Below are 243578 nucleotides of genomic sequence, written 5' to 3' on the forward strand. Positions count from 1 at the left end.
CACGGAGTGGCTGTCTAAGTGTGCCCTCAGGTATCCATTTCTGCTGGGCTGGCAATAAAATCTGAAGTTGAAATTATTCATTTCCAGGCTGCTGGTCCAGCCCACCTACATCTGCTGCTACTAAGGAGCCAGAGAGCAGTCACTTTCAGTCTCGCATTATATACTGCGTTTGGAGGAGAGGTCAGCCAATAAACCCAGGAATGCTTCCTTCTCTGGAAGAGAACTGAGGATCACAGGGAAGGGAAGAAATGTAGGCCTGCAGCTCTCTTCCACCTACTGTTTTCTTAGTGTCAAGGCCACCTGAAGGAAAGAATGGCTTTGGTTTTATTGTCCAGCCAGCAGGCCACCACAATAAGTTTCACCAGGGGTGGGGTACATCCAAAAACCTTAAAACACTCAATGGCGCTGTAAATGTGATCCAGCGCTGGCAGTGGATTCCACTGTGCAAAGAACAGCCAGAAGGGTATATTTAAAGCATTCCAGTACTGTTCAGATTGATCTTTTTAAAGCAAAAGGTGCAGTCTGTCTAAGAGGGTGATGGGTAGGAACACAAGAAGAAGAAGAAGAAAACCCAGAGAGTGGCTGTCTAAGTGTGCCCTCAGGTGGGAAGAGCAATACAGCACTATGTTTAACGGAGGGCTCTGGTTTTTTAAAAAGGTAGCGCGAGAGGCCGTGGAATCATAGCTAAACAGTGACAAAGCGTAGGGAGCATAAGAAGAGCCTGTTGGGTCAAGCCATTGGCCCATGTAGTCCAGCATCCTGTTCTCACAGTGGCCAACCAGATGCCCGTGGCAAGGAGGATCCAAGCACAAGAGCTCTCTCTCCTCCTGCAGTTTCCAGCAACTGGTATTTAGAAGCATTGCTGCCTCTGAACATAGAAACAGGGATAGGTAGATTGGAAGGAGTCTAAATTGTAACTGGGGAAAGACAAGGGCCATCTCTAAGACTGAGTGGGGGTGAATGAATGTATGAAGCAGATAACTGGAATGGCGCTGATGGGATTTAAGCAAATTACGGGCCTTGTCTGTGAGGAGGATACATAAGTGAGTGTGTGTCACTGTCCCTCCATCAGAAAAAAAGATGCACCTAATGAATTTTTGCAGGCCATACAGTTCTTGAACGCACAGAATTTCTGTCAGGTAACGAAGCAGCAATCCTGGTGCACCATAATGGGTTAGTGTATTTGCCATGAGTTCACTGTGCAAACTTAAGCAAATCTCTCTCTCTCTCTCTCTCTCTTTCTCTCTTCCTCGGTTTCCCCACCTTCAATGTGAAGGATGACAATACCGACTTACTTTACAGGGTGTTGTAAAGATTACACCTAGATAATGCATGTGAAGTGCTTTGAACACTGGTTCAAACATTTGCTATACAAATGTTAGGGTTGTATTAGATGATGCCAATGATTTAGTGCCATTCTTTGGGGGCTGACTTATTGCCAGAAGGATATAGCACAGATGTGTTCCTGCATTAACAAGTTGTTGGAGAGTATGGCCCTATGAGTTTGACCAAACTGCGGGAGGCAGTGGAAGACAGAAGTGCCTGGCATGCTCTGGCCCATGGGGTCACAAAGAGTCGGACATGACTAAATGACTAAACAACAATGGCCCTAAGGTCCTCTTACCCCCCCCCCCCCCAAGTCCCTGTATGTAGCCACTAGACTTCTCACCTTACTCAGAAGAGATACTTCTAAAACAGGAATGGTGTCATGGACTGGTTGGATGCAGATGAGTGGTGGGAGAGACCAGCTGGGGAATCCCATGGGAAGAAGGCTCAGAGCCAGGGGATTGGTGGTGGGCCAATCATGAGTGGTCAGAGGGAGCAGGCTGCGAGAAGGCGGTGTTGGAAGCTGAAGATGTGTAGTGAGCAGGAAGAGGCTGTGGCAGAGATAAGTCCAGAATCAGAGGCAAAAGCTGTAGCAGAGGTGGAGGGAGGCCAAGAGGCAGAGATGAGTGAGACTTTTGAGGAGTCATGGGTGTCTCCCCCTCCTGCTGCGACAAGCGCCCCTCCCCCTTTGTCTTCCAGAACCAGAAGAGGCATGAAATGAGCAGAAGAGAGATTGGCTGCACAGAGACACAGTCTCCAATTGCTGGGGGGAACCTCTGGAGAGGAGGGGACTTAGGCAGCTGTGGGGAGGCAAGGACCTTCAGTCTCAGCAACTGCTTCATGGGGGCAAGACCTACCAGGGATGAATTGCTGTGCTCACTAGGTCTGTTAATCCTCCACATCTGTGCAGATTGTGTTTTTGCTAATAAAGAGTTAACTCCAACTTGCACGGTGTGATTTACTGTCGGTTCGCTCCTGTCAAGTGGAGAACCTGTGTCCCTTCAGCTGCTGCTGGACTCCAGCTCCCATCACCCTGGCTAGAGCTCATAGGAACTGGAGTCCCATAACATCAAGAAGGCCACAGATTCGCCCCATCCCACTGCTAAAAGATTGTGAGCATAATGCTGCTTTAATGTAATCCCACACACTTCTGCGTGTTGAATGGAAGCTATTTCCTTTTGCCAGATGTATTCTGTGCCTGCAACCCCCATTGAAGCTAATGGGAACTCCATATAGCTGACCCATTAAATATCAGGCCACCTTTTCATTCATTTGTAATTCAGATGGCGACCGTTGCCATACAACTCATTTACTCAGCTGCCTCAGAGAGGAGGAAGGCTCCTAGGAAGGCTGCCACAAAAATAGGTTAGGAAATTGATTTGTGGTCAAGTTTAAATAATGGGAGCCATTTCCCAGAGAAATAAAATGTGCTTTCTCTGTCTCATTAGGCTGCCAATAGCTGGATATTAAACGGCTTCACCCGAGTTTTCATAAACACCCCAAGGAAGGAAAATGTTGTCTTATGTACTTGCGTTTTAATGATCACTTTGTATTCCCAGACATTTCATGAGGACAAATGAGTTGTGTTAGCAGGAGACAGTCTCTCGTTGTCATTATTGCTATGTATAGGCTTTCACTCTGGTGTCTGTGAGGGGCATTGACAGTGCAAGTCCTTACTCAGTGTATGTAGGAGCATAAAACAACAATACCACCACTATCAGAGCAGCTTATTGCTGAGAGTGGCTGAGATGCTTTAGTATGCACAATCTTGCTCATGCATACTTTCAGTTCCATTGGCATGTGTGTATCGTACAATGCATACATTTATAGAGAAATACGAAGACATTTCATAGCGATAGTGGCTGGTGCTTTAGTGTGGTAAATATGAAATCTTTGGTCCAACACACACAATCCCTTTCCCTTCAGCCTAGAGTGATCCTTTTTAAAACTGTAATTTGGAGGGGGGAAATGTTTGTTAGCTAGGATAGCGGGTGGCACTGTATAGCTGTAGCGGGTGGCGCTGTGGTCTAAACGACCAAGCCTCTTGGACTTGCCAGTCGGAAGGTTGGCAGTTCAGATCTGCTTGATGGGGTGAGCTCCCATTGCTTTCTCTGAGCTTCTGCCAACCTAGCAGTTCGAAAGCATACCAGTGCGGGAAGGTAAACAGCGTTTCTGTGCGCTCTGGTTTCCGTCACGGTGTTCCGTTGTGCTGACCACATGACCCAGAAAGCTGCCTGTGGACAAACACCAGCTCCCTCGACCTGAAAGCGAGATGAGCGCCGCACCCCATAGTCGCCTTTGGCTGGACTTAACCATCCAGGGGTCCTTTCCCTTACCTTACCCTTATGGCTGCTTGAAATAGTGTTGCCCCACTGCTGACTCAGACCACAGTAATATTTCTGCACTCTAGTTTCAAGCCTGTAGATGGCCAATGGTGGACTTAGGGTAGTCCCATGTAGGAGAAAAGGACTGCAATCTCATGCTACACTTGCTTCTTCATCAGACCCATCCCCTTTGAGTGTCAGCAAGGGCCATGTGCCCCTTTTATGAAGGTGGTCTTATTTATACAATATCATTAATGGACACCAGGAGTGAGGAACCTCAAGCATCAAGCCAAAGTGGCCCTCCAAGTTAGGAGTGTTGGAGATTATTATTATTATTGTCAATTACCTGTTCCTCCTAAAGTCCCCAGCATCACCTCTCATACTGGTCTAGAGGCTCTTTCAACTCTTTGGAACAGAACATGGTTGGGCACAAGAGTTTGTAGGGGGATTCAATTAAACTTACTTATATTTTCTGCTGGTTGGAGCATTGCGTGAATGACACTCCTCTCGAGGGACTCTGCTGCTAATGGAAGCCAAGTCAGGATCCAAGCCAAAGTCTATTCTAGTTTCTGTACAGTAACAAGACCAAGGTTAGATCAAGTCGTGAAGGTTAGTTGAGTAGCGGCACTGTTCCCCTTCTAAATAGGTGATAGCCAAGGTGATAGCCAGTGTCACCTCCCATCATCCTGACCATTAGCCACATTGGCTGGGGCTGATAGGAATTGGAATTCAAAAACATCTGGAGGGGACCACATTGACTACCCCTAGCTCTCAAGTTGTTCAGGGCTTTGCAATGCAAATCACTCGCAAATATTATTTATGTAAGGGTACTGAATGAGTTTCAAAGACCATGGTGCTAATTATAGAGATGAAGTTCAGGTAGAGTGAATCAGCTTAAAAGCTGGTATAAAACAGCATGAAATATTGCAGACGTGTATAATATTTGGCATTCACAACAGGTTACGAAATACCAGAACTTCCACACACTCCTTTGCAGGAACTATGGGACAGCATCAACAAATAAGTATTCACCCACCATCAAGCACAGTATCTTCCTGCTGTGTAGACAGCCTATGAGTTGACTATTTAGAGGAGACTAAACGGTAGTCTTGACGTTAAAAATGAAACAGCTGGCTGGAAGGGCTCTGCCAGAAGCATGATATGTGAAGTTCCCCTCATCATGCTGCTTCACTCCTATGCGTAGAAAAGGCAGTACAGTATTCAAATAGAACAAGTTGCCTTTGGAAAAATGAATTACCGTATTTTTCGCACCAGACCACAAGACGCACCTAGTTTTTGGAGGAGGAAAACAAGAAAAAAAATATTCTGAATCTCAGAAGCCAGAACAGCAAGAGGGATCGCTGCGCAGTGAAAGCAGCAATCCCTCTTGCTGTTCTGGCTTCTGGGATAGCTGCGCAGCCTGCATTCGCTCCATAAGACACACACACATTTCCCCTTACTTTTTAGGAGGGAAAAAGTGAGTCTTATAGAGCAAAAAATACGGTAAGTCAAGCCTGGACCTACTGGGTTGCCTTTGATTTCATCATACTATTCTTCAACTTGCATCAGCTGGGAGGTACTACAGATATATCGAGATACAGCATTAAGGGTAGAACTACATGTTAGATCAGGGGTGCGGGAATCTGTGGACATCTGGATGTTGACAGACTTATAGAGTTGGAAGGGATTCTGAGGGCCATCGAGTCCAACCCCCTGCAATGCAGGAATCTCAGCTAAAGCATCCATGCTTGGGCTCTAACTACTATCACCCCCAGCCGGCATGGCCCATGGCCAAGGATGATGGGAGCAGTAGTCCAGCAACATCTGGAGGGCCACACACACACTTGTCCATCTGTTTCAAAAAGTCAAGGGATTTTCAGGAGTGACTTACAATAGAGAAGAAATTGAGGGTACATAGAAATGTTTGCACATGGTCATGGGTATAATTAGATCTCAGCCACCATTAGTGGGCTACATCAAACACAGGACTGCAGCTTCCCATGTCGGACAACATTCCTCACATCCAGATTACATGATGAATTTCTCCAGCCAGGATCCACACTATAAGGTGCTGCAGCATTGGAGATTGGGGGGGAATGTGGAGGAGCAGAGTTTTCAGTTTCTAAAGTGCAATTCTACCCTCTGTGTGTTTTTGAAAAGGAATTTTTTTTTTTTGTTAAGGAGGAAGCTATGTACAATGTACAATGGCACATACAATGCTCACAATGAATAGAGTTGCTATTGGTGCGATGACTGAGCAATGTCACAGAAGCATTAGCTAGTCTACAAGGGAAATGCTATTCATAAATTGGCAAAAAGCTATTCAGTATGTATACTGGGGTTGGCAGGCCCACCCACAAATTTAATGCCAGATATCTTTTATTTGGGGGCTCTAAGGAGAAATCTAGAAAAGGTTCAAATTTGCAGAAATTCTCCGTCTTCAGTATTGGTTGCAGACCATCTGAACGGCACTATTTACAGGGGATTTCTGAATGGGGTGGAATTTTAAAAAGGAGGCCAGTGCACCATTACTGGGCATCCTGTTGCTGAAGCATGTGATGTCAGCATTGATTAGTACTCAGCAGCACCCAGGCATTCATGCACAGCCACATCGTGCATTCAGATCACCACCCTCAGGACAACAAAAGCTTTTCATGTCCGATTCCCAATGTGGCAGTTCCCAGTTTCCATGTGCAGGCTGGGATGCTACAGTAGCCAGGTGCAGGAGGGAGAGAACGTGGCTCATATTTATATTTGGAGTGTTTGCATGAGTCTAAGTTTTTTTGGTGGAACTAACAACCCCGTTTTCATTCTACATCTGCCGAGGAATCTGCCAAGCACATTTACCTTAGCTTGTTAGGGAGAAAATTAAAGAGGCAGGAAGTGGTTTTCTCTTTTTATAATTCACAGCCTGCAAGCAGCAGGGATCCTTAGGGAGACACAGTGAGCATTCAGCATTGCCTCTGAGGGCAGCTCATCCAATTCAAAATAAGTTAGTGAGATTTAGACGCTGTCACTTCCTTCCACCTCAAAAAAATGCTAGGCCAATGCCAATCAGCAGATTCTCCCATCAGCTTCTGAACGCAACATTGACTCGTGATATTTAGGACAAGGACTTCTGAAGAACGTGTCCCCGTTTCAGCACTAAACAAATGTTGCTTTTTCAGAGATCTGAAGATAGAAAATCAAAACGAAGCCTCTTCATCCTTTCATAAGGTTTTGCTCTAACATATTTCTTAAACAAAATTTATGTACTACTTGATTGTAGTAAAAATTCTAAATGGTTTACAGATCCATGGGATAGCCTCAGAACTGATTCTTGCTGGACATGCAACAACAAGTCATATATACAACTAGTTAATCACTAATATAGAGAGGGATGGCGCTGGAATCCTGAATGGATGGAAGATCACAGTGTTGCCTGCAAGGCAGTTGCATGGATCACTCATTTGGGCAAAAGGTGCTCATACTACGGTACAAGCCCAGGGATGGCCTTGTTGGCCCAGGGATGCTTGTTGTTGTTTTGACTACAGAATAACATAGATCTTCTTCTGATGTTTTTGAATTTGCTTAAGGATAGTGTAGTCCTTCTCCTCCATCAAGGCAGACAAAACTTTTCTTGTTTGTAACATAATCATAAGCACTTTGCCTGAATGCCAGTTCAACAGCAGCTGTGTACACACCAGGGGCACACAGATCCCCTTTCTCCATGTGTGCTTTTGTGCACATTTGTCCACACAACAGCACTTTCAATTGAACTCTGTCTCAGTGTTCCCCATCCACATTAGTGGATGGGATGTATTTGCACTGTGCCTTATTGCCCCCTCCTCTCAATTATGGCTTCCCCACCTTCACTTAGTTCTGGGAACCTGAGGTCCATTGTGGGCACATAGATGATAGATGGGTAGATGATAGATAGATGATAGATAGATAGATAGATAGATGATAGATAGATAGATGATAGATAGATAGATGATAGATAGATAGATAGAGATGATAGATGATAGAGATAGATAGATTAGATAGATAGATGATAGATAGATAGATGATAGATAGATAGATAGATGATAGATATAGATAGATAGATGATAGATAGATAGATAGATAGATAGATAGATAGATGATAGATAGATAGATGATAGATGATCGATAGATGATCGATAGATGATCGATAGATGATAGATAGATAGATGATAGATGATAGATAGATGATAGATAGATAGATAGATGATAGATGATAGATGATAGATAGATAGATAGATGATAGATAGATAGATAGATAGATAGATAGATAGATAGATAGATAGATGATAGATAGATAGATAGATAGATGATAGATAGACTTGTGATTCCCCATACTTCAACAAAACTGCAGGTTAACACATTTTCTTCCCACAAAAAAGTGTGCCACACTTGTTCCCACTGGTAGCCCATCCTCCTTGAGTTCCAGAATCCTAAGGTCTATTGTGGACACACACAGATGTTTGTTTACCTATGTGTGCAGCCTGGTTTGTGTGTGTGTTATTTTAAAGATTTCCTCACATACTAGACCAGCACAAACCAAAATGTTAATATCAGTGCTATTTTTCTAGAAAAAGATGCCAGAACTCACCATGAACCCTTGTTCTCTTATAATGGCAATGGTGCCCACCTGAGAGGTGCCGGAACTGAGTTCTGGTGATTTCTAGCTGAAAAAAGGCCTGGTTAATATATTTTTAGTGCACACATGTTGCACCTGGTCCCACCACAGCTTGCCAAGGAGTGCCTTACCAGCAGAAATACAGGGTGGGGTGATAGAATGGACCCCACAAAACATTACTACACACATTAAAACACCAACTATGCTCAGACAGTGCACTTCAGTATGTCTGCAGTCATGTAATATGCGGTTTTATGTTGGATGTTTTCAGTGGCGTAGCGTGGGTTGTCAGCACCCGGGGCAAGGCAAGTAATTTGCGCCCCCTAACCCATGGATTTGCGCCCCCTAACCCGTGGATTTGCGCCCCCTAACCCTAACCCCCAGATGTTGCACCCGGTGCGGCCGGCCCCTCCTGCACCCCCCACGCTACGCCACTGGGGGAGGAAGCAAAGCAGAACCTCAAGGGATTTGTTGAAGCTGTTATAAATCAAGTGTTGTTGTTGTTATTATTATTATTCTCATTCATAAATAGGACATGTTGAAAGCTTACCAGTGCCCTGCTGTTGCAATCCTTTACTCTCTGGAGGGCTTTTTTTTAAAGCAGAAAGATGGGTTTAAATGTCTTTTTAAAAAGAATCAAAAGTGGTGTTCACATTTACTAGGCATTATATTCCTACAAAACAAATTCTCATTAACCTTTATTTTTTTAAGTTAAAGTATGTTTGCTGCTGTTGCAGCACTTTTACCTCACAGCTTTATCCTAACCTAAAACATGCCTGCTTAGCCCCACTGTGCTCCATGGGGGTCATACTTCCAGAGGAAAGTGCAGAGTTGGACCCAGTCCTATCTTTGCACAGATGGAAAAATTGTCTGACATATATTTGTCAGACGTACATTCTTAAGGGAGGGGATTGGCAAACTCCAGGTCCGGGATATGTGTTCTCCTTTTACTATGGGAAAAGATTTCCCAAAGGTAAACCATCCATAAAAAAAATTATGAATGGGTGGCGACGTGGCAAGCCTACACAGCTCTTATTATCAGGGCTCGTCGCCACTGTCTCCATGCGGCTCGCAAGCCCTTGGCGTCTCCAACCTTTCAGGCGTCTATATTATTATTAATATCCATCCTATACCCCTCCGCCTCGACCGCATCGCCCTGCGTCTCCATCCGCGCGGCGAGATTTCCAGGGCGACAGGGCAGGCGCTGCTGCTATGCAGACTCCCTCACGCTGGAAGCCAAGCCCGCGTCCCATGTTGCGCGCCCTTTTCCAAAGAGGAAGCCGAGCGTGGCGAATGGGACACAGACTGCCATTGTCCCCGCGACATTTTAATAACCCGCACCTACAATATTCAACCTGTTGTTTGCACAGGGGACAACCCTGCGACACAAAAAGAACCCACCCAATGGGGGCCGGCAGGCAAAGCGCCTGGGCAGAGAGACTCGGCGCTCCCAGGCGCCACGGTCCTCAGCCGAGGGGACTCCCGCACGGCGTGGGCGAGGAGGAGGAGGCGGCCCCCGCACCCGCGGTTTCCCTCAACAACCGCCTGGGCGTTTTGCCCGAGAGGCACGCCAAGGGCACCTCACTGCCCTTCCACGTGAGAAGGACCAGGCTCGCCGCTCCTCCTTTAAAAAAGGGGAAACGGCGAGAGGTTTCTTGGAAGACGCGTTTGTTCTGCTGCCTCCACTCTGGGAGGCTCGCGCGTTTAAAATCCAAATGGCGTCGTGCCAGCTGCTGGGAATCGCACTTGTTGGGGATGCTCCCCGAGTCGCGCCCCCCCAGATTTTGCGCCCGGTGTGGCCGGCACCCCTGGCACCCCCCACGCTACGCCACTGGATGTTTTTCCTTGCTGCATTAGCAGTGGTTTGGGTATATCTGAAAAAAGGAGAGGTGGAATGTGAGCTGTCACTTGGATGAGGGCAAAGTTGTATGTGGATGATGCAAAAGCCACTCACCCATGGCCCGTATCAAATCCACTTTCATGTGCCATGTGTAAACAGGCAGCATTACAACTATGGAAACCATGGCATTTGCACTGAATGTTCTTTCAGGGCAACCATCTGTAATTAAAAATCCAAATCTTAACGTGTGGTTATTTACGACCAATTCAGATAAAATGTGCTCATCTTTAGTTGACAACAGCATGAAATGATGACTTGCGTGTATGAATCAGCTGTCACTACAGATAGCATTTCATGCTGCCTGGGGCCAGTCCAAATCCAAAACTTTCAATGGACATACATTCAGCTGATAGTTATCAAGTGATAAGTTATCTAGTGATTAATATACATGTATCATCCTTTGACCTCGGTATCAAAACTTTGACCTCTTTGACCACAGAAGTCCCAGAGTTTCAGTGGTGTCCTTTCATGAATTGACACTGAACCTCAAAATAGCAACAAGTTCTAACTCCAGGCTGCTTAACCACGAGAAAAGTTATCAGGATGGGGGGTAGGGAAATGAGACTGTGCTCAGACGAACCTGTGTCCTGGTTAACACTACAACCCAAGTGACATTCCAGGCTTGCTAGGCAACTGTAGTACAATGTTGGTTTACTAACTAGGATCTTGGAAGATCCTGGCTGGTAAACTGACATAAAATCACAGTGCACTATTTAGGATGTGACTGGTTTAAACTAACCGGGATAAGCATGCGGATAAAAGAACATAGTAATGGGATGAATGACCTTCCAGGCTTCATGCTTACTTTCCACTTCACGCTTATGTTCAAACCAGGCCTACATGATCGCAGAATCATAGAACTAGAAACCCCCTGCAATGCAGGAATCTCAGCTAAAGCATCCCGGGCAGATAGCCATCCAACCTCTGTTAAAAACCTCCAAGGAAGGGAGTCCACCACCTTCCCAGGGACTCTGCTCCATTGTCAAATAGCTCTTACAGAAGTATAGAGTTGGAAGGGACCACAATGATAATCTTTTGCCCAATGTGAGGCTTGGAACCATGACCCTGGGATTAAAAGTCTTATGCTGTACTGTCAGAAAGTTATTCTTGATGTTTAGTTGGCATCTCCTTTCTTGTGACTTGAAGCCATTAGTTCAGGTCTTACCCTCCGGAGCAGGAGAAAACAACCTTGCTCCATCTTCCATCTGACAGCCCTTTAGATATTTGAAGATGGCCATCTTATCTCCACTCAGTCTCCTTAGTCTTCTCTGTGAAGAGGGATTAATTATTAAAGCACTCTGGGAAATGTAGCTGTCTAAGGAGGACAAGAGTCTCCTAACAATTCTCATCATACCCTTAAAAGACCACAATTCTCCAGATTCTTGGGGTGAAAAACCATGATGGTGTAAATTAGCTTGCTTCAAATGCATAGTGCAGATGCGGCCTCTTTTATCAATGTTCTGATTATTAATATCTGTATGCTTTGTTTTGAAAGGTCATAACATTTGCTCTTTGCTCTGAAATACTTTCAGGGGAAAAATTATTTAAAATGACATCCAGTGCTGATCCAATGTGGAGCCTTGTTCTGTCCATGTAGTCTCATGTTTCTTATGGGGTAGTGTTCTTGCTTTCTCTCCTAGGCTAACAAAATAGGCATGTTAAGAATAACTCACCCAGCATATTTTGTGGGCAAAATTTTCCAAAGCAAAGTATGAACTCAGAAACCAAACATTTTGATTGGGTGTCTGCCACGGAACAATGATAAGGAATGCAACTTGTTTGAAAAGTATAGCCTTTCTTCCCAGCGCTTCAAAAGAGGGTTTTTCGTTTTGTTTTCATTAAGTTTTTTTTAAGACAGTCTTTGGCATTCCAGGAGTAGTATATTTTGAGGGGCAATGAAATGCTTGGGAACTTTAGCCACAGTTACTACCACCTAGGATTATCAAGAGGAAGAAGAAAACACTTGCAGGGTTTTGTCATGTTTTCCTTGAAGGCTCATAAAAAAGAAGAAGAGTGAATCTGAAACTAGGTATTGGAATAACAAGGGACTGGAAATAGATCATGGCTGCTTTCAGTCTTATACACTCAAACTATGAATAAGAAAGCTTTGCAAACTTGCTGGCTCCAGAAAGAACTCTGCCGCCATGACAACAGGAAAGCATTACTGAATCACCATGACAAAGAGCTTTAGACAACTGCTGCGGCAATGAAAAAGCCAGATTTAGGAAATCAAAGTTTGGCACAAATAGAAAAACACAACCAGCAAAAAAAAAAAATGTTCGCACTTTATTTATTATAGTACTGGCTGTTGGTATGTTGATCACGATCAGCTAAAACAGCATGAAAATAACAGGATATTCTTATGACTGGATTATATCTCTTTAGAGTGGAAGGAGCAAGCTAAATCTGTATTTTCCTAGGGTCTTGTAAAGAACAATAATTTCCAGTAAGCTACAAACCGGTATATAAAACAACAGCAGTTTTATTATAAGGGCATCTACTACTTTACAACTGTGCATCACTGCACTAGTCACACTGAACTTATTTGCCATTTTTCTGTGTCTTCTTTTTGCATAGAAGGGGGGCATTTACTTCTACAGGAGGGCAGTTTTGTTGCTGGAAATGCTGTGCTGCTACTCTCCTTCCCCGTGGGTATGGGAATGCTTTGGGAACTGTGGTGTCTTTAGGATATATGATAAGATACAGTCAAGTTTCTTGAGATGTATCCTGGGGCCCCCAAGCTCAATCAACTATGAGATGATGTGTGCAGAACTAGGTATACACACGATGGACTATTGGGTGTGGGCTAGCGCTATAAAATACTGGTTGCATTGCCGTTTGCATTGCCAACCTTCAAGTCTGCTGAGTTACTTAAGGACTGCTCTAAATCCAAATGGTTCCAACTCTTACATGGCAAAATCAAATCTATTTGTATTGACTTGGAACTCTTGTATAATTCAAGTTAGCAATATATTTATTGTAATCTTAAAACCAGATTGAAAAACAAAACATTGAGTCAGCTGTAAATAAAATTTGATCCCCCAAGTTCCATGGTTTAAATACAATAGATAACAAGGGCACTTATATATCAAAATTATTAATTCCTTTATGTTAGCCCAACTGAATGTTTTTTCCTCAGCTTTTGTCATCACACACAGAGCTCCTTTCCTTTGTTCCTGTTAATGGCCCATCACCCAGGCAATTGCCTCACCAGGAAGCAAGCCTGGCTTATATTTTAACACTTGCTAGATCCAGGGGTGAGGAAAATCCAGGAGTTAGAATGGTCTTGGCATACAGCTCACTCCCCACCCCAACTCATAATTTACACTATAAGAACACCTTTAATGTTCCTCATTTTGTCCCTAAAGTATCCTTTTCGTTATCCCTCACTTTGCTTCCATTCTCTACAGTAAAACAATTGTTCACCTAGTCTGCACTTGGTGATATTTATCTCAAATACAAACAGACTTACAAAAAGCTTCCCTCAACTCAACCTGTACAAGCAAATAGTTATAAAAATATATAGTTGCCATGGGTTACAAATGTCTACAGTGATCCTTCGTACCTCCGAACTGAATTAAAAAGAAAGGTAAAAGCCATAAATCTGAGCTGGATTTCTTTCCATAGGTTTGTTGTTGTTGTTGTTTAGTCGTTTAGTCGTGTCCGACTCTTCGTGACCCCATAGACCAGAGCATGCCAGGCACTCCTGTCTTCCACTGCCTCCCGCAGCTTGGTCAGACTCATGCTGGTAGCTTCGAGAACACTCTCCAACCATCTCGTCCTCTGTCGTCCCCTTCTTCTTGTGCCCTCCATCTTTCCCAACATCAGGGTCTTTTCCAGGGAGTCTTTCTTCTCATGAGGTGGCCAAAGTATTGGAGCCTCAGCTTCTGGATCTGTCCTTCCAGTGAGCACTCAGGGCTGATTTCCTTAAGAATGGATAGGTTTCATCTTCTTCCAGTCCATGGGACTCTCAAGAGTCTCCTCCAGCACCATAATTCAAAAGCATCAATTCTTCGGCAATCAGTCTTCTTTATGGTTTAGCTCTCACTTCCATACATCACTACTGGGAAAACCATGGCTTTAACTATAACTATTCCATAGGTTATACATGAATAAAACTTGTGATGGTATCTGTTATTCATAGCCATGTAAATGACTCAATGGAATGGGTGAAAACCTCCTACATCATGGGTAGGCAAACTAAGGCCCGGGGGTCTGATCCAGCCCAATTGCCTTCCCAGTCTGGCCCGTGGACGGTCCGGGAACCAGAGTGTTTTTACATGAGTAGAATGTGTGCTTTTATTTAAAATGCATCTCTGGGTTATTTGTGGGGCATAGGAATTTGTTCATTCCCCCCCCCAAAATATAGTATGCCTCCCCAAAAAAGGTCTGAGGAACAGTGGACCGGCCCCCTGCTGAAAAAGTTTGCTGACCCCTGTCCTACATAATCTACACTGATGTCTAAAGGCGGCTAAATGCTTCTGACTATCTTTGGGGTTAAAGTTAGGCCTGAGTCAGCAGCCTCAAAACTGCCAAAAGAGACCAAAATGTCAGTTTTTTCTACTCTCTCCCAAATATTTCACAAAGATGTTAATTTCAATATAGAAAATCTTGATTCTGGTAGCATTCTCTGTCAGTCACAGACAAGATTTCTGATCTATGGAAAGAGAATAGTGCTCTTACACAGTGTACTGACTGACTAAACAACAGATTGTGAATCAGGTAATTTTATGCATCTACTGATTTTTCATTTTAGCTAGGCAATTACCTTCCATTTGTCTTAGTCATTGAAGTTGAAAATAATAGGCTAAAGCAGATTCTTTTTGAAAAATAGGTGCCATGAACAATTTTCTTACATGAAAACAAAACTTATGGATCTATCAAAAATTGTACAACTGTAAAAGAAACCCATTATGCTAGATTCTAGGATGCAGCAATCAATCTTCTCTTGTTATGGATAGATTACTTACAGTGCACTCCTATATATATTTGCTCAGAGGAAGGTCTCATTTTCAATGGAGTTTCATCTCATAGGATTGTAGCCTTAACTTCTTTACATATTGCAATTAACCATCTAGATTTCCCATGCACTGTGTGCAGGAGGGAGGAACCACTTTCTCTTGGAGATCTCGTTATGTTAATTGGTTCATGGGAACAATTTAGTTTGATGAAGTAATTTGATTAGCTACCACGTGGAGAGCTGTTAGTTTTGCTTGATCTAAGCCCTTAGGTGCGGGGAAGGTGACATAAGGTGTCTATGTGAAAAGGCTTGAGGTAAGCAAACTAGTGTGTCTGGAGTTCATTGGATATTTTATTTTTGCTGGGAACTCTCTCAATGCTGTCCTTGCTTGCTGCTTCATACTAACACATTTTTAAAAGGAATTTGCTTCCCTTCCTGCGGTTTTCTGGGCAACAATTTTAGTTTTTTTTAAAAAAAGCATACATTATATCTGCTCTATGTAACCTCCAATATTTCAGAAAGGTACTTGAAGGGGTTAGAGAGTTATTCTGAATGGAAAAAAATATAGCTTCAGGCCTGTTTTCTCCTCAGTAATTACCCAAATCACAGAAACAAAGTGCAAAGCTGATTTGATAGAAGGAGGTCTGTGGGCATGCGGTGGAGGCAGAAGAATATGAATGTCCAGCATTTTCTAAGCAAGCTCTAGAACTAGCAAAGAGCATGGAACAGACAAGAACAAGGTGATATATACTGCAGCATCCCTCCCCTAAAGTATTTTGACTACAGAGCCGAGGAATCTCAGGTAAAATCCTTCTCTTAGCTTAGAACCTAGACCTGTCACTCAAAAAAAGGGCTTACCCTCTTCCCTCTCATCACCTTGGCATTATCTTCAAATGTTTCAATTTTTGCAGACGCACTGCAGTTTTTTTAAATTTCCAGATCACACTGACTAGCTAGTGAGCTCCATTCAATTTGGGGTGATTTGGAGCAAATTGCTTTGGCTAAAAATCCATGCGCCCCTCGCCTCCTGTGCTCCATTCTACAACATTTTTGTGGTATCCCCTGCAGCATGGTGACCCCTGCAGCTGCACCAGTTGCGCCACTCTAAAACAGATGCCCTAAAAGCGTAACTATGATAGACAGATGGAAAGTTCCACCCACATCGCAAATGCGGTCTGTAGATGGTTGCCCACTTTTTGATCTAGCCTGCCAGGTGCAGGTGTGAGCTTAGTGTCCAAAAGGACCCTTCCCTAAATATTCAGGCACTCATTTAGACCTCCATTTTAGCCAGAGGCAGTTTTGAAGAATAATTCCCGTTGCTGCATCTTTCATGTAACTGTCAGCACTAGTTCACTAGCTGAGAGGTAAATTCACAGCATGAAGATTAGGCATGACCACATCAACATATGCAAATATAACCTTCTTCAGGTTATTTCCTGTTTCTTGTTTATATAGAAGGCCCATCACAACACAGAATTTTGGCTTCTTTGCCACATCACCACAATCTCAAAATGGCTATATGAACCTGACTTTTAAATATATATTTTTAAAAGGTGACATTTGGATCAAGGAATGGTATGCAACTCAGTTTACGCAGAATAGACCCATTGTAATTAATGGACCTCTCTTAGTCATGTTCATTAATTTCAGTGGGTCTACTTTTGAGTGAAATTTTGTTGAATACCACCCAAGTGGAGTATCATTTGTATCCTAAAAGGAACAAGAGAGTTTGCCAGCCAAAGTAGAATTTGAATGTGGCTGATTTGGCAAAATAAAATCATTGTGTGGGTTTTCATACGAATTAAATCTTATACCATAAGAAAAACAGATAATTTCCCACTCAAAAATGGATCAAGCCTTTTCCTCAAAATAATTATAGTTTATTTATTTTTGCATAATGTTTGAATTTCCAACTATAAATAAAAAAAGGTTTAGAAAGAAGTTACAAAATTGAATTTAATGGATAAGAATAGTACAGAGTTTCTCACATGTGACATCAATTCCCAGCTTTTCTTCCCCTTCCTTAGTTGAAGTAAGATCTTGATGCTGACCCTATATCCAAGCTTGGACACGCGTCACTTGTGGGTGTCCTCTTCCTCAGAATCTAAAATAAAAATAAAAATATCAAAATCATGTATGATTAGAATTAGAGGCCCAAACACATTAAACATCATATTATATGCATAACCTTGCACTACAGATATTTCAGGTGCCTTACAGAAACAGCAAGCCAAACTCATGACAATCGCAGACACTAGTGCCATGCTTAAAGCTCAATGGTTTACCTTTATTTTTCATCTAATCCAACAAAACAGAGGCACCCTTGCCAAACCATTCAGTTTGGGCACAACAGTCATTATACAATCTGAGCTGCATTTTCTATCCATATGGAACCCAAAAGATGGATAGATGAAAAAGACAGAAAGCAGCCACAATTAATGTATATGACGCAATGTACAAAGAGAAAAACAGATTATTATTTTTAAAAATGAAAACAATAAAATAAAGAGAAGCCATGCACGAGCTGCTCCATGGGCCAGAAAATCCTACATAAAAAGCCATAGAATTCTTAAGAAGCACCACAATGTCCGAATAGCTCCATCTTCCTTAATAAGGCACATAGAAGCAATGGGCTTAGCAGGGCTGATGTTTCGACCAGGCCAGTTCCTCCCTGGACAAAGCTCATCCTTTTCTGGGAAGTGTTAAGCAAGACCACCAACATAAATGGTGAGGTTGGGGGTGGGAAGGATCTCATTTCATTGGCCCCTGTTGTACAAGGAAATAATTAAGAAATCAAGGATCAGGAAAGCCATTTTTAATACGTGGTGGTGGAGATGGGGAACTCTTCTCCTTCATATGCTGCTGGATTCCAGCTCCCATCTGCACCCCAGTCAGTATAGTCAATGGTCAGGGATGATGGGGGTTATTGTACAACAAATTTGGAGGGCTGTTGCACCTTCCATGCCTGCCTTTCTATAAGATAAGGAATATCCTTAGCGCTATACTTGAATTAACCCCAGCCCAATACCAGTAACACAACATTATATTCTTATTTAAGTGTGATTGTGTGTCGGAGGAGAAGACATAGCAGAGGTACCTAGGGCTCCTGTTTGAGGTAGTCATATGTGAGCTTGACAAACACACTCAGCTGCTGCTCAGCCTCCAAACAACTTTAAATACAATAATGAGACTAATAAGATCTCTTAAATCCTGTTTCTGTTTGTTTAGCTTCTTATTATTTGATTATTTTGCTATATCACTGTGTATATTGTGGGGTGTGTTTTTTTAATTGTAACCCACTTCAAACATACAATAGCCTAGAAATACAGGTGACAGAAATCACACAAATAACCACAATCACAAAGTGTCGGCATAGGAAGAGAGGGTGTGTGCCTTGAGACAAATGATGTCTCAGGCGAATCCTGTAACTCTTCACCCAGCCACTCACAGTAGCAATGGCTTTTCTGTTGAGAGGTGGAGATGTGGAAATTACATCTTCCCAGTGAAGAAATACTGCATTTTGGAGTGTTGGAGAAATGCAATATCTCCAACACTCCAAAAGGAGTAACAATTGCAAATTGATTGTGCTGTGTGTGTGTGTGTGTGTGTGTGTGTGTGTGTGTGTGTAAACTAACAATATTGTCTGGAAACACCCAATGTGTGAAGGCCCAAGCATGATGTTTAATCAACATGAATAATAATTGAGGCGATCTAAAACTTTTTCGTGCGATTGTATCAACTAATCTTTCTCATGACTGAACACAGCAGGGAATATAGGGCCAAGAGCCCATTGGACATTAATTGCTGTTGTCAAAATCCACTGACATCATGCAGTCCCAGTCAAAGCATGGATTAGTACATAAGAAAACTACACAGTTTCCCACTGTCAGATCATGCTTGAATAAGTTACAGGCACAGATTAGAAATTATTAGGGTGCAATGGTATGCACACTTAATTGGGAAGTCCTGTTGACTGCACTGCAACTGATGTTTGAGTAGACATATATAGGATTGCACTGTTAGTTAACTAAAGCAAAGAGAAATACATTTTCTCAGTTTACATTGTTGAAGCATGCATTTTCTATAATCAAACTGGCAGGCATGTATACACTAGTCACTATGTATTTTAGCAGACAGGGAATTGCCTTCTACACTGGAGGAATTTCAAGGCTTATCTTCCAAAGGGGAACTGAAACTATTGGTGTCATGTACTTACATGACCATCATGTTTCCTAAAATGTGACTGGTGCTCCTAAGCATGACGTTTGTGACAACTGCATTCTTTCTTGTGGTCATGGCAAATGTTCAACTTGGGGGTAGGAAAAACAAACTGGCAACCACCCATACAAAAAGGCTGCCACAAGTAGAATAGCACTGTAGGGCTGAGCAATATATCAATATGCCATCCAAAACCAGTTTGAAGTTCATATCAGTTTCATGGTTTTTGACCTGGCAATATATCATGAATCATGATGTGTATGCTATGCAAAAATCACAATGTGGGAAAAACCATGAAGCCAGCCAATGACTCTACATAGCTCCATCCTTATTTCAGACATTGTGATATATCAGTGTACTGCGATGTTTAAAGGTAAAGGGACCCCTGACTATTAGGTCCAGTTGTGGCCGACTTTGGGGTTGCAGCGCTCATCTCACTTTATTGGCCGAGGGAGCCGGCGTACAGCTTCTGGGTCATGTGGCCAGCATGACTAAGACGCTTCTGGCGAACCAGAGCAGTGCACAGAAACGCTATTTACCTTCCTGCCGGTAAGGTAAATGTGCTTTTGAACTGCTAGGTTGGCAGGAGCAGGGACCGAGCAACGGGAGCTCACCCCGTCGCGGGGATTCAAACCGCCGACCTTCTGATCGGCAAGTCCTAGGCTCTGTGGTTTAACCCACAGCGCCACCCGCATCCCTTGCTGCGATGTTTAGCTGGTGATATATCATAAAGTTGAAACCCATATATCACCCAGCCCTACTGTTCGCCTCTACATAGTTCTGACATCGTGATCAGTATATCACAATGTTTACCTGGTGATATTTTGCATTGTTGAAAACCAGATATCGCCAAGCCCTGGTGCACAAGCACTGGGTTGCAGCCTTCTAAACTGACCACTCCAGTCCTCAAACCTGCTTTCTCAACATCTCTAGATGGTGCTGAGTATTACATGGCTTTTCAAGCAGCAAGCCTCACCATAAACTCTTCTGAATTCTAGCCAATCTCCTCTTTCTTACATAACATTCATAGGCAGCACTCACACCTGTTCCCTGTTGTGAGATGGATTGTCACCAGCTACAGGTATAGCTCACACATCTCATCCGGTGAAGAGAGAGGATGATACAAGTTTCCCTACTCAGACATTAACAGCTAATATTCAAGTCCCTTTTACTTTCGCAGTTTCCCACACCTTCAATTCTACTTGGGAACATTATTATTTCTCTCTTAACTATAAAGTGGAGCATTGTTAAGACATTCTAGGCACATGCAGGACAGAAAATACCCCTGCCTAGTTACTTGCAGTACAGATATAACAAATAGTTGTAAGTTAAAAAATGAACATGCCCAGCATTTTTAAAAAGCAACATTTAAAAACATCACATTCTTTTGGCGTAGACAACACATGGCATACAGGCCAGTTAAAATTTCCAAAGTATTTTTGTGTCATGTAGGTAATTTTCATAATAGACATAATCACAGCTTTTCTTCTGAAAACATTTCTTTTTTACCCCTAATTGATGCAATGACAAATGTAGTGGCACAAAATGTTCCAAGAAATCAAATTTTTCTTTGTTCAGTTGTGCATTCTAAGCCAATGCGTTATGAATTTTCCAGCCATTAGCTCATGTGTTTACCATATTCAAGTTCAGCATATCCACTATGTCATTTTTGTATCCATCAGGCTGGTGTAATAGCATGGGGCAAATTGCTAAATTCTACGCAGCAATGCTAACTTTATTGCATATAATTCAAAAGCTTGCACCTCTGCACCCACAAACACAGAGGAGAGAGAGAGAGAGATCCGGTGCTTCCATTGTTGTCACTACAAGACGAAGGGCAGACAATCAGTACTTTAAATAAATTAAATAAACAAGGGTTGAATAGAACGCCTGTGAATACCAGATGCTGAAAACATAACTGGAAACACTGTTGTCTTCATTCCCTGCTTGTGAACTTTCTGGAGTCGTCAGTGGAAATAAGATGTTAAACTAGATGAACCTTTGGACTCATCCAGTAGGGCTCTTCCTGTTTTCTTATAAACACATGCATGGTTCATATCCTGCAAATCCTTAGTATTCAAGTGGCCTCAGCATAATGTATGACTTTCCCTATATGCAGCCACATTTTAAAAGGTCCATGAAATGTGCTGTGACATTTGTGTACTTTCAGTAGAAACCTGAATGCTCAAGTGTTACTCTTCCAGGTTTGTTTTGAAAGTAAGATTTAATAGTGGCCATTTCAGATTTCACAATCTAGTGCTGCACCAAGAAGCCTGTGCTCTTTCTATACAGTCAGTTCTTCTGCAACTTCATGATCTCTAACGATCCAGGAACAAAATACCAGCTGCATCCAGTAGTTAAACTGAGATGTGTCACAAAACTGAGATGTGTCACAAAACTTTCACACTGCGTTGTATCTTGAGTCACAAGTGACTCAAGTTTACCTAATGGAAAACATTCCTTTATCTATTAGTTTTTGCCATTAAAGACCTAATACCTGATGATTCCTTGAGAAGAACTGTAAGCTGGATAGCTGATAAGATGCTATATATTTATATTTGTCTCATAAACAAGAAAGACATAATTTGGATCTGCTTATTCTGCTAGTGTGATCTAACAGCACAGTTACCCAAATTCTTGTGAACTGTTTTTGGACTAACTTAAGACTATTGGGCCTCCATGAAGCTATCACCTGTAATCATTTGGTTGGCAAAATATACATACAGTACTCAGCACCATTTTTAGAACATGAAACTGGATGGACTGAAATTGGTAATCTTTTAGGCCCTGAAGCTAAAACACCATCAACAAGGGCAGATATCCTTCCATTCCCATCTTCATCACCCTTCATTTACCCAAAAGGCTGTTGAAGATGGCCCTCATCACCTGTGGACAGAGGAACTTGTTACTTTTCAGCTTCCTCTAGATATGGCTGGTTGTGTTTTGTGTAGGGTAGGGGTTTTTTTTAATACCTCTGCCAGTCTGGCTTTTTCTGGGCCTACAGTTCTGCATTCTTGCTTGCCACTTGGATCTACCATTGTTAACTAATAGATTGATACCATTATTATTATTATTATTATTATTATTATTATTATTAGACCCATTACAGATTTTTTTGTACCTTCTGTTGCCATTGTTTTTGGAGATAGTTGAGACAAGCACTGGTCGCAGCATCTTTGGGTGTTTTGGTTCAGTGCAACAACAGTTCAGAAAGCAACTTTTTGAAATCCCCCCAGAGCATTCCCCATGAGATCCCAGCCAGTTACTTCTCCATTTCAATTTGCATAGAGGCAGTGGGACAACGTCATGAGAAAGATGAGAATGAAACATTATGCTGGCTGCAGGGCCTAATCTGTCCAACTGACTGCTTATTTGGTATTTGGTGATGGAGGGGGAATGGATACCAGTAACTTGATTGCAGTAGAATTCAGCATGAGACAAAAAACTAAAGAAGTAATAGCTGACAAATCTTCTGCTCTGGAAGGGCAGAGGGACATTCATCACTGATGCTCTGGAATTGTGTCAGTGCTGTAGTGATCTTCTTCAAGTAATAAAGCAGCGATCCCTTATTTTAGATTCAGACATCAGTTCAAGACTGGAATTACTAATATATGCTATCTGAAGCTATCATTTATGAGTGTTCAGACACAGCTTCTTTTGCTTAGAACACATCAATGCACTTCTACTGACTCCCTTTAGGATTGAATTCAAACTCTTGATTTTTACTTAAGTACACAACTGAAATGTACTGTAGAAGAATGCTATGGCCCATATACCCTGTCCATGATCTCTTGCTGAGCTCCATGCCATATTAATTCATCCATCTACGTGAAAGGGCAAATCATAACATACTTTAAAAAAAGAAAAAGAAATTGTGGCCTGGGGAAGCAAATACATTTAGAATTCTAAGATACAATTCAAGGGCTGTCTTCCAGATCTCTGGTGGTTCAGGCTATACAGAACTACACATCCCGTAAGCCACCTCTCCCATCAGCAAAATGTAACAGGATTCAGGTTACATTAATATGGGCAGAAGTCCTTCTCACTTTAAATGAGAATGAGCTCAATTTCTTAACATCAAGCAAGACTCACTGGGCTCAAAAGTACCAGCTGCAGAAGGCAGGATTAGGACTTTGAGCATGAATGGCATCCTCATTCATAGTAACTGAGTCTATTTTACTCAGTGATCATGAGCCCAGTCAAGGCTGCTCCTTTGCTATTAAATAGATACAAGAAGCAACACTACCGAGAAATTTAGATAAGATGCTGAATTGTAGTCAGTGTCTGAACCTACAGTGATTTCTCCAGTCCAATATACTTTTATTGTGTTGGAATTTTTGTGTCATGAATCTTGCCACCACTGTTACCGTTTAACCATTCCTTTCCCAAGTTGACAGTTTATTCCACCCCAAACATATACAATAGCATATACTCAAAGTTCTGTACCTAGAATTATCAAGCAAGCCGATTGCTGTTTATTTATTTAGATTTCCTCCCCATCCTTTACCATAAGATTCATGGGTGTGAAATGGACCAACAGAATGGTGCACTAAATTTTTCGACTAAAAATAACAACAAAAAAGTCCAATTCATTGAGGACAATGTGGCAAAAAACATGAGATCTGCCAAGGGCACCCATTGAAGGATTTACTCATTGGACTTGGTGGAGACAGCAAGGGGGAAACAGAGAAGTATTTATAGTGCTCCCAGTTAAGGATACCTGGTCACAGATGATTCCTTAAGTCAGTGTCTGAAGCTGCAGGGAATGGAATTAAAGAACGGTGCTATCTTGTGATATTTTTAGAATTTTAGCAACACACTGGGTTTTCCACAAATTTTTCAAGCACAAAAATGTTTTATTTTGTCTTCTCTTGAATATATACAATCTCTTGGGAGTGAGGAGTTAGTGCCACTGACTTGTCAGCTTACAAGGGGCATGGCTATACAACAGGCAATACCAACAAACCGAAGGTTTCAGTGCAAGCCAAGGGGGTAGGAAGAGTGAGAACAAGATTTTCCATATTTTGCTCATAAAGCATACAGACATGAATCTAAAATAAAGTCTCAAACAAATGAAATATACATGTTACAGAGAGCAGAAATCTCTTACTACAGCATGTATTTTGCCCAGGCAGATGACTCTGCACCATGTTCTACAAAATTCAATTCTAACCGAATTGATGGAATAATATAAACTAAATGGAACCAACAAAACGTTTCAGACAGTTCTTAATGCTCAAAGTACAATAGAACTATACAATTCACAGATCGGCAGCGCAAAACAGCTCCGACTCTTCAGCAGGTAGTTCAAAAATGTCATTGCCATAAAGAGAGAATGTGAGTGCAGTGTGCCTTCAACTTTTCTGTTGCAATGCTTTTTATTTTAAAATGTGTGCCATTATGCTTGTCCTAGTTTTTTTTAATTTCAAGTAAATAGAGACTTACCAATCTGCAAATCAATCTTAGTAGTTACCTTGTGCCTTTGTACTGAGAGGTGAAGGTGCAAAGTCTATGTACAGTTAAGTGAACCCAATGAAAGAAAGCTCAAGCCCAAAAAAGAAAGAAGTGCCCATTCTATCTACAGTGCAAACGGAGTGAAAAATGACAAAATAAATTCAAATGTGGTCAAACACCAACACTACTAAATAAGTAGGGTGGATAATAATAAAGAAAGCTTCACATTTAATTCCACTTCAGTGAAAATACTGTAAGCACTTCAAATATGGTTCTGAACTACGACTGCTGTTGGAATAAAGGCAATGGCATGCAAGTAAAGTTCTGTACTTACATACTTTTTTTAAATAGTAACTTTGGGATGGGCTCTCCTATAACCAATATTTGGATTAGTTTATTTCACAAATGAAACATGCATGGATTGAATTTAAATTACATAATTTGTTCAGAATATTTTTTGTTTTTTGCTTTTGCGGCTAAATGAGAAAGAGAGGGAGGGAAGGAGAGAAAAGGAGGAGGGAGAGAAAAGCATCTTAAACTGCTTGCCAAATTTGCTATTTCATATTAAAACAGAAGTTTTCACTTGCAACAGCTTTTCCAGAAAGATTGCATAACAAAGTGAATTGCACTGCCCAAAGCTATTACCTGCACACATATATACAACTTAAGTTCAAGCTCTTGTAAATGCTCCTATTGCAAAAGAAAGCTACTCATGTTATTACTCTTCATTAAAATGAAAAGTCTTCCGTCAGTAACTCACTCTGTAAACATTTAAACCACCCTTTTTCTTTTTTAAACTCACCCTTTAACCACCAGTTAAAATAAAAGCATTTACAGGAGAAAAATGGAACAAAACTGGGCAAGAGTTTCAAATGTAAACCTTCAACATTTTTTCCAATATATTTATATTTATATATATTTTTGCAAATAAAAAAAATCAACCTCACACAAGCAGATTGTAAATAAAATACACTTTTCAATTATTCTTATTATTTACATCTTTCCAGCGAGAACTGAAAAGCTTGAATTCAAGGCACTAATACTCCTGCAGGATTAATACAGTTGTCTTAACCATCAATTCAAGTACATTAACGCTGAAGTTTGCGGTTTCAAACACCAGAGCACAAAATAAAGTGATCTTCGGCAAGGAAGGAGAAGCAAATATTGCCATAACCACAAACGAATCGGTGTGAAAACATTTCACAGTGATTGCTTGATTCAGTGTATGGATGGTGTGCACGCTAGCAGGCCTGAACCGAATGCCGGCAGGTCAACACACCCCGTGCATAGGCTCAAACGCGCCACCCTGGCGATGTGGGAAAGCACCGTCAGTTATCGAAAGGCGGCCAAGCTAGGTTATTCTCATGTTAGAGCCTGGCGGGCTGACCACAGGTTGCTGCAGCGGCACTGGAAACAGCTGCAAGCTGTTTTTGCCCAGAGGTGGGAATGGCGCAACGCTCTGGCCTCCTACAATCCCAGGCTGTGTGGCAGGGCCCAACCACTGCACTCCAAAAACGGATGTAGGAAAAACTCCTCCATATTGACAAAGAGGCATCACATAAGGTTTTACTGTGCCAGAAAGGGTAGTACCTGGCATAGGCACTGGCAGGGATGGTGAAACTCCAGGAGTTAATGCAGCTGGCACTGGGCAAGAGACTGGAACAATTGTCTTTTCCCCCACTCCTGTTCTGACTGAATTAACCTACAAAAACAAACATAAAAAGCAACAGCTATTACGCTTGTACCCTCCTAGCTGAGCAGTGAGATATCATCGCTTTATGGCAGTTTAGCATTTCAAACTCAACAGTTGCATCACACTCGGCTACTCTGTTCTGAGGGGACGTCCTGGTTCTGCGCCCTCCAGTGGAGGAGATTGTAGATTGTGAATGGGGTAATAAACGCAGAAACTCGGCCAGTTGCTTTAACACACACACACACCCTCTAGGTTTTCATAGACATAATGACTTCAGGGGGAATCCTCTGAACTGTCTGCATTCCACATGAAATTTAGGCAATATGGCGGCCTGCAAAATACCTGCATTATTTCTCCGTCAGTATACAAGAGCTGATAATCAATCATTGCTTTCCTTAAAACAATAACAACCCACCCACCCACCCAAGTCCCACACCTATCTCCTTTCAACACAATCTGGAGAACAGTGTCGCTGTATTGGCTGTAAGCAGCATATAGCCAAATCTGAAAAAAACCCACCCAAAACTGTTGTCCACAATATATTCATGTGTAGGTAGAGAAAATATATGTACTAGTTAGCTCCCTTCCCTGCTTTCAGCCACCCCGTAACATCTTTTCACTGGCTCTCCAGAGAATTCTTTGAACACACACACAGAGCTCTTGGGACTATATAGCTCAGCTCCACAGCTCTGAAAATATCTAGACAATGCAGAACTGGATGAGAGAAAGGGCTTTCTTTTCTAAACACTGAGAACAGCTGACTTCCTGAGAATTATGAGCTTAAATATAGTCCAAATGCCACAAAAGCAATTATTGTACAAGAGATCTGTCTGGTTCCCCCATGGATTTGGTTAGCAGGTTTTAATTTCACATATAATTTACAACTTCTGGCAGTGATTTCATTAAGTCAGCACCTATTCCTGAATGATGGTTCTTTCAGGCAATCCCTTTGTCTATAATATCAGGGTCAAATTGGTAATTATACCCAGGAGATGGAGTGAGAATTTTTAAGGCAGAAAATGTGCATGAACTGAAGTGAAAACTTGTTAATAGGAAGAAAGCATTTTGAGGGAGTTTTGCTTGCAATATCTCGACTGAAAAAGACAATAGTACCATCCTAGGCATATCTACTGAACAGGGTTCCTACTCCTTACCCAAAACTAAGCTCCATTGAACTCAGTGGGACTAACTTCTGAGTAGAAATGTGTAGGATTGCACGTCAGCTATCCATTTTGGCTCCAAGAATGACAACTTCAAAATATTTATTTCCTTTAAATGATACAAGGGAGATGAAATGCTTTCCTAACAATCTTAAGAGACTCTATTCACCGGTAGCCCATTTAGCCAAGAATTAGTTATTCATGGAATGAGCAGTTGTATGTGGGCAACAGATTTGCAGAATGTTGATAGCTTCTCTTAGCAGCAATCGGCAGGAGTATTACAAAGTACAAGAGGTATGTGCCATGAAAGGGAGCACTGTATCATAGAACCTTAAAAAAGAAAAAGAAAAAAATCAGGTACTATTTTTTACTTTGCTCAGGCCATCTGTGGTTAGATAACATTGTTTTGCAGGATGAATTTGGTTCAAACTTCCCTATTTAGGCATTTTTGAAGTACAGTTCTAGCTTTCATGCCCTACAGTGGCTAATATCATTGTCTTGATAAGCTCATTGTCTTGAAGGCTGGAAGACTAATTAAATACTACTGAAAAGGAAATAATATTGTGCTTTTTTTTCTCCTAATAGCTCCAGCTTCCATCATTTCTCAAAATTGCCTATCCTATCCTATCTATCCTAGAGGTTTCCAGATAGTCTGCTGGCCCTGAGTCCTAAATACAACCTAAATGCATACCTATACAGTGGTACCTCGGGTTAAGTACTTAATTCGTTCCGGAGGTCCGTACTTAACCTGAAACTGTTCTTAACCTGAAGCACCACTTTAGTTAATGGGGCCTCCTGCTGCCGCCGCGCCGCCAGAGCACGATTTCTGTTCTCACCCTGAAGCAAAAGTTCTTAACCTGAAGCACTATTTCTGGGTTAGCAGAGTCTGTAACCTGAAGCGTATGTAACCTGGAGCGTATGTAACCTGGAGCGTATGTAACCTGAGGTACCACTGTATTTGAAAACTAATTTCAAATAAATTACTAATTTGTATGTAAAAATATTTACAGTTGTGCAACTTTTAAATTCATTGATTCCTAGTGGGGTGGTTTTTTTATAACCTTCATTCATTTATTTGTACTACTTATAGGCTACCTTATAATGGAAGTTCACATGCATTCCTGAACAACTATATATAGAGAGAGCGAGAGAGAGAGAGTTATAGTCTAATATGTGGGGAATGTATTGGCCTAGTTAGGTGGTCTGAGGCAAAGCCTTGTTTGAGGGCCTAAAAAAAGAGGAAAGAGGAAGACAGCAGAGGCCTGAGGCTTGACTAAAGGGGAGCAGGTGATGCAGCAGAAAAAGACAAGGAAGTGAGAGGATGGGACAAGGAAGAAGAGAACAGGAGGAAAGGCAAAATTAGAAAGATGGAGGAAAGCCAGCTAGGAATACGAAAGAGAAGCTGGGGCTGGCACTTGCCAGCTGCTCAGCTATGGCTCATCTTTATCACTATGTGATAAAGGCTTGCTGCATTTGGATGGGCAACTTACTGGCAGTTTTATAAACAACAATAATGTGCTCAGACCTTCAACTTTTTTGAAAGCCAGAAAATCCAAATGGCACTGTGTACTGTATACTCATGAGGTTTCTGCTAAGGCCAGTCCCTGGGTGGATACAGCTTATTTAGGATTCTCTTCTCTCAATACATTTTGCTCATCTGTCACTTTGCTGTTCAGTCAACCAGCTTGAATACATCCTTTTGGAGATCTTTGGATGAGCCAAACTACACATTACGTTGGTTGCATGTTTGCCTTTTGCATTGATATTTTATTTGCAAATAGCCAGCCCAGTATGCACCTCAACCCTCCCGGCACATATACACACAGCTCCCTCACCAATAGAAGCAGTGGAAACTATTTTACTACCATATAACGCAAAGCCTTTTCAAACCGATTTTCATTATATGCTCCCAAATTGAACCCACAGCATCCATGCTAATTTATATAAGAGAGCCATACCCTCATAGTTTTGCATACCGTTTGGGCATCTGTGGATTCTTCTGATATTTGGCATATATTAATCTGGCAGTTACAATAATCAACACCTTTCTGTTTAGATAGTAACTCTTTCAGCACTGTGAGAGCTTTTTAATATTGTGACCGCTTTCTCCCCTCAAAACAAACAATAGTTGTGGTGAGTGGCCTGAAACAGGTCAAGGCCACAGCAAGCGAGAAAGGGTTAAAGTACTCCTAACCTGCAAGGCCAGTTCACAATCTTGATCAAGTCCACCAGGCTGGCTATTGAATGAAAAATCTTGCACACAAATGACAAAACATGTGACTAATGTGATGTGCTAATTGGTCCATAGGCTGAATGGGATTTTGAGTGTTAGTTGTTATAATTTTTAACAATTTGCTGTTCAAATTTCAGTTTTACATTTGCTTTGTCAGTTTTACTATTTAGCTTTCTTCATTCGCTTCCCCTCCAACATCCAATAATGTTGACCATCTTTTGTGCTTCCCCTCCCTGCCTTTTGTAATTAAAGGTATGCATTTTATTTGAGCTCTTTTAATTTCTTTTAATAAGCTCCAAAATTCCCAAAGGAAAATGATGCTTGTAATTGAACATTTTAGCTTTCTATCAACATCTTGCCATATTCTCATATTGAAACAGCGTGTAAGTTCATTTTGGGCCTTTGTCATACATACTCCATGGCAACCACAGCCATGATTTTGCTTTCCAGAGAGAATAAGAAAATTGTTTCTCCCTATTAAGGTCTCCATATTTTTTTTAATGCTAATATGAATCATACTCAAGTCTTTCCTTGTTTGCACATTCGTCTTTTCTTTCTTCATGTTTCTTTCAAAAACCACTTTCCCCTTCTTACAAGTTAGTAGAGTTCTGTATAAGTCAAGGCTGCAATCCTATGAACACTCACTTGTAAATTTCCATTAAAATCACAGCGACTTACTTCTGGAATTGTGCTGCATGTCTGCTCAAATCTTGTTGAAATCAGTGGAGCATAAGCACACTGATCTTCCTGTGGATTATGTCCAATATCGCCTTAGATTAAATTACCATTGTCCAAATCCAGCAAGAAAACTCTGCCTATGCTAACCATTCCTTTTAGCTTGAATTCCCAGTTTTTCTCCATTTCAATCATGGCTCTACCACTAAGGCAACTTCCTAGCATGTTTGCAATGTGGATTTAGATGTGTAGCTGCATGCACACTTCTGTCCACAATACCCATGGGCCCTATAGAGTTGACTGGATGTGTCTTTCATTACAAATGAAGATGTACAGCCACACCAGGGACCATCAGTTGTGATATGTGAACAGGGATCAAGCCTTGTTTTAACAGAACTAAACCTCAGCAGCTCTACATGACCTCTTTATCTGGATTCCTTCTAGTATTTTTGACAGGTTGTTATATTCTCTTTCCTATATTAGGGAAGATAATGGTGAATTGCAAATGCTACTCAAACTTATCCAAGGCAAGGCAATAGATACGAAACACTGAGGACTTTACCCCCTCCTATTTTTAATTCTCCATTCTTCACCCACACAAGAATTCTTGCTTCCTTGCCAGCTAGCATCAAGCTCAAACAGATGTAAAATTCTGCTGTTTCCAGTTTGTTTAACATATCACCTACCAGCCACTGAAATAAGAACTGCACTCTTAAGGTTCCTTCAGCATTTTCTTCCCGTCTCACAGCTTTCCCCCCTACCCCATCTTCATCCCTTTGGAGTCCTGGTCTGACACATTTATTATCACGCAAAAGAAAACACATATTGTATTGTACAACCTCCTGTTAAGATAATTTCTTCCAGTTCAAGGAATTCTATATGCAGTACAGCTCAAGATGCTATTTTTAGCCCGTAGCTCTCGCATCCACTGAAGTTGTTGAACACGGGTTACAGTAGCATTAATGAAAAGCTCGTAGATGATGGGCTGCCACCAATACATACTACTTATCTCCCTTACTGTTTGAAAATTATATTCCATGCACATTTCATGATGTTTTAAAAAAACTAACAGCTAGCATGGCCACCCTTGCCTATCAGTGGCTTTGAAAACAAATGAACAAATCTGTGCTGGCCATTCGTGCTTCATTGCCAAATTTATTTGATGTACTTTATTGTAGGAGTTCTTACTGCAACAGAAGTAAAGAGAAGTGAGTTCCTTTTTATCCAAGAAAGTAAAAGTAGAGATGTGGATTGCACTGTCTATCGTGCTTTTGATAAGCAAATAAAACAGGACAAGCAAATTCTTATAAGCTTTTATGCAACTGATCCAAGAAGAACCACCATCTCCCTCCCCCCCCCCCAAAATATACAAAGTTTTGTCTTAGAGAAAGGATGATGCTGAAAAGCAACAGTACCATTGGTTGAATAAAAAATATCACAGGGGGAGTACTCTGTATAGCAGGGCAAAGAGAGGGACAAATAGGAAATCTGTACTTAAACAGTCTGCATGCAACTCTCATTATCTGTAGAGACTTGCCCATAGAACCATCATGTACGAATGTATATAGTAAGAATGTACAAAATATGGCAGAAGAAGTTACGTATTCTTCTTCCAATGCAGTGCTTCTCAGCCCTTTTCTTCTCTTAGGACTGGATACAAAAGTATGAACACATTATTTGCAGAAGCTTAGCACCAGCTTTATCAAAGCCCTGACTGCGGCAGCTGAGCAAACCTGGTATGTTTGCTCCACTGCAACTGCTGTTCCCAACTGGACAGACAATTAGGGAAGTGCAAGCCTACTTTCTGCATTTATTTGTATCACTGGAAAGGGGAGAGGAAAAAACATATAGAGGTTGCTGTGCAAGGAGGCTTCACTGCTTCAAGACCGCTTTATATTTCCATCGTGCTTCTTGCCTTGATTAACCCTGTAGCATGTCTTGGTGCTCTAGTGCTGCAACACAAGTATAATTACATCACATGCTATTTCCTCAAGTAATGGAAGCTGTGCAAGTGCTTGAGAAAATATGTGCCGACATGCAATCAAATGGATCTCAGTTACCGAAGGTATATAGGAAGCGTGTTCTTGTAGACAGACACCACAGCTTGTAACCATTTGCAGCTAACAAGGCCAAAAGCTCTCTTAAGAAACAAGACCTGAGATTGTGAGAACTTTCCACCTTGCTAAGACAGTTCCTTTATTTTTGCTATTCTCCCTTAACAATATGATCTGTTAATTTTTAAAACAAATTTAAAGTGTCATTTTCATAGGAAAGCTGCTACCACTAAAATGAAGCATTTAATTTTTTTTAAAAACTCTACTAGAGAATGCCAGCTCAAACATTAATGTTGTTGTTTTTAAAAAAGATGGTATTTTCCATCAATATTGAATAACTGATAAGAGCACATAGCTCTTCCTCTTACTCATTCCCTTCTCGCTTCTTGGTTTTCTCGTGTTACCTTTCTGGCCGGGTTCACATATCACGTTAAGCCAAACCATGCACTGTCTTACCACAGAGTAGCTCACAGCTGCTTTGCTCCTGCTGCTGTGCTGCACTGCTTGAAGTCAAAGCTTGGCTTCACATGTCATTCAAAACCAAATTCATGTTTGAGCTCTCTTCCTGAAAAAGCTAGGCGCTGTATCCACTTAAGCTGTTGGGTACACAGAACAACAACTGCTCGCGCAGCAAAACTTCCTCTCCCTCTCCGTTTCCTGTGTGCCACCGGCAGTCCTCCAACCCCAAATCTGCTCTAAGGGTTCCACCAACCCTCTGCTTGTACAGCTTCACCTGGTGCCTTGGCCCGTATGACACACTAAGCTGAACTTGGCTCAGCTTAGTGTGGCAGCAAAAGGGATCAGGGAGGAGAAAATCGGCTGTGGCCTCCTCTAAGGGAACATGATGTGTGAGCCAGGCTTCTGAGTTTTGACTCTGGCATAAATCTGACACTGACACACACACACGTTCTTTGATTTCCATCTGCTGGATTTAGGTATGTATTTGTATTTCCCATCACTATGTTTTATGGTTACAGATTTCCAGCTCTAAACAGCAGCAATTTTTCAGGGAAGGCCAAGAAATGTATGTAACCTAAGCATGCCACCTGCAGTTTTGTAAATTGCATTTGCCAGATATGCCTCTGTCCCATAAGGGTTGTATTCCTTTGTGAATAGAAAAACTCCTTTCATCGATTCATTCTCTGTGTCACCCCTCCTTTCCCAGTCTGTAGCCCCCTGTTAACTTCCATGTCATTCTGTCAGTCCCCGGAACCCTCTGGAATAATTTTTGGTGGGTGCAGGGAGCCACAGAGGGGAGAAATGTACTTGCAAAAAATAATCTCCCTTTCTCTTCTATCAGTGGAAGCATCTGCTTGATCAAAAGCCCTTTCACAAACAGAAGGGCACACTGGATTCAACACACAGCATATTAAGTTCCTGGTCTGCATGCATCTCCTCTAATGATATGTGCTCTAGTTCAGCGGTTCCAATGTGTTATTTGGGACTTGGAGTGTGCATAAACAGTCACACACACACACACACACAGAGAGAGAGAGAGAGAGAGAGAGAGAGAGAGAGAGAGAGAGAGAGAGATGTCTGTGAAGAGGGCTTGCTCCAGTCTCTTCAAACAGAGTGGATTCACCAAATTTACCTTAAAAAAGTGAATTGGGACATTCCTTGATTGCAGTATCTGTGTGTGTACACTATAGGGGAGTGGAGCACTGGTGTTATGATTTAGTACTAGCCTTTTTAACAACAACATGCAGTTAGAAACGTGGTGGTTGGGAATAATCAGTTGTAGTGTTGGAATGGGTGGCAGTGATGAAAGTGGCGTGGTGAGGAGATGACAATGTGTCCATCTTTCACTTTAAACCACATTCACATAATTAAATTAGGGTTCTACGAAGTATTATCAATGAAATGTAAAAAAGAACACTAAAGCTGCAATCCTATGCCCAATTACCTGGGAGTAAGTCCCATTGAACTCATCGGGTTTCATGTCTGAGCAGACATACCTAGGATTTTGCTGTGAGACTGCTTTCAATGGGACTTAACTTCTGAATAGACCTCCATAAGACCGCAGTACCAGTTGCCGTCCTCCCCTTTAAAAGGCAAAAGTACTGGCACAGTCTCTTGCAGAAGAACAGCCTACAAACTGCTACCAGCAAGCTATTCCAGCAAACCAACAACTGGAAGATTAATGACACAGTTGGAAAAGGAATTAAAAAAAAAAACTTCAGCAACCATTGTTTAAATTTGTTTTAAGACAAAGCAACATTTGATTACCAGTCAATGTATTGCTGTGTATCAACTATTCTCCATTCGTATTCTTCATTTTGTCACAATTCTCCATTTGTAAAAAGTTATATACTGAACCAAACAGTGTCAAGATGAAGTCCAAGTAGATAAAAATTCTTAAGCTATTTTTAATAGTTAATGGAGTGAAATGGATATTTATATGGAATATGCTCCTTAAGCTTATGTCCTCCAAACACCAGCTCAGCAATCTCTTTCAGACACAAAGTAAAAGGTAACGCTCTTCAAGGAGCGCCACTTACTCCACACGTCTCATTCTGTGTCTGCATGGGGTTAGCCTTTGGCTCCATGTCTTGCCGCTTTTGGTTCTGCTTAAGTTGATTTAAGGATGGTTTCGCCTGCACAGCTCCCACGGTTTTGCTTGTCCATTGATCCACCAGTTTGTGGAGATCATCTGTGAAAGTTCCTTTCTTGTTGTTGCTGTTGTTGGCTTGTACTTGTACTTGCAGCGTTGTTTGTGGTAGAGGGTCCGGATATGCTACAAGGCTGTTTGTCGAGGATCCTAAGATGCCACAGAAAGATAAGAATCAGCTGCACGCATCAACAAAGCCATACTACATTCCACTTTTGCTTTTGTTTACTTCATCGCACAACAGTTCTACAACCACACAACTATCTGGTTTTCACCCAGCTGCTTCTCCTGAAGAACTTTTTTTGCTTCAAAAATGGTTTAAGAAATGATATGCATTTCACCAGTTAGGTGCAGCTTTCGAAATGGCACTGTAAATAAATTTTTCATCCAAAAAAAATTAAATATTGGTGATTATGTCTTTATGCAAATCCACTGGAATTGACAGAGGAGAGAAGAATAGAAAAGGAAATATGGATAGCCTAAAGATGACACAGATATCAGGGATATGTTACTCGTGCTCTGCACAATCATAATTGGCTCCACTTTAATAACCAACACCATGATTGGTTTGGGATTTACAGATTTCCTATCCAGGACCCCAATTACCCTCCTAAAAAAGCTGATAAGAAGGATTCAAGTTTTCTTTCTTTCCGGTCTAGGCTGGTGAAATCCCATCCTTCATGTACATAATTCTGATTCTGCAGAAATCCTAAATGACTCAAGGAAAGAGTATATCTGCTGCCATCCAAACCTTCTTGCTTCCACAAAACTCCCATGTTTCTCTTTCCATTTATCTTTCCAAGTTTACAAAGCAGTTAAAATATTTTACATGACAAACTTTTAAAGATAAATGTGCTATACCTATAGGCACCAGCAGTGGTAATAAATTACACATAATAACAGTCAGATGTCATGTTACTGATTCATCAAACCATGATTTGGAGGATTAAAAACATGGTGTCTACATATACCCAGTATATAGTAACGTAATGTAGCTTGGCTGTGGAAACAATTATTTCACTTACATCCTGAAAATCGGATACCTAATGTTGAACTAATTTATTCACAGCAAGATGATAAAACCAATATCTAACATAAAGTGAAACAGTCTCTAATATTGTTTGGAAGATGAATCTAAAATGAATGCTTTTTTAATTTTTTGAAAAATATTTGAATTCTAATTCCTAAAAATACCAATTTGAAGCAAAAAAGTTCAAAGCTGTATTGAAATGACATTATTTATGATGAGCCAATGTGCTATAATCTTATTTCTGCTGCCATGGAGACTGTGATGTGTGCTATAAGTAAATCTATTAGTGATTTGTTCGAATGAACACTCGCACCTTCCTTTAAAAATAATTGTGCTCCAAACTTTTGTGAATTCTTAGGTTCTTTTGAAAAAACGAACCCATGAAAAGGTAAGTTCTTTTTTCAAGGATTGACTCTCAGCAACTATTCAGTACTTCAAGCAACTCAATAGGTGTGAGGAAGTGTTAGGTTGCATTAGCCAACCAGCAGCAAAACAGCCTTGTAAAGAAGCAGTGTTAATTGACGTATTAGATGAGCACACTACCCAGCTTTGTCTCATATACACACATGTACATACTGAGATTAAGATCATCTTGCAGCATGCAGGCATCCCAAAGCATCACCAGCATGCAAAGCTACCAAAAGGATACCTGCCCTTAATTCAGATGCAGCCTAACTTAATACGATCATGAATGCAACGCCTGTTGTTTAAATAAACGACTAGATTACATTTAAATAAAGCAGCTCATGCTCAGAAATAAATGACAAAAACCCAAAAAACAAAAGAGAGAGGGATAGTTACTACTACTGTGATCTTTGCCTAGACATAGTCGTTTCAGGGTGGACCCTACAAGGTAAAATGATACAAGACATACAGAGTTAGGCAAGACTAAAAAGGGGGGAAAGAAAAGGTCTGATGGAAAATCTTCTGCATTTTTAAACAACGAAAAAGTAACCATTATGCAAGAAGGAACAGACAGAAAGTCAGCAGTTCAGGTGTGAAAAGAAGAAATAACTGGGCAGCTCAAAACCTACAGAAATTTGATGCTATCCGAACAAATGCTATGCAGTTTTTATTTGGACCTGCATAAATCTGAAGGTGAATTTTAAAAAGCACATTTTTAAAAATATGTTGATGCCTGTTTTAATTGTGCTTCAAAACTATATTAATCTGATGAATCAATGAATAATAAATATTAAGAAAAAGGCAAAACTAAGCTGGCTATATATTGTTTTTACAAGACCACAAAGTTCTGCAGAGCTGAGGACCATCCAATTCAAATTATGTGTCCAAATACAAAATACTGAGCCCTCTAATCTCTATAATATGTTCAAAATGCATCTGGATTCTAATAGATCTATTGGGGGTATTCCAATTCATCAGTTTCAAAAGCTTGGTGAGATGCTATGATACATTCAGTGATGTACTGCTCATTTTCCAAATGTTAAGTATAGTTACTTCTAAGGGAGAACTCTGACAAGAGCATCATTTGCTATCTATTTAATTACTAGATTCCTTAAACTATTTTTTTTTAAAAAACCCCTCAATATTAAGCAGATAGACCAAAGCCATGTTGTTGTTTGAGTCATTCTGCTGCTGGACTGCATTGAACTAAGCCATGGTCTGGCTTGGTGGGTTGTTCCAACCAGGGCTCAAGGTTTCACTTTCCCAGACAAATCATGAGCTACAACTCTAGGACAAACCTTGGTTACAGTTCATGGTTTGCCTGGAGAGAACTAAACCACCAGCCCAGGTTTGGATGACATGCTAAGCAAAAGCATGCCTTGCCAAACAGTCCTACCTGCTTTACCTGCAGCCTCATGCTACTGTAAACTAGGGAGAAGCCCTTACTGCACATTTTTCTTAGCCATATGAAACATTTAATTAACATTTTGCTGAATGTCATTAAGTATTCCAAGCAGACTCCACATGCTACTGTACACAAGTCAGAAATTGTGTTTTGTGCCTGAAAAATAAAACCAGGCTAGATTACTCCACATCTGTTGATATCGCATGTAAAATGGGACAAGAAATGCCCTGGGTATGAAAGCCAACAATAGTATTTTTACTTCAGGAATGATGACCAATATTGAATTTAAGTGTAATAAGTAAAGAATAGAACTTCCACACCAGATGTATCCCTCACACCTCCACAACCCATCCCTGTAAAGAAGAGGGACTTTCAGTTATGATGTGTGAGAGATATTTTGTCCAAATAAACATGGCAGAGTTGGACCAGCTATGACTTTCTTGAGTTGGGGAACACTTTTCTCTTTAGGAAGTAACATTAGCTGCTTGATTCGGCTAGAACTCTTTCAAACAGCACCAACAGGATGATATCTTTAATCAAACAAACTGAAAGTATTTTTTTCATTCATATTAACTGTTAAGGCATCCCTTTCTTTGGGAATGTTCCCATTTTCCCTCAGTGACTGTATGCAAAGTTATGTTATTTCCAGGACAAGAGGAAACAAAATTCACATCAACTGCATGATAAGAATTCTTCTTGCCATGCATCAGCTTAACTGAATTACAATGTAAATAGAAAGGTATATTAGATACACATTTTAAAAAATATCTGTCATCTTTTAAAAGAAAGAAAGAAAATTATATTGCTGTGCAAACTGCCATCAAAATTAGGTGTTTTTCTAGACACAATTTCAAGGTACCACTTTAGTCTCACTAAAAGGCAGTATATGGAGTTTCTGTCATGCCCTTCAGATATGTATATAATCAAGAAGGAGAGTACAAGTCAACCTTTTTGATGATTGCTGAAGTATCAACCAATATATCATTCCAGCAAAATGCAAGGAAAGAGTTTGCACTACAGAAAAGCAACACTTCAGCCCACAGTAGGGAGGGGAATCTGGAAAGTACTCTGTACTTCTGAGAACTTTCTTTTTATGGAGATTAAAATTCAGGTAGGGGGAAAAATTATTTTTTTGCTCCAGATGCACGTAAGGCTTTTTTTTTTTTAACTGAAATGTGGCCACACTAGTCCTGCTCAAGGGAAAGAAGCATGAGGAGAATGGAAAAGTTGTCCCTGGACAAGGGGCTAAAATGCTATGAAATTTCAGAAGGCTTAGCCCACCATGCCCAAGTGTTTCTCCACAATGGGAGGGACAAGACAGTTACTTTTTATTTTAATGGAAGTTGAAGTTCATTAGCTGATATGATGCTTGCTCACGCAGACGGAGGTGAGGACCAGCTAAAATGAGAAACATTTGGTCTAGACTATGAAGTCAACTGCTTTTACGCAGTGGTGTTTTAATGCTTTTGTTTTGGTTTGGTTTTAACTTTTGTTAACTGCTCTGGGAACTGATGAGGTATAAAGCTCTAAAATAAATAAATAAAATAGAAATAGAACTGAAAGGTGTCAGATATTGTGGTGATCCCATTATCATCTTGTGTGTCCTGGGCATCAAAATCGAGGTTGTTTTTTGCTACACTAGCCGGATAACTTGAAACGGATGATGTCAAATTATATGTGAGATTCAGTCTAACAACATCTAACTTTGGGCAAAAGATTTATTAAAAATGGCAAAGTTCACCCAACAGATCACATCCACTCTCTGCTTTCAAACCAGATGATAACATCTGATAGCATATTCAATTAATTGATTTGTTTCCCCTTTAGAATGCTTTGCTAAAGAATTGCATCACCAATAAATCACCTAATAAATACATGCCAAAAAATTGAGGGCTCATATGAGTAGTTAAAATGACTAGTTTAAGAATGTCAGTTGTGTGTTATCTTTGTCATTACTGTCATGGAACCAAATGCTAAGAACATTTAATGTTTAAAATTAGAATGGGCTGTGTACAGCAAAGGTGTAGAAGACAAATGGAACTATTCTGACTACTTGTGACAATAGAAAAAGTTACAACCACATCCAGATTGTTAACAAGAATAATTATATACAGAAAATTTCAGTAACACTGAGCAATATCCAATGTTGATCATACTTGTAACTGACCCATTGAAATCAACTATTATGTGTATAACTTAGTTGGATATTATCCATTAGTTCTAGATCTTGAAAGTACTGTTAAAGTTTAAGGTGACTTGCTTCATACGCTGATCTCTATATGTATCAGTTCTCACCAGCCCTTTATAATTAAATATTAATGAAGTTTTAAAATAAAAAATATAATTATTTGGGAATCAAGGAGGATGCATTTTGAGTAGTCTTGTGCCTTTGATCTGCATCACCTCAATAATGATAAAAAATGCATAGTTCCAATGGTAAAAGTTTGATACAAATGGAAATGAACACTAAATTAACTGGATGTTTAGTTACCAAAACGCTGTCCCTGTTTTTTGGCACTACATGTAACAAAGTCTAGATCACCTTATCTGTGCAATGTATCTTGACTGCACAGTAAAAAAATCTATTTGCCTTATAATTAATACCTGCTTTAAAAAAGTTAAATATATGTGAGAGTTGATTGAACTGCCAATTGGTATACTTGTACAATTAAGGAAACATCTACTTGCTTTTAGTTGTACGGCTATTTGAAATCAACCCAGACATTGTATCAGTGAAACATTCTAGAGTGCCATTAGAACTTTAATTTTTCTTTTAAAAAATATTCTGTGCTTTGATGAACTGCTTATTGACTTCATCTCTGAGGTCACGTAAGGTCATAGTAAAATTCAACCGAGTAAAGTGCTCCAGCTAGGTGAGTTAACAATAATAGCCACACTGCACTTTGTAGCAGAATAACTCGACAGTTGCATTTAACAAAATTCACTTAAAGAAACCCAAAGTATACACTGTGTGTGGGGGGAGGAAATACTGCTCATAAAATATGTTTTAAAAAAACTAGCAGGAGCATTTCTCAGCATTTCCACATGCAAGGGATAGAACAAATAAAATAATAATAATAGTAACAGTAATAAAAAGGGTGGATATAAACAGTACTGTATATTGTTTGAATACAGCCCTTGTGCAGAAGTTATACCCTTCAGTGACCTTCTAGTATTGTGTCAGCTTGCTACATGCATGTCTTCATAGTCCAAACATGTGTGAAAGAGACCATTCGTCTACAGAACGTTGGATTTCTTTTTGGTATCGCTGGAACTGGGACAGCAGACATTTATAACTGCCACATTGGAAATTAAAAGTTACTTAAACGTAAAATCACATAAAAGATATGTCCAGGGTAAGATTTGCCATAAGGCTATAGAATAAATTATGAGATCTTCCACACATGCTTTTGGTACCCAGGCATGAGCCAAAAGCAGTGCACAAAAGCTTTCCACGTGAAATAAATAAATAAAAATAAATAAATAAAAATAGTGTCAATGATGATTAACTTTTAAAGAAGGAAATCAAAGAGAGTGTCTGGGGGGGGGGCGGGGAAAGGGACACCCGGTCAAACGTTTTAGATATATATATGAAAATGAGTTTTGGAAAAAGGGGGACAAAAGAAAGATGGGCTATGATAAAATACAAAAGAACAAATACAAACAGATGGACAAAGACACAGGTCCACTGAGGAATCTGGTACGAGGTTTGCTACTAGATTTATAGGTCACTCTCTCAGACGTTTGGTGGAAAACCGTCCAGCCTGCAAATGAATATAAAGGGAAGAAAACAAAGACACTTATAAAGTACAAATAGCTGAGATCAGTTGTCACCATCAGTCATATCAGCTTTGTTAGTTTATCATCCACATCTCCATTTTAGCCTTGCCAAAGAGGAGTAAGTTCATTGGCTATATGCAAAAGGATGCAAAAAATAACAGCAGAAGAAAATAGATACTTTGTAGGATTAGTTTGGCAGGACATGCAGAACTGAGTAAAGTATTGTTTTTTAATCATCATTACACTTTGCAACAAAATATGCTACACATATTGTGACTAATCTATAGAACTGTGCACTGCAAGATACGAATACTACTATTAAATGAAACTGTGTCTCAAATGAGATAGAGATCTTCTAGTGAAGCCAGAAACCCATGAGAATAACGGAACTAACTTGCAAGGTGATAAAAGCTTAATTGCTCCCATGCTATATTTGCGTAGGCCCAATATGAAAGAATGTCTTAGGAACAAAATTCTGCACCAGATTTGGATCTAAGAATATGGACCAAAAGAAAAGTAAGCCAGCCTTTCCCACCTACCAAATTGTTTAACTGTACAAAGGAACATTTCCTTATTTTTTAGAAAAGATGTACAATTCCTTGAAAACTGGCAATTCTTCTATAATGTGAATCTAAGACATGTGATACCTTCATTTTTCACACACTACTAACCTTTCAAATACTGCTCATAATCAAAAGATGCATTAATGACTTGGACATCTACAATTCCACGATAATTGAAGACCCATTATAATAATGTTATCATCACTATAGGACCCTTTCTGTTCTTATCACATTTATCCTATTAACCGCTTTATAAAGTAGCTTAGACTGCGAGATGGTAACTTGCCCAAGTCAGTGCGCTGAGCAGCTATTTGAACCTGCAACTCCCAACGTCATACAAATTCACTTTTAATGTTGAAATAATTGCTAATTTCAGTATAGAAGGAATGATGACCCCAAGTATATAGAATCACCTTGGGCAGAATTTTCATGGGCATCGCCTCCCTCAGTAGCTAATCCAGAGCAGATGTCAGTGGACAAGGAAGCCTTGACAGAGCAGGGTTGCTGTGTCTGAACTGACTTTCCAAGTATGGCTGATGTGGACGAAGTTAGTGCTGCTGCTTCAGTAGAACCAGTCTGAGCTTTAGCATTTTCTTTAGCCAGAGTGTCTTTGCAGTCTGATACACTACCTAAAAAAGGAGACATGCAAAAATCACCAAACGCCAAGAAACAAGATTGGCTGCAACTAGTGGGTCATTACTGAAGAACGCTTCAAATATTTTGAAGCAGTGCAAGAAATCTACAGCTGCATGAAGCTGCACAGTTGAAACACTTCCAACTGCAGGTAACCAACCTGCTGTTCAGTTTGCAAGTGTTGATGCCAATATAATATGAAATAACACTGACAGCAGCTTTACAATAGAAGTAGCTTTAAAACAGTAGCTTTACAATAGGCCCATATCTAAGCTATGGGCCTTTAGCTAAGCTATGGGCCTACAGGTATCCTTGGACTACAATTCCCATGATCCCTGACCAGTAGTGGGTGGCATAGTGGTACTCACCTGATCTCCCAACAGCTGAATCACTTCTCCTTACCAAGAAGGAGAAGGTGAGGAGGTGGGAGGTTTGGCACAAAGCAAACACACCAGCAAAACCAATCTAGTGTTTGCACCGTGCTGACCTTCCTACCACCTCACCCTGGCACCACCTTCTAGTAAACAGCAGTGATTAAGTTGTCAATGGGTCAGGCGAGTGCAGCTGCTCCACCATGCTGTCTACTAATGTCTCTGACCTGTGGTCATGCTGGCTGGAAACAATAGAAGTTGGTCCAACAAAATTTGCAGGGCCACCCCTTTTTACATTTTTTGGACATAAGATATGTTTGTATGCTGACTAACCCCACTGAATGCAGTGAGATTTTACATCTGAGTAGATTATTGATGGATACCATGACTGAGAGAGCTACATTAGGTGATGGCAAAGGTATTTCAGGACTTTTTCATTGCCATATCCAAACTATTTTTTAAAAAGTGTATTTTAGAAATCTGGTGTATGTATGTGTTTGTGAAAGACTGCTGCTTGGGAAACACAAGATGAAAACCCCAATGGGCACACAAAATGGGGACACAAAACAGTGTTGTTATTGTCTGGATTCTTTAAGAGACATGAGACTTGAAAGACTTACTCGCGGCCTCATTCTACGCATGACAACTCAGAAATAACTAAAAGTTTATGCAATGCGATTCACTCCCAAGTAGGTACATAAAGGATTAAAGTCTTAGTCTATCCAGAGTCTTGGCAGAATGCACCCCACCCCCCACCCCCCAGCCACCCAAACTTAAACCCATTTTCACAGGAACTCATCTGGCCTTCCCTTAAAATGATCTCCAGGGAAAGGAGAGACCATCACTTCCCTGAAGAAGCTTGCTTCATTTCCCAACATCCTATGAATGAATAACCCTAGAAGAAGAAGAAACTGGATAAAGGGCAGAGATGAAACTGCACTCCTGCATTGTGAGAAAAAAGCAATACTGCTCACCTGGGTTGAGGGCAGTTGGGGGGAAGACTGAAAGGAATCATTTCAGAAAAACAGTGCAAGATTGAGCCACTCTATCAGATGGAATGGCTGAGCAAAACCTGTCCTCCCTTTCTCCAGGAACTTCAATGGCCTTCACATTTTAAAGTAAAAATTAGTCAGAAATAATAATTCGTTGTCCCATTCTCTGGAGAATAGAGATTAGGGAGAAAAGATGGTCTTCACCTATCAACTTTTACGCAATGAGTAGGCGTGGTAATGAAGATATTAAAGAGTTTTACAAGGATTCTTTCCCTCTGTCCCCAATTTACTTTAAAACTGCTGACAGTGGTTGGAAACATATGGGATGGAAGCAAAAAATCCCCATGTAAACAAGTTTCAAACACAAAAAGTTCACAACTTAGTATGGAAAAATGCTACAGCATTTTCTATGCAAAGGTTGCAGGGAACATGCCCCACATCAGCTACAGCAAAGACTGCGGGAAGTGGGCGATTCCCAAGGGTAGCACATTCTTCCTTTTGGGCAGACAAAAATGAGAGGTGGGAACATGCAATTTAAAAGGTGCTTTTTAATATCACCCATCATATCTTCAGCCTAGTATACAGAAATAATAAAACCAATGTTAAAAAGGTAAGTCATCTACCCCATTCCACTAGGAGAAGCCAGTGCAAGGACTCCTGCTAGTGCAAGGGGGCTTGGCTCCCATACCCCACACCCCTCCCTCAAATCTGCTCTTGGAAGATTCCACAGAACAGTGTGGGGTGTGGAGGACTGCATTACACCAGCAATCTCCTCAGCACTACATTGAGTTCCAAGTCCACTCACCCTTTTTGTGAGGCAGTGTTGAGGGACAGCAGAGGTTCCACCAGGCCCCCTGATGAGAGAATCCTAACACCAGTGCCCCTTCCTGATAGATAGCGTGGGTGTAAGCCCGCACCGCCTATCAGGAGCCTGTATCCCGGTTTGATGAACGGGGATGCAGGCTAGGACATGGGCTTGGCGAGGGGGTGGAGCCGGCAGGAAGGCTTCCCTCGGGTCCGCTCCCTGGCCATTTAAACGGCCTACACCTGGGACCCTACCTGCTTTCCCCCCGTCAGGTTCCCCACCCTTGGTTCAAGTTGATAGTCAAGGACTTTGCTGTGGTCGCCATTTTATGGGGCTGGGTAGGAATTTGTCCACTGGGTGAATTGGCTCCAACCTAGTGGCTTTGCCTACCTCATAGCAATCGCCGCAACTGAGTTGGGCATTGGGGCAATCCTTTGTCTTGGATGGAGAGGAGATTGTAGTTTCCGCCTGCTGCTCCAAACGCTGGGGTATCCCATTAAAGGGATTCGGGGGTCACCCTATTTGATGTAAGTCTTAGGAACCGCCGCCTGGATTGACCTATGTGTCACTTCCAGTGGGCAGGCCGGAAGTGTTTTGATTGTCCCATGCCCAAGCCAAACCTCTTTCATCTGTATTCAATAAAGTTGTGGCCTGTTTCGATCCAAACCCAGTCTTAGTAGTCTTCTATTTATCTGAGGTTGGGGAACGGGGAGCACAATGCCTGGACCCGCAACTACTGAAATTAATGCACATAATGTGGTCGTGTTCATTCATATCAGTGGGTCTATTCTGTGTAAAAAATAGTTGAATACCACCCAACAGAAACAAAAAGCAACTAAATCATAAAACAGTCTGTAGGGTTTTTAAGTGCATTATGAGAATTAGGGTGGTCCCCCCCCCAATTTTATTTTATTTTTTTAGAAAAAAATGGTGTTTTGCTATTACTGATGTTAATATAAATATATCCTATATAGGTACAGCCACATGTGGAGGAACATGAATGTCATGCTTCTTCCGTGCATGCCACCCTCCCCATGCCTACTAATAGCTTGGTGTGCCAAGGGGAAGAAAGACATAAGCAGAACTCTATTGGGCCTGGTGCTTCCCCAATACTGAGCTGGATCATGCTCAGATCATAAAGACTAAGCTGCAACCAGGCAGAAGAATACCATCTTCTAATCAAGACGCAGTCTTATACCTAGAAATAAGGTTTTACAAATGTTTCCATATGCTGTTGCTGCGGTGGTGTTTAATGTTGCTTCAGTGCTGGATTTACGTGTTAATTTACGCAACAGGAAAATGTGCTAAAGGTCAATCTAAGTAAATCCATTTTAACAGGCCTTCGTTTGTTCTGGGGTCAAATAGTGCAAATGTAAAAAACCCCAAAACCACTGCCTTACAAAAGAAGTCCTCAATTTGAAGTCTTGAGTCTCTCTGCCAGAACAATGCAAATGTAAAACTGACACAGATGCTTTTCACTACACATCATGTGCACTTCGTAAACATGTGGCAGCAAAAGGATAGCACTGGTAAAGCTACTCATAGGAGAAAGTTATCTGATGTACGTACTTGTACTGGATGTTGTTGTTTTGAGCTGTTGAACAACAGGATTTATTAATTTCCCAGTTTTTAATTTGCTCTTGCTGGTTCTTCGTCGACGGCCAGTTGGCGGGGCAGAATGAAGGAACCCGATATTTGGTGGTAAAGGCTTCCCCAGTCGGATGTACAGGGCTTCTATTTCTTTCTTCTGCTGAGTCTGCAGCTCAGTAATTTCTTTCATGTGTCTGAAGAACAGAAACAGGTTGTTACATCAAATTCAAAGTGCTGCTTAAGTGTGTGTGTGTTGGAAAAGGTTCAGAAAAGGGCAACGAAAATAATCAAGGGGATGAAGCAACTCCCCTATGAAGAAAGTTTGCAACTTTTTAGTTTGGCGAAAAGGTGAATAAGAGGTGACCTGATAAGACGTTTATAAAATTATGCAGAAAGCACATAGAGAAAAGTTTTCCTCCCTCTCTCATAACACTAGAACTCATGGACCACTGATGAAGCTGAATGTTGGGAAGATTCAGGACAGAGAAAATAAATGACTTCTTCATGCGGCGCACAGCTGAACAATGGGACTCACTCCAACAGGAGGCAGTGATGGTCACCAAGCTGGATGGTTCTGAAAGAGGATTAGACAGATTTAAGTAGGAGAAGGCTATGGGATGCTACTAGCCATGATGGCTATGCTCTGCCTCCACAGTTGGAGGCAGCAATGCTTTTGAATACTTGTTGCTGGAAACCACAGGAGGGGCGAGTGCTTGGATCCTGCCTGCAGGTTTCCCACAGGCTTCTGTTTGGCAGCTGTAAGAACAGGATTCTGCACTAGATGGGTCATTTGCCTAATCCAGAAGGCTGTGTGCATGTGTGTGCATAAAAGACACACACACACACACAAACACACACACACACACACACACAGAGAGAGAGCGCATATGTCTAATATATAATTTGTACATAGTATCCACATTAGGATCACAGGCAGCCTTTTTCATGCACACTGCATGAGATATATCCCAAACTCTGAGTTAAGCAAATATTTCAATAGAAAACCAGTCATATGATGCCACCCTGGGACACACACAGAAAAGAAAAGGAGGCATGACCATGAAGGCTATTAAAAGTTAATGATGAAAAGCTTGTGCATAATGCAGGAGTGGACAGGAAGCCAGTGAAGAGCTCTAAAAAGGAATGATGCATGAGAAGAGCAATGAAAAGGGTGAATTATTTTGAAAGTGTGTGGAATAGAGGTGGGGGGGACCAAGTTAAGAAAACAGAAAACCAAACAGGAGAAGGTTGCAGTAGTCATGGTAAGAAATGGCGATGGATTGGCTGGAGGTGCACTGGTCCAGGATGCCAGGATTGAACAACTAATTGAATAGTCCTGGTTGCTCCTCCTTTTCTGGAGCTGTAGGCAACCAAAACAGGGTGGTAGTGGTAAAGGGACCCCTGACTATTAGGTCCAGTCGTGACCGACTCTGGGGTTGCAGCGCTCATCTCACTTTATTGGCCAAGTGAGCTGGCGTACAGCTTCTACGGAATAGTAAAACCCAACTGGCAGCACTGCAGGGCTGTTGGGCAGCTGTTGGACAAGAAATAAGTGTGCAAGGCTTTCCTGAGCACCCTCCCTTTCTCCACAAGTAAATTACTGGTGATTTGGGTGAAAGTAGCATTAGTGAAATGCTGAAGGTGGCGACCGTTGGGAGAAAGGGTGGTGTAGAAATTAAGTAACTAAATAAATGTAATGTAATGTGATCAACAGCAGAGTTGAAGGAAACAAAGTAAGAAGAAAGCTGAAATATGCAAAATGTACTAGGAGGAGTTAAAGGTCAGAAGAGAAATTGGAGAGGGAGACTAGGGTGAACAGTGGCATATATGAATACAGAAGGGGAGGAGTTAGATGAAAGGCGTAGGTTGATACTGTGATGGAAAGGAGGAGAAATGTCAAGGAAGATGGCTATGTGGTTTTAGAAGAGGACAGGATCAAAGCTTCACATGAAGTTAGATGAGGGCAACAGAATAGTGAGAGAAAGAGGAACAGTTTTAGGGACATGGGGGGGGGGAGCTGGAAGACGTGTCCTGTTAATGGAAAGAAAAACTGTGTTTACTTTATATTAAGATATCATCCACAAGTGTCATGGGTCATGATGACCTTGTTGCTTCTCAGATGTTCTGATATAGGCCTAGTTCTTACTGTGTTGGGACTCTACCACTTCAGACTAAGTGTGAGGTTCATATATTAAGGCCTATAATCTTCAACAATGGAAAACACCTATAAAATAAAGAGAAGGGGAATAAACTGCTCCAACTGAAGAACATAAACCAGAGCCTGCTAGACCAGCCACTGGGTCCACTCTCCATTTCTCACAGTCGCCAACCAGATGCCCATGGGAAGTCTGCAAGCAGGACCTGAGCACAAGAGCCCTCTCCTCTCCTGAATTCCAGCAACTGGTATTCAGAGGCATGCGGCCTCTTAACAATGGAGGTCCATAGGCATCAGTGTTAGCAACCACTGACAGCCTCCATGTATTTGTCTAATTCTCCTTTGAAGCCATCCTTCAACCTCAGTCCTTCACCTTTCACCTTACGTGATGCCGTCCAGACACTTGACTGCCAGCTCAGGAGAACTAGGCCAAAGGAAGGAAGTTGATTTACTTGGAATATCAAGCAACACCAACTTGTAGTAAACACGCAGGAAAGAAACAGAAACGGATTAAGTGCTGTAAAAATATCACAAACGCACAAAATGACACCAGACTTTCTGATGGAAATGAAACATACTTTTCCCTCAGGTGCTGCAATTCTTTCTTCATGTCTGCATCTTCAAACTCCGAGTCATTGTCACTGCTCACATATGATGATTGTGAATGGAAAGAAGTTATGTTGATGGTTGGGATTTTTGATCCATGACCATTAGGAGAATCAAGGCCTTGTGAACTGGACTTTCCAGACTTTTGCAGAAAAGATGAGGTCTTTTTCACGTAGTCATTTCCTGCACTACTGCTCTGTGGTGATGGTGGAGCTGCAGATGGTTTCCTTTGAAGAGATTCATCGCCAGAATCACTAGAATCCTGACCACAAAGTACATCGATAGAGGATGCTGTCTGCACACGCCGCAAAGAAGTCTTCATATCAGGGCTAGAAGGTTGATCATCTAAATAAACATCTGGTGGCGCAGAGTATCTCAAGGAATGCACAGGTGGTAAAGTTAACTCATCCTGTGTACTGACCACTGAAAATCTGCCAATAGTTTTTGCTGGTGTGCTGTCGTGTGTTTCAGCTTGTTTCTCACTACAGCTCGAGTCCACAGAGTCATCCTTTTCAGATTTACTTTTCTCTTCAAGTAACGGCGCAGTATTTTCCTTTTCACTCCTCTTAGAAGCATCTTTCTGAGCAACCTGAAGTAACATACAAGAACACAGTCTAGTTGGAGAACATGGGTTGTATCTAATGCTGCTGCTACACCTGTGTGACGGACTTCCACTTATGCAGCGGAACTTCACTTTCCTCTTCCCTCGCCAGCCTACCACACACCCTCAAAATCTGCTCAATGATTGGGGACCCTCTGAGTCAGATCTGTGGGTGCAGAGAAAGGGTGAGTGGCTTGTGCAGCACTGGATATAACCCTATGTCACCAGCCCTAGTTTTGATTAGTACACCAGAACATGGAAAGTTGCCTTGTGGTGTGCCAGATCATTTGTCAGTTTCTGTATACTGACTGGCAGCAACTCAGGGTATCCAGCAGGAGTCTTTTCCAACCCTATCTTGACATGGGAGAGATTGAATTTGGGACTTCCTGTATGTAAAGCAGGTGCTCTAACACCAAGTGCTGTAAGAATGAGATGACAATGTAGAAAGGAAAACAATACACAGGTAAATTGTAAGTTCAGAATACCTGAGGGAGTCCTGATGGTGTGCCAACAGAAGCGGAAGTAATGTTTGCAGCTTGTCCTGTTTAATGCATTGGAAACAAAAATGGACACACATATGAGCAGACATATTTTTTAAAAAAAGAACACACAACACACGCATATCTTAATGGTATCGTGCATAGATGCTGCACAAGGCTGAAATCCCGTTGTCAATGGGTCATAGCAATGTGCAAGATTACAGCTCATGTCTATAGAACACAATGTAAATTAAGATGGCAGATGCAAGTTTTGAAACCATCCCAACGTTCATGATGTAAGACTATAAGAAGAGCCTGCTGGCCCATCTGATCCAGCATTCTGTTCTCACAAGTGACCAACGAGATGCCCATGGGAAATCTGCAAGCGAGACCCAAGCACAGGAGCTCTCTCCCCCACATTTGAATATTCTTTTTCAGTGTAATGAACTGGGCATTTCCACATTTCTCTGTAGAATTGAGTGAAAAAGATTAAGAAGGCTTTAATGGAAAGAATTGGATGTTTATCTGCACGCAATGGATATGATTAACAGCTCTGATAAGCCTTTTCCTTATAAAATCTTTTACACCCTATATTTTGGTCCTTAAAAGGGCTTCCTGGGCAGCTCAATTGAATATATGTGATAAAGGAATGAGATCACAACTGCTTGCCCCACCCACAGTGAGCACATGATCAGCCCCAGTGTCTGATTTGTGGGTGTTTGATTTGCACTAGAGCTTACACGCAAAAACATCCAACATGTGTAAGCTTGAATTGTAGGCTTGATTCCAATATTATATGTGCGATAATTGTCCTTGCTTTTTCATGCATTCACCCTATGGAAGCAAGGTCTAAAGGAAGGAGATGTGCCCATGGTGGGTGAGATTAATACATGTAGCTCCTCGGCAGATCAGGCTGCATCTACACATTTTACATCCTCCCAGTCCATGACAAATTACTTTCAGTATTCTAGATTTCAAAATACGAGGGTGGACTGACTTTGAACACAATAGGTAAGCATGTTCAAACCTCCACCTTTTGCATCTACGCTATAGCATCCAGTTCATACTGGGAAAGTTATGCAGATCACAGATGGTCATGCAGTCTGCACATGCCACCTCCAGCCACATTAAGACTCCTTAGAAGGGTCAGAGGTATATATGTACACAGGTCAGGTAATTTGGCAACCGGAAATCTCAATCAGATTCTGTATAAAGATGCCTGTGATATTTCCTTAAATCTTTTCTTTGCTATTGTGACAGGTTAATACTGGCTGTTGTTGATGATGATGATGATTTTTTTGCCCTGGATTAATAACACTTGTATAATGCTTGCCTCTTTTTAAAACATAATTATAATGCTTATCGGCCCAGGCCATGTGGTCAAATTAATGTGATCTCATTCACACATTACATGTTGGGACAAGTATTACCCAAACTGGGTTTAAATGTACCATATTTTGTATCATATGTTAAAAATTTAGATATATTATAACATATTCTTATGCATAATTAGGAAGTAGTTACATATGAATTAAGGCAAATATTTAAGTTTCTGATGTAGTTGCTGAAGCTATATCTGAAGGAACATTCCCAACTGCACATAATTTGATTCCTAGAATTATTGCCAGTCATTGACGTTAGTTGGTCTGAAGGGTATCTATTAGGAAGAATAGACATTAAATTCATTGATGCTACCTGCTCTGCTTGTTGATCCATGAGTTATTTCTGAGGGCTGGATGCTGGTAGAAGTAACTTCTGCTTTTCTCACCTTTAATAAAAGGACCATAATACAAATTAACCTTTCAAAAGAAAGCAGAATGTTTGATTTACATAGAAATATGTATGCATCGTCTCTCAAGCTTATTTCATATTTATCCTAAAACAGGTATATCACACACCAGTAACCTGCTTTCTTCCATTTTCCAGGTTCCATGTTAGTCTTTCTTAGATAGCTGAATCTGGGGGTCGTGGATCCTATCCGACGCCCTGCTGGTGGCTAGGGCCATGGCACGACCCCCAGTGACGTCAGGGGAAGCTTCCAGTTGTATTTGCATCAACAAGCTCCTCCCACTGTTTGTTAACCTTCAAATGACTCCCCACTGAGTTGGGTGGAGTCATATATTGATTGTTTGATCCAATGCCTAAGCCAATACCACTTACATGCTGTAACCAATAAAGCTGTGGCCTTATTTAGCCCATTAACCTAAAATACATGTGTCCTTGTGTCTTATTTATCCCTAAGTGGGTGGTGGGTTCTCGACTCACAAACATCAATTCATTAAATTCCAGTGTTCGAGTCATAAGTATGACATAATATGTGTGGAGTGTTTAGGTGTATATTGCAATTTTTAGTAAATTCTGGGGGAATCTAGTTACGATTATGAAATCATCCATATGCCAAGGATAATCAATTGAATTTGTTATTCGCCTTTGGCCCACCCCTGATTAACGCCTTATAAAGAAGATAGGCATTTCATGTGGTTATGGCACCCAGGAGGTGCCAGACTGCACTAATAGGGCAAACCAGAGCAGCACACGGAAACGCCGTTTACCTTCCCGCCGGAGCGGTACCTATTTATCTACTTGCACTTTGACATGCTTTCGAACTGCTATGTTGACAGGAGCAGGGATCGAGCAACAGGAGCTCACCCCGTCATGGGGATTTGAACTGCCGACCTTCTGATCGACAAGTCCTAGGCTCTGTGGTTTAACCCACAGCGCCACCCATGTCCCACACTTGTTACTTTGCCCCAAATTCTTCCCAGGGTGAGATTAGGAGCAGATGTCAGATTTGTGCACGCCTCTCCTCACTTCTATCACTACAGGAAGAAGTTAATAAATGTACTGATAAATGTGTTTATCGGAACAGGAAATCTTCCTTGGGAAATAGAACCCACTAGAAAGGGGCAAAAGATATTGCAGAGTCAATATCTACATGCAGACTTCTTCATTAGACTTGGGAAGAAGGAAGAGCACAGAATTCCTACCTTGATCTCACCTTTGGCAAAATCCTATACATCAAATAATGAGCAGCCAGCCAAATGACAGAAATAAGGCTATGAATGCAGTATACCTTATTTTCATTCTCATATTCCAATAAACAATCTCTTAGCTTAAAAAACTGTTAAGTTTAAAATAAGGCTTGGTTTCACCAATGTTCAGAAAGTAAGGTCCAATGGTAACAACACATTAGAATTTATTTTGATCATGGGCACCAGATTTTTCTCTCTGTGCATAGAACATTTTGAGTGGAGGAGGAAGTAAACTTTACTTTAAAAAAAATATTAAGAGGACTTTGTACTATCTTGGTAGTTAGACCTCAAATAGCCTGAAACACAATGCACCCCTCTCAAATGACAAGTTTGGTTTTTGTCTCTTAAGGATAATGACAGTGAGTTTGCAATGTTTGATGAAGGCATGTATTGTACACCACAAAGAAAGAATATTTTTTAAATTTGCACCAATAACTGAGAACCATGTATTTGCTTTGTGAAGCAGACCACACAGAATAACAAGTGCAATAGTTTGAAAAAGGCTACCATTGGCTCTTCGTTTCTGAATTCTGGTTTACAAAGCCCATAAACTGCAGCACTCTTAGCAGAGGTTTGCATGATTTCTGTGTCAGTGGTACCACAGGCACCACAGCCACAGGTTGACTTGCCGGAACAGGAGACGTGGTGAGTTCAGGTTGATCCTCAGCTGACGTAACATCCATGGCAGCTGCAGGAACTTTCAGGTCCAACACAAGCGCAGGCAAAGGTGCCAAGTTAAATTCACCATCTCCTTGGTCTATAGGTACAAAGCTGTCCGGTGTTGCTGCAGATGCAGAAGATGTCGGGACATACTCCTGGTAGAGCAAGTTGCGCAGCTTCTCATCCAGACTCTTTATTGTGTTGTCAGCAAAATCAACTCTTGGTGGCCCTTCACCGTCTGATTCTACAGCACAAGGCGGCTGAAGCCCGCTAACTGCAAGGCCAGCGGATGACGAGGGCTGGGACTGGGCTTGTAACTGGGATGTAGCTGCTGATGAGTGAGGGGGACTTGAAAGCTGAGGTGCTGCTAGAATCAGAGGATTGGGGACAGCAGACACAGGAACTGCCTGGCTTGCAAAAGAAGGAGGCATCTGACTAGGCTGACTGCTGTCTGGCAAGTTGAGGATTTGTGTTGGAGGCTGGTGTTCTAAAATAGTCGCATCAGAGACAGCAGGGAGTGGGCAGGCTTCTGCTGCCTGTGCAGGAACAGTCTGGATCGGCTCTGGCAGCCCAGCAGTCCCCTGTTCAGCCTCTGACTCAGGGACACACGGGTTTTCATCTATTCGTTGGAGTGCCTGCAATGGGGGATTTAGAGGAAGCTGAGCCTCAGGACGTTCTTCGAGTGAAGTTGCACTGGGGGCAGCAGGTGTACCAGGCTGACTGGATACAACAGGCTGTTGTTGCGGAGGGTACTCTGGTTGGCCTGTGTTGTCAGCAACCTGTTCTGGAGCACATGGAGCCGTCACTGGGGGTGTTGCAGTGGATGTTTCTGGCTGGAACTGTGGAAGGGAGGTTGGTGCTGCAGTGGAAACTTGTGTCAGAGGAGCAGGAGCAGGAGAAGGAGTTGCTTTGGGGCTGTCCGTAGCGCTCCTTTGACCTGAAAGCTGCTGATGGGCTGTGTTTGTGGGTTTGTCTGTTGCTGTAGAGCTCTGCTGCTGATCATCCGACTGTTCTACATCTGTAAATAACAGAAAAGGAAACCTTGAGTTCAGAGAATGGCACTTCCGTTTGTAGCCTCAAATGGAGCCTCAAACATAGGGCCAGAAATGTAAGAGCAGAATGATAAAACGCTTTAAACAGCTGAAGTGCTCTCCTTGTATTAAAGCAGTTTTAAAACAGATGATTTTCTGTATGTAAACAAGAATATTGTATACATTTTGTTTTACATCTACAGCTAAAACATGATCATAAAGACAGGCTACTCTTGCTTACTATTACAGCTATATATAGCAATTTTTCTAATGTAAGACGGATTGCCCTTTATTGGCTATTAGTAGTAATGATGCACTGCCCCATTTCAACCAACTGGAAAATTGAGATTAATAACAAGGTGGTGCATGCATTACAGAGTCTTTAAAATTCATTTATGTGACAGGAACTTCAATTACATCTACGCATGTAAAACAAAAAGGATCCAGTTCAATGTTCATAAATGCGTACTCTTTTGTAGCAAGGTTTTGACACTAATTTGCCTCTAACTTGTTCCGCTTGCCCTTGGCTATTCCAATTCTCTTGAGTAATGAATGATTGAAATAAATGCCTTTTCCGGGGAAAGCTAATTGCTACTTTAAAGCTATGGGACCCACACATTTGTGGATGGCTTCTGCATGCAGCTGCCTCTGCATTATTGATTGTGGCCCATCAAACCCTGGTGACAAAAGAAATGAAAATCCTGAAGATGGTATCTTGAATAAATCCAAATATATTTTTATTGGCCACGTAGTTAGTTTTAAATGCTTTCCTGCTGTTTCTGTTCACTTTCCCATGTGTTTCCTTTTTGAAAAATAGTAAATGAGTTTTTAAAAGGTAGCAAGTTTTCTATCTTATGCTATGATTTTTGTGTAAGTGCCTGGAAGGACAGGAACATATAGGAATTCTATGATTTGTTCTTAAATCTTTAAAGTTCTCAAGTACCTGGAGCGTCGGCCTGTTTTGCACTTTGAGGAGCTGATGAGGTGAATTCTGGTGCTTCAGCCGCTGGATTTTCCACAACAGGACAAATGATAAACCACCGCTTTCCTGTATGCAGAACTAATCACAAAAGGAGGGTTGGAATGGTCACTATTTCTATATCAAACACGGGCAAGAGGCTGATATTGCTCAAATGAAATCAGCACATAATGCAAAAGATACACTGTCTTTAATTTCAAGAAGAAATTCAAAAAACAATAATGCAGGACTACCACTTTAAATATGATGCTTCCACAAGGCTGGTGGAAATAATGAAGTCTAGAGCAGTAGCTACTGTCATGCTTGCAGCCTAATCCTTTCTTCAAGAACAGGGATGGGCAAACATGCCAATATCAGTTTCTCCCAATTTCTTATCCATCTTAAATTCAGTTCTCCACATTTCCATAGGAGTTTGAATTTTTTTTTCTTTAAAAAAGTCATCATGAAAATTCATTAGTAAGTTTCTCCTAATATACACATTTTTGTACAGAGTTCTGTGGAATATACGCAGAGCAATTTCCCCTGATATATTGCATTTTTATGCACATTTCATTGTAGTATATGCATTTTTGTAAACATTATTGGACTGGAGAACTGCATTGCAAAATTTGGAAAAGTCTGAATTCTGATGGATGGCAGTGTTTCGGTTCATATATTTTTTCAGAAAGTCTGAGCAAGGTAGGTTCACTTTTAAATGCAAACAGAACTGAATTTCCCTGCCATCCCTACTCAGAAATAAATCTCACCGTGTGCCAGTAATTGTGCACAGAAACACAGTGTTGCATTCAGAACATGACAAGATTGGGTTCATTAATTTCAGCAGGCTTACTCTGAACAAAATTTAGAATAGCACCCATAATAAGTGAATTGAAAGCTAGAAGCAATCTTTGCAGGATTTTGAGGCTTAGTTATGTTTTAGATTTCATCTTCTGCCAAAACCTGTAGACTACCAGAAAGCCACAGTTAATATGCTTACACCTATCTTGTATGTCTGCAGTAGTGCATATATGCACATGTAGAGACAAACCTCTTTTGAGGTGGAAAGGTATTCTAAAGGATGGAAGTGTCACTAGCACAGTGCTACTATGATATTCATAACTGATTTGCCAACGTAAGTAAGAGTCAGGAAGAAACATTACTTGCAATAGGGAGAACAATCAGTCAGTGCTCATTTCCCTTTAATGTGATGGTGCCATCTAGCAAGACTAATAGCAGTTGGAAGACTGTTCCCCTGTGACACTAATCAGACTTAAGCTTGGGGCTTGCTCTGTAGAATGTTTAGTGGCTGGGCTGATGAACTCTAAAAATAGATAATTGTCAGTGATATCCAATATAGATTAATTGCTTTACAGGGTTTTTTAGGGGGGCGGGTTGACACATATAATCATGGAAACACTTTTACCATTCTGTTGGTACACTGGCATTCTTGCCTGGGATTGCCGATTCACCTATTTAAAATGAAAAAGACCATTAGTAGTCTGCAGGCATTTATCTGTGGTTGAAAGTTCTGCTTAATGTAATAAGCAAAAAATATTATACTATCACATAGTTCTTTTAGTGGAAGCTGTTGAAGACAATTAGAGTAGACTTTCATCTACCTTTGGTGGGTTGGGTTTTTTTTAGCAATACCTCATTGTTTTCCATCCTGCAGGTGTCTTGCTGAGGGCTTGCACCCTGATCAGAACTTCGTTCCCCTTCTGTATCTTCACTAAGCATATCTTCTGCTTTGTCAATGATTTCTTTCAGTTGCTCTATAAATATCTCTTTCTCAGTAGGCAATATAAATTCATTTTCTACCTACAGGGATACACAGATATATGTATATTTATTTTTTAAAACTGCATTCTCTCTAGTGTTTGCTCTGTAGTAACTTCATAACAAGAAGTAACTGTATGGCCAATTTAAATCTTTTAAAAATAGCATGCAGTGGAAAGAAGTTCCACATATATGGAACTGGGTGTGTATGAACCATAGTTTATGCTTTACATTTGAAATGAACGGATCTTTTCCCTGGCCAACAGAGCTGAGCAAAGCTACAGAAATTATTCATTGCTCTTATGTAACTGACCTATCTTGATTAAGCAGTAAATGAATGCATTACTGCATGAGAGGCATTTCAAAATATGCACAAGCTTCAAGGACTAGTTGATGGGTCACTGGGAACTTTCAACTTGCCCTGCTTATGCCAGAGCAATTAAGGATAGCATATTGAATATCTCTGAGCCAAATTAGCAGCAGTATTCATGAACAGCTGAAGCATCTGTTGCACATATGCAACAGCAATAAATTGTGACTAGCATGTATGAAGGCCGGAACAGTACCTCTCATTCCACACGGCACACTGACTTCCCAAACAGTAAAGAGAAGAGTGCAAAAGTGGGTCACTCATAGGGAGGTAAAAAACATCCTCTCTTACTATTAGCCTGTGTGTATAGACTAAGTCTAGCTTCCCCTCCCTGCTTACCAGGCATCAACATAGAGACCCCTTTTATTCTTCTTCTGGAAGGATGAGCACACTGCAGAGCAAAGCATCAGCTTGCAGCCATCAGACATCTTCACTTCCTAAGAATTCCTCTGGGTCCATATGGGTCCCAGGGTCAATTTGAAGAGGCCAGCCATTTGCTTTGAGGTGATCCCAGCCCACTCAGAAGGTTTAAAGAAGAAGAAGTTAAAAATAATTAAAAATAGGAGGGGTAGGGAGCCTTGACATGTGATTTCCATGGGTGTCAGGGTGTCTATCAGCACCATACTGGGCACCAAACACACATCCAGAAATGGGATGCTAAACAGAAATCAGGTTGCGTCTCAATAGCTCCCTTCTGAATGATCAGAAATACTTTTCTGTGGCTGTACTAAGAAGGCGGTGGCATCAATTCAGCTAATGAATCTAAAGAAAGGTCTTACCATGTAAGTAGCAATTTCTTCTGGTGCATCGCCATCTAAATCAAACTTAAATGTAACCATTTTGTGATTGTGTGTTTCTAGCTGGCATTCCACCATCTTATCCCCTGTGTTACATACCTATAAAAAGAATCAATAATTATTTCTAACACTCCCAAAGGAGCCCAGGGTGGCAAAAACATCTCATTCATAAATATTCTGTCATCAAAGTAATTCTCCCAACCAGAAATTTCAGGGTTGCCAGGAATAGTACCTTTTACCCATGCATGGGTAGAACAGGAATATAAATATATAAGTAAGTCTTAAGCAAATGTAGCTGACTTACATTTAAAATTGTCAGTTTGGGCCTGTTGGATTTTTCCTGGCGTGAACGAGTACGTGTTGATTTCTTATGCTTCTTGGAAGATTTTCCTTCTTGTTTACTACTTCCACTTGTTCCTTCAAAACTGTCACTCATCTCTTTACCAGAAGCCACATCAGGACTCATGTAACTTTGCAATAAGGAGTAAAATGAAGACAGAAGACAAATAGTATGACCATGAAGCATTCTTTTAAAAGCTCCCCCTCAAAATCAGCACAAACTCTTCAGAACATGCCTTTTTGCAAGAGATCAAAGGTCCACCTCATTAGGTATTCCGTCTCTAATGCTGACAGCAAGATTTTTACTATGAATTTTAACTGCCATGTTCACTGACAGATCTATCCATCAATGTGTCTAAATTTAGTATTTCTTTTTATTTGTCCAGAACCTACTGAGAAGCAGTACTCACTTGGTGACCTACTGGCAAACTACATTTGGCTTGGAGGGTCCCAAGCTATGCATTGGTAGAAGAGGATATTTATAAATAAAATATAAGATTCTGTGCTTCCTTTTTCATCCAGGCTTTGATTGCACAGAATTTGCTCAAATCAAAGTCCCTCATATCAAATTAGGAAACAGACATCAGATGGACAACTATTTCTTTCAGTTGTTTAAATGCATTTACATTTTTAATTAAAAATATCCTCATGCTCTTCTCACAGTGTACCTTGGGAAACATAATGACTAAGAACAACAACAAAACTGAAGATTTTTGGGGGGGGGTCTGGAACAGTGTTTTTAAAATGGTGTTCTGATGAGATGATCAATAGTGGAAGACAAGTTGTCCAAAATACAATTTCTCCATTATTAGTAAATGTTTCTGTGGTACACATCAGCACAGTCTTGGGAACTGCAGCAGCAGGGGTGTTGCTAGCCCCATGCTTGGTGTTTCGCAGGGGTTCTTTGGCTTCATGTGCCTGTTTCTCTGGTGTAACAAGAATACACAAACCAAGGATGTAAATGGCAGGCTTCTTTCTCCCCCAGTCCCAGAGAGAGGGGAGAAATAAGTGCTTTTCCAGTCCTAGGCTCCTTGCTAGCCCCTGTTGTTTGGAAACAGCTAAGCATAGGGCCAGCAAAATGCTTCTTTCTCTAACCAGGAGTGGGGGGTGGGGTGGGAAAAAGAAGCCTGCATTTTAAATACAGTGGTACCTCGGGTTACATACGCTTCAGGTTACAGACTCTGCTAACCCAGAAATAGTACCTCGGGTTAAGAACTTTGCTTCAGGATGAGAACAGAAATTGTGCTCTGGTGGCGCAGTGGCAGCAGGAGGCCCCATTAGCTAAAGTGGTGCTTCAGGTTAAGAACAGTTTCAGGTTAAGAACAGACCTCCGGAACGAATTAAGTACTTAACCCGAGGTACCACTGTATTCGCTTTGGCTGCACGTGCCTGTTCCCAGCAGGATTTAACCCCAGCTGTTGAGTAGAGGTTAATTCCTGCTTAGTTTGGCTGTGTGCACCTTCTGGGAACAGGCACCCACACCCAATGCAGAACTGAACCCTCATCCTCCCACCTATCAGTTGACATCACAAGGGATGTAGGATGATTGACAGGCTTGGGGAAATGGGTTTGTGGGCCAAACTGGACTCCTGAGTGGACAAAGATTGGCCGGAGGTTCTCCACCCCTGCCCTAGAAAACGTTTCAAATCCTCTTGTGTAGACATGATAACAGTTAATGATTGGTATGCCACTGTACTAGACAAATGGTGAGGATACCTTTCACAGCTCTGTGATAGTGACTGCTGCTTTTCCATTATTCCATGCTCCTAAAATGGAAAGAAGAAACAGTTTTTTCACCAGAGGCATGCTTCAAAATTAATATTTGTGTGCAAATCCAGCCACGGCTAGCACTTGTAATTCCCATTGATTTCAATGGCCAACTCTGTGCCAGCATAGCAAACAATCTCTGAGGACACCCTCTCTTTGAGGAAATTACTAGTCATAATGCCTTTGAAGCTGTTCCCCCTATGGAGCAGCATCATGTGCTAGCACTGATATCAGATGAATCAGCTGGTAATATCCGCAGTGGCAAGTTTCAGCCAAAGACTAACAAAAGACCAATCTTTAAAATCCAGGTCACTTTATATTATTATCACTATGCTATTGTGGTGGGAAACTGAATAAAGAAGCATTAGTTTATGGAACGGAAGGTACTCAGAAAGCTGTGGAATAAATATAAATATGAAGAATGAAGATTTTGAATTATTTCTTATAAAGAACTTATAAATGTCATTGAGAGGAGGATCATAAAACATTCACAGGAGGTGAATTGATTTTAGGAGACTCTACCCTGGCAATTGAGAAAACAGCTCATTCAACTAGACCAATGAATTTTCTGATAGTTAACAGCACTAAGGATTCATTAGCAAAAAAAACAAGTACTACCTCTTGAGAAGATTCTGTAGCCTGTGGCATAACTGGGCATGAAGTTTGGACCTGCTGGCCCAGAGGCTGGTGATTATCTGGCTGAGGCGGCAGATAACCAGTAGACTGGAGAGGCAGCCCATGATCTATAGGCATTGCTGCATTTGATGGAGCAATGGTGCTTTGTGGAAGACCTTCTGGACCAATACAGGGTTGCAATGCTTCAGGCTGCAACTGCAGTGGTGGTGACATAACTGCAGAAGGCTGCACTGGCAATGCAGGCATCTGGGTCCCAATATCCACAGTATACTGGGGGTGTCCAATAATCTGTTGCAACATAGCACACACCTGTTAGTAACATCAATTCCATTTATGATATTAATAATTCACATAGCTAAACTCATAACTGTTTTAAATAAAAAAAACCTTTTTAATACAAATCATTGCAGTGTAGTGTGATGAAACCATACTTAAGTGCTTTTTGTTTTGAAAAACAAAGGAAGGAAGGAAGGAAGGAAGGAGGGAAGGAAGGAAGGAAGGAAGGAAGGCCCATTCAGACAAACAGTGACTTATCATATGCAACAACTCACCACTTAGATCTGAAAATTTTCAGCACACCACTGCAGATTACTAAAGGGAGTTGTGAGTTAAATCACCAGATCTGCATGGCAAGTTGCTGCACATAAATGCTTTATTTTATGAAGCAGCTTCTAAGAGCCCATACACATGTCTATTTCACCACATAGCTAGACCTCAGATCTATTCACACCCTCCTTACAACTTGTCAGGATGATAAAGATTACCAACTTATCCCACGGTGAGAGAGCTCACATCAGGGAAGTTTAGTTGTATGTACAAGGTGAGAGTGGTTGCATTTCAGACAATCACAACATCGTTATTTCTGTGAAATGGGGCTCAGTTCAAGAGTTAGGAACTGGATCAAGACATAATGTCTAAATGCTGGATGTAGATTTTTTAATATAAAACTAGGGTCCCCCCCCACAATCAACAAAATAAGCATAATGTCACATCTTTACACATTGCTGACACTATACCTTTGTTTGCACATAACACTAAGCCAAATCATGCCTCAGAATGAGTGAGCAAACTGCAGGCTTCCAGAGAGAAGTTATTTAGCAAAGCGCAACAACAAAATTGCTGGAGAGCAGAGAATTCGACACAATCTCTGCTCCACGAGCCCACACGTTTCCGTGTTTGCACTAAACCATGGTTTAGCACATGGTGGTGGGAAAAATAGACTTCTGTTTCCTTGCACATATTAATTTGGTTATTGTATTTGAAAACCACTTCAAATGTTTGGGGCAGAAAACAGAAACATAATGCCACTTATTCCACAAATCCCCTGTGTGGAATATGTGATGGTCTCTAGAGCAGCTTCAGATGAAATGGATTCTTCCAAGTTCTAAATCTAAAGGATGAGTTCTACTAATGCTTGTGTTATGCAACAGGTATTCTGCGCCAATTCCAGTCATTTTGTCATGAAAATCATGTGTTCAGGCCTTATATTACTGAATCCTACATAGTTAAAGAAGCAAACACCTCAAAGTGTTTGCGCTAAAGAGACTCACTGAAATGAGTGTTTAAGATTGGGCTTCAAGCCCTTTCTTTGTGTACAAATGACCTATGATTTACAGAATTATAAAATTGTAGAGTTGGAAGGGACCCCAGGGCCATCTAGTCCAACCCCTTGCAATGCAGTAACAAAAGGGAGGTTCTCCATAACAGCACTGAGTATGGGCACATCATTATGCATATATTTCTCCTAGAAGCTAGAACTGTGCAAGTTTCAAATGACTGAATCAAGCTTTACCTGAGCAGGAAGCTGAAGCAGGGATGGGATACAGAAGAGAGACACAATAGAAGAGGCAGCAGCAGCAAAGGAAAGCACAGAAGACAGAGAAAGTCACTTTTAGTACTATTAATGTGCCTTATAATTGATGTTTGTGTGCGTTTTATATGTAGTGTGTGTTGTGACGCCAAGACAGAAAGAAAAAAAATAGCCTGCATTGTTAGCATTCACTGCACATAGTTTTAAAGTAGTTTAAATTTAATATAAAGGGATGTTGTCAAGTTTACATAATTGTTTCATTTTGGGTGAAAATGAACAATGCTTCCTTGAAAGGAACGTGTGGACACAACAGTCCAGTACAGCAGTTCTTTCACAATCTCCATGTACTGGGGAAAGATGAGGAAAGCCTATATTTTTGATCCATTTTAAAAGACTGGGTTCTAGGCAATGCTAGCCCTGCTTGGAGTAGGCCTGCTGAAATCAATGGACTTCTCCTGTCTGTGGCTCTACTCTGAGTAGGACGAGTTATTGGCTACAACTCATTACAGTTAAATTACAGCCAAGGGAGTTCCAAAATTTCTAAATCTGAAGACAGAAACTAACTTAGTAATCAGTGCAAGTGAAATAGAGGCAATCTGGGATGCCAATTTTTTCACATTCCCATGGCAAGACATAAAACATAAACATCTTCTGGTCAAGGGTCCTCATCATATACCACAAGTCTCCTTTGAGAACAAATAAGGAATCATGAATCTAAGTCAAAACTGATAGATGTTTATCAGTATGTGACAGGCAATGCTTAGAGAGCTACAAGGCCCGGTGCAACTATTATGGAATCCAATGGGAGTAATACCATTGGTTCAGTGGAGGGTAGGTGGGAATCACATGAACTTAAGTTCTTCACAAACAATCTATGTGTACCAAATATATGGCTGAAGACAGAAACTTAGATACAGTAAAGCTGAAGATACAGAACAATAGGTTGAGATGAAATGTTATGAATTTTAAGAAGGTGGACGATAATGATAAAATGCAATGGCTTCTTATAAAATTCCCATTTTTATCATTCTTAAGCAGTCTTCGTTCTCATTATAATCTCATTTCTGCTCAAATTGTGGTTAATATTCTTTTATTCTATATTCTGTTATAAACTTGTTTTATTAAGAGACTCCTAATTTCGTCTCCTGTAAATGCTAGTATTGATTGCTAATGACCCTAAAAATCTGCAGTTGCAACAATGCAGAATAATATTGGTTACTATTATATATAAATATCCTCAAAATAATATTTCTGAAATTAGTCCCCAGTAAAAATCCCTTTGTTGAAGAACAGTCTGCTTTTAAAGCAATTTTGGTGGTATATAAGCAAAATTATAAATGAATTAAATATAAGTAGATCTGTGTAGATCACCTACTTATTTATTTCTTAACTGCAAAAGCAAAATTTTCTTCACTGTTGATAAGATATTGTACCATCTCCTGCGACAGGAGATAGAAGATGGGGCACTTGATGGATGCCCATCAACTATCATTTGCCAGCCACTTGCTATATTCTACTTTTCATCACCCTAAGACTTATATTAAACAAATTCCTTTTCCAAAGTGACTGGGTTTTCTGGTTCTACCTCCACAGGGCAAATTCCCCTATTTGCTTTTATAGTGAAACAGGCTACAGAACTGTTACTTAAGAGTGATACTCCTATGTTCTAGTACCGAGAAAGTCCAATGTCAAACAGATTACCTGATTACCAGCCCCAGATGCAGACATAGTCTGTTCTGAAGGATGAATTATGCTTGGTTGAAGTGACTGAGGAAGTGGAGGCAGCTGCTGTTGCTGCTGTTGTGAAACTGCTTGCATGTTCTGGGTGTGATGGGGAGAGGGAAGAACTTCATTCTGAATTATCTGCTGGAGGGTAGCCTGGTACATCTGCTGCTGGGAGAGCTGGGCTACTGCATGATGTGCTGGCAAAGCTGACACTCCTGGTGGAGCTACAGCGAGTAATGGTACTGGAGCAGCCGACATATTTGGCACAATTGTTTGGCAGGGCAAGACCAAGGAAGCCACAGAAGTATGAGGAAGGTTGACCGCTTGCATGGGCAGGGCAGGGGAATTTGATGTCAGTGGCAGAGCAGGGTTCATGGGGAAGCTTGGTAAAATCACAGCTGGAGGAAAATACTGAGAAGGAGCAGGTATAGGGGGCGCATTTGCAGCAGGTATATCAGACAAGTTTGGAGGGTGGCTATCAAGTCCTGCCAGAGGAGTAACTGCAGGAATGACGGGAAACTGAGGAATCTGAAAAAAAATATAATATTACGTGAATTGCAAAGAGCGTTCCAGGCTGGCACATTTGCCTTACTAATATGATAAGTACGATGAATAGTGATTTCCGCCCATTTTCTTGGTGTACGCAGAGAGCAAGCAAGATTGATTTTAGAACAAACAGAGAAGAAGACTTGAAAGCAACTGCGTGTTAATCTGAGCAGTTCAAAATTATTGCAAAGGAAACTTACTAATCATGCAGCAATCTATTAATAATCACTCGTTCTATGTACCTGCACTAGAAACATCTTTGGGCAGGTGTTTAGCACATCTCCCACACACAGGTTCTAAATACCGCTGCTCTGATTCAGAGTTTTTCTATACACATGTATAAAGTGTGTGTGTATATATATGTGTGTGTGTATGTGTATATATATATATGTGCATAATATATACATACTATAATGCATATGTAAATATGTATACTATACATACAGTATACATGGAGCTCCTATTTTGAACAGGCTTTCTTGTTCGGTTCAGCAGAGTGCCATGCTATGCAGAGAGACTCTTGTAACTTGAAGTGAAGGGAGAATTTCCTGACCCAAGCCAGCCCAGGCATTAGGCAGGGTGAGGCCCCACCACCTCCACAGCATCATCAGCACCAATTTCAGGCAAGATCACATCCATTTTGGGCAATACCTCACTAAAAATTGGTGATCTTGCCTGAAATCAGGGTTGATGGTGGTGGTGCTTTTCTGCCAGCAGGGCGGAATTTCCAGTTTTGCCTCAAACAGTGAAAAAGGACACACCACCCCTGATTCTGCCCATATTGAAGTTTCTGCAAGTCACTGCAATTTTACAGCTAAGTCAGGGCAAACTTATTTTCTTCTGCATGCAGCTTAATGTTTTCCACAAATCAAAATACTGCAGTGTTTCTCAAACTAGAAGTCTGTGCAAGGGTTTGCATGTTGTATTGGTAGAAGACCTGCAAGTGTTAAAATTCAGCATTTTCCAAAGTGAGGATTGGAAATCCACTAGAATCCTTGATAAGGAAGATGGGGGTGTTGAAAGGTCCCAACTGCTGTGGGTTCTTTTATTCCAACTGGAGACGATGTGGTGTGGGGAAAGCAGGTATGCAAAGGAAGGGGAGATAGAATACTGCAGTTTGTGTGGGTGGAAGCAATGCAGGGGATGTAAGAGCTGGGAAAGCATCCTTAAGGAAGTTCAGGATGGGCAAAGCATGTTAGACTGAATTACAATTAGAAGCTGGGACGCAATTACATATAGTTTGAGAAACACTTAACTTGCATAATAAGCCCCCAATGCATGCCATTCAAGGTACTACATTTTATACATTTATTATACATTTTTAAAAACTGGGTGATAGCTATATACGTATGATTAATCCTAATCATTACAAGCAGATATGCACAAAAGTGTTCAGCATTGAACAACAAAAAAGTCTCATTTAATGCATATGTGTGTGTGTGTGTGTGTGTGTGTGTGTGTGTGTGTATCACAGGATACTGAAGATATTAATCCTTGGAGTTACAGGCATGCAAACTGACATGCATTTGAATTTTCAGCACTAAACCATTTTTAGAAGCTCCTGCTTCCCTCATTTAATGCACATTTAAGTATTATTGCACACTAGCTTGTGTTCTAAAAATACTGGGGTACATTTTTAAAAAAAAATGCATGTATGTTTTAAAATAGTTTGCATTATTGAATAAAGGCACGATCGCTCGGTTGTGTAAAATTTTGGAAATGGTAAAATTGATTATACAAGGATACAAATTGCACTTCTTTCATCACTTATGGTGACTAACAGTTGTATCTAGGTATAGAATGCATTTCTACTCCCATGTTTGCTTCCATGTTGAATGCTCTAGGATTCAGCACTTGACAGAGATGAAGCTATTTACTGCCCACTCTTATCTCCCTTTGATAATCTTTCTCTCCTCTATCTCTGAACAGCCAATCCATGTGGAAATTGAAAGCAATTAGCATTGGTGAGCACAAACTCTCTAATATTATATGTACTATCTGAGGAGGCCTCAATTGGTAGCAGGAGAATTTAATTTGGCTATGGGATACAGACCAAGCTACCAGCAACTCAGCTTCTGAAAAAGAGCAGGACATGTACCGTATCTCCTCAAGTGGAAAAAAGGCAGGAGGGAATCTGAGCAGAAATCCAGAAGATAAGTGAGCCATTTTCCTTTGAGTAAGGAACAAAACCACTCTCTTCTTCTCTCTCTACCCCTCAATTATATGTCCATTCTTATATATTAAGTTAAGCATTTAGGGGGAAAGAACCAATTTCCTGGAATCCTAATTTTAATTTGATGTGGGCTTTAAGAGCAGCTGAAATTTCCCACTTTGTGGAAAAAACCGAGGGAATCAGAGTATGAAGGGACTTCTGAAAATATTGTCTGAGCAATGTGTATGCCTCACTGTGTTCTGCATTTTTACTTTTCTTGTTCTTTTAGTTTTAAAAACATGGTGAGTGGCTTGATATTGCCAGTCCTACTACTACTGACCTAAAAGATTTATTTGCCACCTCTTTATCCATACTCACCAGTACAGACAATCACATTCTTTCTGGTGGACTGAGATCACAAGGACTTGTCTGTGTGTTAGCGCAAGCGAGAATGCATGTGCAGTAGGCACTGTGCCCAAAGTGCTTCTTTGGGGACATGGATTTGTCAATCTTTTCCTTCTTGTTCACCCTTTGTGTGTCATGGAATGCTGATCTCAAGAGTCACCCAACCTTACACTGGCTTTTGAGGAAAGGAAGGGGATGATGACAGGAAGCTGAAAAGCTAGTATTTGTGTGCAATATATTGTACACAACCATTGTCCTGAAGCAGAAAGTTTCCTTCACAAATACTGGTGGAGCAATTACACTAAATGCTCAAAATTTAAGAAGTTTGTTGCACCAGCAAAATAAATGGACATAACAACTGGTGTAGCTGTTAAGAAATATTTTGCAGAGATACTGAAAAAAATAAAAATCGTGTGTTATAGAGAGATATACCCACACAATTTTTTAGACTCAAGAATATATGAAATATATGAAAAAAAATGAAAATGTAAATGCTTTCAAAATATGTGGGCACCTTCTCTCTCTCTCTCTCTCTCTCTCTCTCTCTCTCTCTCTCTTAGGTAAGAGACAAATGCATTTGAACCCAACATAAGGCAGTGTCAGCTATTACTTAACATGTGGATTTAACATAGGAAACAAAGTGCAGGAAAATCTAATCAGGCCAGGGACCTTGTCTTCAATAGGCATCTTCTGTTCTGGAAAAAAGCATTGTGGGGTCCCCTCCCCCATTTTGATACAGTCAGAAAAGGAGCAAAGGTACTTGTTCACCTTCAACTTATTGTTCAGAAAATCTATTATAAGCCACTGAAAAGCATCTATATTTCTGCTACTGCTAAAGGAAGTAACAACCTGAGCACTACAGTAAGAAATGAAGGCGGGGGAGGTGATGAAGGTAAGTGAGAGCTCATGGGGGGAAATGGAGTCATATTTTGTCCATCATGCAGAATTTTCAGTATCTATGGCCTGTCTACCCTACTACTAATTAAATTTTCAACAAAACAATTCAGAAAAATTAAGACCAAATGGAGAACAAGGAATGTAAATAACACAATTTATTCAAAGAAGCCCAAACATTATCTTTATTGCTATCTATTTTGGTTCACTGGTTGATTGGTCTTTGTTTTTGCTTTTCTTTGGTAATCCCTTTGTGTCAGCTGTTCTGTTGTTTTCACTGTCCTGCTTTGCTTTTCCTACGGCTGGAAGTCTCTTTCCACTGTTCCCTACCTCAGTTGTTTTTGCATACATTCAGAAAATGCAAAGCAATAACAACAAATGGAGTCTGAGGAACATTAAAATACTAACTGGCTTATTATGGCACAGAACTTATTGTGGGCTAGAGCTCACGCCATCAGATCATAGACTCATAGAGTTGGAAAGGAGCTTGAGGATCATCTAGTCCAACCCCCTGCAAGGCAGGAATATGCAGCTGTCCCATATGGGGATCAAAATTGCAACCTTGGCATTATCAGCACCTCCTTCTTCTTCGGCGATCACTTGTAGCCGAGTAAGATTGTCTTCCGTAAACATGGTTTTAACAATGAGTCCATAAGTGACTGTGGAGGCCAATTCTGGACCCACACGTCCTTCCACAGTGGGGACATTGGTTCCTGGGCGGGGGTTGATCACGATGTGGATTTGCCAAGCGTGCCTTCCTCCTAGCATGTTTCTCCCTTGCGTTCTGAGTTTGAGTGTCTTCAAAGCCCATGACACCTTTGGTAAAGGCTGTTCTCCAACTGGAGCACTCGCAGCCAGGGTTTCCCAGTTGTCGGTGTTTATACTACTTTTTTTTAGATTTGCCTTGAGACAGTCTTTAAACCTCTTTTGTTGACCACCAGAATTACACTTTCCATTTTTAAGTTCAGAATAGAGTAGTTGCTTTGGAAGACGATAATCGGGCATCCCACACTCTAACCAACTGAGCTATCCAGGTTGATGCACAAAGTGTCATTCTTTGCACATAACACAAAGCCAGAACTTCAACAGAACAGACGGTGTAAAGTGTGCCTCTGGAATTTTTCAGTAACAGTGGCCATGTCTGGGCTGGTTTCAACAACTGGAAGACCAGTTCCAGATACTGGTACTTAGAGGCTACTCCTCAGCCCCACAGCATTTTTGGTATTGCATCCTAGACGTTTCCATTTTATCTCCCATACTTTTAAACATCTATATGAATTGACTGCACTAGGTAATCCAGGGATTTGGAACAACGCCTCATTTGTATGCAGATGACGCCCAGCTCAGTTTATCCTTTATATCTGAGGCAACGGAAGTGCTAAATCAGTGACTGAGACCAATGATAGATGAGGTTCAGTAAGCTGAAGTTCAATCCTGACAAGCCACAGTTTTGGTTCAAATACATTCTCTTTCTTCTCTTATAGTTAAAACCTAGATTTTTGTTTGCTTTTCCTACTTTTATAATTTTCTTGAGAGAGAAACAATTTGCTCTGCTTTATAAATGATGCCGTTTGCATATTATAACCACCCCTTCTCTTTTGTGTCAGTATTTAGACTGAAAGTCTTCAGGCAATGATGTATCTCCTTTCACTTTTTTGGATGTGCTCAATTTATTTTATGCACTATACAATTAATAAAAATAAATTTCCTAAACAAGATGCAAATGCACAGAAGCCACATGCTAATTGCGAAGCCTGCCATACCAACTATTAGCTGTGAAGTTCTACCAAAATTAATTACTTATAACAAAATAAAGAATGTTTATTGAATTCAAAGGTTAGCTTACCTGGCCAGGTGGGACTGTTGGAAGTTGCTGCACAGGGGGAATCTGCAGAGGTGTGAGAGATGCATTGCTAGCTGCCACCTGAGAACTGGGAGTTTGATACTGGGGCAATAGGTGAGGTGCAGGTTGCTGCACTGGGCAAATGGGCTGGTTGGCTAGAACATGCTGTAGAGGAGCTGGAGGTGGGATGGACTGCTGGTAGAGAGAAAAAGGGAGTACACCGTAAGTTCCCAAAGTGCTCTGGCCATGGGGGATAACTTATTTGTCATAGGCACTACCTGATACCTCAACATAGGTGCCAACAACAACAACAGCATTCTACCCCCCTCTCTGTACCAGCTAAAGTGCTAAGAAAATAATAAATTAACACTGTTAAGAGAAAAGTTGAGGGGGGAAAGCCATGTAGTCTAGGAAAAGCCATCGCCTACCACCTGCAGACGGGTTGAATCATGCCATAGCGATGTAGCATCATTCCATTGTGCATTGTGTCCCAGGACTGCATCAGAGGAGCAGCATGTTCAGATTCCACATCCCCCACAGAAAATCACCAACTACCTCCCCGTTTTTGTGAGAAATGAAGCAACCTGGGAAACTGCAGGGGCGCTATCTGGGTCAGTACTAGGTAGGTCACCCAAAGTTATGATGGATGAAAACCTTATTTTCCATCTCCAAAGAATGAAATGTATCCTCTCCTCCTGGTCATGGAAGAAAATTGAGGAGATGAGCTGTGGAAAGGACCACAGGTAGGGATGGAGGCTTAAAAATTCAGCCCTCCCTGTCTTTCTTGCATATTAAATGGATGCAGCATAATTTTAATAACTCATTTTAGAATTTGAGCACTGCATTTGAAGATTACACCACACTTGTAATAATGCAAAAGCAGGCTTGAGATAAAGGGTAATAAAACACCCCTATGTTTATTCAGCATCTTCACTTAAAAGCAAAACAACAACTAACTACTTACCTGCTGGCTGGCTAACACAGGCTGTGATTGTCTCATCTGGACAGGGGCAACGGAGGTGGGATGGACGAGAGGAAATGGGATTGCTGGTTCTTGATAATGTTGTGGTCGCTGAGAGACAACAGCAGGTGGAGCCTGAACCACTGGAAGTCCAGGCTGAAGGGAAGAAAGGGGGGGAAACTACTTTAGAAAACTACAACCTGCAAAGATTATTGGCTATCAGGACAGCCAAGTTGTGTTGTGAATCACTCCTTAAAGGCAATCTCGTAGCTGTTCAAGAAGTGAGGCCCATAAACTGAGTGGACCTTTTTCTATGGTAAGCAGCGACGACAAAACTCAACACCAAGTTTTGTAATCCATACTTGGTAGAAAATACAGAAAAGACGACACAGGAGTTATGGCTGAAAGGATGGAACGAAGCTGCTGGAACCTCAATTCCAGTGCTGTGATCCTATGAATACCTTGAATACAGTATACTCAAAATGTGTCCACAAGAAACAATAATGATGTATGCATACATGCTAAGAATATAACCTGCAGGTGCAGTAAATGTTTACTGGAGACCTCCGTGCTTCCCTTGTAAGTGGGCAAGGAGATTTCTTTCTTTCTCTTTTTCTAAAAAAAATCTTTAATAAGTATGAGCATTGGAGCAGAAAGTCACAGATGGCTTTCTGTTTTTTACAGCCTTCATTTACACTGTTCTCTGCCTTTACAATACCCAAGCTGGCTGGTGTCATGGTGTCCACTGTTTCCACCAAGGCATGCAAACTTGCTACTCGAGCAATTAGCACTAAACGCAGGCAATTATCTTATGCCTGTGAGACAAGGCAAGAGTGGGATGAGACCTTATTTATTTATTTTACAACTGATGCAATCTGCCTTTTAGCCCATTATGGCTCACAAGAGAAGTATATTAAAATATGAACATTCAAACAAACAAATATCCACACTAAAGCAACTAGCAATAAAAGCAAGGTTGTAAAACCCAAGCATATTGTGTGATGCCTATACTTCCCTTTTCCCTATGACTCAGATGACAGGTGTGGGAAAACCCTGAAAGCATGATTATGGTACTGAGAAATGGTAGGGGGATTGAAGGGTAGGGGGAAAGAGAGTGGAGAGGAAACTGAGGCATGTTGACCTGCACTGAATCTCCAAGTCACCACCAACAGTTCCTAGCAGTTCCACATGAAGGTAAATAATGTATTTACAGTGCAGTAGTGACCATTTATTTCTTGGGATTGTCAGAATGAGTCAAACCAGATGGGGGACAGGAGATTTGCCATTAGATCTCCTGACCTTTTGACTGTTTACATATTACTGGCTTAAAACATAGAAAGGCTCATACTTATTTTCAATTCAGACTGGTTTTGGGGTTGAAATGCATCAGAACACAGTGTTTCAGAATAAATGACAGGATAGATATGGATTGTGGCTAACTGCTTCTCAAACCAGAAGTGGATGCACTATAAATGGGAGTGTGTACACAGCCTTCCTTAAACCAACAAAAGCAAGCAAGGAGTATGTGTGTGTGTATGCAATTTGAGCAGGACCAGTTACAGGGGTAAGGGAGATTAACTTCACGTATGCCAAATTTCCCCTCCCTGCAGAAGCTAATATTTCCCCCCTACATGAAGTCTAAACATACAGCCTACTTTTCAACCATCTTCCTTTTGTGGGTGGTGGTTTTTGATTTTTAAAGGAAATGCTGGAGCATCCCATCTAGTTGGACTCTAAGATGTTATGGGAGGGCGGGGGAGTTGGTGATAAAGCAGAGAGCAGGCACACTAGGGCATCCATGTACCAGTCAGATTGCAGAATAGTGTTTAGTTTTTAAAAGGAGAGGTGTCAAAGATTCAACCCTTTCTGAGAACATTTTCACTATTTCCAAAATGTATGGCAGAGCGTGGACTGGCTGTGGTGAGGGGAAATCATTCCATTCATTCTCTCCAGGGCACTGAAAAGTAATAAATGAATAGCCCCATAAGCTGATGCCTGCCCACAGCATATTTCCTACCCCGACTGTAACTTCAGCGGTTGGGCACTAATGCCTTAGAGAAGTCTTGTTTATTCACTAGACTCCACTACCTGAACAGCTTATGCAACCATGAAAAATGCATATACAAAAATGACTTTAAAGAAAAGAGAATTGAAATACATAAAGTACACTTTAAATTTTCATGAAAGGCAGGCAAGTGATTAAAAACAGCTGATAAACTTTGGGGGAGGAGGGGGTTTGCAACTAAAAGCATGCTGTAACACATTAGGAAAGGGAGAAGTTACTACGTATGTGAGTTGCTTTATATTTTTATGAATGAATAAAAAACAGCCATGTTAGCACTAGGTAGTCCATGAGTCGATAAAGAGCAGTTTTTTTGCAGAAATAAAAATGGCTAGCCAAAAACAAATAATGGTTTGTTTTAAAAAAAAAAGCATTATTATTATTTTTACAGAAAGGCAGGAATCCTATACAAAACATCAGAATGTATGTGGCTGGATGCTGAATGAAAACTTGACGAGTTAAAAGCCATATTACAAAGGATGACTTCTGGCACTTTTCTTTGTAAGTGATTAATAGGAATATGTTGTATGTCAAAAAGACCTCATTAAAACATAATGCCATCTACTTGAAGTCTTACTCGGATGTAAACAATGTTGAAGAAAAAAATTGAAACAAAACTGATCAAATATAAATAATTGTTGTGATGACTAAAATTAAGCAAAGTGCATCTGTATGAAAAAGTATTTTACTTTTTAAGAGTTTTCATTTAGATAAAAAAGCAATAACCAATGTTTCTCACAAATGTCAAGTTAAAATATTTTACTTTTTAAAGCTATCAGGAGTGTCACATCCATACTTCACAACTGAAAATCAAATGTTGGGTGGGCACTGAGGCGCCCAGCTCCATTGTTGAATTTTGCAATTGCACAAAGTTGCAGGCCTTTTGCTTTATATAATAAAGCAGCAAGATAAGATTAAAACTTGCAAGGTAGGTAGTACATTTATCTGAGGAACCGTTGCAACAACAAAGGAAGGCTGGTACAATCACCAAAGCTATTCCCCTCCCCCGGGTTAAGAAAGCGATGCTGTCATGGAATTCATGGGACCATACAAACTAAGTACACCTTAGGTTTTATTACAGGCATTTTGGAGAGAGAAAAGGGAAAAGTAGGGCAAGCATGGCTTTTCTAATTGATTGAAAGTCATTCCGGGTCAAACAGGATGCATTCAGTATCATTCTTGGAATTGTTCAGTCTTCTAAGTCAAGCGAGGAAGCAATGAGGCATTCCACCTACCGCAGCTCTGGCATCTTTTTTACAAGCTAGGCTGCTCCCAATGTTTGGTAGGCCTTGAGTCAGGTAGTCATTCTGCATCACTGAAGTCTGATCTGGACCAAGCTTGTGGCAACACTGGCAACATTCTGCCTTGCTGGCTTGTTCAGAAATAAATTCTGAACATGGGGTTTTCGTAGGCGTGCTTGCTGTTTTTACTGAGGCAGAGCTGTTTTGTGGGTTAATTAGATGCTGCACAGATTCATTTAATAAAGACAGCTCTAAACTTTTGCCATAAAGCTTACTAGTTTCATGATGTGGTTGAGATGCAGAGCTGGTTTTTAGACCATTGCAGAGGACGGAAGGAATGTGTATAGCACATTTAAGAGGCATTAATAATTCAGTTTTGTTCAGATCTGCTCCAGAATGCAGCAGATGAGCCAAGCACTCGTGGCAGGTTGGTTTAATGAGCATAAACTCGGCAGAATTTGAAGACTTCCAGAATCCCGGTAGCTGTGATTCACTGGTTTCATTTTCCTTCTCCTGCAATGGCTTTAGGCTTGATCCCAGCAGTTCTGCTGTGAGAGGCATCGCATTTGGTGTCAAAGCCACCACTGAATCACTATGGCGACGGCAGCTGAAGGAACTGCTGTGCAACGCAGGTAGCAAATACTGTCGAGTACAGAAGCACTGTGTCCCAGGGGTCTCTGAGGAGGAGCACACAAGGCACGTGCCAGCTTTGTCATTGAATAAGACTGAAGGTTCGTGTTCGGCTTCTTGCTGCTCTTCTTGCAGTAACAGTTCCATTAATTTTTGCTGGTTGTTGAAACAGGAGCATGAGAGCAAGTGTGAATGACTTCCTAGGTACTGGTTGTTAGATTTAGGAGCTTCTACAACAGAAGTGCTTCTTCGCCTCTCTGAAATATTCAGTCCAACGAAAGAGCTACACAGGTACTGAACAGATGCCTGACCTTTAGAACAGCTGGAAGAAATATCTGACCCGAAAGATTCTTGAGAAAATGAAGGAACAATAATATGTGGCTATAGAGACAGCGAGAAAACACAACAAATGAGAGAATGCTTAAAACAATAACGTTTAGGGGTTCTAATTTGGTTACAGTTAAACTAATAAACACATTTGGGTTGAATTAAATGTATTGCACCTGGTTAGTTTGTTAGAGTACACTAGCTAAAGCAAACATACATACTGAGTAGATAAGCATATGTGTTTTTATGGCACCAATTCATATATATGGGGGAGCTTCATATATTTATGTGGGGAAACTGGACTCAGAGTCTAGAATCTGAAAAAGAATTTGTTCTTAAAGGTTATATGTGGAGATCCATAAATACAAAGTATTTTAAGGAAACCGTTATGCTTACAACTGAAGGCTGCTGGTAGGGTCCCAGCTGCTGAAGACCATGGGGCAAAGTCTGGCTTTCGCTGAGAGGTGGGCTATAAACCCGCTGAATTGCAGGAGGTATTGCATCAGGCATAGATGAGTAGATGACACTTTGCTGGCTGCTCTGGGAGTCTGAATACACAGTTGATCCCTGCCCACTGTCGAATGTGCTATCAGCTGAAGGATGATTGGGGGAAAAAACAAAGGGTGTGTTAAAAATCAAAGGAACTTAGTTCTGATTCCCAACTCACTGATGTCCCAGCTAGTCTGCAACAATGCAATGCCTATGTAATATCACAGCCTGTGCAATGGTGTGCTAGTGCAGTAGCCCATATACCTTCTCCTAAAATGATAATGCATTTATCAGCTTGCACAGCATGTCTCAGAATTGGCCCACGGTTCAAATTCACTTTAGCTGTTATACACTAAATGGCTGTTGGGTTACTTTCTCTACCAATTTTCTCACTGCCATCTTTATCTGGATAGAGCCATACTGAAAAATTCATGTCAAGGCTAGCATGTTTTGCTCATTTATGTCTACCAGACACTATTACAGACCCATAGCACAGTGGATTTGATTATGATTTCAACTTGACATGAGTTAGCTGAACACCTTGCTGGAATATTTTTTTCTCCTGTATTTTTAATTCTCTTTTATTCAGTGATGATATTACAAGTTCCAAGGGGCCATATATACAGAACTGAAGCAGTCGAGTGTGCTAGAATTTTGTTATTGCACATTTCCTCTAAAGTAGGTGTGGAATTAGGGGAATATATTAAATGTAGGAATGGGATGGGTGGATGGATGAAAGGAAGGGACTGTTCAGCAGCCTGCTTGCATACTCCCCTGCTTTGAACCTTAAATCAGCCTTTACGTTTTGACTTTATAGGAAATCATCATGGCCATAGCATGTCATTCAAGTTAATGTCAATGTGGAGTATTCAATAGATATTTATTGGTGCAGTCCAAAGTCCTGGTCATGCTGACACTACAATCTCTTTTCTATACAGCTCAGCGCTTTGAATGAGAATGGATGTTGGTGATTCTGCGTTATATTTCCTCTGCTCATAGAAGGGAGCAAAGAAGCATAGAATATGGGCTGCATGCAAAAGAAGTGTGAGCAGACTCCAGCTTACTAATGTCCATCAGCAAAATAATTTTTTTATATATACTTTTAGTAAAGCTGAAGGACATGTAGTAGAAAAAAAAGAAGTAATTTGGGTGTATTACTTTCTGAGTGATAGAAATACAAAGAGTGCTTTGTTCTAATGTTATTTATTGCTGGGAGAAAACAACTTAAGAATTAAAGTTCAAGTGCCACTTGCTCTGCAATGAGACATGGTAAAGAAGAGAGAATTTTCTAGTGAAAGAGTGAGTTCAGTTTACATTATATCGGGGTGGAGAACCTCCAACCCAGGGGTCAGATCTGGTAAGGTTCCAATTTGGCCCACACCACCTCCCCCCCCCCAAGATTTACACCTTCCCCACACCTGACACCATATGTGGTAATATGTGTGGGGCTGTACAGACACAGCTGGATTGGCTGCCCTACCAAGTTCCTTGCAAGGAGCTCAACCACATAGCCAATTCTTGCAGAAAGCAGTTTTGCTAGCCCTGTGCTTGATGCTTTTTCCAAGTATAGGGCTGGCAAAGCCCCAAGTACTGCAGTCCCCGAGCACCCAACAGCCAGCTGGCTGTCAAGTACTTGGGAAGCACCGTGGAAGAGACTTTGACAGGTGGGCAAGAGAATCTGCCTGTTAATGTCATAAGAACATCAGGTGACTGACAGGTCACTTGCCCAAGCTGGCCTGCAGAGTTGCGGGAGATAGTGGGCAAAGAAATTCCCCAACCTTGCTTTATATGAATGCTTCCTGCCCTAGTTTCTGCTTTTACAACAAGGACACTAGCTTATTTAACCATAACCCTAAAGCAATTTGATCCCAGCTAACCAAGCAATTTTTTTTCTGCCCCAATGGCCCTACTGATCTTGGCAGTGGCAGCAAAAAGAGGGGGGAGGGAATTGAAGCAGACAAAGCACTGGGGAGGGCAGAGCCCAGGAACCTGGCTATCAGATTGATCAGCTGATGAGCAGAGAATGGGCAACAGCCCTCCTTCTCAGCTGATGTGCTTTAAATATGTCTTTGGAGTGTGGAATGTTTAAACACTATGCTATGTTATTGTATAGCTGATATCAACAGTCCAGCATCTCCAAGTTTGATAGGGTACTATATTATTAAAATAGTTTCTCTTTACAAAGCAGAAAAAGGAACATATGCCACACAATTCTTAACTGGAGCCAAAATCAAGCTCAGGCTTAATAAAAGTATTTGGGAAGTTACATTTCTTCTGATTTTGGGGGATTCAGTTCTAGCTCTCATAGGTTTGGGCCAAATCGAACCATTAGCTGATGAAAATTCATCGTGGTCCAATCAATCTTCCTTTTAGCGGGGTGGGAGAAGCCACTTCAAGTTTTGCTCATGTAATTGTTTATAAGCAAGACTCCATGTATTTTATAATGTAGAGATGTTTACAGCATAGATATTTTAATCTATTACAGAAATTATTTGTAACCACAAATGGGGGGCGGGGAGTGTAACTATACAGAGCTGAAGTAGCAGTAGGAAGCCAAGTCTGGATTTTTATGGCTCATCATGTCGTACAGAGATGCTAAATTATTTATCTTCATTTCTGCCTTCTTTGAGTATCACAGGCAGCATAAAGGAAATTATTTATAGGGCTTTTAGACACAAAAGCACTATGCTACCATCCAAATAGCATATGATACTGGTGCTTTAAAGTACAGCAAAAAAAAATTTAAAATGGAAGTGGTGGGATTAAACGGCATCTTATTTTTAAACGTATTTATGTTTTGTAAGCAGCTCTCAATGAATAATTATTTTATAGCTAGATGTTTTAACTAATTTAGTTAAAATGTATATTGTTATTTGAGGTCTAGTTCTCATATTAGGAAATTCGATCTGTTTTACTGAAACAGAAAATTAGAGTTGTCTATTATGATACTATTTCAGTTATTTCTGTAGTCAAAAACATTGTGTCTCTTCTTCGAATATAGTGGCCTACAAGCTTCAGCAATGAAGCAGAATTCTATTGTGCTGATAAGTATTTTCAATCCTGACTCAACCCATTGTGCTTGGACAGAACAGTTTCAGAATTGTAATTTTCTAGATAAGTTTTTGCAGGAGTCCTACATGACTCCTGCTGTAGGGACTATCTGCTACTATATAGCATTTTAATTCTATTAATGTGTTTTAGCTGTTCTTATTTTATCTGTAAGCCACCTTGAGACCCTGTCAGGGAAAAGGTTGGGGAATAATAATAATAATAATAATAATAATAATAATAATAATTAATAATAATAATAATAATAGAACTATCTATGGTGGCTGCTTGCCATATATTAGTTAGTGCTTCACTCTAGCAGGAAACACCACCTGGGATGTAAAGAAAGTTAGATGGTGCTGGATTGAAATTGAGAGGTTTCTAGCTGTAATGATATATAAGAACATAGATGAGGGGGGGAAAAAGGGGTTTGAAAAATGAGGTAATGTTACAAGCTGTAATGCTTTAAATGAAGGATTTGCTGAACAAATAACACTAATTGGGATACAAGAAGGAGAAGTATGAGGAGGTCTGAGGAATTTGTTATTTAAAAGTACGGTTTATGAATGTTATGCTTTTGTTTAATGTTTCTGTTTGTTTTGTTTTTGTTTGTTTGTTTAAAAAATTGGAAAATTTAATAAATATTCTTTAAAAAAAAAAGGAAACACCACCTGGGATGAAAATAATAGGTGTGGAATATGTAATCTCAACACGAAGTAAGTCCCAAGAACACCTCTGTTAGTTGAAGCTCTACGCAAGGATATGCAGAGAGTGCTACCAAGCTGCAGGGGTCATGTCTGACTAACATCCCCAGGAACAAGAAGGATGTCAGATAATGGCAATGCTTTGCAGCTTTCTTTGAACTGTTTAATGAAATCTTTAGCCCTCATCCCATTTTCATGTTCACTGTGTTCCAGATTCAAAGGGAACCTCTGGCCCCTGACAGAACACCACTTCCTTCCATTTCTCTTCTCAACTGGTTGTTACTTTATTCCATCTTTCAAGTCAAATATTCCATGCCATTGTGAGCTAATGGGGCTGGTTGTTTTTCCACCACCCTACTTTAGGATATTTTTTCCTGAAGATATTCTGAGCGTCTGCAAGCCTCAGAGCTACTTTAAGCCTGCCAGCACCTCCCTTTTGTACATGGGTAGCACTGTTTTGGCTACAGCTCCATGAACATAGGAAGATTTGAACAAGAAATGCAGGTCATGATAGCTAACTGCTGACCCTTGAGAAAATGTTTCTTTACAGATCACTTATTTATTTTAATCACAAATACGTGGAGCTTTTGGAACCATGCATCCCAGTTGTTTTTCTTTCCCTGCCATCTTTCCAGCATAATTTACCTGTTTCACACTCTACAAATTTGCTGGCATGGTAACTGTGTCTATATGATTCTTATTAGACTTTAATTAGTTTACATGCAGTGCTTTTTTCTTAAAATTTTTTTTAGTGGTACTCTCATTTTGACTCAAGAAAATCAGCATTTTATATCGGGAAAAATAAATACAGTGGTACCTCTGGTTACGTACTTAATTTTTTCTGGAGGTCTGTTCTTAACCTGAAACCATTCTTAACCTGAGGTACCACTTTAGCTAATGGGGCCTCCTGCTGCCTCTGCGCTGCCGGCACACAATTTCTGTTCTCATCCTGAGGTAAAATTCTTAACCTGAGGTACTACTTCTGGGTTAGGAGAGTCTGTAACCCAAAGTGTTTGTGACCCAAGGTGTTTGTAACCCAAGGTACCACACTGTACAGTAAATGGACAAAAGTACAAAGATTCACAAAATGTTTAGGGGTGTGTTTAGGTCCCCTTGCGTCCCCCCAGAAAAAAAGCACTGCTTTCACCACCAGTGCCTTGTTATATACTCTCAGTTGGGTTTCTATGAATACTGAAACCAAGCAACTTACATGCAAGTGAAGTGACGCTTGTGGGAAGATTCTGCTGAGAAAGATGCTGGTCAGCTTCAGGCTCTTCTGGTTCTGACAGTATGTGATGACCAGTGTGAGAAAGGTACATAACCTGAACTGGTTGTGCTTGTGGAATCTTCATTTTTTCTAAACTCTCCGGATCCCGTTGTTCTTCTGATTGCAGGAGAGGCCAAATCCTCTCTCTTCTCCACTGTATTAATGCTACTCTGTCACGTATTGACTTTGCAACAATTTTGACATCGCTCTCATGAAAAAATCCAGCATCAACCTGAAATAAAGCCATGATTGTTCAGCTGTGAATCCACATACATGTAGGTGTTCATTCAGCAGAGTATTTTCTAAAGAGTTTTCGAAGAAGTGTGATATAACGCATGCCACAGTTTTTCATAAAATAGTGATGTAGCTGCAAAACCAGCACCAGATCAAGCAACTATTATTCTATTTAAACATATGTCTGTCAGTCATTCTAATTTGAAGATCACTGGAGCACCATATAAAATCCGTTGTTAGCTACTGTTACTTTTTCAGTCAAAGCATAACAGATGGCTGACAGGAAGGGGGCATTTATAGGAATAATTAAACCTAGTGCACACTGCCATCATATTTGGCATGATCTCAGATGTCTGCTTCATGAATAACCTACAATTTTTCCAAACTGCATTGCAGCTTAAGACTACAGCTTTTCAGGAACAAAACCTTACAGAGGCTACCTCTGTTTCAAGTTTTTCAGTAAGACAGGTTTGCAGCGACGATATTTTCAAAATGGAACTAGGCACCTAGGCCAGATATTCAAGTTCCAATGTTTAAGACAATCACTCATTTTATGCTGTCTTGCATCTGAAATCTACTTTACAATTTCATTTACACATATTAATCTCTGTATTTGAAACAGAATGCATATCATAATGGAGAAAACATATAACAAGAGCCAGTGTGGTGTAGTGGTTAGTGTGTTGGATTAGGACCTGGGTGACCAGGGTTAAAATCTTCACTTGGACATGAAGCTCACTGGGAAACTGTTGGCCAGTCACTGCCTCTCAGCCTAACCTACCTCAGAGGGTTGCTGTGGGGATTAACTGAGGAGGGGGAGCTCATTGGAGAAAAATGTGGGATATAAATTCAGTAAATAAATGCCTTTCCTATTGTGAATATATCATATGTGCAGATGCTCCTGCAAGCGTAGGCTCACCAAGCCGTGTACCAATCTTTAGGTACTATGTAAAAAAAGTCATCTCATGTCACATTAACTACAATATAAGCCTATTCGGCTGATACCATTTCAAAAGCTCACTTGGCACTGATACTTTTACCTCTTGGGTTAAGTCCTGTCTTTCACCCAATCAGAAATGTATGTATTTCCATATTTATGTTAGGGTCTAAGACATGGTATGGAACTGAAACATGAAACATTAAAATATTTAAACCAAAAGGACTCAGGTGTAAGTGATTTGTGTAGTCTAATTAAGCCTTTTAAAATATATGCGTGCTGATTAAAAAAACTGGCATATCAGCATTAGCTTGCTGCATGGAAGCTAATGGAGTTTACTGCAAAAATCTCATTTATTACTCAAGCAAACAAATAGATTTGGGCCCAACTGATACTGCCTAGCTTATTGGAGCCAACCTGCTTTTCATTAAAGACATCTTGATGGAAGAGACAGAAGAGTACAGAACACTTTTGGCTAAGCAAGGCTACAGAGCTTCCTTGTTCCTTCAGGAGTACTTCCCATGAAGAACTGAATTCTTGCATAACTTCCACTGGCAACTTCACCAATGTATTTGCTAACACAGCAACTTTGTGCTTCACACAAGGGCTCTTCATATACCAAGCAAATTTATTCTATGTTGGTAAATCACAGTATGACAGACCCTATGGCAAACAATCTGAAAATTACTATACTGTACTGGAACCAGTGAGAAAAGTTTGGGGGGGGGAAAGCTTTCTTGTGAACAAACTATAATCATTATTCACAGATGCATCAGAATGAAGTCGAAGTAACTAGAACTATTCTGTTGGGAAACTGAGGGCTAACAGTCTTGCCCTGAGAAGACCCCAGAGGCATTCTAGCAGTGTTTTGCCAAAGGCTCAAGCACACTTACTCTGATCAGCGCCTCATATTACATATCATCTGAATGTCCACAAAAGTACATCATGCTCTTCCATATGTATGTGGGAAGAATAAAAATGTAAAGAACCAACTTGTAGTAGAACTGATGCAGCAGTGCTTTTGCTGTAACCATCAGAAGCTACACATAATTGTACTGAACAATGTGTATACAGTGGTACCTCTGGTTACGAACTTAATTTGATCCAGAGGTCCATTCTTAACCTGAAACCGTTCTTAACCTGAGGTACCACTTTAGCTAATGGGGCTTCCCGCTGCTGCTGTGCTGCCGCAGCGCAATTTCTGTTCTCATCCTGAGGTAAAATTCTTAACCTGAGGTACTACTTCCAGGTTAGCAGACCGAAGTGTTTGTATCTCAAGGTGTTTGTAACCCGAGGTACCACTGTATAGGATTTCAACCCAAAAAATGCAGAACTAATGGTTATTTAATCATGGTTTCTTCATATCTGACTCCCCACCTTCTACTTGGGTAGCCATTTTTATGCATTGGCTACTCAGTCCTTACACCCTAAAAAAGAAATCAGATCCACAGTGCCTTTCTGATATGACAAAGAAATCTGTTCTCCTGACACTGTGATTAATCTATAAATTAAGAAAGGAGTATTTGTGTTCCCATTAGACTTTTCTTTGTTTTATGTCCCTTCTTAATCAGCCATTGAAGTGCCACATCTATTTTGTTGCTGTTGTTGAATCATAGATGGAGGGAGAGGGAAGTGGGGGGAGCAATATATATTCACCCAACGACAATAGGTATCTATCTATTCAGTATATAAAACAACTCAGTAGCAAACTTGACAAAGTTTATCCTAAAGGTATCGGTATTAAACCTTGAATAGCCCTTGTTATTTGTTTCTGCAGTTTTTACCAAGAAATTAATTTGGACACATCTCATCTTACTGGAGAAAAAGTTAGAAATGGTACTCTAATTCAGGATCTTTTATTCTCCTAATTTCTTACCCAAGCCTTCTAAATCTCTCTGAGCTGAATCTTTGGAATGGAATTTACTTTACCAGATTTGCTCCTGGTGTCCTTTGAGATTAATGTACTACTTATATATATATTTTTGTCAGGAGAAGTTTATTTTACCATTTCTTGTGCAACATCATCAGGAGTTTCCTTCTCCAGATCAAAAGTAAACTCAATGGCTCCATTATCTTTGGGTTTTCCTTTCAGTTTCTTAGGATCTTCTACCCAGAGTCTTAAGGCAATAGAGGATTTCCTACCATCATCTTCTTCTGCAAGTTCCACTCTTACCCCAGTATCTTCAGCAAAAAAGGCATGGCTTAGTAAATCTTTAATTTCATATCTGGAACAAGGACAAAATACAAAAACCGTATTAAGGCACTACAGATTTTAATACATTTTAAAACCAAACAAAACTCTGTATCACACAAAAACCAGCAGAGGGGCCTTCAGTAATTAAAACAAAAACTGAAAGAGCCTAACCAATAACAAAGGAAATAATGGATATATTTTAGGAAAGACGCCTGGAGCAAAAGTCTGTCTAATGTTTTCAGGCTCTAACAAAGTTTGTAGATGTACATTAAACATTTGGGACAACATTTTTAGAATGTAAGAACAGTGATGCTAGAACAGTATAAGGAATGCAACTTCTTTTCAGCAGTGACCATCCAACAAGCTCACAAGCATAATGGGAAATCCTCTGGCCTTTTCCTAATTTGTACCTCAGTAACAGATATTCAAAGGTATACTTTCTCAGAACGTGGAGACTCCATTTTGCTACCATGGCTGATAGAACAGAATTGTGTTCCATTAATTTGCCTACAATCTGATTAATTATTTTATTCATTTCTTTAAGTGGATTTATTCATTTCTATTTTATAGAGGCACCATATCAAAGAGGCACTAATTGCGATAGGCATGGCTTTGCCTGGATTACTCTCTTGTTTCTTTGCCCACATCCAGTCCTTCCATGATCGCAAGCAATGGTTTAGAACCTCCACCTTCCCTCTTGAGCCTGATGGGAAAGAAAGGTGGAGCTGTGCATCATCAGCATACTGATGGCACAAAACTCCAAATCGCCAGGTGATCTCACCAGTGGTTTCATGTAGATGTTGAACAGTATAGGGGGTAGGATAAAACCTTGTGAAATACTGTATGCCAATGGCTACTGTGCCAAGCAAATATCCCCCAAAACTAATCCCCAGGAAGAACCCAAACTATTGCAATCTGGTGCCCCTCAAATTAATCTTGTATAGGCAATCCAGTAGGATTGGTCTAGCAAAACCACCAGGAAAACACTCGCCCTGTCTAGCTACCAAGGGAACAGAACTGGGACAGAACCAAACAGAAAAGAATCCAGATCACATGTTTTATCCAAGAAAACTTGTAGGAAAACCCTAAGCCTTAGAGTTGCATCAGCTGGAACTGGATATTCTCCTGTTCTCCTCTCTTTGCCACAAACACAAAAGTCAGTTTAATATCTACTCAGTGATGAAAAAAATTACTATTTGAAACACACCTCTCTTCTTTATTTTTGCAAATGCATTCTCCAATTATCTCCTTAATTTCAGGGTCGGTAACTTTATCAAAACTTGCTGGTTTGACACCCTGCAAGGAAAAACAAATCAGCCTTAGGTCTACTCAGAATAGATTTCAGTTCAAGAGTATTGAATTACTAGCAAACTTACTTTGGGTAGCTATTTGGTCTAATGCAAAACAATAGTATAGTATCTTCTGTAATCATGGTAAAGCAAAGATCAAACTAATTTGAAACTTAAATGGTAGAATTCTTTTCTATGGCATCTTCTGAAATCAACATATGTGCATACAGAACAGTTTGGATCCATAGCAGAGGATTTGCATCCAAAGTGTCCTTTCGCTCAGAGAAGGTATCTTCCACAAGCAGAAGGGCAGCCTGCGATCCAAGCTAATATTAAGAAAATACATCAGAGGAAATTAATGAAGATACTGAGAAGGACAACGGTTCTATTTTCCATTTTAGAATGTTACCAGTCCTCTAGTTATGAGGTTCAACACAGATGTACAACATAACCAGATTTCGAGGATCAGAATCAGATTTGTAGGATCATACACAACCTCCGCTCACACAACCCAGGTTGAACATGGTGAATCTATAGTTCCAAAACATCACTATGTTGTGATTTCTAAGATTGTTGTGAATCAATTGTAGATTACACAGTATTATTTGAGATTAATTTCTATTGAGGTAGCAAAACAGAAAGTTCTAGTGCATTTCTTACCACATCAAGCTGAGGAGATTAACAAGAACCAATTATTTATGCATGTAACAAAGGCATGGTTGCTTTTTCTTTTCTTTTAATGAAAATTAACTGTGGGCTCTATGGTTCTGATAACAGGGTAGGTGGAAATGGGAATGGGTGGGTGTGAAATAGAACCTATTAAACCATTTTCTTAACAGTTATCATGCCCACCCCCAAAAATTGCCCACATACTTTCCTTGTCCTCCCTGTAGGGTTCCAGATGTGTGTTGATCCTAATAAACACCCATATTTATTTTGAACACAAAACAGCTAGTAGGGATAGATTAAGTGCCTATCCTAATGAAATAGTCATTATGGAGAGGCCACTTGACATAAACAGAGGGGGCTGCTCCACACAGCGAGGTATTCATTTTAGCAAATCCTCATATGGGTTTGTTGCCACCTCTATGTGAAAACTGCTCCACTACAAACTGTTTCAACAGAAATGCTTGGCTGAGGCACAGAAACCAACAGCATGGCTGTTGCACACGAGAAAGAGGCTCCTCAGCTGAAACAGTCAGCGCTTTGTGCAACGACCATCTTATGTTAAACTTTCCTTATGCTATTAAAAGGAAAGCAGTTCTTCATTATACTTTTGAACACTTCCCCCCTGCTAACGCTTTATTCATCCCCCACCCCATTGAAGCCTTATTCATCTTTTAAAGAACTGGATCAAAAATATATGAGGGATATGGAATCCTCCTTAATCCTAGAACAGAAGACTAAATGTTTCATGTATCATATAAGACACAATTTCAATATGGTGACATGAAGGGAGAGTATTGGGGAGTGGGGTTAAAATTCTAGACAAAACTGGCAGACTAATGGAAAGTTCTGCTCAACCTGCCATAAAACACAACTCTAGAGAGCAATCAATTGTTTCAAAAATAGCAGTATGGCAGGCCACAGAGATGTTTTATGGCCTACAGAAAAACTCCTGAAGAGTGGGCATTGTTGGTTTTAGGAAACAGCAACTTGTTTCTACCATCTTGGCATTTTAAACCATTTGTCTGTTGATCAGTTTAGTCATCCAATATCACAAGATGACTTGCGACTGGAGGCGAGAGGATTCTGTCAGGACAAGAGAACTTGAAAATAAAAGCTGCCCAGTAAGCATCCTGAGCAAAACAAAACAAAGCAAAAGCTAAACCCTTGACACAATGCCCACCCAAACCTATATATACCAGATGGATATACAAGCTGGTTCATTAAGCCAGTTCTGATTCCTGTCTAGGAAATGTATTATTTTTTGTATTATTTTGTATTATTTTGTATTATTTTTGTATTATTTTTTGTATTATTTTTAAATGTTGTAAGTGCTTCATCCAGTGCTTCATGAATTTTAGCAGCTCATTATCTTTTGACGTATTGGAATTTCAAACAGGGATGAACTTACCAATCAATTTAACTGGTAGTATGGTCAACTAGACCTTCAGTGGAGGGGAGGGGAAGCAATTGTAATCAGCAAGGATGAAAGTTAAGGTCATGCTTTTTGGAAGTGGTTTTGATCCCTATGTTTTACTTAAAGAGGTTTGGAAGAATAAAAATGGGGTTCTATCCATTGCTAGTCCGTAGACCCATTAAAATTAATAAATTAAGTTAGGCATGCCAATTAATTTCAGTAGGGCTACTCCAAGTATGGCTAACATTGATGCCAACCCTTAGTTTCCTGCTAACAATGAGCAAGTGTAAGTTTAATGAGTAAATATAATAATTTCTCCACTATAAAGCACCTATAAAGCTTTATGCGACTTGCTAATTTATTTAAATTTAAATTTAATCAATCAGTTAAAAGGCAGGAAATTAAGCAGCTAAGATTTTTAACTGGCCACGAGCCTAATTCACATACATATATTGGCTTGCCAATTAAATTTCATAACCATTCTCTATCATTGTTGATAGCATTTGGGTTCAGATAAATGTTGTCTACACATTTGAAGTGTGTGCATTTTAGGGGCCTAATACATGCCTATAAAACAGTGGTTCCTTGTGAAAATGGCAACTGTGCCTCTACAACATGATTAGTGGGAAGAATAAGCTGTTGCGCCTTGTGCATTCTGCCTATAATCCTATATGCAAGCAAGGCATGTATCCACACAAAGAGCGATACATATCATGTCACATGTCTTTTTTCTAGGCAGGCTATCTTTATCAAACATCTACATTTCTTCATCCAAAGAACATTCAATTCTACATTCAGAGTTTGGAGCATTGCATTTTCCACTGTGGACAGACTTAGGACAGTCATTTCAAGCTTTGAAAGCATACTTTGTATCACGGAGATTTAATCACTTTATGAAAGAGATCCATTCTAGGCTATTCACAAAGGGCATTAACAAGAATCTGGCATAATAAACTAAATTATGTTGACAAAATGTACCCAACAAGGCAAAGATTTTGTCACATGAAAGAGAAGCACTAATAATTATGACTGGAATGTACATTGTTCTGTTTTCCTAAGACCTAAAATAATTAGCATTTCACATTACTTTGACTCAATAATCATCACAACAGCTCTGTAAGGTAGGCAACTATTATTAGCATCATGTTACAGACAGAAGCTCAGACTAAATATGAAAGAAAGAAAGAAAGAAAGAAAGAAAGAAAGAAAGAAAGAAAAGCAGTTGCCAAGGGCTGTAGATTTGATTAGGGAAGTTATGGAGAATTAAGGACTACTTAATCTGTTTCCCAAGGGCCTTTTTTTGAACAAGATGCTGTTCCACTAAGGGGAAATTATATATTTTACTTTACATGTCAAAAAAATATGGAAACATGAAGAAGACACTGAAAATTTCAGCAGTAACAGGACATTATGATCACTTTTATTTGAGCCATATTGTCTTCTTAATTATACAAAAATGTGACTTAACAATAAAAAAATACACCACAAGTTAAGAGAGGAAATGCCCATATTATGAAGTCACTTACACAGGTTACTTTCCTGTAAATTTGAGCAGCATTCTGGCATTCTGAATATGGATATTCTGAGGTAGCCATTTCCAACATACACATTCCAAAAGCATATACATCCACGGATTCATCATAGTGTTCTTCATACATCTCTGGAGCCATAAATTCTGGAGTACCTGAACATAAAGAAAAAGCATTTGACTTTGACTTAGAACACTTGTCTCTTTGTGCATTTAGAAATAAGTGAATTCATCAAACCCAGAGCTATTGAGAGTTTGCTGTTTGGGATGTCAATGTGTTTGAATGACTTTAATGTTCAGTTTTATCATGATAATGTTGTGTATATGGCTTTGGTATTCGTTGTGTAGTTATTGTATGCCAGTCTGGTATCACTGCTGATAAAGGGCAGCCAACAGATTCAACCAATTGATCAATGAATACACTAGCTAATGCATCACATTGGCTGTGTGATAGCAACCATGCTACATTATTTAACACTATACTTTATATAATAGTTATGCCACTGTGTTCTGACACTACGAAGGAGCACTTCCTACATCCATCTAATGTGAAACCAAGGACTACTACAGAAGCTATATTCTACTGAAAGATTCTGAGCCCATGTGAAAGCCTGAATAAATAGCTTAATTACTGTTTCAAAACTTGGAGATGACAACTTTTATAAATAGGTGATTTACAAGCCTTGCATAATTTTCATTTAGGTAATAATAATAATAATAGTAGTAGTAGTAGTAGTAGTAGAACAGAAATCACATCAGTATAGAACAAAATCCACTCAGAGAGTTAACAGGAGCTTGGTAATTAAGATATGTTATATCAGAACAGTCTTGTCAAACAGGTAACAAACAGAACAATCTCTTCTTCCTTGGAGGCATGCAGCTCACCAACAATAGTGGGATACCCATAAGGAAATGTCCAGAACATTGTAACACAAAGCAATTAGGCATATTGTAAAACATGATGTATAGTATAACTAGAACATAAAAAGATCTGGGTGAGTAGAACGTTTGGTTAATGATGCAGTAAACAAAAGCAGCTGTGCAGAACAACAGAAGAACATGTGTGCATGCCCATAAAATGTGTTTTCAAATATGTTTATGCATCAATTCTTTTTCTGTACATCCTAGGAAAGAGGAGAGAAATGTTATGAATTTAGTAATGTGAAATTGGTTTAAATAAAGAAGACTTTATCCAAGGAATGCTACGGAGAATAAAACACGCAGCATTATTCCATAAATTAACAGTGGGACACTGTGTTTGTCTACTCAAATATTGATCTCAATGGGACTAACTTCCAGATAAGTGTGTGTAGCAGCATATCCTTAGGAAACCTCTCCAGGTCCTGACACCGTTCATTGCTTGCTGCCAAAACTGGGCTCCCCAGATTAAAGCTCCTCAGCACCTTCTCTTTATATACTGGACTGCTTGTTCAGAGTTTCGGTAGTGAAGCCGGAGCATTTCTCTGCCAATTTGCCTCATGCTGGCAGAGTGCTCTCAATACCTTACTTGCCCTATGACAAGGGGAGAAAGCTGCGACAAGATCCAGCATCATCAGCTGCCTTGTTGTTCTTGTTGCCAAGATGCTCATGACCGGCACTGGCACTTATAACCACAGAGCCAGGAAGTACTGTAAAACCGCAGATTTCCTTCTGTGCTCTGACATCAACCCAGCCCAGGCCACAGAGATAGAGAAGGGGTGGCTTTGAAAAGAGGCTGTCCAGGCAGAGAAAGAGACGAGAGAGAGACAGCTCTATGTGAATCCCTACAGACCCTGCTTGCATGTTCCGGGGAGATGTGCCATTCCAAGGATAAATAGTGCCCTCAGGAGAACAGTCTGCTACCACACACAAACAGAGCTCCACTGCAATGTCCTATCAGATTTCAGCCCTGCCCAGACCTGGAACCTGGGGGTTCCTTTGACTCCTCAGAGGAGTAATCGTGGAGCAGAACAATCCCACAGATCTCCATGTTGCATGTCCTGTGGCTGGCTGCTATGCACCTGGTGAAGGCATTCTTAGAGCCATAAGGGACACTATACCTGTTACCCTGCTGCCTATCCTGATGCAGAACAGTCCTGAATGACAACTGCATGTATGTGTCTTCCTCTTTCATGATCAGCTCAATCCCAGATGCTAATCAGTGAAGTTTATGACTTTGCTATATATGTTGTTGTGGACTGTACTCAGTTTCTTGGGCAAGTTGCTCGTTTCCAAATCTCACCACTTTGCCTTCTATTAAATGGGTTTTGGGAACAGCAGCAAATACCATTAGTTTCACCTATTGCTAACCTTGGCTCTGCCTACCACTATTGGCCATGCCCTCCACTGCACCAGGCCCAATGGGCACAAACTACATTGTTTAAAAAACCAGGCTCATCACAAATCTGGGCATTTTTGAATCTAATGGACTCATCCTGACCAGTTCCAGCAACCTCACGAAATGAAACGCAAAGTAAAAAACCATAAAAACTTAGCAGCCAGTATGCCACGGCTAGGATCAAGGTGCTGGTTTTGGTATACACAACCTTATACAGCTTGGGACCAGGAAATCTAAAAGATTCCCTCACCCTGCTGCATAGCCAACAGATCCCTGCTTTCCACAGAAGAGAGCCTCCTGCAGATGCCATCATATCAGGAGGTTCGTTACACATGATGTCAGGATCAGGCCTTCAGTGTGGTGTTACTTGTCCTTTGCAATTCCTTCCCAATGCATATCGGACAGGTGCATTCTCAATTGTCAATTCAGCACCTGTGAAAGGCATTCCTCTTTCAACAAGCCTCCTAAAATCTTTGTCCCAATTGGTATCTGTCATGGAATTGTTTGTGTATGTGCTAGTGTCTTAAACTGTGTTTGTTTTTCTTATAATAAAAAACTATTTGAAATTTGTGTGTGTGTGTGTACATATTTCAAATAGATAATATTTGATTATACACACACACACACACACACACACACACACACTGTATTTTTCGCTCTCCTGGCTTCAGCGAAAGGAACCTGAAGCCTCCGGAGCGCAGCGGGAACTCCCGCCGCGCTCCGGAGGCTTCTGGTTACCTTCACGGAAGCCTGGAGAGCTAGAGGGGTCGGTGCGCACTGACACCTCTCGCTCTCGAGGTAGCTGCCTGAAGCCTCCGGACTGTGGCAGGAGCTCCCGCTGCGCTCCGGAGGCTTCGGGTTTCTTTCACTGAAGGGTAGGTGCCCCTTCAGCTAAGGCGCAGCATCCCTTCAGCTAAGCAGGAGGAGAAATGGAAGGGGCTCCGTTTTTCCTGCCACTTCGCTGAACGGGCGCTGTGCAGAGAGGAGGATTTTTTTTTCTTGTTCTCCCCCTCTAAAACAAGGTGCATCCTACAGAGCAAAAAATATGGTATATATGCAATTCTTCTATCCTTTTCTAATATACCAACTGTTTTATCTATGACATTACAGTGGTACCTCGAGTTACAAATGCCTCAGGTTACAAACGCTTCAGGTTACAAACTCCGCTAACCTGGAAGAGTTACCTCGAGTTGAGAACTTTGCCCCAGGATGAGAACGGAAATCATGTGCCGGCGGCACAGAGGCAGCAAGAGGCCCCATTAGTGAAAACACGCCTCTAGTTAAGAACAGTTTCAGGTTAAGAACGGACCTCCGGAACGAATTAAGTTCGTAACAAGAGGTACCACTGTATATAGTAAGTTGCTTTGGGATACCTCATAGAAAGTGATTCATAAATGAAATAAATAAACAAGCAAACAAAGCAGATAAAACATCAATATAACAGTTAAAAGCAAATAGCCAGCTAAAATAGATTACAATAAACTACAGATTATCTTGAGCGCTGAAGTCCCTTTTTTAAAAAAAATAAAAAATAATTGTTAATCCTGCCAATATACAGTCATCAGAGATGAAGCTAGCCAAGCTTCCCTTGGCACTGAGTTCCTGAGTCAGTTGAATCAGCCCCCCTCCCCCGAGTATAATTATTACTGGTATGCTGGCTCCAGTAAAAAAGATGAAGTAATGTGATGATACCATATACTGAATCAAACTATTAGGGGGACATTAGTTAGCTCTTTGAAGAGCTCAAAGAACCAAAATCTTACTACAAATGCTAGGCTGAGAAAAGGCACGATTGTCCCATCATTGCAGCTAAATTGCACAGAAGATGCACTTTGATTTGGTTATGATTACATTAAGACTAAAATCCTTTACTCACTTGGCTGTTAGTAAGTCTCATTCTGTGCAGCTGACGACTGAGTAGGCATGTCTAGGTTTGCAGCGTAAAGCAATTATGGTAAAAAAACAAAACCATAATTTTAACAAGATGATGGCTAAGTGAAGCCCACACAAAGTCTGAGCTTCTTCTATAACAAAGAAAATTATTTGGGGTTTTTTAGGAAATCCAACAGGATGAAAAATTATGAGTTAGGAAAACCTACCATTCCAGAAGCTGCCATAGGAAGATAATTTTATAGCAGTTGTAAGGCACTTCAACGTAGTTTCCACAAAAATTATAAAAAGTGATTTGTTTGTTTTTTGAGGGTCTGTTATCACTTATCCATGTTATAATAATTTACAGATTTGTAGATGGAAATACCTTGCTTATAAGACTGGAGGAGACAATTGCTAAGGAAAAATGTCTTACCTATTACACTTTTGGCAAATGAAGCTCTTTTGAGAGTTGCCAGACCTAAATCTCCTATCTTCACAGATCCAGTTGGTCCAGTTATAAAAATATTGTCACATTTTAAGTCTCTGTGAATGATTGGTGGAGTTCTAGTGTGCAGAAAATGGAGACCCTTCAGGATTTGCCGGCACCAGCTACGAAGGACTTTTGGTTTCATCACTTTAAATCTCTTCAAATAACTGGAATAAAAACATATCAGACAGAACAAAAATCAATGCTACATTGAGAATTTAAGACCGCACAACAGTGATGTTACATTAATATGTATTTTAGATAACTGCATTTGGTAAAAGGTAATATCTGTGTCTATTTTAGATACTAGATGGAGGTCTTACCATGGATGATCTATATTAACTTAGTCCACTCAGAGCCTAAAACATTAAAGACCATGCATTCAAATGATATGAGGGATCATGTATAATTTGAAACTGATGTGTGAATACCTGCATTCTGCTGGCTCAGGGGAGGGGGAGTAGCTTTGCTGGAAAGTGCTTGCAAAACTACAGATTTGGTGCTAATGTGTGGCAGAAGTCCCTGCTATAAATTTACTGACATCTATCAACTCAAATCTAAGTAATTAAGAAGTAGTGCTGTGGCCTTGAAATGTTGAGTGATGTGTTCATATGTTCATACACCAGGGGGTGGGGGAGGAATATACAGCGTATTCTCATGAGCAGCGGAACATTTATTCTTCTGATGCCATCATCAAGCTGAACATGATCATCAGCATCATAAACCATTAATTAGCATGATTCAGATTAACAAAACAAAATTAACAGTTTGGTATCAATGAGCCAAATGCTTCTTTTCCTCCTCTCTCATCAGCAGAGCATTGGTTTATTGTGGCTTAATAATAAATTCTGTTGACGCTCTGAATCTCTACATTCATCTTTCATGTGTAAAACAGAGCAGAAGAGGAAATAAGGGCAGAACAGCTACTGGTTACATAACAAAACAGACTAGGACGGAAAGGCAGTGAAACTCTGCCTTCAGCTCAGTTAAGATCAAAGACAGATAAGCTATTAGAAGGAAAGATACCTTCAATTCATGATAATGGAATATTTTCAAATGAAGCGAGTGATTTGCCCAAATACCTCATTTGGTAAACTATGCACTGCTCGATTTGTCCAATGCTTACGTTTTCAGGGTTCCAGATGTCATCAGTTCTGTAACCAGCACAATACACCTCTTTCCTTTTAAACACGATTCCCAAAAGTCATAAAACCTAACAATGTTCGGATGCTGAAGACCTTTCAACATCTCTGCTTCCTCTTTAAATCTCTGCCGTTCCACTTTCGTCAGCTTTCGGTCCTGTGTTTCAGAAGAAAATGCTTATTAGTAGCTGGCTTAAGAAAACTGGCTTGGATCTAAGGATCCTACTGTGCTAGCAAAAAAAACAACAACACACATTTCTGCTCACAGGATTTTACCCATGCCTCTAGAAAAGCTGCTCTGGAGCACCTGCTTGACCCTCTGGAGCTGGATTTTTAAAAAAGACACAGGTGGGAAGAAAAATCAACAGCAGCACATGTGAAGATGAGGTACCTGCACAGTAAGATCTTTGAACCTAAGCCATTATCTTCACTATCAGTTAAATAGGAGCTGCTGCAAATATATCTATAAAGGTCAACCATGATTACAAATCTTTCTGGTTTAACATAAGAGCAGAGACCTGAATAATATGAATCAAAAGGTTTATCAAAAGGAATTTTATCCTAATTTTGCCGTAACTGGAACAGCATGCCTTCATTTAATTAAATTCAAAGGCAAAGGGGTATAATGAACCAAGCATCTGATTATCTTAACATATTACAGTTTCTAACCAACATAATAATGTATGATTAGCAGAAGTGATACTCGCTTTATGATTCTAGCTTCAAAGAACTCTCATTCCAGGCCATTTTTCTCTATGACCGTGTTCAGGCATTCACAACTGTGGTTTCCCCCAATATTGCAGCTGAAATATACTCAGAGTCGCGAAGTGATTTCATGCTCTTTATTCAGCTCATAGTGGTGAGGAGGAATGAATGAATGTCCCCTCAAAGTATCTGCTTTATATACATTATTTACACAATGGGCTGCACATGATTGGCTAATTCCGGAATTCTACTGTAAGCCAATCAGGTTGTGGATTCACTTCTATCTGGAGCATGATTGGGTAGTTCCTGCCAACCAATCATACTGCTGCATTGTTCTAGGACCAATCAGACTGCTGCATTCTGAATCCTATTGTTCTAGGACCAATCAGACTGCTGCCTTTTGGATCCTATTGTTCTAGGACCAATCAGACTGCTGCAGTTTGGATCCTATTCAACTCAGTACATAACACCCCTCCCCTCTAAGTTCCAGTCCTGCCCGGGAGGTCGCATTCATAGTCCTCGAGGTACGCTGGCGGCCTACGTGTGCGTTGCGGCCTGGGGTGTTCCCTGGTCCGGGGTTCAGGTTCTGGCTCGTGTTCCAAGGATGCTGGCTGTGATGGGGCTATTTGGTCTGGCGCAACCGGCTCGCTCTGTCGTGGTTCTGGTTCCGGTGTCCTTTCGGCCTCGCAGGTCCTCTCTGTATTTACTGATTCTGCCTCTCCTGCTGGCCCCTCGTGCTCTATGGGCCTCACTGCCCCTCTGTTCCCTTGGGACTCCTCTGACCTTTCCTCCTCCTGGTTTTCTCCCGGGAATCGTCGCCGTATCTGGTCGCAGTGGCGGCGCCAGCATTGCCCCCCATCTGTTAGCACCTCGTACGACACGGGGCCAGTGACCCTGGTGACTGTGGCGGGTACCCATGCTGGGCCTGCCCCAAAATTCTTTGCGTACACTGGGTCCTGGGCCTCGAAGGTCCGGGGGTTCCTGCCTTCCCCCACCACTACCTCATCCTGAGCTCTATCGGGGTGAATGCGGTCCAATCTGATTGCAAGGCGCCGACCCATTAGTAGTTCAGCGGGGCTCCGGCCAGTTGTTGAGCTGGGGGTGCTGTGCTGTGCTAGAAGGAATGTGGCAAGGCGGTACTCCCAATCCCCTTGCGTCATGCGGCGAAGGGTGTCCTTGGTGGTCCGCACCATGCGTTCTGCTTGGCCATTGGTGGCAGGATGGAATGGCGCCGAACGGATGTGGCGGATGGCGTTCTGCGCTGTGAAGGTTTGGAATTCTCCTGACGTAAATGCAGTCCCGTTGTCTGAGACGAGAGTGTCAGGGAGCCCGTGGGTTGCAAACAGCCTGCGTAGTACCCGGATGGCTGCGGACGTAGAAGTGGACGGTACCAGTGCGACTTCCAGCCATTTGGTGTAGGAGTCCACCACTATGAAGAATGTTTTCCCCTGAAAGGTGCCAGCGAAGTCCACATGCAGGCGTGACCATGGTGCTCGGGCGGACTCCCAGGACTGGACTGGGGCCCTTGGGGGATCTGGGCGGGATTCTTGGCAGGCCTGGCAGTGTTTGACCCAGGCCTCTATCTCTCCGTCGATCCCCGGCCACCACACATAACTCCTGGCAAGGGCCTTCATTCTTACTACCCCTGGGTGTGTCTCGTGTAGGGCTGTGAGGACCCTTTTGCGGAGGGGCTGGGGAACAACGACCCTGCTTCCCCATAACAGGCACCCCTTGTGGGCCGACAGTTCATGTTTGCGGGTTGTGTAGCCGGCGAATTCTGGCCCGGGGCTGCTGCTGGGCCATCCCCTCCACACCCAGTCCAGGACCCGGGAGATGACCCTATCTTTCTTGGAATGGTGTGCAACTTCTTGTGCCTGAATGGGGCGGTCGGGAAGCAGCTCCAGGCTCATAACCTCTTGTGCAGGTGCTGGGTCGGGGCCTGTTTCCAGTAGTGGTAGCCTGCTGAGGGCATCCGCATGGCCCATCGCCTTCCCTGGACGGTGAATCAGTGCATACTGGTAGCTGGCAAGGAAAATTGACCACCTGAGGACGCGAGGAGACAGCACTTGGGGGGTCTGCTTTTCAGGGGCAAATAAGCCAAGCAACGGCTTGTGGTCAGTCACCACGGTGAAGGGCCGCCCGTACAAGAAATCATGGAATTTTTTTACTCCCTTCACGATTGCCAGACCCTCCTTGTCGATTTGCGAGTAGTTCCGCTCGGTTGCGTTGAGTGTCTGGGAAAAGTATGCCACCGGTACCTCTCTTCCATCCGGGAGTTGGTGTCCCAGGACAGCGCCAATTCCATAGGGCGAGGCATCGCATGCTAGCACCACCGGCAGCCTCTCGTCGAAGTGTGCCAAGACCGAGTTTGAGACAAGCAAGTCCTTGACTGCCTGGAATGCGGCCTCCTGGCGCTGGCCCCACACCCAAGGGGCCCGCTTGTCCAGGAGTCTGTGTAGGGGCTCTGCTACCGCCGCCTTGTGGGGAAGGAAGGAATGGTAAAAGTTCAATAGTCCCAAGAAGGCCTGAAGTTCAGTCTTGTTCTTGGGCGCTGGGGCATCACAAATGGCCCGTACCTTGTCCCCAGTCGGGTGGACCCCTTCTGCGTCCACCATAAATCCCAGAAAGTCCACCTGAGGCACTCCTAGTAGACATTTTTCCCGCTTCACCTTGAGACCCGCCGTCTGGAAACGGTGCAGAACGGTGCGGAGGCGGTCCTCAAACTCCTCTGGTGTGGGCCCGGCAATCAACACATCATCGAAGAAGGGGGTGACGCCAGGAATCCCTTTAAGTAGAGAGTCCATTAGATTCTGGAATATGCCTGGTGCCACGCTGACACCGAATTGCAGCCGCTTTACCCTGAATGCTCCTCTGTGTGTCACAATCGTCTGTGCCTCTGCTGTGGCCTCATCTACTGGCAGCTGTTGATATGCTTGGGCCAAGTCCAGCTTGCCAAAAATTTTCGACCCAGCCAGGGTGGCAAGAACATGGCTGACCACTGGCACTGGGTATGCATGGGCCGTGAGGGCCTTGTTTATGGTACATTTGTAGTCTGCGCAGATGCGGACTGAACCATTAGGCTTGACGGGCGTGACGATTGGGGTTTCCCAGGGGGCATTAGGCACCGGCTCCAGCACTCCTTGCTCCACGAGCCGGTCCAATTCCTCGTCTATACGGGGTTTCAGGGCGAATGGGACCCGGCGGGCCTTGAGCCTGACCGGTCGTACTGCGGGGTCAAGCTGTAGAGCAATGGGGGGGCCCGTATACTGTCCCAATTTCCCATCGAAAACCCCCGGAAATTCCTTGCATATGGCGTCCACGTCCACTTGTAAGCTAGTGTGGTTCACCCCGGTGACGGCTAGCCCCAGTGGTCCAAACCATGCCAATCCCAGTAAGCTAATGTAGGGGCCCTTGACCACAAGCAAGTCCAGTTGCCGCGTCCGCCCTCGGTATTGCACCCTGAAGGTCCCCACCCCCATTGTGGGGACCTTACGTTTTTGGAAGTCCCGGAGGGTGAATGGGGCCGGCCTGAGTTTGGGACCCCCAGTAGGACACAGTTTCCTTAAGGTCCTTGCCGAGATTATGGATAGAGTTGAACCCGTGTCAAGCTCCATGCGGCATGGGGCCCCCTCTATCTGTACGTCAACATAAATTTTCTCTACGTTGGGGTGGGGCAACTGGTATACCTGGAAGTCCGTGAGCTCTGTCGAGTTGCCTTGGTGCGTTGGGCCCCGGGACCTGGGGCTCTTGGATTGGTCATCTGATGCCTGGCGTCGGGTGGGCCGAGCCCGACACACCCGGGCGATGTGTCCCAATTTTCTGCACTGCCTGCACTCTGCGTTGCGGAAACGGCAGGTCCTCCTCTCGTGACTTTCTCCACAGCTTGCGCAGTTCCCTCCTTCTCGTCGAGGCAGCTGTGGTATGTGGGCTGCTTGAGTGCGCTGCTGTACTCGGTGCACCTCCTCCCTGTCGGATCCTGAGTCGTCGGTGAGGTCTTCGTGGTGGACCCTCGGTTGGGACAGCCGGCTCGGCCGTGCCTCTTGCGTCGACCTCTCGGCAGCTTCCGTTGCCAGGGCCTCCTCCAGAGCGACCTGGAACGTTAGGTCCTTCTTAGCGTAGAGGCGTCGTTGCAGCTTCTCATCCTTCAGGCCACCGACGAGGCGGTCACGAAGCATGTTCTCCAGCTCTGAGAAGTTGCAGAACCGGGCGGCTTGGCGGAGAGAGGTCACAAACCCAGTTATGGTTTCCCCAGGGGCTTGCCGCTTTGCGTAGAAGGCATTTCGACGAGCCACCACTGAGGGCTGCGGCGAAAAGTGCCCCTTCAGCTGTTCCATTATTGTTTTGTATGGAACAGTAGCGACGTCTTCAGGCGCAAGGAGAGCCCGGGCGATTTCAAACGTCTCCTCTCCGCAGACGCTGAAGAATATCGCCCTCTTCTTGGCGTCTTCTTCGTCGGTGACCCCTTTGGCTTCTAGGAGGAAGGTGAAACGGGAGGCGTACGCTTCCCAGTCTCCAGATGCTGGGTTGAATGGCGAGAAGCTGTTGTCGGTTGCCATTCTGAGTTCCTTGTGTCCCGGAGCTGAAGCCTGGATACACGGTGCGAGGCAGCGGTGCGGCAGGTGGCGGTGCTGCGGTGCTGTGTGTGGCAGTCAGCTCAGCGGGATCCCACCTTCGTCGCCAGTGAAATATACTCAGAGTCGCGAAGTGATTTCATGCTCTTTATTCAGCTCATAGTGGTGAGGAGGAATGAATGAATGTCCCCTCAAAGTATCTGCTTTATATACATTATTTACACAATGGGCTGCACATGATTGGCTAATTCCGGAATTCTACTGTAAGCCAATCAGGTTGTGGATTCACTTCTATCTGGAGCATGATTGGGTAGTTCCTGCCAACCAATCATACTGCTGCATTGTTCTAGGACCAATCAGACTGCTGCATTCTGAATCCTATTGTTCTAGGACCAATCAGACTGCTGCCTTTTGGATCCTATTGTTCTAGGACCAATCAGACTGCTGCAGTTTGGATCCTATTCAACTCAGTACATAACAGCAGCATATGACCATCAACCCCTTAGGCAAACTAAGGCCCGGGGTCTGGATTGCCTTCTAAATTGCCTTCTAAATTCGGCCCGTGGACGGTCCGGGAACCAGAGTGTTTTTACATGAGTAGAATGTGTGCTTTTATTTAAAATGCATCTCTGGGTTATTTGTGGGACATAGGAATTGGTTCCCTCCCCCCCAAAAAAATATAGTCCGGCCTCCCACAAGGTCTGAGGGACAGTGCACCGGCCCCCTGCTGAAAAAGTTTGCTGACCCCGATCAACTCTAAGGGGGAAACAGCAGCCCAAAAAGTAGTACAGTCATGACTTGGTGAAGACAGAATTTAAGGTAATTTGTTCTAACCTATCAATTATTTGGCTACAGTCTTCTAGTGTTTACTAATGGTTCTTTTATCCATTAAATATGGGCGCTGTTAAATAGGTTTCAGTCAAGTTTGAATCAAGTGTGAAGGCTGTTTGACCCAGAAGCTCAATTCTCATTACAGAAATTATCTTACACCAAAATCCTGGATTCAAGAGGAGCTTTATCTAAAAAAAAAAAAAAAAAAAAAAAACTAGAAAGATACCTGAAAATAGTCCTTTACCCAATTAATAAGTACTGGGCAGAATAAAGATGGAATTTTGTTTGAAAAGTATTTGGCAGTACCTACATGGGGGGGGGGGGCATTTAACTCAACGAAGTATAGCTCACTATATTACAAGCACAATTACCACCTACCCACATAATTTATTCATTCAGTGCAGCAATACCTCAATATGCCACCTTCAATTTAAAAAAAAAATCCTGTTAAGAGATATGGTTGTTCAAAAGATATTTAAAGTAATTTGACAGATGAATAAGAAACACTAAAAAGATAGCCCTTATTATCTTAGCACCAATATATTTTACTTTCTTTAGAATGCCAAGATACAAAAATATCTACATGGTGAATTTTCATTGCCTTATATTTAAGACTGGGATGCCGATTTCAGATCATACAGAAAATACTTCCATCACCTGTAAGTGCAAAGTATTTATAAACTAATGCAGGGGTAGAAAATCTGTGACCTTCCAGGTGTTACTGAACTCTAACTCCTATCAGCCCTAGCCAGCGTGTTCAGGGATAATGTGAGTTGTTGTCCAATAACACCTGGAGAGCTACATTCCTCTATCCTTGACCTAAAGATTCTTCACATTGATCAAAGTGTGCTATCAGTACGTAATCCAAAGGTTTCTTTGAAACACTGTGCATTTCTCAAAGGCAACACAGTAACACAGTGCTTCCACTCTCCTTAAGTGATGGTCCAAAATGTAGTACTGCTGTTGCTGTGCAGTGCTTGGTTTTCTGTAGCTTTCATCAAGCAGAATTAGAAGAGTGATTTGATCCAGGGTTGCCTGGAGCAACAGTAGCAATCTATTCAATCAGGGCAGCTGTTTGCATCTTGGGGGGCATATCTGTTGTAATGAGTCAAGGCTAGATTGATGCAGTTGGCACTCGCAGCACCATTACTCCTGACAGGATGTCATCAACCACAGTGATCCACCATCAGTAACAAGGCACCCTCGCAGCTTCTTTTCTACATAACAAAAGATTCTGACAATGGAATGAAATCCCATGCAAGCCAGAAAGGATGGCAAAACCCTCCTGCCCTGCTCTCTTCCCAATCTAAAGCCAAGTTGATTAAGTCACTTCCCCACTTTAAAATTGAAGAAGCTGGAGCAATTCCATGCATGAAAAGGAAAGATATGGTGGAAGTAAGCAACACTCTGATGATGAACAATAAGAAAGGCATTCAATATACTTAAAACCATACCTTTTACCACCAATTTATCTGAAAAGTCAGTGTATGACTGGCAAAACAATTGTGGCAGGATATACTGAAATGCCCAGTAAGTTATAATGCTATTTCAAAGTTATAATCATAAAATAATGAATAATACATCAAGGCCAGTAGAGCAGAATGCACCTTGATCTTGTGTGTGTGATGGTATAATACAGCTAGGGTATTTAACTGTGAATTTACAAATGATAAACACAATGTCAGCTCATAAAGGATAGGAACATTCTGAGAACCACAAAAGCCCATTTGAGAAGTGCGGGGGGGGGGTGTATAAATAAAATGCTGTTTCAGACTATGATGTCCCAGTCATACAAAGAGTATTTATAGATCACTTCTGGCCTAATGCCCTTGCCGAAGTTCATATTCAGATTGTATAAACACCCCAAGGGTGAACATGACACTGAAAGCAAGCCAAAGTCCTCTGTAAGAGGCTTAAAAGTTCAGCTTCTATGTGACACAAAGGAACTCCACCTAGTTGTGGTTTTCAGCTGAGTGCTTCACCCAGAGCAAGCCAAAACAACCACAAAGAGTAAGCCAACATCACCACAAATGATAACCTTTATGTTTTCACAAACCATGCACACCACATAAAGCAAACACTTACAGATAGTGAGATGATATTAAGAGGCTTTAATTTTAAATGCATAGCCCAGTAAATTTTGTGCTGGGGCGGGTGGAGAACAGACCCCAAGCTACAGCTAACCTCCTTAAGGATACTGGGTGATTTATTCAGTGACTCACCTACTGAGGGAAGGAGCAGGGAATGGAAAGCTCTGCACAAAAGCTGTGTGTGGTAAAACATAAGCTTTTATGAAACATTGGGAATATTTCCAGGGAAATGCTCAATAGGATGCTAAGCAAAAATATGGTTTGGGAACAAGGGAATGGCCTGGGGATATTGAGGTGCAGAGAGAAATGGAAAATGTGTGATTGAGAGGCAGCTGTAGTTTATGAGGGTGGGGTATGTCTGTAACTGTAACAAAATAGACTATACAGAACTGGGTCCTTACTGAAGGTGACCTGAACATAGAAACGGCTACACACCCACCCAATATATTGATTTATTCCCCTTTAGTTCAGACTAAACAGATTCACGTTTCCAATCCATTTGTGACAGAAATAAGTTGTGGTTAAAAATAGCCTGCTCAAGTCAATTTAACTGAACTTTCTTGCAGTTCTGTCATCCTTTTGAATACACAGTATTTCATCTAGAATATTATTAGATAAATAATTTGCCCATTAATTACTCTAACCAGCTGATTAAGATAGAACAGATGGACAAAGATAAAGATAAATCCATTTATAAATCCTTCAGGCAGCTGCAGCCGTGGGTGCTGCCAGATTTCAGGGAGGAAGATACGCTCTGGAGCCATCACCACCCAATGTGCTCCCACCATTCTGGTAAGAAGTTGGGGGGGGAGAGTCCTGTTTTGCTTTTCCCCTTCAGAAACTTGAGTCTAAGGTGGTGCATTAATACTGCACTCACAGTAAAAACAAACGGATATGTCCTCGATGGAAGAGGAAAGGCAGGTCATCTGGGAGAAACTTTTTACTCAAGTGGGAATATGTGTATTTCAGATCCCACAGAACATGCTCTTCAGCTTGTTCTATTCCCTGCCACACATATTATATTCCCACTGCCTGTTCCAACCATAACTGTGGTTTGTATACTGGTTTCTTGTTTTCATGTCAAAGTGTACTAATGCAAGGAGGATAAACAAATGGATATATATACCCTTGATGAGCGAGGGCAGGACAACTGGGAGGGATGTTTTACTCATTTTACTCAAGCAGGAGTATGACTATTTCAGATGACACAGAACCTGCCCTTCACCTTGTGTCATACACAGTCATGCATAATATAGTCCCACTACCTGTTCCAAGTGTTGACTGTGGTTTGTGTACTGCCTAGAAGAAATTCACTGATTGATGGTATACCAGGAAACAGCTATTCTTGTTCTCTTGTCAAAGTGCATGAATAAAAGGAGGTTCTTCATATTAGATAAACTGACAACAATAAATTAACAAACCCCCTTAGCTTCCTTGTGTTAGAGCTGGCCTTGACCAGAGGTCATTTCATCAATATTATATAATCCAAACTACCAAACAAATTTATAGTGTTACATACACTAGGAATTACATTTGGAAATTGCTTCAGAGTGGGGGGATACCTTATTCAGAACAAATATACTTCTACTAAGGTAGTTTCTTTGGTCCTCAATTGTATTCATTCATAATTCTACATCAGGCTGTTATTTTGACCAGGGAAGCAGTGCTGGGGCAGAGTTTTTTAACCTTTTCCTCTTGTGCTATTTCCCTGATTTAAATCGTTCCTTCCTAGACGCTGCTATTGTACTTGTGTGCTTTTTCCTCCCTGCATTGCGAATGGGCTCTGGGCAAACTTAAGGAGCTGAAAGCTTTAGGCTAGTCGTGCTGTCCCAATTTAGCATTTCTGTTTGGCGAAATCCCACATGAAATCCTGATCATGGGTTTCTCACATCACAGTTAGGGTGCAGTCTTATACACAATTTGTTGGGGAATTAGTCCCACTGAAATCAATGTGGCTTATTTTAAAGAAGGCATGTAAAGGATTGCACTGCTATTTGAGCCCTGAGTTAGTGGCCCGCGTTGGCAAAACCAAGTACTGGATCCCTAATTAGAATCCAAGATGAGGTGCATAGCGCATCAGCTGTTTGAAAGCATGTTCCAGGACACATCCCAAAACAAGCAGCTGAAGCAGGCATACTGTTGATGAACCATGCTATGGAGGTTTATATAATGCACTTTCCACCGGTCTTGCATGGGTTTTACAAGATGTGGAAATGAATCCTGCACAAGTGACTGGATGATTCTCTAAAAGCCAGAATGAGCACCTACCAGCACTTGAAACAGAGACATGAAACCTAAACTTTAACATTGTAGTGCCACATAATGTTCCCCACCTATCTTATGTGATTGTTGGTAGTTAGTAAGCCAAATAGCAGTACACCCTTATTTGGCTTAACTCTCCCATCTGCCTTCATGGATAAAGAGACAATTAAAGCTGACGCTGACAGCAAATTATCCTCCAGAGAAATATAGTGTGGGAATGATTTATGCATTTGCTAAAGACAACCATACTCGCTCTCCGATTACACAAGAGGCACAGAAGCCCATTTTTGGTTAAAGAAACGCCGTCAAGGTTCGGTGGTCTAAGTTTGTCCTATCTTGACAGGCAAGCATACTGCAGTGTTTCATTTTGAACTGGCATCTTACCAAACATATGTTTTTGAAATCAAAAGCATTTAGAAGAAAAATCAGGAAGGACTTATAAGGCTGAAATCTGTACACAAAGTGTCCAACGTGCTCTTCTCCCACCCCCACCCCAATACTTGATTCACTGTTTTTCATATTTTGAATACATTACACATTTCTGAAACCATGTGGTCATTTTAGACTGTGATTTCATGTGTGAATGTGCACGTGTACATGCATCATCAACAAAGTTATCAACTTCCCAAAACAATATATCAACTTCCCAAAGGCAATGGGATTATGTTGCTGTTGTTGCTGCTGTACCTGGGAGCAATTCCTACAGTTCCATTCTGAACTGGTACCGTCTCCAGGGGAAGCTGCCATATATTGTTTCCTGAGCATTTAGATCAGCTCAGAAAAGCATACACACCGAGAAGAGATGGTAACACTGCTGGTTTTGATGGAGCTGAGCCAGAGGAAGATAGGGTGTAAAGTACAGGCACTGTTAGCCATACTCATTAACAGGGCATGCGAAGGACCCAGCCTACAATTCCTTTGATATACGTTACGGTTGATTCTTGCCTTATAGCATGAATGGCATCCTGCATGTCAAAGGGCACAGAAACCGAGGTTGTGTGAACCCCAAGCTGCTAGAGGTACAGCAGCAAACATGTTGATGCCCTCCCTCCCACACCTCTTAGCTCTAGGGATTTAGCTTTTTTTTGCCACTAGGTCCTCCAGACAGGGACAGGGCAGGGCATCAGCATGCAAAGAAACCCAAGTTTCCCCTAAGTTTTGTAGTGAAGTACACATGAAGTCTCTAAATCCAAAATCCAAAAAATAGCACAATCTGTTATGCTAATCTTTGATTGAAACAAATAATCAATATGCTGTTTAACCAGCATTCCTGCTTTATTAAAATAAAGAAGAGGAATATTGCACACCTGGGTAGCTCAGCTATTTGATCCATAATAGATCCTAAAAGAAACTGCAGCTTATTCTGAGGATTCTAATGGACCAATCTCTGTAATTAGAGGTTTGGATAACCTCCCTGGCTTAGGACAGATGCAGCTGGGATAGCCTGGCCACTGTCATCCATGCACTGCTGACTTCTAGACTGCAATGCTGAAATGTGCTCCTTGTGAAGCCACCTCTGAGGTTAGCCCAGAAGTTGCAGCTACTGCAAAAAGCAATGCTCACCGAGACAGAATATTGCTATTATACTGAAAGGCTTGACTGGCTGCCAGCTGGCTACCAGGCAAAGTTCAAGGTGCTGATACTGGTGTACAAATGGCTTGGGATCAGGATACCTAAGATTGTCTCGCATCTTATATACCCACTTAATCACTGCTCTCTGCAAGAGAGGGCTTCCGTTCCTACAGATATCACATCTTATCACATTTCAGAAAGGAAAGCAAGCAGGATCAGATGCTACTATTCTAAGAAGAACAGTAGACTAGCAAGGAAGAAGTCCAAAGAAGAATCAGAGCTATGCACAACCAGACCCAGGATGCAAGTTATATAGACACACGTTGTGGTTAAAAACAACAGTTCAGGATCAAATTCATGAGGAAGTGGGTAGTCAGGCTCAGAAATCATATAAAACACAAGGCGAAAAAGTGTTAGTAAGACCAACAAGCAAGAGGGTGAGGCAAATGTTTGCCAGAGGATTTTAAAATCAGGAAATAAGGTCTGAGACTTGAGTATGAAGGTCATGCAACATTCAGAATTAAATAACTATCAAAGTTATTGGTAGGGTAACTGGCATTTATGGATGCTTACTGGGAAGACTTGTATATTCTGGACAACTATGGAAATCCAGAGAAGTGTCCGTGAATCAAGGCTAAATGTTAGTGCATGGCTAGATTTTTAAAAAACTATTTCCCTTTTTCGCAGATTATACCTTTTAAATAATAAATGTACGGTAGTAGATTTAAGTCACAGAAACACAGTTAATTTCATTTTATGCATGCTCCTATGTTTAATTTCTAAAAAAGAAAAAAAGGTTCTGAGGCTCAAAACTGCCTAGAAGCCATGTTGAAAAAATACGTAACCAGTTCTAGGTGTTTGCGGTTGACTGTTGGTGGAGGGCCAACAGCTTATGTGAAGCACAGAGTTCTTTATTTATTATTACATGATTTAAACAAAGTCCAGGGCTCAGCTATGGAAAGCCTTGCAAGAGTTGGAGATCTCATTTTGAAAATGGCTTAGTGTAAGGTTACCAGATTTTTTTTTCAATGAATCCGGGGACACTTTTCAACTTTAGTAGGAATGATAGGATTTTGTCAAGGGACTGGTTTGTAAATCTGGGGACTGCCCCCGGGAAACAGGGACGTCTGGTAACCTTAGCTTAGGGTGCACCTTGAATTATGGTTCAGGACTAAAGTCATCGAGGCAATCTACTTAGGAGTTTCAGAAGTCTTAAGGTTTGAACAGTCTACAAGAATTTGTCCCTGCATGAAGGTGAAACTTTGACTCAGCCAAAGCATTTGGCAGTAATGAAAGACAATTGGAAGGCAACATATGGAAACAGGTTTTGTTTTTCAGTCACTTGGCTGCTAAAGACAATATTTTGCTGTTGCTCTGCAAGGTTACCAGTAGGGATTAGGAAAACACTGCATTAAGAAGTGACAGGTTTTAATCCTTTATTTGACAGGTTCAGTATTGTGATTGCTGCTTGCATACTGTGATTTCATATCTTGCTATCCTCCTACAAAAGCTGTATTTTCTTTTAATACAAGTCATTAACCTTGACTTATGGAGTCAGTGTTTTAATTTAGAAGATTTTATATTAGATTTTACAGGATACTAATGTTTGGCGTTGATCATTACTTTTATACATTGGCCACAGCAGCAAAAAAAAAGATAAAAGGATTAACCATTATCTCCATTTGGTCAGGATCCAAAATTAAAAGCTTCACAATAACCTTATGTTCCCTATAGAGTTTTTAAAGGCCTATTAACTATATGAAGATGATGGTTTGGTTGCCTGCACTGTATCAGGAGGGGGAAATAATTTAATAGGCAATATTATATATTTTAAAATTTAGATAAAAATAATAATAAAAAAAAAATAGTGCGGACGTCAGTATTTAACATTAGCAAAATCAGCTTTGGCAATAGAAGCTAAGTACTTAGGAGCTTCATATAGCTAAGTGGTGATGAGTTTTTAAGAGATATTCATTGAACAAAAGCCTACCAGACATGAAAGTATTGCAAGTTGTGACATAAACACATGTATGTAAAGTCTCATAAAACTTACTGCATGATACCAATAATTTATATCGTCCCACATCGGGAATTTGGCAGCTCTACCCCATCACGAGAAATGTGAGCAGTTTAAAATGTGCTCAAAATAAAAGGTAAATTGTGTATGTTCATTTCATAGCATATGTTTTCTGTACTACACCACAAATCAAACTTTCAATGGGGCGTTTATTTACTACACATTCCACTTATTAGCTAACCCAGTTCAGATTATATGTTTGCTTTATCTTACTGTAAACTTCAAAGTATTTGGTGATGGAATTTAAGAGCACTTAATAGAGGTTGTGTTGACATTGGTAGTTTCTATTGTAATAGTATGGAGTGGAAGTGGGTGTCTGGCCTCTCCCAAAGAATTGCGCTGGCATTTGGACTCAGATGGATTGGTGTTTGGCCACTGCCAAAGCTGAAGGGCAACATTGTAGTTTGGCTGATCATCTGGTGCTAGCCAAATAATTGGGTGCATGACAGACATCTAGTCTTGCCCAAATGAAGAGGGTGGGTTTTAGGACTCTTTTGGGCTTTTAATGGGGAAACAATTAAACTAAAGGGGAACCACCTCAACCAAGAAAGAAGGCTGGTGACCTCAATCCTACAAAAAACATAAAACTTTAAACTAGGGTAGCCAGATTTTTAAAAGAAGTAGTACAACTCATGCAACACGTTGGCGACTAATATACATACAATAATTACCAAAATAATTACACATTCTTTATCAATCTTCTGAAAAAAATACAAAATCTAGTGTAAAGCCACAGAGACTTATGAACTACCCAACTTAAGATGAACTTATAATGTCTGGTTTCAAGGGATTTTTCAAATGCTTTTCTCAGTCTTTTGTTTTCTTTAACTTTTTAGGTAAGTTCATGAAGATACCCACACTTTGTGTATAAGAATGTATAATTATTTTGGTAATTATTGTATGTATCTTAGTCACCAACGTGTTGCATGAGTTGTATTACTTCTATCAGCAGCACAGGTTGCATTTTTCTAGATTTTTAAAAGAAGCCTACACCTCTAATACTTGCGAAGAAAAGGGATGGTCAGCAGGCGTACCTTGCATGACAAGCTAATGTCACAGTAAACCTAAATTACACTAATGTTGGTTTTTGTGAATTGCAAAATACATATTTATATTTCACAAAACAAGAAGTAACAAAATACTATTAGTTGAAACTTATCTATGCACACAAAAAAATAGAATTTTTAACACGCACAGAATTTGTCAGAACACCTTGTAGAAGTATGAGGACACAAACAGAAGGACACAGCATTTCAGCTTTATTCTCTTGCAAGTCTAGCATAGCTTCGGCTTCAGATCTTACAAAGCAGCTGTTAACTGGAGTAGACAATAATAAGCTAGATGGTCTGATGGTTTGACTGGGTCATACCATTGTTTTATAATCCCAAAGGGAGAACTGTCCTTCAGCAAAGAACATGAAGTAGAATGAACTGTTCTGAGCCAGAACTTAAAAGCAAAGTTCAACAGCAGTTTTATTCAGACTACATCCTTTCCCCCAACAACCTTGGGTATACAGAAACATTACAGCAGTAATGGCAAACTTTTATTCCTCTGCTTTTAGCTCGCTGCAAACATGCGTGTGTCACCATGTGCAGGCTAAGGCAAACTGGTGATGTGTTTCCACCTGTTTGAGACAACTATGATTCTGCAATGAGGAAACGAAGAAAATGAGGGTAGATAAGGCCTAGGGGTCAGATTACTGTATATGAGTTATAGTAGGATGCTGGACCTTTTTAGACATGAGTGTGTCAATAAGAGAATCAGGTAAAGAATGTGTTTTGGTACAAAGGCGACAAGCTCAAAACCCATTCATTTCAGTGTCCAGTAAAGAATTTGAGAAAGAGATAGTCACAAAGGATTTAGGTTTCTCATATTAGCTCAGGAAAAATGCAACAATTGTAGCTTCAAGGATCATTCTGAGCAGCTATCATTCACTCCAAAACACACTTTTCTTTTGCCCAGGCAAAAAAAGAAAAAGCTGTTTCTGTGTATTCTCTGTATTTTGCAAAGTATAGGCACAGATTCAAACATGGGTCACTGGAGGATTGCAATGCCAGGTTGTAATTAGAGCTATTTGCTACTCCATGGCAGGCCATAAAGGCTTCAAGTGTGTCCTGAGACCAAAAACGGTTTCAATCAGTGTTTTAGTTGCTGGCCCCAATGACACTGAAACACACTGCCTTTGTGTAATTGTAATCAAAGATGTGGCATGCATGAAAAGGCCTCTCCAGGGTTTGGAGGCCCTACGCTGGTATGTAACCAGCTAACTGTGAAATAATTATAGCAAAGGCACCGTGGATTAACTGAAAAGGAGGCTTTCCTTTGTTACTTGGGCTCCTCCTACATACATGGACTGCACCTGTGTAAGACTTTTTATTATTCTTATTATTACTTGATTTATACACTGTTTACTTACTGAAATGTCTTCTAACTGGCAAAATTAACTCCTGAAGCAGTATAACAGAATGGCAGAGTGAGGACGCAACTGGTCACAAACAGGTAGGTGTCTGAGATTCCTGGCCCCTCATACTACCATTAACACCCCTTCACAAAGTAGGTGCATAAACATGGACTGTGCAAGACAATAGGGAGATCTTCTGGCCTAAGGATCCAATGTGGCTGGGGAGATACAGATTAGTGTCTTCACCATATAGTTTTCTCTGCTGTCTTCCTGAACCTGACACAGGTTCCTCATTCACTATCTCAGAACCATCCCTTCCAACTCAGAAACCCAGGAAACCTCATTGAAGCTGCGTGTCATTTATTGGCTTCAGAATCTGATCTTTCTCTTTCTCTTTCACTCCATTCCAGTTAGTTTCAGGCTGGAATGGAACTATAGGAAACTATAGGAAACCAACGGAACTCTTTGTTTGCAAGTTGCCAATAGCATTTGTTTGCACTGTAGCTGTTTAATGTCTTAATATTGTAAGGTAAATAAAAGTTTAAGTAACTGCTGGACTGTTGGTGTAAATGCTAAATAAAAGTTTTTGTTGCAAGGGAGCCAGAATGGTGTAGTGGTTAAGAGAGGTGAACTCGTAATCTGGTGAACCAGGTTCGCTTCCCCCGCTCCTCCACATGCAGCTGCTGGGTGACCTTGGGCTAATCACACTTCTTTGAAGTCTCTTAGCCTCACTCACCTAACAGAGTGTTTGTTGTGGTGGAAGAAAAGAAAGGAGATTGTTAGCCGCTTTGAGACTCCATAAAGGGAGTGAAAGGCTGGATATCAAGTCCAAACTCCTCCTCTTCATCCTCTTCTTCTTCTGATGCGCTTCTATGCTCAGTGCCCTTCTGCCACCTTCACTGCTGCTCTTGGGTCCCATATCCTAGTCTACCACTATCCTGGCAATTGCAAAAGAGAAAAGTGGAAGTACAAATGCACTCACTCCCTTCACAACCTTGTAGCAATATAGATGGACTCTGCCTTCTACTAAACCCTAGTCTGCATAAGCTCTGTGTTGGGATAGGACACAATAAAACTAGTGTAAATATTAAACTTTAGACTTCTTTTTGCATGTAAATAGCAGCCAACTATGGCATGTTCACATTGTAAATGAGAAAAAGAAGCACAAAGAACTGCATTCTATTTTTGACATTTCACCCTCCCACATATACTACCATTTTATTTAGAAACTTAAATCTTTATCCCACAACTGCCTAAAGCGCCATTCACAAGGCATTTTAGTAACAGCTGTTGAATTATTATCCAGCTCTAACTTCATGGCAACAACAAAACTAACAAGGGACATGTTTAATCCTAAATAGTTTCACAATATTCTGTAATTCCTTTCTGAAATAATTCTTATAAGAGTTCTGATAAACACAGATAACCTTAGTCCAGTCAATACTTCATTACAGATAGGAGTAAATGTATATTTTATTTTAGTACTGTAGCCACTAGATCTAAAATTGATGGCTAGCACCAGGATGGGAGTATTGATTTTCATAATCTGAACTAAGAGGAGTGTTTATAAAAATAAACAAGACATATACTCCTTAATGTGTACACATCTTCTGAGTAATATTTTCAGCTTGCATTAACTCTGTTTATCTCCAATAGGCCTTAGATTGAAAAAACTGGCTTAAAATAGTCATAGAAGACAATTTTAACAGAAAACTGATTTTGTAAAAATACTAGTTTTCACCTGCTTAACAAAAAGAGTAGCAGTACATTCTGGAATGTGAAGATGTGAAGTTACTTTTCTATACCTGCAACTATATCCGTTCCTAAATAATTCCACTATTTCAGAATCTCACACATGTATATACATACATTCAAATACCCCCGTTTTCTACTTGCTGAAGCCAACCTTTGGAGCCAATTTGCATCTGCACATTACACAGACTTTGGCTATTAAACCTACAAGTCAACCAGAAGGTAAATCTTACCAGAGTGATTTAACTTTGCCATTTCTTGTAAGGGAAGCTTTTTCTTTTGTCCAGGAATATAAAGGGCCTGGAGACTGAGCATGTGATACTGAAAATCAAGTCAGTTTCTTCAATCATGGTACACAAATAGCTCCATATACTACAGTTAGCATTCAAGCCTTATTATTGCTATAAGACCCAATCCGGGGTTCCATCGAAATGGCAAATTAATGTTTAGGGTCAGCTGCAGCAACTACTTTGCCAGTTAAAGCCAGGTTGTGTGCTCTTAATGTTGGCAGTACAATTCAAGGCATTGGTCAGAAAGAATAACAAGGATAAACTGGCTTATCCGCTGAAAATTTGCAGGAGGGAGCAATAATTATTCCATTTTGTGCATATAAACCGCCTAAGCATTTCATGAGAATGTGTTTCTCTATTAATGTGTCAATGGTGAGAAAGAAAATAAAGGTTCTAAACAGATTGAAAGCCCTTTATTAAGTATTTACTGACTTGCAGTGAACACCAAAATGAAAGGAAATACTCACTCAGCTTGCTACTCATAAGCTCTTGTACAATTGCCAATTTGTACGCTATGTTTGTCCAAATAACATAAATTAATGCTTGTTGTATAAATATGTGCTTTGATTCTGTCATTACCTAACCTTAGTTAAATGTGTATCAAGCAGTTGAATCATGATAGCTATTAAGCAGACTTCTAAATACCACTAGTGATTATATTTATAACAAGTCCACACAGCACCAGCAACATTCAGCTTGAACTACATCACTGGTTTCTTTCATATATATTTTTTCTTCGTCCCAATGCTCTCTCGTAATTTGCAGAAATAACATACAAGCATGATCAGAGCTCTACACAAGAAAATATATTAACTGCATTACAACCGATCAATACATAGAGGCACCATGCCATGAGTGACATGTCAATGCCTTTCCTCTTATTACAATATTCAGTATACAGTTAGGTAATATCCCCCAACTTACATCCTGTTTTATAATCCCCATTGACCATTAAGTTTTTAAAATACAACACCATCAAAGTCTGCCCTAACCTATATAAAGTGATGTTGGGTTTAAATGATATAGCAAAGCATAAATTTTATTACTGTTTGTCTCAATACTGACAGACATGAAGACAATAAGAGCTATTTACTGCAGTTTAAGAGTTTCGAAAACTAGCATATTTCCAACTATAATTTTTATAAAAGTTAAATTAATACTTTATTCATAATGACAACAAACTGTAGTATTTTATAGGCCATTGACTATATTCCAGTCATGTTCTTGAAGTAAAAATAAAGTTTAGATTTTATACTTAAACTAACAAATGTTGCATATTTCAATTTTGCCCCAAACTTTAAAAGTGTCCACCTTCCTCCTAACGTAAGATGAAGTAAAAATTTTCCCAGGATGCCTCTCTTTCTTAAAATGTTAATATCTAGTTAAACTAATGTTTAATTCTATATACTGAAATCAGTAGGACTTTAAATTACATTATTCTGACTAGTAATGTTTATATCAAAGCAGAAAGGCCCATGCTTCATCTCATGCTGATCAAAAGATCTAGTCTCATTGCACCGAGTTTGAAAGGCTAACAGAGAGAATTATGCAGCAACCAAACCTGAGGATGAGGATTGGACTGCCTGCCCTTTTTCCAAATGTTTTAATGCTGTACACCTGCTACTTGTCATTAAGTTTTTTAACCCCCAACATTTCACTAAAAAAAACATACCCACACTTTGTTACATTGCTGAACCTGTGTTGCATATGTTTACAAGTCACAGTTGCGTCAACAGAACATGTGTTTAGTGATGACATTCTAAACATTTTAGAAGTAATGACTGTATCGCTAACTTAAGTCCTGCCATCCGGAAATGCTCCTCGGGTTTTGGGTGACTGATCATCCAATTGATAGATCTCCCAACCGCATGAAAAACCAACCTTATAGAGATGTTGTAACAACAGGAGATGGGCAGGATGGCCATGTGCCCTACTTTATAGAAGACAGTCTTCTCTAGTCCAAGTCCAGTTTGAAGACAATGAATCATAAAAGCGGTGAGCATGGGCCTTGAAGCTACACATCAACAGCAGACCAAGCAGGAACACAGGTGACAGTTTGCCCATATGGTGAGTAGTACAGTATTTGTATTTAAATTCCAGTAATTTTTTATGATGCATTTCCTCCTCTTTTTTTCAAGAGTAGCCACAGTGGTGGAGTGATGCCACACTACTACCCTCCTGCTGATACTTATTAGGATGATGGGGGGTGCTGTAGCTATAGGGGGGCTAGCTGGGGGTGGGGTTGCTCCAGGTGAAGCCTCCAGAGGGGCACCATTGAGGCTCCCAGCCTGTGTGTGTGTGTGTGTGTGTGTGCAAATGTGCATGGGTGGTGCCAAACTTTGTCTTTGACCCAAGTAAAATAAAGCCTAGTTTCGCCCCTGGTGGGGTGGGGGGCAGTGCTGGATGGCAACAAGGTCAAAGTTGCAGCGGAGCACCAGCAGGAGTGCTGAACTGATTTTGTTCATGCATCATTGCAACCCTACAACACCCGTCCTGGAACAACAGGAACGCTGCTGTTGAGAGGGTGGGCAGTGCAGTACTGACTCCAGGCTTTCCTGCAGTAATTCCTGTTTTTTTGGCAATGCACAAATGGGACACTCCAAAGATAAAGAGCATGAGAAGCCAACAACAGAGAAATGATGCAAATTTGAAATCACAGATTAAGCTTTTGGATTTGACAAGAAGTGAAGTGCAATTCGAAGATGGGCAGAATCGTAAAGACGTTTATATAACTTGATAAAATGTACCATAACAAACAAGTTCAAAAGAACAAATAAAATCAGCCTGAAAAATGCAGACAGAAACAAATCAGACCGGCAGGATGAGGGAACATGAAACATTATAGCCAGACACTGAAGAGACCTGTCAGGAGTAAGAATGGGCCATTGGTATCAAATAGTATGGGAATCAGCCTTACTAGAAAAGCTAACCAATAAACTGAAACTGACAAGGGGACAAATAGAAGAAGACGCCTTCACCCCGGTATGGCTCCCCTTTATTACATACACAGCCCAACAAGACAACGACAAGAATCCGCCAATAGCATCTGAATCAATATGGCTAACCTGATACAAAAACACCCGCCTACCCCCACACATGAAAACAAAGTTCACCACAGCCAACCACAAACAACCACGCCCTAGGCCAACCCCAACCTCTCTCACCACCAAAGCAACACATGCGAATATTAAAGAGAACCTGCACAAGCGAAGCTGACACAAAATCCTACGCATACATTAAGTAGAATAGAAGCATCACCACCCAGCCCCAGCCCCACTCACCATGCCCCCCTCCATCTCTTTCCCCCATTTTTCCCTAATGTAACACTAATGTCTCAACATATGAAACTGATCTATAGAAAACGTAACTTGAAAAAAGAGACATTGCACATACTTTTGTAAACCAAGAAATCTTTAATTAAAAATATGTTAAAAAACAAACAAAAACAACAACTAAGAGTCTGCCCATCCCAGTAAGATTTGCTGAAGCTATAAACCCATTACAGGTTCTGTTGTGCTTCAGTTTTAAGATCAAGTGTGGTTTGACTCCCTGCAATTAAGGCATCTATTAAGTCAGTGTAAGAGTTATTTAACATTACATCTCAGAAAATCCTATTAGGAAAAAGTTGACATTTTGACCTTCCTCCATCTTGTTTCCAATACCTGCTCACCATTGGCTTAAACCTCTTATAGAATTAGTTTACTTTGATAAAAGAGTTGTTTGATTCTTTCAAGACTCTATTAACTAAAATAATCAAAGCATGTATGAGTTTCTATCGAAAAACAAACAGATGCAGAAAATAATCACTCTAGGTAGACCAAAACTAGAGCGCGCTATATTAGATTCTATCCTTAGAAGCCGTACAGAATCCTTGAAAAGTGTTTTATGTCCTATTATAGCAAAAACCACTGACCAGCAAATGGGACTAAAGCTCATATTACTCTCTGGCTGTTTACCTTCCCAACAATGGCTTTTCATTACTCATCCAGGATTGTGACATTTTATTTAAGCACAGCTCATGCAGCTGACACATTGCTATATCGGTTCATAACAGTTCTGGACCAAGACATTTTGCTGCCTGAAGCAGAACCCAAATGGCACACTGACACCCTCTATGCTATACATTTTATAGCTGCACCATTCAGACATCAGTTGCTGCCTTCATCTGCTACCACCCAAAACCAGCTCTACCATTAAACAAGGTGAGGTGACTACCGCAGGTGGCAGCTGCTGGGAGGGAATGCTTCCAGACATTCCTGTCCATTAGAGTACAGAGCTGTGTATGTCTCCATCGCTTCATTGGTACAGAAGTAAGATTCAGTTGCCAGTCCAGTCAACTTTTGTATTAGGATTGGGGAAGAAACCCCATCTTGTTCTTTGCCTCAGGCAGCAAACTTTCTGGGGCCAGCTCTAACACCACCTGAAGAAATCAGCTTCAGCTTACTGGATAGTAGGGCCCCCTGGTTCACATCATAACTACCCTACTTTTTAAGCATATACTCATCACTTTCCAAAACATGGTTATAACATTAAACATACTTCTTTACAACTAATTAGAATTTCTGCATCCTCGTACTTCCTAAAAAGATGCATTGGAATTATATACACCTGAGCAATTGCACAGCTTTACATTTTAAGCTTTAGATTCCTCCTAACAACCGTTATGGGGATACATGCTGTGCTTAGGAAAGAGCATGATTGTGGCTGTATGTACTTGTAATTCTGATAGGAAAAACAGTCCTGACTAGGCATTTACTGTGTACTATATTATTTTAGGTATTTACTGTGCTTCTACCTCCACTCCCCCAACAAAAAACAAATATCTGGAAAATAAAGCAGTCATAAAGCTTCAGGAGTGGGTCAAGAAAGGTACCGTAGATGCACCTATCCCCGGCATCTATCATGAAATCAATAGCTGAAATTCTAGTGCAGGTCCTTGATAAATAGTTTTTTCTGCAAGCAAGCACTCTCCTTTCATTACATAATTTTTAAAGGACCTCATTCCTGTAGTTCATTTCCACCCCCACATTCTCAAAGCTCCATGCTCACATAAACACCAGAATTTCATATGCAGACCAGATAGAAGCAAGCTTGCAAAGGGCTCATGCTGAGATATCTCTCTCATTAGTAATGGAAGGTTTGGCTATTTAAACATCTTGCAAACATTGTAGCAGCTCCAAAATGGACCACTGAATGATCATATGCTAGAATGTAGGGTAGCAGTCCTTGACCTGCCCCCCTGACTCATAAAGAAACTTTGATTAAATTTGTACCAACTTGTAGAGATCATCTTCCTGTGTTATTACAAACAAACAAACAATCTGATGATGATACGAAGGACTAACCCCAAATCAAGCTACCTAAAGTATCACTCAGTGCCGTAACAGTTTGCCATGACAGTTTAAAAGTTTAAAATAATACAGTACACAGTTGGCATTCATATCTGAGCTAAAGCTCTTGATTGAAGGGGATTAGTGCTCTTTGCTTCTACAGCTAACTGGTTTTAGGTAGGGATATTGGAACACCCACTCCAATTCCTTAGTGAGGTCACCGAAGGTGTGACAAGTGAAGGAGAGAAGCAGAAAATGTTGAGGAAGAGGAAGAGGGGGAGAAAGAGGGGGGTAAATACCAATCATGGATTTGCTCAAGCCAAAGATGGAGCTCCCATGAACATGATTAAGGAGAAGCAAATGGGACCACTGTGCCATCCAATGAATTGAGCTGCACACAGTGAGCCTCTACTGTGCAACCCACAGGACCATGGATGCAGAACTAAAACCCACAAGTGCATGCCCAAATAGTTTGAAGGGGATCAACCACCTGCATTTGTTGAAGCTATCATGTAAGTTGATTAAAATATTTAAATTCAATGCTATGCAGATTAATCCATGTGGATGAAGAAAATGATGACCCTGACCCTATAGTGATAGCTGGTTCTATTTTCTTCATCCGCTTGGAGGTTTTCTTCTGCAGCATTATATGGCATGCAACCGAAACTTCTCCATTAGTATATATGATGGCTAATGGCACTTCATCTCTATCAAACCATGCAGGCATGCGCGTGTCGTTTTTATGACTCTGCATGTTGGACAACAGAGGCTCACTTTCTGTAGCTCAGTTCCAAATCCCACAAACAATATTTGTCCATGGGTATTTTCTGCTGGATATCGGGCATAAATATGTATATTCAGTGTCACCGTCGTCCCATTACTCTTTTGCTCATGTTTAGAAGAGAACCATGTTATGCCAATCCTTCACTAAACCACCACCTACCAGCCCATTCTTCCATAGCTTTCCTGGCTTCTTTGCCTCAGCACATAAATTATTCCTTGGACCACAACTCTTAACTTCCCTTGCCTCACTCTGAATCAGATACTGCATAGATCCCACAGATCCAACCCTGTTGCCCTAAATCACAACGGAGTAGATCCCTGCCAGCTAGCCTAGTTCCTGAAAGCTTGCAATGTGCTGAAAAACTCTCATCATTTGGGTTCCTGTGCTCACCCCCAGTTCAATAGAATTAGAAATATTTGCTATTTCTTTCATTGTCTCCCACCCTACCTCCAAGAAGGAAGTGCCGACATATTAAGAGCAGCAACATAAAGAGATTTCTGTGATAATATTTTTATTCTTAAATAAATTAAATAGATTTCTTTGTATAACAGAAGGCAAGACAGGGAGTATCCCCCCCCCCACACTATCTTTCATTTTTTATTACTGAGAACATAGTGTGTTCCTCCACCAGAAAAAGCTAAAGCAGTTTGCAAGATATACATAGAAACATTCCAACTATTCTAAATAAAGACGATAGAAATGCCAGCCAAAGAAAGAGTACAGATCTGTCCTTTTACAATCATGGTTTTGAACATGCCCTTAAAAGATTACATAACCCAACTATACACAAAACCCCATCTAAATGGAAGTTCTTGGCTATTTGCTTCATTCAAACAAATAGCTGGAGATATATTCTGACATGGTGAGTTCACGCCAAGATACACAGTCATCACATGCCTTCTTTAGTTTCAACCATTTCATTTGTCAACAGAAATCTGAACGCTGTTTCACACATTACACTTCTTCAGCTACATGAAAGAATATTTCACACAATTCTGTAACACTGCAATATGTTCATGCAAATGTATTATTTCCAGCCATGTGCATTACACAGAGAGATACAGACAGACATGACTGTGAACTTCAGGTTTTATCTTAATACCATGGGGAATAATAATAATATTCATTTATTATTTATACTCCGCCCATCCAGCTGGGTTTTCCCAGCCACTCTGGGTGGCTCCCAACAGATTAAAAACAGAATAAAACATCAAATATTAAAAACTTCCCTAAACAGACTGCCTTCAGATGTTTTCTAACAGTCAGATAGTTGTTTATTTCTTTGACATCTAATGGGAGGGCGTTCCACAGGGCGGGCACCACTACTGAGAAGGCCCTCTGCCTGGTTGCCTGTAACCTCACATCTCGCAGTGAGGGAACCGCCAGAAGGCCCTCGGAGCTGTGCCGAGGCCATTTAGGGCTTTAAAGGTCAGCACCAACACTTTGAATTGTGCTCGGAATCGTACTTTAGAAACTTTATTTCGCTGGACCTAACATGACAGCCACCACCAAAGAACCAACAAGCAGCTCAGTTCTCACGCAAAATGCCACTGCCTGGTGGGTCAGCATGTCTCGGGGGGGGAGACACTGAGTAAAATGAATGGCAGCCAGTGCCGGTAAGAGTGTGTGAGAGAGAAACTGTGGCAGGGATAGCAGAAGTGCCTAGCAGGGGTCTCGTGGCATCATGCTGAGGGCCTGTTAAAGCCTGGTGCTGGCCCCAGACAGGAGGATAGACATTTGATACATTTGAGACTTTGTGAAGGGTCTTTCCATCCTCCTACATGAGTTCAGTAATATTATTCAACTTTCTAGTATGTAGAGGGATTGTTCAGCTTACTGAATTATAACCGCTTAAGTTCTTTTTTAAAAAATTGTAAAAATACTCTGATTGGTAAACACAGAAATAAAATCCTTTTAAAAAGTCTTGGTTGTAGCCAACTAAGATATACTCTCAGAAGACCCCCTGAAATTAACAGAATTAAGTTAGCAGTCACCATTAATTTCAAAGGGTCTTCTGAATGTAGGGCTAACATTAGATACAATCCTGTAACTGTCACTCCTCTTCATTATTGGAACTTCACGTATCAGGCTCTAAGACTTGCATTCGGACACAACACTAAACCACTGTTTGGCACTACTACAGGAATGAGCACAGGAGCTCAAGTGCTCTATTCTCAACTTCCAGAGCTGCCAACTTCAAACCATGATTTACAAAATCATTGGCATTGCCAGGTGGGACTGGGCTGGGAAGGTTGCCCTAGCTTGTTCAGCTAAATCATATTTAAAACCAACAACAGTTCCAGGTTTGGATATAATGACAAATCACAGTTAAGCTAAAAATGGGAGCAAATTCTTCTAATGAAGAGTGAGTGTAGAACCCAAGAGTAACCTAGGCTCATTCCCATGAGCATGATATTATTTATTGTTATTACCATTATTACTGTTGTTTAAATTTATACACAGCTCTTCATTCGAAGACCTCAGGCCCGTCCACAAGATTAAAGATACAGGACAGAAGTACAAAATAAATAACTAAAACAAAACAACAAGACCTCTTGCACAAACACATTTAAAAGAGTGGAGAACAAGGTTTCCCAAACTTCAGCCTCCTGCTGTTTTTTGACTGCAATTCCCATTAGCCCTGACCACTGGTCCTGGTAGCTAGGAATGATGGAAATTATAGGAATGTGGTGCAACAACAGCTGGAGACCCAAGTTTGGGGAACCCTGCCATAGAATATTAATCAGCCAAAGACCTGGTTGAAGAAGAATGTTTTTACCTGGCGCCTAAAGATGTATAATGAATGTGCCAGGTGAACCTCCCTGGTGAGAGCATTCCACAAATGGGGAGCTGCTGCAGAAAAGGCCCATTCTCATGTTGCCATGGTCTGGACCTTTTGTGAATGAGGCACACCAAGAAGGGCCCCAGATGATGACTGCAGAGTCCTGGTCGGATTATATTTATATTTGACATCCAATCAAAGTGAAGAAACTCTTAGCACATTCACAATTCAATACACAACAGGACAGATAGCGTTTCCCAACACTGAGTGATTTCTCTCTGTTTCATACATAAAGGTAAAGGTAAAGGGACCCCTGACCTTTAGGTCCAGTCGCAGATGACTCTAGGGTTGCGGCGCTCATCTCGCTTTACTGGCCGAGGGAGCCGGCGTACAGCTTCCTGGTCATGTGGCCAGCATGACTAAGCCGCTTCTGGCGAACCAGAGCAGCGCACAGAAACGCCATTTACCTTCCCGCCGGAGTGGTACCTATTTATCTACTTGCACTTTGACGTGCTTTCGAATTGCTAGGTGGGCAGGAGCAGGGACTGAGCAACAGGAGCTCACTCCATCGCAGAGATTCGAACCGCCAACCTTCTGATCGGCAAGCCCTAGGCTCTGTGGCTTAATCCACAGTGCCACCCACATCCTGTTTCATACATACATCCTAAAATATATACTTCTTTTTTTAAAAAGAGGATGCTTTGAACAATAGTTGTAAGGCAATCCCAGTGGGTACTTGGCAGTCTGGGTGCAGTTGGTAATTGCAAATTGTTGGGGTTTATCGATACAGTATCTTTATAAAAATACATATATACTGCTAGATCATAATCAAAGCAGTTTACAACAGAAACTATATACAATTTAAAAAGTTATGGGTTTTTTTTACAATGTAAAAATTGTAAACAAAATATCATTAACCAACCATTACAGAAATGTGTTTTCGTAATTGCTTACATAAGCTTGGCAGCATAGAGAAGTGTTCAGCAGGCATTTAAAGTTTAAAACAGAAGGTGCCAGCTGAATATCTAGTGGCATGCCACAGGACTGCATCGATGACACTAAAGACTCAATTTCTTGTTTTCAGATGAGCTTCGCCAACTCATCTTTTCAAAATGTGGACAACACACCTTACTAGAGTAGTACAAGAAAAGGTTCATTTGCTCCAAAAGGAACTCCTGGTGATTGGGATCAGGGATATACTAAGCGGGGGCAGGGAAGGTAGAATGCCTGGGGGATGGATTTAACCCCTAAAGATGTCATTGGCCTAACAGAAAGAAGGTACAGAAAGGGTGACCAAAATGGTTAGGGGTATTGATCCATGCTATTTACATAGGAAATATAAAGATGGGACTTTTTAATACAGTACGGGGGGATTACTTGAGATAACACAGAAGTTATGAATAATGTGATTAGAAAGTGAACAAAGAGATGGGTTTTCCTCTCTCTTTTTTAACACTGCAACTTTGTTGCACTCTATTAAACTGGATAGCCATAGGTTTAAATATTTGCAAATGCATAGGCTGCTATTATGGAATTTTTTTAAACAGATGATTTTATAAAACTACCAAAGTCATGACTGACTCCAGACAAGCTACATTATAGCACTCGTATTTGTAACTGGAACAATTAAATGCTAAACTGGATTTGATAATACTTCTTCCCTCTCTCATAAACCTAAAATGGATAAAGGATGCTGCCTTAAGACTTTGGTGATAAAGCAGAGCCAACAATACATGGGGTGGTAACCAATGCTAGTCCTACTCAGAGTAGATGAGCTGCAGTTAATAGGCATAACTTAGGTCCAGTCATTCCAGTGGGTCTAGAACTCAGTTGGATACAGCCCTATAAATATACATAGCTTTCTTTCAACAATGGCATCTACTTCTGTTACTAATTCATGTGCTTGCTCTCCTACTAGTCTCCAGTTGCACAAAAGCTTCAACATTATTGCAATTTGTTCCATTATAAGTAGCTCAATCAAGTCTAATGTTGCAGGACATAACACTTTAGATTCAGTTTACAATCTGACCCCTACAAACAGAAGGGTCTTTAAAAAGGGGGGGGGGTCTCATTCTGATACCCATACACAAACTGGTCAGCATCCATTTTATAATTCAACATTACAGGCCTGCTGCACGAAATATCACAGAATACAGAATATCCTAAGTGATTAGAAAGAGGTAACAACCAGTCATTATCCTATCATAGTTTAATGAAAAGTATGCATTCCTTGTTGGCTGCAACTTTGCAAAAGGTATTTGAAGCAGCTATTTTGTCCTATTAATCAACCATTGTTCCAAGACCCCATGAAGACTATTTCTGCAAAACAGCTTCACAAACAAAACAAAAACAAAAATGTGAATTATGACAAATTCCCACAGCCATATCATAAATATAATATGCAACAAAAATAGAGAAGGGAAAAGAGAAGTGGACTGTAAAGATCATAGATGCTTTTTCTCACTTGAGCATGTGTGGTAGAGAAGATAAAGGTCTATTATGAATAAAGACATAGAGCAAAAAGGGGAAAGTCTATTCTGTTTTAGAAAGGGAAGTGAGGTTCAAAAGTCATTTCAGTATCCTGCCACATAATTTACGTGACTTTTGACAAATAAATGTTAGCCACAGTTATGATTCCCTTTTTAAGTTAAACAGAAAGACTTTTTTAGCAGGAGGGAACAGATGACACTACTGTGTTTAATAACAAATCAGATCCTTCAGTTAGATAAATGCTCATATTGAGCCAAAGTAACATTAATATTTCCATTTTCCAATTCATTCAGGACATTTAAAAGACCTTCATAATAAACAGTACAATCCTATGGCCATCTGCGATTACTCCCACTGTAAGTAATCACCTATGCAAACTTCCTTGAGTAAAACCTGTTAGACCCAATGGAATCTGCTTCTTATTCAAACTCCATAGAATAACCCTGCCTGTGGTATTGTCTACAAGTAAAGTAAGACAAAGCCTGCTGCTGTAAAACCAAGAAACAGTCCTGTGGTGCCTTTAACACTCACACAAGCATTGTAACACAACTGCTTCAAGCAATTACTGTACATTCTTCCAAGATAAATTGAAAGTATTTTGCTGTGATTAAGGACTACATTTTGTGGAATATTTAGTTCAGACTCTAGTAGCCTACAATGCAACTGGTCCAGGAACGTTTTAACCCTTTGGAGGCCCTTCTTGACATTTGCTGAGCAGCTTATTTTTTTAAATTCTAGTTTACACTAGAGGCACCTTGCCCTTGGCAAATCACAGGGCTGAGAGAGTTAAACCTGGGAGGAGCGTGCATGCATATGATGTGGGGGAAGGGCCGGAACCAATGAAAACACTGGAGCTATAGTTAGCCCAGGAACAAGATAAGCTGTAGAGACGATTCCAACAAAGCTTTTTTAGCTGACACTCTCTCCTGCACCCTGTCCTCAGCTTACAGGGCATTTAGCGCACACACCTCCCCCCCCCAAAAAAAAGTCATTCGGATAGTTCCTGCCACTTACCTGGAGTTCGCACCAAGCCACTTCCACCCAGGTCTCCGTGTCCAGCCCCTTGTAGACTGTTTTGAAAGACCCTCTTCCGAGCTCGATATCAAACTTTAGAAATCTGCCATCGGGGGAGGTGGCCACCGCCTTCATGTCGGCCTCTTCCTCCTCATCCTCCGCCTCCTCTTTCTTGGACTTGCTCTGCTCCTTGAGAGATTCCGCTGCCTCTTTCTTCTCTGCATCCTCCTTGCCGCTCCTCTCCTTCGGCTCCTCGGCTGCTGCTGCTACCGCTGCTGAACTAGGAAGACCCTCCGGGGCGGCGGCCGCTTTGGCCGGCTCGGCGGGCTGCTCCCCGGGCTGCGCCTCTTCCACCACCGGCCTCTGCCCTGCTTTCACCCTCTCGGCGATTATCCTCCTGGTTTTGGAGAAGAGGATGATCTTCTTCTGCTGCGGCTGCTGCGGCTCGGGCGGCTCGAAGGTGGGCTCCTCCTGGTCGGAGTCCACCACGCTCCTCCGCAGGAAGCGCTGGTGGGCTGCTTTGGGATCCTTGGCGTAAGGCACTCGCAGGAAAGGGGCGGGGGCCGCGGGCCGGCCTCCTCGCGGCACTGCAGCAGGGTCCATGCCCGACGCGCTGCCGCCGCCGCCGCCGCCGCCTGCTCCATCAATATTCATACCCTTTCCACCCGCAGGAGCGAAGGCAGCAGCCGCGGCAGCCGCTGGGAAGCCGGCGCGTTCTGCAGCGACAGCAGCTCCAACCTCGCCTCCCCGCAGCGGAGGTGCTGTCCTGGCCTCGCCCCCAGTTTCCATTACAGCTGAGCTCTCGGCAGCTGCCGCTAGAGGAGAAGGAGGTGGCGGGGCCGCCGCGGCCGTCGACGGTGCTCGTGCCGCCGCCGCTCGGTGGGAGTCATCACGGTGCATCCTTCCGAGGAAGCTCAGCCCAGCCACCTGCCAGGCGAAAGAGAGAAAGAGCGCGTTGAGGAGGCTGCGGGCCCCACCTGGCGAGGGACCAGGAGGAGGAGGCGGACACCTGCAAGAGGGGAATCGCCGCCGCCCCCAGCCAGACACGCAGGGCGCAACTCCGGAGAGGATCTCCTGACAGCCTCTCTCCACGCTCGAAGGCGTGAGGAGCGCTGGAAGGAGCATCAAATGCAAAAGCTCCCGAGAGGCAGAATGATGGAGAGACAGGGACTCTCCGAGGAATTTTGCTAGGGGTTGTCTCCAACTGCAGGTCCCTCCCGGGCAACTCGAGTCAATGGCTCGCCCCTTTCCTTAGCCAGGATCCCGGTTCCAACCTCGCTCCCCCGCCCCCAAATCCTAGCCAGTGCCTTTCAGCCACGAGCCGCTCAGACGCTTCTGCAACTCCACGTTATCCGTCCCTTTAAAGAGCAGAGCGCAGTCTCCGTCGCCCAGCTCCCCCCCCCCGCCATCCCCGCCCCCCTCTGCCCAAAGTCTCCAGCCGGGCTTCCCCTCTCGCCTCTCCCTCCGCCGCGACGCGCCCACGCAGAGCCTTCGAGACCCCCCTGGGCCGCTCACGCGCTCTCACCTCACCCCGGGCTTCCGCCTCCCCCGCCCCCTTTTGCCCACTTCAGTCATACTGCAGCTCCTCGGTGGAAAGCCATATTGAGGCTGGAAAATGGGAGAGGAGGGCGGGATGCGAGCAGCCAAGGCGAAGCTCGCCCAGCGGGAAGCCCCGACCGGACCTGCCGCTCCCCGACAACCCCTCGCCGCAAGCTTCGAGCGGTAAAAAGACAGGCAGCGTCGCCGTCGTCAAATGAGCACGAGGACGGGGCTGGTCTTTCGCCCTGCCCAGCTCTGCGAGAGAAGCCGCCGCTTAGATAATAGCGCGCAGCAGCAGCAGCGCCAGCGCGGGCAGGGCGCACAATCGAGGCAGCCGCAGCGAGCCGGGCTGAGGGGGAGGCGAGGGGCTGCGGCGGCGTCCCTTGTAAAGCAGGCGGCGACCGACGTCAAGTGCCAGACCACGCCAAAGAAGAGGGTGGCGGCGGCGGGCGGCTGGAGGAAGCAGGTGCCTCGGCTGCACAATGGAGCTGCTCACCTGCGCAGCCCGGGAAGGGAGAGAAGGCAGGCAGGCAGGCAAGCAGGCAGAGCTAACAACAAGACAGGTTCCTCGCGCGGAGGGGGTGACTTACCAGGAGGAGAGGGGGCCCCCATCTTCACTGCCGCCCATGGAGGTTGGGGGCGGGAGGGTGGCAGAGGGACGGCTCGATTCTTCCGTTCCCAGTCATGGAGCCCCTGCAAGACGCGCGCCCGCCGCCGCCCTCACAGGCCGGGCTCTGCAGCCCCCGCCTCCCCTCCGCCGGGCAGCCTGGTCTTCTCGCAGCCCCCTCCGCCGGGGATCCTCTCGGCTTCGCGGCGACGTCCTAACGTCGTCTCAGGGGAGAGCTCCGGCGAGCCACCGGCCAGGCGCTGAGGAAAAGAAACAAGAATAATCCACCTCAGGCGAAAGAGCGCGGCTGCTCTCTCCCTTGCTGCCGCCTCGCCGAAGCCAGCGTGCAGGAAACCTCGGCCCGCGCTTGCCCATGCGCCCCTCGAGCGCGTCCTCTTTTCCTCTTTCCCCCCCTCGGCGCTTTTGTCAATGGAAACTGCTCTCTAATGAGCGTCCCATTTAACGGACGGGCCGGGAGCCACGGGCATCGCCGAGCAGCCAATGAGAAGGGCTGGGAGGAGGTGGCCCCCTGCTAGACCCGCCTCGTGTCACCGGGGAATGAGGAGAGCGCCGGCTCGGCTCCCCCTCCTCAGCGGCGGAGAGCACGTCCCGACGGCACACACACACACACACACACCGCCTCCCTCTCCCCACAGCGCGGTTGCCTATTTCGCTGTTGCTGCTTCTTATAAAATAGCCTTCTTGTCGCTTCGCTTCCAGTTCGCTGGTGGCAACTGTTTGCGCATGCCTTCTGCCCGAGCCGCAGCCCGTGCTGACCCTTGCCCTCCCGTGGGGCTGTAAAGCGATGGGGGCAATGGGGGGGTGAGGGCGTGCGTGCGTGTGTGCGCGCGCGCACGCGTCTGGGCTGAAGCGGCCACCGCGCGGAGCTGAGGGAGGCCTGGAGAGGGCGGGTCGTGACGAGCAGGCGATGCCAAGGCGCGGGTTTAGTCCTGCGAGTGGAAAGGCAACAGGGGATGCGGGGGGGGGGATTGGGGACAGACTGAAAAAAATGGCGGGGTGAAGTCGGGAGGAGGAGGAGGACGCGGGATGTTTCCATATGATTGTTGTGCTCTTGGCGGCGTGGTTTCCCCTGCCTGATGCAAGCTCTCCCCTCTGGGGACTTGGTTAGGCACAGCCCTATTTGCGATTTCCTCGGTGGGAGCTTCCTCCTTCCTCATAAATTGTTAGAAAACCACCTGCAGCTTCTCCGGGCCTGTTATTCCTTTATTTCACGTCGCGCTTCATTCGGTGCACACGACGGGAAAAAATGAATAAGCGAGAGAGAGGAACGAGTCGTGTATCCCAAGCTGTGGGAACACCCCATGACTTCTGCCGGATTGCGCTGCTCTGCGCCTGCAGGGAGGGAAGGAGGGAGAAGCTGCTCGGATACGGCTGTGGTTTTCACACCCCGAGGGAGACCTCCTCTTTCCCTTCAGTCGGTTATTTAACATAAACGCTGCGAATCAAGAGGGAGTGGTGTCCGCACCTCCATGGGCCGCCGCTTGCTGCGCTTCAGCCAGAATGACGGCACCGCCTCTGGCGGCTAATTTGGGGTGTCATAAAAGGGCAGTACATTGAGATTTATTATTGCATTCTTATTGCTTGTGGGATTTCCTTATGGGATTTGGGGCATCAGGTGCTGAAATATCTTGGCCAGCCTTGGTTGCTATGCACCTTGACTGGGGGAAGGGGAGCACCGTTTGCTCTTCTGCCTCAGGCAGCAAGGTGTCTTGGGCTGGTCCCTCCCCCCACCTGCCATTTGTTCCATCCCCCTTCTACCTTCACTGCCAAATGCAATATCCCTCAGAATATCAGGCGCTGCTAATCATAGGTGGGCAGAGTGGTTGTTGCACTCAGGTCCGGCTTGTGGGCTTGCCACAGGCATCACTCAGCACCTGGCTAGCTCAGCTGGTTAGAGCATGGTGCTGATAATGCCAAGCTCACAGGTACATATTCCTACATTGTGGGGGTTGGACTAGATGATCCTCAGGGTCCCTTCGAACTTATCCTGAAAACAGGATTCTGGACTAGATGGGCTTTTGAACTGATCCAGCCAGGGCCCTTCTTGTGCATATTACCTACCTATCTACCTACCTATTAGTAGTGGACAAGATCTTGGGTGACCTGGCAGCTGAATCACTTCTGTTTACTGAGCAGAAGAGAGGGAATAAAGCAGCATGGGAGTTGGCACAGTGCAAACACACCAATGGGACCAATCCAGCTGTCCTGCTGGTGTGTTTGCACCAATACAAATTCCCCATTGCTTCATCCCACCTGCTAAAGAGCAGCAACTCAGCTGTCAGGAGGGTAGGTGAGTGCCACCGCCCCACCTTGCCATCCACTACTTAAATGTAGATAGGCAGGTGCACGTGCTTCTAAGGAACCTGGACATTTATGCAATGATACGGATTGATTCCCCCACTCACCCTTAACTATAGTACCTAACTATAGCTTGATTGTGACTTGGGTTGGAAAAGAGAAGTGTCCATATGCTATGATCTCAAGTAACAATTCAATTCCACGTACCTCTAATTAATTCAGGAAAGAGAATATAGTAGGAGTAGCTGCTCACTACACATAAGAGTAACATGTAGTTTAGCCTCAGGGCAAAATTTGTAACCCAAATTCTCTGTATGCTCCTTATGTGTTTTCTCTAGAGAGAGAAGCTGAAGGGCAGAGTGCACAATACACACATTCCAGAGTGGGACTCCCTTCTAACTGGTAGTTGGAAAGCCTCATTAGTCCATAGCCTCTCAGACTGGCTGTGATGAAATTACATCTCCCACTCTCAGTTCCTCATCTGCAAAATGCCTTCCTTGCAAACGAAAGTTAGGAATCAGGAAAAGATGTAACATTATGCCCAGAGATTTTTAAACATTATATCTATCTAAATAAAATAATTGGCCAACTAAGCATTCTCTGAACATGATCATTAGTTTTAATAATCTGAACTGTTGTTATTACTGCTGATTGTACACTGCTGCATGTGCCACCCGTTTGTCAAGGAGTATGGTGCAAAAGGTTTGAAATAAATAAAGGTAAATGAATAATGGTAGCAAACAATATCTGAGCCAATCTGTTTGAAATGAGGACTGAGACTGGAAGTGACAACAAGGATATTCATTCTCCGTGTAAAAGAAAAAAGAAAAGAGAAATGTAACTGTCAGGGAACTGCCATCGGAGCCAGGAGTGGAGGCAAGGCTCCCGAGCGATGCCGGAGAAGGGCCCAGCAGGGAGAGAGGGAACTCATCTACTGGGGAAGGAAATCAGCGTGACACCAGGGAGAAAGGGGAGCAGAGGAGGGCTTCGGAGAGATGGCTCCAGGACCCTTCGCCAGAGACCAGCGGGGAGAGCACGGGTCCTCCGCTGGCCACACCCACCCTGCGCAGAAGAATTCCGCGCAGGGAGGCTAGGCGGAGACTTGGCGTCAAAGAACTTTTATGCTGGAAGAAGTTCAGGAAACGCCCACTGACGGATTCTGCCAGTGACTGATACAGCCGGGAGACCAGTCGAGCTGGAGACCGTGCGCCTTTTTCTCAAGGAAGCTGAGCAAGTCGGAGCAAAACTACACGGTGTATGACCGTGAACTGCTTGCAATTTATGAAGCATTTCGACGCTGGAGACATTTGTTAATAGGGGCACAGCACAAGATCCAGGTGTGTACGGACCATAAGAACCTGGAACGGGCCGGAGGTGGGGGGGGGCCTGGGGGGGAGGTGGATGTCAGGGAACTGCCATCGGAGCCAGGAGTGGAGGCAAGGCTCCCGAGCGATGCCAGAGAAGGGCCCAGCAGGGAGAGAGGGAACTCATCTACTGGGGAAGGAAATCAGCGTGACACCAGGGAGAAAGGGGAGCAGAGGAGGGCTTCGGAGAGATGGCTCCAGGACTCTTCGCCAGAGACCAGCGGGGAGAGCACGGGTCCTCCGCTGGCCACACCCACCCTGCGCAGAAGACTTCCACGCAGGGAGGCTAGGCGGAGACTTGGCGTCAAAGAACTTTTATGCTGGAAGAAGTTCAGGAAACGCCCACTGACGGATTCTGCCAGTGACTGATACAGCCGCGGAGTCAGGGCTGTGCAGCCAGGGAAAGGTTTAACCAGGCAACCTTGCTAAGAGTAGCGGCAACTTACGCACAAGCAACCCCAATTCCCATTACAGTAACAATCCACTGAACATATTTTCTGAAATTTTTTTAAAAAAACATTACCTAGGCAACCACAGCTTTATTTTTCAAAATATACAACTAATTCTTCTTTTTAAATGAAAAACTTGAAGTTTAATCCGACAGATGGCTATTTTAAACTGTGTGAAAATTCTGGTGATTTCTTTGTTAAGAAATATAATTGATGTATTTGATAATGCGGTGCACTGAAACTTGTTGAGGACCAAATCATTTATCGTTATTATTTATAATTTAATATGAACCTTTTTAAAATTGTTTAGGCTGCTCCAGAATCCTATAGATTTTTGATAGTTAAAATTTGCTAAATGAGAAAATTAAATGCTTGGAAGTCATAGGCTGCCTTTTTCTTTTCTTTTTTTTTTTAAATAAATGTTTATTAAAATTTTACAAAACAAAGAATTCATCATTTCACATAGAACGTTCCATTAATTAAAACCCACAGAAAGATCAAAAAACAGAAGTATATAACAAAAAAAAAGAAAAAAAGAAAAATCCACTTTAAGCAATTACTAAATTCCTTATCCCTCTGTCCTGACCTCCTCACATCTCCCTTTTTTGTGTTCCTCTTTATTCCAATCTGATTCAGCAAATTCAAACCCAACTTCAAACCATACTTACAAATTATATTTTTCTAATTATTATGTCCCAAATTTTCATAATCTTAGCCCATTCCTCATCTTATATACTAAGACATAATTTTATTCTGTTCATAGCCCCCTTCTCCTTTTTGAAAATTTACTTTTCATTCACATTTAACCAAATCCCACATGCCCTGTTACCTTCACTTCCCACATCATGTTAACACTCAAACACTTTGCAATATTTTTGTAAATAGTCCTTAAACTTTTTCCAGTCCTGTTCCATCAATTCTTCTCCCTGGTCCCGAATTCTGCCAGTCATTTCAGCCATCTCTATGTAGTCGATCAGATAGGCTGCCTTTTTCAGTCCACTTATATGTGGGTGCTTTCATCCAACTTATATAGTGTGCACTGTCTGGAAGCCTGTTTGTCTGCACAGCTGTGTTCTCCTGAACCACTTGACTGGTTTAGGTAAGAAAAGCATCATCAGAACACTGAAAAGAAAGATAAGGCTCTGTTTGGAGGACCTGTGGCTTTTAGTCTAGCAAAAAGAGTCATAAATAACCTGCAAACACTCCCTTTCTCTTGGGACTACTTCCATCAGATTAGATATGCATAGGATTGCACTGTCAATCTTTATTTTTCAATGATATATGCTATCCTTGTCTAAAATGACAGCTCCCTACTCCAGCCTCACTGGGCATAGGGTCACACACATGCCCAAGCATCTATTTTCCAAGAAACAAATAGATTTGTCAATTATTGAATAACTTGCCTGTTCCCAGTGGGCAAACATTCTGGTGGGCACTTCTGTATCGTATCCTGCAAAATTTAGCCAACTTCCTGTAATTTTGCTGAATGGCAATATAGCATTTTATTTTTGCATTGGTTGGAATATTTTCTGGCCTTGGTTTTCACAAGGAAATAAAATGCATGTTTATTCACCTACATTATTTTTGCCTTTTGTTTGTCTGCCTGAAAACCCACATGGGTGTTTTCATACTTAGCTAGGGTTTCATGTGTGGTTGGCTGCAATTCTGTGTCCCTTCTCAGCACTGCTGCTCTCAGAAAGTGATGACTGTTTCTGATTCTAGTTCTGAGCCTCTTAATTCCAAAGTTCACTGTGTCTATTTCTGTTTTATGCAAAAGTTTTTCGAGTTTCTGTATAAGATGCTAAAAATAACTAAAAGCTTATAATATTCCTTGCTAAAATTAATTTCAGTCTGATGTATGAATCATAGGACTTTACATATATAACTCCTTCAACCAATATGTTGGATGGGCTGTTATAACTAATAGGAATCCAAAGGGCTCCTCAAGAGATGCCAAGCTAGTGGATTACATATTGAAGTCATATATATTCATTATCCAGCCTAAAAAAGAGCCTTCATGTGCTTTCTTATGTTGCTCTCCTTTGAGAAGCATTTTAAATGTTATGGCTTACATGTGGAAGCAACCAAACATATAGCACTTCCATATGGTGGGGTCAACATCTGAAAACCACCACATATGTGGTCACTGCCGTTGCATATGGTATCTCCATCCCAGTGATGCACAGGCAGCAAGTGCTTTCAGAAGAATGGGCCTTGCTAAAGCAGTGCCAACCTGTCTCATGTTGAGAGTATCAACAAGGCTATAGATAGTGATGATCCAGTTGACACAGTGAATTCAGACTTTCAAAAAGCTTTTGACAACGTACCTCATGGCAGACCCCTGAGTAAGCTTAGCAGTCATGGAATAAGAGAAGTCATCTTGTGGATCAGGAATAGGCTAAGGAGCAGGAAGCAGAGACTAGGAATAAATGGACAGTTCTCTGAATGGAGAGATGTATGAAGTGCAGTCCCCCAAGGACTGGTTTGGGACCTGGGACATCCAATGAGACAGAATGTGGAAGATTCAGGACAATTAAAAGAAAGTACTTATTTACATAGTATACAGTTAAGCTATGGCATGTGCTCCCACAAAAGGTAGTGATGGTCATCAGTCTTGGAAGTAAACTCGGCTAGGGTAGAAAATGGCCATGAGGATACTTGTTAAGGATAATTTATTCAATTTATTGCACCAAGCGGTTCAGGGAGGCATACATAGTCCCCTACCTCAGCACTCCCATTTTATCCTCGCATCAGCACTGTAAGGTAATACAAGCTGAATGACTGACCTGGTTCTCTTAAGCTTCATGGCTGAGTGTAGATTTGAACCAGGGTCTCCCTCAGTCCAATAGTCTAACCACAGCAGCACACTCACTCTCTATTGCTGAGTACTTACAGGGTTAAGTAGCCCTCTCTCTCACCTGCTAATCTTCTCCTGCATTATATCAGGAAATGTGCATTTGCGAAGGGATATTTGCCAAGATACAGTGTAGTTCTGTCCGGTGGCATGCATCTATTACTATCAGAAACACTGACCATCCTGAGATGCTGTCATTTTCAGTATCTATCACAGGAGAGGCTTCAACATTCGCCCCTAGAAGATCACCTCAATTGGAGTTGGAAATGTGTTTGAAATATTTTCCCCACCCCAGGATATGTATCCTTTATTATGTATTGTTAGCCTCACTGGGCATTTATTTGAAGGGCAGGGTAAAAATTTATCTAATTAATGAATCAAGATCATTCATTGATCACTTAAATACAAGCTTTATTTGTGTTTTCAATCTGGAGGCCAATTTTGTTTTGGCCTGTATCACTGCTAACTTTTGAAGTGGTCTTATCAGTCATCACTTATCAGATATTCAGCATGCTCTTAGGCAATTTTGTGGGGGTGGGGCACATGCCTATTGTGTATCAGAGTTAACCGAAGTATATCCCTGGTGTGCATCCCAGTGAAGTTTAAATCCCATATGCTTATTAAACACAAATAATAGATCATTTAATAGATGAGTGACAAAAACTGCAATTTATTTGCCACTTAGCCAGGAATAGACTCAGAGACCTGTATCCATAAGACAATGTTGTGACTTGGAACCAATTTATTAGGCAGAAACAATATTTCTTATTATGTATTGATTGGCTGCAGAGTTCTGGCTGTTACATTTCCTAAATAAAATAGCATAGCAGGTTTAAATATTTGATGTCTTCTAGACTAGGTGGATTTCAAAGTAAAAATATTTCATCCCATGTTCTTACTTTATCTGCATATTCAAACGCATTTCCAGAGACTCCTGCTGTTCAGTAGGTGGCATTGACAGCAGTGGTTCATTTGGGATAAATTTTATTCATTAATTCATTAAAAAAATTTTTTTTAACCTGCCCTTCACCATAAGGTCCTCTGGGCAGGTTTCAAATGGAACAGAACCAAAGCCAAACTGGCGGGTCCCCTAAGGAAAATACTTTAATTGTTAAATGCCTTTATGGTGAATAACTATGAAAACACCTAGTGATTCTGGCTTACTCAGTGACCTCTAGTGGTCAGGGCCTTGAGCAGGACACCAAAGGATGTCATCTGCAGTAGAGCCAGCCACATTGTTCATCCAGCCAGCCCAGTTCCGCTTGCTCTGAATGGTAACAGTTCTCCGTGGTTAGAGACAAGAGATATTTTGAGTCCTTGTGCCCAACATCCATTGTAACTGAAACGAATCACTAATCTAGGGACTTTGTGTAAACAAAGTATCTAGCGCTAAGTTATATGGTCCTTCCAGGTCTGTCTGCTTCAATGGATTTTACAGGAAAAACGATTCTTTTAAGCAGGGTGAGGATAAAGTAATTTCACGTAGCTGTGCGTTATCCACAGGTGAACAGCCGCATTGCCTTCACATGAAACAGGTAGTTCTTCTGCATGCTCAGAGAGATATGCACCCTCCATTGAAATGAACAGAAAGCTCTGGTGGGTTTTGTGTGCTTAGGAAGAGCACTAGAGTATTATCCTTAAGCTATGTGCTAGGTTGAATAAAACTGAACGTATTCTGTAAAAGGTTTAATGCAACCTTGAACTGGTCTCCTATATTTTAAAAGATTTTACAAATAGAAATTGTATAGCACATGCTATTTATAAAGCTACAAACAAGGACAAGGCTCTATACCACTATTTTAGTTCCCTTGGTCCTTTAGAAAGTAAAAGCTAGCTTTGAAAAAGAGGTGATCCAGGGATCAGGAACCTGGTTCCTTCTCCATGGCAGCATCATATGCATAGATAATGCCCCAGGTATTTCATATTAGAAGGAAATCAGGAAGCTGGGCTTGGAAAGACCTTTAGCTGAGAGCTTTTGGGAGCTGAAATAGACTATTAAGATCAATTTTGGGCTGTTTTCCATTGCATTGCAATTACATAGTTTCATACACACACACACACAGCCCACCCACTCTCGGCAGCTCCCAACAGAATATTATTAATAATGATGATGTTTGATAAAACATCAAACTTTAAAACTTCCCTAAACAGGGCTGCCTTCAGATGTCTTCTAAAATTCAGATAGTTGTTTATTTCCTTGACATCTGATGGGAGGGTGTTCCACAGAGCGGATGCCACTACCAAGAAGGCCCTCTGCCTAGTTTCCTGTAACCTCACTTCTTGCAAGGAGGGAATTGCTAGAAGGCCCTCGGCGCTGGGCCTCAGTGTCTGGGCAGAACGATGGGGGTGGAGACGCTCCTTCAGGTATACTGGGCCGAGGCCATTTAGGGGTTTAAAGGTCAGCACCAACACTTTGAATTATGCTCGGAAACGTACTGGGAGCCAATGTAGGTCTTTCAGGACCGTTGTTATATGGTCTCGGCAGCCACTCCCAGTCACCAGTCTAGCTGCCGCATTCTGGATTACTATTCATACTGCCAATATCATACTTAAAACCAATGTTTTTGACAATATATTTACATTGGTATCATCAAAAATATCCACTAGCCTTAATTTTGGACCACAAACACTAGTTTCTTTAGTAATATTTATCTGTCAAAATTAAATTCCAGAAACCTTGCATCAACTGACATTTCTACCATCAATGATGCACCACGTTTATTGCAAGATATGGCAACCATGAGTGAGTTTGCAGATGGCTTCCTTCTGTTCTCTTCCCAGTGCCCTGCTGAGTTCATGAATGGCTGTGCATCCTTGAGCGTCTGTGAGAGACTCACAGGTGTGCATCACTATGACAACCAGGTACAGAAGACAGTGGTGGGCTTGTCCCATCATGCGCACCTGCTTGGGCTCCTCTTCAGACTGTACAATGGAAATGCAGGAAGTGGAAGTACCAAGTGGGAGTACCAACTTGCCATGGTCTGAAGGTAATGAGGCCAGAAGATCCTAAGCATGTTTGTAAACAGGACTTGCTCTCAAATAAATATTCCAGCCATGCAGTGTGTTCCTGTTCACTGTAGGGAAACTGCCCTGGGTCTAATGAGATGTACTCCCCAAATAAGTGTGGGAAATAGATATTTCTTGGAAAATATTTATTGGGAAGTAGATAGGTTATTCTGCATTTCTTAAAGGCACCTTTCTTGCTGAAGCACTAAGGGACTATATTAAGGGAATAGCTTATTTTCACAAATCCTCATTTGAAATATTAGGGTTGAGCTGAAGCCAGTGACACACATGCACGCAGGTTCCATCATGACAGAACTAGTGTCATTGAACACTAGGATTTTGGTATGTTACTGTAAACATAACAGGACAGATAGGATGATCCTGTGAAATATCAGGCTGGCTATTTACAGGCCTCCCCAGAGACTCAAATATTATCTTTTGGTTACACTAAGAAAACCATCTGGAAGTTACAGATTTTTTTTCTCATGACACAGAGTCTCTGAGCAACCAAAGTGTTATTTTTTCTCATTCATCTGTGGACTGACCAGACAAAATTACTATGAAGCAAAGTTAAACCCATAACAAAAGGCAATGTGTTACGCTCAGCTTTTAATCGCTGTAGAGGACAATGCAGTGCTATTTTTCCACCCTCTCCCCCCACCCCCCATATGGATATGTCACTGTGGATAATGACAAGAACGTCACCACCTCAGGAAACTAAAGCTGTTTTCATGTTCTGAAGTATAAAAATTGTGAGGGGAAATGCTTTTCAATATAAAGTTCCCATAGCAACGCATGCTCTCCACTTCCATTTTATGCCAGTTTCCCCCCACAATGATGTCATATTAGTATTGCGTCAACATACCTCAGTGGCAGAGCGCATGCTTTCCACACAGGAAGTCCCAGGCTCCATCTCTAGCAGTTGCAGTCAAAAATATCAGGTAAAGTGAAAGACCCAAGGCTAGCAGAGTGGACAATACCGTGGTACCTCGGGTTAAGAACTTAATTCGTTCTGGAGGTCCGTTCTTAACCTGAAATTGTTCTTAACCTGAGGTACCACTTTAGCTAATGGGGCCTCCCACTGCTGCCACGCCGCTACCGCACAATTTCTGTCTCATCCTGAAGCAAAGTTATTAACCCTGGGTACTACTTCCAGGTTAGCTTCTGTAACCTGAAGTGCCTGTAACCTGAAGCGCCTGTAACCTGAGGTACCACTGTACTGGCTTGGACTAAGAGTATGGACCTTGCATAAGGCCGCTGCCTGTAAACAATTTTAAGGGACAGCCAGTATGATTTACTTTTCTTGCAGACTGATCTTCTCTTGTGGACATCTCTTTCCATATGAACCTACCCGGTCCCTGAGATCATCTTCTGAAGCCCTTCTTCGTATGCCTCCTCCTCCAGATGTCCGGAGGGTGGCAACACGAGAACAGGCCTTCTCTGCAGTGGCTCCCTGTCTGTAGAATGCTCTCTCCAGGGAAGTTCACCTGGCGCCTTCATTATATACCTTTAGGCGCCAGGTAAAAACATTCCTTTTTAACCAGGCCTATGGTTGATCCAATTTACATCCTATGCCCTTTTAAAATGTGTTTTTTGTGGAGGGAGGGGGCTATTGGGTTGTTTTTGTTTTTATTAGGTATTTTGTGGTTTTATATCTTGATTTTATTCTGTGAACCGCCCTGGGTATAGGGCGGTATATAAATTCAATAATAATAATAATAATAATAATAATAATAATAATAATAATAATAATATCCATGATTACTAAGAAGTAAGTGCCACTGTATTCCTTGGGTTGGCTTTCAGGTGGTTAGTTAGGATCACAGCCTTATTCAGTGGTCCTTCACACACTTTAAAAACTTGTGTCATTCTAGTCTGGGTCTAGGAAATCAAACACTAGCCACACTTTTCTTAGAAAGAATATCTATATACTTGCTCCATCTATACCTGCAGTTCTTGCAGATAGTTTTTGATTGCTTAATCCATAATACCTGGGGGGGGGGTGGGGGTGGCCCACCAGATGTTGCTGGACTTCAGCTCCCATCCCCCTAAACCAGCATGATCAGTGGTCAGGGGTGATGGAAGCTGTAGTCTGTCAACATCTGGAGAGCCACAGTCCCTACTCCTGCCATAATATTTCTCTGAAAAGAAGGCATTTTCGTAGCTCAGGGTGCTAGAAAGCCATTGTGCTTGGTAGTTTAGTTCCATGACGCTTGCTTAGCCCAAATATTTGCAAATAAATAAGTAGTTGCCAAAATATCCTGAGTCTCCCATGCTCTGTGTCCCAAAGGAACTTCACTCATTGTAAGCTGATCTGCTCACTGTTAGGGGTTCTGATCTTTGCACTTTAGAACAGGCACCCCCAAACTCTGCCCTCCAGATGTTTTAGGACTACAATTCCCACCATCCCTGACCACTGGTCCTGTTAGCTAGGGATAGTGGGAGTTGTAGTTCCAAAACATCTGGAGGACCGAGTTTGGGGATGCTTGCTTTAGAAGATTTCAGGCATAGAGCAGTATGGAGTAACCAGGACTGAGTATCAGCTATCTATGTGTATGCTGGGAGACTAGAATGATATTTACCTTGTAGATGTTAAGCTGGCTTAGTAGTCCAGTATGCTGACAAGTCCCTGTTTTCTTTTAGCTTGCTTTGAATAGAAGCACTCAAGACTTTAGAAGAGTACTAAGATGACCACAAGAAAGGCCAATTGTATGCATGCATGTGCTAGTCATGATGACTATGCTCTCCTACCTGTGCTACCATGTGCTGGGCAACTAGAGCAGGAGAGTGCTATTGTCCTCATGTCCCACTTCTGGGGATAAACATAGACATCTGGTTGGCCACTCTGGGACTAGAAAGGTCTCTGGTCAGATCCAGCAGGATTCTTCTCAGGTTCTTGCATTCTTATGTTCACATATCTGCAGCAATGTAAGCATTAATTATAATAATATCATTACAGAATCAATCCTGTCCCATAGGCTTGTAATGAACAATGGGAGCATTTATGGGGTTTGTTATAGAAAATGAATAAGCCTGGGCATTCCATGGAACAAAAGCAACAGAAACCTTTTCAAGCTGGTTTCCTCCTAGCTTAGGGGATAGGACTAAAGAAGATACAGAAAGGACCGATGGAATTTCTTGAAATTGTCAGTGTCGCATGCCAGTTAAGTATGAAAGGCCCTGCTTGCATTATCAAGGAAGTCCCAGAGCGAAAACACAAATATGGATGAAAGGAACATTATGAGTTTTTCCTCTGGTAGCCTCTTTAATGAGAATGTACAACAGCAGATCCACAAAGTCTCTTTCTTAGCTCTATGGAAAGGGGATTGGCCTGGTAAATGTTACTTGAGGGATTCTCAAACTATTTTTAAGCAATGACAATTCCTATAAAAAGAACACATGTTTGCCTATGTTTCCTGACAATGTCCATTATTCTCTATCTCTTATACACTGCCTCTTCTGCGATGTCCCTCCTATAGGGCTCTTGCCTCAGATTTAGCCATTTTCAGTAATAAAATCATCCTCATGATGCATTTCTTTGCATAAAGAGCTATGGTTGCATAGAAAACATCTATTTGCATGGAAAACTGCATGGAACATAGGTTAAAGTATTATTTTTTTATTGCTGAAAACAAAGCAAATGCAACTGCCTTCCAGCATATCTCATGCAGCACCTTTTCCAATGGTCACAGTTGACAGTCGATGTGGCTGCCATAGAGGAGGAACATTCAAGGGCTTGGGACTGAAGATCCACCTGCTTCATGCAGAGCTCAGGACAAATCATTCCACATCCCACTTAATTTTGCAGCATCTCCACAATGGGAGAAAAGCCACCAATAAACTTATTTTTCCTGGGTTGGTATACAAATACCTGATAGGTCCCAACATAACTCATTTAGGTGCACTTGGCTGAATGAGTGTTCATGATGGGTTATGCCAAAATGGCGAAGATGACCATGAAGATCAGACACCAAGATGATTAAAATTTAGTCAAGAGAGAGAGAAAAATATAGAATACCTTAAAGACCACTGTAGATATATTTTTTTTAAAAAAAAAAACATTAGCAGGATTGTTATAACACTTATAATGTATTATGATTTAAGGTAAAAAAGGGAGACAAAATTGGTTAGAAAAAATGTAATTAGATGTAATAGAAGGAATAAAAGAAATGGAAACCAGGGGGTTGGGGTGGGGGAAAGCCCAGAGATCCAAGTAATCCCAAATGTGTAAAAACTGAAAATGATTTGAATTTAAAAGAATATTGTTGAAAAAATGAAAATATTATATATAGGGTGTTCATGTGAGGTCTAAGGGGAAAGTTTCCTGTGGACCACCAAGTGTCAAACCAATATAGGACATACTTACTACACGCCAAATATTTAGGGAAAATCAACATATTGATTATGCAGTGTAATGCAGTGTAGCTCTTTACATTTAAGTTGCATACACTGATAAAACACTTCAGGGTCATGTTGCTGCAATTAATTCTAACAGAGTTGCTTTAAAAAAAATGCGGGTCAGAGTGCACACAATGTAGCTGAATGGATGCAGCTGTGAAAGCAAAGCTTTTAAAGTCTCCCGACTCTTCAATATAATGGCTAAATTGCTATGCAGAAACATTATATTTTCCCACCTTGACTGTCCTTGATAAATAGATTGGATTAAAAGAAAGTGCATTTGATGGTGCCATTCAATGGCAATCACATATTTAGCTATAGGACTGCTTTCATGTGGATTATTCAGTGAGAGAGCTCCAGTCAGTGTTGTTCTATTCTGCTCCAAATTTCATTAAGCTCAGTGGAACGTGCAAACATCTGCATCAGGGATATGGAATCTGCCTCCTCCCCCGCCAAGATGTTGTTGAACTCCAGCTCCCATAATCCACTGGCTATGGTGGCTGGGGCTGATGAGAGTTGGTTTCCAACAACATCTGAAAGCCCAAAAGTTCCCCACCTCTATTCTAAATCATTAAGAGCTGAACAATGCTGATGCTAACACATACCACCAAAACAGCCTGATGTCATTGCAGAAGATACTTCAAGTCAGGGAACGGTAAAACATGCCAGTACGTAGCAAAAACAACAGTGGAAGACATGCAACTATAAAAGGAAGAGACTGTGTTGCCATTGTTGCAGGGTTTTAGATGTTGTTGTATTCCCAAGCACAATTGATAACTGCAGCCCAGTTAGAGGGTGTACTTTGAAATATGTCACTGTGGAGGAGGCGGTTGTCTGCAGGGAAAACAATCAGGAGGTATAAACCCACTCAACAGTTTTTGAGAACATGTAATTCCTAACAAGAGGCAATTTGTTCACTCCACTCCTTAATTGTGCTACATTGTCTTCCCTTTTGGCAGAAGATAGTGGCTTCTTCAATAGGTTTCCTTTCTCTTCTTAGTATTATGAAGCAAAGATAGGAAAACTACCTATTCCCTCTCCTTCAAGTGCAAAGTAAAAAAAAAAAGAAATTTGTTGAATAGATCTGCACATTTATCTAGAAAATTAACTAGTCTTCATTAGTGCCTCCCATTCTTCTTCCCCCTTGAAGTTTGGGAAATGTTGGGTAGTTGTGGGCAGATGCATGCCAAGTGCCTCCAATTCATGAGTCCCACCTACAGTTAGCCCAAAAAATGTCCAAAAAAAGAGACCAGGAAACCCAGATTTGCTCAAAGACATTGGTCGTTAGGGTACTGTTACAGCACACAAGCTTCAAAGATCCCAAGGGATTGCTATCTTGAGCAGAACAGGATTGGAATCAAAGGAAATTGAGGTAAATCAAGCATCCATTGTAGTTAGGTCATGTAGTGGTGTTAGATCTGCTTCTCCTTCAGTTCAAACCAACCTTCTTCCCACAGAGGCCTTCAGAGTCAGAAGCATTTCCAGGTGAGGGCTGAACAATGGTGGCCTCATTGGATCAAGCTACGTATGTATGTCTCAAGGCTTGGGACGTTGCAGGCTGGCTCCCACTAGTGGGACAACATGGTGTCTGAATGCCTTTCTGTTTGGAGTCCATCCAGTCCTGTCCCCGGGGACTGAGTAAGAATTGACCCTTCTAGCTGGGGGTCGAGCTTGAGATTGCATTGGAAAGTGTTAAGACGCTTCCCGTGACACCTTGGAGAAGGTAAAGCCTTTCCTCAGCTCTGCTAGGGAAGACTCTGGCTGGGTGGTCTTTCTGGGAGGAAACCCCTGTTTCCAATCCTGGTCCCTGTCCCCCCAGGCTGCAGTCTCCAACCAATATTCCTTAGCCAACACTGGAATATTTTGCCCCACTTCCTGGTTCTTGCAGTTGTCTTCACTCATTGGCACCAGCTGGACTTCGTCCTACCCAGTGGGCTGTCATGCACGCAGTGGCGTAGCGTGGGGGGTGCCAGGGGTGCCACCGCACTGGGCGCAACATCTGGGGGGGCGCGAGTCCAGAGGGAAGGGACAAGCAATCGAGGCTTGGTTGGGGTGGGGGGGTCGTCGTCTCCGCCACTGCTTCTGTTTCCCGCGCGCCACGCTGAGGCGAGCTGGGCGCGGCCAGCCATGCAAGCGCGGCGCCTGGCCAAGCGCTCCAGCCTGGGGAGCCGGCGCCTTAGCGGCTCGCCGTCGGCCGCGCAGCCGTTGCCCAAGCTCGACAACTCGTGGAGGCCGCCCCGGCGGGAGGGCTCGTCGGCCGCCCTCAAGGAGGAGGACGATGACGCCGACGAGGCGGAGGCGGGCGGCGGAGGAGCGGGAGGCAGCGGCAGCCCGCCACCGCTGGCGGAGCACGCTGGGCCGGGCAAGGGCCACGCGGCCGCCCGGGGGAGCCTCAAGGTGCGTCGGCGTCGCTGGGCGGGAAAAGCGCCGTCAAAGCCGCCGCCTGCCTGCCTGGGCCGGCGGGGTCGTCGTTCGTGGCTCTAGTCTCCGGGCTGCGTTCCGGAGGGGCTTCGTAGGGCGACCTCTTGGAAGTTGCGCGGGAGGCGGGCCTCGCTTGCGCCCCCACTTGCTTGCAACCCCGAATTCCAGCTCTGCGTAGGAAGAGAATGGGCGGTTAAGAAAGGGGAAGGGGGCATCGGGGCATACGCAGGGTGCCTTCCCAGCACGAGGCTGGAGGGACGGGGCACCGACTCCATTGCAAGGCAGGCTTGCACATCTGACTGCCCTGCCAAACTGGACGGGAGAACCGCCGCATACCACCCCCGCTGCATAACTGTCCCACCCACCCACCCCCGTTTATTGTGAGGGAAATCTAGCTGTCTGCAGGGAAGGGGTTGGGTGCATGTAATGTGTGACAAAGGCATCAGGTGTACGTCTACTGTATTGGGTGGAAAGGGTATAAGGGTGGGGAGGTAGAGTGCATTTAAAAAAACCAAAACATTGTGGATTTAAACAAGGAAAATGTTGCATAATCTACTGTTTGTAAGGGCCCTTTGGGATTGGTTTTACCCATCTCAGACAGTTAGCTCATAGTGTAAATAAAGATGGCTGCTGTTTACATTTTTTTAATAAAAGCATCAACAACGATCCTTTTGCACCGTCTGTTGTGCTGTGTTGCAGAACTTTTTGCAGTTGCAGGATTAGGGATGGTGTTCTGTGCTACAGTGGCGTAGCGTGGGGGGTGCAGGGGGGGCCGGCCACACCGGGCACAACAACTGGGGGGGGCGCGCACCACGGGTTAGGGGGCGCAAATTACTTGCCTTGCCCCGGGTGCTGACAACCCACGCTACGCCACTGCATGCACAGGACAGCCTTGCTCCTCTAGTTGGGCCTCTGTGGTGAGACTGCATTGGCTACCTAAAGGGCCAATCATAGTCTTTTAAAAGATGCATTTCACATGCGCAGAAGGGGCCAAACCTGGCTGTCCTCCACAGACAGTCACGCAGAAAATGGGAATCATTGAAGCAAATCCTCCCACTGCCAGCATCCAAATACTTTCTCATTATTTTACATGAAAATGAGTGATAATGGATGCGCCTCTAAGTGCAAGGCATGCTTCTGGATTTTTCCACCAAGAGAAAGGGGTTGATACAAGTGCTGTGGAAATTTCTCATTCCCTTTCGTAACTTGAAATCCGTACCTGGCCTGGTAACATCATCTGTACATCATTAGAAAAACAGCTCATTATTTTCTCATTATGTATGGAAGGAAATGGCTGCAAATGACACTAAGGAACCTCTTGTAGTGAAAAACTCAGCATTCATTTGGAGTGAGAAACAATCTGGCCACATCCTTGCATGCTTCATACCTTCTACTTTTCTTATTTTTGAAAGACTGCCAAAAAAAGGCTTGCACAATGACTTGACTTTGTTCCAAGTATGCCAGCCTTAAACCTGGCAAACAATAGATGACTCTTTTAGTCTCCTTATTTTGTTTGTTTGTGTGGACTACTTTAGCTAGTCATGATGTGATGTGTATCCTTCGCATTCACATTTGGTGCCTTGAACAAATCAGGAGAATTAAAAAAAGGCTTGCAATGATCCTGTGCTTCAGTTTGTAGCATTAGTGGCAATATCCCCAGTTACGGTGGAGGTGGAGGAATGGTGGGGGGGAGAGTGCAGCAAGCAAGAAAGGCATGGAAGCATTAGTAAGAGTGTTTACAGAGGCCAGTGAGTTGCTTAGTTTGTGAACGAGTCATTAGAATATTGCAAACAGGATGTTTGTTTTTTACTTATTGGATTTCCCCCGGAAAGGGGTAAATCTGGATTAAAGGAGGTGATACGGTCTGGCATTTCAGTGCCAATGACATTGCATGGGCACTGCACAAACAGCCGTAAGCCTGGACAAAAAATGAGCCTGAAATTTGCTACCTCAGCCAGGCATTATTTCACCTCAGAGCTTTTAGCATTTGGGATAGAGTTCATGGCCTCTTTCTCACATAGTTTTTATTCCTTTTCATCCCTCCAGCTGCAATTCTATGATTCTGTGATCTTTAAACTGTTTGACATGGTTGCATGGAAATGTATTTTTGTTTACATTAGAGCATGTGGCATGCAACAATTTCATAAAATTAAAATCAAAACAAAAATAAACACTCAGATAAGCCATTCCAAATATATTATCAAAGTTGTGCCAAAGTGTATATACCAATATGATTGCATTTGTCACAGATATGAAATGGCATCTAGTAAAGTGTATTGCTTAAACTGGTCATCATAAGCAGTGCTTTTTTTCTGGGGGTACGCAGGGGTAAGCACACCTCTAAACATTTTGTGAATCTTTGTACTTTCATCCATGTACTGTATTTATTTTTCCCAATTTGAACTATAACATTTTGATTTTCTTGAGTCAAAATGAGAGTACCCCTAAACATTTTTTAAAAGAAAAAGAGCACTGACCATAAGTAAAAAGTAATTTGTATCAATAACAATTAGAATTTATAGGAAGCAGGGAGGGAGGGTAGAAGGAGAACAAAAATACAAGTACTTCATGCACGCCACACTGTGCTGCAAACTATGGGTACTATTCTACCCCACGCCTCATTATTTGCAGAATCAACAAACTCACACTAGACTACGTAAAAATTGTCGGGCTTCTTTTGGTCTCTTGCTACTTTTAATTTTTGTGTCCGTTTTTCCAACTGTGCTGTTTGCCAAATGGCATTATCCCATTGGTCCATACCTAATAATCATAATGGTGTAGGCACATTTTGTTGCTATTTAAAACAACAGCCAATATCTGTAGGGAGGAAACGAAATGGTAATTGATGCTACTATAATCCTATTGACTCCAATGGTATGGCATGAAGGTCAGTGCACCAGTGCTCTGTACATGGGCTTGTGCAGTATACACAGCTGGTGCTATAGCTGTTCAAACAGTGAAAACCTGCAGCCATAAGGCTATTCCTAACACTTCCCAAATCCCTTTTCAAACAACACTTGGTTATTTCTAAACACTTTTCAGATAACACCTGGTTACAGTATTTCAAAACACTTCTCAAATAACACTTGGTTCTTTGCAACACTTTTCAAAGCCTATGAGAAACTCACCCCAGGCATTCCACAACCTCTCACATCATTTGGGAAGAATGCACCCCGATGGTCCCAGACTTTAAAAGAACAAATATTTAAGTTCCCTGCATATTAAGGCTGTGTTTCTTGTAACCCGGCCTGCACACAGTATTTGCTATTTCCCATTCTAGTTATATGCATATAAGCAATTCATGCAAGACACCCAGTCACTTGAGACTCAAACACTCTTTTCTGTTGAGAAACTAAAATAATAGTCACATCGCAGGGAGCTTATTTCCATTTGCAATTTTCACCCGGCATGAAGCATTTAGATTTTAAATTAGAGTCGAGAGTAATAGGAAATCCTAATCAAAAAATCCCAATTAAAATACCTGAAGTATTTTATTGATCCTGCCTGGGTATAATTTCTTATATACAAAACCCTCTGCTTTCATTTCTCTCTCCTAAATGAAGCCGTTTCTGCAACACTATAGGCAGGGCAGTTTATATAAGTTTCTGAAAGCTAGGTCAAAAGTAGCACGGTTTTCTCTCTTGGCCAATTTTTACATTGCACTTCATACTCTGGCATGGATAATTAAGTACAGAATCCACACATCTCTCCCCAAGTCTGAAAGGTGTGGGCAAGTTGGGGGGGTAGCTGGTGGGGGTCGCTGATACCTTTTCAATGATTAGAAGTGGTGAATAGGAAAGAATAGGATCTGAGTCCTTTTGACTTTATCTTGAGCCACATCTTTGATGCACTCTCATTTCCTAGCTGTAAGATTCTTACCACAAAGCTGAGTTCATGCCTTTCCTTCAACCCACATTTTCCTGTGGCTGTGGTGATAACCCTGAGGATCTCTTGTCCTCAAAGGCTTTCTGCAACTTCAGCACATATTGAATGTTTGGCAGCAACGCCTGATCTACCTGGCATAGGCAAGCAGTCCAGCACACAGAAGCAGCATGTTGGAAAAGCCAGTGTATTTTGCATAACAATGGTTCATAGCACTAAACAGCACATCCACAGCGCTTCCCAAATAATCCAAAGACTCTCCCCAACCACATGGAACTGTGCCCCACAAATCTGGTCAAAAATTTGGAATACATTTGGAATACAGAGCTGCACACGTACACAAACGTGTGCTCTTGCATACGCAAACACGGAAGATACAGACAAGATGCACAAGTCCTGGTGACTGTGAGGCTTCATTATTCAGGACCTTAAACATGGAAAGGGAGAGCTTGGATGGGCTGAAACAACTATTGTGCTTTATACTGTTGCCTTTGTTTATTAACCAATGTGTGTGGACTGATTCATTATTGCTAAGATGCTAAGATGGATACCTATGAACTTTCTTCTATTACAGCGTACAGTTGTACCTTGGTTCTCAAATTTAATCTGTTCTGGGAGTCCATTCGACTCCCAAAACGGATCAGAAGCAGTGGAAACCATGTTGGATGTTTGGCTTCCAAAAAAGATTTGTAAAAAGGAACACTCACTTCCAGATTTGTGACATTCGGGAGCCGATTTGTTCGACAACTAAGGCGTTCAACTACCAAGGTAGGCCTGTACTGAGGATTCTCAGCTGGCCTCTTCTCTAGGCACCAGTGGCGTAGCGTGGGGGGTGCAGGGGGGGCCGGCCGCACTGGGCGCAACATCTGGGGGTTAGGGTTAGGGGGCGCAAATCCACGGGTTAGGGGGCGCAAATTACTTGCCTTGCCCCAGGTGCTGACAACCCACGCTACGCCACTGCTAGGCACTGACCAGATGCAGACTTGTTTAGCTTCAGCAAGCAATATTTTTACATCATTGGTCCTCAACTGGTGGGCTGAGAAGCATTATTGGGTCGCAGCACTACACTATACAAATATATGATAACAAAAAAACAGAAGAAGTTGTTTCCAATACATGTTTGGTCGACTCTAAAGATAAGAAACAAGAGAGGTATTGAGAAGACAGAAGTCTACTGCTGTAGGCCTTGTCCTGTTATGGATATTTTGGTCCATATGCAGCTATTATGGTTTCATAATGGGATCATAGTTTCATCTTTTGTATTAATTCAAATAAATATATATTTTCAGCTAATCAAGCACTGCATAGTTATCTGAGTAAGAACCTTCAGAGTTTGGACTCATATTTTGCTTCCTAGACAGGGCATTATGACCTTTGGGCGAGTGCCCTATGGTGCGTAACACTGAGAAAGAGAACAGAATTCATTTCTTCAGTTTCATATTCTTATCATGGGTATTTCCACAACAGTCCTGCAATATTTCACTTCACAAAGTCTCACTTTGTTTGACTTTGCTCACTGTCAGTGGCCAGAAAGATGGCACAGTATCCTTTCACTTTATTTTGAGAAGGGCTGAATGATACACTACCTAACATGCACAAACTTTCCATTATTCAGTATGGCATTTGATACACAGATAAGGAGGACTGTAAAAAAAGGTGGGTACTCTTCATTCCTTTTTTGAAGGGAAGGATGAATGCATCCTTTCTGGAGCTACAGAAGATACGACTTTTAGGTGGCAGGCTTTCAGTAATAGGCTGAAGGATGTCTGCTTGATTAGAAGAGCAACGCAACAGCTGCATCACAAGCAATGTTCTCTCCAGCACCCCTTATTCCTTGTCACTCTGTAAAAGCAAGAAGTTTAATCCTAGTTCATCCCAGTGTTGTAAATCTGTTGCAGCAAAGGCAGAACCTCTTATGCTGCTGTTGATTCTCTCCCACAGTGTATTGGTTTACTTTTGCTAACATTTATACAAAGGAAAGAAGAAAATGGCCGCATACACCACCACTCTAAACACAAAAGCCATCTGTTGATTTTATGTCTCTCCCTTACTGAGCCTTTATATACAGCATTTTAGGCTGTTGAAAGCAATTTGTGTCCCAAATGCCTGCTGGCCGGACTCAAAGGTCACAACCTAGGCCACACACCCCACCAACCCTGCACTATACTCTTCTTGAATGCTTTTGCCTGGCTGGAATGTGTCGTTGAACTGTGATACTGTTTCTTGCTTGCCTGAATGGAAGATGGAGATTATATGTGTGTGTTTGAGTGGAAACCACCGACTGGCTGGCATGGAGCCTACTGTACAAAGGTTTCGCCTCTGGCCCTTCTCACCACAGGCTTGGAAGGTTGCCCATGAGGAGACCCAGCCTCTGGGCTGCAAAAAGGCTTCCACATCCCTTTGAACACTCCTGTAAGGTATTGTTATACTATATTAATCATCACCATCCCATTTTATTACAATGACATTTGAGTCAGGAACTTCCCAGCTCATACTCATAGTCACTTTGCTGCAATAGCTCCAAAGGAGGCCACTAATTTGTTGAGGTAGCAATGTAAAAGTATGCTGACAGAGTATAGTGTCTTCTAAACCAGGGGTTGGGTATCTGTGGCCCTCCAGATGTTATTAAACGCCAGATCCTATCAGCCCTAGCCAGCATAACCAATGGCCACCATTGATGAACGCAGCAGTCCAGTAACTTCTGGAGGGGCAAAGGTTGCTTATTCTGTTATAGACCATCAGTGCTAGAATTCATACAGACTGCAACAAGCAGAACTGTGTGCGGTCATTTCAGAGTTGGTTGGGTTTTATTGACCCTGGAATAGGTGATTTTAAAGGAGGCGGGGAGTGACATTCCTATGATGCCATCATAGAATTTCTGCAAGCAAGAGCAACCTTAGTCTTCCAAACCACACCTTGACTACACCACCTGGAAAATCCTCTATTTCTTTTTATAGGCTTATCACAGAATGAGAGACCAGATTGTAATTATCAGAACTACAGATTTAGAGGGAATGTTCTCAGAGGAAAATGTGAAATGTTCCCAAAGGAAAATATGCTGGATCAGTATGGTTGACTTAAATTAATTCACTACCTTTAAAACAAACAGGACCACCCCCTTCCCCCAAAAAAAGCAGTGTGCAAAGTTCAGTCTGGATTTGGTAACCAGCAGGTGGCTTTTACATGATTCCCAGATTGATCTATATTCGGAGAGGAATTCCAGTTCATATTCCCTGAAAATATTTCCAAAAAGAAAACTCCTTATTAAGGAAATGCCTATGGGGTTTTTCAGCTCCCAGATTATCATTATACATATATACATATATCCTAGGGCTGTCATATCGAGCAAGTCAACTGAGCTTAAAAAAGCTCAACAGTTTTGGGGTATCCTGGGGTTTATTTAAATGGACATCATTGGGATCAAAATCCATTAAAACCCAGGGTTCACCTGAAACAATTTCATCATTTAGAAAGATATGGAACATTATGTCTTGTAAAATTGTATTTGACCAAATCTCCCATGCTAAACTGGGGGAATCCTACTTTAAAAGTTGGTGGCGGATGTAGTACGGAAGAATTGGATGGATGCAGGTAAACTAACTTTAGACCAAGTGATAGATGAGAATGACTAATTCTATACTACAGGTATATTAAAAGAAAAACACCAGTTATCACATTTGGCCCAGTGGCAATATTTACGGCTGCAACATATGTTAACATCTTTATTTGGGCCAGCAGCTTTTAGCTGAGATATTAGAACAATTGGCTAAATCCACTGAGACTAAAAAGCCAGCGATTGTTTATTATAGATATCTGGTTTCAGTTAATTGATTTTATGTACGAAACCTAAGAAATGAATGGAATAGAGAACTGGAGATTCCTATTTTACCCGTTCAGTGGGACAATGTTTTAACTTTGGTAGGCAATGTGTCGTTAGATTATAAACTACATATTATACAACAAAAATAGTATTTAGAATACATTGGACTCTACTACGCTTGTACAAAAAGTGTACTGCGCTTGTACAAAATATCTACAACCACATGCTGCTGCTGGTGAAATAAGGAAAATGCTTTTTTGAAACATGTTTATGCAATGTCCAATGGTTACAATTTTTTGGAGAAAAGTATGAAGATGTATAAATACTACTTTGGGGGGGGGATTAAAATTGTCACATGATAATATTCTCCTAAACCACATAACAACTATATGTGGTTTGACAGCAGCTCAACGTAAATGGACTCTCCACACCCATAATTCTGCTAAAAGACTATTGATACATTGGAAAGATAATACCAAGGCCTCCTTTGAACAATGGATAGAAGATATGACTACTCTTGCAACAGATTGCTTTTAGATGTAGATTGTGTGCACAAATATAATGATATTTGGAATGCTCTTATGATTCTAATATATGATCCCTTAAACAAAATAAGTTAATTGATATTTAAGCCATGAATTTGAAAAGAATGACAGAAGACTGTGTTTGCATTTAAACCATTGTGTTTAAAATGTGTTATTTAGCTTGTCTATTATATAATGTGGAATTGTTTCTTGGTGGTGGTATTTTTAGAAATAAGCTGCATCAAGCAGTTACTGAGTCAATTCACGATGGGGGCTGCCAATGCAATGCCCTCCAGGATGTTGCTGGACTCCAGCTCCCATCAGCCCCTGTCGGTGTGGTCAATGATCAGGGATGATGAGAGCTGCATTTTCCTGATTATGCAATTCCACTGATAGGAATTGGACTTCCTGTACTATTTTTTCTCCCCTAATGCACAGGCTGATGCAAAGCCAAGACCCTGGAAATTTGTCAAATTATATGTACGGTACCTATTTTCCAGTTTGGGGGGAGGGAAAGCTCAGGATTAAGTCTCCTAGTTTATGTGAAATCAAGCTATCAATATTAATCATGGATATGACCCTAGGGCTGAAGAAGGAAGGGGAAACTTTTTATTGCATATTGAATGAGAGATCAATCGTTTGTGAATGCATCCTCCTCCTCAGACAAGCTGGGCTGCAGCCATTGATTATGTCAAATGATGTACACAGAATTTATTATTCACTGAGTATGTAGGTGACCTGCTTCCAAGAGAGACAGAGAAAACATCCTAGTGCTTCACCACCCCTCGTTGCAAGTCAAAGGGCAGGGGTGAGCGACCTTTCAAAATTGTCATGGAGATAGCTTGAGAGAAAACCTGCCCAGGCTTCTCTTCTGCAAACAAAACACAGGCTTAACTCTGTGTCAATGAGATTGTCCGCAGCCTGAAGTTGAAAATGCCTGTGTTGGCAGATTCAGAGCCCAAGAGAACAAATCATATAGGTGTCAGTATTATTAAACAATCAGGGCAAAATGTATTACTGGACTGGGCTAGGGTAGATGGCTTATTTCTAGATGAATCTTACGCACATCTCAGTGCATTTGTTAATGAACTGGATCCCAAGGACAGACCGTACACGAATTGTTACACAATGATATACAAGTGACTTCCTAGCTTTTATTAGGAAAACATTTGCAAAAAAAACATCTATTTCTCACTGAAAGTTATGAGAAGCTGGTGGGATTTAATGTATACATGTACTTGTGTTTTAAATGACATAGCCCATACCTGCATATGAATTGTCAGGAAGAATCGACATACTGCATAGTTGCTAAAATTTGCAGGCATTGTGAAATTAACAGGGCAGTCAACAGTTAACAAGTGTCACAATGCTTCAGCTGCATTTTAAGCACCGGAAAGAAAGTGGTTTAATTAGTCATTATTGAGATAAGTGGCCTTGAACTCGAGATAAAGGGATCATTCTGCTTTTAAATGAAGGGTGGTAGTACTGGTTAAAGAAAAGCACCTCGAGCTACAAAATAGGACTGGATGTCTGTATTCACAGAACTAAAACTGGAACTTGCTTCCTACCACAAAGTGAGTTCTTGTGTTTACCTTGACTGCATAGCTGTAAGTACCAGGGTATTGTGAATGGTTCAACATGTGTTGCTGGAGTGGGATAGACTTGGGTGTTTGTATCCAGAGTCTCAAGTTGTCAGGGTTCTAGGAAGAGAAATGTTGGCACTGTGCTTAAGTTTCCTCTGCTTATGGTTGGGGAAGAACTGGAGCTCTGTGATACAGCATCTGTCTTGCATGCAGAAGGTCCCAGATTAAAGCCCTAGCTCAGGCTTCCTCAACCTCAGCCCTCCAGATGTTTTCCCACCATCCCTGACCATTGGTCCTGCTAGCTAGGGATCATGGGAGTTATAGGCCAAAAACATCAGGAGGACTGAGCTTGAGGAAGCCTGCCCTAGCAGCTCCAGATATGCCTGGAACACTGAAGAGCCACTGCAAGTCAATGTAGGCAATACAGAGCCAAATGGACCAATGGCCTGACTCAGCATAAGGCAGCTTCCTATGTTCCTATGTGTTCTGAAGGAGAGCTGGCCCAAGGCATTTTGTTGTCTGAGGTGGTGCAACAAATGCCTCCCTGCACACATACACATCATGGCGCATGGTACCTAACACTGGTCAAGTTATTTAGACACCTGACACAAAACTTCACAACTCCTGGGAGTAAAAATGCAACAGTAATGAAAAGCGAACAAGTTCATGGCACCCAAAATCTGCTGCCTGAGGCAGCTTCCTCACTCTGCCTAATGGTGGTCCTGTTCTGAGGACAGGCTTATTTTCAAAGGTTGCTCCCTTTTTGTGCACTGAGCAGCCTGTCCCCATAGTTTTCCCTCGCCACAGTTCTCTATTGGGAACACTAGCGTGTGTGAAATGAAGTCAGAGTGATACCACTGCATGCTGCATGCTCTATCGTTAAGTGGTGTTCTCTCTGCGTGGGGCTTTATACACTGGCAGTAGTGTGCTGTGATTGGCTGCTGAGCTAAACTGTATCCTACTGCTGTGGTGATATTGAAGAGTAGCTTGTTGACTTGTCGGCAGCTATTTTAAAATTCCCCTCCCACTATTGAAGTTAATGAGGACTGAAATTCTTTGTTTCCATATCTAGAGCTGGTGTAGAAATTCTTTGTTTCCATATCTAGAGCTGGTGTAGAGTTACACAATGCTGGTGGCATAGCTGGCATTTCACTGGCATAGTAGGGCTTCCACCAAATCCAATAGACCCTCAGCTTGTGGATCTGGAATGTGAGTTTGGACCCGAAGTTACTGATAGCTAAAGCCTTTAACCTAGCCAGACATGCTTACATTATCAATATTGTAATCAGAAACTGCAACAAATGTATTATACTGAAATTGACATGGTGCAATAGAAGGAAACTTGATTTCCCATTAAATCTGACCCCAGGTTCATTTTCCTCATACAATAGCTGGGCATATAGTTACATATTTACATATTATTTACATATTTACATATTTACATATTTACATATTTACACACATGCATGCATACATACATACATACATCAAGTCTTGCGGTTTAACCAGAGGAAGAAAAATTATTAGCAATCATGTGTGGTTCTTAAGCACTCCAAATGAACTGATTTTGTACTTTCTGAATACCTCCCTTTGTTTTCTTCAGCTGGAACTTTCTGTAAAGGACTGCCCTAAATAAAGGCACATTGCAAATGTATCAAATCCCTCATTATACACTGAAAAGTAGTTAAGTCCACCCGGGCCATAAATCAGTGCATAGCAGAAAGAACTGACCCTTTTATTCCGCCCCCTCCTTTTTTGGCAGACTATGATAACAAGGCAGGGACCATTTGTGGCTGCATTTCCAAACAGGGCTTCCACGCAACCAAAAACACTTCAGACATATTTTTAATCGTGGGGTTTTACATGTGAAAAATGTCAGGATAACACTGAGAAGCTGTACAGATTTTCAACTGCAAAAAAGAAATCTGTTGCCAGTTGCAAAATAATAAATAGCTGAGAGCACAATTCTTTCATTTTTATCAGTGACAACAAGGCTTTTCAGGATTATATGCATTTCCATTATGACACTCAGATAATTCTGTAAACTGTGGTTGTATTTTAATCTTGTTTTTAAGTTGTATTCATTCAACTTGTTTTTATTATTGCTTGTTAGCCGCCCTGAGCCCGGCCTTGGCTGGGGAGGGCGGGGTATAAAAAAAAGTATTATTATTATTATTATTATTATTATTATTATTATTATTATTATTATTTTGAACTGCAGGCCTGTGCACTACCGCCTCCCTTCTCTTCCATGGCTTTCTTCTCAATCACGTGTTTAGTGCTAACCATAGTTTGTCAGCCATTACAGAGCTGACCAATTGTGGTCAGAAGCCCTTGCTCTCTAAACTAGAACCAGAACCCCACTTCCAAACCATGGTTTCTACTTCTAACTGGTGCAGGGCTAGCACAGGCTGTAGTTAGCTAAACACTTTTGGCATATTCAGAGAAAAGCCAAGCACCAAAGGGGTAGAAGGAGAAAGCAGAGATCTCATTTCTGATCTCCAGAACAGAATCTTATGGCAGACTTTAAAAACAAACACCCCTAAAGTAACAATGAAAAATAAAATTTTCTAAGGATTGCTCTAATATCAACTGTAAACCCAGTTAACCAATTTCACTTATCTATTTACTGAGCTATAAACACTATAATTATCTAATAGATAAAAGATATAGAAATATTCCTGGTTGTTCTGTCTGAAAATATCTCCAGGAAAGGGTGTGCATTTTTTTATGGCTGGTTTGCTGGCTTAGATAACATGTTTACATAGAGGTAGGTTGGGTCTGTATTGCTTTTCCAGCTTGACAATATATTTCTAGGATAGCTCTTTATTATAACACACACACTCCCAAACTCCAGCTGTAAAGACAAAGCCTTCGCTGCAGTAGAAACCAACTGTATGACAAACCACAATTGCTCTCCTACTGTGGACACTCAAATTCATAATAAAGCCTTTCTTTGTGTCTCTTTCTTTATGTTTTATTGAAGAGAATCAGGATACCTCAGGGGACATCCATTCCAGAGATGCCATTTGGGACAGAAAGTGTGCGTGGAAACTTGCTAGCTTACGTAAAAAGATTTCAGATATCAATTAAGAACTTCACGTTCGCATCAGCAGAGAGGATTCAGGGAAAGAAAGGAAAACCTGGTGTCTATTTTCATCCATTAACATGCATAAATGCAATTATTAATTAATTAATTGGATTTTATATGCCACCATTCATCAAAAGATCTCAGGGTGGTTAACAAGATAAAATCACAAACAAATAGTTAAAACAGAAAAAAACCAAAACAATAACTCCGCATCCCACAAGCACATTTAAAATGTTGTTGTTGTTGTTTAGTCGTTTAGTCATGTCTGACTCTTTGTGACCCCATGGACGAGAGCATACCAGGCACTCCTGTCTTCCACGTGTTAATCAGCCAAATGCACCTATAACCTAGCAAAACAACAGAGCTTGATCTCTAAAGCATAGCATGGAAGTACCTAAAAAAATTGTCTCACCTATTATATACCCAAACAAGCACTGCACTCCTGCAGATGCCATGCCACCAGGACGTCCATTCAATACAATGCCAGAATGGGGCCTTTAAAATGGTGGCACCGATCCTTTAGCACTCCTTCCTGTTACATATATCTGTTGTTGTTTTTCAGTGCCTGTTGAAGACCTTCCATTTTCAACAAACCTTTTAAAGCGGAGGATCTTATCTGTAGCTGTGCAGGATTGGAAATTGTTTTCATATAAGTTTTTATTGTTCATATTTATACGGCTGGGTGTTTTTTTAATTGTTGGTCACTGCAGAATGCTTCACGGGAAGCAATACCGGCAGCTATTTGGAAGCAGCAGGGGCAGCTTTCCGCCGTTGCTGGAGCAAATGTTCCCTCTTCCCAATGGGTGAGCCGGCCCCCCTGGCTCCGAAGCTGGTTGGCTAGGCAGCGTGTCTAGGAATTCTACCTTTTGTTACGGTGCCAACCAGGCTGCTTTGCCTTTCTGCACATGAAAGGGAATTGAACTGAATTGGGTGGGGTGGAGGGGAGAATGTTCCTACCGCTGCTGCTGACACAGTCGAACATCAAAGGGAGAAGAGCACAGTGTTTTGTTTGTGTGTCCAGAATAAAGAGAAATTGGCACTGAGAAGCTGGGGGTAAACATAGACACCTACAAGGGCTGCTGCTTCTTTTTGTTCCAAGGCTGAAATCTGTTGCTGTTCTTAGCAGAAGAATGCTGGGCAACAGGTAGTAAGTTTGCAATGGGAGCAACAGCTTCAGGACTCATTAACTTATTGTGCGCATGGCTGGCTAATGTTATATGCAATATTTTAAGCATTGCAATATGGAGATACAAGCGTTAGGAAGGATTAACACAATTGGGTCAAGGTTAATCCTAAACACGAAGTTAAACCCCATAGGAATGGAACTTTAAAGTTTGCATGCATTTTGCTTCTCTGATGGATCTATATAAGTGTACGAAATCCTCCAGCTTAAAAAATATGTGTGGTAAATCCCATTGGAATTAATGGAACTTACTTATAACTAAACATAACATAGGATGTTATAAATTAAGTTCACCATTAAATGGATTTATATTTTTATCTCAATTTTGACTATGGTAGTCTCTGTTCTCTTTTTTTCTGCAGTGCTTTGGTATTATATGTCATCACAAAGAGTCTAGAGAAGTTTCCATCTGGTCAGTTTTTTAAATGTAGGGATAGAAATATGATTATATATCACTTCTATGGCAGGCTTTTCCTCCCACAAAAGCTAAGGAACCCTTGGAGATTCATTTCACGGTGACTGATGTGGAATACAAGTAGGCGTCTCAGACATTAATGAGCTCCATAAATTAATTATACATTTTGCAAGAGTTTCTCCTTTCAGTGGTTTTAAATATGATACTCTTCAGTTTCACTGTCTATGGCTCTTTATACTATGAGCAAATAATTTAAGGTGTGCCTGTTCTACTATATTCCTCACAATTTCCATGTTAATCTCACTTTTATGCTAAAAGTCTTAAAGCCTGAATCTATACATGTTTTCTCAGATGTAACTCCAACTGAATTTAATGAGCTTACTCCTAAGTAATAGTACAGTTATGGTTGCCATATTTTGAAGAGCAAAAAAGAGGACCCTATGACAACTCCCATTTTGAATACCCCTACTATATGTAGGCTATAGAGGCTGTGATATATTGCTGAGGGGAGCAGGAGAAGAGAAGAAGAAAGTTAAGTCTTCAGCTAACAGTTATGTCTATGTCTCATTCAGAAAGTATAGCCTGAGACATTTTGGCAAATTTAAAAGATCTAACTGGACAGAAATTTTACCCTTGAAAAAGAGGACGTGTACATTATGACCGTGATCATTTCATTTTTTAATGACATACCTTCTACAGAGTTGGTGTTTTCTAAATTGTTTTTACACGTATTTTCTGAAATGCATCTCATGGCTCTTTGGAGAAAATACGACTCACGCAGAACATCAAATAACTTTAGGCAAAGTTTAGCAGGTGTTTTCTTAAATAAGATGATTTTCAAGTGCTGCTCAGTTTCAAAAGTGGCAGCATGTGGCATGGAGAACAAAAGGCCAAAGCTCCCTTCTGCATGGAAGAAAGAGAGCATCACAGTCCTTCGGATCACAGATAAATTAAGTCCCATTGCAATGACTCATACCATTGGTGGAGAACCTTCAGTCAGGGAGCCCAACTGGGCCCACAAGACCTTTTATTTGCATTACCAAGTCATTTTGGCCAACAGACCTGCCCTGTCATCATAACATGAGGTGACTGACAGGTGATGGCCCATGGGAGTTGGGGGACCTAAGAATTTGGCTCACCCGCTGAAGCTGGTTCCTGACATATACAATGGCAGCAAACTTTTAATTAATACCTTGTGTTTTATTGTCTATGGATTACTACAAATCTAATTACTGTGGGGAGAGGTTTCATGAGAATAAACTTAACAATATGAAAATATTTTACCTTGGTGCTTAGTTTAGAATGACACAATCTAGTTCTTCCTACAATGTGAGTGTGTCCATATTTACACAATACTTCACCACTCCATGTATGCTGATATGACTTAAGAGATAGATAAACAGACACTCACATTCTTATTACATAGGCTCATGAATAAACACTGCTGTGTCAAACTGTCTGTCAGATAGCTATATGTTTCAGAGTAACAAACCTTCTATTGGATTATGCCTACCATTGAGGTGGCCATAAAGAGGAGAGAATTTTCTAAAGAGAAGGAAGAACTGGTTCAACCAGTTCCAGGACAGCATCTGCACAGGAGCCTCCTGGACAGCTGGAACGGGGACAAGAGCTGTTCATATGCAACCTGCTTCTTCCTTCTTCTCAAATGCCTTTTTTCTTCCCTTGATTAACACCAGGGAAATGTTCTGCAGAGACAGTTCTTCAAGAAAATGGGTATCCGAGATGTCTTAGAAACTAGACACCCAATTCTTTAGATGCCACCATATTCTTTCTCTAGCTATCACCCTAAACAGTACTTAAGTTCCATGAATAGCCTCTTTTGAGGGACTTTAATTTTACCCACCAGAAAAGCTGCTATCAAAATATCCTGGTTCTTAATAAAGCCCACCCTGTTCAATGCACAGTCAGAGTTCTGGGAGCCCGTAAACAATGAAATGTGCCTTCAACCATAGGCTAATATCTTCAAGAAGTCTAAAAGAAGTATGATGTTCCTCTCCAAGCTAAAGTTCATTTAAAAAGAGCCAATCTGAAAAGCTCTAATTTCCTTGCCTTTATCTATATTTCTGCAGCTGCTTTTGTTCTATTTGTGATGTTAATTAGTAACTAGTCTCGAAAGGCAGTTTATAATTTGAAACACACTATCATTGCTATAAAACATGCCCAGACTTTTATTACATTTGGGAGGAGTGTGAATCTATTTATGGATAAGCAAAATGATCTGGAGGGTGTATCCAGCAATCCAAACCTTCCTTTAAAAGTAATGTTTTGTTTCAACATTATTTGACACACAACTAGTACCTGTATGTATGACGTATGACATATACATCTCTCTCTCTCTCTCTCTCTCTCTCTCTCAGCAACAAAATGGAGCATTTCCTTACTAACACAGGTTGATATAAATGTTTTTTATAAGGATAACTGAAATAATGGTAAAATACCACTAATATAGGCAGTATTTGGCACTGTTGTACCGAAAAAAGAAAAAATGTAATTTCCACTTCTGCCTCCAGTACTGCATAGTTCTTCAGAAACTATGGCCACCTCCAAAACATCAGGACTTTGTGGAAGGGATTCAAGCACATGCTGGCAAACGTAGCTTCCTGCATTTAAAGTGGATTGAAGTGCTTTGTCACCCTAGTGCAACAAATCATGTTTTAGAAAAAGAAAGACTTTTGCAGTTAGGAAAGTGATGGGGAAATGCATTGGAAAGTGTAGAATGAACAAATGCTTGGCAGAAATACATAAACACCCCACAAACAAATCAGGATGAATATTCATTGTCATATAATCTCCCTGGTAACAACGGATTTGGGACAACAAAATCAGGATGAATGTTCAATATATTGGCTGTCTGGAGAAGCACTATACCACCCTGTGCATTCTAGCCAGAGGTTTTTACTCTTGCCACGCACACATCCTCCTGTTTTAGATTAACAACATTCCCACAATGATTCCTTATTTATAGATCTGCTTTGGAGCTTTGATGGGGTTTAACAATATTGGAGGGTTGTGGTGGCACATGCAATAACTTAGCTGGATACAACCTAGTATATTATTATCGTTGTGGTTATTATTAATGATAGAACTTACATATTATTATTATTATTTATTTGATTTCTTACCTACCCTTCACCCTAAGTTCCCAGGGCAGGTTACAACAATTTAAAATCCTAAAACAATTTAGAACACATTACAATCATGATGCGTCAAAGGTCAGGGCTTCTCATGTTCTTTCTTTGTTAAGCCTCCTTTTTCAAGTGGTTTTATAGACAAACACATGGACACACACACAAAGTGTAGCCATAACCTGCTAAAGATATGGCCTCCTGGGTTGTCTGGCAGCTGAATAATATCCGTCATGTGGCAGTCTGGGAGAGGGCTTGTAGCAGTGCCCTGTCCTTGGAATGCCCTTCCCTCCAACAAACAGCCAGCGAACCTTTGCTAAGCTAGCCAAAGAAACATCTTTACACCCAAACTTGTGGTTGAGGCCTGCATTCTTCTATACGCTGCTGTCTGAACTGTGAATAAGTTCTGTTCATTTTAATGGACCTCGCCCTGTTATCGTTTACTTAGTGGAGAACAGGTGATAAATCCTTTTTAATAAATAAGAGGAAATAAATAGCCTGAGCACGGTGCAAGAGTTCACATAGTCCTTTGATCAGCTTCTAATAACGAGAGGGGTAATTTAGAAGTTCACGCTAAAGGTATTTGCTGCTGGCAAAATGGCATTTGCTGAGATGGAATGAAGTGGTTCTTTTAAAACACATGATTGCAGTAGGCAAGATGTATTCTCCTTTTTATGGACTATTAAAGTCGCTGGCCTATGACACTGAGGGCCTGAGAATTAAGAAACCCTTTGAAAACCAGAATTCCAGTCAGCCGAAGTCACCTGACCGTTGAAGAGAGCCACTGTGTGGGACACGGTGACCAGACTGCCAGCCTTGAATGTGAGCGAGCCCAGGCTGAAACCACTGCCTCTCAAAGGCACAAACCTCAGTGGGTGGCCTTCGGCTAAAGCGGCCTCCTGCGTTAATTGGGAAGGCAAAATGAGGGAACTCTGTGTACACCAGTGGAGGAAGGGAAGGATATAAATGCGAGAGATAAAAGAGAAGCCCTCATTCCGCATATAGCTAAAGGCTGCAGTCTAAAAGATCATATGCACACCATCTGCTGCTCCACCAAACACCTCTGCTCGGAGCAGCTGCCTCCCTCAGAACCACCCAAACGAGGCTTCCTTCTATTTGGACTCATTTCAATAATTTGGATTCATTTCAATAATAAATACACGTCTGTGGTGGCTGCAAGAGAGATTTTGGATTGTATATTGCATTAAAAAAAAAAGTTCTCTCTCTTTCTTTTAGGCATCTGAACTAATAAAAGAAACTCCAGCCTACAGTATGTTTAAAAAAAACAGCTTGGAGATAAAGTGTGAACGTTGCGAAGAGCCATCTTCGCTTTAAGTCTGGGGGAATTAAAAACAACAACAACCGTGGGGTGTTGTTCCTGGGAGGCAGATGCGGGGGAAACTTTCAGGGGGAAAAACTTCTGTTACTTATGCAAATGGAACATACATGCCTCCCTGGATTGCAGCCAATCAAGTCAGCTCTGGTAAAAACATAATTCTAAATTTAGCTTCGGTTGTAAAGAATTAGAACAAGGATCAAAGGAAATGGCAGTTTAATTTGGTCCCTTTCCCTTCCTTCTCAGGCCATATGATCTGTGCTTTCCATCATTGGTGGAATGCCCACATGGGAATGGGGCATCGTGGGTGACTTTTGAGGCCAAAATGGCTACCTCTGGGCTTGCCCCCTCAAATATTTTATTGGGATGTGTGTGTGAAGACCCCTCAGCCCCTATGAGTTGGCTCCTATGTCTGAGCCCTATTTCCCAGGACCCCTTTCCTGCAACCCAGCACTAAAGGAATAAACAAGAGAAAGCAGCTTTGGATTTTTTGTTTCCCAAACCCAGTGGACACAGAACTTATAAAACCTTGTAAAACATTCCGCCTCACATCTCAAGGGATAGCATTAATGACCATGCAGTCAGTACATGGGTAAAGATTTTAGTGAGAAATCCCAGAAAATTGCCTTTGGAAACCAAAGAAGCAAAATGTCAAAACATAAAAGAATTTTATTAGGGGAAAGAGGGGAAAGGAAAGTCAACCATTCCTTTCACACACTTCAGTTTGCAAAGAAAATCAGTCTAGCCTAGCTTGCTACATTGTTAGCTGCTTGGGTAGAATACTGGGTTCAAGAGCATGTGCAGAGTTCCTTGCAGAAGAGAAATGCAGAAAGAAAAAGAAAATCTTTGGGTCCCTTGCAGTGGCGTAGCGTGGGTTGTCAGCACCCGGGGCAAGGCAAGTAATTTGCACCCCCTAGCCCGTGAATTTGCGCCCCCTAACCCTAACCCCCAGATGTTGCGCCCGGTGCGGTCGGCCCCCCCTGCACTCCCATGCTACACCACTGGTCCCTTGTCAGTTGTTTGTTTTGTTTGTTTGTTTAACATTATCTAAGGTTGTATCCAGTTCTGCCATTCTGCTCATGCAATGGACTTCCTGCCTGCTCAACTGCCTCTGCCACCAGCGGAGAAGCAGTGCCAGTTTCCCGTGAGATCTTGCAGAAATCTCATGAGATCTCACCAGAACCCGCTGCCGCCACCACTTTTCAGGCACTGCCACACAACCCAGGTATGGTAGGCTTCACAGGGGGCGGGACAGGGTAGTGGCATTTTCCCATTTTGCTTCAAGTGGGTAAACAGGACATTCCCCCCCCCCCCACAGATTGTAGCACATCAGGCCTCCTGGATCTTCACTTCCCCACTCTTTCTTGTTCTCACAAGATACAAGAGCCCTGAAGGGAGAGTGGTGTGTGGAATGAGAATTGAGTGAGAAATCTTACCAGCAGTTTCCCCTGGGATGCTAAATGCATGTGAAATAATTCTGCATACTTTCAGAATATAACAGAAGACAAAAATGGTACACTGTGTGTGTGTGTGTGTGTGTGTGTGTGTGTGTGTGAGAGAGAGAGAGAGAGAGAGAGATTTGGGGTCACAAAATGTTGATTGAAGACAAGGCTATGCCCCCTGCCACTCACTTTTTGATTGTCTCCAGTAGGCACAGCCTTTCCCAATCTACATTGGCTGTTTCGTTACATGTCCTTACATGTAATGTGTACTACAGACCTTAGATTTGGTTAAAATAAAATAAAATAAAAAACAATGCTTGCCCCCATTTTCCTTCTCTGAAGCAAAAAGGCTGAAATGTTCCTTTTGCTGCCTCAGGGCTGCCATTGCTTCCATCAGCAGCAACATTTGCCAAGCATTGTGTCACGAGCGAATTAAGCTGTGCTAAAGGTTATTGATTTTAAACCGGTTGTCTTTTTAAAAAAAAAAATATTAAAAGAAGGACGATGGCAATGTGTTGGTTTTTAATAAGGCCCCCCCCCTTCTCTGCTCAAACCAACAAGGCCAGATTAGTTAAATAAATGGTGAGATGAATTGTTGCCTAGTTCCATTTCATTCCTTGCTATTTAATGAATTATTAATCTTAATAACAGGGGATGCAAAGGACTGTTGGCAGCTTTCGCTGGAAGGTGTCGCAGTTCTCAGCTATCCCTGGTCTAATAATTAAATGGTAGCTTCTGGCACTAACTTGTACTTGAAGTAGAAAGTCCCAAGTTCAAAATATAGAAGTATAAAAAAGCGAGGTATGGGTAAGTGGGTGGGGGATACACAAAATTGACGGCTTTCATTCAGACTGGTGAGTTCCATTCACAGGTATGAGCATGCGAAAATACTCAAGCACACAACCACATAGTCCTGATTCTGGAATTGTAAGTGGGTTTTTAAAACCTCTCATAGGTTACCACTTGTGCTTAAGGCTCATGGATTTCAATTGGATCACTATTAGGCCTGGGCAACGTACCCAGAACCGGTTTGAGGGCCAGAGCACAATGGCGTCTTCACTCGAGGGTATATTGAGAGTGGGGTTTGCCTGAGCCTGATTCCCCCCACTGCAAATGCCCAGTGTGTGGAGGGAAGAACAAGCTGCATTGTGAGGCACCAGGATCAAATTGCCCCCACTCCCACTGAGGGAGCTATAGTTCGCTATGGGTGCTGAGAGGTGTCAGAAGACCCCTATTCCCTTCACACAGTTACAGTTTCCAGAATGGTTTAACAGCCAGTCCCTCTTCATGGGAAACTCTGGGAACTGTAGGTCTGTGAGGGGAATAGGGGTCTCCTAACAAGTCTCAGGACCCATAGCAAACTACAGTTCCCACAATTCTTTGGGGACTGTTTAAAGTGGCACCAGAATGCATGTTGTGAAAAAAGCAGGTTCAAAGCTCCATTCACTGCAAAGCTCACAGTGCATGTGACCTCGGATTAATCACACAAGATTGTTACGAGGCTAGGAAGCGGTGGGTGGAAGACCTTGTGTGCTGCCTTCAGCTCCTCAGAAGAAAGTGGGCAGTAAATAAACAATGAGATTCCTCACCCCACCCCTGACTTTGGATTGATGCAGTATTTGCCTTCTTACCATGCTGTATTTGCTTGTGCTTGTCTAAATACAGCCTAGCTGTCATATGAACCATGTCTGGCATATGAACCGTGATGATGGGGTAGGGAGAGTGGGGGGTTCATAGGAAAGAGCAAGCTTCTTTTCTCCCCTGTTTGCTGACTTGAACCGCGGCCAGATGAAGGGATCTGACCAAACCCCTTCCCTCATTCTTCTCGGTTTATTCAGGAAGCAATAATTTGTCAGCAATAATTTGTCACTGGCAAAATGACATAATTGAGGACCGTGCCAGCAAATTCTCTCCGCTTGTGAAAGCTGCAGACTGTGCTCTCTGTGTTACAGCAGCTTCTCAGGGTTCAGAGCGTTAGCATAAAGGGAGAGTCCATCTTATGAACACATGAGGTTTCCATTTAAGCTCTAATGATCTAACGAAGGATTATCTGGAAGAAAATCCGATTGTCTCGAGCCCTTCAGTGTGGTAGGCGTTGAGCCAATTAATCTAGTTTATGTGTATCCTCTTATTTCTTCCTTCACAGACTGGCTTCTTTTTTTAGTATTTGTGCAAAAGAGTGTTGGTTTTGACAACACTTGTGGTCTGAAACGTGCTCAGAGTATCGCAAATGCCGCTGCGTCACTCTGCTTGTGCATGAGATAAAATGAAATAATATAACATGAATAGGTACTTACTAAACTAAAGCTTTGTCCTCCCTCTATTCTCTGTGTTAATCCATGTCATGTGGGGATGTATATGCAATCCTTTATTATGCTTATTCAGAAAAAAGTCTTGCTATGCTCAGTGGAACTTATCCCTGGGTGTGTTATTTTATTTATTTATCTAGGAGCTCAAGGAGGCATGCATGGTCCCTCCCCCATTTAATCTCCACAACAAGCCTGTGATTCAATAATAAGGTGAGAGAGGCAGTGACTGGCCCAAGGTCAACCAGTGAGCTTCATGGCCAAAGTGGAGATTTGAACCCCAATCTCTTAGGTCCACTGGTTCATACAAATGTACATATACAAAAAAGAAACCCAGCCTGAACATATTCTAAGGTAACAGTGGTACCCATTGGACATTCTCCAAACCTTATTGGTACCCTACCCCTGCAATATACAGTGGTGCCTCACAAGACGAAATTAATTCGTTCCGCGAATTTTTTCGTCTAGCGAATTTTTCGTCTAGCGAATTTTTCGTCTTGCGAAGCACGAAATCCCATAGGAATGCATTTAAAATCAATTAATGCGTTCCTATGGTCAAAAAAAGTCCAAACAAAGCCAAATTTCGTACAACAAGAGTTTATTAAGTGCTCTTTAAAGTCACACATACTGTAAAGAGCATTTCAAAATTCAAACCCAGAATTTTTTTTAAAAAACAGCAGAGTGGTCCAATGGTCACAGAAAATCATAAAAATGCAGGGGGAAAAAACAAGCTTCCAGATTCTTGCAAACCCCTCCCCAACTGTTCCCCCAGCCACCCAGCACACAGAAATTCAAATCCAGAATTTTTTTTAAAAAAACAGCAGAGTGGCCCAATGGTCACAGAAAATCATAAAAATGCAGGGGGGAAAAACAAGCTTCCAGATTCTTGCAAACCCCTCCCCAACACCAAGTCCTTGAATTCCAAACACCCCAACCCCAAATCCAACCCCCCCAAAAAAAGTTTTAAAAGCTTAACTTACCAAATGGCTGCAAAAGAAGTTTTGGAAAAGCTTCAAAAATCACCAAAGTCTTTAAAAACCTCAAAAAAGGCTACTATGTACACTGCGTTCTATGAGTTGCTCCTCGAAGTCAAGTCGCAACTGTATTAACGGTGTTAAGAAAAAGGAAACAAACTTGCAAGACGTTTTCATCTTGCGAAGCAAGCCCATAGGGAAATTCGTCTTGCGAAGCAGCTCAAAAAACAGAAAACCCTTTCATCTAGCGAGTTTTCCGTCTTGCGAGGCATTCATCTTGCGGGGCACCACTGTATACTGTAGCATGCAGAGATAAGCGCCGGTGATTATTATGGGCTGTGATTATTATTTCTTGGAAATTTATTTATTTAAAATAGTTACTACCTGCTCCTCCTTGCCAAGGCAATCCTAGAGAAAGGTATGTTAAAATAGTAGGCTTGTATCCACCCTAAATATAATTCTAGGCTCAGGCCTAGCCCAATGCAGTTTGCTGGCTGGCCACGTTATTTTGTCACCTAAAACCAACACAACCAACCAACCAAAAAACCTAGAAGCACCAAGAAATTTACAATAATAAGTAACAGGCAATCTGCAGCCCTTTCATGACACCCCAGATCAGCTGCTTCACTCTTCCTAGTGGCAGGCCTGAACCTGATTTCAGTTCATTTCTTTACAATTCTGGAAGGGGATGCCAAGTTTGTAAGGCCCTGGGAAAGTTGCCATCTCCAGTCACACACATCCCAAGCTTTCCAAAGGAGAAAGAGGGATGGGTGGGTGCGCGCCAGACAACAGGACGGATGAGCAGTGATGACTGTGTGGTCTTCTCCCAGCTTGGTGCTATAAAGAAAAGTAAATAGGCAAGGCACTCACCAGCACCCCTATCTACAGCAGGGATTGTGAACCTGAGGCCCTTCCAAGGCTGCTGGACTCCAGCTCCCAGCATCCCTCACCATTGGTCATGCTGGCTGATGGGACTTGGGAGTCCAACAAGATCTGGAGGGCCGGAGGGTTCCCATCTACATTACCCATAATGCCTCTGGAAGCTGACTCCAAAAACCAGCAGGGCCCAAATATATTGATTATAATGGCAGCTGCATCCACCTGGACCAGAACTTCCCTTTATTGTAGTGTTTTTCCAGAAGGAAGTCAGCAGGTCAGACCCTCCAACACTTCTCCGATAAAAATAGGGTCGTCCTATTTATGAAGAAGAAGAAGAAGAAGAAGAAGAAGAAGAAGAAGAAGAAGAAGACGACCACTCTGGGCAGCTTCCAACACTTATAAAAACATAATAAAACATTAAAAAAAATTAAAACTTCCCTATACAAAGCTGCCTTCAGATGTCTTCTAAAGGTTGTATAGTTACTTATCTCCTTGGCTTGGGGGGTCCATACCCTCCAACATTTCTCTGATGAAAATAGGGATATCCTAAGGAAAAGTGGGACATTCCAGGATCAAATCAGAAACTGGGGTGGCTTCTGTAAATCCAGGACTGTCCCTGGAAAATAGCGAGATTTGGAGGGTCTGAAGTCTTGACATTTGCCTCTGCATTTTGGATGCTGATGGAAGACCTGTCAGAAGCTCTGCGGATTGCTAAAATTCACAGAGAAAGAAAACTGGCCATTTTTCCTTTCCATGTTAATATATTTCAATGCGTACAATTTTATACACTGCCCTTCAACTAACATTGAAGCTAATCTAAAAATAAAATGGCTGAGTGTCAGAAAAAAGAGAGGGGTGGGGGAGGAAACTGGTTTGGCTGGTTAAAAGCCGGACGGATGAGCCTTGCAACATCCCCTTTCATAGCGTTCCTCTGACAATCAACTTGGCCATGATTTTGTTCTAGTGGGAAAAGCCAGTTTTATTATTTGTTTTACAACAAATTAAAATACACACTATGGCTATACAATGAAACAGATTATGCAACAGAAAAGTCAGAGCACAGCAGTAAAAAATTAAATACATCCATAAAACTGAGACCAACACAGAGATCTACAGAGCATTCTCCGAGACCAACAGCCAGCCTATAACACAGGCAGAGGATTCCCAAAGCCCTTGGAAACAAAGCAGCCATTGTCAGGCATCTAAACACCACCAGGGGGAAAAACATCTCTATTAGAGGAGTCTCAGAGTTTTGGTACCACCACTGAAAAGGCCCTGCATGCAGTAGTCATTCATTTCACTGCTAGACAATTTAGCCAAATGTATAGAATAAAGCTGTTTCATTTCCTCCCCACCCCCCAAAGAAATACAGCCACAGGAGTTGGACATTTTGAGTAGATGATGATAACAACAACAACAACAACAACAACAACAACAACAATAATAAAATTTTATTTATATCCCACTCTCCCCAGCTGAAGCCGGGCTCAGGGCAGCTAACAACAATAAAATAATGCAACATTCTAAAAACATTTCATTATAAAAATTAATTAAAATCAAATTGATGGCAACCATTGAGCAAAAATTCTGTGCAGATTGCCAAAGGAGGGAGTCAGGCTGCGCCCTGACCAAAGGCTTGGTGGAACAGCTCTGTCTTGCAGGCCCTGCAGAAAGATGTCAAGTCACGCAGGGCCCTAGTCTCTTGTGACAGAGCGTTCCACCAGATTGGAGCCGCAGCCGAGAAAGCCCTGGCTCTAGTTGAGGCCAGCCTAACCTCTCTGAGGCCTGGGACCTTCAGGATGTTTTTATTTGAAGACCGTAAGTTCCTCTGTGGGACATACCAGGAGAGGCGGTCCCGTAGGTACGAGGGTCCTAGGCCGTATAGGGCTTTAAAGGTTAAAACCAGCACCTTAAACCTGATCCTGTACTCCACCGGGAGCCAGTGCAGCTGGTATAGTACCGGGTGAATGTGATCTCACAGCGAAGACCCCGTAAGGAGTCTCGCCGCGGCATTCTGCACCCGCTGGAGTTTCTGGGTCAGTCTCAAGGGCAGCCCCACGTAGAGCGAGTTACAATAATCCAGTCTGGAGGTGACCGTCGCATGGATCACAGTGGCTAGGTCAGGGCGAGAGAGATAAGGGGCCAACTGCTTAGCTTGGCGGAGATGAAAAAATGCCGCCTTTGTTATATCTGTAATCTGCGCCTCCATGGAGAGGGAGGTATCGAAGATTACACCCAAACTCTTAACGGACGGTGCTGGCACTAACTGCATCCCCGCAAGAGATGGGAGTTGCCCCCTCAATCCCATATCGTCCCGTCCCAGCCAGAGGACCTCTGTCTTTGAAGGATTTAACTTCAACCGGCTCCCACGTAACCATCCAGCCACAGCTTCCAAACATCTGGTCAGTGTGTCTGGGGCCAAGTCAGGATGGCCATCCATCAACAGATAGAGTTGGGTGTCATCAGCATACTGATGGCAGCCCATCCCAAAACTCCAGACAAGCTGGGCGAGGGGGCACATAAAGATGTTAAAAAGCATCGGGGAGAGTATCGCACCCTGAGGCACTCCACACACCAAGGAGTGGCGCGATGACAATTCCCCCCCAAGCGCCACCCTCTGTCCCCAACCAGGGAGAAACTAGTGCAGCCATTGGAGGACTGTGCCCTGGATCCCCACGTCGGCAAGGCGGTGGTCCAGGAGTTCGTGATCGACCATGTCGAAGGCTGCTGACAGGTCTAGAAGAATCAGCAGCCCCGACCCGCCTCGATCCAGCTGCCTGTGGAGATCATCTGTTAGGGCGACCAGAGCCATCTCGGTCCCATGACCAGCGCGGAAGCCGGACTGGAATGGATCCAGAGCCGATGTTTCATCCAGAAACCCGCCAATGAATGTTGATGATGAATGTTGTATGTTCCCCACTGGTTACTTTTCTTGTAAAATCACCACGTCTGTTTTCTACTCACCATGGTTTCCCATGCCAGACTTCTGAACTAGGCAGGGGAGCTCTCCAGACATGTCAGCAGTCCAAGAGTCTAGTGCTGAGCAAGAGAGGAGCTGTCCAGACAACTGCTAGGCTAAGAGCAGGTCTATGAATGCTGTTGTATTAGCAGCTTCCAGGAAGTAACTGAGGAAACGCTGCCCCGTCCTCCCTGGTTCCTCCTCCCAAGCAAGATACTAACAAGGGGGTGCCTTATATTGCCAAGTGAGCGCCAACTGAGGCTCATTGCTTCATGATCCATTGGTGGCTGTGGAGCATCAATTTGTCAGCTTCCCTGTGTGACTTAGGGTATTGACTTAGAGGTTACCTTTGGGTCCTCTGTTTTCCCCTGCTCCTCGTTTATGCTAGGGAGCCCTGGCAATTTCCTTCCAGGTAGAATCATAGAAAGTTTTACATACTAGACATCAAGGCTGCAATCCTAAACACACTGAATAGAGTGGGGCGTACTTCTAAAACACACAAACAGGGCGGCAAAGTAAGGAAACCAGGGAAGTGGTTAGTTTAAAAAGAATGGTACACAGCATAAAAAGCATTAGTTCCAGTAAAACAGGCCATTCAAAGCTTTCTGAAAATTCTTGATCAGCCTAGACAGCTGATCCTCACCCAGCAAGACGTTCCAGAGATGTGTTCAAAATGATTCATTTGCATCGCCTGAGAACGGTTGTGTGGGATACACACTATATTGCCATTTCCATGTAGCGGCTGGGAGACTGTGGCTGGCTGAAGGATAATGGCTTTGCTGAGATCACATAGCTGAGATAAATGAGCAGATAACATCTCGACAAATATATCACAGTCTGTTCAAACATCCCACAGTCAGGAATGGAGGCAGGATTTCTGTTGTGGTGAATTATTCATCAGTTCCCTCTCCTAAGTCCATACCACCTGCCTAGGCACATAGGGCATAAAAAGACAACTCTGACTTGCTTCGTTAGTATTAAAATATAATCTTTTGCAAAGGAGGGAGCTTTGCATCAGGCTTAACACCACCGCCACAAAGCAGAAACTCTGGGTGAAGAAATGCGCCCATTCTTACTTCTCTCTTGTCCAGGGCGTACACAAGGCTGAATTAATAATCGTGCTAAATATGTTACAGAGAAGAAATTTCCTGCCAATGCTTATGTACTGACCATTCTTCTATATTGTTCTGTATCATTCTGCAAACAGTATATGTTCAGTGATCCCATAATCACAGCTGTGCTCATATTCCTACATGTTGACAAATTTCAAGTAGTCAGTTCATGAAGAGTTGTGTCCAGTGTGGCCCTTCTGCACAGCCTGTACCATCACAAATGTCTGAGTTTCTTGTTTAAAAATCGCCCCCAAGGTTCCTAAACAGATTTTTTATTTCATTTTATTTCAAAAAAGCAGATTGGGGGAAAGTAAGACTGACATGAAATGAGGGCACCATTCATTAACTCCCTAATACCCCTCCCAATTTGTTCACCCCAGTTTTGGTGGATTGGTGAGATTTACAAAATGGCAATAGTTTGTGTCACTTTCTGAATTGGCTTCATGATGTCTCTACATAGCCAGATTTGATTGGCTACATGGGGTCATCACAAGGGCAATTCAGAATGCTGGCAAGGAACCTTGTCCTCAGTGGATCTGTCTTTTTTATGCTAGACAGACACAAAAGGCGGCTATGGAAATCCAAGCCTGCAAAATTAGACTTAAGACTCTCAATTGGATGAGAGAGAGAAATGCATGTAAGTGCTAAAGTGTATACAAGAATAAAATGCAACACTCATCCCACAAAAGGTCTGAACGTATAATAAAGATATGGATAAAGTTGCTAAAATACAATACAACTGTTCCCCACACACACACACTTTAAACCAGGGGTCAGCAAACTTTTTCAGCAGGGGGCCAGTCTACTGTCCCTCAGACCCTGTGGGGGGCCGGACTATATTTGGGGGGGGGAATGAATGAATTCCTATGCCCCACAAATCACCCAGAGATGCATTTTAAATAAAAGGACACATTCTACTCATGTAAAACCATGCTGATTCCTGGACCGTCTGCAGGCCTGATTTAGAAGGTGATTGGGCCAGATCCGGGCCTGGAGCCTTAGTTTGGCTACCCATGCTTTCAACAATGTGATAAAAGCATTTAAAATGAATAAATATTTACTGCCAAATTCATTTCGTCTTGCATTACAAGTCTGTTTGAAGAGGTGTTCTGTTTGTCTGTCTGTGTTCACGCATCAGCCTGTGCTGGGGGTTAGGGGGTTGGATCCATAATAAGACAATACAGGTCAGCATTTGCTCTTCACAGTGTCTAATGAAGTGCAGGCCATGCCTGTTCAGCTGCTTTTCATGCTTAAGGATCCAACCATCTTGGGAGTTTAATACAGGAAAACAGTATGAACCTCACTGCAGCTTAGCATATTTCTGCTTATATTTACCCACACATGTTCCAACAACGGAGACCAAATTTATATGCAAGTAGGAATGGAAAGATCTGTCAATTTCAGTTCTCTCCATTTCCCTGTTTTCCAATTGTAAATTCCATTATCTGCTTTACTGCAGCAATTTGTATTTTTTTTAAAAAAAAATTATCATCACCTTCTAGTGCAGATTTTTGTAAGCAATTTCACCTAATATAATGCATTTTTGTATTTAATTTTCATGAATATATATTCCTTTTTATGCACACTTTCCCCAAATATATTCATTTTTTTATTTAAAAAAATGGTTGGGGAACTGCCATGCAAAATTCAAATAAGTTCAAATTTTGAAGGATGTCTGTGTTTTGGTTATCATGGTTTTCAGATTGTTTTGGAAAATGTGAATTTGATAGACTGATCATTCCACCCACCCACCCACAGCTGCAAGACAAGCTTTTTCTACTGTGGAAAATGATCCTCCTGCAATTTAAATGTTTAAAAACACCAGGAAAATTTTAGTGCTGTCATCGATCAGGGTTTTAAATACTGACAGTTGGGTGATAGATAAGCATCTTTAAAGAGGTTCTGATTACAGCTATCTAGACAAGAGATGAATAAAATACAAAGTCAGATTATTGACAGACCATCTTTTCTAGCGTGGCTGTGTGACTATATTGACCACTGCAGCAGGAGTTTGATGGCTCAAGTAAGGCTTAACTGTTGCAGGAAATGAGACCCCATCCAGAACTGGTCCTATTTCCAGAACAGAAATTCTATTGTACAGAAATGCTATTTTGAGAGGGATTTTCCTTGCTCTTTGTTGCCATTGCTAGAAAAACAGATCGTGATTACCAACCTGATATCTTCTTCAATTCTTTGAACAAATAAATAAGGGGGGAGATGCTATTAAGAACTGTTGTCTCTTTTGCATTCCAACCCCTGTTCTGTTCCTTCTAAGAAAATTATATCATGCCTGCTTTGCCAATGCCAATATTTACTTCTAAAGGCCCAAGAAACTCAAGCGGTTTATCCTGACTCTGTTTATTTGGGCAGCATACCCTTCTGCTGCATAATCCACCTCTCTTCAAATTCTTGGAATAAACAGCAGATTTTAATTTTGTCTTCAAAGCCTGCACCTCCTTCAGTTCCTTGTTCAATAAAAACAATGCTATTTGCATTTGTTTCAAAATGAAATGTTGTGTCACCTGGAGCACCTAATCAGTTCCTCTGATGTTAGACCAGGCTTCCTCAAACTTGGCCCTCCATATGTTTTTGGCCTACAACTCCCATGATCCCTAGCTACCAGGACCAGTGGTCAGGGATGATGGGAATTGAAGTCTCAAAACATCTGGAGGGCCGAGGTTGAGGAAGACTGTGTTAGACTGTCTGAGAATACATCACGAAAAGACAAAAGCAGCTCCCAAACTATGTAAATATATTTTTAAAAACCTATTGTTACTTAAAACATCAGAGAGAGAGAGAGAGCACTGCTGTCAGATATGCACATTTTTCTAGAATATAGCATTTTCCAGATGTACGGTGACTTCCCCACAAATAATGTAATGCTGACTGAAATATGTCAGACGCAAATGCAGCATTTGTAACAATTGCATTTTGTGAATGTGTGCATAGTACTAGCTGTATGTGCTTTTTCTAGGACAAGGGATGCCAATGCCAGGTGGTCCCACAGTGTCTTTTCTCATCTCCAAAATTAGGCTTCAATGATGCATTCTGTTTGGCCTATAGAATAGGTTGTGGTGTGAACTTGGTTGTGGGGTGCACACAACAGTTTCTCTGATTTGCAAGTGGGCGCCCAAAAGTCTGGCAACCTGTGTTCTAAACCTGTTCTTGTTGGCATCCATCTGTCTTGAGAGACAATGGAGTTGGTCTCCGCAGGTGAAGTCAAACCACTGTGTCAGCAACACCGAAATGGCCTCCCTGGGACGCAAGCCTGGACAGTGTGTATGGAGGTCCTGGGCTGCCCCACTCTCACACTCGCTGATGTGGTCCAAAGGAAAGCAGAGGAATACAATTGGCACCAGCTTGGCTGCAGGAGTTGACAGAAGGTGGCATACAAGGCCCTAGTCAACCGTCTTAGGGACTCCACTCCGGATTTGTGAAGGGTTTACTCCTTAACCTTTTCTTCTCCTGAAGATTTTCTGCAAGGTAGCAGAGGTTTAGGATCAGAGTTTTCCTTCTCCTAGATGTGCTACCTTCCCAGGTTGATGAGCCCCATCTGCCCCATAATTCCCTCTCCAGCATGTGCAGAAACCACCTTCTTGACCGCTGGACCTACTACTGCTTTCATCTGCTCATTCTGCCAGAGCCTGTCTGCATGAAAGGGAAGTCCCTAACTTACCAAGGGTTTGAGACCCATCGGCTACCTTCACCCGGTTTAGCCGGCCAACTAAGCCATTCACAGGGTGTGGCCACTGTCACATGCTGACAGCTTCTAGGAGCCGCAGGTGAGAGCTGGGGATCAAAAAGCAGACAGACTACCCCAAAAAGAGCACGACATGTCCCCCACCAGAGATACTATCCCTCCCCTAAGACCCATACACCCTGATTATTCTGATAGGATAAAAAAATTCCCCTGATTATTATAGAAAGAATATGGTGCCATCTCCTGACTCCTATTGAAAGCAACAAGTCAACAGACTGATAAGCAATTTAGGTCCCATTAATTTCAATAGGAAGAGGATGCTACCAACATTCTGTGGATTGGAGTCACACTCCCCAAAAACCTAAGAACCAATTCAAATATGTGATGGAACTGTAGGTCTGCTTCTTTGAAAACATACATATGTGAAAATTGCACCCCTCATTAAACCTTTCTCCTCTGAGGAAGAATGCTTTTAGCCAACTGTCGCTGAACCTTTCTGTTGGTTCTAAGCAACTTAACATGAGAAATCTGTTCATGAAATTGTCCGTAGATGATGGCATACCTGTCATTCCTCCTTTGGTTACATTTTTATTCCTCTTTCAGTTCATCTTCAGTGATCCCAATTCAATACGGCCCTGCAGGCCACTGCAGACATTCTTTTGTATGGCATAAAGGATTAGCCACAAAGCTCATTTCCATTTCCTCATTATCCTATTGTACTAAAGTCAGCTGATATCAGCTATGGATGGAAGTGAATTTTTTTTTTAGTTTATTAGTAACATGTTTTGGACTGCTTAGGAATGAAAAGGAAAAGAAAGCCAAAGAAGCACACAGGTTGCAGTTAAAAAACACACACAAAAGCACCTCTGTAAGCAAAATCTGAACAAGATTAAAAACCGGAAGTGGAGGCCGGAGAAAAGCAACACAAAACTTTTCAGAATAATCCTATGATTTAACCAAAAATGCATGGACTCTTTCTTTGTTTATTATTTCAAATGTGTAACCTGTTCGACCTTCCCAAAGTGGTTCATAATAATAAAATTACATTAAAAAAATTCAGAGCAACACTATAATATACAGTGGTACCTCGGGTTAAGAACTTAATTCATTCTGGAGGTCCGTTCTTAACCTGAAACTGTTCTTAACCTGAGGTACCACTTTAGCTAATGGGGCCTCCTGCTGCCGCCACACCGCCGCTGCACGATTTCTGTTCTCATCCTGAGGTAAAGCTCTTAACCCGAGGTACTATTTCTGGGTTAGTGGAGTCTGTAACCTGAAGCGTCTGTAACCCGAGGTACCACTGTACTACAGGCAGCAGCTGAAACCAACAGTGTAAAACAAAAACTCCATAAAACTGCCTGACACCTGCCTGGATAAATAAAAAGACCTTTAGATGTTTCCTGAATGCAGATGTACAGCGGAACTGCTTGATTTCCTTTGGGATGGAGTTCGCATAGCTGGGTTTTGGTCAAATGAGCAGATTGCAAGAACAGGACAAGCCCTACCATTAGCCAAGGTAGTGAGGTGATTGACTTGGCTTAGCAGGTGCTGGGAGTCAGGCCCTGGGTTTTCCTTCTGAGTCCCCAAACCATACTTTCTGTTGCCACTGAGCCTGGTAAACGGGGGCTAAAAAGGTAAGGAAGCATTTCATTCCTTTTTCATCAGAACAAAAAGTAGTTTCTGATTGAAACATAGATATTGTCGATCCAACTGAAAAGTAAGGTATTGTAAATCCTGGAAATAATGGTCATTGTTGGCTGTACAATTGAGTTTCCAACAGGGAACGTTGCCTAGATACTTGTTGAACCAAAATGTAATTGTTTTGCAGAAAACTACAGATCTGGAATTACTCAGAAGCCACCAGTCTTCGTAGCTTTCCATATAATGGTATAATTGGACTCAACTTCGCTCTGAACAGAAAGCATTTTTCAGACATTCTTCCTATTTCAGCTCACACTTTTTGCTCTACATTTGCTTCAAGATATGTCAGGGCCAGAAAAAACTAGGTCCTTTTTGTTGAAGTGCCCCGTAAGAATAGAATTGCACGGTGAGGGCAAACCACTAAGCAAACCACAAACCACTAACCACTAGGCAAGAGGCATATAGTAGGCTGCCATCAGAAAAGAATAAAATAGTTTGATAGTTTAAATCAGCAGTTCCCACCACCTGCTTGGTTCCATAAACTCATCCGCAGTACCCCTTCTCTGTGAAAAGCCTTATTCAGAATAGTAGTTTGCATGACCCACTGAGGAAAATAGTAACACAATAAAATTCAAAACAGAAACAATTAATTGCACATTTATTCCAAATCCCATTAAAACTATTTCATTTAATCAGCAAAATTGATGAATTTGATCAGTGATAATCCTGCCATCCCCAAAGTGTGGAGAATCACTGGTTTAAGTGTAAACCTAAAATAGTGGCCACAAATCAAATCCATGCAAGGACTTCCGGGACAAGTTTTGGCGCACGGGTTCAGTGAACATAGGACAAAGTATCACTTGCTAGTAGTGAGATAACTTAGCTTCAATCTGCAGACACCCAGAACCAACCTGATAGCTTCTCAACTGCCCTCTTGCCGAGTATTTATTGAATTAATTCCCATGCTTCCTAAGCAGTCAGATCCACAGTTAGTTTCCTGACTAAACCACTTGACACATCAAGGACCTGAACATACTAAGTTTGATCTCGTAATACGCAGTTATAGAGATGGACAAATCCATCAATTTCAGTTTCTCTTGTTTCTCATTTTCCCAATCTTAAATTCAGTTCTTCACATTACCGCAGCTAGCTAGCTATTTATTTATTTATTTATTTATTTATTTATTTATTTATTCGTAATTCTCATGAGAATTCATCAGCATTTAATGTGTATTTCTTGTAATATACACATTTTGTTTGCAGTTTTGACTAATACAAACTTTGCAATATTTTTTGTTTTCCCCCCCAAAATAATAAAACTTTTAACAACAATAACTGTGTACAAGTCTAGTTATATAATAAAATATTCACAAAAAGAAGCAATCTTTCATAATATTATTCTATGTGATTTTTCACTAATGTATGCAATTTTACATTATCCAGGCACATTGTTTGGCTGGGCAATACTGCATCACAACATTCTGAGAAGTGTGAATTAGGTAGTTTCTCATTAAAATGCAAACAAAATCAAATTTATCCTCCATCCTTAGTTACTTACTATATATGTATCTCTTCTAAAAAGCTCAGCATATATCAAATTATTTCCTTTTTATGCTAGCAGGAGCTGGACATTTTCCCAAACTTTTGAAATCCCACACTGAACACAGTACAGTTGTAGCTTGGATCCCAAATGCCTTGTGAGTCGAACGTTTTGGCTTCTGAACGCCACAAACCCAGAAGTGAGTGTTTCGGTTTGCGAATGTTCTCTGGAACCCAAATGTCTGATGGAGCTTCCACGGCTTCCGATTGGCTGCAGGAGCTTTCTGCAGCCAATCAGAAGCAGTGCTTTGGTTTCCAAATGTTTTGGAAGTCAAACAGACTTCCAAAATGGATTCTGTTCGACTTCCAAGGTACGACTGTAGTCATAAAGCGGTTGTCTGCATGCTCTACAATGGGTTCAGGTCCCTAATTTAGCTATTCATGATCCTAATCACATCTCTTTGGGAAGGTTTTGCAACACTGTGACACCTTTTTGGGTGGGGTGGGAATGGCCTTGTAGTAGTTCTGATGAGCATGTCGCTACCTAAACCTTCAATCTATACTGTAAAACAGGGATCAGCAACCTTTTTCAGCCATGGGCCGATCCACCGTCCCTCAGACCATGGGGGGGACGACTATATTTGGGGGGGGGGGAATGAATGAATTCCTATGCCCCACAAATAACCAGAGATGCCTTTTAAATAAAAGGACACATTCTACTCATGTAAAAACACGCTGATTCCCGGACCGTCCATGGGCCGGATTGAGAAGGCGATTGGGCCGGATCTGGCCCACGGGCCTTAGGTTGCCTACCCCAGCTATAAAAGAAAAACTATGATTGGAAGAGAAGGGTAAGGAGTTCCTGCTATGGAATTATGTGCAAACCATAAAATGTATATCCGAACTGATATCAATTATCATTCAATGGCACTGTCTGGGGACTTATTACCTCATAAAAACAAGCAATATCAACAAAACAGAAAATAGCAAATACTTTTAAATATCAAGGGCAACATCCAGCAAAAGCTATTCATTAATCGACTAAAACCTCAATTGCCTCGCTCTATTTGGAAGCCATGCCTACACAAGGAAGCCTACAAGTATGGGGGCAGGATCCTCTCTCTCCCCAAACCTTCCACCCAATGTCTGGATGGGGGTGGGGACAGTGGGAGGGAGATTTGACAATGGGGTTGGTAGGCTCAGCCCGGTAATTAGAACCACATGAGGAGATAATAACCAATTAAGGCTTCATGTTCCCTGGACTCTGTCCTTCCACCCCCCCCCCAAAAAAAAAGTTAAAATAAAATACAATGTCAACATTTCCAGTATGTGGTTTTTTTTAAAAAAAGCATTATATCTGGCTTTCTAATGTAAACACACATCTCCTATTTAATTCACAGGCTTTCTTCACTTCAAATTTACAGAGTCATGCAGGAAACACATCCGTACAGTTAATTTGTGCCTTTGCCTAGCAACCAGTCTTCTCGGTGCTCAATCCTCTGAAGAATGACAGTTTCATTAACAACTAGGATTACAGTTCCTTTAAAAGAAAGAAAAAATCCCCACCACTGATGACAGTAGAGAAAATGGAGTAAATGTTCACAGGGAAGGTCATATGAAGTTTATAATGTATTTTAATTGCTGCTGTGTGAACTAAATCACCATGCCGTACTAATGACCTAATCCTCGGTGACATCACCAACTATATAAAAAAACACCTGTTCCATAGTACACTGTTTTTTATTGCTCTGCATTAGGTCAGAATAAAAGTCTATAATACCAAGTCTCCGGAGAAAGTCATATTTTAAATGATTTGCATTTAGAAATAATGAGAGGAATTCAGAGTCACGTTCTTCTGATTGTTCCATGAGCAAAAACATTGCAGCTTGCCTGTTGGGAACATACACACCCCTTCTCCACCCATGCGCTGCTCTGCGGGTTCACACATTCCCCCCAGAGCCAATTTTGGGGGGTGGGATGAGGGGAGGAATTCCTGTTGCACAAGCAGAAGTCCATTTTTGTAGCTTGAGGTATACTTTTAAGTGTCAGTACCATAGCCTTTTATTCACATGTTGGTATGTGTTAGCCCTGACTCTTGAGAGTTTCCCATAGTTCCGCAGGCAATATAATTCCAGGCACTTTACTACCCTAACATAATTTTTTTTTTACACCTTCTTTTCCTTTATCCACTGCTCTAAAATTTTTAATATATTTGGGCATGGTTCTGTTTTCTGGGAGGGATAGGGAGACATTTCAACAATTGGGCAAAATTCTTGGCAAGATTAAATTGAAAACAACCAGGATTTTTAAAAAAATACCGTATTTTTTGCTCTATAAGACTCACTTTTTCCCTCCTAAAAAGTAAGGGGAAATGTGTGTGCGTCTTATGGAGCGAATGCAGGCTGCACAGGCATCACAGAAGCCAGAACAGCAAGAGGGATTGCTGCTTTCACTGCGCAGCGATTCCTCTTGCTGTTCTGGCTTCTGAGATTCAGAATATTTTTTTTCTTGTTTTCCTCCTCCAAAAACTAGGTGCGTCTTGTGGTCTGGTGCGTCTTATAGAGTGAAAAATACGGTAAATAAATTCCTGCATATGCTAAGGAAACGGCAACAAATTACACCTTCACATATTCAACAGTGTTTTCAAAATGTCTACCTGAAAATACATTCAGTATCTGTACTTTACTGAAATAAGACTGTAAAAATAGATATTATACCTTTTTGAAGCACATGACCACCATATATATATCATCAGCAAAATTTCTTGTCTAACATTTTCTCGAGGTTTAATACTATTATGTAAACCAATAAAAGCATGCTATTTTTCTAGCAAAGTGGTGCTTCTTTTAATCCTTCCCTCCCGCAGCCATTTACAGAGCAACCCTACACTCCCATTACACCAGATGGAGAGATACTCTGCCACTACGCCAGCACATGGATCTTTTAACATAAGGGCACAAAAACATCAGGATACTGTTGCTGGATCAGGCCAGAGGCCCACCTAGCACACAGCATCCTGTTCTCATATGGCCAACCAGATGCCTATGGGAAGCCCACAAGCAGGAGATGATTACAACATTTCCCTCTCAACTTGTGGTTTTGTGGAGGTAGAGCATAGCCATCACGACTAGTGGCCATTTTAAAGAAATCCAAGTTGATTGCCGTCACTACATCCTGTGGGAGCAAATTCCATAGTCTGACCCTGTGTGAGGAAGTTCCTACTTTTGACTGCCCTGAATCTTCCAATATTCAGCTTCTTTAGATGGTTTGAAGAATCCTTGGAATGACTGCTGGACCTTGCATGGGTAAGCTCAGCTTGAGGCCAAACTATTGCTGAATAAATATGAATCCTCCACTGACACAGAGTAAAAGCATATGGCAACTTACCAAGTAATAACGTTGTGTTCATGTAACCGTTTGATAACCTCATCGTTGACAGCTTCCCGTCAAGTGGTGAGGAAAATCTTGCTACTCCCATGATTGCTTGGGTAACTGCTGAGATTTCCCTCGCTACTTGGATGGGCAATATAGATGACCAATTTACCAAGCGGCTACATTCTCAGCATGCTAATTTACCACACAGTAAAGCAAGAGGAAAATGGCTGGCCCTCACACTGTCGTTTCAAACATTTCAACTGTCATTTTCTGCTTTCTGCGCTACCTTGATTTCATTGTGGGTCTAAAGTTGTTGGTTTTTTCCTGGCAACATCCCCCTCCCCAGCAGTTGAGTGATTGGTATGCGGTTGTGACATGCTCCTGATGCAGAAAATCTTAAGAGCTGCCTAGGCTGGAATCTGTGGTTGCTGTTGGGTTCTGAATCTCGTCACTCCCCATCAGCAATGAGGGGAGTTGTAGTCCAACAATATCTGGAAGACCACAGGATTCCCTCTTCTGTTTCAAGCCATAAGAAAGCTCTCAAAATTCACTCATGTGTCATCACATGCAACCTGGAAAGGTTATATGCCCATATTCATTATAAATTTCTCCCCTGGTTTTAACAGGCCTGATAGGACTTGGTTTTAGGATTAGGCCCAGGATGTGTGTGTTGTGGTTTTTTGTTGTTGTTGTTGTTGTTTATGTTTGTTCGTTTGCTTTTTTTGTTTGTTTGTTAATAGCAGTGATGAAGATAGGAAATGGTACTGCAAAAGAAGAGGTGTAAGAAATGGTGAAAAGAAAGGGAAGATAAACAAAAGGGTGCAGTCACACAGAGCCATTTCCCTGGGCGATTTTTGTAGCCTTTGCAGGAACTCCAGATAGCACAACATCTTATTGACAGCACCACAGTGTGAAGGCAGGGGGACAGCTCAGTGCAACTGCTTTGAAGGGGATGCTGCTGCTGCTGGGGCGATATACTACTGCTGTCATCACTAGCAGCAGTATAGGATGGAGTTGGAAATGGACTTGCTGTCAAAAAGCAGATGTGCTTCTCTTTCATCTGAATATGAGAGTTTATGTCACTTTGCTTATGCTCAGCAGTCTGAAAATTGTGCACATGTTGACAGAGGCATTTGCATTCTTTGACTGAGAGAGTTTTGACTCACTTGGTGGTATTCAAGTAAGTTTTGCTCAGAGTTAGATCTGTTGAAAGTAATGGACTTAACTTGGGGCTCATCCACACTTGTCATGTGCCTAGAAAGCACAGGTTCAAGCGGTTTTCTGTTTGTCCCACTACTTTCCCTGGGGAAACCTGCTCATTAGCTCCAATTCAGAGTTAAAGAGCGAGTTTTCCCAGAGAAAAGCAGCAAAACACGTGCTAGTCTGGATAAGGCCCCAGTCATGTTCATTCATTTCAGTGGGTCTAACTCTAAATAAAATTTGGTTGAATGCCATCCTCTTTATAGATATCAATGACACACATAATGTCCTTTTTCATAGCTCATTTGAAAATACAACTATTGATGGTGCAATTATTGATGTTGTTATTAAAAACAATCAGGCTTGTGATGTGCTGTTTGGCCTTTTCTTTTTATGGATCTATTGTTTAGGAACTGCGGTGATCCAAAGGCCTACAAAAGATATCAATATGAAAAATTGCCCCTTTTTTGCATTTTTATTCATGGGTTATTAACCTTAAAGGGAGGTACATTTGTAAGCAACAGAGGAATCTGTTTTCCTCTATTAACAAAGCACGCACACACACCAAGTTGTGACAAAAACATGTCCACAGACTGCAACAGCATTGTTCACTCTCCACAGATAACACAGCTGTGGAATAAGCTTGAAAGGATTATGGACTTGTTAGCACATTGGAGACAAAAATTGATGGAACAATGGAGCAGCCAAAACAATGATAAGCAGAGGCGCATTCACAGGCAGCTAGAAAGAATCAATTCACACACATGATCATATTGCCATAAAAACAGAATAATGAAGCAAAGGATTTGCTTCCCTTCCCCACTTTCCCTAATGCCAAAGGAATCTTGTTTTTGTGTACAGTGAAGTAGAGTAGACTTCACTGTTAGGACTGATAGTGCTTCCTCTGCAACCTGCCAGAAGGAAGAGGAGGTTTGTACATTTGAGGGGAAAGTTGTTGTTAATATTACAGTGGTACCTCAGGTTAAGTACTTAATTCGTTCCAGAGGGCCGTACTTAACCTGAAACTGTTCTTAACCTGAAGCACCACTTTAGCTAATGGGGCCTCCTGCTGCTGCCGCGCCGCTGGAGCACGATTTCTGTTCTCATCCTGAAGCAAAGTTCTTAACCTGAAGCACTATTTCTGGGTTAGCGGAATCTGTAACCTGAAGCATATGTAACCTGAAGCGTATGTAACCTGAGGTACCACTGTACGTTTATTTGTGTTAGAGCTGGAATGCTAGTTGATTCATTAGTCAGTTAATGAATCGGAATAATCAAGCAAAGCTTTTTGACTAAAATGGTGCCCCCAATTAATGGATTCAGACTCTTGAGTTTCTGGTTCCCCTGAAGGAGATATGGATGCAGACTTCTTGTTTCAGCGCAGCAGAAGTCATAGAATCATAGAATCATAGAATCATAGAGTTGGAAGAGACCACAAGGGCCATCGAGTCCAACCCCCTGCCAAGCAGGAAACACCATCAGAGCACTCCTGACATATGGTTGTCAAGCCTCTGCTTAAAGACCTCCAAAGAAGGAGACTCCACCACACTCCTTGGCAGCAAATTCCACTGTCGAACAGCTCTTACTGTCAGGAAGTTCTTCCTAATGTTTAGGTGGAATCTTCTTTCTTGTAGTTTGGATCCATTGCTCCGTGTCCGCTTCTCTGGAGCAGCAGAAAACAACCTTTCTCCCTCCTCTATGTGACATCCTTTTATATATTTGAACATGGCTATCATATCACCCCTTAACCTCCTCTTCTCCAGGCTAAACATGCCCAGCTCCCTTAGCCGTTCCTCATAAGGCATCGTTTCCAGGCCTTTGACCATTTTGGTTGCCCTCCTCTGGACACATTCCAGTTTGTCAGTGTCCTTCTTGAACTGTGGTGCCCAGAACTGGACACAGTACTCCAGGTGAGGTCTGACCAGAGCAGAATACAGTGGCACTATTACTTCCCTTGATCTAGATGCTATACTCCTATTGATGCAGCCCAGAATTGCATTGGCTTTTTTAGCTGCCGTGTCACACTGTTGGCTCATGTCAAGTTTGTGGTCCACCAAGACTCCTAGATCCTTTTCACATGTACTGCTCTCAAGCCAGGTGTCACCCATCTTGTATTTGTGCCTCTCATTTTTTTTGCCCAAGTGCAATACTTTACATTTCTCCCTGTTAAAATTCATCTTGTTTGTTTTGGCCCAGTTCTCTAATCTGTCAAGGTCGTTTTGAAGTGTGATCCTGTCCTCTGGGGTGTTAGCCACCCCTCCCAGTTTAGTGTCATCTGCAAATTTGATCAGGATGCCCTTGAGTCCATCATCCAAGTTGTTGATAAAGATGTTGAATAAGACCGGGCCCAAGACAGAACCCTGTGGCACCCCACTAGTCACTCTTCTCCAGGATGAACAGGAACCATTGATGCGCACCCTTTGGGTTCGGTCAGTCAGCCAGTTACAAATCCACTGAGTGGTAGCATAGTCAAGACCGCATTTTACCAGCTTCTTTACAAGAATATCATGGGGCACCTTGTCAAATGCCTTGCTGAAATCAAGGTAGGCTACATCCACTGCGTTCCCTTCATCTACCAGGCTTGTAATTCTGTCAAAAAACGAGATCAGGTTAGTCTGACATGACTTATTTTTCAGAAATCCATGCTGACTATTGGTGATCACAGCATTCCTTTCTAGGTGCTCACAGACTGTTTGCTTAATGATCTGCTCCAGAATCTTCCCTGGTATTGATGTCAGACTGACTGGGCGGTAATTATTTGGGTCCTCTCTTTTCCCCTTTTTGAAAATAGGGACAACATTTGCCCTCCTCCAGTCTGCCAGGACTTCGCCTGTTCTCCAGGAATTCTCAAAGATGACTGCCAGTGGTTCTGAGATCACATCTGCCAGTTCTTTTAATACTCTTGGATGCAGTTCATCTGGCCCTGGAGACTTGAATACATCTAGACTAGCCAAGTATTCTTGTACTATCTCCTTAGTTATTCTGGGCTGTGTTTCCTCTGCTGAATCATTTGCTACAAATTCTTCAGGTCGGGCATTGTTTTCTTTATCGGAGAAGACTGAGGCAAAGAAGGCATTGAGGAGTTCAGCCCTTTCTGTGTCCCCTGTTTGCATTTCACCATCTTCTCCTCTGAGTGACCCCACTGTTTCTTTGTTCTTCCTTTTGCTACGAACATACCCATAAAAGCCTTTTTTGTTGCTTTTAACCTCTCTAGCAAGCCTGAGTTCATTCTGTGCTTTAGCTTTTCTGACTTTGTGTCTACACGTGCTGGCTATTTGTTTGAATTCCTCTTTGGTGGTTTCCCCCCTTTTCCATTTTTTGTACACATCCTTTTTTAATCTTAACTCAGTTAAAAGTTCTTTAGATAGCCACCCTGGCTTCTTTAGGCACCTTCCATGTTTCCGTCTCATTGGTATTGCCTGAAGTTGTGCTTTTACTATCTCCCTCTTAACAAACTCCCAGCCATCATGAACTCCCTTTCCTTTTAGTATTACTGTCCATGGGATCTCACCCAGCACTTCCCTAAGTTTTATGAAGTCGGCTTTCTTAAAGTCAAGAAATTGAGTCCTAGTATGCTTGGCTGCTCCTTTCCGCTGTATAGTAAATTTCAGAAGAGCATGATCACTTGCGCCTAATAATCCTTCCACTTCTACCCCACTAACCAGGTCATCAACATTGGTTAGGACCAGATCTAAAATGGCTGTTCCTCTTGTTGCTTCTCCCACTTTCTGGACAATGAAGTTGTCTGCAAGGCCAGTGAGGAATCTGTTTGACCTTATGCTCTTGGCTGAGTTTGACATCCAACAAATATCCGGGTAATTGAAGTCCCCCATTACTACTATCTCCCTTCCTTTTGCATGCTTGGCCATCTGTTCCAGGAAGGCATCATCTATGTCCTCCGTTTGGCTTGGGGATCTATAGTAAACTCCCACAATGAGGTCACTGTTATTCTTCTCTCCCTTAATTTTGACCCAAATGCTCTCACTTTGGCTTTGAGGTTCTAAATCTTGGCTCTCTTCACAGGTATACACACCCCTGACATATAACGCCTGCAAGCTCTGATGAGCTCCTCCCACAGCTAATCACCTACCTCAACAGAAACCCTGCCCCCTCTGACCTTTGCACAGGGAGAGCAGCTAATCAGCCACAAGAAACACACACAAGAAAACCCTTCTTCAGCTGCTGCCCTGCAAGCTCTGATAAGCTAAGCTCTGATAAGTCTCTTCACTGGAGCACTGGTGTCCAAGTGTATCGGATAACCCCTGCCTCAAAGCGGCTCTTTGTGCTTGTTACTACAGTCCATCTGAAGTCAGCACACAATAGGCCCTGTGGTAAGGCTAGCTCTGTATGATGCCTTGTTCTTTGTTTTGCCTTCTTCAAGGCAGAGTTTCAGGGTTTTGTTTTGGAACTTGATCCTGTAGCACCCACAGCACTTGGACACAAGGAAGGCGTCCAGAAAATAGTCCCTTAGTCACTCTATAGAAAATTATCACTTGGGGGCAAGGGATGGGCAAATCTCTCAGTGTTGGTTTCTCTCAGTTTCTCATTTTTCCAGTCTTAAATTTGATTCTCTGCATTTCCACAACATTTTGATTTATTTTTTCAAGTCCTCATGAAAATTCATCCCATTGTCGCATGCACTTCCCCCTAATATACACATTTCGTGCAAAGCGGTTTTTTTCCTTATGTAAAATGTTTTTGTATGTTATTTTCACTAATATATACATTCACATGAACATTTCACCCTGGTTTATGCATTTCTGTGTACGTTACTTGGCTGGAGAATTGTGTTACAAAATTTGGAGAAATGTGGAATGATGGCTGTGTTTCAGTCGGTGTTCTGTTTCAGAAAGTGGAAATTCACTAAGTTTGCCTGTGAACTAGTTTTTCCACCATCCTTGTTGGTGCACAATCCACCAGCACAGGTCCCATTAAAATACATGTGCAAGAGGACCACCATGAAGCCCTTGGGGACAGAACCTACCCTGACATTCTGTAACGCAAGATGCAGTGCAGAAAATAGGACCTGTACGAAATGTCAGTTCATGGAGCAACTTTAAGTTTTTGCTTGTATTTGCATGTTTATTGAAAAGTATGTATAGTCTGCTTTTCAGTTTAAATACATTCTTGCAACCAAAGACAAATCCTTAAAATATACTGAAGGCAATAAACTATAACAATATACCAGCCTTCGCCAACCCGGTGCCCTTCAACTGTTGACAGGGGCTGATGGGAGTTGCAGTCCTAAACATACGGAAGGCATCAGCTTGGCAAAGGGTACAATACTCAAGAGGAAGAAATGCAAACAATACATGTAAGCTTTCCAGTAGCTTTTTTTAAAAAAAACCTTTACAAAAAATTCTTCCTGTATATATATATGAGAGAGAGAAATTAGAAAGATAAAGTTGTTGGCGGCGGCATCCATCTGTCTCAAGAGACAATGGAGTGTTCCTCCAAGGGCTAAGTCAAACTGCTGTGTTAGCAGCTCTGAAGTGACCTCCCTAGGGTGCAAGCCTGGGCAGTAGGTATGGAGGTCCTGAGCTGCCCAGAGAACAAGCCCCCCCTCTTGTCCTCACTGAGGTGGTCCAAAGGAAAGCAGACCAATATGTTTGGCACCAGCTTGGCTGCAGGAGTTGCTGGAAGGAGGCGTACAAGGCACCATCCAACCTTCTTAGGGACTTCACTCTGGATTTGTGTAGAGTTTATTACTTAGCCCAAGTACACAAATAAAGAGAGTAAAGAAAATAGAATTATCAGGTGTAAGACCCATACCAGCAATGTAATGAACATTATTCATGGCATTAATCGCATTGTTTGCCCTTGAGTGCAATATTTTTCTTTCACAAACAGAGCCAGAGTCCCTTCCAGATCAGGACCTTGGGGTGAGAAGTAAAATCATCATTTTTACTCAGTGTATTTATAGACTTCAGGATCACAGCACAATTTTCAATCTTCATATTACAACAATAAAAACATCCATAAGCTAATAACTAAACCAATTCAACAGTTAAAAACACTGTATCAAATGCAAAGCAGAAAACAGCGTTTCAGTTTCATTGAACAACTCAACTCAACATGCCCCCCAGAGGCCTAAGTGAAATGGCAGGTGTTAAGGCCGTTACAAAACCATACTAACTAAGGTATCCTATGTAGGCGGATGACTCAAGCTGCTGTGGAGAGTAAGTGGAGGATGAAAGGGATACAAAACAAGAACATAATGTGCACATTTTGCAGCTTCATAGAATAAAAATGCCCTTTATAACTTACCAGAGTTGCCCACTTAAGTTTCCATGAGATCAAAGGACCTGGCATGTGAATGGAAGAGGGGACTGTTGTAGAGGGAAGATGAAGAGTGTCTGGTGTGGTGTCTTTGTTTGAGTACTGCCCGGTCCCCTGCACAGGCAATGGTTCACTTGGCTGCAGGCCTCAGTGAGTGAGTGGCCACTGCCAAATAAAACACAAATGTCCACATGGGAAGAAATCTATTTTCCTGCTGCACACAGTCTTAGTGCAGGTTTGCTCCATCTGCCCAGTGCCAGATTTTCTCAGTCACGCTGTGCATCAAAGCAATCCATTAATTTTCAGGTATACACCAGCAGTTCTGTATGACGAAGCATTTTGGGTTCTGCAATAAGCAAAGCAGGAGTTCAACTTGCTATTGCAAGTAGAAAGGTTTCAACCTTTTGCCCCTCCTGCAGTCCTGGTCCAGATCAGGCCACTCTCAACTGCTGCTTGCATCGGGGAAGGGGGTAGTTCAGGTGAGGGAAGTTCCCAACGGGCAATGTTTTCCCATGCAAACAGCAGGCATGAGGGATCAGGATCTGGAATAGGATCACAGTTGGTGCAGGGTCTAGTAGAGGGCCTCGGTCCAGATCAGGGGCCCTGTGCTGGCTGCTTGTGGGAAAGAAAACTACTGCATTCAAAAACAAGCCACATAATTAATGTGGCATGGAGCTTGGTCCTGAGTAAGGCTACATTAAACCTAACAGTAAGAATAAGAGTAAGGCTGACCTAGACAGCATCTTAAAAAGCAGAGACATCACCTTGCCGACAAAGGACCGTATAGTGAAAGCTATGGCTTTCCCAGTGGTGATGTATGGAAGTGAGAGCTGGACCATAAAGAAAACTGATTGCTGAAGAATTGATGCTTTTGAATTATGGTGCTGGAGGAGACTCTTGAGAGTCCCATGGACTGCAAGAAGATCAAACCTATCCATTCTTAAGGAAATCAGCCCTGAGTGCTCACTGGAAGGACAGATCCTGAAGCTGAGGCTCCAATGCTTTGGCGTGCTCTGGTCCATGGGGTCACAAAGAGTCGGACACAACTAAACGACTAAACAACAACAAGGCTACATCCACACCATGTGTTCAAAGCACACTTATGCCTCTTTAACAATCATGGCTTCCTCCTAAGAATCCTCCAGCCAGATGGATGGGGTATAAATAAATAAATTATTATTATTATTATTATTATTATTATTATTATTATTATTATTTATTATTAAGCTACAGTTACCAGCACCCTTAACAAACGGCAATTCCCATGATTCTTGGGTGGGGGAAACCATGACTTTTAACCTGATTTATATCAGTGCTTTGGTTGTACTGTTGTACCTTGGAAGTCGAACGGAATCTGTTTCAGAAATCTGTTTGACTTCCAAAACATTCGGAAACCAAAGCACAGCATCTGATTGGCTGCAGGAAGCTCCTGCAGCCAGTCAGAAGCTGCAGAAGCCCTGTCGGGTATTCGGCTTCCAAAAATAGTTCGCAAACCAACAGTCACTTCCAGGTTTGCGGCATTCGGGGGCCAAAACGTTTGGGAACTAAGCTGTTCGAAAACCAAGGTACGACTGTATATGATTCAGGACACTCTCTCAGGTGATGCTATGGCATAGTTTCACCAGTTGCCCACAACTGTGTATACAGGATCTGAAAACTAACCCAGGCTGCATCCTCAGCAGCACTGCTATGGATGCTGGACTGCCCTTCACAGATGCCACATGACTTCGCTGGCACCCCTAAACATACTGTCCCCTCCTCATGGAGTTGCTGAGGCCTGGCTTTTGTTTTGCGCCCTCCTCTCCTGAGGCTTGTGCCCTTTCATTTCCGCTGCCTCACAAAAGCTGCTTTTTAATCCACCAGTTTAATCCACTTTGGCCCAAGTTATTTATTTTCTTAAAGCTCTTCTGAAGGAAACTGTAGAAACCTTTCTGAACGCCTAATTAAATTACTCACGCCAAGTACCTCTTTATCAGCTGATTGGAAATCCTACCAAAAAATGTTAATATACTCAAAGAGTGTGCTATGCTCCCAGTTATGCTACTTTGTCACCCTCCTCTTAGGTTTATTATGCAGCTATTCGAGCCTCATGTTAATCTCTTCTATATTACACGTTTAATCAATTTCACAAGTGGAGCTAAACAAACTGCCCTGACAAGCAGGAATCTTAACTGTAACCAATGCAAGCCCAGGACCCTTAAGCCAGTTTTATGACACATCATGGTGAGTCTTTGGCGGCAGAAGAAACTATTTCGGTACCAAAGAAAGTTGTGAAATTATGGATGGAGGGCAGTTATTTCCTTCTTCCCATCAGTGAGAAAATGCCTCATTTTATTTTTATTTATCAGGGACAGAGCCATGTGTATGAGCCTTCCCAGCCTTCAATCAAGTGGTGTATAATTTTTATGAAACAAACAAACCTGGTGCCCTCCAGATTTTGACTGAGGCTAATGGAAGTTTTAGATCAAAATATCTGGAGGGCACCAGGCAGGCAAAGGCCACCATCCATGGAGGTTTGGTTCACATTACCACTTAGTACGCATCCGTGCCCTGATTTTCAAGGGACAGTCCTGGAATTACAAAAAACCATCCCAGCTTCTGATTTGATCCTGGAAAGTCTACTTTTAAGGACTGAACCTTGACAGGTATCCTGACATCTTTTCCTTTTGCTAAGAGGTGCTGTGGGATGTGTATGTGTGCATGTATCTGATCTGGATTGGGGCCATGGTGCTGGGAGAGAAGGAGTCCAGCATTGTCCCCTGATGCAAATTACTCCGTGAAGTTGCTGTTAACTGTGGAGGGGGGAACATGCAGACATAGTAGGAGTATTTGCATCTGTCCTGAAACTACTGTCATTCGCTTTCATCGGTGCTCTTGTCCTTTGCACCATGCATCATTTTATGAGCCTTTATCACATTATTTATTTATTTTCTAAACTGAAAAGCCCCTGGTGCTTTAGCCTTTCCCCATGAACGTAAGGGAAACATGAGCTGCTCTGACCTAATCTAAAACAGGAGCAGTGTTACACTGACACTGCATAGCACAGGGCAGTCAGGACTATGTATGTGAGGCCTATTGCAAGTGCTGTCTTCCTTGCTGCTGCAAGTTTATTCCATCAGTGCCATCAAACGCTTCTGTGGCATTATTTTCGCTCATTATGTTAATTACACATTAGACGAGCTAGAGGGCGCTATGTTCTTTAAGCTGTTTTGCTAGCACTGCAGAAGACCTTTTACAAAACAACGGGGGAGAGAAAAAGAAAATGTTTTAAAAGAAATGAAAAGCATGTTTTTAACTTCCTCATTCTAGCGGGCCAGCTGCACAGTTGCAGGCTATCTAGTGTTCGTCATGAAACACAAAGGCAATATTCAACCTAATAGTTTGTCAATAAAATTGGCAAAGCTCAGTCTTCCAGAGACACAGAAAAGAACAGCCAGCTTTTTCTAAATGGGTTCCCACTCCTCAGACACCTCTAGAATGACAAGACTTCTCTAAAAACTTGGGCGATAAACACAAAGTGCTGTTTGGGGACTCCAAATATTTAAGCACCAATTTTAAACCTTATAAATAGGATTGACTAAAACCCACAGTGAAGGAGATATCTTAGTTGCACACCCTCCAACATTTCTCTGATGAAAATAGGGATGTCCCATTCCATAATGAAATTTTTTCTATTTGTACCCTGCATATATTACTGAGTTGCCCCAGCATTCTGGGCAGCTTCCAACATATATAAAAACATAACAAAACATTAAACATTTAAAAAACTTCCCTATACAGGATTGCCTTCAAACGGCTCGAGGGTCGGATAACTCCATACCCTCCAACATTTCTCCAATGAAAACAGGGACATCCTAAGGAAAAGTGGAACATTCCAGGTTAAAAACAGAAACCGGGACAGCTTCTGTAAATTAGGTATGTTCCTGGAAAATAGGGACACTTGGAGGGTCTGTAGTTGTAAGGGGCAGCTAGAATGTCACACAGGAGTGGAAAAGATTTTGAGGTCTCCAGAACTTTTCTTCAGCTGAATGTGAAGTCAAACAAGTAGGCTGGGAGAGTGAAAAGCCAGGAGGCATGAGGTGAAACCTCCACACTTTGCTGTTATGGTGGGTTGAGAAGTTGAATCCATTTCACATTTAAGGGAGAATCAAATTTAACACTTTCTGAAATAATAGGGAAACCAAAACACTGCTGTCCTTCAAAATTCATGCTGCTCTGCATTTTTCAATGTGGTTCTCGAGCCAAGTAATGTTGACAAAAATTCATATAGGAGAGCAACATGTGCATTAAAATGCTTATATTAGTAAAAAAAATAACATTCAAATGCATTAAATTAGGTGAAACTGCCTTGCAAAAAATGGATGTATTTGGCAAAAATGCATACAAGCCTTCGAAGGCATTTGCTGATGATTTTTCATGAGGACTATTTAAAAAACAAAAAGCAAAAACCCAAACTGATGTGAGCACCCCCAGGGCTCTGTGCCCAGTGCAACCAAACCAGTCACACTCCCCTAAATCTGCCTCTGAAGCTATGCAGAGATGGGCTGGCTGTCAATAGACTGCAGTTTTGGTCCAGGGTAGGGGCTGAGACAAAAACATGTCCCTGTTCCAGCTACTAGGTCACATAGTGGCTCACATGCACCCTTTGTGTACACGTCTATGTTGCCGCCATTTGTTCCTATGTGGAAAAGTAACGTACTGCACTTGAACACAGGGCTGAAGCCATGCCGCTTCCCACAATGACACTGACAAGGACCCGGCAGGGTGGGTGTGCATTGTATCGCTTTGTGCAGAGTGCTCAGGCCACCCTCAGGGACTCCCCCCAAATATACCTCGCTGCACATCGCCTGCCCCTTACAATGCTGGTTTGTAAACAAAGAGCCTGGCTAGCAGAATACTTTTGCCAGCACTGCACAAATGCCCTTGTTTGCCCCTTGTTTGCCACTGCTCTCTGACCGAGCATTTTCCATCCCACCCACCCCCCCTTCCCATTTTGTTGATGTGAAGTGGCTGTTGGCAGGCAGCTGAAAGAGACCTTTTCTTTGAAACTAATGAAGGCTTGGATGAGCAGGCACTCTTCCCCCTCTCCTTTCAAAGTGCGACTTGAGTCCAGCTGATGATTTCTCCCTGAAATCTTCAAAGTGCTTGGTGGTGGCGGAGCTGTCTGTAGCATTGTCAAGTGCCTTCTTTTCACTGGCATTCCTTCATCCTTAAAAATGTGGAGCAGTCGAAAGGCTGCGGTGGACGGATGGCTATTTATATATAGATATGCACTATCAACATGATGGCCCTCACAGAAACATGCTGCTGATTAAAAGAGAGCAGGCCCAGGGGATAGAGACAGGCAAGGCAAGCACTAATGTTTGCAGGAATGCAAGTTCATGCAAGGACAACTTTCCCGGGGCAATGGCTGCTTTTTTGCTCGGAGAGCAGGCTGCATTATATTGTCCTGTTAAATAAATCAAAAAGGCAGCGTCGTGAAGATAAAACCCCTGCATTCGTCAGCTTTGCCACAGATGGGTCTTCTCTATATACCTGGACAGTTCAATCTGATGGGCTGCTTCTGGTTTATAAAACATGTAGCATGGTTCATTTGCTGCCTGCAGATAATGGCATCGATCCAACACAAGCTGAAAGACTAACGTTGCTGGGGGCAGCGATGGGAAAGAAAGGAAGCAGAATCGCGACCCCTGTGGGTATGTTTCATTTGTATCACCCATCCTCAGAGGAGGGGTAAGAAAAGACTCAGTCCTCCTGATTTTTTTTATTTTTATAACACAAATGAATGGTTATATAACAAAATATCTGGGTATTGTTGGAATGTAGGAGAGCTGATCCTTTGTCCATTAGTCATCTTTTCAGAGGGGCAGCAGTTTGAAAAATAGACAGGGAAGAATCCATTTTATGAGATCGAGACTTGGTCTCTAACATTTAAGCACCACACTCATGCCAGTTTGAAGCTGTGACTTTCATCTTATGTTCTCAACACAATTTGATGTAGTGATGCTAAACAGAACACGAGAGAGAGGTTGCAGGAACTTGTCCCAGTGGCAAGTTATAGAAATGTATTTTGTGGATTTGTGTCCTATTTAGTGATCTTCTCCTGATTTTTCTGTCCACACCACTTCAATTACAGCATATGATTTATTTTTTTTCATTTACTGTTCCAACTGCAAAAAAAGGAGGAAATAAGATCTGGCTTTACGTTTTAAGCAACAGCAGGAAACCCCAGTCAAGCAGAGAGAAAGGAAGGAAAGGTTTGTTGACCAACATAGCTTGGCTTTTGCTACGGAGTGTCACAATGCATTTCTATGGAGGAGGAGAAAGAAAGTGCTCCCAAAAATCCCAAACCAGAAAAGCACACAGAGGCATGACAGGAAATCCATTAAAGCAATTTGTATTCATACTCTTACAGCCCCAAGGATATATAAACTGAACTGCACAAGTGCAATAAATTTCAGGGAAAAGGTGAAAGCCCTGAAGGAACGGCAACTGTTACTGACATCAAGCGTTGGATTTGTAATCTCTGTTCCCATGTGAATCAATGCTCCCCTCCACTTTCTTTGTATATCTATTGCTTTGTTTCTGTTGTGCATGAATGGGTGACATCCGTTTTTCCAAGTGAGAGAGAGAGTACTGTATCACATCAAGTTTGTTTAAACTTGTGCACTTGCTTGGAATCGCCAACTTATGTAACAAGCTTTTATAATGGCCACCTAGGTCAACTTTCAACAATGTTCTTTTCATTTTGGGAATCTCTTTGGACACTTTCTCCAGCCGCAGACGATTACGATTTAAAGAAGATTTTTAAAAATATGAGTTTTCAAAAAAGAATAATTGGAGAACTATTTTTACTACAGCACCAATTTCTTCCCACTAAATAACCTGTCCTTTCATAGGAACTGTTTTCTCCATTGGAACCTCTTCCTCCCCAAACCTCAAAAGCAGATGTGGAGAGAAGAAAAATGATGCTTTTAAACAAAAGTAGATGTTTGAGTAAAGCAGGGGTGGAGGAGCCCGAGGCATAGGAACAACTGCTAGGCTTTGGCCCCCACAATAAAATATTTGAGGGAGCTGGGGGCCCCCCAAAGCTGATGGGTATTCCGATTCAAATAGAGTGTGTGCACTGCATCATGTGATTGATTATGTGGGGCAGGGCTTACCACAATATTTTTTTCAAGTTGGCACCCGTGCCCCAAGGTTTTTTTTAAAAAAACAACAAAGAAACAGCTGTTGTTGTTTAAAAGCATCCTTTTCCAGTGTGGTGTAGTGGTTAAGAGCGGTAGTCTCGTAATCTGGGGAACCGGGTTTGCGTCTCCGCTCCTCCACATGCAGCTGCTGGGTGACCTTGGGCTAGTCACACTTCTCTGAAGTCTCTCAGCCCCACTCACCTCACAGAGTGTTTGTTGTGGGGGAAGAAGGGAAAGGAGATTGTTAGCCGCTTTGAGACTCCTTAGGGTAGTGATAAAGCGGGATATCAAATCCAAACTCTTCTTCTTCTCTTCTTCTCTCAGTTCTTTCCATCCCTGCTTTACTCAGATATCTGCCATTGCTTTTAACTACAATTCCCACCCCCTCTCAGGGTTTCTCCTTTTTTGGTCCCATGCCATGGCCACTGCTGCTGTGCCTTCCATCTTGCTTCCCTGCCCTACCCTGATTTCATGCAAATCCAGAATTGGGACACAACACTGGGGTGCACAATGACATTGTTTCACTTTTATTATATAGAGAGAAATTCCTCTACTATTTCTTCATCTGATCTTGTAAAGCCTCCTTCCTCCTTTCTTGGAAGACTTGTTTTCAGCTGTTAGTCTAATAATCTAATAATAGCCCATTCATAGGTTGTTTCATCAAGTTGAGCTTTTGATATGCTTTATGTTTCTAATTAACTATGTATATATATATTCAGCATTTCAAATGCTATGTTAGGAAAAGATTTCATATGCTCTTTTTTTCTAATTTATCAGCTTCAGTTTGTAGCACTTAACAGTCCCCATACTCCCTTTAAAAGGATCCAAAAGAAATTGGATGTCCCTTGATAAATGTTTTGCTAGTATCTGAAACTACGCCTTCTGATACCTCCTGAGAATCATTTATAAGAATGACTACATTATAAATGGTTTCATTTATAGGAATAACTTCTGGGTTCATTAATTAAAAATATTCAGTTTCCACTGGCAATCCCCTCCTTCTTCATATAATTCCATTGCTACAAGGTTATGATCAGCATGTGCACCTGTTTCAATACTGATCGGTAATACCACTGATGTAACCCAGATCAGATCAGCGCTTGAATACAAATCATGTAATATTGAGTGCAATGTATAATCTCTCTCCTCTGTGTTAAAGTATCTCCAAGAATCTATTAGCAATCAATCTTTCATGTTTATACATGCTTTTTTTCAGGATCCCAGCTTTGTTTATGTTTCCTTACAGACTTTCTCTAGGCTCTGTGATCTGTCTACTTTAGGATTTAAAATGCCATTCATATCTCCTGCTAATAGGTTTTCATGTAATGCAAACTTTTAAAATTTAGTTTGATCATTATTCATTATTCAGAGCACAAATTCTGCAGTAATCATACCCAGTGATCCAGGGATAAGCAATATAACATAAATCTTCCTTCTGCATTCTACTTTCCATTCATTATTTTGCAAATATATAAAAACAAGTCTCTTGCTTCATTTGTACCATAGGCTTTGGATTCTGTTCCAGCTATTCTATTTTAAATTACATGGTTCTTTCATTTTCTTACGTGTGTCTCCTGTAAGCAATGGATAGCTGTATTTTTTAATTTCAATTTAGAGTATACTTGCTTCCTTTAAATCATATCATTAATACCTCTGTTGGCAAAACAACCACCTTATTTTATACACTTTCCCTTTGAAACAGCTTCAGTGACAGAAATTCCTAATGTTAGAGATCATTCAGGCAATTAGATATTAGATTAGATATAAAAGAAGATAAAGCAGCCTTAAATTAGTTAGGATGCTTTTCGTTGGCTAGAATGGTATTTTTATAGAATTGAGCTAGAAAGGTAGGGTAACAATAAGAGAATGTGCTGACCTACTAAATAGTTCATTCTCTCTTTGCTTGGTGGGATGGTATGCATCCATGAGTAGAAAACATTGCAAAGAGTGTGTGCATGCAATGCGAGATTTATGCTTTTTCAGAAACCCAGATAATATAGTATTTCAACAAAACAAAAAACTCAGATCATTTTTGAGTTTTTAAAGAAAATAAACCCAGTCTTTCATGTACAGTGGTACCTCGGATTACATACGCTTCAGGTTACAGATGCTTCAGGTTACAGACTCCGCTAACCCAGAAATAGCACCTCGGGTTAAGAACTTTGCTTCAGGATGAGAACAGAAATTGTGCTCCGGCGGTGCGGCGGCAGCAGGAGGCCCCATTAGCTAAAGTGGTACCTCAGGTTAAGAACAGTTTCAGGTTAAGAACGGACCTCCGAAACGAATTACGTTCTTAACACGAGGTACCACTGTATACATCTTTTAACATTTGATGGACCACACAGAGAGTTTGTACTAAGGAAGGTTTACCCAAGCACAAGAAGTGACTTCATTTAAAGACTGGTGCCTTTAACCTTTTTAGTAAACCATCTAAAACTACAAGTTAATCCTCACATGTTTGGTTTTAGCAATAGTTGGAAAGTGGAAACTATATTTAACCCTATTTTCAAGCAGCCCTGTCTCTATGTAACCAAAATCCTAGCACATTTACCTCCAAGAAAACGTGAGAAGAATCCACTTGCAGGGTGCAGAGAATAGCTATTTATTTGTTTATGTGTGCGCTTTGGGAAAGATTTGTGTGATCTTAATGATGTCAGAGTGTTAAATGTCAAGGTTGGAGACCTTCTGCTGTTAACCATGCTGTAACCTTGGTAGCTGCTTAATGACAGGTTCTGAAAGGCACTCTCTTTTAGTATACAGTGGTACCCCAGGTTACATATGCTTCAGGTTACACACGCTTCAGGTTACAGACTCCGCTAACCCAGAAATAGTACCTCGGCTTAAGAACTTTGCTTCAGGATGAGAACAGAAATCATGCTCCGGCGGCCCGGCAGCAGCGGGAGGCCCCATTAGCTAAAGTGGTGCTTCAGGTTAAGAACAGTTTCAGATTAAGAACAGACCTCCAGAACGAATTAAGTTCTTAACCCGAAGTACCACTGTAATAAGAGCAGAAGCAACCGACATCAGCCACTAGGTGGTGCTGTTCTGTATTCCTAGTGCTTAGCTAAGGTTCTTCTTGGTGTGTTGTCTTAGAAATGCTCCCATAAGGATCAGTGTTGCGCTAGAAGTGTGTGCTGTCAGTTTATCTGCCAGATATGTAATAAAGTGTTTTGTTCCAAGCCAATATCACAGTATTTATCAGGGCCGGATTTAGGTTTGATGAGGCCCTAAGCTACTGAAGGTAATGGGGCCCTTTATATGTCCAGCTGTTCTTTGTCAACAACAAATTTCGCTGTTTTTGTGTTGAATATATGCTATAGGGTAATTTATGGACCTAATAGGTATCTAAGCCATTTGCACATAACAAAATATGTATTTTAATATTAGATAACAGGTACAACAGCTTGACCTACATTCAACTGTGCTGCACTGCAGTCTGCAGCTACATGCTACATGTTGCCATGCAACTAGTCCATGCAGAATGTAGGCACCATATATATAGATATGAGCAAAGCAGTGATATTTTAGGGAGCAGGCTAGTAGGCAGGACCCATTACTAGGAGCCTAGACAACACAAAACACTGTTGCTATATGTAGGTTTTATTTTATTTGTTTTTTATCTTATATTTTGGAAATGTACATCCAGGTTTTTTTCTTTAATTTTATTGGGGCCCCCCAAGAGAGTGGGGACCTAAGCTATAGCTTGTCTAGCTTATACGTAAATCCAGCACTGGTATTTATAGATGGGGCCTATGATTTAGGTGGACTCAATTGTTATTGGTCTGGGAAACAACAGATTCTGGCTGGCTGGAGGTTCTGCTACTACGTGAACAGTAAACTCAGCCGAAGTCAGCTACGGATCACATGCAAGCCTATTGGTTACTCCAGATATGGTCCATTTACCCGAACCCTACACCATCCTAAAATCAAGGACGAGTTCCCTAAAGTTCAGCATCCCTTTATTAAATACATTTAAGTAAAGGAACGTGATTGGCAGTCGCTCTATTGTCATGGATTCCTTTGGGAAAACATTTGTGCTTGTGACGGAAAACTTTCTGGAACTATAATGCTGCTTTGGGAATACTACCACTCCTTCCTTTCTCGCACCCTTCCTTTCTTGCTTTGAACTTTGATCTTTATTGTTGTTATTACGTATTGCTTTTTGTTTTAGAAAATGAAAACAATTACAGAAAGAAAGAACAGTAAATGGAGGTAAAAAAAACAAAAATACAAAAACCATTCAGTTTGTTGAAGATGGAGGTGTGAATTAAAGACCAGGGAAGTGAAGGTGGGTAGCTGAGGCCTGAATATTACGTAAGTTTAGGGTCACCATTTGGCCATCGTAAACTGTGTCTGGATGGAAATAGCTGAAATGTCTGCTCTTGGAGGCAGCTGTGAGACGATAGTGACGAGGGACTTGAATGTATGGGAAGCCATGTCTGTAGTGTACTTTTTCTGTGAATTTGCTTAAAAATAGCTCAAAATCTTCATTATAGCTTTTTGAGATTTCACAAAAAAACTCAACAACTTTGGAAAAATACCCAAAGAAACTTTTTTTGTCCTGATTTTTGCCTTTGGAAATATGGGAACCCTATTTAAGCTATTCCTTCCCTGTGCGATAATCATACTTTGTTGCTGGTGATCAGAAGGGGTGGGTGTGTTAGGCTAAGAGGCTTTCTTACCAGAAGAGTGCACAAGCAGGCTTTTAAATGCAGGCCTTTCCCTTCCTGCCATTCGCCCACTCAAAATCACCTTGCCCAAGCTACTTTTCTCCCTGCAAAGACAAAGATACGGAGATCTCATATTTCTGGGATGCTGCCTCACATCTCTGATATGCTAAGCGAGCTGTAATCCAACAGACTCCCATCACTTCATGTGTTTAGGAAAGCCCAGAAGACCTGCTGGTCCCTGCCTTCTGCTGATGGCTTTCATTATTGCATACTGTAGTTTGGTAACTTTTGGGGTACAGGATGTTCATGGTTTATTTTAAGTAGGTTTTCGTGTTTCTGCTGTTGTGGAATTGCATTGTATTTTCATTGTACGCCACCTTGGGAGTGTTTTTCTTTCTTTAACAATGTCATTATAAACGTTCAACTAACAATTAAAAAAAAAATAGGGACGCGGGTGGCGCTGTGGGTTAAACCACAGAGCCTAGGGCTTGCCAATCAGAAGGTCGGCGGTTCGAATCCCCACAATGGGGTGAGCTCCCGTTGCTCGGTCCCTGCTCCCGCCAACAAAGCAGTTCAAAAGCACATCAAAGTGCAAGTAGATAAATAGGTACCGCTCTGGCGGGAAGGTAAACGGCATTTCCGTGCGCTGCTCTGGTTCGCCAGAAGCGGCTTAGTCATGCTGGCCACATGACCCGGAAGATGTATGCCGGCTCCCTCGGCCAATAAAGCAAGATGAGCGCCGCAACCCCAGAGTCGGCCACGACTGGACCTAACAGTCAGGGGTCCCTTTACCTTTTTTTAACAATTAAAATACATAAATAAATACATTAAACAATTAAAATACATAAATAAATACATTTCCCCCCCATGCCAAGCAAGCAAATTGGCAAATTGTAGGTACTTTTGACTGGACAAAGGGCAAGAAGACGTTCAGCTAAGAAGATCATCCCACTGCTATTTCATCTGCTCCCTTATCAACCTCTGATAAGGGTTGATTCAAAGTGTTGGTGCTGACCTTTAAAGCCCTAAACAGCCTCGGTCCAGTATACCTGAAGGAGCGTCTCCACCTCCATTGTTCTGCCCGGACACTGAGGTCCAGCGCTGAGGGCCTTCTGGCGGTTCCCTCGCTACGAGAAGCCAAGTTACAGGGAACCAGACAGAGGGCCTTCTCGGTAATGGCACCCGCCCTGTGGAACGCCCTCCCACCAGATGTCAAAGAGAAAAATAACTACCAAACTTTTAGAAGACATATGAAGGCAGCCTTGTTTAGGGAAGCTTTTAATGTTTAATAGGTTATTGTATTTTAGTGTTTTGTTGGAAGCTGCCCAGAGTGGCTGGGGAAACCCAGCCAGATGGGTGGGGGTATAAATAAATTATTATTATTATTATTATTATTATTATTATTATTATTATTATTATCTGAGGCTGCTTCTCAAGTAAAATAAAAGGTGGGAGGAACTGTGTGTAAATGTGTAGCTAGGCACTATGAAAAAATATCCCGACAAGAATAAGCAACATGTCAGGGTGTGTGTGTGTGTGTGTATTTCTTCTTGAAGATCTAGTCTGAAGAAGAGCCCTGTGTAAGCTTAAAGCTGTCGTAATGCATTGTGAAACGTGAATGGCTACTTTGGGACAGAATATACTTTGATCTACTGTCAGGGTGTCTTCCATCTCGCCATGTGGACTGCAGCATTGTTAAAGAGCGCGCAAAATCCACTAGGATGATTAGGGAGCCAGCTGTCGTCTCCCGCCTTTGTTAGACGTCGAAGGGCTTAGCCGTCATCCTCTGGCAAGGAGGGCGGGCCGCTTTCCTGGAAAATAGGTATCGCCGCCGGCTGAAGTCATTCCCTGGCAAGGAGAGCCCGACACGCGCCAGGCCCAGGTTGCACCAACAGCAGCAGCAGCAGCAGAAGAAACTGCCCTTTGCAAACAGGAGCAGCGCGCCGTCGGCGCCGCCCCAGCAGGCGAAAGGGAAGCATCGCGGACCGCTCCCCATCTGCAGCAGCGCCCGGCCCTCGGAGGCGGGACGGGGCTTTCCTCCCTGCAAGTCTGCGAGGCGGGAAGGAAACCCAGCGCTTCAAAGTGCCCGTAGCCCTCAGCGCGAGCGGAGCTCCCGGGCCTAGCAAGGCGGAGGCGACGTCCCGGGTTTGCGGCTCCCATTCCAGGAAGGAAGGCAGGAAGGCGGAAAGGGCAGCTCCCGCAGCAGCAGCAGCGGCGGCGACATGGACTCCCTTACGGACACCCACGAGATGAATGGGCTGACCGTGGAGAACGGCGACGCGACGCCGCCGGAGCAGGTAAGGAACGCCCCGGGGGAAAGGGAGAGGAGTGCGCGCGCGCGGAACGGCTTTGCAGTAGCCGCGGGCTGTTGAGCGCGCTTGCCGCGAGTCCGAGGGAGAAGAGGAAGGCAGGCGAAGCCGCAGGCGACGGGGAGCTGGCGTTTCAGACGCCGTGCGCCCTGAGGGGCCTTGTTTGTTTCCCGGGCGGCAAAACGGGCAAAAGTCCGCTCTGGGAGGCAGCTGGGGGGAGGACGGGGACGTAGAGGGGACCTGTCTTGCCTGGCCGAAAAGCCTTTAGGAAAGCGGTGAGGTCAGTGCCAGCCTGGCTGCTGCTTGGCAGGGATTTCCCGCAAATCTCAGCCAGCCTCCCACAAATCTCGGCCTCCAGGGAAGGGCAGGGAGTAAACAGCGAGGGCGGCTTCTGGGCGACGGAGGAGGGAAGGAGCCTCTGGGCCCAGGCAGGCAGTAGATTTGTGTTCCCTAGTTCTGCTGCGCTCACAGCTGCTTTTGTATACTGTAGCTGGGGCAACCCCGGCAGACGAGTGGGGTACAAATTATTATTATTATTATTGCCCATCACTGTCACAGTGAAGAGTGTTGGAAATGAAAATAGCCCTAAAGATGAGGAGCCAGAGGATAGCTTTCTTCTACTGATCTACAAAATAATGTAAACAAGTGATCAGGTGACATGTAGACTTCAGAATGAGCAGGGAAATGCATCAGGCCAGGAGGAATTCATCCTTAAGCTGAGGGCTTGCCAACTGGAGTTTACTTGGGTCTCCCCCATGACCCACCCAATTACCGCCTTAGAGACAAAAGGTGTGGAGCGGTATGCGTGGCAACAGAACCTGATTTCACTGAAAGTCTGTTTTGAAGCACTGGCCCATCCTCCTAGATCAGGGGTCAGCAAACTTTTTCAGCAGGGGGCTGGTCCACTGTCCCTCAGACCTTGTGGGAGGCTGGACTAGATTTTGGGGGGGGGAATGAACAAATTCCTATGTCCCCCAATTAACCCAGATATGCATTTTAAATAAAAGGATACATTCTACTCCTGTAAAAACACACTGATTCATCCATGACAGGTGGCCATCCAAGCTCTGTTTAAAAACATCCAAGGAAGGAGAGTCCACCATGCCTTGTGGGAGCCTGTTCCACTGCTGAACAGCTCTTACTGTCAGAAAGTTTTTCCAAATGTTTAGTTGGAATTTCCTTTCTTACAATTTGAAGCTATTGGTTTGAGTAGTACCCTCCAGAGCAGGTGAAAACAAGCATGCCCCCTCCTCCATGTGACAGCTCTTAAGTTATTTGAAGATGGCTATCATATCTCCTCTCAGTCTCCTCTTTTCCTGGCTAAACATACCCAGCTCCTTCAAGCGCACCTCATAAGGCTTACTTTCCAGACCCTTGATCATCATCGTTGCCCTCCTCTGCAAGCATTCCAGCTTGTCAACAAATTTTATTATATTACATTGGTACTGTTTGCCCTGCCATGCCCTGCCCATTTTGTTTTGATTTTCATACAAAAGCTTGCCCTTCCTCTTGTCAAATTTCCTTAGATCCAATTTCAGTTCCCCTTTCCCTCTGATGTGAGATATTGCTGGATGGGGAGCTGGTATCCACTTGCTCATTGGAGCTGTTTGTCCTGCCTGAAAAGGGCAGGAGGTCCTTTGTGCTAGGGTGCACCAGGGCTCAGCCCTGGCATTTATTTTAAGTGCCACAGCTCAAAGCAACACACAACAAAGGCGGAACAGATTCAAAGCCATAGATTCCAAGGCCAAGGCTTTGGCTTCCTAGTCAGCTCCTGCTCCCACCACCAACTTCCTCCCCTCACCCAGTTTCACTGGCAAGTGCAGAAGACTTGGGAGAGGGAGGTGAGGATTTCTCTCATTTGTGTTGGATTTTAGAGAACATCAACAAGATGTTCTCTTGTTCAAACCTTAGAAATAAACCCCTGTTTGTCTCCCAAGTCATCTGCTTTTGCCCTAGAGTTTGGAAGAGATTTTGGGGTTGGGGGGTGTTTCTCATGTTGTTAGAATAGGGTAAGAATACTCCAAGGAGGGGATATGTGCTGCTGGGTTCTCGTCTTCAGAAAATTAGAAGCATTTGTCCCTGGTGATTTGTTGAGTAGATTTGTGGACACTTGAAAATGCCTCTAAGTCACAGAATGCATTTCAGTTACTACTGAGCAACTACTGAATCCCCCCTCCCCCATCATAGATTCAAGAGAAGGGCTTTCAGTTCATAAGTGTGGTGTTTCAAGACAATCTCCTCTTTGTCTAAGAAAATTTAAGCAAAAGCCTATCAGAGTGGGAGTTCTCATCATAACCGCCTTAAAAATGGATTATTGGCTGGTGGCGAATCCTCAAATTTTTGATTGGTTTCTTAGTTCACCTTTTTTGGGGGAACATGATTGAACTCGTAGTTTATTTTGCAACTATAAGCAACTTTGGGTGGTAGACAGTTTTTTGATATGCTTTAGTCTGGTTTCTGGTTTGGCCCTCAGACTGAGATTGCTTTATTTGCCATGGTGAATGAGTGGTGCCTGGAGGCTGAGGAGTAGTAAAATCTTTTTGATTTTACTGGACCTGTCAACAGCTTTTGATCTAGAAGACCATGGCATTCCACTTGAGTACCTGATCAACCTGCCAAGAGTTAGGGGACTGCTTTTAAGTGGTTCCACTTCTCTCTGATGGGACAGTTTCTGAAATAGCCACCGGCCAACTGTTATTTTTAGTTCTCTGCAACTATCTGCACTTAAATGGTTTTATCCCAGCCATTTTTAACATCTGTATGAAACTGTTTGTAGAGAGAGCCTGAAGTTTTAGAGTGCAATGTTAGCAGCATTCTGTTGACACTCACTTCTATATTCTTCACATCCAGGAACACCAGTCTTAGAGCATAAAATGAGATTTGGTGGTCATGGAAATTTGAATGAAAGCAAATAAGCTGACACTGAATTATTGCAAAGAAGAACTAGAAGTAGTGATGGTTTGAGAATTCTAGAATCTGTGGAGATCCACTGGTGAGCACTAGAGTTGTAGCTCTGGTAGTGATCAAGTACAAAGCAAGTGTCATACTGCAGATCATATTGTCCTAGGATAAAGAAGTACCTGTTCAGCATTCCTGAACAATTTACAAGGTCCGTGGTACTTTAGGGATCACCTGAAACCTTATATCCCAGCTCTGTTGCTGAGATCACTGTTGATTGTGTCCTGAGTTGGGGAGGCTCATCTTATGTCGATATGAAACCAAGTCTTTTGTGTTATCATCCCAGTCCTGTGGAAAACTCTTCCAGTAGATATTCGGCAGGCACCTTCTGCATTAACTTTTAAATGTCTGCTGAAAACTTTGTTATGCTGCCAGGCTTATGCAGACAATTAGGAACAATTTTTTTTTGGAATAGCTAGCTAGTAATTTGTGATTTTAATTTGTGAGGGGATTATGTGGTTTTATTTACAACAGTCTGTATAACAGTTGAAAACTACTTTTTAAAATTAAATTGTGGCATATAAGTATTTTTTTTATAAACAAACTAATTAAAAGGCAAGGGTCAAACTGGCAAGTGGTAGCCCACATATCTCTAAGCACCCTGTTCACACCCCCAAGCTCATTTTTCTTCCCCTGCCCCACATGAGTGTTTGGTATGAAAGTAAAGAATGGACAGAGTGAGTTAAATATATTACTAAATAAATAAATAAATAAATAGGAAGGTTTAGTTTTGCATTCCACCCACTCCCCCCCCCACCCCGCCCAATACTGAAGGCCAGTGGTAATATTAGTTGGGCCAGAAATGCATACTTGCATACCAAATTTACCATGCAGAATTAAACAATTAGGCTTACTAGCTAACCATTTTTATTATATATACATTTTCATAAGGCAGCTGCACACAGTTCAGTGGTTCTCATTTGTATGAAAGCAATCTCTAGCAGCACAGAACTGCTAGTCTGGTAGAATTTGACTTTCAGCTAATTACTCCATGCGTGAAGGCATTAGAAAATGCCTGTGTGTCATAACATTAATCCTATGACTCAGATCCCTGTTTATATTCTGAGCTTATGCAAATGTAGGTCTATGTGCAGGCATGAGTACTTCTGCAACATAATAGTATGCCCACAAGCCACAGCAAGATTCTGCTGGATATGATTTTTTTGGAACATCTTCCAAGAGAATATTCCTGAGTAAATTAAGACCTTGACATATAGACAGGATATAAAATGTAAAGGCCATATTTTGAGAAACTGCCATTCATCTCAGAAAGTCTGACCCACAGATGGGAATGTTTTCACATGTGGATCTACTATAATGCAAGGACACAACTGCACTGCTGTGAGTGTGAAATGCAGCAATTTCCCTGCAAACCTTTCCCTATTTCTTAGTACAAGAGCTTCAGGAGTACTGTTTCTGGAGTTTGCATAATAAGGATCCAAATCTCTGAATACTTTAAAAAAAAGGTTTTGTTTGCTTGAAATTTGTTTCAAAAAAGGAGATTTTTAAACATGTACTTTTAACGGAATGGCACAAGTCCTCGCTATGTTGAATCAAATGTTTGTTATAACAGGGTGGGGTTATTCATTTAAAACCACTGAGCTTCACATTTGAAGGCCAGGTGCAGCCTTGGCATAAGCAAGTCTGCAGCTTATACTTTTCCCCATGAGGTCACACATGCAGGATTTTGGAGTGAGAATGTCTACATGTTACCTTCCTTATAAAACAGAAGCTGGAAATGGTCTCCATGTGATGGGAGTCTTCATGTACTGTGTGCAATCATCCATCACATAATTATTCTGTAGTGAGTTTCTGTCTCAGCACTGGCCATAATAATGTGTTGCTGGCATAGAAACTCTCTGTGTGATGTGAAAGAATCAAAAGATAGTTAGGTACTGGTGTGAATGGTCCATTGTGTCACAGCTGCTTCTATGTACCTTCTTTGTGATGAAGCTATTTTGTAGACAAGTCCTCTAGAGTGGTTCTGCACAGTTTTAATGGCCTAACTATCTGTTACTTTAAATCTATGGTTTGGCACAGCATCAGCATTACAACCATTAAACGTGGAAGTCTCCATGGGGACCATGTAGAGAAGCAGGGAAGTGGGGTATGGTCCACATTTCTTCTAGGTTCTAGTCAAAGATTTTAACAGCCTTTATTTATAAATGAAAATCTTCTCATTGTAGTATTTTTCCATGTATAAGACTAGGTTTTTCCCTTAAAAATAATGTCAAAAATTAGGGGGAGTCTTATACATGGATACATCTCCTCACATTTTCTTAGATCTGAGTCTCCAAAAATGGGGCATCTTATAGATGGAAAAATACGGCATTTAAATCATACTTTACCATAGGCCTACTAGCTTCCCTAGTGCAAATTCCTATCAAGAGTCTTCTTGTTGTTGTTTAGTCGTGTCCGACTCTTCATGACCCCATGGACCAGAGCACACCAGGCACTCCTGTCTTCCACTGCCTCCCGCAATTTGGTCAAACTCATGCTGGTAGCTTCGAGAACACTGTCCTCTGTCATCCCCTTCTCCTTGTTCCCTCAATCTTTCCCAACATCAGGGTCTTTTCCAGGGACTCTTCTCTTCTCATGAGAATTGGAGCCTCAGCTTCAGGATCTGTCCTTCCAGTGAGCACTCAGGGTTGATTTCCTTTCAGGATGGATCGGTTTGATATTTTTGCAGACCATGGGACTCTCAATAGTCTCCAGCACCACAATTCAAAAGCATCAACCTTTTTTATGGTCCAGCTCTCACTTCCATACAACACTACTGGGAAAACCATAGCTTTAACTATACGGATCTTAATTCTGGCTTGGAATTCATCCAGTCCAGCCTTTCGCATGATGAATTCTGCATATAAGTTAAATAAGCAGGGAGACAATATACAGCCTTGTTGTACTCCATTCCCAATTTTGAACCAATCATTTGTTCCATATCCAGTTCTAACTGTTGCTTCTTGTCCCACATAGAGATTTCTCAGGAGACAGATGAGGTGGTCAGATCAAGAGTCTTAAGCATTACTTAAGAATACAAAAAAAGATCTAAATAGAATATGGATGTTAAAAGACATGTATTCTGGGAAGCAGTTTATTGTGGTAATTAAATGTTTGAGATTTCCAATTTAATTCTAATAAATTTGCATTTGCTACAAGTGAATTGTTTCTTTATGTTGATCTGTACTATGTTTCTCAGACATGCTTTTGGAAAAAGTCACTGGTTTCTGAAGAGGCAAAGAAACACATAGCTAGAGTTTAACTGTACATCTTAAAAGCAAAAAAATATTTTTCCCTTCCAGTAGCACCTTAAAGACCAACTAAGTTAGTTCTTGGTATGAGCTTTCGTGTGCATGCACACTTCTTCAGATACACTGAATGTGTATCTGAAGAAGTGTGCATGCACACGAAAGCTCATACCAAGAACTAACTTAGTTGGTCTTTAAGGTGCTACTGGAAGGAAAAAATTTTGTTTTGTTTTGACTATGGCAGACCAACACGGCTATCTATCTGTATCTTAAAAGCAGTTCAGATCTTGATTCTGTTTAAGCCAGGGCTTAACTTATAGATGACAAATATTACACAATGCTTATTTAGGGCCATACTACCTTGAGGAGCCATTTCACATCCCAATAATATAGCTCTGCCTTAGCTCTTAAATGCTCGAAGTTGGGAAAGTGAATAAGAAGCAGATGAGGGTGATAGTAAGAAAAAGCTGCATTCCTCTTTTTCTTCCAGTGTGGAATGGCAGTATTAAAGAGGGAGTCCCCTTCCCCCTTTTGCTTCTTTACCTACATTTAAACAAATTTATTGTTAGAGTTATCAACCAAAGACAGTGTGGAATTTTGAAAATACTAGAAAGTAGTGGAACAAGGGGGAGGAAGGTGGGAAAATTCCTCCTTGCCCCCCATCCCCCCCCAATCCAATGCATGCTTCTTATATTTTTTAAAATGGGAAAGCTATTTTCAACTCAATGAATGATTAAGATTTTTAGCGTAGAAACGATCTTGTGAATTAACTGCACATATTCCTGTGAGTGGTTCAAATGAACGCATTTCATTTAGGTTTTTGAAGGATCCGATGCCAATTTTATTAGATTAAATGTTTTTAATTCTATCCTCTTAGAAAACATATGCTTGATGGGAACAGAGCATAAGATGCTAACCAGAACAATACCCACCCACATCCCAAGATTAAAACACCACTTTTAAGTGCTTAACAGATGTAAAGCTTTTTCTAGAAGAAAAAGCAAGTTAAAAAGAGAACAAGGAACACAGATCACAGTTTCAAAGCTAATAAAATAATTCTGTACATCTCATGGTTCCAAAAACATTATAAGTAAACAAGGTGTCTAATCCACCAGAAAAGCAGTTAGTATTAAAATGTATGTTTGCTAATCATAGGCTTATAATTGTGAAGACCAACGTACAGCCCCAAAATAAGGAGTGGGAAATGATTTTCTTTCAGGTTGAAATGGGCAGCTGCATTGGAGCTTCAGGGAGGCACCTCGTCCTACACTCGAGTAGGACCCTGGCAGAGATACATGCCCGACTGGCATGTTCTCTCCCTCCTGCCTGTAATATCTCCCTCAAACAAAAGTCTCAGTTCTTTCCCCCACTACCCCGCTGTTTCAGCAGTTTTGATGCAAGCAATCAGAAATGAAAACATTTTCCTGTTCCGGGAATTAGGCAGGAGGGAGATGCCCAGCTCTGCCTCACTTCCAAAAAACCCCCAAAAAACTTCTCAGTGCTGGACTTTGTTGTTTGCGGCATTTAATTTTATTTCACTTCTTGTCCAACAGTTAATATTTTCTTCATGTATGCACTTGTTTATCCCAAAAAGACGTCAGAAATGTATATTCCTGATAAAAACCTGGATAAATACTATGAAGGGTCATTTACAGATCTCTAAAAAAGGCAGGGCAGATTGTGTTCATGAGCCCAGAGGGGGCAGGAGGAAAAGTCAGTGTGGTGCAGTGGTTAGAGAGTTAGACTAGGGAGACCCAAATTCAAATGAGACCTACTTTGCCATGTAGCTTAATGGGTGACCTCATCTGGCCTAAGCCATCTCACGGACTGTTATCAGGATAAAGTGGATGGTGTATGTGGCTTGAGCTGCTTGGACAATGTATAAATATACTAACAAATCAAGGCCCCTGACCTCATTTTAACAAGGAGTATGCCCCACCCTACACCATCCCACATGCACAGATGTGCAAAAAGATGGTATTCAAAATTAGGGGAATAAAAAGTGGGTGTATTTGCACAAAAACCAATGTAACTTGAAGAAAAGTTCTAATAACGGGGGGTGGGAGGCAGGATGGGGCAGTAGCAGAGAGGTGGGGAAACACATGCATTTAGTTTATATTAGGGGTCAGCAAACTTTTTCAGCAGGGGGCCGGTCCACTGTCCCTCAGACCTTGGGGTGGGGGGCAGACTATATTTGGGGGGGAAATAAGAACAAATTCCTATGCCCCACAAATAAACCAGAGATTCATTTTAAATAGAAGCACACATTCTACTCATGTAAAAACACCAGGCAGGCCCCACAAATAACCCAGAGATGCATTTTAAATAAAAGGACACATTCTACTCATGTAAAAACACGCTGATTCCCAGACCGTCCGCGGGCTGGATTTAGAAGGCGATTGGGCCAGATCCGTCCCCCAGGCCTTAGTTTGCCTACTCATGGTTTATATTAACAAGAAGACTTGTACCTCTTTAGTGAGGCAAGAAAGCAAAAATGAAGTGGAATGCTAATGGCTGGAAAAAGACAATATATTTATTTTCCAGATGGCGTCATAGAAGCTTTGTTGTCTTCTGTGTTGTGTCACCCTCATCCACTGCTGTCTGTTCACAGATTTTAATGTTTTTGTAATGCTTCAAAACTCTGCAAAATCTGTTTCACCAGAGTCAATAACGGAACAAGAGAATTTCTGCATCCTGTTGCTATGAAACAAGATAACATCTGATTTTGTCCAGCTCCTAAAACTCAACCATAAAACAATATTCTTTTCCCCCCACAAGTTCTTCATAGGCTTGAAATGTTTAATGAGATTTTGCTGATCTAGGGCCAGTGTTTACCAGATGACAGTAGGATGAAAGTACTCTACATGCTGCACATATGTGTATCTTGGAAATATATATGAAAGTTTTCAGGGTCCGGATATTGGGGTCCCCTCTTAGCCTTAGATATTTTGATTGCAGGGAAGGCCTGCCCAAGTGTGTATATTCTGCAAAAAGGTCAGAAACCTGTTTATTAAGTAAATGTTGGGAAATGCTTGCCAAAATATTGCACATTGAAGTTCCACTTCCCCCACAACTCAGAGCTTCCTTGATGGAGTAGGACCAAAAGTTCACATGGCACAGCATCCTGTTCCCAGCAGTCTCTGCTTCGTAAACGCCCACAAAGTTCACCACTCCAGCTCTGTTCCTTTGGCATTAAGCTCTCCCATTCCTCCTTTCTGCAGAGCCAATGCAGCTTTTACGTCCTGCTCTTATAACTGCTTCTAATCATTTCCTGTCTCCTCTCCTAGCCCTGTCTTACCCCATCCTATTCCATCAGGAGGTGTGTTGGGCAGGAAGAAATGCAAAAAAGAGAGCTGTAATGACCAGAGAGCTGTTGCTTCTTTTCCACCCAGTGGCTTGCATGGGTCAGGGGAGGTACATGTGTACTCCTCCTACCACATATACCATTCCTGTTTTCCTGGCAGCCATGTTCTTCTTCCTTAGACTAAATGCATGTGGTCCATAGGGTGGGGTGGGGCACAGGAAGCAAGTGAAGCCTCTGCCTGCCCAGGAAAAGATGCACTATCTGTCCATGCCTTTAAGAATGTGTGGGATGTTGCTGTCCTCATTCATGGAGGTCCGTGTGGAACTGACCCTGGTTTAATGGCAAAAAGATCCACTGGCAGCAGATAGGCTTCCCTCAGGACAACTTGGCTCCCATGGTCCCCTCTCCTCTCACACACAAATGCCAAAGTTGTTCCCACTTTGGCCAGCTGCGCATGTGCACAAGAGTGCTAGCGTGATGAAAGTCATACGTTTTTATGTATATAGGAAGATACTCTCAAATTAGGGCAAATTTACCCTATTAAATCATCTTTTTTTCCCATTACTGTGAAACACTGACATCTTTTATGTTTTGTAACTAGTCATATAACTTCTTTCTGCACAGAAAGTATGTTCTTGTAAACTGAAAAGCATGAGTCATACTGGGAAATTTCCAAAAACACACACACAAAACCCCCCCTCACTGCACATCGCATTGCATTGCAGCAATACTGAAGTGTCACGCTTCTTAAGGAGAGTTCTTTAGAGCTCAAATAAAAGTGACAAGAAAGGAGAAGGGCATGTTGGAAGTCAGCAGAAAAAAAGCCCCCATCAAACTCATTTATGCTGTTAGGAAAAATCTCCAAATACATTTTACTGCAAATACATGATCTGTGGTGACACAGTTAACAAGCTTACTGGATGCTTAATTGCGCACCTTGTTAACTTTTTGCTTGGTAAACTGAAATTTACCAGCTCATGATGGACAGGTCAATGTTCCATTTCCCATGAGCACCTTCCATGCCACAGTGAGGGAAACCGCATTTGCCTCAAGCAGGTTGCTGATGTGTTGGTGAGGCCCACAATATCCTTTGATATTCAGATATTCAACAGGGGTAGAGGAGCAATGATTTGTGAGCAAAAGCTTCTGATCAGCCATTGTTATTTGACAGGAAGTCTCTCATTCAACCTGATTTTAATTCCACCCTGTGCCAGGAATTAATTTACCATAAGTATTAGAACAGACCCAAACTACAGTTTCTTCCAAACAAATGTCAAGACACTGGGATAGGGAAAGGATGCCGACATGACTAGTTATAGGAAGCAGCAAGGTGGCATAGATGCTGGGGCACAGAAGCACATGAGAGAGGGAAGGGCTGGTGCTGCAGCCCGACACAGACATGGAGGGGGCACTCTTCCCTTTGGAATAGGCAAAGTGAGGGGACAGCGAAGGAAGGGCCATCTGTCTTGGCAGCTGGGATGGGACGAGCCGACAAAGGCAAAAGTGAAACCACTTTGTATGTATGTGGGGGTGGTTGGGCTCACCACAGATTGGCTGGCAGGCTGAGGGCATCCGTGGCGCAATGTGTGGCTCTTTAGAAACCTAAGGTCTGATGAAATGTATAACTTACGGAAGATTTCATCAAATATCTGAAAGGACAAATCTCAACACTGATAGGGTTGCCATACATCCTATATGGCATACTGTAGTGTCTGGGCTGAAATCGGCAAAAATGTCCAGGAAAATCCGGCCACATGGCAGCCCATTAAAATTGCCAAAAAAAGGGAAGTTTTCGCGATTTTGCCAGAAAAGCTTGACAACTTTGAAAGAAAAAAAAAGCGCCACAACTTTTCTGTCCAGATTTTCACTGTTTGGAATATGGCAACCCTAACTAAACTTGTTAGTGTAAACCAAATCGTGGTAATAAACTTCATTCTGCTATTGTGATGATGATGATGATGATGATAATAAAATAAAATAAATAAATAAATAAATAAATAAATAAATTTTATTTATATCCCGCCCTCCCCAGCCGAAGCCGGGCTCAGGTCGGCTAACAACACTAAATAGTGCAACATTATAAAAACATTATAAAAATTAATTAAAATCAAAATTGATGGCAATGTTGGGGCATGCCAAAATTGATGATGATGGGGCATGTTTGGTGATTTTAAAAATAGCTACAGGCAGCAGAGTATAAAACTTATCTTTGTCAAACAGTGCAACTTTCTCCAAGTAGTTCTGAAGCTCTTACTTCCTGCAGTTTAACCAGGACTTTACACGAATGTCCATCTTACTCACTTTTTCCTAGAACATAACTTTTCAAATGGTGAAGGAGAGCTGCTGTCAACCATGAAACAACCATGACCAGTTGGTGTTCTGTATTTATGTCATACTGTCCTGCCAGAGAACAAAGAAGGGCTTATATGGGGTCTCCTGTCTCAGCACTGCTCAAAGCCAGGCCCTCTTTCTTGCTTAGTTGAAATGTATTCTGTGCAACCTGCTTCCCATCCAATGTACTTTTAAACACAGCTGTAGCTGATAGGAAACAGGGTATTATCACACTCTGACTATGCTGCCTGAATCATGACTCTGTGAAATGTTGTGCCTTTCAGCCTCGAACACAATGGCTGCAGAGAAACAGACAAATTAACATCAACCATTATGCCAATAAGAAGAGTGCGGCAGAAAGTATGTTGGACATTGCTTTGCTTATGGCGAATGCATCCCAGCTCAAAGCAGTTGTGGACCAAGGACCTACCTTTTCAACCTATGTTCCACTTGTTGTCCTCATCGGCATCTCACTCTCACTTCAGATCATAGTAGGCGTGCTTCTAATATTCCTTGGTATGTATAGTCACATGAATTTCTTCTGATTTTGTGCCATGTACAGTGGTGCCTCGCAAGACGAAATTAATCCGTTCCGCGAGTCTCTTCGTCTTGCGGTTTGTTTGCCTTGCGAAGCATGGCTATTAGCGGCTTAGTGGCTATTAGCGGCTTAGCGGCTTAGCAGCTATTAACGGCTTAGCGGCTTTAAGAAAAAGGAAACAAACTCGCAAGAACTCGCAAGACGTTTCGTCTTGCGAAGCAAGCCCATAGGGAAATTCGTCTTGCGGAACGACTCAAAAAACAGAAAACTCTTTCGTCTTGCGAGGCATTCGTCTTGCGAGGTACCACTGTATAGTATTCATTTCTCTGTTTCAAAAGAGGCATGCTCATATTTTACAAAAAATAATTGTTACAATCTTGGTGTTCGTTTTACTATTTTAAAGTGGGCATGTAAAAAGAAACGTCTTTTAAAAATAGCTATATCCTACTCTTATAACAAAGTTCCTTTAAATAGTTCCATATAAGTGGATGGGTATATTATTATATTTTATTAGTAGTAGTAGTAGTATTAGTATTTTCTTATCAGATTCTGTGCACTGCATGAGAGACAAAATGAATACATATAATACATGAATAAATACAATATAGGACCAGTTCTCTTTGAAGAAGAATATTATTGATTAGCCCCTTTCAGGTGTTATTGATGTTATTGCAATTGTGTCAATGGGGAAGGTGGAGCCAACTGCTATCCTAATCCATAGGTCTCTCACAGGTCGTATCCCCACACTTTGTGAGGGACATCAACAAAGGAAAGCAGACTGTATGCCCTGTGTGATCAGGTTTCCCATTCATGAAGAAAATAGGCTTCCATCAGACTACGAACATGTGCAGGTTGTTACGAAAAAGGAGCAATGCTGCAGCGAGCTCCAGGTGGCTGGAAAGCCAAACAGGATGTTGATAAATGGGACTGTACCGTGGGAACAAAGGGACAGCCTATTCAGTGTACTGAGCACCGGATGTTAGCTCAGAGTGTCACATGACCCTGTACTGGAAGTACATGGGAGGAGTTATTCTCTCTCTGCTGTTGGTGATGAGAGAGTGCAGTCACGTTTTCTCTGTACTGCTGGAAAGACAGGAATAAAGGCATGTAAATACATTTCTGTCTGTCTCCTTCCCCTCCCTGGGATGGCAGGGGATGAGAGGGGAGGAGTGGTGTGTTCTTCTCACGTTAGAGGAGGATCGCCGATTGAGACCTTGCCTGCGCCTGCTGGAGAATGCAGCCAGGGAGGTCAACAAGGATTCAAGCCGGGCACCTGGAGGGTGGCCAATTCCTCTGACTTTTGGCTTGAAATCGACATAGGAAATATACCTATGTGCAAATGCCACAGTAACTTTTGTTGGGTTATTTTGCAAGGCTGCCATGGAATTACTTACATGAAATATTTACTGAAATAAGATACTAAATATATTCTTTTCTGAAAGCTTTCCTGAATTTTACCATTCATGTTGTGGAAAAGAAGTATCAAAAGACTACAGTTATGACATTTGTTTCTGAGGAGTAATTTTTAGCTCAAGAAGTATATAGGAACTGTCCTTCCAAACCCTGAATTTATGTAGCCTGAACTATACTTTTCTTCCATCTGAACTATATTCTTCTTCCATGCTAAGGAAGTCATACTCAGTATTTTAACTACTCTGTCATTTTCTCAGATCTATAAATAGTTTTATTTTGGCTTATAGCATTACAACACTATAGTCTCATTAGGAAATAAAAGTAATTGCTTCAAAAGCAAGCCTTCCAAGGTTTTGAAAAGGAAAGTAGTAAATATGTCTTGGAAGCCAAGGACTTGTGACTGGAAAACTCCAAAGCTTGTATAGCCTTTCACCACAATGGGTTTATTATACAGGATTCCCTTGGGCATCTTATCAACGTCACAATAGTTTTCTATTACATAATGTTCCAAGGTACTTACGAAAGTAGCTAAATGACATTTCTGCTTCTGCAACAGGAGATAATCAGTCACTGACCACATTTTGCTTTTACTTTTAAAGAATATTTATAAACCACCAGCTCATAATAAATATCATGAAATATCATAACTAAATATCCTAATTAAATAATTATAAAACCATAAAATGCACAACAAGTGACCAACACTGAATAAAATTCATTCTCTAATGAGGAAAACGAAAATGTTTTAAGCAGGCAACAAACTATCCGGATTGTAGATGCTTGTCTGATTGCAATAGGAACATTGTTCCAAATTACTAGTGCTACTATGCTTGGTTTACGCAGAAATGAAACAAATGTTCATCTGTTTAGAAAGTGTAAACATGAGGTCAATTTATAAGGAAGAAAAGCAGCTTAAGATGCTGTCCCCCTCCATGTCAGCTGGTCAGGAAGGGGATAATGTTTCTCAGACACCTTGTGGAACATTGAGTTAGATTCAGATTTGCTCAGAGCAGACGTCTCTGAACTAAATGCTCCCAAGAGCAAAAGCAGAGAAGGCAATATCTGGCAATTCCTCTTTCTCCATACAGCCACCTAACCGCCCCCCTGCCAAAAATCCACTTTTCGCAGAAGAGTGAGTCTATACCCAACCAGAAGTTTTCATCAAATGCTGTGATTTTATATTTTGTTTGTATGAAATGAAAGCATGTTGTGAGGGCTTGGCTTTAAATGAAAGCATGTTGTGAGGGCTTGGCTTTAATAAGCACTTTTACACTTTTTAAAAAAATAGATTTTAAATAATGTTGGTGGAGTATGAGATTCTTAATCCTGGCGTCGTGGGTTCAAGCCCCACATTGGGCAAAAAGATTCCTGCATACCCATCCAGTACAAAAGGCAGGGTTGAAAACATTGGTTTATTGGCAGCCTCAGTTTCACCTCAAAGTTTGCCTTCCGTAATCATTTTTCTTGATTCAGGGTAGAATTGGGTAGTCCAAATGTTGGGCTGCTTTCCCCCCTACCCACACGGGGATATTGAGAGGTTTATAGGAGCAGCTCACTTTGCTTATTATCAGGCCTGTTCGTTTTAGGGCAGAAAGGGAAGGAAGGAAGTGATCAGCGAGCCAGAGAGATGTTTTGTTCCAAATGTGGCCTGGCAGCTTCTCTTGCCAGATTCCAGGCCTATATTTTAGCAGTAGGACTCTTCCCCTCCCCCTTTACAGTGGTACCTCAGGTTAAGAACTTAATTTGTTCTGGGGGTCCGTTCTTAACCTGAAACTGTTCTTAACCTGAAGCACCACTTTAGCTAATGGGGCCTCCCGCACCGCTGCTGCACGATTTCTGTTCTCATCCTGAGGTAAAGTTCTTAACCTGAGGTACTATTTCTGGGTTAGTGGAGTCTGTAACCTGAAGCGTATGTAACCTGAAGCGTATGTAACCCGAGGTACCACTGTATCTGTCTTTTAAATTGCGAGAGCCAGAGAAGTTTAAATCCTTCACCCCTGTGTCCTGTATTGCCATGCTGCAAATGAGAGCCTAAATTTACTTTCCTCGCTCCAAGTTGAATTGGGAATTGAGCTAAAGTGAACTATTAACCAGTTTTAAAATGCCAAGATTACCTGCCCAGATCACACTTTAAAAGAAAGAGAGAGCAAACGCTTTGTATGTGGAATGTCTCCTTTTGGTGGCACTGAAGTTCAAATTTATTCATAAGGCAACCAAATACAGACATTCATCCCATAGATTCTGTAGTACCAAAAACCCTTTTGTAAGATCTTTTTCATTGGCAGGGGGATGAAATAGATTAGGCTACATGAAATGACAGTGGGATTGGATTACTATAATAAAATGCTTAACAATACCTGTACTTAAGAATGGTTTCAAGTTTAGCTCTATTGTATAGTACTACAATAATGAAATAAGATTACTGCAATTCCCTCTGAAAGCTCGGAGCCTGGCTTTGTTAATAGACAGTGTTGCATTTTTAAAAAAATAATCAAACCCATGCTTTATATCTCCAGTGTTGGTGAATCACCTGAAACTGGGTGATGTCTGAATGCATAAACCAGAGAGTTACACCCTGAGCTCACTGGTTTCTTTCCTGCCAGCAGCCCACCTCATTGATTAGAGCGTTACAGTATTATTATTTTCTAACAGCTGTGTCAGCTCTTAAAAATCATGTTGTGTAATAGCAGTCACTCTGGACTGCTTGCATTTCTTGGAATCATATTATTGGGATTTTAGAAGAAAGAGGATAGCATCCACATGATTGAGTCTGTACACCAAAGTTAATTTTAGGGCACGCATTTCCCACAGAGAGCAGCTCTTCCCATCATACAAGATACTGCTTTTGAAATTTTTGGGAGTTTCCAAAGCTGATAGTGATGTAATATGGGAAGTCTTCTGTTCAAATAAAGAAAAAGAGATTTCGTTGAACCTGCACATGCTTCAATCTGGCATTTCTCAATAGGTTCTTTGAATCGTGGTTCATATCATATCAGCTGCAAACTTTATTTTGAAAAGTCTGGATTTAAAATTAAGCATTTTTTAACCCTCTCCAGTCGCTTCATGGTGCTTTTCTCTGTCTCAATATGAGGCTATGTTACCCATCCTACCTAATGCTTTTGAAAAAAGTATCTTGCTCTTCGTTGATTGAACTTTGTTACTATTTTTTTTCATAGTACTCTGCTCTATAATAGATTGATTGTGCTGTATCAACAGCTTATCACATCCGAATACTGAAATAACCAAGCCTCGTTTCTCCCTTATTACTCCTAATTCCTCATAGAATGCAGTGTTCTGGCAATTAGGAGAGCCTGGTCTGTTGCATTGTTAGGAATTTGCTTATGGAGAAATGTGGCCGGGTTTAATTTTGGAGGACCAGGAGGTTCACATTATATAGCACCCATGGGTCATGGCTCACTGATTCTTTAGATTCTGCCTCATGTCTGTGCAAACTTTATTTTTAAAACTCTGAATTGAATATTAAGCAATTTTACATTGTTTCCAGACAAGTGAGAGCATTTTGAAAAGCAGTATTTATAAAACATGAAGAATCTGTGTAGTTGGAACTTTTATTGTGCTTCTTATTTTGTACAGGCCACTTTAAACAATTCAAAATAAGAGGAGACTTTGGTGCTAAGTCTTTGCTAATGCCAATTTCTCCCATTCATATTCTCACAATAGTTTCTGTCTCACAAATTTCTGTGGTAGGAAAAACAAGAAAAAAAACATCACTGCTCAAGTTGCCCTAGTCATCTCCTGCCTTATGGAAAATCTGCTCATAGAAGGTCGTCTGAGGAGAGCCTTCACTCTCTCCAAATGTGGAGCAGTTCCTTCAGACTTCATGCAATTCCATACAAGAGCATGCATATTTAATACGGCCCATTTATACATTTTTCAAAACCTGGAAGTAAAAATAACACGATGCAAATCCCATCTCTCTTTTCATCCTGCTCTCTTTCCACCTCAGCCACTCAGGCAAAGAAAAAATGCAAGAAAACAGCAGGTAATTGTGATTCACACAACTGAAGCCCATCGCTTGCAAGTCCATGTCATTTAGTTGAGCAGGCATAAATGTTTTCTTTAGTAAAAAATAAAGCAGTAGGAAGTAAGCAGTGAGCTCATTTAGAATTCAAAGGTCGGAGAGACCAGGCAGAAACCTGTGGTAGAGGCTTTTAAATAATCTTAAGCAGCACTGTCTCTAGTAACAAGGTAGCAAGAAATGGATAAAGCAAAGCAAATGACAAAATGTCACATAAAATTAGGGAAACTCTAGAAACATTCTAGCTTAGGATAGAAGACCTCAGGCCTGGTGCAGTGAGGTTGAGGGAACATTCTTTCATATGTGGTGGCCCTGTAAAAGGGCAAAAGAGTATTGGGAAATAATCCATAATGAATTGAAAATTCAAAAGTACTTTCCCCAAAAAAACAGTGTCCTTTTTGTTGGGGATAACTCAGACGGAAATTCCCAGGTGTCAAAAAAGGTCATTTATGTTTGCCACTACTGCGGTCCGTGTTTTGTTAGCCCCAAAACTGAAAACGAGCGAGGTCCCAACTAAAGAAGAGTGGCAACTTAACCTCATGAAAGATGCACAGCTTGGTGACCTAACATATAGAATGAGAGGACAAGAAGAACATACATTTAAAGAAGATTGGAAAATGTTTACTGAATATATAGGGAGGAATTGTGTACACTTGAAATTGTTGGCAGCATTAAGATAAACTCAACAGTGTAGACAAGTTTTGAGGGATGTAATAATGGAATACTGAGTGGTTCAGTTTATGTAAAATTTGCAGGGATTTATGATATGCAAAATGAACCATGGAAAGAGAAGGGAAGACACTGATATTTTAAGGTTGTTTAAATGAATATTTTAAATTGTAAAACATTTGATGTTCTCTTCAGGCCATGTCCTGTCAAGCCACACCTCCTCACTAGGCCTGTTCCAAGAGCTTGAAGGTGTCCTTGAACTGTGGCAATGCTTGCCTGAATGGAGAACAGGGACAGGTGCATGCATGTGAGTGTGTATGTGTAGAAACCTGGCTTTTGTGGCTGGAATGTAGCCCACTTATGCAAAGAAAAGCACTCCAGCAATTCCTCCACCCACTTTGCCTCTGGCTTGTGGCCTCCGAAGATTGCCAACTAAAAAATAATGTCCCTCAGGCTGAAAAAGGTTCCCTGGCTGTTGTAGTTGATAAAGCCTAGTTTGTACGGATGATTAAAGTAATCATTTCCTTAATAAAAAAAGCATTTCATTTCACCTACTACTTCAGATATTGGCCTGTGATTGCAAATTCTTTGTCAAGACAGCCACTGAAAAGCATCCAAGAATAATGTGTGGGTTTTTTTGCTTTTTTATTATTCAGATAGTTGGCGCACATATCTCTCTTGAGTTCTACTGGCACACAAATTTTGTTACCTTCCCTTGCTGATATCTCGCCCCCCCCCCCAGCAGAATTCCAATAACAACAACAACATAGTTCTCATATTTGTGCTTGTTTCTCATTGGTAATATTTCTTTTGTTATTCCCCCCCCCCCTTGCAGTCAAATATGACCTTAATAATCCTGCAAAACATGGCAAGCTGGATTTCCTCAATAATCTGACAACTGGACTGGTGTTTATTATAGTGGTTGTGAATATCTTCATTACGGCCTTTGGAGTTCAGAAGCCAATGGACTCAAAAGTATAGGTCAAAGAAGGTGAGTTCCTACCCATAATATAGTTTCCCGATTATTTTTCATCTGTGATGTGGACCTCTGTGTCTGAGGAACATGGAAAAGTCCCCAGATCTGAGGCGCTGAGGGAGCCCCTCCTTTGAATGGAGCAGCCCGTATTTCCTCCTCATCTGTATTTTCCTCATGATTTTCTTGCCACGGTTGTGGCAGGCATGTAGTTTAGCATTCCATGCACAAACCTGAGGCTTCTGGGCTTTCTTTTCCCACAATGAGACTAGAAACTTTCCCTTCCATTTTCAGCTACCCTTGGTTTGTTATTAGGGCAAAACTCTAACAACAGAGTTGTGATTATCCAAACTGTGGTTTAGGGAAACAAGACAGGCTTGGAAATTGTGCTTTGAGGATGGCTTCTTTCACTAAACCGTAGTTAAGTTTGACTAGTGTTGTCTAGGTTCATCCATAACAACAAGCTGCAGTTAGTTGAAAATGGAAGCAAAAGCTTCTGAACTGTTCACGGTCCCACCAAGTTATAAGTCTGAGGCTCGTTTGTGTAAGTTAAGCTATGGTTTAGCATTGTGTTCGAATGCAGCCACTGAATCAGGATGTGGATAAAGATTTAGAATGCAAAAAGGAAGAATAACTAGTGGTCTTTTAGCCCCTCTTTTTCCTCCCCTTGTCATAAATGACATTCTCTCAGAAGCAGAAATGTTTTCTCTTCACTGTTGCCCATGAGTGAAATCACAGTAGAATTAATGTCCTCTGTCATTATATTATAATAAATAACCTTTTCATGCAGTCATGAATTTGCATTAAAACACATCTGTTTTATGGGAACAGTCTTTATATGGAAGACTAATTCTGACGTAACCTAAATATGCAGTTTTAGACTGGACAGTGTTTCCCCCTGCTCAATACACTTCACCTCGTCTCTACAGGAAACCCAGCCTAGGAAATTCTGAACCACAGTTTGAACCACATATTTGTGGAAACTTAGAACTGTTTGGGATTTTTCCTCACTAGATCACTTTAAGAAAACCAAGATGCCTCAAAGCACCACCCTCCCCCCCTCCCCCCGCTTGTAAAGGGTCAAAGTCAGTGCCTGGTTAATATAAGAAATCATTATGGAAATTCACACCTTCCACAAATACTCATTTACTACTAGCGCTCCACATTTAGCCCTTCCAAAGGCAGCAGAAAGGCAGAAGTGCAGAGCAGGCAGTGAGCTGATCAAGTATGAGAATGCTAAAGAAATGGAGTCAGCAAATTGTTAGAAAAGCAGAACCCAGCACTGTACCACTGTGAAGGAGGAAGTGGGACAAGGGGGTGGTGGGGATGTAGACAGACAGACAGACATTCAGAGAGAGAGAGCAGCCATGAGTGGAAAAGACCAACCAGTGGAAATGGGTGGCTCCTTGCTTACACAATCTTCTCATTTACAGGGAGCTGGTAAAATTTGGGCTCCTCCCTTGAGGGACTGTGAAGGGTGTCTCCGCACCCCTCACCCTTGTTGACACAAACGTTAAGAAGTTCAGGTTATTTTGGAGCAAGATGGAATTTCTAGGCCCTCTGACAGTACACGTACTCTCAAATGCCACATTGCCTTGTCAAAATACTAGCACCAACATTTGCTGACACCATCTATCAAAGTGACAGGAGGAGAAACCGTATTTCAGGTAGCATGTTATCTGGAAGACATTAGCTTATATTAAGGCAAATGAGTTGTAAGGAGCTACTGGGCCACCTGGAGAGCTCTGCATTCTGGGGTGTGCCAGAAAGGGTGTGGCAAGGCTACATGCAGGAAAGAAGAAAGACATGTAGTCACCAGCCAACCTGGTAACTGCCTGAAGCAAAAACACTAGATACAGAAGCCTGGTCATGAGATAGTATCCTCATCTGAGGCAGCAGACTAATTTAGAGGGGTAGGCCACCTGCATGCCCAGTATTAGAACATAAGAAGAGCCTGTTGGATCAGGCCAATGACCCATCTAGTTCAGCATCCTGTCCTCCCTGTGGCCAACTGATGCTTGTGGGAGCATGAAAGCAGGACCTGAGCTCAACAACACTCTGTCCACCTGCAGTATTCACACTTCCTCTGACAGTGATGGAACATCACGGCCAGTAGCCATTGACAGCCTTATCCTCCGGAAATTTGTCTAATCTCCTTTTAAAGCCATCTGGGTTGGTGGCCATCACTGCTTCCGTAGTTCCATAGTTTAACTACCCATTACATAGAGAAGTAATGTATTTTATCCCATCTTGAATTGTCAAACATTCAGTGGCATTTGGATGTCCATGAGGTCTAGTGTAACGAGACGGAGAATAGCTTTTCTCTATCTGCTTTCTTCATAGGGGAGTTGTTCCATCCCCTTGATCATTTTCACGGGTGACAAAAAAGATGAATGACTGGGGAGGAACAGCTGGAGGCTGTTGCCATTCTCCCCAACATCTGTTGCCTGGGGTGCTTGCTTACTCTGCCTAATGACAGGTCCAGGCCCAACAATTCTGATTGGAAGCTCTTCCTGTAGAGACCTGTTCTCTTATACTTTGTAAAATGGCATGCCCATTTCTAGTTTAAGGAAAGTGGTGGTGTCGCTCCTGCAATCTATTGGGGGGCACAGCGAGACCTAGTTGTGGGTCATGACTCATCAACTGAAGGTCAATAGTTTTATATACTTATCCTCGTATTTAGCATACTCTATAGAACAGTAGGAATCAAAAAGGACTGGAAGGTCATATGGGAATTTTGGAGTGAAATGGTGAAGTGACTTCAAAAGGGAATGTCTGTTTTACAAAATAGTCACCATTCTGCTAATAATAATAACAACAACAACAACAACAACAACAACAACAACAACAACAACAACAATTCATTATTTATACCCCGCCCATCTGGCTGGGCTTCCCCAGCCACTCTGGGCGGTTTCCAACAAAATATTAAAATACTGTAATGCATCAGACATGAAAAGCTTCCCTAAACAAGGCTGCCTTCAGATGTCTTCTAAACATCTGGTAGTAGTTGTTCTCTTTGACATCTGCTTGCATCCTTTTAACTACTTTCTTTTCTTTTCTTTTCTTTTTACAGAGACCCAAGTTCTTAAATGTTGGGAGATAAATGTTACGAACTTGAGCCAGTATCTCTTAAATGGAAAACATGAAGAACCTGAAGCAATTCAAAAAAGCATTATTCTCTTTCAATTTAACTGTTTCTCCAGGAACTGTTATCCCGTGCCTCCACTGGCAGCTCAGAATTCCTTGCTCTCTGTGCCTTATATGTTGAACAGAGAAAGAGGTGATTTCTACACTTGAAAGTATGGGCTTCACAGAAGTAGAAAGACAGCTGAAAATTCTGCACTAAAGGAAGGCAAGTTCATCTTGCAAAACTCAACTTTCTGATCCCAATATTTAACACAAATGAACTAATTTTTGTAATTTTTTCTTTACATAATTCTAGCCGTAAAATGTCTCGTATTTGGAGCTTTTTCTCTTCTGCAAAGGCCATTATACCTCATGCTCCTTCAGAACTCAATTGTTCCAAGAAACAAGGCTTCAGCCCTGCAGTTCTTTTTAGAAATAATTTGCTGTACTTCTTTCTGAGTCCTTACAGAAGTGTTGGCGTAAACTCTACTGCTTTGAGAGCAGTATCTTAAAATACAGCCCGTAGCATACACTTCTCAGTGCAATCCCAGCTTATGATCAGTCATTTAACAGTGTTGATAGATAATAGTAGCATACTTACCTGATCACAACTCTAAAGAGATATCCCCAGCCATCCTCTAGATTTACTCTAAGGACTGCACACATCACATTTATAAAGACATGTATGAGGGAAAATGTGTACCCTAGTGCTCTGTTGGATGTGAAGATGCCACATGGTTGTAGACTCGTGCTCACTATGGACATGGCTTTGTGGGTTTTTTACAGCAATGTGGGGGGATATTTATTTGGATTTATAGTTTATCAGACTTGAGGGCTCAGGTGGCCACGAGTTTCAGTTCTGTAAAAGAATGACAATAAAAACAAATGATATAAGGAGATCCAGAAGGAGAGAAAATTAAAAAGGGGGAGGCAATATTCCCAAACCCTCTCTAAATATATATAAATATCATATGTGAAATAATCCTTATTGGGGAGGAGAAAAGGCTAAAGAGTAAATCCAAAGTTGTCCCAAAGGCAGTTGGATGGTGTCTTGTATGCCCCCTTCTGGCAACTCCTGCAGCCAAGCTGGTGCCAAATGTATTGCTTTGCTTTGGACCACATCAGCAAGGCCAAGAGGGGGGTCTTGTTGTCTGGGCAGCCCAGGCCCTCCATGCAAACGGCCCGGACTTGCACCCCAGAGAGGTTTCCTTTCAGTTCTTTATTACAATAACCAAAAAGTTTCTAATTCAGACAGTGATTCTAACAATGTCGACTCATTGAAGGCTTATTGAATTCAATGGGGCGTAGTCCCAGGTAAGTGGAGTTAGGATTGCAGCATTATTCAACATTAACTCTCCACTGAAAGGTCCTCTGTCTTTTGATAGCACTTCTCATATGATCCTTGTTGTACAACGATTTTCGCAGAGGACTTCTTAGAGGAAAGTCTTAAAGCTTTCCTTATTTTTAGTACTTCAGGGGGGAAAGGCCAGAGAATTTTCATTCCCAGACTCTGTATTAAAGAGGCTCTGTTCAGACCTCTTTGATTCTGCAGTGATGTACTTGAGACATCTACTTTTACTTGAGTTAACTCTCAGGTTCACTCTACAAAAGCCATGGTGCATTTATTCCAGACTTCCAAAGGTAACTCTCAAATTGTAAGCAAAGGTCATCTTCAGTAGGAAAGACAGTTATGCATGCTTACCCATCGAAATGGGCTTTAGGGCTTCTAACTCTCTGCTGGACTATCACCATTCCCCCCCCCAAAGTGATTTCTTGTTTTCAGTGCTTTTTTTGGGTAATTCTGCATGAACACAAGAAACAAAACTATTCTTGAATATATACTGTTGCTGGCAATTGTATGCATCACACATATTTTCTATAAGAAAATATATTCAATATTTTTCTTAATGTACTGTATGTTAGAACCTGCTCCTAAGATATGGCTATGTAATTATTGTATTCCATTATTGTTTTCATTTATTATATGTATAAATATTTAAATGTACATAGAACTTAAGGTAATTAGTCAGAAAGTATGGCATTTTCATTTACCATTTCAGTTGCTATTTTCCCCCACTGATTGTAAAAATAGCAGATTATTAGGGAGTAATTTTTGGAGCAATATTCAATGGTAGGCATCCTCAGAGTAGACCCACTGAAATTTGTATACTTACTTAAGGTTATCGATTTCACTGTGTGTACTTTGAGGATGACTGAAGTTGGCTATCAACAAAAGAATTATTATTATTTTTCTGTTTTGCCAGTAGGAAAATAGAGAATAAGAAGAGCACAGATGTCTCTTTGAGATGAGGTGGTTCTATTTCAGTGAAAATGGTTGGATTTTTCTAAAACTGTATGTTAGTGAGAAGAAGAATGTGTCGTAAGACATGCAATGTACAGTTTCTTCTTGTTAGAATATAAATGTTACTTAAAGGGCTGCAGAATTAAGGAGTGGTTTGGCTAACATGTATTGTGCTTTCTCATCCATTTCAGCTGCTTAAATAATGCAGCACAATATTCAACCCTTGGGGCGCAGTGAATGGTGCAATAAAATAAGATTTCTCATTTATAGAAGTGCAATGCTTTTTTATGATCTCTTGAGGTAGTGCAGGTTTTTTTGTGAACTTTTTCAAGAACAGAACGTATAGCACTGATTTTACAGATTTTTTAAGAAAGCTTTAGAAATATAGTTACTTAAACTTTTGTGGCATTAAGGATGCAATCTTAAAGAATACTTACTTGGAAGAGACTTTTAAGCAGATATGCTTAGCATTTGCCTTTGTCTTCCATGCTCCTGGTTGCTTGCAATTAATGTGGAGTGGAGTGCATTTATTCCCGTAAGCTTAAACATGCTTTTTTACTCAATATTGTGTTAAGGCTGCAAGTCCTGTACTGTACACATTGACCTGGAAGGACTATTAAACTCAATGGGACTTTCTTCTGAGCAGACATATAGAGCACTGTACAGCGTAAAACATATACATACAATTTTTTAAAATGGGAGAAATGTGCAGGGGAGGAAGAAGAATGCTAATGACTTCCAAGCCATAGAGGACCAGATTTTTCTATCCTGAGTGCCTCATCCCAAAGCTTGTAAATGCCCACTGCTGGAGGCAGGAACTGCAGTGCTTCCGATCCTTCTTCTCAGGTTGGGATCTTTATTTTTTCACTGCCGCTGAAACATGTTTTCCAGTGATGAAGATGAATTTTCTTTCTCTGATAAATAAAGCATTTTTGTTCATTGTGTATATCACTTGTTTCATTTCAACTGCACTGACCCTCTGATCCATTCGCAGTACTTAAAACATGAATCTGGTGTGAATGAGGTCCCCTGTGAGTGCAGGCGGAAACTCAGTTGAGTGCTCCAGGCATCTCTCTGTCCCTTGCAACTCTCCCCCGGCAAGACACCCTCACTGACCCTGCTCTGCACCCTCCTCAAGTGTTTTCGCCTGGCTAGAATGTGCCATTGAACACTGACAATGCTTCTTGCATGATTGGATGAAGAGAGTGGGGTGGTTGAGTGGGTAGAAATTAGCCTACTGTACAAATAAAATGGAATGTGCTGCTCTGCCCACATTAGCCCCTAGCCCTGCCCACCACAAGCATGTTCCACCCCCACCCCCAAGAATGTGGCCCTTGATTTGAGAAGGGTTCATAATGCCTGGAGTCCAGTTTTATTAACCTTCCTATTAACCTCATCAGGTATTCAAGGAACTGGCTCTTTCCGATCGACTTTCTCCACAAAATGCGGTCTGGTGAGATAGAAACACATTTGGTGAGGAGAACAAAGCTTCAAAATGCTCTCATTTGTTTCCCATTCAAGGAATTATTGCCTTGCCTTTACCCTGTAACTTCTCCATTCCCCCCACCCCAATGCCAGAAACTGTGCTAATATGGCCCACTGAAGCATACCTTTGTTCTTTTCTGTAATCCCTTCTCAGATGACCTTGCTGACTTTACGCATGATCACAGTTGGGGCTTCAGACTTCATCCAAGCTGCCCTTGCTTGATGAAGGCTGCACCTACAGCATCCCTGATAGGCGGCCATCCAGCCTCTGCCCAAATACTTTCCGTGAGAGAAATCCCAGCACCTCCCAAGGCAGCCTGTTCCACAGTCCAACTATCTCCTATCTCCTAATGCTTGAGATTTGCCTCCATGTAATTTCTGGGACGCGGGTGGATATGGGACGCGGGTGGTGCTGTGGGTAAAAGCCTCAGCGCCTAGGGCTTGCCGCTCGAAAGGTCGGCGGTTCGAATCCCCGCAGCGGGGTGCGCTCCCGTTGTTCGGTCCCAGCGCCTGCCAACCTAGCAGTTCGAAAGCACCCCCGGATGCAAGTAGATAAATAGGGACCGCTTACTAGCGGGAAGGTAAACAGCGTTTCCGTGTGCGGCTCTGGCTCGCCAGAGCAGCGATGTCACGCTGGCCACGTGACCCGGAAGTGTCTCCGGACAGCGCTGGCCCCCGGCCTCTTGAGTGAGATGGGTGCACAATCCTAGAGTCTGTCAAGACTGGCCCGTACAGGCAGGGGTACCTTTACCTTTTAATTTCTGCCCTTCCTTTTAACATGCCCTGTGGCTGGGCCTTCGAGAGCAGGTTGATATAGGATATACAGCAGTTAGCAAGTCGCTCTGTGGTTGTGGTTTTCTTTTTTTTATCTTCCTATTATGAAAAGCCTCATCACCTGGTGGCTGCAGTCTGTTGCAGGCTGCTCCCAGCTCCCACCTCTTAGTGATGCCATAATATGCAGTTGTGAATGTTTCCTACACAAAGACCACTAGCCCAGTACAATCCCCAAACTTACCTTTATTTAAGCCAGCAATGGACTGGGCCCTGGGGCTGGCACAGAGCAGCTGCTAAACCAATGAAGCAAGAATTGGGAAATCTGTGTTACTAAACTGGCAGTCAGAGTAGATCAGGTATGGGGCTCCTGTGTCCCTCCAGATGTTGCTGACAGCTGCCCTCATCCCTGGCCCTTGGCCATGCTGGCTGGGGCTGATGGGGTTGTAATTCAGCAACATCTGGAGGGCCAAAGATTCCCCACCCCTGGGCTAGGTAGCTGACAAACCCCTCCAGCCCTTATGATTTTATATGGTGAGGTGGAAGGTGCCCAAGATTATAGGATTTGTTTCATAATCCCCACTTCCCGAATGAGCACTAAAGCAGCTGCAATAAGCTGCTGCTAACACACTGCTAAGAAACCTCTCGTTTTACAGGAATCTGCATAGTAAGTGACTTAAGGGTTGTATTGTTTTACTTCCCTTTACAACTTTTTTTGTTTGTTTAATCTGCTCTCTACATTATCGCTGTTTCCACATTTGCGCCATTCTTGCTCACTATGCCTATGTCTCATGTTCCATTTCCTTATATCTCCCCAGAATATCCCATTCAACGCCTCCCATTTCCTTTGCGTGGTCGTTTGAGCCTCATAAAACAAAATTCCAACTATGAAGAAACATGATTACCCAAAAGGAAGCACGTTTATCTTGTCAGCACTTCCTGCCTCAGGGGTCAATGTCCTGGTTTTGGGAGACACCATTTAGCACTATCTCTTGACAACATGAAGTACACAAAAGTCACTATAAATTTTCTTCTAATTAGTGCCAAGCTAAAATTGGCCTCCTAAATTCTGCACCCCAACCCCCGAAACATACATTTGTAAATTGGCGACAGGGAGGAGGGTGCTGTGGCATACTGCAATTTAAGAGCAAAATCTACACATCTTTTTTTTATGTGGTAAATTGTTTTAACTTGTTTATCGATAATTGTAATATTTCTTGCAAACCGCTTAGGGTTTTACTACAATTAGGCAGCATACATTACTTTGGTTAAATGCAATAAACATTTTTTGCTTAGGCAGGCCTTCTCAGTAGTGGCACCCGCCCTGTGGAACGCCCTCCCATCAGATGTCAAGGAAACAAACAACTGTCGTGACTTTTAGAAGTCATCTGAAGGCAACCCTGTTCAGGGAAGTTTTTAATGTCTAATGTTTTTCCATTTTTTATGTGCTGTAAAGCCGGCCAGAGTGGCTGGGGAAACCCAGTCAGATGGGCGGGGTATAAATAAAAATATTATTATTATTATTATTCAGAAACTGAGGTGTTGACCTGTTTCAAACACTTTCACTGTTAATTTTATTTATTTTCAAATGTTTTTAAAAAACAAATTTAGCATTTCTTGTAAACTGCTTAGAGGTTTTGTGACAATCAAGTGGTATATAATTGTGTTAAATAAAAATATCAGATTACTCTTATATCCCATTTAAAGCCCGCATAAATAGGCACCACCAAAGAGCATTCAACACCACCAAAGAGCATTTTGGTGAATAAACTTTTTTTGTGGGGTGAGGGGTGGAATGCCACAGAAAAGGTAACACAAGTGAAATGGCAGCGTCCCTTACTGCCAGCCACCTCCCTTCAAGGGTGGAGAGCTTTAATAGTAAGGCAGGTTCAAATGGGAACAGATACCCCAATCTCAAGCTATTTAGGGCTTCATTGGTCAAAGTCACCACAGTGAATTGTGCCTGGACACATAAAATGGAGGTCAGTGAAGCTCTTCTAAGTACTGGCAAGATACAAGCCCTGTTGCCAGTACTACTTAACAGCTTTGCTACTGTGTCCTGAACGAAATGAAGTTTTGAAAACAAGTCTTCAGAGACAGGGAAGTGCCTTGCAATAATTTAGTCTAGAAAGAAACAGGAAGCCTCAGCTGGCATAAAAGGTAAAGGTAAAAGGACCCCTGACCATTAGGTCCCGTCGCAGATGACTCTGGGGCTACGACGCTCATCTCGCTCTATAGGCCGAGGGAGCCGGCGTACAGCTTCTGGGTCATGTGGCCAGCATGACTAAGCTGCTTCTGGCGAACCAGAACAGCACACGGAAACGCCGTTTACCTTCCCGCCAGAGCGGTACCTATTTATCTACTTGCACTTTGACGTGCTTTCGAACTGCTAGGTTGGCAGGAGCAGAGACCAAGCAAAGGGAGTTCACCCCGTCACGGGGATTCGAACCGCCGACCTTCTGATCTGCAAGCCCTAGGCTCTGTGGTTTTACACACAGCGCCAAACTCCCTAAAGGTATTACAGACCATGGAGAATATGCAAGAACCCATCTGTAAGGCTGATGTTTACCTAAGATGACTGGGTCTTCACCCATCCTTGTTCTCAATGAAATGTTGGGAGGGTGTTCATTCCCCTCTGATGCTTGCTCCAATGCCTCTTACTCGCCTCCACTTCTTCCATTCAGCACATATGTGCTTCCAACCCCTGAGTTTGTCATCCTGCCACAATTCAACCACCTCCACCTTTGCCTGTCCCCCCCCCTTTATTCCCTTCAAACTGACTAGGCTTTATTCTCATTCCAACAGTGGAGAATTATGGCTTGCATCCATTCTTTCAGATCTCTAGCTTAAACCCGACTCCCCAAACCCAAGCCCTAGTAAACTTTAAATAAATACATAAATAAAGTAGTCAGCCCTGCTATCCAGCAATGCTAATAAATAATAATAATAATAATAATAATAATAATAATAATAATAATAATAATAATAAATTATTTGTACCCCGCCCATCTGGCTGGGTTTCCCCAGCCACTCTGAGCGGCTTCCAACAAAGATGAAAGATACACTAAAATGTCACATATTAAAAACTTCCCTGAACAGGGCTGCCTTCAGATGTCTTCTGAATGTCAGGTAGATGTTTTTAGTACAACATACTAAAAAGCAGATTCCAAAGAGAGATTATTTTCAAGATTGAATTGAGACATTTTTATTTTGCTTTTAACACAAATGTTCTTAAAGCCACACAACCATGTTCAGTCAACATTGCTTTTTTTAAAAAAGAGAAGCATTTTATAGTGCACATTACACAAACTTGGTTTTTGTTTTCTTTCGCTCATACTGGCCATATACTTAAGAATGTCATTATCAGAAATAAGTAAAAATTCCAAAGTGTCAAATGCTTTGATTATTATTATTATTTTGAAATTTGTGCACACAGAGACCCAAAAAGCTGTATAAGTGCTATTTATATCTAAGGTTTCTTGTTTTTTAAAAAATAGACATAACCCTGGGATTCATTTTAAGAAATGGAATCTGAGCCCCAAATCAAGTCAAATACTGTAGGAGCTGCAGCAGATACCTGAGAGAATCAGAATCTGAGAGTGAAGATACTCATAACAGTGAGGCGTCCCTGAAAACTACATCACGGCATTCACTTAATTTATACTCAGTCCTCCTAAGGGTCCAGCTCAGGGGTGGATGGGGGAGAGGCTCTGCAAATTCCAAGCAGATGAGCCTGTGATATCACACAATCATAGAATTTTAGTGTTAAAAGGGATCCTGAAGGTCATCTAGCCCAACCCGCTGCAATGCAGGAATCTCAACTAGATCATACGTGATCACCTTCGCCAAGAACACTCCCCAATCCCTAATATTAAACATGAACAAATAATAGGTACCAGAAGGTTCACATGGTACTTTAATAATAAATAAAAAGTGAATAGCCTAGTTGGAGAAAATAAGAGGATCGAATATAAAGGCTGTGCCAGCATTTGATTTGCTGGCATGCACACCTATCATTTCGCTGCAAAGACATCCTTGCAGAGCAACTGGAGAACTTGCTGTGAATTCTGTTTTTATGTTATGACTATCTTCATCACTAGCATATTTATTGATAGCAAAGACATGTTTACATCAGCGTAGTGCCCTTATTCAACCTGAATTGGTGCAAATCCAACTGCAGGCCTGCCATTTAAACATTATTCCCTTTGCATGTTCATCGTGCCAAACCATCTATTCATATGAGCTTCTCCAAGTCATCATATACAACCAATATGTGCTGAGAATGTGAGTTGAACAACCCTTTGGGGAAGTTCAGCCAGGGCTGGTCTGAAAACGCCTTAGGCCAACAATTAAGAGTCTATACATGATTAATTCAGTTGAGTAACATTTTCCACGCCCACTTCCAATGCACTTAAAGAGAAGCTTTAGAACAATGTGGCAAATATGAGCGGAGAAATAAGCAGGTAAATAAATACTGCATGGTGAAGGGATGGTGTGAAGCTTCCTTAGATTTTTGAAACCCCCCACCTTAACACACCAATTTGGTTGTGTGAGTTCATCTTCTAAAGCTCTTTACTGTCCTCTAAAGGAGTTTGGTTAGAAGTTGTTGTTCTTCTCCTTTGGAAGCAAGTCAGTCGGGGAAACAATAGCCCAGCATTGTGAGGCACTTTGATTGTTACATTAATAACAACACACAACATTTTGTACAGAGCACCGCTAGCGGTCAAATCACAACAGTAATCTAAAATTTAACCAGGGACAATGCGATTAACAAAATGAGTTGGTTTGGACCCTGCCTTCATCCTGCTTGAATGCAGACAAACACACGTCAGTGGCAGTGCTCCTCCAGCAGCAACATGCAAAGAGACGGAAATTGTGCCAAGAACACAGAGCTGGCAAGCATTGCTAGGCAGCTATTCCACAGAGTTTTGCCTTTGAAAGCAAAGGGTAGCTATATTCCAGGAGTACAAACCACAAACTGAACAGAATAGAAACCTTGATGCTATAGGCAAGAAAGCCCTCCTAGGGTGGCCACTTGCTCATAAAAAAAAAAAGCATCACCAAAACAAGCCATATTTGCATAAAACTGGAGAGGGTAGGGTTTTTCTTCCCCAGCAATGGATGGAATAAATTAAGAAAGCATTCGCCAAAATCAGTATTAGTCCGTAGTTATGACAAAACTATACAATCAGAACATTTTAAGGTTGTCACTGACATCAGTGAGGCTCGATCTTGTCGTCTGGGCAACCCAGGCGTTCCATACCTACTGCCCAGGCTTGCACCCGGGAGATGTCACTTCTAAGCTGCAACTGCAGTGGTTTGACTTTGTGCGCAGAGGCGCACTCCATTGTCTCGAGGCAGACAGATGCCAACAACAGCAAGCTTTTATGGAGCACAGTCCACTGCATCAGGTGCAAATGTTATCCTGAGTTACAGGAATATATAATTGGGGCTGGTGGGGGGAAGACTTGAGGAAATGAAATCCAGAAAGTATGGACCTTTCTGCTAGGTATCATTTCACCCAAAGATTGAACCATGCATTTTGGCATCTTACTTGCAAGTAGGCTACAGAAACGACATGTTAAGTGAGCCTCTGTCTGACACAATGCATAAAGGACCCAGGCATTTCTATGTACATATACAACATCAAAATGCTTTATTCCTTGTCCCTGCAAGTAATGAGAGAGAGAAATCCAGAATTCTACCTGCTCTTTAACTCTTCTCAGTATTGATGAGAGAGAAAATGCAATTTCTCTTTCTAGATGCTTCTAGCATGATGGCGAGAGTTGTTTACTTTGGAGCCGGTTGATATATTGGCCACATAGCCAGTGTGACACTTTAAAACTACTTTCAATCCTCGCTGGAGCCATAGCTTAACTTTCAAACCTGATTTATTTGTCTTTAACTTTGATACTAAAAGTAAACTTTGAAGCTGCTCGAGATTTCTAAGAATTCTTAGGTACACACTGCCCTGCCGCAGCCTCCATTACAGCATGTTCTGAAACATAAGTAAGTAATACCCTTTTTCTAAATAAATCCCCTGACTTAACTCCTAAGGTTCCACTGGTGGAAGAGTCCTGTAAGCAGCCGTCTGCTCACAGAATAATCCTATTAACTGAATGGGGGTGCAGTTTTCACTGATCTTCCTTTTTAACTGCAGCTCTTTTGTCCCTCAAATCTTCTGGGTCTCTTGGGAGCAACATGAGAAACGGAACAGGGAAGTTAAGTGAAAAATGCCATTTTGCCCCAGGAGCCTCCACAAGACCCCAGTTTCCCCCATGACTGCAAGAAGCTCCTAAGTTTCCAGATGGTCAAAATCTTTATTTCCAAAAAGTTAGGTGGACAATATCCTTTCCACACTAGGAATTAGATACTCCTATCTCAAAACTGTCGATTGTCTTTAAAATGACTAACGGCTAGGCACTTGACTCCTACTGCTGTGTAGAATAAAAGTGGCTGATGCCTCGATTTAAAATACATTATTTTGTAGATACTACAAAGCTTTGAAAGATTGGTTGATTCAACCGTTTAAGGAAGTCTGCAATGAAATTTTAGAGGGGAAGAAGGCACCTGAATCGTGGAAAGAAGCATATATTACACTTATACCAAAATCTGAGACTGAAAAGAACCAGATTAAGAACTACCGCCCTATATCATTGCTTAATGTGGATTACAAAATTTTTGCAGACATTTTGGCAAAAAGACTGAAGAGGGTTTTGGTGGGTGAGATTCATAAAGACCAGGCTGGCTTTCTCCCAGGAAGACATTTATCTGACAATGTGAGAAATATAATAGACATTATGGAGTTGCTCGAAAACAATATTAATACTAAGGCAGTATTAATATTTGTGGACGCTGAGAAAGCCTTTGACAATATCTCTTGGAGTTTTATGAAAAAGAATCTCAAAGGAATGGGGGTAGGCCAAGGTTTTGAGAATGGTATAGGTGCAATCTATTCTGAACAAAAAGCAAAACTAATTGTAAATAACGTGGTTACTGAAGAAATTGCTATTGAAAAAGGGACACGACAGGGGTGCCCAATATCCCCATTACTTTTCATATCTGTTCTGGAGGTGTTATTAAATATGATTAGAGGGGACCAGCTGGTTAAAGGGATTCAGGTCGGAGCTAAACAATACAAGTTGAGAGCGTTCGCAGACGATTTAGTACTAACTTTACAAGAGCCAGACACTAGTACCAAAAGAGTCTTGGAGATAATACAAGTTTTTGGTCGAGTAGCAGGTTTTAAGCTAAATAAACAAAAAACAAAGGTATTGGGGAAAAATTTAACAGTTGTGGAAAGAGAGAAGTTTCAGAGTGAAACTGGATTAATGGTAGCAAATAAAGTGAAATATCTAGGGGTTAATTTAACACCTAAGAATGTGAACTTATTTAAAGATAATTATGAGAAATGTTGGACAGAAATCAAGAAAGATTTAGAAATATGGTCTAATCTGAGACTTTCCTTGTTAGGCAGAATTGCGGTTATTAAGATGAATGTTTTGCCAAGAATGCTGTTTTTGTTTCAAACATTGCAGATTGTGGACAAGATGGACTGTTTCAAGAAGTGGCAGAAAGATATATCTAGATTTGTCTGGCAGGGCAAAAAGCCCAGAATAAAATTTAAGATATTAACTGATGCAAAAGAAAGAGGGGGGTTTGCCCTGCCGGACTTAAAATTGTACTATGAAGCAGCGGCTTTCTGCTGGCTGAAAGACTGGCTACTTCTTGAGAACACAGACATTTTGGACTTGGAAGGGTTCAATAATAGGTTTGGTTGGCATGCATATATATGGTATGACAAGGTAAAAATTCACAAAGGTTTTAAAAACCATATTGTTAGGAAAGCACTATATAATGTTTGGATTCGGTATAAAGATTTGCTGGAAAATAAAACCCCATGGTGGTTGTCACCAATGGAGGCTAAGGAAGTGAAAAAACTTAATATGGAAGCTAAATGGCCAAAATATTGGGAAATTATAGAACAAGAAGGCGGAAATGTGAAATTACAGAGCTATGAGAAATTGAAGTTTAAAGTAAGGGACTGGCTTCATTATTACCAGATAAATGAAGTATTTAAACAGGACAGGAAAATCGGCTTCCAGGTGGAAAAGTCAAAGTTAGAAACAGAATTGTTAGAACCCAATACTAAGAATCTGTCAAGAATGTACAACTTGCTGTTGAAATGGAATACACAGGATGAAACGGTTAAATCAGCTATGATTAAATGGGCACAGGATATCGGACATGACATTATGTTTGCTGACTGGGAACAGTTATGGACCACCGGAATAAAGTTTACGGCATGTAATGCCCTAAGAGAGAATATTATGAAAATGATTTATAGGTGGTACATGACCCCAGTCAAGCTTGCAAAAATCTACCATTTGCCCAATAATAAATGTTGGAAGTGTAATGAATCTGAAGGTACTTTCTATCACCTTTGGTGGACGTGCCCAAGGATTAAGGCCTTCTGGGAAATGATCTATAATGAAATTAAGAAGGTGCTTAAGTGTACCTTTCATAAGAAACCAGAGGCTTTTCTCCTGGGCATGGTAGGCCAATTGGTGTCAAAGAAAGATAAGATGTTTTTTATGTATGCTACAACAGCAGCAAGAGTTCTACTAGCAAAGTATTGGAAGGCACAAGAACTACCCACGCTGGAAGAGTGGCAGACAAAGGTGATCGACTATATGGGACTGGCGGAGATGACGGGCAGAATCCGTGACCAAGGGAAAGAGACGGTGGAAGAAGACTGGAAGAAATTTAAATTTTATCTTAAAAATTGTTGTAAAATTAATGAGTGTTAAAATGTTATGGGTAAAGCATAGCAGATTTGCAGCGATAAATGATTGGATAACTGAAAAAAAGGTTAAAGAAAGGGAATTATAAGTAATTCAGATCAGGGGTTGCTGAAAAAGTTTAAAACAGGGATGCAGAAAAGGGAGGCATGGGGAAGTCGTTGAAATTGGGTATAAGAAAAAAAATTATGAAATTATACATGTTTATATGTTTGTTTGTTTGTTTGTGTATTGTTTGTTTGTTTGTAATGTCTTGAAAAACTAATAAAAATTTTATAAAAAAAAATACATTATTTTGTAACTAAGACTCATTTATTTAATTGGAAAATCCAGGTAGCAATCAGAAACACAGCTCAGTTGACAGGTCTAATTCTTACTTTATAACATGGGGAGTATAGGGAGATAATTTTTTAAAACTCTTCCATACAGATTGCCTAACTCCTAAGCAGTAATTGAACTGATGTTTCATTTTAAATTATATTTGCTAACATTAAATCCAAGTGCCTCTCTGTTGGCATATCTGAAATCTCTGTGTTCTTTTTAATCCACACAGGAAATCCTAGAACAGGCATAGGCAAATTCGGCTCTGCAGATGTTTTGGGACTACAACTCCCATCATCCCTCGCTAACAGGACCAGTGGTCAGGGATGATGGGAGTTGTAGTCCCAAAACATCTGGAGGGCCGAGATTGCCTATGCCTTTCCTAGAACATAAATCTGATGAAAGGAACATGTCTAACTAGAATTCCCCAGCACAGACACAACAGTGCTTCTCTTAGCCAAGCTAAGAACAAGACTGAATTAACAATCTAGTGTTTCTATACTGGCCTCTCTTGCAATGCATGCAAAAAGCTGTGTGTAGTTTATTGCAGAGTAATTCACATACAGGTTGTGGTGCTCCTTCTCCCTCTCGTGGTGATTATAGGAAATGCATGTAGATGAA

General features: G+C 41.9%; 2 protein-coding genes across 20 annotated transcripts; one reads left to right on the forward strand and one right to left on the reverse strand.

The window, feature by feature from the left end:
- Positions 1-17007: 17007 nt before the first annotated feature.
- On the reverse strand, positions 17008-129901 carry WNK2 (WNK lysine deficient protein kinase 2). Of its 19 annotated transcripts, XM_053377776.1 has the most exons (31): positions 129293-129898; positions 127164-128090; positions 96197-96369; positions 95017-95237; positions 90393-90550; positions 86702-86790; positions 85306-85525; positions 82073-82361; positions 77018-77214; positions 72365-72517; positions 71404-71595; positions 65537-66088; positions 63818-63829; positions 62008-62313; positions 61339-61388; positions 59588-59753; positions 59266-59382; positions 57991-58158; positions 57764-57809; positions 56326-56442; positions 54321-55369; positions 52355-52427; positions 50666-50721; positions 49552-50168; positions 46798-47012; positions 42841-43056; positions 41750-41848; positions 37076-37120; positions 35135-35394; positions 26412-26523; positions 17008-17253 (listed from the first exon to the last, which is right to left on the reverse strand). In XM_053377776.1, the coding sequence occupies exons 2-31, from the start codon at positions 128061-128063 to the stop codon at positions 17225-17227; spliced, it is 6897 nt and encodes a 2298-aa protein (XP_053233751.1). In that variant the 5' UTR covers positions 128064-128090; positions 129293-129898; the 3' UTR covers positions 17008-17224. The 19 variants fall into 19 exon arrangements, 17 of the variants coding, with proteins under 17 accessions (XP_053233751.1, XP_053233752.1, XP_053233750.1 ...); XM_053377777.1 differs by lacking the exon at positions 26412-26523; XR_008329026.1 differs by lacking the exon at positions 26412-26523 and having other exon boundaries at positions 17088-17253; positions 34863-35394; positions 129293-129897.
- Positions 129902-206552: 76651 nt separating this feature from the next.
- On the forward strand, positions 206553-230163 carry NINJ1 (ninjurin 1). The gene is made up of 4 exons (XM_053377786.1): positions 206553-206663; positions 218801-219032; positions 226011-226166; positions 229225-230163. The coding sequence occupies exons 1-3, from the start codon at positions 206589-206591 to the stop codon at positions 226154-226156; spliced, it is 453 nt and encodes a 150-aa protein (XP_053233761.1). The 5' UTR covers positions 206553-206588; the 3' UTR covers positions 226157-226166; positions 229225-230163.
- Positions 230164-243578: the final 13415 nt, after the last annotated feature.

This window comes from Podarcis raffonei, chromosome 2 (assembly GCF_027172205.1).
Source record: "Podarcis raffonei isolate rPodRaf1 chromosome 2, rPodRaf1.pri, whole genome shotgun sequence".
In the NCBI taxonomy this organism is placed as follows: domain Eukaryota; kingdom Metazoa; phylum Chordata; class Lepidosauria; order Squamata; family Lacertidae; genus Podarcis; species Podarcis raffonei.

Bases quoted from the DNA above. Each gene is read 5' to 3' on its own strand.
- NINJ1 (XM_053377786.1), top strand. From the start codon at position 206,589: ATGGACTCCCTTACGGACACCCACGAGATGAATGGGCTGACCGTGGAG. The intron at 206,664-218,800 runs GTAAGGAACGCC...TGTGCCTTTCAG, and splicing joins ACGCGACGCCGCCGGAGCAG to CCTCGAACACAATGGCTGCA. The intron at 219,033-226,010 runs GTATGTATAGTC...CCCCCCTTGCAG, and splicing joins CGTGCTTCTAATATTCCTTG to TCAAATATGACCTTAATAAT.
- WNK2 (XM_053377768.1), bottom strand. From the start codon at position 128,063: ATGCACCGTGATGACTCCCACCGAGCGGCGGCGGCACGAGCACCGTCG. The intron at 59,383-59,587 runs GTAAGTCAGCTA...TTCTTTTTATAG, and splicing joins CCAAACTGACAATTTTAAAT to GTATGTAACACAGGGGATAA. The intron at 37,121-41,749 runs GTTTGTATTTGT...TTTACCTTGTAG, and splicing joins ACCTGTGTCTTTGTCCATCT to GGTCCACCCTGAAACGACTA.